Source organism: Drosophila albomicans, chromosome 2L (assembly GCF_009650485.2).
Source record: "Drosophila albomicans strain 15112-1751.03 chromosome 2L, ASM965048v2, whole genome shotgun sequence".
Taxonomy (NCBI): domain Eukaryota; kingdom Metazoa; phylum Arthropoda; class Insecta; order Diptera; family Drosophilidae; genus Drosophila; species Drosophila albomicans.
Window position 1 is genome coordinate 2,038,668 of NC_047628.2, and position 267,882 is coordinate 2,306,549.

Sequence of the window (267,882 nt, forward strand, 5' to 3'; positions counted from 1 at the left end):
ACGACATTTCTTAAAGCGTACAACAAAAATTGTGCCCTAATGGTCCAACTTATCTCGAATGGCAACCATGGGCACTTTTTGCATTGGACTCCATCCAGGCCTAAGGCAAATTACTGATGAGGCAGCAAAACGTGGCAAGAGACAATCGTCTAGTTTGGGCATCATTTTTCACATTAAGTTCTTTGAAGCTAAGGCCATGCTCAATTAGCCAACTCAGTCGGCTCATTAGCAACGTGAACCGTGACTAGGACCAGTAGAACATCGTAATTCGACCAGACTGAGACAAGCAGGTGATGCTCTAAAATAATTAGGCAACTTGTTGCGCTGTATAAACTTCTCCGCCACCCAACTTTATTACCTTGCATTTCCTCACCGAGATTCATCCCATCTAAATAGTCTCAAATATATGAAAATGTAATACAAAACAAATATGTCAACAATTTTACTTGGCGTATAAAATTGCATTGAAAATAAACCAGTTTATCCGCTAAAGCAGTTAAATTTCGAATATGTTCTTTATATGGACGCAACTAAATTGCTATTGTATGCACTATTCTTGCTTCAAAAAAAAACCTGATCTGCGTGACACAATAGCAAGTGATGGAAAATTATTAAATCATACTCAAGGATATATATGGTATATGGGTATGCATTCACAATATACCATAGAATACAAAATATGGCAGATTGTCAACCAAAGCAGCAAAGACAGGCAGAAGAAGGCAGCTCCGAACCTACAAAATATGAACATATATTCTTGATCAGGGTCAACGCATTTCCGACTGTTTGTATCCACACCTAATACTCAGAGACTATGAGAGCTATGGATATCATTTTCTTCGACAGTTCTTGTTATGTTTGCAGGCAGATCAAGTTTGTTTTAAATTTTTGTCACGCCCACTTCCACCCCCGCAAATCAACATAAATCAAATAACAAGTATAATTTTAAAGCTAGGGCTGCAAACTAGATTTAATAATATATATAGTCCTTATGATTCTCGATGGTTTGGTTGCGACCGGATAGAAAATGTCGAAGATGTTAAAGAAATACTTTTTTATTGCAAATTACGACTACTGCAATGGGGTCTTAGTTGAATCGGCTGACAATCAGGTATACTTTGCAATCTATGGTATATTTTGAATGTAATACTGTATATTTGGAATATTTTTAGTATTTTTTAGGTATATTCATTTGGTATTGCGTGCCGTTTTGCTTTTAGTAGCGAGTATCTCACCGTCGAGCACAATCGACTGAAATTTTCTTACTTGTAAGTATTTAAAATTAATTAATTAATTAATTAACTTCAACAATTTTCATCTGATCTCAATCAAATTTTCAGGAATGATTAGTATTGTATGTTGCACAAAACTTCAAATTTATTAATATTTTTTTCATTGCTATGGAAAATCAAAACTTTATTCCACTACACCTTCTTCAACAACAACATGCGGAGAAATGCTCGGTATATAAATACTTTTTGACAACCTTTGTGTATCGTTACTTTATAGTGGTGAGGCCTTTGTCTTTTATATAAATTTCACTATAAATGAATGCTATAATAAACTATGAGTAGCGGATACAGCGGTATGTTGGTTATATTCACTTTGGTCAGGATACAAATTTGTTGTTTAAGATGGGGAAGCTTTCAAAACTATGCTTTGCGACCGATTTCCTTTCAATAATTTTAAATTCATTTGAGCCATTTATTATTGGGCAGGTTAATTAAGCCGTAGCTCATAGAAAGTCAAAAGAGTTGTATGTTAGGTCTAGTGAAATATTCGAAATTACACTTATATCTATACATACAAAGACGAACACACCTGAATTACCGTATGTGGAGTGTGCACAAAACTTGCCAACTTTGCAGACACTCATTGTCGAGTGTTTTTGTTCTTTCTGCTGATGTTGCTGTTGCTGTTGCTGCTGGTTGTGCTTCTGCTGGTTTTGCTGCATTTAAGTAAAATGAATTGCCTGCAATTTATTTTTGTTGCTTATCATATAAATTGCACTCGCCTGCAAGTCATTATTTGGCACATTTGCGCTCAATGGCTGCACATTGTTCTCACCCACATCGAAAATGTGACGTTGTGAGTATGTGTGTGTGTGCGTGACGAACCGGAAGCTCTCAGATATGCCAGTAAAACAATAATAACAACACTAGCATCAGCAACAACAATTTGGAGAAGAAATGCTGCCAGGTGGCCTTTGCACTTGGCTGCCTTGTAACTGACTGAAATAAGAAGAAAACCCAGAAGAGATTGGCAAATGGTCAATAAGAGGAGTGGTGGACAAGGGGTCCGGAGAGAATTCAAGCCAAGAATTTTCGAAACTGCTACTTAAGCAATTGCAGTTCTTTTATTTACCACTTGCAATGCCTGCACAAATAAATTTCCGGTTGGACTTTATTCACACAGCACACTCGAAAGCAGACTCGTCACATGTGGAGTCAATACTAATAATAATAAAATGTTAAATCGATTTCATCAACTAGTTGCGTCTCAGTTCTACCTTTTGGGAAACTTTTGTTCTTACTTTATAATCTAAAGTTGCATGCATAATTATGAAATTCACTTATTGAATAACATAAATCTTAAAATTACATTTCACTTTATAGGTGTGTGCCAAATTTCTACGCCTCTCTTTTCCTAAAATATTCCAATACAGACACATATGTATATGTATCTAAATGCATGGGACTCGACTCCAGGCAACCCTTTCGAAAGAAACTTGATGTGTTTTCTGTTCCACGTCCAGAGCAGCAAGGCAAACAAATGGGGAAATATCCGACTGGCAAAGTCTGCAGAAATATTTCACAAATGCAATTACAATTAAGTTGTCCGATTATTGGGTCAGATTGCAGCGACATTTAAGAATTGCGCAGTAAACGAAAAATAAGGGCCTTCACAATGCCGTAGAAGTGAACTGGAAATGTACTACAAACTCGTAATAAACTCGTATGTACAAGTGAAACACACTTACGAAAGTACATAGTAGATGATAATATACGACGCACATGACCTATTAAAGTGACTCCTATCAGCTGAAAATTGACCTTGCCCAATGCACAATCTGAGCACACCGAAAATAAACATTTGAAATATATTGAAACTGGTCTAGACGACTTTAATGTACTCTATAGAAGAATGCATTTTTCGTAGCGCATTCCATTTGTAGTGTCAATGCCCTTATCATATATTAGGTACTTATACTCTTACAAAAAAATGTTTTTATACCCACTACCCACTACTAGAGAAGAAGACTATTATAACTTTGTGCCTGACCGAAACGTATGTAACAGGTAGAAAGAGACATCTCCGTCCCCGTAAAGTCTGTATATTATTGATTGCCTGTACTTCCGTCCGTATGAAACACTGGATGTAAGAGTCTATAAGGGATAGAACTGCATTTGTTTTGACAGCACTTGTAATGGTTGCACATAAATCAACTCTTTTTTAAATTCTTACTACTACTACTACTATATATATATATATATATATATACCAAAAATAATATTCGGTAAATTTCAGTACATTGATAATAACGCTTTGCTTGGTCACATTTACAATGAGTATTGGGTATCTCACTGTCAAGCACATTCGACTGTAGCTTTCTTAAGTGTTTTAAATTGATTTACTTTAAATTGATTTTGAAACGAAGTCGAGTCTGCCCTATTTTCCAATGTGAGATTGCCTTCGATTGCCAAACATAACACATACTTAAACATTATGTATGGCAGTATATACAGATTAGCCTCTGATCAGTGCATCTTCACAATCGTATAAAAAGACAGCAAGTTTTACTCAAATTGTTTAGAATCTCCCAGTAGCCATAATGAAGTTGAAGTACTGCGTAAGTGAAAGAGTGAATGTACATATATACTTGTTTGTGTATATTCTAATAAAATACTACGTTCTCCTGCAGCTGCTGTTGCTATCCCTGCTGCTCACTGGGGCATTGGGTCGTCCTACCCAGAATTCCCTGCCAACGTCTACGCTGCCGCCGTGCACCCCCTGGTGCGCTGGCCAACCGCCACCACCTCCCGGTGCCGTCAACTGAACAATTGAAGACTTTAGACTTGAACAATCAACACCAACAACATCTTCTTGAGCTCAGTTGCAACCTCATATCCGACTCCTTCATTGACCGCATCCTACGAGAATGCCACGAGTTTAGTCCAACTGCGTAGTCGTTTACTTTCCGTAATTATTTCATGTCATTTGCTAAAACAATTAAACTCCCATAAAGTATACAAACAAGTTTTACACTGGTGGGAACCTTCAGTAATTAGTATAGCATCTTATCTCTTTGCCTTCTATAAAGTACGGAGTGCAGAATTTGATTGCCTGAAATTTGGAATAAAGCTGCGAGTTTACAGATCTTCTTAGGAGTAACATTAGCTGCATACTTGAATACTTAAATTTGAACACAATTGTGTAAGATGTTCAGTTACCAAAAGAATGCGAAGCAGGAATTCCCTTATCCGTTTCAAAATTATACATATAAGTGCACAAAATATATACATGGAAAAAATCTTAATCAAAAAGTGATTTCCAGCTATACATGATATTCCCATGATTAATAAAGTTTATTTTATGTGAATGAAATGCATTTATTAATACTGTTTAATAAAACAGATTCATTTTTGAATGTGAAGTTGAAATCCTCTAGTGGTGATGATGATGTGGTTGATGATGATAATGAGGAGCATGATGGGGGTTGTGATGGTGATTACCACCGCGATTCCCGTTATTATAATTCCCACCTCCGCTAGGACGAGATCCGTGGGCACGGCCATAGCCCCACTGGGGAAGCGCTAAGGCGACGGCAAACAAAGCAAACAATATAATCTGTCAAATAATGTGAGATATTATTATTAAAAATTAATAAGTAACACCATATGTAACCCAGAGAGCTCACAAGTAATTTCATCTCGACTCCTCGTTAAACTGTGACTCGAGTTCGAAAAGTTGTCTGCTTTTATAGAAAAATGTTCATTTTTCCAGGTAGAATCCATTAGGCACTTACCTGAAATATACATTATACAAAAACCCACGCTCATAAAACCCACACTTAGAAAATTATTTTGATATTTCCCTGCAACTTTACTCATAAATACTTACATATGTAGTTACCTACGCTATATCATAGGTTTGAATATTTTGTTCATCACTTTCGAAGAAGGTAGTTCATGTGGATTTTCTTAGGAAATGTTATCGTCGGAGTCTCAGAGCACCTAAAATGAGGTTCGTAATCAGTTTCCCAGAAATATCTAACGCAAAAAGTAAAAGATTCTGAGACTTGTTTACAAACATAGGGGATGAAATCGTAGGTCCATTACTATACTCTAATCAGGAAGCTCAGAGAAGCTGGGTCCAGTGATTTGAGATATTCAAAAAAAAATTGGTGCCCATTGTTTTAAATCGTTTGCCCATGTTTGCCCAGGAAAAATTTTTTTTTGCCCACCCTTAGTTTCGAAATTATGAAAAATTTTTTTTTTTCGAAAATTCAAAAATTTTTTTTTTCAAAATTTTTTTGCGGAAATCGCTTTAAAATCGTTTGCCCATGTTTGCCCATCTTTTAGTTTTTCGAAAAAATTTTTCGTTTTCAAAATTTTGAATTTTGAAAAAATTTTGACATTTTTTCGGCATGAATGACTCAAACTCGATCGCCCACACCTCGAAATTATGAAAACTAAAGCCACAACGGTAGCCTCAAGTGTTTTCAAGTCTGCCCATATCTCAGAATTTCAAAATTTTGAAAATTTTGAAGGTTTTCAACTTTTTTGATTGCCCATACAAATTCATCGTTTGCCCAAGTTTCGAAGTCTCAAATTTTTTGCCAAATTTCAAAATTTTTCAAATTTTTTTGACTTTTTCAGACTGCCCATTTGCTATTTTCGTTTGCCCACCCTTTAGAATTTCAAAATTTTGCTTTATTTAAAAAATTTTCATACTTTTTTGATTTTAGCCTATGGCCCATACAAATTCATCGTTTGCCCAATTTTCAAAGTCTCAAATTTTTGCCAAATTTCAAAATTTTTCAAATTTTTTTGACTTTTTCAGACTGCCCATTCGCTATTTTCGTTTGCCCACCCTTTAGAATTTCAAAATTTTGCCGAATTCCAAAAATTTTCATACTTTTTTGATTTTAGCCTATGGCCCATTCAAATTCATCGTTTGCCCAATTTTCAAAGTCTCAAATTTTTGCCAAATTTCAAAATTTTTCAAATTTTTTTGACTTTTTCAGACTGCCCATTTGCTATTTTCGTTTGCCCACCCTTTAGAATTTCAAAATTTTGCTTTATTTAACAAATTTTCATACTTTTTTGATTTTAGCCTATGGCCCATACAAGTTCATCGTTTGCCCAATTTTCAAAGTCTCAAATTTTTGCCAAATTTCAAAATTTTTCAAATTTTTTTGACTTTTTCAGACTGCCCATTCGCTATTTTCGTTTGCCCACCCTTTAAAATTTTGAAATTTGGCAAAAATTTGAGACTTTGAAAATTGGGCAAACGATGAATTTGTATGGGCCATAGGCTAAAATCAAAAAAGTATGAAAATTTTTTAAATAAAGCAAAATTTTGAAATTCTAAAGGGTGGGCAAACGAAAATAGCAAATGGGCAGTCTGAAAAAGTCAAAAAAATTTTTAAAATTTTGAAATTTGGCAAAAATTTGAGACTTTGAAAATTGGGCAAACGATGAATTTGTATGGGCCATAGGCTAAAATCAAAAAAGTATGAAAATTTTTTAAATAAAGCAAAATTTTGAAATTCTAAAGGGTGGGCAAACGAAAATAGCAAATGGGCAGTCTGAAAAAGTCAAAAAAATTTGAAAAATTTTGAAATTTGGCAAAAATTTGAGACTTCGAAACTTGGGCAAACGATGAATTTGTATGGGCAATCAAAAAAGTTGAAAACCTTCAAAATTTTCAAAATTTTGAAATTCTGAGATATGGGCAGACTTGAAAACACTTGAGGCTACCGTTGTGGCTTTAGTTTTCATAATTTCGAGGTGTGGGCGATCGAGTTTGAGTCATTCATGCCGAAAAAATGTCAAAATTTTTCAAAATTCAAAATTTTGAAAACGAAAAATTTTTTCGAAAAACTAAAAGATGGGCAAACATGGGCAAACGATTTTAAAGCGATTTCCGCAAAAAAATTTTGAAAAAAAAAAATTTTTGAATTTTCGAAAAAAAAAAATTTTTCATAATTTCGAAACTAAGGGTGGGCAAAAAAAATTTTTCCTGGGCAAACATGGGCAAACGATTTAAAACAATGGGCACCAATTTTTTTTTGAATATCTCAAATCACTTGACCCAGCTTCTCTGAGCTTAATCAGGAGCTTGCGTACATATGGTGATTCAATGAGTTCTTAAAACAACAACAACTTATCAATATACATATATTGTCATACTGATGTATGAGACGGTGGTTTTAGGATCCGTCGGTGGTATCGTCAATGTTTTGTGGATAACGTAATTTTTTATTTAAGAACTTTTAATTATTAATTTTCGTTATTGTAGTTATACCCGCTACCCATAGGGTAAGAGGGTATTATAACTTTGTGCCTGTCAACAGCCGAGACGAAATAGTCATGTCCGTCTGTCCGTCAGTATAAAACACTGGATATCAGAGACTATGAGAAATATATCTTTAATTTTGTTTCAAGAGCATTTGCAATGCTTGCACACAAATTAAGTTTATTTTAAATTTTTGCCACGCCAACTTCCTCTCCTGCATATAGACAAAAATCGAATAACATGTGAAATTTTGAAGTTTTTTGATAAACACAATAATAACTAAGTTTTTTGTGATACCTAATAATTTGGTTGCGATCAGATAAAAATTGTAGAGGCTATTTAAGAAATTCCTTTGTATTGTAATAGTGTCTTTGGCTGCCATTCTGTATATCTGATATTCTATGGTATATTTTGAATCTAGTACTATATCGTTATACCATATATATCCTTTGTTGCATTTTTAGTATTTTTACGGTATATTAATTTGACAAATTTTAAAATTAACGCACCGATTTACTTTTATTCACATTGGCTAGCGGGTATTTAACAGACGTGTACACTCGACTGCAGCTTTCTCATGGTAGATGCTGAATGCAGAAAAGATTTTATACATTATTTGTTGGTGAAACAGAGTTTAGGTTTATATATTTATTTAATCAGTTGCTTCATTTACTAATTTACTTAGATTAAAAGCGCCCATGGCCACCCTGACCGAATCCTTGCTGGCCGTATCCACCCTGGCCGAATCCTTGCTGACCATGTCCACCCTGACCGAATCCTTGCTGACCGTATCCACCCTGGCCGAATCCTTGCTGACCATGTCCACCGTGACCGAATCCTTGCTGACCATGTCCACCCTGGCCGAATCCTTGCTGACCATGTCCACCTCGGCCGAATCCTTGGTCACCATGGTGGCCATGTTCACGATGGCCATGGTGTGCACGAGCCAAAACAACGGCGATCAGTGCGAAAAAAACGATCTAACGTGAAATTTGTAAATAATAGATTGGTTTTTAACAATATATAAATTATTTTAAAAATTCTTAGTACTCATTACTTACAAAGAATTTCATTTTTACTTGATGAATTTGAGATGATTTCTAACTGTTTAACATCAGCAGATGGGCCTTTTTATAGCAAGAAAAATTCACACAATTCTATGTACACAATCACCACTAAAATTTCAAAACAAAACAAAAAACAAACAACGGAAACATAATTCAATGTCTCAGCATTGACTAAGAATTAATTATCAGTAGCTGGACTTTACATGTGACCTAAAGTTGAAGAAGTATATAAGGTTTATATAATTGACTCTGTGCTGAGATAGAATAATTTATTTTTTCAAAATTAGTATTACGAGTATATATAAAATACCATTGTGAGGCAGCAGTTTTCGCAATAATATAAGTTTCAGTTTTCCTAATATTAACAGCTTACAAAAATCATGTAGCTGACAATACGAACAAGAAATAGAATATTCATACATATGATAGAGACTTTAATTTGTGCAAAATCATACTAGGATGCTTAATATCATATTGACGAACAAGGCAGTGTCGACCTTGTTGGCTTAGTCTACACTAAAATTGTGCAAACATCAATGTATTATTGAGTTGTTTAGAAATTGGTGTTAATAATCTACACCCATAGGCCAGAAGAGTATTGTAAATGTGTATCAACAGGAAATATGTATAAAAAATGTATGTAACATGCAGAAAGTGTCGTCTCCGACCCCATAAAGTATATATATTCTTGATCAGCGTCTGCCTGTCTGTCCATTCGTATGAACACATACATACATCTCAGAGACAGCACATTTTATTTTTGTACACTGATCAAGTTTGTTTGTTGCCACACCCACTTCCGCCCCCGCAAATAAAAAAAAATAGAATATGGAGCATAGTACATACAAATTACTTACGTACAATCATAAGTACAGTTTTTATGTTCTGAAAATTTAGTTACGATCAGATAAAAATGGTGAAGGCTATTTAGGAGATAATTTCTTTGGTTATTATTTTGAATGTATTTCGATATATCAAATATAGACCTCAGTACATTTTCGTATTTTTTCAAATATATTGATATTTTTTAGAATATGCTCGACTGTGAGATACCCGCTACCCATTTTAAATAAAAGCAATATATTTTGCGGTATTATTCTCAAAATATACCAAATATACCGCAAAAATACTAAAAATATACCAAATGGTATATATGGTATATCGATATAGTACCGCATTCAAAATATACCATAGACGGCACAATATACCAGATTGTCAGCCAAAGCAACTAAGACCCCTAGTAAGTAGGCGTTTTTTGCCCATACAAAAGTATTTCTTAAATAGCTTCCACAATTTTTTTCTGATCGCAACCAAATTTTCAGGGATCATAACTATTATAGTTATTACTGTATATACCAAAATTCGTAACTCTAGCTTTAAAATTACGCTTGTTATTCGATTTTTTTGATTTGCGGGGGCGGAAGTGGGCGTGGCAAAAATTTGAAACAAACTTGATCTGCGTGCAAACATAACAAATGCTGTCGAAAAAAAATTATAGCTCTATCTCTTATAGTCTCTGAGATCTAGGTGTTCATACGGACAGACGGACAGACGGACAGACGGACGGACGGACAGACGGACATGGCTATATCGTCTCGGCTGTTGACGCTGATCAAGAATATATATACTTTATAGGGTCGGAGATGCCTCCTTCTACCTGTTACATACATTTCCTGCCGGCACAAAGTTATAATACCCTTCTACCCTATGGGTAGCGGGTATAAACACTTGACTGTTCTTTCTTAGTTGATTCAGTCGAAATTTGTTTAAACTCTCTTTCTCTCTCTTATCATTGGCTCTTCTATGTATTTTTGCCGACACTCCATTCTGGGATTTTGTGAGATGATATCTATTGGTGTAAAATATGAGTTAAATTGAAAAAAAATTTTAATTTTTCTTATTTTGATGATAAATATGAAGACGACAATTGCGGTTAAGACTTTGTCACTTATTTGAGTCGTTTATTTTAAACATAGTTCAGATTTTAAATCGTTTTATTATTTAATTAGCTGCTTCATTTTCATAATTCATAGACTAATAGCGTCCACCATGACCACCGTGGCCACCCTGACCACCCTGGCCGAATCCTTGCTGTCCATGACCACCCTGGCCGAATCCTTGCTGACCATGTCCACCCTGGCCGAATCCTTGCTGACCATGTCCACCCTGGCCGAATCCTTGCTGACCATGTCCACCCTGGCCGAATCCTTGCTGTCCATGACCACCCTGTCCGAATCCTTGCTGACCATGTCCACCCTGACCGTGTCCTTGCTGACCATATCCAGCGGCCAAAGCAACGGCGATCAAAGCGAAGAATACAATCTAAGGGGACGTTTTTAAATAATTGGTTGTTTTATAAGAGAAATCGGACTTATTTGCTAAGCGTTTCAATATGTTTTTAATTCGATACTTACAAAGAATTTCATATTGACTTGTTGTATTTTAGATGATTTCTAACTGTTCAGAATCAAGAGACAGGCCCTTTTATAGTAAAAAAATGCACACATTTCTATGCACACAATTGCCACTAATATTTCAAAACAATGAGAAAAACAAAACATCAAAACAAACAACGGAAACCACAGATTTATTTCATAATTGAATGTCTCAGCATTTATTCAGAATATAATTATCAGCAGCTAGACTTTACATTTGAACTGAATTTGAAGAGTATTATAACTGTATGATGAAATTTAGTAAAAATATCATTTTTCCTACTGGACTAGCTGTTGAATTACTATGTTTCAACTTAAATATTAATATTAAAATATTACAGAAATATATCAAATTTCTAGTAATATATTTTTGCATATGTTCTATTCATATAATTATAATGAGTAAATGGTAAAACCCAATAATGTTTTCAACATTTAAGAGTATTCAGCATTCAGCATTCAAAAGTAAACGCGATGCTGTTATTGAGTTTGTTTTTCGTTCTTATCATGAACTATGGTACATATGACATACATATGTATGTACATACATAAGTGCTCGTCATAGAAGGCGCCTAATTTGTTTATATGAATCAACAATTTTGCTTTGATTAGCTTTTAGATGAGCCCAAAGACGATTTTATAGGTATTTAGCTCGCTAAGATCTCAAATTATTAATCGAGTCAATTATACATACATACATATATAAATATGTTATTCTTGCCAGCAAACAAGTGAAAAGAATTATATACTCAATCATCAGTACATGCACACATATACATATGTGAATGCTTATGTACTATTTCAAATTCAATTTCAAAATGTGTTGAATGCTTCACATTTTGTTCGACTTGCTAACAATAACAATGCTGACCGAAATACACAGGTCTTGACATTCAAATTCTTTGTTCAAGTTCACTTACTGGATTTGTTTGTTTCCTAATCGGCATGAGCTTGAAAATCATGAGCACAAAGTAATTGTTTTTTACATTTATGTAAATATATATCTATACCAAATTATTATTATTTGTATAGATGGAATGCTTGTGTTGTTTTAGAGCTGGTTCTTTTAAAATGCTATATAGATATTGATATTTTGTCGATACTTTAAATAGAAAATATACTATAAACTGAACTCTGAGACTCCATCTGTATTATTTCGTCTGAATATAAGTAGTGAACAGCATTAATATTTGCAACGGTAACTTGGCTTTAAAAACATGTTCAATTCCATTAACAACAATACGATTGCTTCATTTAAAACATTATAAATAATTTGTCTTTTGATAGTTGAAATGCTTTAGTACCTTGCACTATCAGCAACCAAAAAGTTTGATCATCCCAAACATTTTCTTAAAAATTTAAAATGAAGCAGCTCGTAAAGTTGTTGGATTAATGAACCAGCTTTACAGAATTTCATTATTTTGACGATGGAAATGCATAGCCATTTTGGCCATGATTAGTGGCAAACAAGAACTAAGACACAAGAAATCTTAAATAATTTCACAGACAGATGATGCGATTGCATAAATCCTTTTAAGGCATTTGGAGTAAGATGGAGTCAGAAACATGCCAAGCTGGGTGAGCCAATTAAAATCGTCGGCACTTAAATTGTAAGAAAATGTTTCAAAGCTTTGCTACACATTTGGCATTCGAGAAACAAAAATCCACATCCGCTCGCATTCGCATCCACGTTCGCCAGAGAAGCGTCTGCTGTATCGACAGCATTGTGTTTTTAATGTTAACAATTTGTTTTCTTGTCGTGCACTGATTTGCTCTGGGAATTCAAACGAATTCATTAAATATTGAAATTAATGTATATCGGCGAAAGTTCAATTTGTATTTAGGAGCGCTTTAAATATTTACATTTCAGCTTCAAAACATTAAATTCTTGCTTGGTTAATAATTCCACATTGCTGCTTATGACATAGACATTAAAGTGATTGCAAATATTTATTTTGCATTGATGCTATTATTTTTCTATATTGAGTGCTGACAATGGCAGGCGCCAGTTGCTGGATGTAATGATGCAACAATAAACTTTTTAATGCCAACGGCAATGAAGTAATTAAAATATTTTAATGCAGCAACAAAGTCAAACAAAGTTAAACGCCAGACTGAGATACACATACACATACTCCTAGCTAAATAAAGCCACTTGAAGACGGAGCGTAGGAGGTCTCATCCGATATGCAGAGAAGCTTTAACAACCTTATTTACGTCTCGAGTGTTCCTCAAAGATAAAGTATTTAAAAGTGATTTTAATAAAAATAAAAAGAAAACGTGCTCGACAAAAGAGTACTTCACGTACTTTAACCCATTTGCTCTCTTTTCTTTTAAATAAATGTAGTTCAAATATAGCTGCTTTTAAAAGATGATTAACTTATGATTAATATTTACTTGTTATAAAATTCTTAACAACTTAGAATGTTAAATAGACTGTGACATTAATGGAAATACAAATTTGACATTGTTACTATCAATTAATAATAACTTCAGTGGAGCATGCAAACCGAAATATTTTAAGTACGTTTAGTTTGGGGATAAATGATGACGATGATCGCTAGATAACGATCAATGGATTTTAGTATGAAAGGCCGGAGTCGCACGGTCGGGCAATTTCTGCCAAGAGTGTTCTCTCGAATTGGGCTCTTTAATAATTCGTAACATACCATTTATATTTTCTATTATTATATTTTTAAATATTTAGCAGTAAGTGCATCATAAAAAAAAGTTTACTTTCGAAATCCATGTGAATACTATCATAATATAAAAAAATACACGACTAATCAAAAATAGTACATGAATAAATAGTCCCCTTGCACAACCGAATCCAGCAATCAAGTTCCTCATAGATTTTCATTCATTTGATATACATATGTGGTATTAAATATTTATTTTTATTCCCGCTACCCATAGGGTATTATAACTTTGTACCGGCAGGAAATGTTACATACATACAGGTAGAAGCAGGCATTTCCGATCCTATAAAGTATATATATTCTTGATCAGCATCATCAGCCGAGACGATCTAGTCATGTTCGTCTGTGTGTCTGTCCGTCTGCCCGTATGAACACCTAGATCTCACAGACTATAATAGATAGAGCTATCATCTTTTTTCGACAGCATTTGTTGTGTGTGCACGCAGATCAAGTTTGTTTCAACTTTTTGCCACGCCCACATCCGCCCCCGCAAATGAATAAATTCGAATGATTGCGATCAGATAAAAATTGTGGAAGTTTTTAAAGAAATACTTTTGTATGGGCAAAAACGCCTACTTACTAGGGGTTTTAGGTGCTTTGGCCGACAATCTGGTATATTGTGTCGTCTATGGTATATTTTGAATGTGGTACTATATCGATATAACAAGTAGACCGTTTGGTATATTTTTAGTATATTTGTATTATTGGTATATTTTGAAAAAATACCGCAATATTTTTCTTTTATTCAAAATGGATTGCGGGTATCTCACAGTCGAGCACACTCGACTATAACTTTCTTACTTGTTAACGATAATATCGAAGCATTGAGCGCACTTGACTACAACTTTCTGATTTATTTAACAGGGCTACCAGAATTACAGATTTTTATGGCATAGCTAAATAATCTGTATTCAAATTACCAGCGATTTATCTTGAAAGTTATTATTATCCATAAATATTTGTTTGTTGAATTTGTTTATTTTGCAGCAGATGTTCGTATCTTTTAAATACGATACCGCATTACCTGGTTTCTCCATCAAGACAAGACAATATAACCCAAGGAAAGATTTCCAGAAATTTATGTGGCTTAAAACGTTGGTTGGTTAGTTTAAACGTCTACTTCACTTTTTGAGTTACCTTTTAAGTGAAGGAAATGTTTTTCATTCACTATATTCGCATAGTGCTCAAAACATAACTCACAAAACCAAACTAAATCTTCGTGCAGCAACAACAATTGTTGTCAAAATTATTATTACTTTGTTTTCTTTTTGATTTCAGATCTAGGGCAGACAATCATATCCGCCTTCAGTGTCTCCGAATTGACCTTGATTCAAAATATATTTAATATTGGTACCCTTTGTGTTGGCACCGGATCCGTGCCTTGGTGTAATGGGTAAGCTAAAATCTTTATTTTGTTTCGATTAATTTTACAAATTTCATGTTTTATATTTTTACTTCAATTCGTGCTTTTCCCATCCATAAGAGGAAATCTCCGATTATAAGCATACAGTAGAAAATGCGCTTGCAGAACCTCTCTAAGAAATTTAGTTCGCCTGTCAACTCTTCTGGTAGCGGGAATACAATGATAAAGCAGTATTTCCTGCTGCGTGTAACAATGAAAATCATATTGAAATATGTTTATTGTCAAATCTGTCACTAGGATTTATAAATCAGAAATTCAAAAAGTTTTATAGTTTTTTCGACCACATTTTCTAAGATTCGTGCCAAATAAAACTAAACACTGCCGAGCTATTGGGAATTGAGGCCAAGTCCTATGAGTAAGAAGTGTCGAACGTAGTTATACTTACCATACATAAAGTACATTGTACATAATCTATACGATTCGTATTTGTAAACTCCAAATGGACCATCGAAATTTTTGCTGCGATGGCTGTCAAACTCGCGACTTTAATGGCCGTCGCTTTCACTGTCTGCGGTGCGTAAACTACGATCTGTGCAAGGACTGCTATGACCAAAATGTGGAGAGTCAAGAGCATAGGGTAGAACATCCAATGCAAGTGATGCTACATCCAGAAAATCATCAACATCCTCCCGATCTTATGCTCAATGGCGAGATGCTCGATCTTATGCATTTCCCCAATTGCTATACTTGCCCCTACTGCGGAATTTTTGGGCACACAGCAAAGGAACTTATAGACCATGTTGTCACCCTACACCGCCAGAACGACAGCCATGTTGTGTGTCCTATGTGCGCCGATTTGCCAGGCATTGAACTAGTTGCTATACGCAATCTCGCCCGTCATCTACTTCTTAATCACATTGAACACGCCAATCTTCTCGATCCAAATACCCCTCCCTTACGCCAAGCTCTAGCCCGCGCCTCTCGACGTCGCCGGCGTCAGCAAGCACAGGGTCATGGCAGCCAGAATGGCACCAGTAGTCGCAATACTGTGCGCTCAAATACGAGTGCCAATCACTCGCCAATGAACTCGGAGTCCGGCGTTAATATACTGTACCAGTTGTCCGAACTACGTCGACTGCGTCCAGGCCTAAGGCTTAGCCAAACCGATGCCAATTACCTTGAAGGTGAGACTCGCTCGCGGACGGTCACACTGGCAATTGCTAATTCGGATACTCCCATATGCCATGAAGCAGGCAATTCTGCAACCACAACCGGGATGTCGGAGCATTTGGATACCGATCGTTATCTCTTACCGCATTGGATGTCAGAGCAGCAATTGGAAACAGCGTTGCGGGATGAGCACGGACAGCAACAGCGTGCGCTCTTTGCTGAACATATTCTGCTCTCTATGCTTTGCGAGGAACAGCTGAAGCTGCCAGAAGAGTGTGAACAGCACTTGTCGTCACAGGAACATTCAGAACATATTGAGATACCCCATGATGATCTTAATAATGACGACGCCATCTCCCTACAGTCTACGTGCAAATATGTGCCATCTCAAATTATGATGCTGATGTCACTGCCTTGGATCAGGCCTTGGTCATCCCAGAGTAACCTACGTTACATTGAACTGCAAGGAGTCACTATAGACGAAAGCTCTCTGATTGGAGCTGCTGAACATCAGGATATTGATTAATTGTTCAGTATCTAAAGGCAAGTCCTTGTGAATATTGTGTTGCACGAATTGTTATCCGTTGTACACATATTTTTATCGAAATGTATATACAAATTTAGTTGTGAAAATTTACCAAGGGGATTTATCGATCGTTTTACTAATAACATGTTTTCAATTAACTTCAGTATTAAACTATTAACTTTCATATTATTTTCTGAAAGATAAGCATCACAAAAAAATTGTATTTAGAAAAACTACAGACTTCTCCGCTCAACTCTGATATAATGCGAAACATTTTCTATACGTTTTAAAACTGAAGCCTTACAAAATAAATTCAATGATTGTTTTTTAATTATCATTACTATTTAAAAAAAAAAGGCCAAGATATGCAGCTATTAAAACATGTAAGAAATCTTCATTTGAACACAAGAATTGTAAATTCGCTACATATAGGAAGAAGGGCATTATAGGTTTAGGTTTAGGTAGGACCGGCTCCCCCTGTACGGGGCAAAGCATAGACCAGTGGAGGTCCGTAGCTGTACCGGTAGCTTATCTACGTCTCAGAAATCGCGCAGTATGGATGCATTTTTGGCAAAAGCCAGCAGCATCCTAGGAGGTAGCCGTGAAACGTCCCGAAGATCGTTGTGGCACGGCGAATTAAGGTATTTCAACCGGAGTCGGGATAACGCTGGGCATTATAACATTGCATCATTCTTGATCAGCATCAAGAACCGAGATGATTAAGCTATTCACTTGTTATTGTTGCACACAAATAAAGTTTAATAAAAAAAAAACAACTTATAACAAACCTACAACTTTTGACCCTTAATAGTAACAACTTGAAGGATTCCTAAAAATTTGGTATATTTTATCGATAATACCCCCTTCATATTATTTTCAAGCAGACACGACTGTTGATTTCTTTCTTGCTCTTTTATTATATCAAAGATTATTAATTATTATTATATCTTAAGAATATTTCAGCTTTTCTTTTTACATTTAATTTTTTGACAGATATTTCTACGTTTTTGATGAGTAAAACTCATCTAATTTTCATGTTGACCAGAAATCGAGCGAATGGCTTTAGAACTTCAGTTCTACCGTTTCTACTTTGATTCGCAACTCCTTCTATTACAACTACGAGACTAGTGCTGGTAATTATTTTATAGAGTGTTGCAGACGACATGACTCCTCCTCCTGCTCCATTTACTCTTCCTAAGCAGCGTTATGTGTCTGTGCGTGGGCAACTTATGTTTACCAAGTGCGAAAGTGGAAACGTGCTGCAAATACGAACTTCTCGAGTTACACCATTACCACTCCTGCTTCCCTCTCAATGCACCTGATCCCTGCCCAGTCCGTGTCTTGTTGCCGTTGCCGTTGCTGTTGCTGTTGCCGTTGCTACTGCCAGTCCCTCAATCCCACTGCAGTGCTCTGCGTTTTATAATAGGATTTGAATACAATGGCATTGTAATGAAATGTGCAGCAAACGATGGCGACTGTGAAGTTTAGTTCTGCGGTTCTGCCTCTTGGCGTCGCTACGGTCGTCTGGACTGCCATAGTCATCCCTATCCTTGTCTTCATCTCCAACCCATATCTCTATCCTCTTTCTCTCTCTCTCTCTCGGTCTATCTCTGTCTTTCCTTCTGTCGTTTTCGTCTGCAGCAGCCGTTACCAAGTACAAGCCAAACAGCTGTTCTTCCGTTTTTGTGTTCCCTTTTTCAAAATAGCGGGCAAATGAACTTGTGAGTGTATATGTGTGTGCATGAGTGTGCGGCAGTCTGGTCGTGTAATTTGAGTTGGTAATTAAAAGTAAAGCAAAAAGCAAGTAGAACTACAAGCTGTGCATTAAATGACCGGGCTTTACACACACGCATACACTTCCAACAATCATGTGCATATATATGTACATACATAAGTGTGTTTTATTCCAATCATATACCATCATCATCAAAAGGTGCGACTGCCCCAGAAACGTTCACATAAAGATCTGACATAGGCCTATTGAAGATATTCGTACGTATCCATCTGCATAGCTCTCTGCAAATTACTTAACTTCACTTTTGTTTTTTTTATGTCTACCATACTTCTTAAATTAGTTCTTAACGCATCTATTAAGCAATCGAAGCTAAGCTATAACCTACAATAGAAACTAGTTCCCAAGTTCTCAAAATACATCTTACTACATTCGACAAGCAAAAGGCAGTCCTGTGGCAACCATATCAGAGAAACAAAAATATATCTTGGTGTAAAATATTCAGTCTTTAATAAGCTAATACCAAGTTTTTATCGTACCTATCGTACTGTCGTACAAGTTTTGTAACCTATCCTACTGTGCTTTTGTCTTTATAATTATCCTTTTTTCATCATTTTCCTGAGATAACTTTATTTGGATGACAGCATTGAAACATTGAAACAGTGTGCGGTTGATTGTCTTTCATCGGTGATTTCGTAATTGGCAAAATGGCAATTGAGCTGCAAAAACATACCCTTCACTACTATATATTCTAATAAGCGAAGATTATTTTCGCGTATTAAAAATCCGATATTCTTAGGAGACATATGATATTGAGAGCGACCATAGAGTTTCAATACTAATGAATAATATTTTTGAAGAATTTGATTGGTTTACACTATATTGTCGATCACACTCGATTGTAGTTTCGATTGGAATATGGTCGAACGAACTGATTCATTGAGGGAACTGGCACTCACAGCTGTCAGGCAACCGCGATGTGTCAACGATAATTACAAGCATCTTGTCAACCCCGACACTTTGGTCGCGTCACGCCTCCACTACTGCCCCATCCCCAATGAGTCATTCCTTTTGCTACAATATCAATTATCGGGCGTCAAGTGTCGCTCACGTGTCACGTCAACACCACAGACGCCATTGGAGCACGGAATTCACATGACAATCATCGTTTTTGTCCCAAGCGAATCAACTATTTTCCGATGGGAAGGATTGAATAAGATATGCCGAAAGGTTGGATGGAAGATGGAGATGAGTTGGATGCATTTAGAAGCGCAGCTTAAATACACATATCTCTCTCATACTCATCCACACCCTTCACATCCTCCTCACTTTCAGCCTCACTCTCACTTTGCCACTCTCGTTTCTATCGCAATATGGTTGACTGCTCGCGCTGACTTTGATTGATTACAAAAGCAATTGAGCGCAACCTTATTTTTAAATTCGCCACAAAAGGAAGAAAATAAAATTGAATTAACATAAATAATAAATACCAAAAAAAAAAAAGGAAACTTTCAATTGACAGCAGCGTAAATGAGGAAAAATGGGGAAAAGCCATAAGCAATTAGCTGAAGCAAACCCATAAAGATTCCCGAGATTAGGCTGATTGTAAGCTGGTCTTAATTAGCCCAAAATAAAAGGGGCAAAAGTAAGTATCCAAAAATAAATGAAATACAATTGCACTAATTGCACTTGACTAACAGTAAAACTGTTGAAGTTATCCCATTTGGTGGTTCATCGTTGCCCAATATGTAGTAATAATGTATGATGTAAGTAATATATTATATATAATCGACAGCCTTCTGAACTTATAGTTATACAATTGCTCCTATGCAAATGTCAACTGAGTTGAAGTTTCCGCAATTGAACCAAAGTTGTTATCGGATAATTGTTAGTCATCAAGTTGCACCGCAAATCAAGTGCAGCAATTGCAACTGGTCTGCAATTCATTTGTGGCATGAATCGAGCTGCTAAATATGAGCAAGGAGAGTACCGGTTGTAGGTCAGAGAGGAGGGAGGAGATGTCGAGGTGGGGGTCGGCAGCATAAACCAAAGACAAACCGCACGCAAAGTTGCCAACGTAGCCAAAACAGTTGAAACCACGAAACAACCCTGAATGTTTCAAATGAAGCAGCATAAGAGAGTTTAAGTTTTTGCTGAGTTTAACGACAATAGTGAGTATACGAAAGGGAGAAGGATAAGGGGCAAGGAACTAAGGGCACTTTATTAGCTATTTGTGGCTTATCAAACCCCCGTCGCGTCGACCATATCCATCAGCATTAGAAAACGACTTTCAACTTTTGAGCCGATGGCGTAGTTACATCGCATTTGACGAGCATTTAACGTGGGGAGTTATAGATTTACAGTTTTCCATAAAACATTATCTGTCATTAGTGTCAAAAATGATGCCAAAATCCAATGTCAAATCCTTTTAACGTCATCTCCAAAGTCGATTTAGTTCAGAGTTCACAATGCCAGTCATAATGAAAGCGAGCATTTGGGTCGCGAGTTGACACTCTGCTAACTAACGCTTGACGTCTATTATTGAACAACGAAAGAGGCATTTTTCATAAGAATCTGCGAGACGACACCATTAATATCAATTTTTTGTTATCAATTACTTAGAAAATGTTTCGCTTTTATTAATTAATGCGCGTCGGTCTACGACTTTTTAATTAAACCTTTACCGTCCAGATTAAGTGAATTGCCATATAAAGGAACGCAAAAAACACGATTTAAGATGAGAGATGTGACGTTGAACTCAGACACAGCTTGGAGATATTTTTGTATATACCTAACAGATTACATATATGTATATGCACATATACATATGTATATACTTTATCAGTCAAGAAGACAAAATAATGAAAGCAAAAGTTTTGGCAGCAATCCCGTCGCACTTTTATGGCCTGACTGAGGAGTGAAAATGGAGATAACAATTTTATCGTGTGGCTCTTAGAGATGAGCAAACTGTTATTCTAAATTTGGATAAAACTTTTTTTATAAATTATAAGTATTATATTCACATTACCAGTAAGGTCGTCCAATTGTCTGTGATATTTACAATATGCTAAAATGAGTTATCACTAATATTAAAACTCTTACTTAGTCGATGGCCTTAGTTGCTAGTACTCCCTTCTTTAAGTTATTATATTATTTTGTATAATAATTCTTACAGTCCCATAACCTTAAACATATTCAAAGACAAAAAAGCCGACTAACTCAAATGGTTTATCTGAATATTGATATTCCATTTGGAGTTGATGTAAAATAAAATAAAAAATATCGTATTTTTTTCATCTCCTCTCTAATGGTGAAGTATTAGTGTGTGTGTCTCAGTCTGTCTATGTGTAAGTGTTCATCTGCTTAAAGTATGATTGCAAGTGTGAAAATATATATGCTAAACGTGCCCGCCCCGTTGCGCTTTCGTTCGTTTTTTTGTTTTATGACGCGGCGACGTGCTCTGAAAATGAAAAGCACTTGACTGCCCAAAGAACTGAGCTTGGCCCTTGGCCCCTTATCCCTCACATTCCAACCACCGTCAAATCGTAAAATGTTTACAAAGCGCATTTGTCTTTATTCTCGTTCTGCGTTCCTAGATAGTATGTGATGGGGCGACATCCGCCAGGGACACGAAGTGTTAAACAAATGATCTACACTTAGTACATTTTCATTAGTGCATACACATGTTAGTATTTTGTAGGCATATGATAAATAGCTAATATTGTTTTCAATTTAACAAATTTTAGTGTGTATTTTTGGAAGTTCAAATTTAGCTAATGCTTTGGATTTTATAATATTGGCAATATTGTTTATCACGGCTAATTCATATTCGTCAATAATTTGTTTCTATTTGATCAGCTTGTGATCGTTTTTAAAATGCACATTCTTTATTGTCTTTTTATACACTATATTCATAGGATAGAAAGATATCCATTGTTCATAAAGCAAATATTGTTGTCTAGAATGTTGACGCTGATCAACAATATACAAAAATATGTATTTATATAGACAAAGATGACTCCTTCTGTTTGTTACATAATTGCTGTCGGCACAAAGTTATAATATTCTTCTATCCTGTAAGTGAGTGTATAAAAAGGGCTGCTGTAGTTGGATTTTAATTGAGTTGATTGATTCCTTCTCAATTGATCAAACAATTTAACAAATTATTATTATTAAGCCCCGGTTTGATTTGAGGACTCAAGCATTAATCAGTAAATGAAGTCTGATTGTTTGTGTATATGTATGTGTGGATATATTTGATCATCCTTTCTACATAGTTTTAAAAAATGCAGTACTCTATTTGCTTGCTGTATGCTTTGAGTTAATTTCATTTGATTTATGCGATTTCAGAACTGAAGCCAAAGTTAAGCCTTGTTGTTTTATGACGATGAGAACGGGAGTTGTTGTTGTTGTTGTTGTTATTCTTGTTGTGTTGGCTTGTTGTTGGTGCGGTCAATAAATTACCCGCTGCGTGGAGGCGTTTTGCATTGTTCCTTTACATATTTGAAGTGCACTTTATGCTTTTTGCATGCACAATTCGCAATTAATTTAAAACAATTATGTTGGCACCGTGCAAAAAGAACAGATTCATACATCGAACAAAAAACAAAAAAAAACTCTTTGCGGTGAAATGACATGTCGCCTGTCAACCGCACATTTTCTGTTGGAGTGTTATGCAATTATGGAAACGCATTTTCACGGAAGGATTTAAACAGAGTTAATCATTGCTCCTTGCTTTACTCGGTTTACAAAAAAAAAATAAAAACAAACAAAAAATTCAACAGGAGTGCAAAATCTATAATTATGCCACAAATAAATTGCTTGGAAATATCTATATGCTAAGAAATGCTAAAATTCATAATATATTGCAAATAATTACTATTTGAATATTCAACATAACATAGGCTTAACAGCTAGCACTTACATTTGTATTTGAGCTTATTCGAGCCATTCGAGGACTTCCCTCCATCAGGTGCAGCAGGTACGCTACACTGCTAATGGATTTTTCCACGCCTAATTACCATCACTTAGCGAGACAACGGGTTCAGCAACAACACTAAAAATTACATTAAAAATATCCAAATTTTTTCCTATGCATTTTTTGTTAGTTTTATAATTTTTTTGCATGCCGGAGCTAAGGTGTGTGTAAAATGCAAATGGAATTTCATAGTCACCATTAACACCTTTTTGTGCTGTCACCTCGCCTCGCCTCGCCTCTCCTCGTCGTTGCTCGGCTCGCCGGTTGACTCTTATATTCTTGTTTCCATTCGTTTTTCATTCTTCTTGTTCTCTGCTCTTCGCCGCGCATATTTTAAGTGACGTCATGGGCCAAAAAAATGCATTTAATTAAATGCCACACAAATGCGACGCGAAATGCTTGCACCTTGTGTCGTATTTTATAGCCCCCAACGCTTTTGCCCCGAGTTCCCTAAAAACCGAGTCATATGACTGCTCTACGCTTTGAAAAGCATACTTAGGATAGCCTGACTACAAAAATGAAATTACTCGAGAAGCAAAAACAAAGAATCACTCTTGAGATATTTTCCGTTTAATTGGTAAAACTACTCTCGATATTCATATCATATTCTGGTCGTCGCCAGCAATAGAAGACTGGAAACAAGTTATTTGGTCAGACGAATCCAAGTTCAATAGAGCTTGGAGCTGCTTCACCTGGTGGAAGACTGAGCACACTTACTACACAGGATAAGTGGAATAATGGATAAGCACCAGTATTTGGATAGTTTGTAAGCCCATCTTCCTAATTTTTTGCTTACAACGAAGCTGAAATAGTATTTCACCAGGTTGGAGATCCAATGCACATCTCCAAAACCGTGCTAGAAGGGTTTCACTTAATGAACAGGCCAGCTCAAAGCCCGAACCTCAATCCAGTTGAAAAAGGTCAATTGTGAAGAGACGACTCAATCGAAAATGGAAGATTTAGCACAAAGGGTACAAATGAATTGAGCGTCATACCCAATCAAATTTAAAAAAATTTGGTTGAAATTATGCCAAAATGAATGAAAAATGGCATAAAAAATATGGACTACATCTTAATGTTGTAAATTTTAAATAATATAATTTGTTTTGGTTGATAAGAATATTTAAGAGCCAAAGATGCATAAGTGAGTACATGCGACTTATTTTTGTTTTTTTAATTTTTCTTTTTTTCTGCTATTCTAACTGTTAATTGTTTTATATTATTTTGTAGTATATTAAATGTAGAATAAGCGATACTACTTGCATCCAAATGCGCTGTATGCAACCATGTACTCACTTTTGCTCCCCACTGTATATATAACATATATCCCTACTTTAATGCTTCGTACCATTGATTGCATGGGCATATTTACAACCAAGATGTAACAAAATAGTTCTAGTTATAGTTACAATTGGTCTATAATCATGACTTGCACATTGCTCTGCCTCAGTTTATTGAAATCAGAATCGAGTCTGATTGTCAAACTGAGATGCTGCTTCCAGTTGTGTGTGTTGAATGTGGCATCTGCTTGGGATGGCAAAGGATGTGGGGACAATATAAGTAAACAGCTCAATCTGAAAAGGCTTTAGAATGCCGTGTTCTTCCTTCGGGCTGTTCCGATTTCAGCTTACTCTGCGTGTAGGCATGGCAATGCAATTTTTGAGCTGAAATGCAACGGAAATTGTTCGGGAGGTGCCACAGTAAACCAAAAATTCGAACCAGAAACGGGAAACGAGACAAAACGAGACGAGACGAGACGAAACGAGGCGAGACGAGACGAGTAACGAACAGCTGAATTTGTCATTTTCAGTTTGTCGGTTGGCATCGTTTTTATACCCGTTACCAAAAAGAGCAAAAAGGTATTATAACTTTGTGCGTACAGGAAATTGATTAAACAATCAAATAGAGTCATCTCCGACTCTATAAAGTATGTACATATATTCTTGGCAACCGAGATATAGTCATGTTCATCTGTCCATTTAAATCTCAGAGACCATAGTTTTTTAACAGAATTTGTTTTTGTTGCATACAGATAAAGTTTCTTTCAAGCAAGCGTAATGTTAAACTACAGAATTTTGGTACATTCAATCTACAGTCTTTATGATTTTTAAATTTATCTGTGATCAGATAAAAATTTTAGAAATTTATTATCCTGCATCCTTTTTACTTTATTTAAAGAATAAAAAAACAATGATTTGCTTTTATTGAATACGGGTAGTAAGTATCCCCCAGTCGAGGACAATGAGATGCAGCTTTCTTACTTGTTGTTTATGCCTCGCTTCTACTAGAAATCACCCATCTCACAATCCAACAAAATTGTCTCACAATCCTAATCCTGTTCCATTGCACCTCTCGTCTGTCATCTTCTGCCCCAAGCCAGACGACTCCTATGATTTCAACCCATCTGTTTGCATACGTGCCCAATGTGCAATTGCCTGGGCGCGTTCAATCATTGGCCGTTTTCGCCGCCTTCCCGTTAGCCTGCCTGGTTTGTTGAGTGTGCAACAGCAACATGTAAGTGACACAATCGAAATGGAAAACGACAAGTAACACGACACATATTTGTGCAGCAACAGTAGCTTGACTGGGACTGGGACTGCGACTGCGACTGCGAGAAGAAATAACTTGAGCTAGCAACAAACATTTTCTTACCTTTCAACCGCAAGTAAATTGAAGTGTGAAATCAGCGAAAATCCCCGACTGCTAGATTAGGCAAACTCTTCTATCCATAGATGTAGAGAAATGCGTCTGATTTTGACTCTTTGATCGTCACGCAAGCGTCAAATTATACAAGTCCCCGAAGTAAAAAAGAACGCTTCTACCTTTAAAGAATAGAAAATGACGCAGCTCCTTACAATAACTGCATGAACAGCGGAATACAGTTTGTCCACTCTTTCCATTGCAGCGCGATATATAACTCTAACTGTTCATTTTTAGACATATAAAGGATTCGCATCGAAATTTCTGTTGAATAATTGATGTGTTTATCATCGGCATATGGCTAAGATTATAGAATTATAAAACAATATCTACTTCGGATTGTATTCGCATATAATTCATTGCAGCTTTGCAACGTAATACTAATCTTATTCTATCACATTACAGTCTTGTCTTCGTCACATTCCTCGACCATGCGACGTATGTATATAGAAATTCGGTTTCGTATTTGTGTCTTGAAGATTAATACATATGTATTTATTTTCAGCTTTAAGTTGTGCGGACAAATTGGCATTAATCTTTTGGTGGTTCGCGTTTCGCAGAAACTTAAAGTGTACAAAAGAATGGAAAAGCCAAGTCATCAAGTTTGCAAGTCTACCAGTCTCACGGTATACGAGGCGTATGTGTAATTTGCTGGAAGCTGCAGTAAAAATCCAGCTGCAGATGTTTCGAAGCACGAAATTAATTACGAATACATAAACACACACAGCACATACAAACACACGCACACATAAAGACGAAAGAACAACAAGAAGAAGAAAAGCGCCAAAATAATAATAATAAGTAAGACAAATAAATTTTACACACATCCAGAAAGAGAACGAGAGTTTGAGAGACAGGGCGAGAAACAACATGCATAAGAAGCATATGCTAAGGAAAAAGCATAAAAATAAAGCAACGACGGAAGAACTTTTGCTATAAGAGTATGCAGATAATGCTCGTGTGTGTGTGTGTGTGTGTAATATGTGTTTATATTCCTTGTAAATGTGGCTGAGGCCGAGGCTGCTGTTGGCTCTACTGTTGTTGCTATTGCTGCTGTCGTTGATAAGTTGCAGAGAATTAGAAAAGCTATGTATTTCATATGTTGGAAGCCTGGACGAAGGCGACTGAATGCGCTACAGTTAGCCGCTTCATAATGACTGATTGTTTCAAGGAAATTTAAGAATTACAGAGCAATCTATGTAAATAAAACATTATATTTTTAAGAAATATTTCAATAGAACATTTATGATTTATCGTTACATACTATGCTTACAAATATATGTAGATTGATATGGATATTAAAATGCATTATTTTATTCCCAACAGTCTTTCTGTTTGTTTCTTTGATTTTGAATCGTTTTCAAATTTCTAGTTTGGGAAGTACTCCTAAAATGTAAAAGACAGCAATTAGAGTTAAATAAAGAAGTCATAAAGTGTAAATAAAATTACTCAAGCGCAAATGAAAGGCAAGCAATAATATGAGTGCTCGGTGAGTCTGTGAGTTTGTATTAAGCTGTAGGCCTCTGTCTGAAATTCTGGTCATTATTTATGGCCAACAATGTTTGGATGACAGCTGGCAATCATTTTAAGGCATTTGCCAAACAATTAATTCTTGTATAAATATTGTAAATAAATTGCAGCCATTTTAACATACGATAACGAGTAGATTTGTGCCTCCAACTCTCGTATTACATTTTGATTTATTCCCGTTTGTTGGCTCAATTTGTCAATTAATCAGCATAAATAAATGTTCTTTTGACATAGTTTCGAACAAAGTAATGCTTCAATTACAATATATCGATACAAATAATTTCATTGCTATAAGATATTGCAGTCTAATTTAATAAATATATACATATATATTTTTCTAAATATATCATTGAATTATGTCAATCACTTATGTCATCTTTAATTCTAAGTTTTTAATTGCTTATTGATCTCCATCTCCATTAGAATAATAATTTTAAAACTTATCATGCTTGAAGAAACATTTAAATCCAATTATTAAGTGTTTTAAAAGCTAAGTAACCTGTTACATCTGAATTTCAACACATTAAAAAGGTAGGCTAGAGTTGTCATAAGTTTGTAACAATTGCTATTGCTATCAAGTGATTATAATAAGTTGTTATTAGCCGTTTCTGCTGCAAACACTTTATTTGGTATGTCGATATACCAGTAAATCCAAAATATATACAAACTACGTCACGACAGCAGCATCTGTTTTTTGACTAATAAGATTATTTCTCAAATAATAACCTTTACACTTTTAATCAGATTAGCTTTTGGTATTTTGGGATTTTACTCAATTTTTAATGTATGTCGTTATATCGAATATACTTTCTCGGATATATTTGTCTTTTTTAGAAAATTTATTTCGTATAGCTTAACGATACCTCGCTATTGTTTCGCTTTAACTGAAAGTGAGATCAACTGTGAGATAGATTAAACCTGACAAGAGGTCTCTCACACTTGCGTTGTTGATTCTCTATGTTGTCTCCGCCTTACAGAACATTAACATAAAATCCAAATTGGAAATGAAGAAAATAAACTGTTGCACTTCGCGATGAATATTAATATATTATTTATTATTAAAAGAATAACTTGCAATGCTTCCCTAACTCTATCGTGCACTACAGTGAAACTAAATCGAATTGAACTTAACGATGACCTTAAGTTATGTGTAAATTAATACTGCGTACAGCACGCTTATAGGCATATTAAAATCCGAAATGATATAATAAATAGTAAATTAATTTGAAGAGAAATAACAGAGTTATGGAGGGATCACCATCTTTGTCAGCTTTGGTTTATTCTAAGCACTTGACTCGGTTATGGGATTCGCTGGAGAGTAACGAAATCAACTCGACTCTGGACCAGGACTGGGACGAGAGTGAAAATGACGACGGCGTTGGGGTAAAAGACATGGACTAGGACAAAAACGATGAGAACTATTTCTAGTGGGAATCACGTAACGAAGTGCATTGTTAAAATATAATAAAATCGCAATTTTGCGTTCATGCTGCAATGTGGCGTCATATCCTTTTTCCCTTAATTTTTCTCGAATTTACCGTTTCGTAGTTCCGAAAACCAAAACCAGAGGCAGAAAGACAGAGAGGGAGAGGGATAGGGAGAGGGAGTATCGAAGAGATGGAGAAAAAGAGTCATGGAAAAATAGGGGGATTCTCCGCCCACAGCTCACTGCATTTTCCTTCTTCTACTTCTTGTGCTCCCTTGTCTAGTTCATAATGGGTCTCCGCCTCCACTCCTGTTGTGTCCCTGCCTCCATCTAGTGCGATTGTGGGGTTGAATAGGGTTTTGCTGGTTTCTATGCACACTCCATAGATTTTAATGCAATTTTCTAGGGATTTTATATGTTTTTATTTCGCTGTTGTCGTTGTGGCAGCTGCCAATGTCTTTGTTCTTGTCTAGGTCCGATTCCGAACGACCGCTGGCCGCTTCGCTGATTTTGTTGAGTTTGGTACGGTTCGCTCTCGTTAGCGTGGACTGGGTTCGGTTTGGTTCGGTTCGGTTCAGTTAGATTGGGATCGGTTTGCTTACTTGTTTGGACGTCGTATCCGCTTGCAAGTTTCTCAAGCGCGCCATATTTCTGCACTCAATTGTCCTTCAGCACATTTTGTGGTTTGCCACGGCTTCTACTTCCTACCTTGCTCTTTCCCATTCTCTTGATATGTTTGTGTTTGCATTTTATATTTCTATCTCTCTCGCCCCTCTCTTTCTCCCTCTCTCTCTCTCTCTCTCTCTCTTTCTTACTTTTTGTCTCCACCTCTTTTTATTCGTTCAGCAATGTTGTAAAATATAATGCCTTTGTTTGTTCGCGCAATAAAAAATGATTACTTTAATTTCCGTGCCCATAAAAAACACTTCCAACATGAGAAATGGCTGTCATTGCAGCACTTTCCGTCAGCTTTATTGTTGGCTTTTAGTTTCTTTAACCATACAATTATTGTATTTACCCAGATTTGGTTAGTTGTTGCCTAGAAACAGTATTTATAATTCATGACACACTTATTATTATTTTAAACATAAGAGCCAGCTGAAATTTATTCTATTCAAAAAACTCAATAACAAGCAATTACTCAATAATTGTATTTATTTCCAGATGTCTCTTGAAACCACACAATAATTTTATTAACCCAGCACAAACATTTGCGTAAATCTTTTAGCTGGTTTCGTTTAACTGACTTTCCTCTTCTCAATCCAAAACACGAAAAAATAAAAGTTAAATGTGCTCGACTGTGAGATATCCAATTTTCACTAAAAGCAAAACAGTGCGAATGCGCTATTGTTAAAAGATGCCAAATTTATATTCCAAAAATATGAAAATTTCGGTATATTTTAAATATTGATGTATTACTTAAAAATATAATAGACAACAAAATATACCAGATTGTCAAATCAAGCAATTAACAGCGACAGCTGAACCTATTTTTGGCAATATAAAATGTTTATTTAAACGTCTTAGTTTTTATCTGATCCCAATCAAGTTTTCAAGAATCATAAAGAAAGCAGGTATTATTATATGTACTGAATATCAAGAGTTTAAGTTTGAAATTTTGCTAACTTTCCTATTATCCACAATAAAGATGGCTATATCGCCTAAGCGGTTAATGCTGATCAAGAATATATATATATATATATACTTATAGTTTCGATCACAAAGTAATAATACCTTTTTACTTTATTATAAACGGGTATAAGTTCTCCCGAGTATTATTCTCTCAATATTTTTTGCTTTGCTCAGAAGGCCCACGGTGAGCTTCTTAATATGTTTTGTGTCCAACCGCATTTGCCGAAAAGCGAGGCCAGAAAAACTTCCTTGGTGGATCGAGAGGGTGGGCACTGCTAAGCGAAAAGTTTATGGACGAAATTGTTTTCACCTGCTGTCCCAAATTTATAACACTTCTTGCCTAGTCGGCCCGCCCTAGCCCTGGTCTGGCCTTTATTTTTATTTGTATAATCCTTTCGCTTATAGCCCGCCCACCATCTTTTGCACATGACAGAAACCAGAATTGGAATGTGCGAGCCGCCAGTTGGATTAGACGAAAGACAAAAAGCATCCCAAGTTCTCAGTTCCCGGATAAAATGTAAAACTGGGCTTGGCACAGTGGTCGGATGGTCGACCTATGGAAATGCCGACTAGGCATCCCATTTAATAGCTATTTGTTTGACTTTGTGTGAGCATAATGTTTTGTTGTGCCAATTTTTATGAGTTGGCCAACAGCAACGAGAGTTTGAGCCCATTATGGTTGAAACACTTGTTGTGCCTGCAAGGTATCCACCCTCATCCACCCTTGAAGCCAAGTATTTCTGATGAGTTGACGGAAAACATTTTTGAATGGTCTCATTAAATGACCAAAAATTATATTAAATTTGCCAAAAATTCTGCAGCATAAAAAAGTTGTAAATATTTTTATGCCTGCATTAATATGCAACGACCACCACTGTGCTGGGCCGCTGGCCTTACTGCTTCTGCTTCTACTTCTGCTTCTGCTTCTACTTTCGCTGCTTTGTTAGTGGAGATGGTGGTCGCGCTGTCGCTGCTAATACCACCGCTAATAAAATCTTACTGCCGCAACGTCGCAGAGCCATGAAACACAGCTGTGTGCAGTCATTTTTACTGCTGCAGTAGAAAATAGCATTGCCAAAGGCAAAAGGCGATGGCAACGGCAACGGCAACGGCAACGGGACATGGGGTGACCAAAAGGCCAAGCCGGAATTCCGGATAGATGGGTGTGAACTAGTCCAAAGTTTGTTGTCTCACAAACATGGGAACTTGTTTGGCTCTGTTAAGCTTATTGTAAGATTTATTGATAATCGGACAAAGTTTTGACTTGCATTGCATCTCTATCCGTAATTTCATCAGTTTTTTAACTTAAGAACACTTAAAATATATTGAAGTTCAGTCCCCCCTCTATTTACATGTGCGCGCGAATGTAAACTAAATTAAATCTTCATAATAAAATAACAACAATTTTTTTTTTGAGAAAATCGAAATATATTTACTTATAGTTTCTAGCTGTGACAAAGTAATAATAACTTTTTACCTTATTAGTAGCGGGTTACAAACTTGATTTTTTAGTTGTTTCAACGTCTAATACCCAATCGAAAAGGCTTATTAATATTTTCATCAAGATATCGATGTATATTTAGTTAGAATTTTTGTTGTTGAAAGTATCTTTCCCCTGGTAAAAGAATAATAAAACGGTGAGCCGCGGTAGGTTCTCATTTTGACTTCGGTTGTCGTTCTCCTTGTCATTGCAATTGTCTCTTGATCTACCGTTTCATTTAAATACAAATTAAAAGATGGAAACATTGACTTTCTTGTTGCCTCCGGTGACGATGTAAGCGTTGTTGTAGCTATCGCCGCTTTACTTATACTCTAATGAAACTTTATGACGAGTACTTACCTCGGGGCTAAGGTCATTGGGGAGGGCATCGACTTGAACCGCACCTTTAAGTTGATGTGCTCTGTTCTTTCTTTTCTTACCTGACCGCGGTTTTTACTAATTTGCCTGGCTATTTGCATAAAGACCGCGTCGCAAAAGTTGTGAGTCAACGTAATTTTTGCATATATTTGGAGAAGGTACCAAAAAAAAGGCAGCGAACGAAAGCAATGTTAGGAAGCACTTCGGGCATTTCCTTCTCACATAACTTGATTAAATTACACATGAAGTCAGTGGTCGGTCGAAAAGTTGAGATAGAGGAAGTGGAGAGAGGGTAGTGGGGAGTGGAGAGTGGTCAGACATCTGCCCTAATGACAGCCATCTGCATTTTAGTGCCCATCCGAGAGATGACAGCTGTATGCCTTTGCATTTATAGTTTTGCGTAGTAATTTCAAAAATTATTTATGCATGAAATGCAGCCAAAATCTGAATAATTACCAACAATGGACAAACTGGCCTTAACTGACAGCAAAACAAAGCAAAAGAAAGAGGTAGCGATTGAAGAGGGATAGATATAGTCAAATGGAATAATATAAATGTAACATAAAACTGATGATGTCTCCGTTCCAATACTCCAGATCCAGAATAACGTTTCGTCTGAACCGTGAATCTGACAATTGTTCTCTTCCATTCACATAACATATGTCAAGAGAAGACAGACTGACATGTGCGGCAGCGGTGTTTAGATAAAAGCCGTTCAACTACTCAAAACTCTCTGAAAGTGATGCAAAGCTCAGTTATTGCAGTTGAATTTATAATCAAATTTCATTTTGCCTCTAGAAATAATACACAAGTTGCAGGCATAAATATCATATGAGTGGTTGGCAAATTGAACAACAACAGGTAAGAGATTCTCAGTATTCACTTTGAGTAAAAACAAGCCCGTCAGAAATTGGGTTATATGGGGAGAGGGGGTATTCTACAATAATCATCATATGAATAGACTTTATATACCCTATACCCATAGGGGTAGATGGGTATTATGTATAAGGAGGCATCTCATAAAGTATACATATTCCTGACCATCATCAACAGCCGCCCGTCTATCTGTCTGTCCGTTTGTATGTCTGTCTGTCTGTCCATATGGTACACCTATGAAGATGTCAGAGATTATAAGAGATAGAGCTATGTATACTAGTTTAAATATATAAATTTCATATCAATTTCCCACTTTGTGAAATTATTATTTATTGTATAATTTCGCAAGTGGTGCCTATGCAGCCGGCGAGAAAGAAAAAATGAGTGCGAGTCTATACTGGCTTGGATATGTATTATGCGAAATCTTTTTATACCCACTACCCATAGGGTAGAACGGCAGATCCCATAATGTACATATTTACATATATTCTTAATCAGCATCATTAGCCAAGACGATATAGCCATGCTCGTCTGTCCGTCCTAGCACCTATTTTTTAGAAACTATTAGAGATAGATCAAGTTTGTTTCAAATTTTGGCAACGCCCACTTCCGCCCCCGCAAATCGACACAAATTTAATAATAGTTTTTTTTCTACGCTAGAATCTTGTTACTTACAATAATAGATATAGTCTTTATGTTTCCCAAAAATTTGGATGCGAGCAGATAAAAACAAGTAAGAAAGTTACACTCGAGTGTGCTCGACTGTGAGATACCCGCTACCCATTTTTAATAAAGGCAAAATATTGCGGTATCATTTTCAAAATATACCGAAAATACTAAAAAAAATACTAAAAAATACTAAAAATATACCAAATGGTATGTTTGGTATATCGATATAGTACACCATTCAAAATATACCATAAACGGCACAATGTGCCAGATTGTCGGCCAAAACAACTAAAAGCCCTAGTAAGTAGGCGTTTTTGCCCATACAAAAGTATTTCTTTAATAACTTCCACAATTTTTATTTGATCACAACCAAATTTTCAGGAATCATAACTACTACAGTAATTATTGTATATACCAAAATTCGTAGCTCTAGCTTTAAAATTACACTTGTTATTCGATTTTTTTTGATTTGCGGGGGCGGAAGTGGGCGTGGCAAAAATTTGAAACACTTGATCTGCGTGCAAACATAACAAATGCTGTCGAAAAAAAATTATAGCTCTATCTCTTATAGTCTCTGAGATCTAGGTGTTCATACGGACGGACGGACGGACGGACAGACGGACAGACGGACATGGCTATATCGTCTCGGCTGTTGACGCTGATCAAGAATATATATACTTTATAGGGTCGGAGATGCCTCCTTCTACCTGTTACATACATTTCCTGCCGGCACAAAGTTATAATACCCTTCTACCCTATGGGTAGCGGGTATAAAAATATAAGTTTTTTAAGAAAAACTTTTGTATTAAAAAACAAGTAAGAAAGCTACAGTCGAATGTACTCGACTGTGAGATACCCGCTACCCATTTTGAATAAAAGAAATATATTTTGCAGTATTATTCTCAAAATATACCGAATATTCTGTAAAAATACTAAAAATATACCATTTGGTATATCGATATGATACCGCATTTAAAATATACCATAGCAGGCACACTATACCAGATTGTCAGCCAAAGCAACTAAGACCCCTAGTAAGTAGGCGTTTTTGCCCATACAAAAGTATTTCTTTAATATCTTCCACAATTTTTATCTGATCGCAACCAAATTTTCAGGAATCATAACTACTACTGTAATTATTGTATATAGCTGTCGAAAATTATAGCTCTATCTCTTACAGTCTCTGAAATCCAGTGTTTCATACGGGCAGACGGACAGACACACAGACGGACAGACGGACATGGCTAGATCGTCTCGTCTGTTGACGCTGATCAAGAATATGTATACTTTATAGGGTCGGAGATGCCTCGTTCTACCTGTTACATACATTTCCTGCCGGCACAAAGTTATAATACCCTTCTACCCTATGGGTAGCGGGTATAAAAACGCCTGCTTACTATTGATCTTGTTTACTTTGGCTGACAATCTGGTGTATTTTGCACTCTATGGTATATTTTGAATGTAGTACTATACTATAGCATTTAGCATATATTAAATTTTTTGTGGTACATTAATTTGGTATATTTTAAGAATAGTATCACACTGTTTTACTTTTATCTTAAATGAGTAGGAGGTATCTCACAGTCGAGCACACTCGATTTTAGCTTTGTTACTTTTTTCAAACTAGCAGTTTATCTTGACAATACTTGCATTGGATTGTGTAATTTTAAAATTCTTAAAAAATACTTTTATGAAATCTGAGAAATCCATTTTCATGGAGTTTAAACAATCGTTTACTTAATTATGAGCTGCACCCAAAATATTATTGTTTTATCATCAAATAATAATATCCACTATATATAATATATATATATAAATATTCCCTTTAATAATGGATGTTTTTAAAGATTGAATGTATGCCTCAAATAAAATGGAACTCCTTAAATTAATGAGATAAGTCAGACACTAAATCGAAGAATTTAAAATGTTAAATTGCAAAAGCATGGCAAGTATGCGGCTTACCGGCTAAAAGGATTCAAATGTAAACCATTCCGTAACCCTTCTCATCCTCTTTAGCCATTAAGCACTCCAATATAATCTCATGCTCTTTGGGGAGAAGTTGTCATCAGCGTCAAACGTTACCCCAGCCAACAATTACCAATTAAAACCCCAAAGCGCGCAACTCAATTTCGTGCAACACACACACACACACAAACATATGTACATGCACATATTCGTATAGTACGGTACTCTTATACATATATTGCGCATAGACAAAGGCAATTTCATATAGTATTTCCAGATAACTGACTTCGATAGCAAACCGCAACAGCAAGAATGACAAAAGAACAAGACAAGAATAACAAGAAAAACAACAGACACAACAACGAGAATGGCAACAATGGCCACTGTGAAAACTGTGAAGAGACAAAAAGGACCCGAGCCAAGTTTTGTGGATTCGCTCAGCGCAGCTCAACGCTCTTTCAACTAAAAACTTGTTACGTATTTAATTGCAATTAAAAAGTTGTTTAGTTGCGAATGTTGCGTTTGTATTGTTCTTGTTCTTGTTCGTATTCTTGTTGTTGTTGTTATTATTATTACTGTTGTTGTTATTGCAATTGTTGTTGTTGTTGCCTAAACACCACACCAGGGCAATAGCTCTGTGCGAATACAACCATAAGAACACTCTCTGCCAACGAGCCCAAAGTGTCAAAGTGCCCGAAAGCGCCACAAAGAGAAAGTCATTTTAAGCAGATCCTGCAAGCTGGGAACAGAGGATAGCGCCAAAGGTTTAACGTTTAACGGTTTCGATGGGAAAACAGCTAAGAGCCAATTCTTTGCTAATTCCCGACCAAACACCATGCCAAACTCTTCAACAACCGACTCATTAAAGTTTTGGGTCATTTTTACTCTTAACTGAGTCATATTCCCAGCGAAACTTTTGACAATAACAGTTAACCATGAACGCAATTGGCCAATAATTGGTCCAACATTACCACTATGATACGAAACTATGTGGCATACTCAATTCAATGCCTATACAGATCCAATGATTTAAGGAGTCAAGCTGCTAGCTTATTATAATTTCATTCATTGAACTCCAAAACTGGTCTCTCGGTCACTGAACCTTAGTCAGGTGCAACTCTGCAACTCTGATAAAAATGTTTCAGAGAATGTAAATGAATAAATTCTTCTAGTGTTTTCGATATTTTCGATCATAAAATGAATTTTTTGAAAACAAAACTTTCTTTTAAATGGGTTTCTTGAAAATCATATCTTGAAACTCTACACTTTTTATTGATCATTCTAAGTTTTGTATCATCCCTGCGGCTTAAACGTCTTAAGAAAAACCAGTATGCTGAAAAATATAAATGGACAGGTAGAGAGTAGCCTAATTTCTAACCAGTTTCTATGACTCTAAATATCATTTCCTTCTTTCTTTTGTGCATATAAATAGAACTAAAATTGTGACTAACCACAGTCGTGAAATCTACGTTAAGCTACAAACTTCGAGCAAACATGAAAAATTGTGTAAGACATCTCAAGTATTCAATTATAATCTGATATTTTTATAAATTTGAATAATCAACAATTGTTTATCATTCTATTTTGCTTTTGACAACAATGTTCACATTAACTCACGCACAATGGGCTTGGCCTGGTTTTGGAGGAGAGCAGCAAGGATATTTTGGCAACGACTTCGGCAATATTATTGATCAACCGCTTCCTCCTGAATTCGGATATGACTTGGAAGAGCATGAGCAAGCATTCGGTGATGGAATAGAACCCCAACCACCATCAATTTCCGAAATCAATTTAATAAACCAACCACAGCTGGAAGCAGATTTTTATAATGGTTATCCATACCAACCAGACACTTTCGATGGATCTGTCGATATGTAATATTTACTCTTTCCACGAACTTTACTTTATAATTTTGAAGAAAATAAACAGTTTTAAAAACCTATGTCCTAATAGCATACAAAGAAAAGTTTTAAGAACCTGTGTTTTAAAACCATACAAAGAAAGAAAACCATATACACGTTTTATTAATTTTTCGTTCAAACCACCAACTACTTATGCACTATCCTTAGTTGCTCACATATGAGTGCTAAAGTTGAAATTTACGTTTACTTGCTTGCAATATAAATACAATATATATTTTTGATAGTAGCAAGACATGAGCCAAGTAAACCGAAGCCAGTCAGCTATAGTGTGAACGCTGATATTGTCAAGAGCAGACACCACCTGCAATTGTAAGCAGGGGATAAAGTGCGAGTCAGACAAACCCTCGACCGTCGACTTTTAGTCGTTCAGCTTATTTAGTTTGTTTGGTTTATTCTTGCCCTCTTGGTAACTTGGCTGCGCAAGTAACAAGTACGAGTTCAGTCTGCATTTAGCTTTTCCCTCTGGCCACCCCGCCGACAATTGAGTTTACTGGATACGTGTCAGAATAGAAGGTGAAGTTGAGACACCCAGGACTCGCTGGGGATTGCAGCACCAAAGACGCGAGTAAGCGGTAAATGAATTTATTTGGCTCATTTACTTGCAGTTAATTTTTTATTATATATATTGAGTTTGTTTAGCGACCCACGCAACAGTTGAGCATCAAGAGCAGCAGACACGCGCTTGTGTCGTTTTTCATGCTCTTGTTCATTTTAAAATAGTTACATTTTATCCTTTATTTAATATATTTAAACTGCCTTTTTTATCCAGAAAAAACATGTTTATCAATTTAAAAGAGTAAATTCCAACAATATCTAAATTAGCTCTATGTACGATTTAGCATTTGGGTTAAAACACATAAACTAAACGCGGTTGGCACTTGTTTAAAAAACTAATTTATTTGCAAATCGTTTTTCGCGATAATAATTAATATTTCGCACCTCTATACAAATAAATAGTTATCCACATCATAGAATAATTTAAATATTTTAAATCAATTGATCGACGTGTCTTTAGTAACGTTTGCGTGTAATGTTCATCCAAGTAAATCCTTAAATCTTGCAACACCAAAAATCCACATCCCTGTCTATAATCATAGAGAACGTGCCGGTAATTTCCACAGCTTGAGTAAAATGCCTAATAGACGCTTTTTGACTTACAATTCAAATTGCAAAGTCCTTTTAGCTAGCTACCATTGAAGAGCACGTTTCTCTGTCGCGTGTTGCTAAACCCAAAGTCTGGCCTCAACACTTTTCGATGTTTTGATGGTTGCCCATCACGACACATGGCTATACATTCAAATTTGTTCAAATTCATTTCAATTACCGTCAATTTTCAATAATTTTGCACAAATTATATTCTATTAGAGTTTCTAGCCCAAAACACAATTATCTTAAGCACGCAGTACTTTTTACTTTTCGAGCTCTGCAGTTTTTTTTTTTTTTTCAACAAAAAAGAGTTTCTTAATCATAGGAGCATTTATATAGCAAATTTTCCCATGTTCAAGGTTGGCAATGAGAAATGAACTTCTCATCCTTAATTATAGCCAAAAAAAAAAGATTTAAAACCTTTCGGTGTCATTTCCTTCCGCAGTTCCCAGCACAAATAAATTAAGCATGTCAATACTAAATCTGCAGTTCCACATTCCAAAAAATAGACAACCTTTTATTCCGCACTCATATCGGAAAAGTTAAGCAATATAGGCAAATAGGCAATGAATGTCTCTTTTATTTTTATAGTTTAATTTATCTAATACTCAAATATTTGAGTGGGATAGCCATTAATTTGTTTTTTTTTTATTTCCGTGACAAATTTGTTGTCATAAAGGTTACCAAAAATCGTGACTCTAAAATATGCGGAACTTGTGAAATATCTTGCTCATATGGGAATAGTAGATCTACAAGAATAATACAAAATTAAATATCAACCAAACCGATTCAAAGTTTTAAGCCAATCAGCATGATTTGCGTTGCATCACAAAATAATAGTAATATAAAAATAAATTTTGTGCATTTTATTTCTTAGAAAGCCCAGGAAAGTACAAAATCAAGTAAAAAGTTACTCTGAATTAAATGCATATATGCATACATAAGAACAAAATTGTTAGATACGCAAATGGATCTTTCAAGAATATTTAATAAAGTACCAAGTTTTATTTAATAAATTAAAAATCGTATAATTTTAAGACCTTTAAAAACTTTATTATAAGATTACAAAATATAACATTATGTTGCTTGCACTAATTTATTAGAATTCAGCAGTTACTTACAGTACAACAGGTAAGATGTATTTGTATGTATTTATATGAAAAACTGATCATAGAATCGCAGCATTTGCGACCCAAAACCTCCTCATCAGTCCACAATAGTGAACGCATTGCCATAGCTCGACTAATTGGGCTATGAGCGAAATAACTGACGTCTAGATAGATTTTTTGGATATTTTAATTGTTATTTTTAATGTTTTTAGTTTTAATAATTTGATTTTATTTAATGTATACAATTTTCAATGATCACAACAAAATGAAACCTTACGAAAGAGGTACAAACTTTACGATTCTTAATTTTTTAAAATGTTAGTAGTTTTATCAAGTTCTCAGTGTGCAAAAGAGGTCAATTCCAAGCTGGATAGTTTGAAGTAAAATAAAATTAACATAGTTGCAAATATCAATTATAAAATTATATATATATTTGTTCAAAAGGCATCTTCGTAACATTGTATATCCATCTGCTTTAAATCCTGAACATTTGTGATGCTCGAGTCTGGGGTTGAGGATGACGAGGTTGTACAATATTTACATTTTACACATTTGCATCAAAAATAAAATATATATCTTGTTTAAATATACTCATATCGTACGTGGATTCACAGAAAAAAAAAATTGAAGTAGCTAAATCCAAGTTCGTTTAATTTAAAACTTTTCATACGGCAACTTTTTGAGTTGCTGTGCATGCGTTTTTGGCTCGTTGTGGTTCGTTTGGGGTTATTTAGGAGGTTGACTATGCATTAGAGTGCCGCGACGGTGGTGGCTTATGAGAGTACAGGTGAAAACGTGGATATGTATGGGAGTAGGAGTAGGTGGCAAGGGTTAGAACTTACAACAGTTGTGTTAGGGTCTGCAATCCAGCTGCTGCTCTTATGAATTTCACATGCTTAAGCCGTAAACTTATGTGCGCGCACAGCTTGAAATCCTCGCACACGTAAACTAAACTCCCAACTAACCCAAAAGTCCCCACTTCCCCCAAACTCAAATCTCATTCCACGCCTAGAACTTTGTTTCTAACGTTCTCATCTTTCGGCGTCCATCTTCGCCATCTTCATCGTCGTCGTCGTCGTCGTCGTCGTCACAGCTGCATTTGGTCTTTGGCATGTTAGCAGGGCTTAAGACTGAGCACTCTGCACCCGGAACTGGGATAACTCAGAAAGTCGGGTAGCTAAAAAGTCGAGGCATCTTGTGCCAAGTCAATGAGCAATTGACTGCAATCTCATAGATGTTTGCGTTTCTCCCACCCACTCTAATATCCAGCTCCAGCTCACATTCATATTTCATGAAATATTTGCTTCAATGTAAAGCAAAACTTTTTGGAGACTATGCCCATTCCAGGACAGAATAGAAAGTTCTCTTCAAGTGTACTTCCGGCAGATACAAAAAAATATATATTAAATTTTGATCGTTTCAGTGTTTGACGAAATAACGATTGCAGTTTTCGGCATTTACATTTATGTAACTATATTTACATATATTTAGACGAGCTCAGCTAAAAAGCAATACAATGATGTGTCATACAAAATAAATAAAATATGAATACCTTCTATTACATCTCGATGTTCTCTGCGCCCTGATCCTCATCCCCATCATCAAAGTATTGCTGTGAATTGAAGCTGGTGACCATATGCTGAGTATGCTTTACGGCACTCTCCAGTTCACGTAATGTCGTCTCTGCATCCATCAAAAACTTTGAGACAAGCATACCTTTCTTTAATGATGAAGTCTCAGAAGAGACCTTGTCATACTTCTGTTTGAAACTAAGGAAGAACTCAAAGAGCACATCGTGTTGCCTCAACACATCTTCCATTTCAATGTAATGTTGATCAGTTTTTCTTTCACTATCGATCTCACTAATGTCCGGGTGACTGTCACTTTCATTGAATGAAATGTTAAACTCTGCAATTTGGCTAGAAGAAAAGTCCATAAATCCGTTGGACTTATTCATGATGTCGGACTCAGAATCATCCGATTCCGTATCTGTATTGTATTTGAATTCAGAAGAGCTTTGCTCCATATGTGGCTGCAGGTCATCATCCATTTCAGAACTCTTTCCACCACCATCTGAACATGGTTGACTGCAACTAACCTCTCCTGGATCATCCTCCTTAGCTATCAATTCCTTAACACGATCCGCATACCGCAGCGTATTTAAAGAGTTCTCCACGGAACTCAAACTAGGTGATATCATAGCTATCATGCAGGTCCTATTCTGTTGGCCCCCAATGAATGAATCACGCAGCACTTGGGTCAACTTTGAGCCACGAAAAGGCAAATGACTTGAATGTCGACTCAATGCTCGAATACACTCCTTGAGAGCTAACAGGGACTTATTAATCTCGGCTCCCTCGCGGCGTGTCTGAAGACTGGCAGACTGTGTGTCCGCACCACGTTCATTGCCGGCCAAATCGACAAAGGAGCACTTGCCGCAGGCTTCAGCCTGACCAGGCACAAAAAGCGACATTTGGAAGACTGCATGTGATCGCGATGACTTAATATTCACAGAAGTTTGGCCGGATGTGCGCTCCCGATTTCCCTGTTCAATGATGCTAAGCACTTCCTCGACTTTGGTAACTGGCCTTTGGGTCAAGTCACAAATCACTACTTGCTGACGGCCATCTTCCAGTACACGAAGCATTGGCTTATCTGGCAATAGCAAATCGAAGACCTGTTCGAATTGAATTGAAATAATGTATTCAATATAAATGATGTTGTAATAAACTTACTTTGCTGCCATAGATTTCGAAGTAACTGCAAGTGATAGTAGCGCCTTGATCGCGGTACTTGGGCTTGGCCAGCTCCGAGAAGACATCTTTAGCGGCAAGGGCGTAAATGCCTGTAGTACAGTCTTGGGTCTTGCCACGAAACTCGCCACCCATAGTGTGGGTTTTGCCACTTCCCGTCTGGCCATAGGCAAAGCAAGTGGCATTACCGCCCTCAAACATAGTGAGAATCAACGGACGAGCAGTGTGCTCGTAGACCAGCATATTGCTGCATTCCTCATCGAAAGTGTAGTCGAAGCGAAACTTGTGATGCTCCAGAAACTTGGTCAAGTCCACTTTGTGGCGTAGTTCGTGAACGATCAGTGAATCACGATTTGGCACTGAGATAATATCCACAGCCTTTCCCTGCAGTTCGCGTCGACTCATTGGCCGCTTTCGAACGCACACGGTAATCTGTTGAACCCGAGCTAAGTGCGGATTAAAATAGCGCAACGGATTCAATTGTAACTGGTCACGATAAGTGCGCACCATTAGGGCCACTTCCCAGTTGGGATTATTTGGATCTTTGCTCTTCAATGCACTGCGTTCTCGCCGCTGTTCATCCTGAAGAGCACGGCGAAGTTCCCGTTGCTCCTTCAACCGCTCGATCTCACGGACAACACTTGAACGGGGCACGAGGCTCGAGGAACTCGACTGATTCAAAATCGAGTTGTCCCCAGGTGGGTTTGATTGCTTTACAATGGATGTTGGAGTCATGACCATATCGGATTTACTAACACCACGAAGACGTTTCTTATAAGGGCTGTTTGCGATTTTCTTACGATACATATAATAGTTTGGAGAGCTCTGCGCTTTTGTCTCGACTTTTGAGGGTATCTTCTCCACAATCTTAACCTTCCTTTTTCCCACAGACGGATTCAATTCTAGTACAGCACTCCAGGCTACCTCCTTGCCTTTAATCTTGGAACCTTCAGTCCATTCAACGGTAACCACTTGACGATCGATACTCTTTAAGCCAACTATTACGGATTGTATGCATCCGTCAGACCGCCTTATGTTAATCTTTTCGCCAATCTTTAACAATTCCATAAAGCAGCAAATCGCTTGCCTCTGCGTAGATATCTTATATTTATCTCGCTGGGTTAAATAATGATGCCAAACGTAAGACAACGTGCCTCGGATGTGTCTATACCAAATTTTGGTATGCTTTGAGAGATTTGCTGGTTAAGTCTGTTATCCGAGTGTAATGAAATGCTCTTGTGTTTTCAATAAATATTCGATTGTCAGTTAATTCAATGATAGAATGATATATTCAAAGAGAGATACTACTGAAAAATCTAGAGGCGAAAATTTCCAGCCTAAACATTTTTCAACTTTTTCAACTAAATGTAAAATTGTTTGTCCTAACTAGTGACTAACTATCAATCTACAGTCTCATTCGCAATGCGTTGTGGCTTGGTAATTTTAGATACTTGAAAATGAACTCGAGGATATTATATGTTGCATAACATTAATATTAGACAAGTAAGTAACCTACAGTACTAAAGTAAAAACAAGTAAGAAAGCTACAGTCGAGTACACTCACTCGACTGTGAGATACCCGCTACCCATTTTGAAAAAAAGCATTATATTTTGCGGTATATTTCTCAAAAAATACCAAATATACTACAAAAATACTAAAAATATACCAAATGGTATATGTGGTATATCGATATAGTACCGAATTCAAAATATACCATAGACGGCACAATATACCAGATTGTCAGACAAAGTAACTAAGACCCCTAGTAAGTAGGCGTTTTTGCCCATACAAAAGTATTTCTTTAATAACTTCGACAATTTTCATCTGATCGCAACCAAATTTTTAGGAATCATAACTACTATAGTAGTTATTGTACATACCAAAATAACTCTAGCTTTAAAATTGCACTTGTTATTCGATTTTTTTGGGCGTGGCAAAAATTTGAAACAAACTTGATCTGCGTGCAAACATAACAAATGTTGTCGAAAAAAAATTATAGCTCTATCTCTTATAGTCTCTGAGATCTAGGTGTTCATACGGACGGACAGACACACAGACGGACATGGCTAGATCGTCTCGGCTGTTGACGCTGATCAAGAATATATATACTTTATAGGGTCAGAGATGCCTCCTTCTACCTGTTACATATATTTCCTGCCGGCACAAAGTTATAATACCCTTCAACCCTATGGGTAGCGGGTATAACAAAATATTGCGGAATAATTCTAAAAATACGCCTAAAAATACATGACAACATTTCAAATATACTATAGAGTACAAAATATTCCAGATTATTACATAAAGTAAAGATTCGTCTCCAGAAGTCGTAAATAAATTTATTTGTTAGATAACTTTTACAATTTTTATTTGATGGCAAGCAAAGTTTCAAGAATCATACAAACTATAAGTATGTATAATTGCATGTACCAACAAGTAAGAAAGTTACAGTCGAGTTTGCTCGACTGTGAGATACCCGCTACCCATTTACCAGATTGTCAGCCAAAGCAACTAAGACCACTAGTAAGTGGGCGTTTTTGCCCATACAAAACTATTTCTTTAATTACTTCCACAATTTTTACACAGAAATCATAACTACTATGGATGTTATTGATTTTCGGGGGCGGAAGTGGGCGGGGCAAAAATTTGAAACAAACTTGATCTGCGTGCAAACATAACAAATGCTGTCGAGAATTATAGGTATATCGGACAGACAGACATGGCTAGATCGTCTCGGCTGTTGATGCTGATCAAGAATATATATACTTTATATGGTCGGAGATGCCTCCTTCTACCAGTTACATACATTTCCTGCCGGCACAAAGTTATAATACCCTTCTACCCTATGGGTAGCGGGTATAAAAATTAATATATGTATTCTTAATCAGCGTGAACAACCAAGACGATATAGCCATGTCTGTCTGTCCGTCAGTCCGTGTGTATGTCTATCTGTCCATATAAAACACTGGAGCTCAGAAGCTATAAGAAATAATAATATAATATTTTTTTCGAAGGCATTTGTTATTGTACGCAAATCAAATTTATTATAGATTTTTGACACGTCCCCGCAAACAAAAACAAGTAAGAAAGCTGCAGTCGAGTGAGATTGCAAATTTTTGTTTCAAATTTATATAATAATATTTACCATAATATTCCTGAAAATTTGGTTGCGATAACTCATATCTGAATTGTAGAAGTTATTTATGAAATACTTTTGTATGAGCAAAAACGCCCACTTATCATACTACGGGTCACAGTAGCTTTGTCTGGCAATCTGGTATATTTTTACACTATATGATATATTTCCAATGTAATACTATATCCATATACCAATTATATATAACCTTTGGTATATTTTAGTATGTTTGAGGTACATTTTAAGAATAATACCGCACCGTTTCGCTTCTATTCAAAGACTTATCGTTTTCGAATTATAAATGAAAAACACTGCATCGCACACGTAATTTAATTCTGTAAAATTCTTAAGTCCGGGACATGTGGCTAGTACTTTCTAAGACAATACTTTTGAATCATAATAATATGGGGTCGTTTTCTAGTATTTCTAAAGTTTTATTTATTTTACAAATAACAAACAATAAATACATTCAAACAAATAAAAATGAATTAAATTTTTTATTTAGATCGTAGTGGACCTTTTCCTGGAAATGCCCATATGGCAAAAAACAGATGCTGCAGTCGGGTCTTAGTTGCTTTGGTAGACAATCTGGAATATTTTGTACTCTATAACAATATAAAATAGATAATTTTCGGTATACTAATTTTGTATATTTCAAAAACAGTTTCGGTTTTATTGAAAATAGGTAGCTGGTATCTCAGCCAAGCACACACATGACTGTAGCCTTATTACTTGTTCACAAGCAACCACAATAAAATTAATTAGCCACTATATATGGTACATAACATATAATATACTACATATATAAGCTAGCTAGTATAAATGATAAAATAATATTAGGTTGGCCAAAAAGTCTTGCGGTATTTCCGATAGGTGTCTTTGCAAGCGCGTAGTTCTAGTTCTATTCGTCGCATCGGTTCATGCGATACCTCTTTTCACGCGCTAACACGTGTTTGATTTAATTTTTTTTTGCTTTGATTCGTTCGTGAATTATAGCGTCACAAACATGGAGAAAAATAAAGAGAAAATATGGCATATTTTACAGTTCTACTACGATAAAGGCAAAAATGCAACTCATGCTGCCAATAAAATTTGTGCAGTTTATGGACCCAATACAGTTTTCCATTTCCACCGCACAACGATGGTTTCAACGTTTTCGTTCTGGTGCGGAGGTGGTCGAAGATGCGCCACGGTCCGGAAGGCCTGTCGTCGAAAATTGCGATAAAATCGCTGAATTGATCGAAAGAGATCGGCATAGTAGCGCCGGAGCATCGGCCAAGAGCTGGGCATGAGTCATCAAACCGTTTTTAAACCATTTGAAGAAGCTTGGATTAAAAAAAAAGTTCGATGTGTGGGTGCCACACGACTTGACGCAAAAAAAACATTTTTGACCGTATGGATGCATGCGAATCGCTTCTGAATCGCAACAAAATCGACCCGTTTTTGAAGCGGATGGTGACTGGTGATGAAAAGTGGATCACTTACGACAACGTGAAGCGCAAATGGTTGTGGTCGAAAAGCGGTGAAGCTGTCCAGACGGTGGCCAAGCCTGGATTACCAGCCAGGAGGGTTCTTCTGTGTGTTTGGTGGGATTAGCAGGGAATCATCCACTATGAGCTGCTCCCCTATGGCCAAACGCTCAATTTGGACCTGTACTGGACCGCTTGAATGCAGCACTCATGCAGAAGAGTCCATCTTTGATCAACAGAGGCCGAATTGTCTTCCATCAGGACAACGTCAGGCCACACACATCTTTGGGGACTCGCCAGAAGCTCCGGGAGCTCGGATGGGCGGTTTTTTTGCATCCACCGTATAGTCTGGATCTCGCACCAAGTGATTACCACCTATTTCTGTCCATGGCGAACGACCTTGGTAGTCGGAAATTGGCCACAAGAGAGTCCTGTGAAAATTGGCTCTCCGAGTTTTTTGCCAATAGAAAAGCGAGCTTCTATAAGAGGGGCATTATGAAGTTGGCATCTCGTTGGGAACTCGTCATCGAACAAAACGGCGCATATTTGACTTAAATCGCATTATTCTAACCAATTTTATGAACAATTGAAAATTCAATAAAAATACCGCAAGACTTTTTGGCCAACCTAATATTATTTAAATATAATAATAAGTTATGTATGGTTATGTATGAAACGTGGAGTATGAGATATGGTTAGAAAGTCTACAAAAATGGAGCAAAGGATCTAAATAATGTTTGAAGAAACAAAAGGATGCGCTCTGCGTTGCCGCTAATGACTGAGATCGAGACGAGAGCAGAACAAATGATGTCTATTGTGTTGCCTTAAAATAGTTTATTGTCTTCGAGATGACAACTATTAAATTAATATTATAGAAATATGTGTATGTATGCTATGAATTTAAAGCATCAGTTTTCCGTATTTGATTTTAAACGGACAATGATGATCGAACATACAATATATGTATGTATATGATACTTCATTCCGTCGATTGTTTTTTGTGCTATATACATTTTGATTTAGCATCACTTGTCAGTCCTATGAAATTCATCAAGATCAAGACAAACAAAACCCCACTACTTAATAATCTTAGAATCTCAAAAGAGACAAAATGCGAGTTTTCTCAGTAAAAACTCTACTTCAGCTACGAGCTCAACCATGATTATTTTAGGGGATTTACACACTAATTTCTCGTATTTTAGGTACACTTGTTGGCAAGTTATGTACTTAACCAACATTAGGTTGCCTGCAACGAACAACTGTAAGATGCCAACTTCATACCACCCTGAGTGTCTTATGCAAGTTTGTGGTACTTGGCAGTAGGAGCGCAAAAGCTGATGCAGACTCAGATACAGATACAAATGAAGCTGGCATGTTTGGAGTAAATGAGTGTGTGTTTATGTGGGATCAGCGTGAGTGTATTTGACTGTCTGCAGCTGCAGGTGCAATGCAGTTGCCGAAGGCAAACTCTTAAAAGTTTAGTTTTAATTAAAGGAAATTTGCGTGCGTGGCACTTGATTTGTAGTGTTTCCGAGTGACATCTGAGGTGGTGGTGGAGGGAGACGGGAAGTCGGGGAGTCGGAGAGTTGGCTCCAAGGGGAGGCCAGGCAATCCGCATAAAAATATATAAATATAATTGAATTTCTAAATTGCACTTGCCACAAGAGGTAGATGTGGTTGCGTCACCAGATGCGGGTGATAAAAGTTATGCGCCACCTCCATCTGGTCCTAGGCCTAACCATTACCCATTCTCTGCATCAACATCATCCGCAGTGTTGTTCCCGTAATTACAAGCAAATGTAAATTGACACGTCGAGTGTGTCGGCGATGACGGAAGTCATTGAAGGTACCGATGCGTTGAAAGGCCTTATAAGGCGCTGCAGGAAGTACATGAGTTGTAGGAGGATGAAACTGGCAGGAAGTTAGCACCTGGCAACCTGTGCGTTGACATATATATAATGAGAAAAGTTTAAGGTGTCTGTGAGCTAATATTGTGCTGAATAGTTTGCAAGGTGCTACCATTTCCGTAAATCATAAATCAGTCAATATCGAGATTATAGAAAGGCAAACTTGAAATAGCTTCAACTAGAGACTTCTCATTTTAAATGATGTTATAAAATGATAATTAAAGGGATAAATTAGTAAAGACATAACATAAATATATTTATGGATTATATTATTAAATATCAGGAACCACAAATTGATGTCGTACAAATTATCTAGTTCTAATAACAATGGGGTATCGCTTATGTAATTAAGAGTTCAAAAGCCAACGTTATTTGTTGGAATTTCCACAAGATCACGATGTTAAAAATTAAAAATAAACATGTTAGAAAGCTATCCACCTTCAATAAAAGCAAAACAATGCAGTTTACTTAAATCTTTTTAAATATTCGTATTTTAACGTCGTTTATTAGAGTGAAACTTTAGGTCGGTTTTCCAATATACTTAAGTATTGATCATAATTTTGTTTAAATTAACACATTTAAAGGTAGGCATCGCATATTCAGATCTTCTCAAACTAGAAACTGTATAATTGGGCGCACAAAACTATTATATATGTGTGTAAATATGTCTCTCCATAATTGAGAGTAAATTTTATTTATTTTGGAAAACTTTAATAAAACATCTTCTCTCTTAAACTATCCACAATATGTCAAATCAGTAATAATACATGAATAATTTATTAATATAAATATTGATTTGAGCTTTCAAAGTAAGTTGTTTTCTACGAGAATTAGTTCTTGTTCAACTTAATTTATTTAAAATTAATTAGCACAATGCTACTTATCAAGATAAAGAGACAATAGAGTGTTTTCGTGATGTCTGTTGAAAGGGTAACAAATCGTCATTGAGGTTTTCTTTGGGAGTCGTCCGGCTGTCGAAATTGTTCAAAAGTTAATTTAGTGTATTAAAAGTAGCCGTCCATTGATAGACATCAGTGAGAGCCTTTCAAGTGTAAAATACGCGAAATGGAAAATGAAAAGAGAATTATATTTGCCAGTTTCAAGCTTATTTCTAACTGATGGCCAACAAGTAAAATACAAATGTCCTAAATAATTAAAATTACCACTACACCGCTTGACGTCGGATAACGGATGCTGCATCTCATATACTCCATCACCTGACTTCTTTGTCATACAATGGGCGAAATAGATTTCTGAGTCAGTATTTTTCCCATTATATTATTAACCAAATTGAAAGATTAGAGAAATAAGATGTGGCTTCTAAATATTGTTAGAAAATCTATTTAAAGTGACAAAAAAAATTTACACTCATCTCACGCTCTATTAAACTATGCTCATAAAATACTTCTAGCTAAAATGGATCATTGCAAATATATTTTTTTATAATAATACTTCAAACACGAATTTAATTTCTGCGTTACAAATATTCATATTATCCCATTGCACATCGGTTCTACAGTTGAACTGTTCAAAGTGATTAGAAAATCAAACGCAAATGTGTATCTCGCAAGTATCTCCTTCGCATCTCTTTCTTTCTCTCACTCTCACTCTTTCTCTCTTTCAGACACCCACCAGTCCACTGATGTAGCTGCCATTTAGATGATTTTCTTTTCGCAACGAGGCGCTAAAACAACCGCAAGTAAATGAGTTCTGATATTGACATGAATTATGCGCATCAGTGACGCCAAAAATACGGGGCGTTAGTTTCTCCGGCAGCATTAGCACACACATACACATTCACATACATAGACACTCGACATAGGCACACGCATACATGCTTGTGCATGTATTTGTGCGCTTGTTAAATGAAGTTCTCAATTTTAATGGGCACTTTTGTGTCGCTGTCGACACTTGTTTGATGCATCAACAAATAATCAGATCAAATTCAATAATTTCACAATATTTAACGCTCTTTATCCAGATACTACAGTTTTGTTAGCATTTGGCAATAATCATAAAATAATTATTACTTTATAATTATGGACGTGATAATTACAGACCAAAATAATGTGAAACACTGAATTTATATAAATTTTGATATCGTATCGTTTATACAAATTTTTACGCATCCCCATGAAAAACCCACAGCAAGCATTATATACATACATATATTATTATACATATATATATAGAGTCAATCCATTCTTGATTTCATACATACTAAACGCTAATGATTTGGGCAAAATTTTTCCGTTCTGTATTCTCTTAAATCATATACCTACATTTTAAAAATTATATATATATCTATAAAGCTATGTGTTTCCAGATTTTATTAGGGGGTGGTCAAAAGAATTTGGTTACCCTTGTATTACTAAAACACTTTATTCTTCTCTTATTTGTGCACCAGGAACGTATTGAATCCGATCAACTAAATTTTTTACTATTTGCTTTGCGCGTTTTAAATTGGAATGTTGATGTAATACTGCCATCGTAACATAGATTGGTTTTAGTTAACCTGCCTTTCCTTTCTAACCGTAGAAGACGGCTTATTCTTGCTAACCTATTATTTGTGTTGAACTGCCCCACACTTTATACAAATAATTAAAATATAATTTGGGTATTCATTTCGGGTGCCACGATACACGTCTTATACTTTTGATAGCCATCTATCGGATAATCGTAAAACTTAATTTTGGTCTATGTACTGCTTGTATAAAGCAGTTTCCACTGTCAAAGCCAAGCAGTTATAAAATACCGGTTTCCGTTTTTGTAATGACTATTCAAGCAGTGCAGCGGTAATTCAAAATAAATAAAATTGATGTTTAATTAGTATGTACGAATATTCGAAGTACCCGATACATAATTATGGTTTACTACAGCGGTTAAAAAAAACTTCGTGTACATATATTTAAAAAATTTCCAATACCCATGTATTATATATTATAACTTTGTGACTCCGGAATATGTATGAAATAGACAGAAGGATGTTTGGTAAAAACAATAATTGTAGTCTTTATGATTCCTGAATATTGAGTTACGTTCAAATAAAAATTGTAAAGGGTATTTAAGAATAGTAGAGGGTAATGTGAAAGCAATTTTTTAATGAAATCCAATCGAGATTTTATCAATATGTGGCTCTAATTTAAGATATTCTAACATTGTGTGGTGTTAAATCGTTAAAGCCCATCATGATGAGTTCTTAATTCTCAAATCAAAATTTAAGAATTTAATTTTAGATTCTTGAAATACAATAATAAAATCTTTATTTAAAACTGCAAAATTGAACCCAGAAGGCAAAATCTTAAATCAACAACAAACGTTTCACAAAAACGTTCAACACCATTCGCTCTGCTAATATTTAGAATACTTTTTTTTTAAAAAAAAAAAAACCTAAAACTAATTGAAAGTCTGAGATTGAGATTTTTAATCTCAAAACAATGATTGGAGAACGATATCTTGATTTAAAAATGTATTAGTCTGGAATTCGTGTTTCAAGATTTTTTTGAGATCTTAAAGTTCCTAACTCGACATTTGCAATCTTCTTTTTATGCTGGCTATTTTACGAATTTAATACATTGTGAATTCTTTTTGAAATGAACTTGTTATTTTAGATAGCCAGCCACTTTTTAAAAAATGTTCAAAGATTAATAAAATGCAGTGCAACGCGTTGCTGATTAGTTTCAGACAAAGCACAAAAATGAAAAACTCAATGTCGGATGTTTCCAAAAGGATGGATAAACCATTTTTTTAACCTCGATGATATAAACAAAGGAGACGCTCCAGATTTTTTTTGGCCCCCAGTAGTAGATGACCTATACTGTGCACTAATGACCAACTAAACAATTCGCTATTTTGTATTTTCCAACTGATTTCAAGAAGTTAAAATTCAAATATCATTTACAATTATTTTGAAGTTTCTTAACTTCATGAGTAATGTATTAGAAACGACATATTTGACAACTGCTAACCAACAACACACATTATTTTCGATATATCAATTGATTACTAGTTGATACCAGAGAACGGCACGGGTATACACACTCAACGGGTGCACCCGTTACTCATGTGCCTTTTCGGTAGCCTTACACTCGCGAGTGCGAGTGGCCAAAAATACACACACTCGCGAGCCTTATACTCATGAGCAATAAGTGTATCGCGAGCCTTACACTCGCGAGTGCGAGTGCCGAGGCACACTCGCCACTCGCGAGCCTTACACTCGCGAGTGCGAGTGCCGAGGCATACTCGCCACTCGCGAGCCTTACACTCGCGAGCCTTACACTCGCGAGTGCGAGTGCCGAGGCATACTCGGCAATTTGCGATCGGTGATTCTATGCACTCGGGTAAAGCCGGTGCCGGTGGTTATGGGTGGACCGGCATGATTGTATGTATGTACATACATATGTACGTTTGTGTGTATGTATATTGAGATGCAAGAAATGCCGTCGGCTTTTCGTATTGTTCTTGTTATTTTTATGATTTTATTGTTTTAGGTAAAGAATTTCAAAAAAATTCCAAAAGGTTTAACAACTAAATTTACCAACCTGACCTGACCCGACAAAATGTAACGCCCATTCATACCTAATGAATATTATAATTCAATAGGAAATGTGGAAAATCCGGGGTTTGTAAAGTGAAATTTTACCTGTTTTATGAGTTTTTGGGTTTTTTATATTCATCAATAACCGGAAAATCAGAAATTTTATTAACTGTTTATAACACTATTGTAAATGCCTATATAATTACAAAAGGGTATTTTGCAAATTTGTGCAATTTCCATAAATTTCAGGAAAAACCACCTGATATTTTATTTGACCATTTGTCAAAGTAAAAAAACACCCAAAAATCATTCAAAGAAGTCAAAAGTCATAAAATCTACCCGCGAGCCGCGACACACAAGCATCAATAGGGGTGGGGGGAAAAACACCCGAGTATTTGCTCAGACACTCGCGAGTGTCTGATCAAACACTCGCGAGTGTCTGAGCAAAACACTCGCGAGTGTCAGAGCATTTCGTCAAGAGTGTCTAAAATGATCGGTTGCACGAAGAACAACCACCCGCGAGACACAAGTGTGTACAAGCCGAGTGCCTAAAATGATCGGGTGCCGAATAGGCGAGTGCAAGAAAGGCTCGAGTATGACAATGACTCATACTCGCAGCACTCGCATGATTTTGAATAAGTGTGTATCTCTCACTCGTTTTGCGAGTGCACGAGTAGCACTCGCACTCTTAAAAGTACGGGTGTGAGTCGAGTGTCGAAATTTGCCACCCGTGACGATGTCTGGTTGATACCCAGAATCTTTAATTTTGTTACGAAGTAACAAGTGAGTGCTATGTTGAGTGCTAAAATGTTTGAGCTTGTGATAAGCTCGAAAATATGTTTCTATTTGGTAAATTTGATAATTACAGACTCCGAAATTATTTGCTGCATTCTTTCTATCTAACAATATTTTCCCTTACGGGCAATTCTATCTACATCTTTATCATATCCAGACACCGTCTATTTTCACTGCAAAGAAAATATTGAGTTGCCAATTGATAATGGAAAAATTAATTCATTACTCTTTTGGCGCTTTGATAAGCAATTTTATAAAAACGTAGCATTATAACAGCATTCATTAAAATCGAATGTACAATTATGTCAGTCTCAGCATTCGTCCAGTTTACTTAGGCTTGGGATTCAACATGAAATTACCATCCTCCAAAGCCTCCCTGTTGTTGCTGTTGTTGCTGATCTCCAAAGCCACCTCCAAAGCCTTCTTGTTGTTGCTGTTGCTGTTCAAAGCCACCTCCAAAGCCACCTCCAAAGCCTTCTTGTTGTTGCTGTTGCTGTTCAAAGCCACCTCCAAATCCTCCGCCACCCTGCTGTTGTTGTTGTTGTTCACCACCAAATCCACCAAATCCACCTCCCCACTGAGCCGATGCCACAGCGAACATGGCAATTGCGATTAAGATAACCGACTACAAATTAAAGAAAGTACAAATGTTAATAACATAATAACAGATCCTTCAATTTTAACATACCAGGAATTTCATTTTTAGTTTTTAATATTTAAGTTGTGTCAAACACAGAATCGTCTTTCCAACTGTGCTGCTTCTCACAGAGAGCCGTCTATTTATACGATTTTTGGGATCGTTATCAATTTCTCGGTGCAAACTGGTTCGATTCTGGCCTAGACACTTGACAGACATCTGGGCATCCCCGAACCCAAAAACTGAATAATTATGAGGCCAGATAAGTCTGACCGGTTTTCTATGGTTCTTTCCGATTTTCGATCAGTCGCCTACTGCGTGATTGAAAATATGTATTGACAAAAAAAGGGTCAAATTTAAATACGCAGATAGTTCAGAAAAGTTTCCATTTAGTTTCGAGTCCGAGGTTTATGCTCTTTATGCTGTGCACCCGTGAAGCACATAAAATAATATTTGAGAAAGAGATAACATTGGGTGCTGTTCTACTTAGGTATGTAATCTTACAGAAGAGTTTTATTCGATTCAAAACAATCTTGAAAATGAAGTACAGTAGTAAATAACAATGCCAAGATGTTTGTTATCTCAGCTTATAGCTCAGTGGTTGCCACACCCCAATACTTTCTCATACGACTTTCGTGTTCTGTGTAGACATCCTCATCGACATCTTCCTCATCCAACACGTCATGATTCCTCTCCTGGGGGACGGGAAAATCGTACTCAAAATTATAGGGCATGCGGCGCTGAAGGGAACCAAAGTAGGCCGCATGGGGTCCTCCGCCCAACTTGGCAAAGGCATCACGAGCCTTGCCATCAATGAGATTGTATCCATAATTATGGGATTGTTGAAATGATCGCATACTGCCAAAGTGTTCAGTGGTCAACGGTTGCTTTACCGGCTGCTGGTATGCGGCTATTGTCGCCGCCGACTGAGGCAGATGGGGCGTGCTGCTCGATATGAATTTGTTGGTCACATTCCGAATGAGATTTGACTTCAGATCATTGCAATCGGCAGCTGTGAGCTTAGCTGTTGTGGGCATTCGTTGTTTGGAGAATGATTTCGATATAGTATTCAACTCCTTGTCAAAGAGCAGTTGAGTGTTCTGCTCAAGCATATACTCCCAGCACTTAAACTGCTCCTCCGACAACACAGATTCTGTTTCGTCTAGCATTTCCAATTGTTGCTCCTCCTGCATCACACGGGCATGCGCCAATATAAACTCATCTTTGGCCACGACGTGACCCGAACTGCCGCCAATGTCTTTGGCCAAAATATCGGGATTGCTTTGACCACTGGGCGAGTAGCGACCTGCCAGCAATTCCTGATCCAATGTGCGATGGCGACACGCATTACTTCGATCACAACAGGTGCGCTTACTCACAGACAAGTTCTGAGACTGCGAAGCAATAATCGCTGGTTTTTTCCGCACACTCTGTTTGAGCTCGCGTATGAGATGATCCACATCGGTACTCAGGTGACAGAAGCGAACAACAATCAAGCTGAGATTCTTTGTCGCTCCAAAGCTCTGCGCTATCTCCAGCAACCGTTTAGCCGCAAGCAAGGCATTCTCTTCCTTGCGTATCTCCCTTGCGGCCCTGCCAATATCCATAACCGACCATAACTGGTCATTAGCCAGCACCAGGTACTGGTCATCGTTGCTCAGAGTTACCTGCAAGAAGCAATCAATAAAGAACAAAACAAATATAAATATATATAAATATGAATATGTATATATGTATATATAACGTAAGATCTTCAAAAATACAACTGTTTTGCTTTATTTGTACATACATATGTATGTATGTACATACAACTCATTCGCGTAGGCTTTATTAATTTCGTGACTGCTAAAAATTATTGTGTTGGACGGAAAAAATTATCGTTAGAGACTATATAATAGGGTATTTAATCTTCAACATACGAAAGAGTCATTTGGTTCCATAAATTTCCGGGTATGATGTTTACAGACATTCGAACACACATACACACATACATACATACATACATAGCTCGCACCCTGTTACTCGTATGTTTGTTAGTTCACAAGTTCTTAGAATTCTATAGTTTCTAGTTTTTCGATACTACATACATACATACATGCATACATACATACATTTGTATGTGCCCCTCGATGACTTGACTTTAAATCTCTTAGAACTGAGCTGAAAATGAACCGCTACTCAGCCGCATAAAAGTTAATTAACGAATCATGTTTTGCATATTCAATAAACGAAAAGTCTCCATAGATTGTTTATCTAAAGAATCTATATCCATACTATTGACTGTTGTTTCAAATGCAAATGAAATAAACCCAAAAACACAATCACAAAAAATATACAATAAACACACCTCTAATATTTCTGGATCGGGCAGAGAATGGCCGACGGCTTGTTTACGAGTGTTAACGCCAAGTTGGATTTCGGGTTGGGTTAGTCGCAGGTGCGTTGTACGACGAACGAGATATGCATCAAGGTATCCCATATTGGCCATTCGAAGGACAAAGCGCTTCGTCTTCAGAGCGTGCACCTTGGTCGGCAGCCGTACCAAGTGGAAGAGCGTGGCGCTGCGTAGATTGCCACTGCATTGGCGTTGCGCTGCCAACAAAGTGTATTTCATATAGTCGTTGTGGGATGTCTCATTTAGGGTCTGTTCCTGCTTCAACAGCTCTGGCACCAGCTGCGCCATTTGTTGGGCTATTCGGGCGTCTGCCTCAGTCTCTGACTCGAACATACCGAACAGCGCCTGATCGAATCCATTCATGGGACTAGCGCGAAGCTGCGAAACCAGTAGACGCCGCAGATCACCTGGCGTTTCGGCAAATCCCAAGGACCAGGACTGCGTGCTGACTTTAGACGTGCGCTTCTCGTTTGACTCCGAGGGCAATACCTGGGTGTTGATGCTGGTGGGTAAGGCGGCACGATTATTACCAGACACATCAATCAGACTCCAGATGCGTTGGCTCTGCGTCTGACAGGCCTTCAACTGCTGCTCATCTACCTGCAGCTGCAAATTGCCTGATAAATCGAGGTACTTGAGAATTCGCACCGGTACCAAGGACAACAAATTGATGCGATCCAAATGGTTGTGTGCCAAATCCAAAATCTTTAGCTTCTTCAGCTTGGCCAGCTTCGGAGTGCTCAGCAATAGATTGTTGCAGCATCGCAGCACCCGCAATTGGCTTAGAGCTGACAATTGCTCTGGCAGTTGCTGCAGCATGTTACCTGACAATACCAACACCTCCAAGTCAGGCCAGTTGTGCACACAATCCGCTGGCAAAACTGCAATTCGATTATGGGCTAAGCGAAGAGTCTTGAGCCTGCCAGCATGCAAGAGGACATCAAATATATTGTCGTTCAGATGATTTGACGTCAGACAGAGTTCTTCAAGTGCTGCATTGTTGTTCTGCTCGTAACGCGGAAGCGACGTCAGTCGATTGCATGAGGCATTCAGCGAACTTAAGTGCGAGTGAGTTACGGCAAAGAAGTTCGCTGGCAAGCACTGCAGTTCATTGCTTTGTAGCTGTAGCTGCCTTACGCTGCAAAATGAATCCGGTAGATAGTTAAGTTCCTGTAATCTATTGTAAGCCAAATCCAATGTCTGTAGGCATTTGATTCGACAATTGCTTAGCAGTTCCGTGACGTTGTTCAAAAGATTGTGCGACGCGGAGAGTGTCACCAATGATACGCACTCTCCAATCCATTTTGGCAACTCACTTAAGTAATTGTGCGATAAGTCTATGTGCAGAAGCTTCAGGGGCACACTCTTCGATATGGGAACGCTCTGCAGACCTAAAAAGAACCCGAAAATAAGATTGAAATCGATCAGTTATGCACAAAAAAAAAAAACTCAGATTCAATTCAATTATAAGTTGCACAAATATCCCAATATGAGATCTTAATATACTAAGCATAGAAATCTATACTTAATTTAATCGAGTTACACAAAAGCGACAAGGGAACGCATATTTATTTTATATGTTTTTATTGAAAATGACAAATAAACGAGTTCCAAATGAGCAATAAGTAGATCAACGTTAAATTTCTTTGGGAATTGATTGTGGGATTACTTATAATAATTATACCCTGCCTGCAGGAAATATATGTAACAGACAGATGAAGTCATCTCCGATCCTATAAAGTATATACATATATTCTTGATCAAAAGCGTCAAAGAGTCGTGGTACATACAATTATAACTACATTATTTCATTATTTATGATTTGTAGGAGTTATTTAAGAAATACTTTTATATACTATGATCGGGTCTTAGATGCTTTGGGTGGCAATTTGCTAATGCTTAGTACTGTATAGTATATTTAGTATGTGGTACTATATCAATATATCAAAAATACCCTTCGTTATTTTTTAGTATTTTGTGGTATTTTAGTTTGGTATATTTTGAGAATAGTATTGCTCTTATTCAAAATTGGTAGCTTATTTCTCTCAGTTGAGCACACTCTACTGTAGCTTTCTAACTTGTTTTCACATGATTTATTCCTAGTTTTAGCACATTTTAAAAATAAATAGCGAAACCAAGTCACTAGCATTTAAATATAGATTGTAATTCTAGAAAACTAGTTAATACAATTTTGGCAAACACACAGAATGAAAGAAAGTCAATACAATTTTTGATTGATTTCTGATTTTATATCTATATAATATAATTGTATACACTAAGTAGTGTCACATAGAGGACATAAGCACCATATTATATAAGCGATCCAACTCATTGTATATAAAATAAGAAATGTATACTTTTAGGATGGTTTCAAAAATAGACTTAGTGCACTAAAGGGATACATTCACCACATTATCTCGAGTAGATTGAGCTTGATAACTTTCGATTACGTACAGTTATGATCCGCAATGAGGGTCTGTAAGTTGCTTCCATTGAAAATGAGTTCAATTAACTTGTTGTAACTGCATTTTAGTGTCTCCAGCTGGGCAAGAGAACTCAAATCCAAGACTTCCATTTCGTTCTCGCATACCTCCAACTGGGTCAAATACTAAAATATCAAATATAGAATGCATTATTTTCAGTTTATAATGCCACATAATAATCCTCGTTAACTCACATTGTAATTGCCAATCAAAATACTGCCACAGAGTTGATTGCCCTTCAGGCTGAGCTTCTTCAGTGGTAGACAGTCATTTGAAGAACCCTCCGATATTTGACCAACGATGGTCTCCCTTTTGAGATCCAGTGCACTAGACACTTCGGAGTTGTTGTCGCTGTCTTTGTTACTATTAATGCCGCTGCTGCTGCTGTTTTTGTTTTTGTTATTGTTGTTGTTGGTGGTGATGTTGTTCTCGTTACCATTGCTGGCACTGAGTTTTAACTTGGCTTTATTTACCTCGGTCGATTTCTTTACGGCCTTAAGCATTGTTTACACACGTTTTCCTTTTTCTCTAACTCACGACGAACGGCGTAGGTGGAGAGGTTGATGTCCAAACGGCAACAACTTACCACACTGCATGCATGAACAAGCACGTTTAACTTACTGCATACAGAAAGAAAAATTATGAAAAAATGAATGTTGAAGAAGCAAACAATATACTTTTGAAACGTTGAAACTATCTTTAAGAATCCACGACACTACACTATTATCCGATTTGATATATACGATGCTTATAAACATCGGATTTTAACCTTATAGAGTTTTGTGATAATTAAAAAAATGTGTGTTGTACTCTGTCTTAGAGCTTCTTCTTTAACGACAACAATACCGGATCCAGGTCTACGCTCAACTGAAGAGCGTTTGCCGTTACGACAAGCAGCAGTTGCCACGCTTGAGAGAACGCCACGGTTGCTCCCTCTATACAGTTGTGGCTGTGCTCGTTGCAATAGGTCTGAAGTAGTCTCCGATTTGTACACCTATATATGTACATAAGTAAACTATATGCCACACATACAACATATCGAGATCTCTGGCGCAACCATTATTTCTTTGCCTCTTGGATAAAAGCTACAGTGCTACAGTAAAGAAAGATATGATACAATAAGTATATGTATGTATCTACTATACATATGTACTGCTTACTTAAGATCACAATTGAAATTTACATACGTTGTACACAATAGATCCTTGTGCATTATTGAGATTATAAAACGATTATAAAACAAGTTAAACTACTGACAGGCTTTACTGTATCTGAAAAGTAATTGAAGTTGATGGTTTCGTTCAGCTCACCATCCGTTCCACAACCAACTTAAATAGTCTCTCATGAGCTCGTGACCAATACTGTACACATATCATATACCAACATTGTGGTACTTTTTTTTCTTGCAATAATAAGAAAAACATGTTAAATTGTAGCTTTGTGTTTTTTTGTACACGAATTTAAGAAACAATTTGTTTTTATTTTCACTGAAATATAATAATCGTTTTGTTATGCACTAACGAAGTAGTAGCAACTCTTGAATTATGTTTTTATTTCATTTTCACAATCAATATTATTTATCAGATTACTTGCTTTTATATTTTTTTATTTCCGTTTTTTTTTTTTTTTTTTTTTTTTTTTTTTTGTTTATCTGTTCTTGTTTCACTTTCATAAAAAAGGTAACAACGTTTTTACACAAGTAACCGAAACAAGCAATTAGATTATAATTGTGGGCGTGATATTTGCCATAAATCTCAACCTGGACAATATCGATTATCGTTATGTATACGTATGATTTATGCATTAAATTTATGGTCAAATAGTTGAGATAATATAAAAAAAATAGGGGAAAAGAATGCCTGCCATATTCAAATAGTTGTCTAAGATACTATAATACAATGTAAAAACCGATGCTAAATTCTTTTTCGATCAAACAAGGCGCAGAAAATAAATAATTACTAGCAAGAAAAAATTAATGTATAATTATATTAATAGATAACGTTAACTAATCACACACAACCTAACACTTTATGTGTGTGTGTGTTTATGTATTTGTGTTGGTGTGCTGTGCGCACATTTGTTTATACAGTTTTTGAAAGGTATTTGCTAACATTTTAATGTAATCTACTTTATATATTTTTTTTCTTTTTTCCTTTTTTGTTAAATTTAGTTTTTTCCTTTTTCTTAAAATTATAGTTTTAGTACATTATGCACGCAATTTGAATAGATTTGATAGCTATTTGAATTGCGTGGAGTCCTCTGCATTAGTTGCTATACAAATGTCATTATTAATCTTTTTGATAGTTGCTACACTTCGTATATTTTCCTCCTCTAGCCTACTAAGTATTCTTCGTGAATTCTAAATCAATCGCTTCAATACTAAGCATTCTATTGCTCATTTTTTGCATGTCCACTTAATGGTAAGTATTCATATTTAGGGAAGGGGAGATGCATTTTGTATATATATTTATATATACATATATAATTTCCCTGTGGTATGCAAGGTTGTAAGTTTCTATTTTACGGGCGACATACTGTGGCGATCGCAATTTAAAAATGGCTTAAACAATAAAGAGAAGTGGCTAAGGCGTGAAATTTGATTTCCGCGTTTTTACATTCATAATAAATGTTGAAATTGTGTTAATAGTTAAGAATTACAATAAGTATTAATTATAAATCGAAATGTGTATATGTATTTATATATACATCCACATGTATGTATATATATTCTGTTGTTATATGCATATGCACCGTCTATTTGCCAATACCTGATACCACCGTTGCCGACGACGGCGTTGGCGTTGTCCCTGTGACGCTTTTCAGAATGTTGCCGGGCGCTTCCTTGTGTTCTATGGAAGTGTCAGGGATGCCGCCACCGCTGGGATTCGTTGACGTGCTGTAGTCCAGTTTGTAAGTGGCACTGCGGGTCACATCTTCCATGGAGGCCTCCTGGCAATCACGTCCACTATGTGTCTGCGAGCCACAATTATAGCAAGAAATGACCTTCTGGGTGATGCCGCTGCTAACACCAGTTATAGGACAAACATTCATTGTTGTATACGGTGTCGTTGGCACAGTTGCGGCCAACAATTGTTGCTGCTGTTGTTGATGTTGGGACGTGGGTGTTTGTGTTTGCACTGTAACGGCATTCGTACTCACAACTGCAACTGTGGCAGCTGAGTTGCGCATTTGTCCACCCGCCAAGGCGGTAGGCGCACCAGCGGTCGCAGCTGTTACGGGTACTGGCGAAAAGGCCAATCCGGTATGGTACGCCGGATAGAGCAGTTCACCATTATGCGGTGGCGCCAGGGGAAAACGAAATGGATGGTGTAACGCTTGCGGGGGAGGCGCATTATGTGCCTGAATTAAAGTCTGTGGTGGACCACGCGGGCTTGCCGTATGATATGGATATGTGGCTGTATTGTACGCTGTGGCTGTTGGCTGTGGTTGTTGTTGGGGCTGTAGTATCACCGTTGTTGTTGGTGTACTCACTGCTGATGGACTTATGAGCAGCGCTTGTTGCTGCTGCTGCTGCTGTTGTTGTTGTTGTAAACTCTGAGCATCGCTGGGATTGCTCGTCGTGTAGATTTGCTGGTAGCTCTTTTCCACTCCATTGCGTCCATTTAAACGCTGCTGTAGATTCATCTGCTGTTGCTGCTTATAGCTCAGATGGTGTTGTTTCTGTTGTTGTTGGTGTTGTTGCTGCTGCTGCGGCTGAGGCTGCTGATAACCAGGCACAAGGGGCATGCCTGAACCTACCGTACAATGCATCGAGAGCGGCGTTGGCGTTTCCGGTGGCGATATCTCACCACACGATCCATTCGAGCTGCCCGATTCACTACCAGTTGTTGCAGCGCTTTTACTAGAATTTATGCTCCTCATTGAGCCGCTGCCATCATCATTAATATGCATGTTATGCATGGTGTAGACAATCGTGCTGGGTTTAATGTAGTTATTCATCTGATAGTGCTGCTGCTGTTGCTGCTGCGACTGTTGACTGACCGGCGACTGTTGCTGCTGCTGTTGCTGGTGAGGTGACATATAAGCATTAGCATTAATACGCTGATGCACCGCTCTCGGAAAACTGTTGCGTATAATACTGGGCAGGCTTGCTCCTGTAGAGGTGCCGCCACTTTCGCTGATACTCTGCAAGTTTACAAAGAGAACAAAAACAATATAAAATACAGAGGGACACGAAATCAATCCAATTTTACCTCATCCATGTGCTTGCCATGCTGTGCAGACATGTTTGGGTCTCCACTGCCAATGGATGAGGATGATGATGGAGGTGGTGGCGTTGTTTCCACAGACGGTCGACGTACATTTTTAACACCGCCTGTTATGCGCTGCGACAAACTTCGCAGTTGCTGCTGCTGCTGTTGTTGTTGCTGTAATGGCGCACTGCCGACACGCTCACGCTGTGGACTTGTGGTGCGACTGCTCGATGGAGATGACTGCTGACTACTCAACATGGGCGAGCTGGCTTGTGGAGGCGGCGGCACCTGATGGTCCATGCTGCTCTGTTGTCCATGCTGCGGTGGCGGCGGCGCCGCATACATGCTGCGCATAGACCAAGCGCCCGCTGCCGCAGCTATGGCATTTGAGTCCGCTGGAATGGTGATGTTGGATGGCATCAAATGTGACATGCCATCGACTTCATTGCTAGGCATAAGCTGAAGAAAAATAATACAATATGCGTAAGGGAATTGAATTGTTGGTGACCTTGATAGTAGTTGGGGGAATACCCAAGTAGCGCTTACCTTGGGCCAATGTTGTGAAAATATCATTGGAGTTGTTCCTTGCGGCGTCTGCAACATTTGCACCATCTGTGGATGATACGACGGCTGTGGTTGCGATTGTCCCGGTTGCTGTTGCTGCTGATGCAGCACAAGTTGCGGATGCTGCTGCTGTTGGAGTTGCGGTGGCTGCTGCTGTTGCTGCTGAGGCGGACTCTCAGTTTGCGTTGTTTCGTCCGTGACACGTTTCACCTCCTTGATCTTAGCCAAAATCTCACCACATTTGGTATGCTGATGGTACGAGAATACCGGATGTCTGGCGGCCATTGTGTAGACGAGCAATAGCTCCAGCAACGTATCCTGATCGCTCATGCTCGCAAAATCTCTTTCGCCCCAGCACTCGAGGGTGCGAAATATTTCGGTAACACAGCTGCGATTACAGGCGCGTATCATGGCTAAATACAAAGCCATCTTTCGTCGAATCTTGATGTCAGTTGGCTCACCCTTCTGACAGTTGTGCATATCGGTGGCCAGATCCTGTGGGTTGTTCGCACGTAACTCCATGCTGCGAAACTCGGGCGAATCTCGGCGCCCGAGCTCCTCCAGGCAGGTGCCCAGAAAGCGTAGCTCAAAGGGCAGGCACGCTTCGAGCAGTGAACACATGGTATCGATGCGTTTGTAGCTCTCCAGAGTCTTAAACCACTGCAGCACGTCTTTTGGACAAATCATTTCCAATCTTGTTGCGGCTTGCACGCATCTACTGCTAAGTCGACCCAAAGGATTTCTATGTATGTGTGTTTGTTTATTTGTGTTTGTGTATGCGTATGTGTTTGTAGAGTGGCTGCTGCTCTAGTTACGTCTGGTGGGTGCAAAAACCGCAACAACAACAATAATAAAGAAAAATATAGCTAATATGTCGAATTCTTTAGAGCAGCAGCTGCTGATATTCAACTTGCCCTCTCAATCACTCACTCCTTTAAGCTCGTCGCTAAGCAAGCGGCAGCTAATTAACTTTTACGCACGTTTTATTTTGTTCTAACTTTTTGTGTGTGTTGTTTCTCTTCTTTTCGCTTCTGCTTCTTCTTCTTCGTATGCTTCACAAAGACTGCTGCTGCCCACAACTAGTTGTTGTTGTTTTTATTGTTCTTGTTGTTGCTTGTCGCATACATTTGCGGGCGCTGCTGCTGCACCAATGTGGCCAGAGAGACTCCAAATACAATCTACTCGCTACTCGTCGCTGCCACAGAATGCTGCGACTGCTGCTATTTCTTTTGCATGTATTTTTTCCGACTATAAATAACGCACGAACACTTTTTAATTATTTGGCTCTGAGCACATAATTGAACTCATTCTTTTGTAATTACATTTGCGCACTTTACATCATTTCAATTCCGCCTGAGTATTCACAAAATTTTCTTCGCTGCTCCAAGCAAAAATAATGCAACCAACTGATAGGGTTGATGACAGACAAAGTAGAGATGGTGGCGAAACATCGATGGAAAAATCGATAAGCCGATGTTTTTTTTTAATTTTATCAAAATATCGATTTTCATTGCGAATATCAATGCTTATACCTCCAAATAATATTTCAAATTAATTTCGTTATTTTCTATACTGCAAATTTTCATGTTTAGAACACAGTTTTAACACTGCTTAAAGCAGCTCCACTTTTTAAACAGCAAATACCGGAGAATATTCGATAATCGTCCTTCAGCTTTTCAGATCCCCGGTAATAAACAGATCTCAATGGAAAATTAGAGATCAAAGAAAAAGTAGCAGCTTTTTTCCATTCAAATAGACTTAAAGCAAAGATGAGAAAATCTCAGCATATTCAAGTTCCCAAAAAATACCACAAAACACTTTTAGTACTTTATAAAAATAATTATATACCAACGAGCAATTCTACTCTCAAAAAAAAGCGATTCCGCGATAGATCCCAAACAAAACATTTTACCCTGTTAATACTACATTATCACTTAAAATTTTTGAAAAATTAAACCTTCTGGTGCACTTTTCCCTAAAACGGCTGATGAAGCCGCATCTTCAATGATGTGATTGATTCTAAAAGTGCGGCCGTATTGTGCATAATATTTTAGTACATTTATCGAAAAAGTTTAATATCGAAGGAAATCTGATGATTATTCTACTTACCAATTCTGGCGGTTTAATATTATTTGGAATTGCTCACCAACTCCTTAAAAATTATATATTTTGAAAAAAGGAAATAGACAGAGACAAAAAATCGAGTTTATTATTTATTTAATATTATACAAAACGGCAATAAGTAAATTCAATAAATGAATAATAAATTTAATTTGTTTCTACTTCCTTTGAAAATTTTCTTTTTCCAGACTGAATTTGTTTACTTTTACAGACTAAACAGCTGTACGAACGATGCGACGTTGGTGTAAATAATTGCATCATATACTCTATTCAGACCTTGTGCATCTGCTTCAATGATGCAGTTCTATGATGCAAGTGTTTACACCAAAACTGCATCACGCGAACTGCTATTTAAGGGTGAAAAAGTAAAAACCCGAGGCAGGAAGAAAAATAATATAAAAGGCAATAAAAAATCATCCGAAAATAAGCTATTTTATAAATTATGCGATGCTGAGGACATTCAAAAATTATATATTTATATAAACGATATTTTTTATTCATCAATTGATTTTACATCATAAGAAGCAACTCGCCCTACAACGATCAAATTTAAATACAAAGTTGTTCAATTCATCATATTGGCGATTATCTTTAAACATTTTCTTATGGCTCTGTCTATTTTCTTTAATTTTTTCGACTTCCGCACTTTTTTCGATAAGAATACGTTATGTCGACAACACTTATTATTTTTGCACACAGATCAAGTCTGCTTCAAATTCTTGCTACGCCCACTTCCGCCCCCACAAATCGATAATAACTATAGCGTTTATGATTTCTCAACATTTGTTACGATCGGAAAAATTTTGTCCAAGTTATTTAAGAAATAAAACGCCTTCTGCAAAGAGCGAAGTTATCAACAGTTATAAACAAATAAAGTGACAAAAAACGGAGGTGACTAAAGGGTCTTAGCCACTTTAGTCATTTATTTAATCGATTAACCACTTTTGTATTAAATACATTTTTTTTTGTAAATACTAAAGTGTTAATGTTAAAGAATTAATGTATGTATTTTTCCCACTCGCCCTGACGGTTTTAGGAGATTCCATTATGAGATATTCCATTATGAATTGCCCAACGCAAATGGGTTATGGATTCGAATGAAGCTCAGTTAATTTATTAAATTATTTTATTCCCCCAATGTGTTTAGGATACATCAACTGTAAAATACTAAATATAGAACTCTTTAGTATTGAAAATTAATTTTATTATTAAATCAGCGACACATTTATGAATTAGTAATGTATAATTTGCAATTCCAGAATACACAATACTTTTAGAAACCATCCTCGTCATCCTCGGCCATTTCCTTGGCTAGCTCCAAGTCCTGTTGCTCTCGCTCGCGTCGTTCCTCGGCACTTTCTAAATCTTTTCCGTACGACTTGGGAGGATAGCGCATAGCCTTAACGCTTTGATTATGTAGGTTCAGGCAAAATGAGATGCGTTCATGAAAAGCCAACTGAGGTTCGCGAGTACTATAAATATCGGTGCTCTCTTTGCTGCGCATATAGTTCTGAGCTGGATCCAGAGTCGCCTCAATCACACCATCACGAATGGCCTTTGATACAATAAACTCGGCATCCTCTGCCGAGTCGAGCATTAAACGCTTCGCAATGTCCTTTGGCGAAATACGCGAATACGACAGTCCAATCGAGCGTATGGCGGTCTTAATAACATTGTGACGCAAACGTATGATCAAGGTGAAGGTGTGATCCATTTGGAACTTGGGTCCAAACTGCGACACAACATCACCGAATCGCTTCAAGTTACCCAAGCGCACAGCCTGTGTTAGTTGGAAGTATGGTGCCAAGGATTGACGAAGTCCAGACTGCCGGAATACAACACGTTCCGGAATGTTGCCCAGCAACAGTTCCACAACAATGATTAACTTCTGCACTGTCTGGCGAAAACCAATAGCTGCATGTTGCGGCGACTTGCGCAGGGCCTGCACCAGATGCTTATGTGCATCACTGTACTCCAGCTTGGCCGCCTTTATGCGACCTAAATAGTATAGGAAACGCGCCCATTCATTGTTACTGGCTGACTCCGGGTACACTGACTTTTTTACCAACTTATCCGCTTGATCGTAGAGGGCATAGTGCAAGTAATTGCGAAGCAGGCAGTTCAATAGCACAGCCTGACCTTCGAAGTCATTGCGTAGAGTTGCGGTGCGTAAACGAGCGTGGAGGAAGGCGCGGATGCCTTCCAGAGCGTTGTTGAGCTCTGCTACACGTGAATAGTAGAAATACGACTTGGCCCCTATCAGATCCAGAGTGCGACGATTCTGTACGGATATTTTGGACATCAATGCGTCGGCGCAAGTTCCAGCACGCTTTAAATCACTGGCATCGATTAGTTTGACCAGCAATAACAAATAAAAGTAGGCATCCACCTCGGCAATTGGTGCCTTAGTTGCTACTTGCTTCTTGACCACATCGGGCAATTCGGTGGCGTCCTTTTCAAGCTCGGGTGTCAGCGCCAAAACTGCCTCACGATCGGCACCAACTGGATAAATACTTTGTGCCAGGTTGCGGAACACGACGCTGTTTAGTTTGCGTCGTGTGTTGGGCAAATTACGCAGCACACGCAAAATAAAACTGCGAAGATATACTTTGCATATAGATTTTTGCTGAATAATCAACAACGTGAAAAACTTACCGCGACTCCTTCGAAGCGACTGACTTTTCTATCTGACGAATTTGCTCGCGGATTTCCTGGACCGTGGCAAGATCTTGATTTTTTTTTTCATCTGCTAAAGTCTCGGCTGTGGGATCCACCTCCATGTCGAGGTCATGTGTCTCTTGCGTTTTTGTCATTTCAAGTACTTTTAATTTCTGATTTTATTTATATTTTATGTACGATTCTCTCCTTTGCATTAAATTTGCCGAGTAATGCAAAGCCAACCAGTGTGGCCAAAGAATTATGTTATGACAACATACTAAAGTTGGCTCGATACTCATTTTGACAGACCATTCACGTGATACCGCAAGTATTTTTACACTTATCGATTCAGTTGCGATGTAAATAGCGGTCAGCTGGCATTAAATTTGTGACGTCAGTCACGCTCTTTGTCGGAGCGCTACCTATTGCAGTTCGAATGCATGTTCGTTATGGCATAAGGCCTAAATATATTTTTGACGTGTTTTAAACTAATTTGTGAGTGAATATTGAATGATCGACATATGTAAATATGCTGCGCTGTCGACATCTAATGAGTCGGCTACAGGTGCCATTTCATCGTGCCTATGCAACTAGCGACAAGTCCAATGGAGGCGTCAACGAATCGGAGGGAAAGGAGGATTCTCACCCCATAAGGCGAACTTTTCGATTGCTGGGCAATGATATGCGAAAGATTAAAGAGTTCTTTGTGCCACAGGAACAAGAGATTGACAGCCAATTAGAGTACAAAAAAGGCCCAGTGAAAAAACTGGGTAAATTTGGCGGCGACAAAGGAAATCTCGATGAATTTCAAACGCATTGTGATGTCCTGATCATCGGAGGTGGCGCCATCGGAAGCTCCATTGCCTTTTGGCTCAAGCAAAAGGCGCGCGATGGTCTCAATGTGGTTGTTGTTGAAAAAGACGAGACGGTATGTTGAACAATGTTACCAGGATTTCATAGCCAACACTAGACCATAAAAACCATTTTGGAAACGGCCCAAATGGACTAAAAAGCTTCAAAAATGCTACTTATTTTGTTGAAATTTCCACTATATCTGATATTAATAATTAGTAATTGTTGGATTTTTAATTAATTTACACCTTATGTTTATTTCCAGTATGCCAAGTCTGGCGTTCACGTGTCCACGGGAGCATTGTGTCAACAATTCTCTCTGCCGGAGAACATACAGATGTCGCTCTTCGGTGCCGAATTCATGCGCAAGGCCAACGAACACTTTGGCTCAGATATTCCACTACACTACACTCCACATGGTCAGCTGGTGCTCGCCCAGGAGTCCGATGCGGTTGCACTACAGCAATCCTCGCAGCTACAGAATGAGTTGGGTGCTCGCAATCAACTGCTGACTCCTGATCGTCTACAAACAAGATTTCCCTGGCTCAACACCCAAAACGTTGCACTCGGCTGCCTCAGCTTGGAGGGCGAAGGTTGGTTCGATTCGTGGGCGCTGCTCACCAATCTGCGACGCGCAGCATGCGGTTATGGTGCCCACATTGTTCATGGCCAGGTGACAGGATTCCAGTACCAGAGTCAGTCTGACATTATTGTGACCGGCGACACCAGCGGCACTGCCGAGAGCAACTACCAAAGTTTGGACAAAGTTCTTGTTCAAATGCCAGATGGTACTGAACGCACAATTAAGTTTGCTCTCTGCGTCATTGCGGCTGGCAGCGACTCCGGCCAAGTTGCGCGGCTAGCGCACATTGGTCAAGGAGCTGGAATACTGCAGGTTCCACTACCAATTGACGCACGACAGCGTCACACTTATGTCATCAGCACGCAGGAGGAGAAAACACATTCAATGGCAATGTCAATGCCAATGATTGTCGACACCTCGGGTTCGTTCATTCGTCGTCAAGGATTGGGAGGTCACTATGTCTATTGCATCAATTCCGCGTCAGCAGCAGATTCCTCCTACTTTGATTTGATGATCAGACCGTCGCTCACAAAGCGAATTCCAGCATTTGAGGGTGCCACAATTGAACATTGCTCAAGCGGCAGTTACGCTTACAATGTATACGACGAGAACGGCATTTTAGGCGCACATCCATATTACCACAATCTGTATATTGCGACGGGATTCAGTGGCCAAGGTATGCAGCAGTCGCCAGCTGTGGGACGCGCCGTCTCCGAGCTTATCATGGATGGACAATTTCGCACTCTGGACTTGTCGCGACTCAGTTTCGATAGATTAATTGTTGACAAGCCGATGTATGAGTTCAATTCTTTAAATTCAATTTAATTTATTGTACTTTTTAAGAAAAAAAAAAAACAAAATCCAAATTTTCACTAAAATTTCTATTTAAATTGACCGGGTGTGGGACCAAAGAGTCCACCGCCTTGTTTACTTGCTGCACGCGATGGAGCGAAGCCCAAGAGTTTTTGGATATTCTGACGAATCGACATAGTGCACAGGATATAAAGGAAGATGAAAGAACAGTCGGTGTAATCATCACCAGACAAATTACGATGGCTTAGACCTTGGATCCAGGAGATGGGTGTAAACGGCAATTGGGCCACGACGCGCCCATCGAAAATGCTGTTGAACATGCTAAGCAAGGCGGTGAACGCGAATCCAGTGGCAAACATTGATTTCATCTTGACCAGCGACAAGTCGCGATTGTTGTTCTTCAGTTTCTCCTCATAACGTTCAATTTTCTTCTTCACCGACTTGTCCAAGGAATCGCCATGCGTCTCCTTTCGCCGTTCCACTGCAACAAATAGAATTGCGCGGCATGTTCATTTAGCATTTTTAATTTTTCATTCATCACTTACGCTTCTTGCTCTGCTTGTCCACCTCAGTCTTTAGTCTTTGGTATTTTTCTGTGCGATATACGAGCACCCAGGTAAGGCCTAAATAAATCCAATTGAAAATGAATTAACTTTTGCTTAATGTCTGTATTTTTTCCATACCTTCACCCAAAAATGCTGTGCATATTGATATAAAAACGATTAAAAAGGTGTCTGACCACATTTCTCTTCTTTAAAGTTTAATTGTTAATGATACTGATTAAAGTTCTACTACTTTGACCCACATAATGTAATCGAAAAGCAACTCAGAGAACAGGTGACTGTCATTTATAAAATACTTTATTTAAGGTCGAAAAATATACCAAATTCCATTTAGCTTCTACTCTATGAAATCGATCTACTTTATTGAAAATCTATTAATTTAATTTTAAAATATTAATAAATATTTAACTTTTTTATTAATTATTCTCATTTTTGTAACTTTCTTAATTTTCGCTTTGAAATAAAAATAATCTTATCAAACCATTTTTTGCCGATTTTTTCGCTTGTACAACGTAAAACTTATTATCATATTATAATATAATTATTAATATAATTAATTGTCAGCTATAATAAATTAGGCTAATACAGCGAAAGTCGAATCTTTCGCCGCATATGTATTTCCAGAAGCATCTGTGTGTAATACCCTGTACTGGCTGCATTGTAGAAAATAAGGAGTGATTGCGAAAACAGGCTAGAAGTCGCATCTACAATGATTTGGAAAGTGTGGCCCTTTTTTTCCTTCTAATATTTCGGTATACATGTATCGGTATGTATGTATCGGAAAAAGCCCCATAAATGGCAACCAGCTGATTATTGCATATGCGAATTTTTGCAGCCCACATTATTAATTAAATTGCTTATTTTCAATTTTTATATACTTTTGCAAATCTAAACAATCTTTGAATAAATTCAGTTTGGTTCAATTTTCATCACAAAGTCGAATTAATCAGGTTGTAAATATTTGATACCAATGCCAAGTGTCAGCAATTATCGAATTTAGCAACTCGATTTTTAACGATATTAGCAAATTTGTTATAAAACTTAAAATTTAATCCTCAGGCTCATTAAAAATTAATGGAATCAGAATTTGTATAATATAATGCAAAATATAAGATATATTTTTAAAGTTGCTTTGACATAATACATTTTATACTATTATAGAAATGCAAATATTGAATAATGCTTGAATCTATGTAGATCATAGTCTCTCATCTTAATATTGTAATAATAATTAGTTCATTTAAATATTTGGAAGTAATGCTAATATTCCGTTTCCATTAAAATAGAAAACTCAACAACAGCTGATAAGCTTCGATGCATGTGTTCGTGTGCACTGATCACTTGCAGTGCAAATGCAATGCACAGAAGTGCTTCACACTGACAGTGGCTGCAAGTGTAGATTAAAAGGCAGGTGCTGGTTTCAGAATTGGACGGGTGTTCATTGTTTAAATAAAAAACATGAAAGAAAAAATCAATTGCTAACATATTTTATTTGCAGCAAGTGTGAAACTTGCGCTTTGCTTGTTATCGGTATCGGCGTGCGAGTCTGTGTATTTGTATTTGCGAGTACACATATCTGTGTCAATGGGCGCCAAATAGGCATATAAGCAGTTCTGCTTCTCAACTTCTGCTCAGAAGCGGACTAGCATTAGAATAGATTGAAACTATCTGAGCAGATTGCCTGGAAGCTAAGGAGTATCGACTACAAGGACTATATTTTTTTGCCTGAAATTCGAGACCAATCAAGTAATAGCAGGCATTGACAGACTAAATTTAAGGTATTAAAAGGCGGCCGATGTAAGAATTTCCTAGTCTAAAATATCTTAGACTAAGATCACAAAATGGACGGACACCTGGTGTCATTAATACTCGTATTTGCCATTTTATTGTGGGTAAGTGTAACGCTTTTATTAATTTTGAAAGCTGTCTGATCCCTTTGTATTTAGCTGCCCTTTGGCCAGAGCGATGGTAGCAACAGCTGCTCAGCATTTGAACTCCAGGCGCGCCGCTTCTTCGATCAGGAGAACTCTAAGCTACGGGAACGATACCATGCGGAGTACTCAGCTGCGTACGCCTACAACACGAATGTGACCGAGGAGAACAGACAGGCCATGATTCAAGTGTATGCAGACAGTGCCAGGGACAACAAGCTGCTGGCCCAGGCTGTGAAGTCGGGCGATTATGTAAAGTCAAGTGATGCGAGCATACGCAGGCAGGCAAGGATGCTGCAGAATCTGGGTGCGGATGTGCTCGAGGCCAGCGATTATCTAGAGCTGAAGAATGCCATTAGCGCAATGCAGTCGAACTATGCCACTACCAGCGTCTGCTCCTTTGCCAATCGCAGTGATTGCTCTCTAACCCTGGAGCCACACATACAAGAACGCCTATCCAAAAGTCGGGATCCTGCTGAGCTGGCCTGGTATTGGCGTGAATGGTACGACAAGGCGGGTACGCCCATGCGCCAGAACTTTGGCAAGTATGTGCGTCTAACACGCAAGGCAGCGCAACTTAATGGTGAGTGATCGATCGACTGTCTGATAACCCCATCAACCTTTACTATAATGAGCTCTCTAGTTGTACTATAAATATAAATATACTCGATCTTTATAGGCTTCCGTTCGTATGCCGATTACTGGGTGCACTTTTACGAAGATGCCGATTTTGAGCGTCAGCTGGATGACACCTACAAAGCATTGCTGCCATTCTACAGACAAATCCATGGTTATGTTCGCTATCGTTTGCGTCAGCATTATGGTTCCGATGTAGTGCCTGCCGAGGGTAATATTCCGATGCATCTGCTTGGCAACATGTGGGCACAGTCGTGGAACGATGTCATCGACTTATTTACACCATTCCCCGAGAAATCATTTGTCGATGTCACCGCGGAAATGAACAGGCAGCAGTACAGTGTGCAGAAATTATTCCAGTTGGGCGATCAGTTCTTTCAATCGCTCGGCATGCGAGCATTGCCCCCAAGTTTTTGGAACCTAAGTGTGCTCACTCGTCCCAATGATCGCGAGGTCGTTTGTCACGCCTCAGCCTGGGACTTTTATCAGGATAGTGATGTGCGTATCAAGATGTGTACCGAGATCAACACTCACTATTTGTATGTTGTCCACCATGAGCTTGGTCATATTCAATACTACTTGCAGTATGAGCAGCAGCCCGCTGTGTTTCGTGGAGCCCCAAATCCTGGCTTCCACGAAGCTGTCGGGGATGTCATAGCATTGTCTGTGATGTCTGCCAAACATCTGAAAAGCATTGGTCTCATCACCAATGGGCATTGGGATGAAAAGAGTCGCATCAATGAGCTGTTCAAGCAGGCGCTTTCAAAGATTGTTTTCCTGCCCTTTGGCTATACCATGGATAAGTATCGTTATTCTGTTTTCCGCAATGAACTCGATGAATCACAATGGAACTGTGGCTTTTGGCAAATGCGCTCGGAGTTCGGTGGCGTCGATCCGCCATTTGCACGCAACGAGACCGACTTTGATCCACCGGCCAAATACCATATTGATGCCGATGTCGAATACTTGCGCTACTTTGCAGCCCACATATTCCAATTCCAATTTCACAAGGCTTTGTGCCGTCTAGCCGATCAGTATGTGCCCGGCGACAGTCGCCTCACTTTGGATAACTGCGACATATTTGGCAGCAAGAAGGCTGGAGAAGCATTCAAGAAGTTCTTGTCAGCCGGCAATTCAAGGCATTGGAAGCAAATATTGGAGGAGTTCACGGGCGAAACCGAGATGAATTCTGCTGCGTTGCTGGAATATTTTGATCCGCTCTACCAATGGCTGAAGCAGGAAAACAGACGCCTTGGTGTTCCTCTGGGCTGGGGTGATACCAACAGTAAGTGGCAAGGAACTTATGTTTTCACATCTAATATATATATTTTTTTGATTTCTTGCAGAGATCTCTTCGAATTGCTGTGGGCCGTTCAGTACTTAATAAAAGGACACCCATTTATTTTCAATTTGACTAGCTATAGACTTATTTTCCTATACATAGCTTAAGTAATATTAAAAAATAAATAATATATATTTTTCTAAAAATATTAGCAATCTAGTAACATATAAGTAAATCAAGGCCATTACCATATAAATACATCATAATTAAAATTATATTTGAACTATCCCCGCGTATCCAAAAATGGTAAGGCTATGATACTGCAATTATACAAATAATAAATATAAAGAATGGAACCTGCGTGTATTTTTCTTGATCCACTATTGCAATGCCTGTAAATTATGTACAAAGAGGTTACATTTATTTATGATTATTTTGCTAGACTTGATTGTGTTGTATTGCAGTTACTTTTCGGTAAAATTTGCCGATATTTGTCAGAATGACATGTAAAAGTCTCAGTGAATTTTGTAGATATTGACTGAAGGATAAAGATTGTTATTTTTAATAAACCGAAATAGTTATTAATTGAACATTAAATACATATTACCAAAAATTCTGTATATCCATCGAAACTAAAGTTAAATTGATTATAGCAAATCCCACATAAACCAGAAAAAGTATAATATTTAAGGTGATATTTATTGTTCAGATCTTTCATTTCATTCTTTTAAATTATTTGCAGTACACGTTACATATCGACGATATTGTTTGATTTTTTTTATGACTACATTACAAAAACCAACCGTCCAGTTATAAATATCAACAAATTGCTTACCAAATAGTTCGTACATCGCACACTAAAAAGTGATTCAGATTTTGCTCTCGAATGTTTTCCTCGAACTAGAAAACTATCCTGCACATTGCTAAGTGTCTAGTACAATAAATGCAATTACTTTCACTTCATATAAAAATCCATTTATTTGACTCATGGTTTTCACATTTTGATTGAATTCTCTATGAAGAAGGAAAAAGGTTAGGCCAAAAATCGTTGTTGGTTTCTTTCATAAATAATGCTAATATAGAAGAAAACTTGAACTTCCTTACGATTAGTTAGTTACACATACGTTACGAACATACATTTTGATATGCGCGAACTAAGCTAGCATATTGTTTGTTTTTTCTTTTCGAATAAACACGAATCATGTAATGTTGATATAGGAGTTTTCTTGAGATTAATCCTTGACAGTTGCCGAAGATACAATACTAATTTAATGTAAATCTCCTTTGAGTACCCATTAAATGGAGTGGGTGTAATAAATTTGTGTAAATGTAAATGTATTGTAACGATCGGAGGGAGGCATCTCCGATAATATAAAGAATATGTTTATATAGGGTACAGAATATCATCAGCATCAGCAAACGTGTCAATTTATCCAATTTCAAATTACATATATTATTATTATGTGTATTATCGATTTGATGGTGTAGATAATTTCTATTCTCTGCACCGATGTTACTTTTCATATATGTATATGAATATTCTAAGATTCCATCTATATCCTCAAGCACCTATAAAGCGGGTATTTACTTTCCGAGTCTACAGAGGATAATTAAATTACCGATAATAGTGGTTATTTCTTGAGTTCACTATTGAATTGATCAAATCTGACACGAAAGAGAGAAAAACAATCGGACTTCGTGATTCCTAAGTGCTTCTCCATATTGGTAATTACGCATAGTAACTTTTCTTTTTAGTAGAAACGCGATCGAACCTAGATTTTAAGGTTTCTTTTTAAAGTGCAACGAAAAATGTATGGATATTTATCGATATAATGGCTAGCTTTAATGTGTTTAGGCCAAGAGTTTAGTTTTGGTTAATGGTAGGTAATGTGTGTTAGTTTTTAATTATTTAGAATAGCTTCAAGTAGTACAATAAGTAATTTAACTAATTATATATGTGTTTGCTCTATCATTTCAACATCATCATCAAATATTTCTTATCCATTCAAGAACTTTCTGCAACAAAAGATTCCCTACTATTATTTATTTCGATGCAAGATTTGTATTTCCAAGTAGCAAGTAATATACACATATATATGCGACATATATGGTATAAGCGATAAATGTATTTATGTATTTAGCTTATTGAAGGATCTTATCCTTTACTATTTAAAGAATATTATTGAATACAATTTCCTTGCCATTTTCGCAATAATACACTAGACTTTTTTGTGGTTGTCGAATGCACACCAAAAGATTCGTTACAAAAGCTTGCAAGGAAACGTTCAAAAATGGCAAGCATGGATGAGTTGGATGATTCAACTGTAATCAACAGATTTAAATTGACTCCTTGATGAATGTGCAATTGACATTTGTGAAATGTTTTGTTTGTTTTTCTTATTTGTTGTTTGGGTGTGGTAGTATCTGATGCTGTTGATGTTGCTGTGCTTGTTGTCTCTAGTTGCACTACGTTCTTGGACCATGGTAGACTTAGTCCAAGAACGGGTTTTGTCATACAGGCCTTTGATGATGTCCCACTGCATGCTGATGTTGATGCAATTGTTGTTGCTGCTGTTGTTGTTGTTGTGTGACGCTGCTTATGCTGTGGTTGCTGCTGCTGCTGCTCGCTCCACCACCACTACCCTTGGGCCGTGTGGGAGGCGGTGGAGGCGGCGCATGCCGCATGCGTTGCTGTAAGATTCGCGGCAGCTGAGGATGTGCCTTGTGTTGAGCTGGCGGTGCTGGTGGTGCTGCTGATCGCTGATGATGATGATGATGATAATGGGGCAGCTGCTGCTGCTGTAACTGTTGCTGATGGTGTTTGCCCATGGAGGAGGCTGCTGATGAAGAGCCGGATGCTCCCGATGTTGAACTTGTCGAGGCGTGCGATGTCGTTGAGCCCGTCGCGAGTTTGGTCGGCAAACCGCCGCTAGCCGCTGGCGATCCCAGAGCAGCCGCAATCACGGCTGGCGCCGTATTAAGCTTGGGCACCGCAACTGGCGCATAGGACCCATCGTCCTCGTCTGACGACAGCGAATTGGCATCGGAGGGCGTGCGGGATCGCGACGGGGGCGAGATGGCGTCCTGCTCTTGTAGAAATACGCGAAATCCCTGAATCGACTCGTTGAGCGCCCAGAGCTGCGACAACAGTGACAAATCCAATTGACGCAATCCATACATTTCACGTCGCAATATAGCCAGCTGGTTGTCAATGGTGCTGGACGCGTTGTTCGTTGGTGTGTGCTGCTGAGCTGCACCGTTGCCTCCGCTAGCGCTGTAGGTGGACGAGGCGCGACTGTGAACGCTCTCGCGATCACTCAACGACTCTTGCGTGGAGCTTAGGCTGCCGTGGCGCCCGTGGCCATTGTAGTTGCGATTCCGCGATGCTGCCGCCGTCGAGGTGGATGGTCCCAGATAGAGATCTCCAGCGGCCACGGTTAGGGCTACCACTGGCGCCACTGCCTGCAGCTGCAACGACGGCGACGAAGTGTGGGAACGTACTTGAGTCTGACTCTGTCCAAGCCCATGTCCATGTCCATGTCCTGGAACAGCAGGACCGATTGTGGTTGCAGCAGCGCTGAGACTTTTTGGCAGTGGTGGCAGACCAGCTAAAGAGTTTTGTTGTTGCAGCTGCAGCTGCTGTTGACGTTGTTGTTGCTCAGGGTTATCCATCATTTTAAATAAAATTTTGAGTTTCAAGCTCAACCGATTCGCTTATTGTTCTTCTTTGTTGAGTTCCTTGTGGTTGCTTTTCGATTTACTTATTTTTCTTGCTTCTCGTTTATGTGTGTGTATACTTCTCAAATTAATTTTTGCTTTTAATGTATATTGAATTTCCAACTTTGGCGGCACATTGGACACTGTTTGTTCAACGGTTGCAAGTTTAGCCACTTGACAATGCAATGCATGTGAAAGCAATGGGAGCAGACACCCCACACCAGGGGGCAATCGTCACCGGGCAGCGCACACTCGGGGCAAGTGCTCTCGAAGGACATGCGACAAATGCCACAGTTCTCATCATTTGCTATCCAACGCCAAGATGCAACTCCCGTCCATGACTTGATTGTTACTTTCATTTTGCGCACATTTGCTATCGAATATGTTGATAATGCTCATTCAAATGTACTATAAGCGATATACTCAGTCAGGCAGCTATTTTTTTCGTTCGTTTTCGCAAAAATATTGCTTTTTCGCCTACTACCTGAGAAAATAGGTCGAGCGCAGCGATGTGTTTTCCTCTTTTCTCTCGTTTTTGCCGTGGTTTTCTTGTTGTACTCGTTGGGAAATGTTAATATTAACATCTGTTATGCTCCAAATGAGACTGTTAGTAGATTTAGGGATGTTGTGTGTTTCGATTTGATTCATACATAAATGTAATCGATTGCGCAGATCGAATCGAAGTATGACCATTTATTGCTTGCCGTTAACAAAATACTAAAAATTGTAATTAAACAAGGCATCAATCTGAACTTTTTTGAGTTCATTGATGTTCGTCAGATTACTGCTTTTTCTAATCTTCATTTCATATCCATTGTATAGACATCTTAACAGAATAAGCAAGCACTTTTAATTTATTTAAAATGTGCCACTTGAATGTTGGTATACAGTAAATCTTTAAAATAAGCAACAGGGAACAGTATAATTTATTTAATTGAAAATATTTAATAATAATTATGTTACTTGAGTGCAAAATACAGCGATGCGATCATAAAAAATATTTAAAAATGTTGAATGCATCGATAATATCACCGATTTTTTACTTCCACCTCCAGCTATTGTAGAAATAATTTATTTAATTGTAAATTTCAGTTTCAAATTTTATCTATAATGTTTTCTCCTTTGAAGTATTTAAAAATGTTTTCCGTACGTTTAATTTATTTTCCAAGAAATATTTTCAAAGAAATAAATAAATTAAACGTACGAAAAACATTTTTAAATACTTCAAAGGAAAAAACATTATAGATAATTATTAAAAAAAAAGTAAACAAATTTAAAAAGTGCGGTTTTTGCAAAGTATAATTTGTAAGTATGCACTTGTTTTTAACATTACTTTGTGACTCATTGTACTTATTTGAATATTCTGTATTATGCATATAAAACCGAGTTCCATAACATTTCCTGGAGACAAATATATCCCAACGCTCAATTTACCATCATGCCTTGCAAACTCTTTTAAACTGTGTTGTATTCAGATCGTTGACGAGAAGTTCGTGTCGTCGTGCTGTGTCGTTGTTGACGCATTCAGTAAACCGACGAATGTTGAACTTGATAAACGTGCGCGTCGAGCTTTTGTCGTTCAAACCACGGTTTGTTTTGGTTTATTCCATCTGTGAAAAAGTACGTGCTAAAAGTCATTTCATTCTTTGATTAAAGACGTCGAATGTGGTAAATAATTAAGTGTTAAAAGTGCTGGAAACTCAATTTGAATATTTTAGTTCTTGAGAGTGAAATAAGGAGTTGATGAAAGCCTTTTTAAGCTTCAAGGAAATTGTGAAATAAATACAAAACAAACATTTATGATATGAGAGAAAGTATAAAATAGATTTGGGGTTCCTCGTACCTTGGGTTTATGTTTGCTAACATATTAAATGTGATGTGAATAGCTTCAAATGAAAATAATATAGAAAATTTTGATCAGAAACCTGTAATTGAAAACGCAACAAAACTGTTTTTGCGAATGTGTGTATACATGTACGTGAGTATGTGTACGAGTGTTGTACATATTTATGCTGACCCTGAGGCACAAAGTGTTGTGCACGAAAATTCGCGACTACTAACGAACCGTCTGTCTCTTTTGAGCTGTTAATGTTGCGGTTGTAATCACTTGTCTCAACTCTTGGGCGCATGCGTATGCGCACAAAAAGAGAAAAGAATACCGTTGTAATGTCGGATTCGCCAGATGCAGATCTGGAGACGAGATTCTCTGTTTCTCGTTAAGGTCATTTCTGAGCTTTTCCCGAGTTCTTCGAATTAACTGAAACCTGAAATGAACTAAAGATACATATAAGTATGTATGTACTGGTATATTTATATCAACATACATACATATAAACGTGAGTGAGTGTGTGATTATGTGCCTGCAATTACAAATCAAATGCGAATTCAATTTCTTCGATTTGTGCAAAATGTGGTGTGCTGTCTGTGAAAATGTGCGCGTGAGCAGTCATGTGCCTTTGCAATAAAAAGTCGCTAATAACAACAATATTCACTAATTTGTATTCTCGAGTGTATTTTAATGCGTGAAGTGCAATCACATCTTTGAAACAAATTGTTATTGCTTGAAAATTGCTTATTTTCAAACTTTTGTTTGTTGAAGTACATATGCATGTAAGTAAATGTCCATTGTTTATAGAGGAAGGGAAACTTATTTATATTTTTGTCGAGAGTCCAATTAATGAAGCTTGTAAGACACGACTTATGGCAAATATCAATATGATTGTCAACATCACAAATAATCGAAATTAGCCACAAAGGCATTCAATAATGATAAGGTTTGTGTCAATCGCTCAATGTCTGACGAGTTAGCCTCAAAAGGCACTTGCTATCTTAACTATGAACACTGTATAAAGCTTACAAACACATGTACACACATTTACTGTATACGTTTGTCATTTATAAGCAAAAGGGCAATTAGCCAACTGATAAAATGTTCACTCTAATCATGAATATGATATTTGGCTTGAAATCTTAAACACAATGTTTTCAACACACAAAACGACTTTATTGTATTTAGAGAGGTTAACCTAAAAATGCATTTTCAAAGCTATTTCATAGATTCAATTTTTAGTTGATGTATGATTCATTATCTTCCGTCTTCCAACATCTCTCGTGACTGATTGACTTTGTATTCAAGCAAGCGGAACTCAGATTAAGAAAAGCAATTATTAAAATTACTGAGAATTATCGACTTAAGTGCGTAGAATACACTTTGAGACACAATAGATACATTATATAATACTCACTCGCGGGAACGAGGATATACGTTGATGTGTATCAGAATGCGGAGTGAATGTTAAAAGCATTTTAACTTATCTATTAGGGTTGAATGATTCAAAACCTGTCCGCGCTTATATTTGGTAAATACGCATGCCGTTTCGTTGTAAATTGCTTATAAACAACTATCTCGTGGAGAGTGGCTGTGTCTTTGCATTTGTATGTACAAATACATATGAACACAATTTGTATTATGTACGTAAGAAGAATTAATAACTAACAATACATTTAAATACAAATTACAATAGCAATCTGGCTACCCATTTTTACAGAAAACAGAAAGGTTATTTGCTGCTGGAATCGTTTTTGTAAAAAAAATTATAAAATGTTTTATTCAATATTTGGTTACATTTTATTTGTTCCTAATATTTGGAATTGATTTCTTCAATTAGCCATTAAACAAAATACTAGACAAAAAGCTTTTAAAGACCTTGAGACATGTAAAATTAAAAAACTGTATAACAATGCATGGTGTGTGTATTTATTGAAACGTTGTTAACTTTTAGTTTTTTTTTAAATCATATATACACCAAAACTTTACTCGAGTTGCATTCCAACTTTAATTTAAGGTTCGGATTCAATATTAATTTCAGTATTTGACTCCATGTTGCATACACATGTATGTGCGTGAATATCAAGAGACAATACAGATAAATATATACATACATATGTGTGTATAAATCGTATACGATTACTACGCCGTAAATGTTCATTGAAACATTCAGGCCACTTCGAAAGTGTCAATAACCGTTTGCACGTTCGATGTTCATGGCCTATCGTATCTACAATTTAAACCAGACCAGCAAGCACTGTCTGTCCCCTTTTTTTGGCTTTGACAGTTAAAATTCAAGTGGTTGTATTTTGCGCATGCAATCGATCGATCGATGCAACGATCAACCGGTCGTGTTCCAATTCCAGTCGAGTTTCGCTGGTCTGACTTCATTTTTGTTTATTTATTTTTGATGCAGCTCTAACGCATACATAAACATTATTCATACATACATGTATGTATATAAAGTGTATATTCATTCGAACACATGAGATTAATTAGAGGGGATTCAATTTGAAAGAACTCGAATTAAACTAACATATTTTCGAATATGCAAGTGCATTATTCGAGTTAGTTAGTTTAAATTGAATACTTTAAATAAATACATGTATGAGAACATGTATGTGAGAGATATGTGAGAGAGTGCTAATTATTATAGTCAGTATTTGCAATCCAAAAAGTTAATGCAGAATTATACGCAGATTTATTGTAATCAAAGACGAATATGATCGAAAAAATAAGATAACAATCTAAAAAGATATTCTTAAATAAATTAATAGGTATTTTTTTAGTTTATCACTGCCAACTTCACAAAACACGCGCAACAATCTATATTGAAATTATCAATTAGTAAGTTGGCTGTAATGGAGCACTCAAATATTTTTCAGTCATGACTTGATGCTTGCGTTTAGCCATTGTTCAACTTGTTAGCGTTTATCCAATTGGTTGAGTATATATGTAGATACGCATAGGTATATATAGCTATAGCTTATTTTAATTTATGCATCTTTGCGTTTATTAGAGCGATTGCTTATATGATGACTCATACTTTGTTATTGTTTGCTTGTCATTTACAAAGTTATATTTTAAGAATGTTCGTGCAGACATTTAAGTTTCTTTTCGTTTTTTATATAATATAACATATAATCGATTCACTGGAATAGTCTTACAGTTGACTGTAACTGTTTTGAATTGTTTTGTTTATACCTTGTCTTTATACAAATATCCTTAGTTACATATATTCTTCAATACCCAGATTATAAATATAATTAAAGTACAAACAATCATACATAAATCACAAAATGTTTTGCGTCGAAATTGAGAAAAGCTTTTGCCAGAACTCTGATAACATATCTCTTCGCTCATGTTTATTACGATTATTAAGGAATACTCATAGGGCATCTCGTACTCAAGCATACTCTCTAAATTGTTTTGAAGTGATTACATGTTCAAGCTGAATTTATTCATATTGTGTTCCCGAATGCCTATTTAAAAACCAGTATATAGTTAGTAGTCGATTAATCTTGACTGTTACATACCCACAATACATTATTTAATGGAATGTTGATACGTAAGCCTTTTGGATTCTATAAATTCCAATTTGGATCAAAAGTATTGTGTTTAAATTTAATAACATTTTAGTTCTCACATTCTATCATATCTTCAGGTTGCAAGCATTAAGCCTAGAATAAAATAATTTTTTTTTGTTTGTTGTTGAAATATAATATAATATCATTATTGACGACTCTTTGTTACTATTAAAAAATTGTTACAAAATAGTCTTTTGAACTAAGGTTAATATTAAATATGCAAATGTTTTGTCAGAAATTTTATATTAGTTTTATGCACATTCATTTGCATTTTATTATTAGAAAACTCGATGGCATTAACTGAGTAACTAATAAGCTAATCGTATAATATACATATGTTATATATGAAAGCAAAATTTGTTTTTACCAGTGACAAAGAATGAAATTTTTATTTTATAGCTGTTGGGTAATAAAACTTTGTGGAAATTGGAAATGAAGGTTTGGCTATTAACTATAAGGGTCATCATCTGACCTCATTAAGTATACTATATAGTATATATTTTTATGCATCGTTAGCAGCCGAGATAATATGGCCATGTACATACATACATCTGTTCTTCTTAAATTATACCAAATTAAATACCGCAAATACACAATAATCTACCGGTCATATTCGGTATATTTATGAAGTTTTATATCCGAAATATACCATAGCGGTCGAAATATACCAGATTACTTCAGATTTTATCCGACCACAACAAAATTCTGAGGAGTCATAATACAGTTATTACTGTCTGTACCAAAATTCCTATCTGTAGCTTTAAAATTGGGCTTGTTATTTGAGTTTTGTTAATTTTCGCGGTGGAAGGGGGCTGGGAAAATTTAAAACAAACAAAATTTGAATATAGTAGTATATCGATATACCAAATCTAACCTTTCTTTTTTTTTAGTAATATTTTAAGTCTAATACCCCACTGATTTGCTTTAATTCAAAATGGGTAGTGGACATCTCACAGTCGAGCACACTCGACAGTACTTGCTTTAAATTTGTATTATTATAATTATGTAAGTAAATTTTCAATTGCATGCAAATGTACGTACATATGTACAGGATCGAGTAAACATTCGTGTAATCGACATCATCGCGTGATTCGGTTGAGTGGTTGTATGTTTAAAGCTATTGTGGTATTTTATATTTCTGTGACTTTTGCTAATGTTTCATTTTTTTCGTATTGTTTTAAGCGAGCGGAAGTTATTTTCAAAAATTCGCTTTCGTTTGTGTAGTTGTTATCTCAATGAAACTGGAAAGATGAACATTTTGATTGTTAAATCCAGTTTAAAGCATTTATAATTTCATATATTATATATAATGCCTTTTATTAATTATCCTTGTTGTAGATTTGGATTCATATTGGGGTAGGTATTTTGTTGCTCTATAATTTGATTATAATATATAGTTATTATTTTATTTGTATGGTGATAGAAAGGGCAAAATAATATCGATTTAATTATCATTGTCATTTATAATGTCACTTACCATTCAACTTTATAATCAAGATTTTCCCTTAACACTTTATAATATTGACATTTAGTTGAGTCTCAAATATGAAAAAAATGAATATAAATGACGAGAACAGACTTACGTAACAATATTGCGAATTTTGTAACCCATTCCAAATGAGTATTGAATGCATGTCTATTCTCCAGGGTCAGAAACAGTTGCTCGAACAGTTAAAGAGTATACGGGATACGGTTACATATCGAGCAGATTTCATCTGTAAATGCTTTTCGTTATTCATGAACTTGTTAATGAACTGCTGGGGATTTTTCATGCACTGGAACTGCATTCTCAAATGACGACTGAGCTTTGAACTACACCTTGTTTGTAAGATAAAAATAAAATAAAACAAAAAACTCGTTTTATTGATCATTAAGTATGAAGTGTAGTAAATGAAAATATATTGTGATTCAATACTTGTGTTTCAATCTTTGTGATTGCCCTTTGGATATTGTATGCAGTGTGAACATATGATCTTCCCTTATCTAATTTCAGATATACTCGTAATAATTCAATATAGTTTACATCACACATTATTGATAAATAATGTAGTGTGTATTGTTCGTACAAACCGAATTTTGTTTTTTTTCCTTTCATTTATCTTGTCAATAAGATACTGACTTTTTTAAAGAAACATTTAATGTGAAGATCATAATCAGTTATCACATGGTTATCCAGACTATAAAGAAATAATAACTTACGAAATAACATATACGCAGCTTAATGTACTTTTCGCATTAAACCCTAAAAGTATATTCTATGTTTTTCAAAATTTCCGTCCTCCCTTCGTCCAAGATAGACACTGGATTCCGTGATCGTGCAACCTGTGTTCGAAATCTGGCCCAAATCGCAGACGCTGTTCGGCTTGCTTATCGCTAAAAGTGCTAAGTAAACCAAACGCTATCGCAGTATAGGCGCAAGTATGTGCAAGAGTGATTGAAATATTCAAATACACTGTCTACCTACGATTGATACGCACTTCAAAATTGAGATGCTATGAATTTGCACTTTTGGTTATAAGCTCGTTATTCGACTGTAATAACAATGTATGAAATGTAATTGTATTTTTAGCATTAGTTCAATTAAGCAATTAAACTACATGCCGATATAATGTTTTAATATTATTTTTAAATATTGTCACCTTAGTTGCACTGTGCAAAGCGAAATAATAATGTGAGAGAGTAAATTTATTCATGCTTTTGCGAGTGACTAAGCGAGATTGAGGGAGAGCGCATTACCAAGAGAGTGAATACGTTCGGCGCAAGCGTAGGCTCGCTCTGGCTTTTGTCGTCGATCAATCGTACGATGCTCTCTATGAGCTTACGTTAACGAGTCAAAATTGGTTTCTTATAAAGACTGTGCATGTCGAATGAATTGGAGCTGGAGCGGCATACGTAGTTGACAAAAGCTTCGTTTGCTCGCAAAACTGTATTAAGCAAGACACTCACACATGCAATCGTAAATAAAATGTATGTTTACATATTTAAACTTATAGGTGTATGGGTTGATATTATTACAAATACATAGGCACAGGTGTGAGATTTGGAAACTCCGCGCTCTTTGTTGCCTGTCAACTAACGAAAGAGCGAGATAGACCGAGCGAGAGAGGGAGGTATGAATGAGCAAGAGATACAGGGAGAGGGAGAGAGATTTCAAGAGCGAGGTAGCATTGCGCTATCTGAGAGATACTCTTGGGCCTTACTACTTCAGTTGCCGATAAAACGTCAAACTGATTCCACGCTCCACGCTCTGCGTCACGAAAATAATTATTTTCGAACGAGTCACACGACAATACATTCCACAATACTCGTAATACATAAATGTAATTTGTTTCGCTTCTTCCATGTCGCACATAATCAGCAACAGAGAAGTAAATAAATTTCAACAAGGCGAAAACACTTCAAGCCAAACACGACAGCACGGGCCACACGGGTACATCGAGTACGGTAAAATTTTAGATACCCGCTTCTCTCCACTGTTCGGGGGCCATCAACATGTGCCGCTGTTGTCAGAAGTAAGCAAAACTTTAAATGTTATCCAACTTGACTTACTGCTAATATTTGAATGCCCTCCCAACTTACTTTTCTCCTCCATACACATATACTTATACACCTTTCAGCTGCTTAGAAGATTTATACTGGAACTGCTTTGAGGAACGCTTTTGCTATGATGAATCGATCGGTAAGTCTCAATTTACATATATATGTACATGTACATACTCATATATATATATATATTTATTTAGCTTTTTGCTCACAATCATTGTACTCTCTTTCTTTATTTTGCGCTGTCCGCCTGTCTTGTTGTTGATGTTGCTGTTGTTAGGCAGTTGATGGTTAGCCGGTGCATGTTTACCTTACGCGGTGCTTTGTTCATACATACATATATAGAATGTGTGTGTGTGTCTGTGTGTTTTTGAAGCCGTTAAATTATGCGACAGTCGTTTTCAATGTAGATCTTCAACATACATACACACACGCACACACTTAAGCACGTGCGCCTTGAGGTGAACGTGATTAACATGAAAGAGCGAGCGAAAAATAAACTTAATTTTATACATACATAGAAACTAAAACTAAGTAATAGCTGAATTGATGACAACAGATTTGAAGCTATCAATATTTGGGGGAAAAATAAGGTGAAGATTAAGAGATAGTTCCATATGTAAAAAGAGTGGATCAATTGCAAATCAAGACAGATCGTTGAAGTTTTAAGATTGTCTACAATGTTATTTATATCTTGCCCTTTACAGCTAACTACAATGCAGACGATGATGAGGAATATCTGGCTTCCCAGAAGAACGGCGTCATCATTAACCGAATCCAACCTACGACTACCGACAACAACAATCTGTTAACTGTGCCGCAGCCGATTTGCGACCAGCCCGTGGGGAGGGGTGGAAACTCTGGCCTGATGAGGTACTAATTAACGGGGAAAATATATCGTCGAATGGTAGTAAATTGTTCAAGCTCTCAGTTAGTCAATGGCGAATGCTTTCACACATCTTTTATTAAATTACTTGTGTATCTGATTTGAATTGCTGGCCATTGATCAATTGAGTTGACGACAACAAGCGACGTGCAAATGCGAACGCGAATTATTTGCCTTTGGCATTTGCATCTCGCGGTAATTTCATTCAATATCAATTTGCAGTTTTAAAATTAGTATGCAAATTTAATGTTGTTTTGTTGTATTGGATTTCGATCTCAACCCGAATAGCGCCAAGATACATGAGGAGGATTATCGAAGGGTGACGCAAACGAATGTACCGATGCTCGGGCCAGAGATACTGGCGGTGTTCGCCAACTCGCAAATCTTCCAGGATCACCAACCGACAAAGCTAAACCGTATCAGCACAAAGACTTACTTAGCTGGCGTCCACTCGCCCAACAAGGAGATGCCCACAACACCACGCCTCAGCGAGCAGGATCGCTTGCTGCGCCGTTTGGAAGGTAATGATGGCCATTGTCATGCTCACATCGTTCCAATTGGGGGCAGTGGCAAGACTAGTGGCAAGAGCACGCGCAGTAGCAGTATTGTCTCTGCCGGCGTTCCCAAGGTTAAGTTCTATCTAAGCTAAATGGCGTTCAATCGGCGAATTCTGAAAATCTAGCTCAAAGTCGATTTCGTTGACAAATCTTGGTAACTTCCTGCAGCAGTATTTGTGCCAAAGATACTTATTTTGCCCAGCGTAAATATGGGAGATACTAATTTCATTAAGACATTAGTGAGAAATGACTTAATATTATAAATATTAATAATTAGTTAGCCAACTTAGATGGCAAAGAGTGAGAAAAAACAAAAAAAAAACACTTAGATTTTATTATTACTATTATTATGTTATTGTAAGTACTTAGCTACATTTAAGTTTTATGTATGGACATTGTTAGACCTTGTAATGTAGATCTAATGAAATGAAAATGAAAATGGTAAAACAAAATAACAATTAACCGAAAACATACCGCATGTATTTTATAAACAATTTTGTACTTATATTTTTATAATTTGTTTATACTTATTGAAGTTGACTCGAAAGTTGAGAGGAAGAGTACGAAAATCGAAAAGCCCTGATAAAACAGTCTTGATGTGTAATGTTTGTATAAGGAAATGAAATTGCTGGAGGTATTCATTTGTCGAAATATTGCCCCTAAAGCAGCTACAACCAGTAAAGATACCGGTTACCACGCGATTCGCTCTTTAGTCTGGGACCCTTTCACGCCCGCTCTTTGCATAAATCGACTTCAATCGTGTGTCTGTATAATACACACTGCTATTTGTTTATTACAATGTAAAAGGTAACACTATTAAGGTGTTATCAAGATTGCTCATTTGCTGGGTTAGCCACAACACCATTACGCATAAAACAAACACCAGGTGACACTGTGCTGTTAGGGAAGGTTTTCGCGGATGGGAAGCTTTTGACCATAAGAGACTACAAATGAAGAGTTGCAAAGTATTTGGTTATTTTTAAAACTTTTGTAGGTATCATAATAAATATCAGGATACCATGATTATTTATTTCATTCATTATTGGCAATAATGTGGTTGGACGTGATTAAATAATTATTAAATATTTAAATATTTATCGACCACTAGAAGTAAGGAGCCAAAAAAAGTGATAATAAGTTTTAGGATGGCTAATTGGTGATAATGAATAATAGACAAATTTTATTATGACTAAAACATACATATGTATATAGTCTTTTCCCTCAAGACTATGCACATCGATTCTTCCATGGGTTCAGAAAAGTTGCACCACATTCAATAGATAATGCCAACCGTAGCGTAATCGTGTATGCTCCAATCGTTGGACAAGTATAGAACGTAAATCATTTATTTTTATTTTTGTTTACTTCGATGATAAGTAAAGCCAATATAATGTGTATACAGATAAAGTGAATTCGTGCTGTTTCTCCTCTTCTTCGAATGTTGTTTTGCACTCCATTAAGTAAAGGAAATAAATATTTGTACCCTGTACCCAAGATGTAGAGAGTTATAATAACTTATAAGTAGTCGAATGTAACAAAGCAAAGTAGTAGAGTCATGAACATGAAATACAATTAAAATTAATTGAACATATTAAATTGAAGAAATATCTGAGAGATGTTTGTCTGTGTCAGAGATCAATAGCGCTATAGCTATCAATTTTATTTATATTCAATACGCAAGTAATAATAAATAACAAACTCTTCTTAATAACTCAAAATACAAATGATGTTGGTCGAACTCATTTAGGATATCTTACGTCTTGCCCATTCTGACGATGTGTTGCTACCTTAGTCATTTGTGTTGATAGATTGAACTAATTAGATGGAAAACAATGTGATAAGAGCTAAAAATAAGTAAATTAAATTCATTAACTCAACTTTTTCGTATTTACAGCTGGTCTTCAGAGGGATGCCACCGACTCTACGAAGCCTGAACTTGAGGCTATTGTGCCTTCTGCTACAACGGAAAAACGAATCACATTCACATTAGCCCCCTCGGACTCGTCACCAGAGGGAAGTCAGACGTTGACCCCGAAAAAGTTCGAACCGATTGCAGAGGTAGATAAGGAAGAGGATAAGGATGATGAGGTGATATTGCGACCTCGCCTTATTGATCGCCATCCACACTTGATGCCAAGCGTTGGCGGAATGTCAGCAACATCGAAGCGCATTCTTCGATCTGCGAAGAGCGTGCCCCACATGAACGTTAGGGATGCGGTCAGCGAAACTGATATATTCGCGATCACTGGAACTGGCAGCCAGATCAGTATGACGCCCGAGGTACCATCAATATCGTTTAGCAATCTGCCGAAGAACTACGAAGACACGCCGACAATTGAAAAGTATCGCGTCTCGCAGAGTCTCTTCTCCATTCAGAATGCGAATGCAGCTCGGGCTTCGCAGGATGATTATTCCATGCCGCGCTACTTCCGCAGATCCAACATTCTCTTGACGACACAAAGCACTGAAATTCTGCCCGGCTCCACTTCGCTCGCATCCTTATCCACATCAGCTTCAGTTGCCTCTACCTCTTCATCCAAGGACGAATTGCGTCGTCCCGAGCAGGTAAAGAGCAAGCGTCTGCAGATGTTGCGTGGCAACTTGCCACCACTTCTTATCCATTCAGTCTCCTTCAAGCGCAATCGGGACGAAAGCAAACAAGTCGATTAGGCATTGTACCACATTAACTGTTTCACACAACGACAAAAGTATATTTACTAAATCTATTTTTTTAACAAATGTTAAAGGGAATGTATAATATTGAATGAAAAAAGTACACTCGTATACTCGTATGTTTGTTTAACCTTAAATGTTGTATGTATTGTAAACATTATTGGTATTATCATTGTATTACTGTTTATAGTTAAATGATAATGTTATGCCTTCATTGCACTATTGGTTGCAACTCTGATACCACTGTTATATCATTCTAATAAAGTGATTTTTGCCACTACACTATTCAATTTTGTATTTTATGAATTTGAACCAAGTTTATTATAGAATTCTGCTTAAATTTTCAAATATATTTTAAAATATGATTTATATACATGCATAAAGTGGTAAAAATTCTGCAATTCCTATATAATATATATTATTATTAAAATAAAATACCACAAGAGTCTTGCAAAAATAATAACAATACAATGCGTAATTCTAAAGCATTATAGTTGACATTATTTTTAATAGCCATAATACAATTTGGATTATTTTCGTCACCTAAAAAATATGTTTTCTGCTTTTACGGTAATAGTTAGTCGAGTAGAGTTTATAAGTTGTGATATTATTTTGGATAGCATTCTTTCTTGTGTTCTAATAAAATTCTGACTACCGTGCGTATGGCGTCATAAAATTCATGACGGAGTTTCTAAATATTAATCAAGCTGAGAGTAAAATTTAAATATTTGCTTCTATCGGATATATACATATGTAATTATACATATCCGATAAAACCGCAGTAGAAGCAAATGTTTCAATTTTACTATATTTATCAATTGCTATTATTCACTCTTACTCATTGTGACTGCATAGGCACGCGGGTATAAAAGAAACCCAAGTTTATTGTGAGCGACGGCTTCAACGGAGGTGGTACGCGGAGGTTTGTAATACGGAGAGTCATGGCTACTTATCTATTAATAATTCTTATTACTTTGGGATTATCAACGTCATGGACCGAATCAAAGGGTGCGTTTATCATGTTACCAATATTTTTAATAGTGTACTTATTGTCTATGTCGTATCCTATCCCTTTAGAGTGCGATCCTAAATGTGAAAAGGTCGAGCTTAGTGTTGGAATACCAAAAGGACACAGACAGAAACAGATATTTAAAAAAATTGGATCAAAGTATTATTCCATAATTGATGACCCAAAGACTTGGTACACCGCTGTTCATAAGTGCCACGCAAAAGGTGGTCAATTGATAAGTCTGACTGATAGTGTGACTCTGGCCGAAATAAGAAAAGCAAGCAAAAATATCAATTTCTGGATAGATCTCAATGATTTTGGCGAGCACGGCAAGTTCGTTTCCATATCGAGTGGCGAGAAAGCCAGTTTCTTAGATTGGTGTCAACATGAAACAAGTGCAAACGTAACATCTGGAAACTGCGTGAATATTGACAATATAAATTTCCCAAACCCCTGTTTAAAACTAGCTTCCTGCCTTGATTTTAATAGTTACATTTGTGAATCTCAAATTCCGAGAAGTATATCTATATATATCGAGTGATATAATTGTTTTTTTTCTTAACTTAAAAATTAATTTGTAATCGTTAATGATTAACAGTAACCGCCCAAAAGTATGTAATAATTTTTTATAGAATCGAATGCCTAAGCTAATACAACTAAACATATAATACACATATTATACATTAAGCACAGTTCCCAGATGAGTAAAATTTTGAACGTGCGGAAAAGTAATATATTTCACAAGTTCCACAAATTTTAGAGTGATCAATTTGGTAACCCTATGACACTAAATTTGGCACGGATATACAAAAAAATGAAAATTTATGGGCACTTCACTTATTTTTCTATTAAACAAATGCAATTATTAAAAAAAAAAAACAGATGAAATGTATTTTGTATGCCGACAATATCCCAAGCACATATTATTGTAACTTCATTTCAATATTTTTTATATTTTAAATTTCATATATTGTCTTTTGACTCTGCAATATAAATTAATGCTATTTCTCTGCCTCAAAGGCTTTCTTTTTAATTTTTTTTTTATTATTTATTTTTATGCTACTCTTCACTTTGCCGATATGAGTGCGGAATAATAGGTTGACTATTTCCATCCATATACATTCCCGTATCGGAGTATCAATGCGCTTTAAAATTTGATTGTGATGGAATCTGCGGAACGAAATGTCGCCACAAAAATTTTGCTAGGCCGATCTTTTTTTATGCAGAAAAATGTACTATATGTAACGGAATAACTCAATTTTGCTTTAGCGTATAACACCTATACTATTTGGTTAGTGCTAGTACTATAAAATACATAAAATAGACACATGCATACGATTATATTTATATATTTTAAATTAAAAAGCTTTTAGCAAATTATAGAAGCAAATAATAAACCATTAGAATCTTTAGATTATGAGTATGATTAATTCAAATGTTTCCTTAGCATGGAGCTAGATTTGATTTGAAATCAATCATAAACTCACAACATGCGATTCCAGTAAATTTAATTCTAAGTACAATTGTGTACATGAATATTCAATTAAACATAGTTTATAAGGTCGATGGCTTTTCAAATAACATTGCATTTTTGTAATGGTGTCTTACGCACTATTCATAGGGTCTCTTTATAGTTTAAATATCCAACAATCTTATACCCTTAGTCACATCAGACATTATGTAGAATTTGGCCTATTTGCAATATAAAAACACGAAGAATGTTTCCTGAAAATTGAATCATAATCGCACATGTCAAGTATCTTTTGCAGCACATTTATCATAGGCGATCTACAATCGACTTCTTTTTCGTGAACGTTACATCTATTGTTGATTAAATGACATTAACAAAATATTGTAAGTACTAGGACTGCTGGTAAGTACTAAAACTGCTGGTTTTGTAAAATGGAATCTAGCCTTGTATATTTTTTGGCGTAAATCGTATCAATTGTTCACAAATGCAATACGAGGAAATATATAAACATAAACAAGTAAGGGGTCAGAGCAAATTCATTGGTGAAAAGAAAATTTTTAAATTAGTTAAAAATTTTAAAAAAAGTTTAATAATCATATCCCGCAGGAAATTTATGTCACAGGCATCTCTGATCCCATAAAGTATATACATATATTCTTGATCAGGCTCTGTCTGTCCGCCTGTCCTAGATCTCAGAGACTATAAGAGGGAGCGATATAGTTTTTTTTGGTAGAATTGCTATTCAAAATGGGTAACTCACAACCGAACACACTAGACGGTAGTTTTCGTACTTGTTTTAAAAAATAACATGGTGATTAGAAATGAGACATTGGTTACAAAAGCCAAACTCATCCGTATTTTGCGGACAAATAAGGAGAGCATTTGGTTTACGTCTCAAAAAATTGTAGGGGCTGAGTGACGCAAGTGTTTTTGTGTTTCGAATATATGAGTGCTAGAATGTAATGCCGTACACAGCACAGCAACAAGCCTGAGGTTCATCGACTAAGTTTTAAAGCTTCTGACGTATGCGGTTTAGTGTGCTGCAATTGTGTAGTGGTCAGGTAATCACAAATCCTACTTTGGCTCACCTTTAAGTAACCGTGAAAAGCGTTAAAGCTATATTGTGTTGGGCACCGTTATCAGCGACTTTTCTGTCCATCTGACTGTCTGTTCGTCAGTCCAGCTATCAACTGCATCAAATGCCCAAGGGCAATTGGACGTATTCGGGATACAAAATCACAAAATTATTCAGATCATAAAAGCATAAAAATACATTAATAAATATGAGCACTTCCGAGCACCAGCGATGAGAGCAAACAACAATGCTCATTATCATCAAGAATGAAACTAAAGTAATGCTAGTTCGAATAACAATCAAAACAAATTCGAGCCGGCACACGCTTTTTGTGGCCTTTTTTGTATGTGGTGTAAATTTCCGCGGGTCTAATTTCGTGTCAGCGTCTGGCTGACTGGCCATTCACTGAGTTATCACTTATCAGTAATAGCCGCTGACTGTCGGGCCACTTGGCACGCGGCACGCGGCGCTCTACCGCTAATCACATCTCTCTCGCATGTGTTAGCAACGTTCCGTAGCTATGTTTAATGAGACATTTCCCCAATGTACGGTCTATCGCCTTATCAAGGTCAAGGCTTACCAAAATTAGTTTTCTGCCGTCTGCTGTTGCCAACTTTATCAGCAACGCCCGCTGATCAGGTGAACTCACTTCAAGCACGCGTTTTATATTCTTTATTTTTTGTTTTGTTTTCTTTTTGTTATGCTTTATTCCCGGGATTCTACAAACTTGTTCCCAACTAGCCGTTGTTGCTGTGGCCTTGCAGACGTCTAGTCGAAGTCGATAGGAAAATTTTGTGGCTTGTCTACCTTCAAGCCAAATAGAATCTATGTCATCGATCTTTGCTGTTTTTTAGAGGCACCACAGCGCACATTGGAAAACTTTACTTCTAATTAGGGAAAATTATTTTCACTACTATCAAACCTATGTTTTTTAATGGTCTTCATTCCCCATTAAATCTGAGTTTTTTTGTCTGTACAAAAAAATAAAAGAGAAAAGAAAAGGTTACATATTTTTAAATAAATACACTTTAAATCAAAAGATCACCGTGTGTAGTAGACGGTGTCTAGTTCAATATATTGTTGGTTTAGAATCCAGTTATAGTAGATTTTACAAAGTATTTAAGTTCAACCTCGACTAGAGTAAAAACTATTTTTAATTTCTGCTTTTCGTATTTTACCATAGTAAAACGGTTTTGTTAAATCTTCCACAATCTCCTAAATTTTAAATTTAACTTTAGGGAGCTCGGAATGTGTTTTTTTCTCTTTTCATTTATACTGTCAATTGTATTAGTAAATATTTAAATATATAGTTTTAATATATGATTATAATATATGGTATTATACCGCACAAGCAAATACAATTTGGTACTTTAGTTTTAAGCCTTTTCTTTATTGCTGTCACTCACTTTATGATCTCAATACTAATTAACTTCCTTGGGATGCGCGTGGAATCGACTCTCTTAACTTCAAAGTCGTTATCAGTTCCGATATTTCTAACACTTAATGTTTATTTCCAACAGTAAATATATTTGTCAGCATAAAACTTGAAATTTACAATATGCAATGTTAGATTCCACCGTCTATTTGATTCCGATTTTCGTTTAATGCATGCTTTTCTACATTTTTTGCGCTTAAAAGTTCGAGATTGTGCAATAACAATTAAAAAATGATAAGTATTTTGAGTCATAGTGCTCATGAAAAAGAAGTCATTTTCTGTAAATGATGACGGAGCTTCTCAATAAATATTCACAAACAAATCGTACGTAAATCAAGAAACACGAACTGAAATTTCAAACAATTTCAAATAGTCATAACAAATTTATATATTACTAAAAACTGTGACTTTGGTAAAGATTAACGTTTTATTATAAAATGGAAATTAACACAACATCGTTGCTGCCATATGTTTTAGATCTGCTTGGTCGCAATCCTGACTTGCGTGAGTTCGACTAAATAAGTACTCTTTCTCTAGAATCTAGAATTATCTTTAATTTTAAAATTATTTTATTTGTTTTAATCAGGCTCTACTACAGAGGATCTATGTGACCGTGTCAAGGATGCGGTCATGGAAGACGTGATAAGACCTTTTGGATCAGTACAGCGTGCAGTGGAATTCTCTATCGAACTGGGAATGAATATAGGACTTCTCTCGTTAGAAGATAATAGAGTGCGGCTACCATTCCGACCGACAGCGAGTGCTTCGGTCCAAGGGGGATCAACATTGTCGCCAGAAAACTCTCGCAAAGTTATGAAGGGTTTACCAAGAACGGTAGGGACGAAAATATCTAAGATCTCAGCACTTGTTATGAACATTCATTTATAGATTAAGGCAGCTCGGGTTAGAAGGATTGCCAGTGTCCCAGGGAAAGCCAAAAAAGTGCGCAATGCGACAAGCCTCCTTGTCCACCCAGAACTGCGCGGTCCCTCAGGTGGACGGGTCAAAAAACTTGGCGTGACTTCGGTAAAACAACAAAGTGTTCGTGCCCGTAGACAATAAAGTTATGTATGTTTTGTTAATTTTGAACAATTTAAATTTTGAAGTTATTGAACTGGCAAATAGCAATTGGGTCAATATGGCGTCGCTCGCTCAAAATAATTACTTAACTTGGGGCATTTGTGTAATGTAACCTGTCCTGGTTCCTGCAGCGCGTCGCAGTTTGCGTTTGTCTTCGATTTGATTTGATTCGATTCGAATTGTGATGCATATTTTAGCATGAAAATGAATTATTCAATGTTTTGTGGCGCAGTTGTTATGAGTTCGTGAGCGTGGCGAGCTTAGTGTTTAGTATGGATATAGGCAATTATTTATGCAGTTAAGCCGACCAAGAGCATAAAATGAATGTGAAAAGTACGCGTCCCGTTCAGTGTGCCGTCGGATCAAGTCGGATCAATAATATCGTAGATAATAGAATCAATTCAATAATCCGCGTACGGTAATATCCTTTTCGCTTACACTATAAACGGCTCTTCAAATTAAAAGGATATATTCAAAGCGTGCCTGCTTCGTGAGTGAAATTAATATATGCAATCAACCATCGTATATACAATTGACTGTCGTGTACTTTTCATAAAAACTGTTTGTTTCAAGTTGTGTTTTAGCAAAGTTCAAGACATTTGCTTTACAATTCGATTAGAATGTGGGGTGTTTTCAATTCTGTGATTCTTGACCATTGCATATCCAAAGTTCCAAAAGACATTTTCGATACAAATCATGTTTACAGCATATGGAACATACGTACTTATGGAAATTCTAAACAAGAGATATAGTGTCTAAATTGTAAAACAGAATACGAATATTAATACTACTTCAAAAAATATTGAGCTTTTAAAATTTAGATATAATCAAAATAAAAAAATTCTTAGTAATTTAACATATTGTTTTCTCAAACATAACGAATATTAATTTTAATCAATCATTAAGTTGGAATGAGTGAATTAAAAAATATAAATACGATATATACGAATTGCAATAAATACGAGTTAACTCTAAAGTGAAAAATAAAAAACTAATATAGTTTCACACAAACATTTTTCTAGCATGTTTAATGTTAAAACTACTCAATTTAGTGATGGTATGTTCATTTTGTTTTTTTTTTTTGTTAATTTGCCATTTGCCCTATCAAATCATATACAAATCGACGTATAAATAAATATTTTTTTTTAAAATATATATATTTTTTGGGTGCAAATAATTGTATATGTAAACTTCATTCGTGCACAAATCCTTAAAATTAGTCGCATTGAAATTTTGTCTTAGGCTTCTTCTTACGATTAGGTTCGAGAATTTTATATAATTCTGTAGAGTTATGTATTTTATATATTCACATCTTATGACGTGAATATCCTACGAAAGCAAACTGCAGTCAATGAAACTTTTGTGATTGTAATGAACACAGTATTTATACAGCTGTTTTCTTTAAAATAAAACGGTCTTATAGCATTAACAAGGAATAGGACTCTGAACCATATTTGAATTAAAGCTTACAATGCCAAACAAGAAGAAAATCCAAAATCAAAAAGCAACAAATGAGGACGCAACTGTAATGGACGGTGACATTGTTATTTCGGGACTTTCCGGTAAATTTCCGGAAAGCAGTAATATAGAAGAATTCAAGCAGAATCTGATAAATGGCATCGACATGGTCACAGGCGATCCGCGGCGTTGGGAAGCAGGTAAATTGACGTAAAAGTTAAAATATAATGACACATTTACTTCAAAGTAAATTTTTTTAATGTGATTGTGTGTGCAATAGGCATTTATGGTCTACCAGAGCGTATGGCTAAGATGCGGGACGAGGATCTTGAGAAATTCGATGACACATTTTTTAGTGTCCACCAAAAGCAGGCGGAACTTATGGATCCTTGCATGCGCATGCTGTTGGAATTGACTCATGAAGCTATTATAGATGCAGGCATCAATCCCTCTGAGTTACGAGGCAGTCGGACCGGTGTCTACATCGGACTGTCATTTGTAGAGACTGAACATGAAATTCCCAACATGGAGCCGAGCAGCATAAATGGCTATTGCTTAACAGGCTGTGCCCGTGCCATGTTCGCCAATCGCATTTCCTACACCTTTGATTTCAAGGGCCCCAGCTTCATAGTTGACACCGCTTGTTCCAGCTCACTTGTGGCTCTCTCACATGCTTATACAGATATGCGAGCTGGCCGATGCGATTACGCTTTGGTCGCCGGTGTTAATCTTATTTTAAAGCCCATATTCGCTCTACAATTTCTGCGCTTGGGTATTGTCAGCCAAGACGGTGCATGCAAGACATTTGATTCCGCGGCGAATGGATACGCCCGTGCCGACACCTGTGCCGTAGTCTTCTTGCAACGCGCTACACACGCAAAACGTATATACGCCTCAATTCTTAACGTACGCACAAACACGGATGGGTTCAAGGAACAAGGCGTCACTTTTCCCGATGGTCGCATGCAGCAGGAGTTACTGCGCGAAACATACGGTGAAATTGGCCTTAGCCCTGATCAGGTAGTCTATGTTGAGGCTCATGGTAGTGGCACACCCGTAGGTGATGATCAAGAAGCGAATATGTTGAGCAACTTCTTCTGCCGTCCCTCGCGTACGGCTCCACTACTGATTGGATCCGTAAAATCAAATATGGGTCATGCAGAACCAGCGTCTGGCGTGAGTGCACTGGCTAAGATGATCATAGCCATGGAAGAGGGTGTTATTCCGAAGAATTTGCACTACCGCATACCAAATCCTGCCGTACCAGCTCTTGTTGAGGGTCGACTCAAGGTAGTAGATCGTAATCTACCATGGCAGGGTGGCATTATTGGACTAAATTCCTTTGGATTTGGTGGTGCCAATGCACACGTTATTCTCAAGTCGCATGCCAAAAACAAAATCCCTATCACAAGAACCAAGACATTAAAACTGGTCATCTGCTCCGGCCGTACGGAGCCAGCAGTCCAGCAGCTATTGGAATCGGCTGTCAAATATCGGAGCGATGACGAGTTCTTGACTCTAATCAATGACATTCATTCCCAGCCCATTCCATTACATCCTTATCGTGGTTTTGCCATCGTTAGTAGCTCAGTCGCTTCCAAAATGGAGATTATTCCGTATGAGGAGGAACAGCGCCCGATTTGGTTTGTATATGCTGGCATGGGGAGCCAGTGGGCTAGTATGGCCAAGGATCTCATGCAGTTGGATTTGTTTCAAAAGTCCATTCAACATTGTGCTGAAGTACTCGCTCCAATGGACTTTGACTTGATTGCAGTACTCACTGGGTCAACAGAATCCACTTTTGATAATATGCTTTACTCTTTCGTATCGATTGCTGCCGTCCAGGTTGCATTGACGGATCTATTAAAGGCATTGCACATTGAGCCGGCTGGAATAATTGGACATTCCGCCGGTGAGCTGGGAGCAGCATACATGGACGGATGTCTAACAGCCGAACAAACTGTACTTGCAGCTTATTGGCGAGGAAAAAGCGTCCTTGACACACCAGGACTACCGCAGGGAAAGATGGCAGCCGTTGGGCTAAGTTGGGATGAAATTAAACAACAATTACCACCGGAATGCTATGCTGTCTGCCACAATAGTGATGATAACTGTACTGTGTCTGGGCCAGTTACAGCTATGGATGCAACCATCAAGAGGTTACAGGAATCAGGTGTTTTTGTTCGAACTGTCGGTTCTGGGGGCTACGCTTTTCACAGCAGATATATCGCTGATGCGGCGCCAATGCTACGAAAAAATCTAGAACGCCTAATTACAGAACCTAAACAGCGATCTCAACGTTGGCTAAGTACCAGTGTTCCAGAGCAAGACTGGCAAACTCCTGCATGTCGCACGGCATCTGCAGCATATTTTATCAACAATCTAATATCACCGGTGCTCTTTAATGAAGCCATACGGCATATTCCGAAAAATGCCATTATTATTGAGATTGCTCCCCATGGACTATTTCGGGCTATTCTGCGGTCACTTGGATCGAGGATAAGTTATGTCAGTCTCATGCAGCGCGGTCACGCCAACAATATGGAGTTCTTACTAAGTCAAATTGGTCAGTTATATGCGGTTGGTGGGCAGCCACAACTATTGCATATGTCGCTATCATCAGCAACGAATTATCCCGTCTCACGAGGCACGCCCATGCTGAGTTCATTAATTGGATGGGATCACCGGCAGAAGTGGAGCTATCCAAAGTTCAAGGGTGGCCGACAGGGCACCCAACAGAGTATCGAACTTGATCTAAGTAAGGAAGAAAATACATTTCTGGCAGGTCATACGATCGATGGACGCATTTTATTTCCGGCAACTGGTTACATAACGCTCGCCTGGATGATGCTGGCTCAGCAGCAGGATAGAGATTATCAACGCACCCCGGTTGTTTTTAGTGATGTAGTCTTCCATCGTGCTACCATTCTGGGACTGAGTGCCACTTCAGCAGTAAAGTTAACCATCAACATCTTCCACGGGAAAGGTGACTTTGAGGTCAGTGAGGGTACAACTCTGGTTGCATCAGGAAAAATTCAGCTGATAGTTAGCCCACTGCAACAACAGCTCAATCTGCCAGACTTACCTGGTAGTGCCAGTGTGATTAAGCTCTACACAAAGGATATTTATAAGGAGCTACGCCTTCGTGGATACGATTACAGTGGACTCTTCCAAGGCATCATAGACACTGACGTTCAGGCGGTGTCCGGTCACCTTTTGTGGATGGATAACTGGATTAGCTTCATGGACACCATGCTGCAATTCCGTATACTCAGCAACGATTTAAGAGAACTACACGTACCCACGTCAATTGAGCGCATTCTCATCGATCCGCTCAAACATTTTGAGATAATGAAACACCATCAGCAAAAGCCGCCCGTCTCGTGGTATCGCTACATATCCGTGATCAAGAGTGGCGGCGTTGAGATACACAACGTAAAGACGGCACAAACACAACGTCGCTCCGGCAATCAAAGTCTAGCGAGCTTAGAGAGATACACCTTTACACCATACAATCAGGCAACAGCTCCTCGAGGGGATCAACAACGTGCCAAGCTTATAGCGTTGACTATAGCGATGCAGATGATAATTGAGAACAGCGGAGGTGCCTCCAAAATAAAGGGCGTCGAAATTGTCAACGCACGGAGTAATCCAGAGACACTCATTGGTCCCAAGCTTTTGGATATTATAGAGCGTGAACCAATAATGGTTGCCGAAATAATTGTGGCAACACCAGACAGTAATAATGAATCAGAACTGCGTACAGTATTGCAGGAATCTGGAGTTCGCGTCATTACGGCGGATCTCGCTGTGTCGACAGTGGAGCGACAATGTGATTTTCTCTATGTTCTCAATTTGTTGTCTACAACTTCAATGGGGGATATCCATTTACAACATTTAATGGAAAGCATTAAGCTGGAAAATGGCTTCATTCTGCTAGAGGAAAATGAAAGTATTTATAAAATCTCTGGACGGGAACGGTTACAACGCTTGCAGATGTTGCCAGTCCTAGAGCACGCATATGACAACGATCGTGTCGTGGTCCTTGCTAAAAGATTTATCGCTAAAGATCACTCTCAATGCACAGTTGTCCATTTTACAAATGATAATTTTAAGTGGATTGCCGATCTCAAGAGCTTGTTGACGAAAACCCAAGCAGATCAACGTATCTACTTAGTTGCTCTTGGAGAACCTAGTACAGGAGCTCTAGGATTTGTAAACTGTCTGAAACGTGAGCATCCTGGAAAAAAGATACGATTGTACATGCTCCTAGATTCGGGATTACCGCCGTTTTCACTTACAGATCCTTTTTATCAGGATCAGTTAGATAAGGATTTATCGATAAACATTCACCAAAACGGAAATTGGGGTAGCTACCGTCACCTTCCTATGGAGGCTCATCAACCACTGCTAACTGTAGAGCAAGCCTATGTCAACACATTAATTAAAGGTGACCTTTCCTCACTTAATTGGATCGAAAGTCCCCGTACTATAAATCAAATCCAAAATCAAAGTAAATGGGAACCTTGCACAGTATATTACGCTCCTCTTAACTTTCGGGACATAATGTTGGCATCTGGAAAGTTAGGAGTCGATGCACTGCCAGGAGACTTGGCTCATCAGGATTGTGTGTTGGGCCTGGAATTTGCAGGTCGTGACTCGCATGGCCAACGGATCATGGCCATGGTTACTGCCAAGTCCTTAGCTACGAATTGCATGGCCAACAAAAATCTTCTTTGGAACATACCGGACAATTGGACAATGGAAGAAGCTTCTACAGTGCCCTGTGTCTATGCTACCGTCTATTATGCTTTGGTAGTGCGTGGACAAATGAAGAAGGGCGAACGCATCCTTATTCATGCTGGATCTGGTGGTGTGGGTCAGGCTGCCATCTCCGTGGCCTTACATCATGGACTGACGGTCTTTACCACAGTCAGCAGCAAAGAGAAGCGAGAATTTCTGCTGAAACGATTCCCCAAGCTGCAGGCACGGAATATTGGAAACTCGCGAGACACATCCTTTGAACAGTTGATAATGAACGAAACTTCAGGTGAAGGTGTAGAGTTGGTCCTAAACTCACTGTCTGACGATAAACTACAAGCATCGGTTCGCTGCTTAGGTTTAAATGGTCGTTTCTTGGAGATTGGAAAATTTGATCTGAGTAATAATAGTCCATTGGGTATGTCTGTGTTCTTAAAGAATACGTCGTTCCATGGCATTTTGCTAGACAGTGTCATGGACGGTGATGAAGAAATTCAGAAGCATATTGTCTCGCTTGTGGAAAATGGAATTCAGAACGGAGCTGTTTTACCTTTACCCATTACGCTATTCACCGATCAGGAGATTGAGAAGGCATTCCGCTTCATGGCATCGGGCAAACATATTGGCAAAGTTGTCGTTAAGGTTCGCAACGAGGAGCAGCAACTTTCACTCCCTAAGCCGCGACTAATCAACGCTATTCCTCGTACCTATATGCATCCCGAAAAAAGCTACATACTAGTCGGAGGATTAGGCGGCTTCGGCTTGGAGTTATCCAACTGGTTGGTAAATCGAGGGGCGCGTTTTATTATTTTGAACTCTCATTCTGGTTTGAAAACCGGATATCAAGCCCTCATGATTAAACGCTGGCATGAACGTGGTGTTAAAGTGGTTATAGATACAAATGATGTCTGCACAGATGCAGGATGTAGGAAACTGCTCGAGAGCAGCAACAAAATCGCGATGGTGGGGGGTATTTTCAATTTGGCTGCAATTCTTAGAGACTCAATGTTTGATGATCAAACCATGAAAAACTTTGAGGTAGTTGCAGCACCCAAAATATCCATAACCAAACACCTTGATCATTACTCACGCAGCATGTGTCCGGCTCTCGAGCACTTTATTTGTTTCTCAAGTTTGGCAGCTGGGCGTGGAAATCCGGGTCAAACAAACTACGGCATGGCGAATTCAGCTATGGAGCGTATTTGTGAGAAGCGTCAGGTGGAGGGTTATCCAGGTACAGCCATACAATGGGGAGCGATTGGTGATACAGGGCTTATTATTGAGCACATGGGCAATAACGATACTGTCATTGGGGGAACCTTACCCCAACGAATGAGCAGCTGCCTCCACACCTTAGATATCTTTATGCAACAACCACATCCTGTGCTGGCATCCATGGTGCTAGCCGAAAAACGTAAAGCGGAAGGATCAAGCCGTCAAAGTCTCATCGCAACAATCGCCAAAATAATGGGTTTGCGCGATGTGAATAGTATTCAGGACAAGACGACACTCTTTGACTTGGGCATGGATTCGTTAATGAGCACAGAGATAAAGCAAACACTTGAGCGAAACTTCGATTTGGTTCTGTCAGCTCAGGAAATCCGTCAGTTGACATTCAGTGCCTTGAGACACATCGATTCATCTGCGGCACAAGAACAACTTACAGCCACATCGACAATTGCAGATGTGATTGCTACTAATCATTCAAATGCGACGACCATTGACGACCAAAGTGATGAAACCCGCAACGTATTCGCCAAGGAAGTATTACCCCAGAACGTACTTGTGCGACTGCATTCCATGGCGACGAAAGAGTCTAGTAAACCAGCCGTATTTTTCCTTGCACCAATCGAGGGCTTCACAATAGCGGTTGAGGCACTTGCTGTTTCGCTTAGCTGTCCAGCCTATGGACTCCAGTGCACAGAACAGGTGCCTTTGGACTCGATAGAAGCTTGTGCCGCGTATTACTTGCAACAAATCCAGAAAATACAACCAAGAGGCCCTTATAACATTGTGGGCTACTCTTATGGTTGTCTCCTGGCCCATGCAATTGGTGTGGCTTTGGAACAGCTAAGATTTAACGTGAAAGTCATTATGCTAGACGGTGCCCCCACTATGGCGAGTGGATATGTTCAGGAGGCCAAGAAGCAGACTGATGATTTAAATAGGCAGCAATCCATGACACTAGCTTACTTTGGAGCACTACTTGCCGATGTCAACTACAATCAGGTAAGTTGATTTCATTTTTAGCAGATACCAATTATATGTGTTATAAGTCCATATAATGCCCATCCAAATAATGCCGTCTCACTTTTATTATAATTCTAATTCTGATTGGAATATTAGTTTACTCATGGGATTTTTCAAAATAGAGTAATATTACGTTTATACGTTAAATTATTAAAAAAAATAATAATAATAAATAAATTAAAATGCTTCTAATTATTTTGTAATATATATTCCCGGAATGTAATGCACATTTACAGATCAGTTTAAATGTTACAATCAAACAATAAGGTCTGTGTGATTGGCGAAAAATTTAAGTTGGGTTTGAGCTTTTTATAAAACCGTTTTTAGTAATTATTACATAGAGCTAAATCTTTCGTAAAATTAAATTACAAACATTTTTTCTTTTTTTTTAATGACTTGTTTTCTAATAAACATTAAGTTTTTAACTACATTGAAATATTTCGAAAATATAAATCTATTACAGCTTCTTCAGATCCTTGACGGACACAAGACGTGGACCTTGAAGTTAGATAAACTAGCGGATACCTTAGCAACATACACTCAACAATCAAAAGATGTGGTAAGTGCATTGCATTTGGTCCATAAACAATTACAATTGTATGGAAGAAACCTAAACATAGTTTGTATTTAAAGAACACTTGAATACTTAGTATTTTTCTATTAATTAATGTTAACCTAATTTCTTATGTCAACTATTTTCATAGATCAAAAAAGCTGCTTGTATGTTCAAGCAGAAACTTCTGTTATCTGAGAGCTACCAGGGAGTGCAGCAATTTAACAGCGATGTGGTACTTATTAAATCGGCGGAAAATAATGCTATAATGTCGCAGGATGATTATGGTCTTAAAGAGGTAAGCGACGCAACTACATACAATTGAAAATATAAAAACTAATTTATTTCCATAGATTTGCAGTGCCCAAATTGATATGCATGTGGTAGAAGGTACACACCGAACCTTCCTAAAGGCGGTCAAAACATTCCAGATCGTCGAGAGGGTTTTACACAAATAGTGCCATTAATTGCGTTTACTTTTATTGACATAATAGTTTTAGCTTAGCACGTATGCCCCAAAAAAAAGCCACAATACATTAGATTGTTAAGTTTCTTATTAAATTTAATTAAAGTAAAAATTGTTTTTTTTTTTTCTGTTATGACCTTGCATGTTATTGTTCTACCGATGATTCATTAGGAAAATTCATAAGAATATTTCTGATAAGCAAAACTTTAAAAATACACACACTTTTTAAACACATTCATAGTACTTGAAGTACTTTTTATGGGACGACTATTAATCAGCCCACTAATGTTTATGGTTTTGTCTATCACTTCATATAAAATTTTTCAGTACATACATATATATGTACACACTTACTGTGTTTGCACATGTTTGTATTTAAATGTGTGTATGTGATTGTATTTATAAATTTAAAAAATGTGGTCTGATTCTGATGTCTGCGATTTCCAAAGTATCACGCATCAAACGCAAGTAACGGCTGTTAACTATTATTGCTGTTAAATTCTGATAATACTACTCAACATAATATGTTACGAAGGGCATAAATAACAGCGGCTGTAAATGAGCAGCCCTATAATGGAAAATGTTAACAGCAAAATATGAGCTTTTTATGCTTATCTCGCTTGCCTCCGTTGGCGTTTCTGCAAATGTCGACTCTCTTGCTCTCACTGCGCACAGCAAAAGAGAAGCTTTCACAAGCGTCGCTGAAGTCACTGCTGTCGTATATAAGCCCAGCGCTCACCTGATGCCTCGACTATTCGTAATTCATATTTTGTCGTTAGATCGCGCAAAATAACCCGGTAGGTTTGCCATTAGCCGTTACCCCTTTTACAAGTGTTTCGCATCAATTACATTCAAGTCTATCGCAAAAGTTTGTTCTGGCTAGAGCTATAAAAACAAAACATAAATATTTCGAAACCGCAAAGTTCTTTAAAGTGTTCGACGAAAAACGAAGTAATAGTTTTGGTTAAAACTGCATAATTTGTATTGCAACTTATAGCTTTCTGTCGTACGTTTTTGGAAAACAGTAAGGACCGACTGCCCAAAAACTGCTCATCGACTTTTAGCGCTCCCATCACCAGTCAAAAGAACCCGTGCAAGTTGCTTTTGACTCAGAAAAACAGCTGTCGAGGAATCGCCTGATTTTTAGGTATGTATTCGGTTGGCACACACACAAATGGAAATTTACGTCTGCATGTATATGGATTTCTGTTTCTGAAAACAGTGGAGTGAATGAATCTAAAAAAAGAGAAGAAATAGTGAAAAAAAATTATAAGTGAAAATACTATTGAAACGATGCGAGTTTATTAAACACATTGACATCCTAAATTTAACAACAAAATGGACATTTAATAACAATTAAGGTGTACTGTATTTGAAACAAGTCTGAAATCGAATATTTTGTTACTAAAAGTGATCAGCAAATTAGCAGACTGAATAGAGGTTCAAATTTAAACTTTATCTCATTTTACAACAGCTGCGCAATCTTTGACATACCGAAGCCTGTGCTTATATTTAATATTATTACAAATAGCAAAGCGTGAAAAGACTCCCATATCTTAATAATTTGCATAACAAATATATTTGTTAATACCTAGGGTCCAAATTCCCCAAAGTTAGAGAACCTAAACTAGAATGTACATTTATGGGCTTCACTGTCAGTGTTATCTTGACTTAATAGGGTTTCATCTGCTAATTGAAAGTATCTCCATTTATACGATTTCTATTAGACCCAAGGAACGAGCCAAGCAACAGCCACCAAATCAATCATTAATTATTTCAACTTTAATTGCCTAAGAGCACCAGAGAAAACCGTCTATGTATATATGTATATACATATAGAACATATCTTGAGATCGCAGTATCACTTTACTTAGTATATACGTACGTATATGTATATTTATTTAAGTAATCGCCCCATTTAATTTTCCGTTTGTCATTGACAATGAACTTGAGGCGCACGCCTCATACCACGGTGGTCTGGATGCGTAGCTGGGACTCGGAATTCTAGCACCAGGTGCAAATGCCCCTATAATCGATAATTGTGGAAAAAGAACTAAGTGCATAAATATATAATGAGTAAATGGGTTGTGATGGGTGTTTGGGGTTGTAAGGCTAAGAGCCAATACTAATGTAGACTCTTTTGTTTACACATTTGGGTATCGGATGACGCAATTTTGGAATTCTCCCACAGTCCGTATAGATATTTATCTTGTACAGTACGTAAGCAATTAATCTAAAAGGATATTGGACTGTCTGATTGTATTCAAATGCACTACAAGCCATGCAAATCAAGAAGAAAAATCGAACGCAAAGCAAATGAGATGATGATGCGACTCAAAACTAACAAAAATGTATAAATACTACTTCAATGAACTTGGGGAAATCACGCCACCTTATCTCATTCTACAAATTGCTCATGAACAGGCGTCATGCTCATGTCAATGCGTGCGTATGCCTGTGTGCGTTGAAATGTACATATGTATGTGTTGCCGGCTGGCTTGCAAAGTGATGCCGAGTCCAGTCTCTCTTTTGTTGCTATCGCAATGTTTTCGCGTTGATACCCTCTCTCTCTGTCTCGGTCGTCTCATTCTCACTATATTGTAAACATAAACACTCTTGTATGTACGTAAATATGTTTAGCCGGCATACACAAACACGCTTGATAAATGTGTATGTGATTTGTTTGGTTAGAGATAAAAAGATTAAAAGCAACTAACTAAATTTATGCTTAAAATAATCATGCTTATAAAAACCAATATGTACATAACCTACGCAACACAATTATTGTTTTGTTTTCTTTATAAGTTTAGCGTACATATAGAGAAAGCTTTCTGTTATCGTTTAACTGTTGCCAAACACTTATCCAGCTACAACTTATGTATGTACATATGTATGTGTGCAAACTAATGTACATATGTACATATTCACACAAGTAAGATAGAACTGTTCAATGTTTGCCTCATTCGCTATACTACTTGCCAACCACCGGTTCAACTTTAACTGCCTAATTCTCTTTTACTCTTTTTGTTGTGCCGTTCTCATTCTGCACATCGTACGAGTTTTGTCGGCGAATAAGAAAGCAGCGCACTCGATGTATAAGTGTGAGTGAGCTACCAGCTGCTGCTGGTAGCAGCCTGATGCAAAACCCTGGGTACTCCCCAATGCTAACATGTTTTACGTTACACTGTTATGCTTTCTAAGGGCAGTATGTTTTCTATATATGTATATACATACGTATACCGGTAGTGTTGCGCATTCACTAATCACGCCACAAGCAGCCGTCGTTGCACGCCCGTCCAGCTTCTCCAGAAATCACCTGATTTTCAATCACTACTAACTTTCCACAATGACCGGCCGGGCTGGTGCTAAGCTTTAGAGAGCAATACGTTAAAAAGCTTTTTGTGAGAGGCAATCAAATTAACAGCAGAACTGTATATTAACAGAAAAGTGACGCGCCTATTAATATTGCCACCAGTGTAGATATTAGTTACCCAGATCAATTTTGTTTAAAATAAAAAATTAATGCATAAACGTAAAAAGTAATAAAATTTAGGTTTTGGTTAATTTTAAATAAAATTAACAAACTATAAAATAGTATTAATACCACAGCAACCCTTGTCTTTTGAGCGTTTTTTTCGAAGTTTTTTTGACTAGAAAGAAAATTTGGGTATGTTGTGAAACATATGTATATTTAAAAGTACAAAAAAATTATTTTCATATAACAAAAGAGACAAAATGGCGGCGATATGGCCCACGCAGTGAGACGTGTTTCGCTGGAAGACCTCCACGACACGCAGCACAAGTGGTGTAAATTTGAACCTACCGGTCGGGGAAAAAATAACTTAATTTAAATCGATTTATCTAGAGAATACCGTAAGGATTTTTGATAATATTGATTTTGTGATTTTGGTAAACGTTATTACAAAAAAGTCTAAACTCCATTTATAATTTCGGTAAAAATTGCTCAGTCAATTTTAAAAAATCGGTACGATATTTCCTGTGTATTCGCGGCCTAAACACATGGTCAATAAGTTACGCAAAAATGTTGAAAATTATTCGAGTTATACCGCGGGTCAATTTCAAAAACCATGTTTTGAGTAAAATGCGTTCAAAGTTTGATATGCCATTACATTACATGTGACGGTTCCTTTCAAAAAAACTCAAATTTAGGATCAAAAAAAGTTTTTCCCCCAAATTTATTGTTTAACTGTATTCTAGATTAGTTAAACTATCTTTTAAACAAAAACAGAAGAAAATGGATTTTTTGAAAATTTTACAGTGCTGTTACCCATTAAAATAGAACTGCTTAGCAATTTTATGTAACTATATTTATTCATATACACATATTTTATATATTCTTGTAGCACTTGTTGTTTCTCAACAACAAGAACACTTTTAACAAAAAATTTCCGATTGGCATTTCCGGAAAAATACACCGATCTAAATAATTGACTTACCATAAATCAATTTTGAGAATTTAATTTTCTTTTTTTAATTTTGTCAGCTTAAAGTGCCCAATATAGCAAGACATAGAACCAACTGATGATTTTAATATTTGCATCCAGACTAGAAACAAAAGAAATTTAATAACATTTAAAGTTACAAAAGATACTTTATCAAAAACTTTCGTCTATAGCTGATTTTTGTTTTGTTCTTGCAGTCGCTAAAAACTGTTGAAAGTCGTGGACCAGCAAGCTGATTCTGTCAAGCGCAGTGGTAACAATAGCACGCAGACTGCAGAAAGTAAAGTTAAAAGTGCAAGGGCACTGCGTCGGCGACGACGTCGAAATAAAAACCAACAAAATTCGCATCAACCTGACTCCGTTGCGGAGCCACAAAGCCAGATAACAGCAAGTACCTCCAATTTTCACGAACCGATAGACAATATCAAAATGCCGGCCCGTTTTGTCGATGACGTCATCACAGCTGAGCCAGCGACGCGTACTGCCGCTCAATTGGACCTGGGCGGCGGTCACTATGCGGCTCCTCGTCAGCAGCAGCAGCTGTTAAATGATGAAATTGCTATTACTGGCTTCTCTGGCCGATTGCCCGAGAGCTCCACCATTGATGAATTTAAAAAGAATCTATTCGAGGGCGTTGATATGGTTAACGATGATCCCAGACGCTGGGAGCGTGGTAAGTGTAGCACTTACTATCTATTGCCATTGCCATTAGCACAATCTAAAGGTCTGACTTCATTGCAACAGGTCTATATGGACTGCCGGACAGAATGGGAAAGATCAAGCAGACTGATCTGGAGAACTTTGATCAACAATTCTTTGGCGTGCACCAGAAGCAGGCCGAGTGCATGGATCCCTTGCTTCGCATGATGCTTGAATTGACGCATGAAGCAATCATTGATGCCGGCCTAAATCCAACGGACTTGCGCGGATCTCGCACTGGTGTGTACATTGGCGTATCGACTTCCGAAACGGAGCAGCATTGGTGCTGTGATCCAGATCGTGTGAATGGCTATGGGTTAACCGGCTGTGCTCGTGCCATGTTCGCCAATCGCATCTCATTCACATTCGATTTTAAAGGACCCAGTTACAGCATTGATACCGCATGCTCCAGCTCGCTATATGCCCTGGAGCAGGCTTTTTCTGACATGAAGGAGGGCAAGATCGATAATGCATTGGTCGCCGGTGCTGGTCTTATTCTCAAGCCGACCATGTCGTTACAGTTCAAGAGACTGAACATGTTGAGTCCGGATGGTAGCTGCAAAGCTTTCGATGAGTCTGGCAACGGTTATGTTCGCTCCGATGGCTGTGTGGTCTTGCTGCTTCAAAGAACTTCGGCTGCCAAGCGTGTATATGCGTCTATTCTCAACGTTCGCACTAATACAGATGGCTACAAGGAACAGGGCATCACGTATCCCATTGGAAGTATGCAGAACCGTTTGATACGCGAAACCTATGAGGAAATTGGTCTTAATCCCAATGAAGTAGTTTATGTGGAAGCTCACGGCACAGGCACCAAGGTTGGCGATCCTCAAGAAGTTAATTCCATTACTGATTTCTTCTGCAAGAATCGTACTACACCACTGTTGATTGGCTCCGTTAAATCGAACATGGGTCACTCGGAACCCGCTTCTGGTGTTTGCTCGGTGGCGAAAATTTTAATAGCTATGGAAGAGGGCATCATTCCCGCCAATCTGCACTACAACAAACCTAATCCTGATTTATATGGTCTTCTGGATGGTCGTCTGAAGGTGGTTGACAAAAATTTGCCCTGGAACGGAGGCATCATCGGCCTCAATTCCTTTGGTTTTGGAGGTGCCAATGCTCACGTGATCCTTAAATCGAATCCCAAACCAAAGACCGTTACACCTCTCAACAGTTCGCCTAAGTTAGTTGTCGCCTCTGGCCGCACTTTTGAGGCGGTACAAACCCTACTGGAATCAACAGCCAATCACTCTAATGACGATGAGTACTTGCAGCTGATCAATGACATCCACTCCAAACCTATTCCATTACACTATTTCCGCGGCTACAGCGTGGTGAGCAACAAAGGATCACTGCAACGTGAAGTGCTGGACTTTAGCGATGAGAAGCGTCCAGTGTGGTACATCTACTCCGGTATGGGCAGTCAGTGGGCTAGCATGGCCAAAGATCTGATGCAGATTGATGTATTTTCCAAGACGATACAGCGTTGCGCCGACGTTCTAAAACCGGAAGGTATCGATTTGATTGATGTACTCACCCGTTCTACAGATAAGAGCTTTGAGAACATTCTCAACTCATTCATCTCCATTGCTGCCATGCAAGTGGCTTTGACCGATCTGTTGAGTTCCCTGAACATTCATCCCGATGGCATTGTTGGCCATTCGGTTGGCGAACTGGGTTGTGCCTATGCCGATGGGTGCTTCACTCCCGAGCAGACGGTGCTGGCTGCGTATTGGCGTGGCAAGAGCATTCTGGATACTCAGTTGCCGAAGGGCAAGATGGCAGCTGTTGGTCTAAGCTGGGATGAAGCTCACAAGCGCGTGCCCAGTGACTGCTTCCCCGTATGTCATAATAGTGAGGACAACTGCACGATCTCTGGTCCAGATGCCTCCATCGAAGCACTCGTAGCTAAATTGAATGGTCAAGAAATATTCGCCAAGGCAGTAAACAGTAGCGGCTACGCGTTCCACAGCAAATATATTGCAGATGCTGGACCCAAACTGCGCAAGAGTCTCGAAAAGATTATTCCCAATGCCAAAAATCGCACTGCACGTTGGGTGAGCACAAGCATTCCGGAATCCGCTTGGGGCACTCCCATTGCCATGCAATCATCAGCTGCCTATCACGTGAACAATCTGCTTTCTCCGGTTCTCTTCCATGAGGCACTCCAGCATGTGCCCAAAAACGCAATTTCCATTGAGATAGCACCTCATGGTCTGTTACAGGCCATTCTGAAGCGTGCCTTAGGACCAGATGCTACCAACTTGAGCTTAGTAAAGCGCGGCCATGAAAATAACGTGGAGTTCTTCCTCAGCAACGTAGGAAAACTCTTTGCCGCCGGAGCGCAACCGCAGGTGCTTAGCTTGGTGCGCCCCATTACCTATCCAGTTGGAAGGGGCACACCAATGTTGAATTCTATGGTTGGTTGGGATCACACGCAGAAGTGGTTGGTGGCCAAATTTGGCAAGGAAACGACGTCGGGGGAAACCATTGTCGAAGTGGATCTATCGAAGGAGGAGGATGCCTTCTTGGCTGGCCATACCATTGATGGTCGAATTCTGTTCCCTGCCACCGGCTATATGACTCTCGCTTGGATGACTTTTGCTAAAATGCGTGGTGGTGAATTTCACAAGACGCCGGTCGTGATGGAGAATCTTGTGTTCCATCGAGCCACCATTCTGAATAAGAACGCTGTCGTCAAGTTCGGAATTAATTTCTTCGATGGTACTGGTAACTTTGAGATATGCGAAAGTGGTAGTTTGGCAGTCTCCGGCAAGATTAGCATTCCAGAAAGCATTAGCAACGAGGAACTGCCTTTGGAGCCCCAAACGCCTAGTACCGTCGCCAAGCAGCTGGTTACCAATGATGTCTACAAGGAGCTGCGTCTTCGTGGATACGATTATTCTGGCATTTTCCGTGGCATCATCAACTCGGACACATTTGCTTCAGCCGGACATCTGCAATGGGTGGATAACTGGGTTAGTTTCATGGATACGATGTTACAGTTCAGTATTCTCAGCAAGAACTTGCGTGAGCTGTATTTGCCCACACGCATTGAAAAGGCTGTCATCAATCCTCTGAAGCATTTGGAACTGATAAACGGACTAAGCAAAGAGTCCCAATCGGATGTTGGCCTCCCTGTCTCTTGGTACGACAGAATCAATGTAATCAAAAGTGGTGGAGTAGAGTTGCGTGGACTGAAAGCCTCGCTGGCTCAGCGTCGCCCCGGCACACAGAATCCTCCAACTTTGGAGCGGTACACTTTCGTTGCGAATAACAATACAACGGAGTTGAATGAGAACACAGAAAAAGCTCGTTTGCATGCATTAGATGTGGCCATTCAGCTGATAATTGAGAACTCGAGCGGTGCCGTCAAACTAAAGGGTGTTGAGCTGGCCAATGGTCGCAATCCTGACGTGCTTGTGGCCAATCACCTACTGCAGATCATTGAGGGTGAACCTGTGCTTACTGGCGATGTAGCAGTGGTCACATCGAATAACAATGAAGAAACGATTGCCGCCTCTTTGGGTGACTCTGGTGTACGCGTTGTGTCCAAGGATGTATTGAAAGAACCCGTAGAACAGAACTGTCACTTTGTCTTCGGCATTGATGTCCTCTCCCGGCCGGATACAAAAACCCTTGAGAATAGCATAGCCAGTATACGCGACACCGGCTTTCTCATTCTGGAAGAGAGTGTCGCCACTTATACCAAAACAGGACGTGCCCTTTTGGAAAAGTTTGATTTTGTTCCTGTGCAAGAGCAAACCCTAGGAGGAACCCGTGTTCTGGTCCTGTCTCGTCGCAAGGTTGACTTGAAGACTCGCAAGTTTGCCATTGTTCAGTTGACAGAACAAAACTTCAACTGGGTAGATGAACTAAAGAAATCACTCAGCGTGGCGGCCACAGAGGAGCAGTATGTTTATATTGTTTGCCAGAATGAAGAGCTTTTCGGTGCTGTTGGCTTGATGACTTGCGTCAAGAATGAGAACGGTGGCAAGCTGGTGCGCCTCGTCTTTGTTCAAGATAAAATTTCTGAGAAATTCTCACTGACAGCGCCTATTTATCAGAAGCAGCTGGAAAAAGATCTGATTTCGAATGTACTTAAGAACGGCAATTGGGGCACTTTCCGTCATCTGAAACTGGAGACGCAGCAGGCGACCCTACAAGTAGAACATGCCTACGTGAACGCCCTCGTCAAGGGTGACTTGGCTTCGCTCAAATGGATTGAGGGTGCCAAGGTCGACGATTCTACAACCAAGAAGGATCTGGAAACCTGTACGGTTTACTATGCGCCTGTTAATTTCCGTGATGTGATGTTATCTTCAGGCAAACTGGCTGCTGATGCGCTGCCCGGCGATTTGGCAGAGCAAGATTGCGTTCTTGGTCTGGAGTTTGCTGGACGTGACAGTACCGGTCGCCGTGTGATGGCCATGGTGCCAGCTAAGTCGCTCGCCACCACCTGCCTGGCCAGCAAGCGCATGATGTGGCAAATCCCTGATAAGTGGACTATGGAAGAAGCCTCCACGGTTCCTTGTGTCTATGCTACCGTCTACTATGCCTTGGTTGTGCGCGGACAAATGAAGAAAGGCGAACGCATTCTTATTCATGCCGGCTCTGGTGGTGTGGGTCAGGCTGCAATCTCTGTGGCATTACATCATGGCCTGACGGTCTTCACCACAGTCGGTAGTAAAGAAAAACGGGAATTCCTGCTGAAGCGCTTCCCCAAGTTGCAGGCCCGAAACATTGGCAATTCGCGAGACACATCCTTCGAGCAGCTGATAATGGTCGAAACCAATGGTAAAGGCGTTGACCTTGTGCTTAACTCATTGTCGGAGGAAAAACTGCAGGCATCCATCCGTTGCTTGGGACTCAACGGTCGCTTCCTGGAGATCGGAAAATTCGATTTAAGCAATAATAGTCCATTGGGTATGTCCGTTTTCTTGAAGAATACCTCCTTCCATGGCATTCTTCTTGACAGTGTTATGGAAGGTGAGGAAGAAATGCAAAATCAAGTAGTGTCGCTCGTGGCCGAAGGAATCAAGAGTGGTGCTGTTGTCCCATTACCAACATCGGTGTTCAATGATAGGCAAGTGGAGCAGGCCTTCCGTTTCATGGCATCAGGCAAACACATTGGTAAGGTGGTCATCAAAGTGCGTGACGAAGAGGATGGAAAGAAGACCTTGTTACCTAAATCTCGTCTAATCAATGCAATCCCTCGCACCTATATGCACCCTGAAAAAAGTTACATACTTGTTGGAGGCCTTGGTGGTTTTGGATTGGAGCTAACCAACTGGATGGTGTCGCGTGGTGCTCGATACATTGTGCTTACCTCAAGGTCGGGTGTGAAGACTGGATACCAGGGACTCATGATACGCCGTTGGCAAGAACGTGGTGTGAAAGTTGTGATTGATACCAATGATGTGACAACAGCAGCTGGAGCGAAGAGGTTGCTGGAAAGCAGCAACAAACTGGCCTTAGTTGGTGGCATCTTTAACCTAGCTGCAGTGCTACGCGATGCTTTGATCGAAGATCAAACGGCCAAGGATTTTAAGACGGTTGCTGACCCCAAGGTGACAGCTACCAAATTTTTGGACCAGTACTCGCGCACTATTTGCACTGAGTTGGATTACTTCATCTGCTTCTCGAGTGTCTCCTGCGGCCGTGGTAATATTGGACAATCCAATTATGGTCTAGCCAACTCAGCCATGGAACGTATTTGTGAGCAGCGCCAGAGCAGCGGCTTTCCTGGAACAGCAATTCAATGGGGTGCCATTGGTGACACTGGCTTGGTGCTGGAAAATCTCGGTGACAATGATACGGTCATTGGAGGCACATTGCCCCAACGTATGCCCTCATGCCTGCAGACAATCGATTTGTTCTTGCAACAGCCTCATCCCGTGCTCGCCTCAATGGTTGTTGCTGAGAAGCGCAAATCTGATTCTTCGGCTGGTGTCAGTCTGATTGCCACTATATCGAATATTTTGGGACTGCGTGACACCAAGAATATTCAGGACGCCTCTTCACTTGCCGATCTGGGCATGGATTCGCTGATGGGCGCCGAGATCAAACAAACCTTAGAACGTAACTTTGACATTGTGTTGTCTACACAGGAAATTCGACAGCTAACTTTCGGAGCTCTCAAGCAAATGGATGGTGGCGCCGAAGTTAAGCCTGCAACCAATGCAACAAGTGTTGCTGCTCCAGCTATTGCGGCTGAGCCTGCAGTCGCCAAAACATCAGTACATTCATCAAGAACTGCCAGTCCATTGGGTGATGGCACCCAAGTTGTGTTTACCACAGCTCTTATACCGACCGAAGAAATAGTGCGTCTTGAGACTCTCGCTGCAAAGAGCAGCAAGCAGATTCCCATCTTCTTCATATCACCCATTGAGGGCTTTACAACAGCGCTTCAACCACTTGCTAAGAGACTAGAAGTACCTGCATATGGCCTGCAATTTACACAAAATGTTCCTCTTGAATCCATCGAAGCTGCTGCGAAATTTTACATTAAACAATTGCGCACCGTGCAACCAAAGGGTCCCTACAAATTGGCCGGCTACTCCTTTGGATGCCTACTTACCTATGTGATGGCGGGCCTGCTCGAGGAAACAAATGAAATCGCCAGCATCATCATGTTGGATGGAGCCCCCACCTATGTCAATTGGTTTACGAGCAGCTTTAAGCAACGATACACCGTCGATGATGATAACAGTAAGCAGAGCTATGGCCTGGCTTACTTTGGAATTGTGCTTGCCAACATTGATTACAAGGCGGTAAGTTACTAAATAAATATATTTCTCGATTTTTTTGAAACTCATAATTAACATATACTGTTCTTTTTCAGCTGGTTCGCTTGCTACTGGTGATACCTACATGGGAGGAGAAATTAGAAAAGTTTGCCGAGATAATTAGTGTAGAAATTACACAACCCGTAGAAACTGTAAGAGACACTCGACGGCTTATACAAAAATTAGAAACTAATTTATCAACTCATTTCGTCTTCTGTTTAGATTCGCATGGCTGCCAAAGTCTTTTACAGGAAGTTGGAGTTGGCTGATAACTACAAGCCAAAGTTGAAGCTGAAGTCAAAGGTTACATTGGTCAAACCAACAGATAACTCAGCCAAACTGGACGAGGACTATCGCTTAAAAGAGGTACTTTTTTAAAAATATAAAATTTTCTTAGTGTTAATCATTTGTTTCTTTTTTTTTAAGGTTTGCACAAGACCCGTTGAAGTGCACACAGTCGAGGGCAACCATCGCACATTCCTTTTAGAGGATCAATCGCTAGTAACAATTCAGAGTATACTGGAGCGATTATTCAACTAGTTACCTTAGCTGCATAGTTTCATAAAGCACACGCACATTAACATAAAGAATACTCATGTTCTATCTAACCTATGTTCCAATGGAAGTTACACCGCGAATTTTCGCTCTCTACCCTTTATTATAGGGAAAATGCACAGCTTGATCTTAAAAACAACTCTAGCTAGCACATTTAGTAAATGAATTTATATTAACGAGCTACAATGAATGTAATGCTAAATCCACATATATACATCATCATCATAAATCACCAATTAGAACTGCCGTCTTGCAGGGCTAGTGGGCCAAGGTCCAAAATGTATGCCTACTTGCTCTGTGATTCCTGGCAGTTCTATTAGTATACCAAACTTCATTATACATTCCTTAAGAGCTATAGCTACGCGCTAGACGTCCCAACTTACCAAATATATCTATATATATAAATATGTATATTTACGTATATGCTTTAAATATGTGCACATCGATCGCATTCTTTAATTTTAATTAAAATAAGTTAACAGAATTTTGCAGTGTGGCAAAGAATGAATTTCTTTTCTTAATCCATACAATTAACAAAAGCCAAAACCTCTTTATTATTTTGATGTATAAAATATCACTCATAATTATTGGATATAAATAAAATGCATATACACTAATAAATAAATTGTTTTTTCTTTTTATACTCTAACCATTATACATACAATAAAAGGTAAACCAAAAAACTGAGAACTTGATTTTTTACCTACATATAATGGTTTCTTGAAAACCTTCCAAGTTTTTTATTCAGCCATAAGCACATTTGTGGACGTTAACGTGACTTTTAGATTTTCCCTTCACACCGTCACGGAATTATTGTCCGGCTAAGGGCATGTCTAAGCTATAGAGCACGGATAATAGTTACGTAATCTAAGTTATCTCCATAAATTTTATTACAATTAAATTTAAAAAGTTTCAGCATTATATAGGGTAAAAATCAGATGCATATGAAAGTATATATTATACACACTATACACTACAATATACTTTTTTGATAGCCGTTAGTGATCTACAAATTTGGTATTTTCGAGAAAGTTAAACGATATTCCATAGTCGAGCACATTTGACTGTACCTTTCTCACTTTGTAGAGTTGAAAGACTTATACGGTTTCATACCGGATAGAAAATAAACATTCAGCATACGTATCGGTTTGGTTCTTAGATAGTAAAATCATGCAATAGAAATAGCCATATCTGACTGTGCATATTATTTATTTTACAATTCGCAAAAATAAACAAATTTCATACAACATTTTAAAGTTCTTAGAATGTTTGGTTTATTTCCAGTGCTACCCGAAAATTTTGATAACAGGGACTCATAAATCAATAAAATTAATTTGTATCTCGAAGTGGAGTCGACTTTTAGCTTTCCCTTTTTTTTGTGAACTAGCATTAGCAACATATGCTATCATTTATAGCTAGTCGACTTGATTTACGTAAGCAAACCTGAATTAAAGAAAACCTTTAAAAAATCATATATAACTATATTACGGAGTATAAAAATAATAGAAAACATTAAAATCAGCTGAACAGACGCTTATTCTGGTTTGTGGACTGGCTGTTGATAAGCAATTGATAAGCAGACGTTGCCCAGGCTTTATTGCTTGGTTTTTTTAATTGCAGACCATTCATATACTCTATACACATATCAATATTGTGTATAGTTCAGTGTGAATTAAAATAACCAGAATATAATCGAAAGTATATCAAGTTTCATTGATTTTTAGAACTACGAATCCCTAAAAGTATGCTTTAATTCTTTAATACGGCTTCCATCAATTCAGGGTTCATTTAAGTCGGGTTGAATAGTTATCATGACAGGGTACCAACAAGCGTTAATTGTCGATTAGCAGGAACTTAAATTTTTGTTTTTAACAATTCTTTGGTGATGACCCCAAAATATGTAGAATACAATATATATATGATTCGGATTGTAATCAGAGTAGAAAAGGAGCACAATGACACCCATACTCGTATTCACGTAAACACATTCTTATAGGTGTGAGTGCGCAATCCTCTCAATTATTCTTATCAGCGCTGATAAGCACAGCCAGCGTCTGGCTTGGGTTGAATTGAATTTGGAAATACATTTTTGCCCAAAAATTTGTCAACTTTTCAGTTTACGAAAAACACGCGTCCGACTTAAATGACTTGCTTGTAGTATGTAAATAGAAGTTGTGGTGGCCAAGATTAATTAATACAAATAAGCTAATAATTAGCAGCTTAATACAAAATCGATTTTATCACCGAAAACAATTTATTTGCATAAGTAATTGCTAAAAAAAAAATAAATAACTTTGACATAACAAACAGTAATGCGATCGAAGTGAAAATGTGTGTCAGATGGTCATATGAAATTTGAATATGACTAGTCACTAGTACGTTAGGTCAGTTATACCGGTATTATGTTGTCTCGAATATTTTTACAAATGCAAATTATTTGTTTTTTATTATAAACAAAAACCCATCTGCATTTATTCACTTTGGAAATAATAGTAAAAGAAAATATAAATATCGGTAGCAATAAGCATCAATAGTTTCGTTTATGTCTCTTCGTACCTCCGCATTGTGTTTGCTTTTCAAATTATTAGTATTAGTAGACGTGAATGTAATTAATTGTAAGAATAATAAGAATCAGTCGTCATAGCAGTGTTGCTAAAATCAGCGATTCTCCCTCCTAAAGTCATAGCGGGCGAAATTTGTAAAGTGCGTACAATAGGGAGTCTGGCTTTTTAAAATGGATTTCCAAATACGATCTCCGGTTATTGAACATGTTTAAATGAATAAATACGTTCTTATACGAGCACTAAACAACATATGAAATATACTAAAAGTACAAGGAAATCTAACAAATGTAATATGGTTAATTAATCACTTCATATTGTTGTCGTCACATGCAATTCGCCAAAGTTAGATCGTCAGAATAAAGCACGTTCTAATTGGTTCAATGAAATTATTATGAAAAATTTCTTTTAACACTTTTTTAAAGTGACTAGATCGAAATTTCCCATCTTTACTGATTACTTTCAAATTGAAAAATGTTATTTGCTCAATACATTGAATTTAAGTAAGTGAGTAAGTAAATTAGAATATTAATATCAATATAGAACGGGTACATTTATATATTATACATATCCATATTCTTGCTACAATGCTTTTTCTGTGCTCGTAGGTTTCGAGTCCATCCATAACAGTGCATCGATCTCACATGTGTCATAGAACTATTATAATTGATAAAAGTGTGTATTCTACACGGGTTTAGATCGCCATTAAATTATACTACATTTATTGTACTGAATTCACTAAAATTTTAGAACAATTACACTCGAAATATATACATATATATGAATATCTACTTTACATTTAAGCAAATGAATGCATCCCCCGGTGGGAAATAAATGATTCAAGGTTCCAACATGCAACAGGCTTCGAAATCGCTTTGAACATTAAATATACAAACACATTCGGCGATTGATCCGAGAAATATGACTGTATCGCAGTTAGCAAAGATTTGGTAGAATAATAAATCTTCGATGTATCAATGGCGGTTTTATAACTTAATTAGAAATTTAGAATATTTTTTTTGTTATCTTAATTGCATTCTATTCTCGCATACATTTACGCTATGAGGTAAATGCGAAAGTTGGTCACCAGAAGGTAGTTATATCACTTGCACGTTCCCATGAGAATGCAATTGAATATTTATTAACTAATAGTAGATAATGTATTCTAATAAGTTTATTAAGTGCAAATGATTTCAAAGTTGTATTGGCCCTTTAGGTCTCAGTGCGCAATCGATCTGTTTATAATTCTACCCTCTTCTATTAAACACATTGTAGCTTTTTACCAAATAATCAAATATTAACTCAATCGCTTTTATTCATTTGTGCCTACATTTTATCACCTCTAACTATGCTTTTTATTATAAGAAATAAATGTAATATAACAAATATATATGCTAAAAGCGATACAATCTTACATACGATACAATAAAAAAAACACTTCACCAGACACACTTTTTTATCAAAGATTTAAATGTCGACAAATCTGAAGTTATCGCATAGTCCAAACGAAAGTTTAAGCAACGCGTTATAAGCTTCATCTAGAACAAGGGTACAAAATTAATCATTTACACTTCGAATCCGAATTCGTCAAACATGAACAAGCTTTTGCGAAGCTTAAACCGCAGCTATAGTTCAGAGATGGGACAATGGGGTGTGTGTCGTATCCAAAACAACCGATTCGACCGAAACGATGTGAACTATTTTGATAAGCTCACTCACCGGGTTTATGACAGTATGACAGTATTTGTACGAGTGCGAAATCTGGGGACCGATTCATGGCTGACGACCCTAACTCAGTTCAAATCCAAAACTCACATCAAACGCAGTTCAGTTTTCGCTGCCATTGACGACAGACTGCGAGTAAAGTGATCAGCTCGTTGGATGTTGCAGCCTCCAATCCAACATCGTAAGCTCGCCGCGCAAAAATCTCCGAGTTCAAATAACCGTACAAATAAACTAGATTGCATTTACTACTGTGTGCGTGTATGTGTGTTCGTATCTGTGTGCGTTTGTGAACGTGTCTGTTCCTCTGCCGTGCGCCCATTAATGTTTATGTGGGAGTGTGTGACTCTTGGTGTAAATCTGTGTGTGTGTTTTTGTATGTCCATTTCTATGAGTACGACTATAAGTATATATAGCAGCGCCAAAAGTTGCAAATGTTCATTCGAACATCAAACTTCTTCGATAAACGTCAAATTCTAACGGAAGATCATAAATCGAAAATCAATCTAGACCGCCATTTGCTCCAAACAGTGTAATTACACTTCCGGTACATAGTTTTATTCGAAGTGCAGGATGATGGCACCAACGTATGATTCGTAGTGAAACCGGACTCATTTGCGTGCTTCCAAATTTACACGCGTCTTACAAACAGTGCAAATAACAATAGATAAAATACGAACATACATACTCATGAACTTACTTGTAGTATCAACATAACATATGTATGGCATACAAAAGTACGTTAATATATATTTACGTATACATATGTACATAAATACGACACACACGCGATAGGGGATTACTTTTTCGTAGTCGTGCTCTCTCGCACTCGCACTTGCCGCACACGCACTCACCAATTGCAATCGCCGGAGACGCCGCCACACCAGATTCGTAACCGCTGCTTAATTTCAACGGTAAACAATTACCACCGATGTAGAAGAATTTTTGATTTTTATTAAATAGAGAATTCTTTATTCGGCACATATGTTTTATCTAAATTATTATTCAATTGATTCATAGTTTACCAAAAGATTGGATATATGATTATAAAACTTAGTTTTCGATTTTTATTCCTTAATGGAAGATGCTGCAGCACCATCCAAATCAAATTTATTTAGTCCAGTTCAATATTTGATTTAGATCCAAAAGATACTTAATCGTACAACGTGGAACCTTGGTATTGTATATGGTTTGATGGTCCAATAGGATCAAATATTATTTGAAAACTTATTCAGATGATGTCCCTCATAATATATATATAATATTATATTATGTCCCATTAAATGGATGATTTGAAATTTTCGTTAGGCTTTTAATTTTAAGAAAGACACTTACAATTGCATTTGATATTTTGAAATAAGCATTACAAGAGAATCGTTCTCTTAATCTCTTTTGTCATTCAGGGTATCGAACTCAAAAATATTCCCCTACTTTAAAAAAAAATAATATAATATGTATTTGCATATATAAAAAGCCTTTGGAAGAACCAATTATGTAAAGCTGTCAATGCTAATGGGTAAAGCAAATCATGAAAGTAAAGTAGAGCGAGAGGAATGGTAACAATTGTATATCTAAGGTAGTGTGTGATTGTGCTTGCCTTATGGAAATCTCCACCTGTTTGCACAAAAGCCTCCAGTTCGCGGGAAAGCTGTAAAAAGTAATAAAATTCACAAGTGCTCAGCAATAGAGGCAGTTATACTAGTATTATACAGGTACTAAGGTAAACATTCGATTAGAGACTTACGCGAGATATGTACATACGAGGTATTCGCATAAATTTAAACTGGAATATCATTTAAGAGTGCAGCAGCAGCAGATCGCTGTTGACAAATGTAATTAGCTTAGAGCTAAGCAGATCTGGGGGTTGTTCTGATAAGCCTCGCAACATTTTCAAGCACTATGCACGACGCCATCGACGTTGCCATTGTCCAATTGGAATTTGTATTGTCACCCGTTCCTTGTCAATTAGCTGGGGTAATTGGAGTACAATATGATTGGGATGAGTCGTGTTGTCTGTTCTACTTTTAGATTTGAACTTGAATAATGTTTGCTGTGTGCCTCCCACTCGGTGTCCCGCTAGGTCGCTTCGTTTTCCGTCTCTCTTCCTCTTCGGATCCGCTCAATAAATATCTCTGGTGATCTTGAAATGCGTGAGGTTCGCTGGATTTATCAGATGATCATCATCATCACGAGCATCATTATAAGCATCAATGGCAAACGACCCCTAATATTTCGAGGAAGTCTTGCTGAGCAGCCGCTACCTTAATGATATTCTCCGCGGGACTTCCATTCCATTTATGAAGCAAATTCACCACTTTGATTTAAATGCGAATGCGAATGCGCTTGACCCAAACTCAGCAGCAACGTTGTTATTGCTGTTATTTTTGTTGCTTTCGCAACAACGGCCAATCTATCCAGCTGGACCTTCAACTAGTCATTGCTAACGCCAGAGACAAGAGCTCGAGTCGGTCCCATGCGAGGCAGAGGTGGAGACTGCGGCAGCATGTTTAATTATTGCGCATACGCTGTCGCAGTAGCAAATCACAAACATCCTGTGCCGCTTAAATCACTTAAATTTTTCCATGTGTTTTGGGTTTGTCTAATTAGCACACAACACATAATTTCCTATCCTAATGTATACTCACATACGTATTGAAAATACTCTTGGTTCGTTTGGAATAATTGGCCGCTCAAAAGAATATGTACTTCAACTTCTTTTTATAATTTTCACCAGTTTTAAATGTTGTTAATAAAAAGAAATGTCAGGATTTTATTATCCACTAATTAAAATTAAGCTTTTCTTCTTTGGCGTCGTCATGGACATGTATGATCCATATGAGTAAATTTATGTACATATAAAGGTTATCTTTTCGCCTTCACCTGCTCGTGCATATGTATTTCAAGTACTCGTATTATTCAGCCCTAATAGGCACCTCCCCATCCAAAAGCCCCAAATGATGGTACTAATATGAAAACATGAACTTAAGTAGATAAAAAGATACGTACATATATATATGTAAATGTATATATGTACAAATATACTCCTATGTACAATCACAAGTTCAAATCTGAGTCTCTGTCAATGCCTTGTCGAGCTGGGAATACTTTCGTTTTTTTTCACGGAACAGTTTTACTTATATTTTTGCTAGATGGCATCTTAAATTGAATCTATTAAGTACTTGACTGAAGCTATATTTAAGTGAACACATCACACTACACTTTTATGCCCACTGACAAGTGTGATCGCATTGATTATATCCTATCAAGGCATAGGCTGTAAGCTCACAAGTTTATTTTAATTGTATCTAAGCAATAGCTGTTCGACATGCTTAACATTAGTCATCAAATTGTGTTGAACACTAAAAATTAAAATTCGAAAATAATATAATAATAAATAATAATAATTTATTCATGCACCAGAAAAATATAAAATCCAAAAAAAAAACAGATGCTTGTCGAGCTTCTGACATCAATAATTAACATATACCAGCTACCTCCTATAGGTAGCCCTAGCTGAAGAGAATTATAACTTATTATTATATTAATGAGGCATCTCCGACCATATAAAGTATATGCTATATATCCTTGATAATCGTTAACAGCGAGTCCGTCTGTCTTTTTGTCCGTATGAACTCCCAAATATTACGAAGATCAAGTTTGCTTTCGATTTTGCTACCCTCAATTCAGCCTCTGATAATCGGAAAAAGTCGATTTAACTTTGAAGCCACAGTTCATTTACATAAATACATAAAATAATAGCTATAGTCTGTATTATTCCTAAAAAAAATAATTTTGTATAACATCATTTTTAATTATGTTCACATATTAATGTATATTATAGTATTATTATAATTTTTAATGTGGTTGGATTAGCTTATAAGTTTTTATAAAACGGCTACTGCTGTTCGGTTGCTTTGGTTTTAAGAATAATACGGCACTTCTGTATATTGAAAATTGAGGGCTCTACCACACTACATTTTTAATTTAGTGAGTAATATGCAAAATGTCAACATTAGATTGAAAATTTAAATGAAAGCTGCATACGTGTGGCATGTGTATATAATCTCTAAGATATATCAATAAAATACCAATTATAGACTGAAAATATTCGAAAGCGCTGTATGTTTCCAAATAGTATGCAATTTCCCAAAATATAATTATTTTAGCGATTATAAAATCAATTCATACGAATCACTCAAATCGCATTTTTAGATTTACACTAATAAATTTCTGAGATCAAAAGTGTATAAAAATCTCTAAATTTAAATTTATTTAATTATATAAATTTATATTTAGTGGAAAATGAAAACTCCAGTCCGCAGAGTAATCATTATACTACTGATTTAGATTAAATGAGGTTGCCCCACTGTTATAAGATAGTATAGCTAAATGGGGTGTGATATTTAGTGTACGCTTCTATATTTCTACTTTTAAGTTAAGCCTTAAGTAAACTGATTACCAGAAAATCAGTAAAATAATAAAATGCTGCACTAAACAGCCAAATGTAAGAGGCAATTCTGGCTGTTGCTATGTTTTTTTTACAAGTGAACACAAGGCAATCCTTTAACTTTGGCATTGTATGTTAGCTCATTCTATTCGACAGTTTGTCATACTATGTAAACGCCTAGTACTATAATGTCATTTAATGATTGTTCTTTGGATTTTCAGGCGCAACAGCAGTCGGGGCCTGGGCAGCATTTGTGAATGTTGGTGGACGTTAATGTGGATGTGAGTTATACAACCGAGATAGACGACTGACAGCTGTCTGGCTGGGAACTGAGAGAGAGCACATAATCTGACTATTAGTTAACTACTATAATAATTATCAGGCCAAAGTATTATCAGTGCAACGGTGCAGCGATCATTGACGACGCCGACTTAAAGGGCGGACGCAGGGGGAGAAGTGACGAAGGGGAAGGCAAAGAGGAGCAGCAGAAGGCAGAGGGAGAGTACACCACAATGTCATCATTTGAGATTCGCCAAATCCAACGCCATTACTGCAAAAACAGTATTACAACGCAGACGAACAGTTGAATGCTGTTCTCTTTGAGGTGCGCACAATTTCAGGAGCAAGTTGTGACTAGAGAATATTACGACACACACAGCGGCAAGCGACAACAATTAGTAGTAATTTGCAAAAACAGCAACATAGAAAATAATTAATTTTGTCATTCACGGAAGACACAAAATGTTGACCACGGACAAGTGCTCATCAGGTTCCCCAATGCCGATCATAGTGAGCAGCTGCACAAGGGCAACGAAATCTCAATGTCATGCTATAACAACGGCATCCGAGCATAATATACACCTATCGCAACAGCACACAGGACCACAACATTCTCATTGTCATTCCCAACCCCTTCAGCATCCTCATTCACATGCTCACTCGCATCCACATTCTCATTCAGTACATCAGACCCATAAGCATCCAATTCCAATTATCAGGAAATATTCAGCGGATGCGCCACGCCGAGATCTACATGAGCTACTTCTGGAGATATTGGATGTACTGCTCTCCTGCCTTGTCGTTGCACCCTGTGTGATCGCCTACTGGCGGGGTACCTGGGAACTCATGGGAGTCCTTCTCATCCCCAGTAGCTTGCCATTATCGGCACTAGCCTCTTTTCTAATTGGAGGCCTGGGACACTTTATATTTATCGTCACTCAGGACTTTTTCAAGGATCACATACATCCGGATAAGCGACGACTTACATACTATGCCATCTCGCGGATTTACACCGCCGTCTTTGGTATTATTTGTGTCAACATGTGGCGCGGGTCATGGATGCTCTGCGACTGGCTGACAAGCATAGATTCCTTGGTCATCATCTCAGTGGTAACGTTAATCGCACTGCTCTTTTTGGTCGGCACTCGAACGCTCCGAAATCTAGGCGCAGCTCCCTACACAGTAACCATGGATCACAAAAGCGACTATTTCGAGGTGGACACAATGTTCAAAATATCGGTGAGATAAACAATCTCTCAGTAAATTAAATTATTTAGTCACCAATTAATCTTTTATCTTGGAAACAATGAATAATGCGAGTCATTTGCAAATATAAATGAATAACCAAATTATTATTTATATGTTAAGGGTTTCAATCAACCTGGACTTTATCTGTTAGACACCTTATTCTCTGTCTTTGTAATTGGTACCTTAGTAGTAATTGCGTGGCGAGGTCTCTGGGGAATCTTTGACCTAACCTTGTTTCCGCAGGACAAAGCGAAGTCTGCCTGGGGTTCACTGGTAAGTACATCTGCATCTTCGTCTTCTGACTAATTTTGATTTCACTCTTTTCACTATATGTAGCTGATAGGTTACCTAACTGTTTTTGTCACCTTTATTATTCAACCATTAATGCGCTACGTTTGCCGTCGTATTAATGGCATCCTCAAGTTAATTATTTGCGATATTTACTATTTAATGATCTTTTTTGGAGCGGTTAATGCCTGGCGCGGAATTTGGAATCTGCTCGATGTTTACCTGTATCCCGGTATTTTATTAGTGACTATTGCCATCACCTTTCACATTTCTATACTAATCTTATTCCGTTTCTTCATACAGACGATCGTATTTTGAGCTTCTGGATTACGCACGTCATTCCATTTTTACTGCTCGCCGCTCTGAAGTGTTCCAACTCCATTCTGGTGCGAGGAGTGTTCATTGATGCTGAGGGATCCGGCGCTGACTGTGTCCTTATACCGATTAACTACGTTCGCTTGCATTTTCTACGGGAACGTCGCAAGAAGGTAGAGTCTGCGCAGTATCGCCATAGTAGTCACGCTGGCCATTTCGAGCCACCAGATTATTACCTGAAGTCAGAACACGCAACGCTGGCAAAACATTTGGAAAAGGACAAGGAGGCACAACACAATCTTATAGAGAAACCGCAAAATGCGACACAGATCATTTAAAGGCTGAATTTCAGTCAATGACTAATGATATTGCTTCATATTTAACTAATTACGCTCGTTTAAACTTTATACTAAATAGAGACTAGCTGTTAAACTAATTTTATAAGGATCAACTTAATTGTTACACAAGAATCGATAACAATGTTTGCTGGAGCAAGCATACTTAAAGGTCTGGTCTGGCCTGGCTTGGCCTTTGCCTGGGTTATGAGCATTTAGACAAGGGTCATAACCAGCTCCAACTTGTATATATAGTAGTACTGTACAAAATAATTACTACGTGTATACTCGGAATAGACCGTAGTGCGTACTATATAATGTTAAATATGTGAATGTATGTTCAAAGAAATGTGCATTTGTTCTAATTTGTTTTATGTTTCGATTTCATTTTATATATATGTAAGTACTATATCGTAAATTGAAATTAAGATTTCGCTTTCAACACACATGTAGTGCATTCATCGAAATAATTGTAAATACAAAACAAATATGCAATATGTGGTCTATTTTCTTGTCTGACACCTTATAAAAGGTCAGCTGTAGACCTTAAAATGTTTAATACTTAAGAAATTCACTATTAAAAACAATAAAATGTGGAGGTCAAGGTCGTCTACCCGACTCTCGACCAACTCGGTCATATAAAAATTACACTCACGATGCTAGTGAATGAATGACTGAGCAACGTATTCGCATTAGAGTGCTACGTATATAGACTGGTCGTAGGGTACCCAGTGATAAACATTCTCGAACCGTAAGGCCAATTTGCTTAAAATAAAAAGTAAAAGGAAACTGGGCGAAAAAATGCGCAGCTAAAATAAATACGTAAATACAAATCGAAAGCGCAAAATAGAAAGCAATTGATATTGCTAGCAAAGCGTGAAACAAAGAAAATTGGCATTTTAGTTTGAATTCAACGTCGCATTGCTAAAAATCATACCCACCAAATTGCAAACTCTCGATTAAAAAATAATTTTCAGAATATACAGTTAACAAATTTCAATAACTACTCGTCTAAAGATTCGTGCTTTTATCGAATTAAAAAGAAGTCCAATCGTAACATAGAGGATTACAAAGTTCCCTGTGATTTCATTCACACTGTGTTTTATATAATCACAATCTCTTGCACGCCAGATACAATGGGCATTCCGGATATTCGCCAATTGATCACTCTGGAGTTCGAGGTGTATGGCCATGTTCAAGGTAAAAGTAGCAAATTGCTAGTTGTAGTTTGCAAAATGTACAATTCTCATCAGATGTATCCATTGCTAGCTACGTGACCAGAGCAGACATTGATCGCTCCCAGTGCTAAAAATAAGCTACATTGATGTCCTTGGTTTTGCTTTGTTGTACTATCTAGTAAGCAACATCTATAAAATCAATAATTAATTCTTAAATTTATGTGTAATTGACAGGCTTGAATCTTACAAAAGACACGCGAGACCGTTGCACCAAGGCAGGAATCACTGGATGGGTGAAAAACAGTAAGCGTGGCACAATAGTAGGAAAAATGCAGGGGCCCAAGGTGGAGGTGGATAAAATGTATGTAACAAACCGAACTTACTCTTATTGGCACAGCTTTTGAAGTACTGATAACAACCGATATTAATGTAGGATCGAATGGCTATCCAGTGAAGGTTCGCCGGGCTGTCAAATCGAACGATGCGAGCTGCGAAATCAAAGCAATTTGAATCGACTAGATTACAAGGATTTCGCCATTAGATTTTAAGTCCGCGGGCAAATATACATATTTCTATTTCTAGTTTTTGTGTTTGTTATGTGCACTATTTTGATAAGATTGTAAAGACCAGTAAATAAATGGTTTTAAAACCGACACAGCAACGTCCTTGACTGAGTAAAAACATCTTGTCCTCTTCCTCCTTTACAATTCTAACAAAGACGCACAAGAGAAAATTTGAGAATTGAACTCTTATTTAGTTTTCAATACAACAAAGTTACACACTTTATGTCTTATACTAATCCATAGCTCGTTTAGCACGATTGGAAACGGCCTGCGGCCTTCATGCGCTCAAAGGATTTGTTTGCATCATATTTTCTGTAAGCCATATAAAATATTTTAGACAACACTGTAGGTTGAAAGCTATGTACTTTTGTATATTCAATACTCACTGGTAGAATTCTGCATAGGCGGCTTTCTTTGGATCATTGACCAGAATTTTAAAAGCAACCGTAATGACGGCGGTCAGACCGAGTGCCACAGCCAAGTTACGCTTGATGGTGGCATTGTGTAGACCACGCAGGACAGGTCCGGCGCTGCTCGATGCTGCTGGAGTGTTGGCCATGTTCAACTTACTAAGGAGGCTGAAAATAAAATTTTCAGTAGTCAGCTGTTATGTAACATTTTGTGTAAGAGTCGCCATAGGACGCTGTTTAATTATGGAAACAACAATCGGTGTACAACAACTTGGCCGTATATAATGAATTTTGCTTTTTTTGAATGAATTATTTTATTACTTGGACCCAATTTTTTTCAAATAAAATTAATTTCAATCACACATTACTTACATTCGCAAAGAATATATAATTTTTGACGTTACCAGACTTTATAAATGCTAAATTAATGTTGCCAGACTGTTGCCACACGCTGAGAATATTAAATTATATTTTAATACATCGTTCAGTGGGATATTCAAAACAATTTAACAATTTAGACCACTGTATTTTTAAAAATAATAAGAATAAGAATTTAATATTTCTATTAATTAATTGTTGCCCCTAACTTGGAAATATTATGTTTTCTATATTTATATATGATTTATCGATACTTTTTTACGGAAAATGTGAGAAAAAAATAGTTTATCAATTTTCGTATTCTTTAAGGATTAACATTTTTTTCGTTAAGGAAATTCAATAATAAACATTATGTCGCACCCATCTTATTTTTATTTGTTTGATATGGTAGCCCTGAAAATCAACACTTAAGTAATATTTAGTATATTTTGTACAAATTTAGTAGGTTAACATTGGCTGGAAAATAAAAATGGCTACCACAGAAGGCGAATGCAAATGGCGGTTGTTATTGTTCGTGGAATTTCAATAATTAACAAGATTTTTGTACAAAATAAACAACAAAAACAATACGCTATACCAATAGCAATAAGCTTAAAATCAGATTTAAATGATCAGTTACATGCTTATGTGGTTATAAACTTTAAAAGAGCTCGTATAACGTTTTAATTTACGATACAAATTTTTATACGAATCGCAAATCGTGACAAAAAAAGATTCTGTGCCAGTGAAAAGCAATATTATTATTCTCTATGCATAAAGTAGATAATTGTATGACCACAAAAATGTACTAAAAAGCTGTGAAAAGTGCATTCTATTATTTGTAAATAGCAACGTTCGCGTTTGTATGCAGTTAGCAGCATTTAATAACGTTGAAAAACTGACGAAAATCGCAATCGGCCGCAGCAGAAAAAGCAGCAGAGGAGCGCCCAGTGCTTCTGCCCGCCCGCGCCCTCTCCCTTGCCACACGTTGTGTTAATCCGAAATACGCGTCGGGAACAACAAAGATGTTGTAGAGGTTAAAGTTAAGTCGAGTAAAATAACAATTGGATATAAATATATATATTTGTATTTATGCATGTGTGCGTGCACAAGACAACAACAACAGCAGCAACAACAAAAATTTTAGGCAATTTATGAAGAAACAGTTTGGATTTGCTTTGTGTACCATTATTATTATTGAAGAGTTGAAGATTTAGTAGAAAATGCGCGTAGTGCAAACATGCTATTGCTTAAGTGCAACAAAGGACGAGAAAAACACAGTGAACGAGTTCTAATTTGGAAATCATTTGATGGCCACGATGATTTCCTTAGGCATTCGTTATTCAAATCTAAATAGCAAGCAGAATTGTGAGTGATTTGTGTTAAATGCAACATTTGTGCATCATATTGCCAATTAAATTTGCTACGACGGGTGCGATTGCCGTGTGATGATATGCCACTTAAACAGGTGAGTTATAAGTCCAATCCAAGTCGCCTATATGTGCCTTTCACCCTGTTAAGTGCTGAGCTTTCTGTCTTTTTGCCGCCATCAAGTTTGCAATAACAGCTGATCTGCTATTGCATTTGCTGCAATGAAGTTACGGGTGGTGAGAATGGTCGCTGTAGCTTATTAATCACTTGCGTCACCCATGTAGTGTTCGTTTACAGAACAAAACGAAAAAAATCTTTTTGGACGTGTCATGCGTTCAACGTATTTATACATGTGTGTGTGTCTATTTTTTGGGATTTTATTGAGGCACGATCCGCTGCTTGCCGTTTACGAACGAAGACGGTGGCCAACAGCCACAGAGCAGTATTTTGGTTACCTTTTCCCTCTTGCACACACACCACACACCCTTCCAAGTCGGAAGAAAAATGGCGACGACGAGGTATCGATAACAACAAGAGGTCAAAATGAGAACGTGAGCAACCTGTGGCCTCGAATAAACAGCGTGATGTTTTTTAATTAGGCCAGCTTAGAAATAAGTTTTAAATCCTAAGCTTCTACTTTTTAAATGCATTGACTAGATGAATTGTGCATTGAAATGCATATTATATTTCTGTTGTTAAAATTAATTGTTGTTGGAATTTCCAAGAAGTTCATATAACCATCTCGCTCGCACGGTGAGCGAAGCTGCAGCACAAAACAGAAATGTCAAAATGTTTAATTGGTTTTTATTTTCGCTGTCTTGTTTAGGCCAACATGCCAGAAAAAAGTTTGTGAATCGTTGTAAAATGAAAAAGAATACATGTGAATAATATTATTTTGTTTTTATGATTATACATTTTAGTTGTAAACAGTTGGAAAATACGATTATTACACTTGGTTTCGTTTCCCAGGGCTGCATAAAAAGAAATGCAATCATCTATAGACAAGACGATATGTAATCGATAAGTCGATAGATTGCTAGTAATTTTACTCTCCTAATGTTGCTTCTTCCCTCCTTATTATGCTTGAAGAAAGCCGAGTTTTCGATGAAAATATATTTTTGTTTTTATTTAGTTGACTCACTTAATTAAATGTATATTTTAACCCCTCGATTCGATGACGACTTGCAGCAGATTGAACCGTCAGTGCGGATATCGGTGTCTCTCCCATGGGATGCAGTACTACGACTGCGTCAACTGGCTGCCGAGGGCAATCCCACTCTGCGAGCCCTGGGTATTCTGTCCGTGCAGCCTGAAGGCGATTCTGTGATAACTTTAAAAGTTGGAGGACAAGATATTAAAGTAAAGGGTAAGAATATCGATATTTCTTTTGTCAAATAGTTATATTGTAAAATGAATTTGTCTCAATTCTTGACAGATAATTTAAGCGATGTCGCAGGCGGTGCAATTGAGGCGGCTGGCACGTCTTCCAACAAAGCCGCTCTCACCGTTGGCGTTACTAGTGCCAGTGGGTCGGCGCAACTATCGGCAGTGCCCACATTTGATGGCCCCAGTACCAGCAAGGCAGCTTATGTTCAGCAACAGCGACTCACGCAACTGTCGATGCAAAACGATGCAATCTTAGGCCAACAACAACAGCAGCAGCGGCGAGATGCATTGTCGCAGCAACAGCAGCAGAAAATAATGGCACAGCCAACACTGCCGTTGCCGCCGCCGCAGACGCTCCCATCGCAGTACAATAATAACAGTGCCGCCACGACGCCCCCCATCTTTAAGTCGCCGAACACAGTGTGTCCCATGGAGGGCAAGGTACCGCTGTTGCCTTCGCCTGTAGGTACGCTTAATGTGCCAACGGATTTTCCATTCGAAAGTATGCGGCAAGCACGTGTCTTGCAGGGCAGAGAAACGACGGGTACGGCGGCCACAGGCACATCTGTCATTGGCGGCCTTGGTCCACCACCGATTCCTCCTCCGAATGTTACTCTCAAGCTGTTAGGTAATGAAACTTCGCCGAACAGCGAGGCGACTGCGGCGGCGACGGGAATCGGTGCTGCAGTAGTCTCGAATAAATCTCAGTTCATACATCCGCCACCGCCATATCCTGGTCTGGGACCGAATTCAAATTCGAGCCTAAATCAAGCATCAAGCAATAGTAGTGCTACAGCTGTCGCAGCAAGTGCGGGTACAAAGGCAACTCTAAGCTATCATCATATGCCAACATCATCATCAGCCACTGCTTCGCCAACAACCACGTCAACAGGCAGTAATAACATTGCAATATCATCACCATTGTTAGTTAATCTGTTGCAAAACGACGGGAATGTGATGACTAGTAATCAATTGAAATCGCCCCAAATGTCAGCGCCAACAACACCACAATCACCCATTGTCAGTATGAGTCCTAGCGCTCAAATGATAAATTCAAACTCGCCAATGCGGTGCTCCTCGGCGACTCCAAACGATTTCGCTATGACACCAGCAGCAACGATTGACAACGGGAATGCACCGAGTAATGCCGTTGTGCCATCATCCCCTACAGGAGGAGGCCCCTTGGTTATGCGTAACATTCAGCATCAGCAGCAACCGCTCCTCCTCAGTCCCAATAACACTGCGAATATGTATCCAGGTGGGCCAACACATCGCTTTCAACAAGTGGCTACCTTGCGTCACCAACAACAGCAGCAGGTTCATCAACAACGGCAACATCAGCTGCAGGGTATGCAGCCGCGATTTATGCCTCCTCAACAACAACATCAACAGCAGCAGTTTCTTACACAACAGCCAAATGGTAAGATATTGAGCAGACATGAAACAGAAAGTTGAATTTAATAGTATTCTATATTTTCATAGATTGCTTCAGTAATCTAAGCCTACAGCAGCCACAGCAACAGTTGAGACAACAGCAAATTCGAGGAGGTCTGCCCCCTCCGACGCATCAGCAACAGCAGCAACAGCGCCTTATGAGCATGCCATTATCCTCCCCACAGACGCCGCAACAGTTTATGCCTCATGGTCGAGCGTCGCCGATTGCCCACTCACCTGCCTCTAGCCACCACTCGATGCACAGTCCGTTAATGGCTAATCATCAGCCTACGCAGCCAGCAAATCTGCTGTCGCCTTCGACAGCACCCAATAGCCCACACCCGCAGCAACTTGCGCAGCTTCATCATCAACAACAGCAACAGCAGCAAAAAGAGCTGTCTTCAATCTCTAATTTGCAAAATCCACACCTTGTACCTGTAACGGGCGCGGGCAATGCTCAGATCCCTCTACCTCCGCCTCCAGATTACAACCAGGCTGCGGCGGCGGGTAGTTCAAGATGGCCTGCACTTAGTAAACCGATGGACTCGGTTACTAAGAGCAGTTTCCAGGAGTTTACACGTTATCAGTTGCAATACAACTTGCAGCAACAGCAAATTCATTCAGCCAACGGCTCAACAACGCAATCGGCAACGAATGCAGCTGAGATTATATCTGTGCCGGGAGGGCAACGGCAGCAACAACAACAACAACAACAGCACCAACAGCAACAAATACTGTCAATGGCAGCCCAACAACAATTGGGGACACAGCAAGCACAACCTCAAACAAATGTTTCGAACACTTCAAACGTTGGCCATAGTTTGAATGATCCTTTGATTTCATTGTCCGACCTTGACGCCTTAACTACCAATGATTTGGATGCTTTACTACCGACTCTAAACTGTGATCTCGACTCAACGCTTAGCCTCGAGGATAAAAATGAGCTTGAATCGTTACTGCAGGATGCTAAGGACTTAGACTTGGATTTGATTGAAGACAATTTGTCGGCAGTTGGAATGGATGTGGGTGATGCACTTAGTACGTTGCAAGAAACGCCTGGCTGCATGGTGGAACAACAACAATCCCTCCAACAACAACAGCATCAGCAGACGCATCAACAATCACACATACTCGAAATGCAGCCCTATAATCAACAACAGCAAATCTTGCATCAACAGCAACAACAGAGAACTCAACTAACACAATTGCAACAACTCCAACTGCAACAACAACAACAGCAAAGACATCAGTTACAGCGCCAGATTCAGCTGCAGCAGCAGCAGCACCTCTCTCATCGAGTACAACAGCAACCAATTCAAGTGCAACAGCAACAAGTACATCATACTAATGCACAAGTGGTAGTTCAAAAGAAATTGGGGCAACAACAACCACAACGTGTTGGCGGAAATGTGCAACAAAAGCAATTCATTATTAATCCGCACACGGGCGATATGGAGCCAATGGTCAGCGATGATAGCGATACGGAGGCCGAACAAGAGACAACGCAGTTACATTTTCGGAGTATGTCGAGCAGCAGCAGCTACGCTGGGTTTAACCCTGCTAATGACATGCTCCTGCCGAGCAATCTCTTCTCCGAAGAAGATTCAAACTCAGCAATGTCTGGTGGTCAGCAGTTGCCGGCAGCTGTTACCAGCGATCAGGAGCGCTCTCGTGACTCCCTTGCATCTAATAAATCTGCGTCTAGCCGTTCAAGGAAAGCACCGCAGCAACTAAAACTGAATCATACCAATGCACAAAGTCAGCAGAATCAAAACCAGAAGCATCAAATCGCCAACTCATGTCATCCCATGCAAGTGCAAACACAACAAATTCCACATCAACAGGTTCACTTGACCGGCATCACCTCAGACTCGCAGCGTTCTGGAAACAGTTCTCCGATAGTTGGAAGTGGTGCAACAAATTCTCTCGTACCTGGTGGTAATAACAACAAGAAGACGACGAAACAAAATCTATTGCGTGAGAAACTACAACAGGGTGTTAAGGAGCGCAAAACAAAGGACGCAACAGCAACGACAACTCCAAAACCAAAGCGTGAACGTGCGAAGGGCAATGGAAAATCTAAAACAGTGGCAACCGCTGCAGCTACAGCGATTGCCGATGAGAAGATAAAGTTGCGTCTCAAGCTCGATAAAGTCGAAATGACGCAAGCAGCTTTTGAGCAGCAACAACAACAACAGCAGCAGCATATTCAACTGAATGCCATAGTGGATGGTAATCATGTGCAACAACAACAGCAGCCAATGCCATTGCAAACACATTTGCTAACGTTGCCTACTTCTCAGACGCATCACCAAAATGTACAACAGCAACAACATCAGCCTCAACAACATCATCCAGTCTACATCAATGTTCAACAACAACAACATCAGCAAACTGGACAACAACAGGCGGTTACTGTCGGAATGAATGAGCCTCGTGTGCCGCCGCTTCAAATTCGTCTGCGTGGCAAAAATTCAGTTGTAGTGAAAAATACACGAAAAGACAGAAAGAAAGCCACAACCACAGTTGTCGATGAAGATCAGAAAATGCGACAGCTGAAACGTACATTTAGTGATCAAGGCGGGGCACAGCAGCAACATCAAATACTGCTAATGGATGGATCTTCAGACAACAAGCAGACTAAGCTAACACCTGCAACGCATGTCAATGGTTTGCCTAGCACTGCAGGAGTTCTAATTCAGAAGACTACTCAGGCGCCTCCACCTCCGCCACCGCCTCTGCAATCAACAACAAATGCGAAGACTACAACAATTGTGGCTGGCAAGAACGGTCTAACTATCAGCGCTATTGTTGAGGCGCACAAAACACAGGCGCAGGTCGGACAGGATGGACAATTGTTGACCGTGGGATCTACAAATTCTGGTACTACGACGACGACGACATTACAATTGCAGCAACAACAGCAGCTCAGCAAGATCGCCACCTCTTTGCCAAGCAGCATTACACTTAGCGCAATAAGCAGCAACCCAGCCACCACCAATAACAGCAACAGCAACAACAGCACGAGTAACAACAATGCCATTGCCAGTAACAACAGTCGCTTGCTTAACAACTTAAGTCTAAAGAACCCCATCAAGACAGCAGCGACGATTACACCCATTTTGGGTGGCAAGCCGATGACAAAAAACCATAAGCCGCCGCCATACATAACCGCCGTGCAACAGCTGCAGCTACAGAAACAGCAGCAACAGCAGCAACAACAACTGGCGGCGGCCGTAACAATGTTGCCCAGTGCGACGACGCTGAAGCGTGTCGAAATAACTAAACAACAGACGTCAAACAGCAGCGTCGATGCAGCAACTATGATAACTGTTAGCACATCCTCTACATCAGCGACCACGACAGCTACAACAACAACATTACCGCCCATGCTTGGCGACAGAAAGCTACCAGGAGCAGTTGCTCTTTCCATGAACTCCACCAACCTGATTAACAATGGCCATGAGCTGGGCAATGTAGCAGCAATAGTGTCAGCAACACAATCCAAGCAACATAACCACGTGAGTCAACAGCAAGCGGTGACTATTAGTGGACCAAGCAGCACTGCGTCTCCGACACCCTCGTCTGTTTTAGTCAACACATTACGAAATTCGCCGGCCAGCAATGGCACTCCTGGTCATGGCAACAATGGCGGCGGTGGTGAAGATAGTGGAATAGAGTCAATGGATGCGCTCTCGGAGAAAAGCCCGCACCAACAAACCTCAAGCAGCCCTATACAGCTTCAACAGCAACAAATTTCCAGTAAAGTGACGACGGGAGGGGCAGCGGCTGCAACGATAATACAATCGACAACTGTTTGTGCTGCTATGGATACAACAACAACAAGCAGCTGCCATAGTAGTAAACTTCAACAGCAACAGCAACATGCTGATGATGAGATTGAAAAAGCACTGGCCAAAATGGAGGGAGACTTTCCCGATGATTTGGAGAATATTGTGGCCAGCGTACTCAAAGAAACGGCGGCGGCAATCATGGGTAGTGGTGGTTATAACTTGTCGACAACAATAACATCTCAGAATGAAAAATTAAATGGCGAGAATATTGATATGCTCGAAGACGATGATCTCATCAAGAAATTGACGGACAATATTGATGTTTTGGACAGGAAAATTCCTGTTACTTCTGACACGGAACCGAAAAGTGAAGCTGCAATGAAATCGAAAGTAGAGAAGATCAAGCAGGAGGAACTATCGACAACACTGCTTTCCATTAAGAAAGAGACAACTGCAGTGGAAGAAGAAAATAAACCAAAAGTTTGTGTTTCAACTCAATCAGAATCTAAAACCGAAGAGAAGTCTACAATTGCACATAAAAAAAAGGAGAACGAGTTCGAAAAGGAGGAGAAAGAGAAACCCCAGACTGAGTCACTACAGCCTATATCAATTGAAATACCTGCGCAGTCAGATTCGGAGACATCGCGTATAAGAACACGCGCGAGCAGTCGCTTAGAAAGTCCATTAGATGCACTTAAAACCAGCCCAGAAACTCAGCAGCCAACGACAATAGCAGCAACAACGGCAACATCAACTTCGGCCACAACAACGTCGTCCACCATTTTGGTGAGAAGCACATCGCGGCTATCATCGATTCCAAGTCCCCGCTTGAGTGGCACACCAACGCCTATTCACAACAATAACAAGCGGCGGCGTCAGGAGTCCGAGTGCGGCAGTAGCAATGATGGTACCGTCAACGATGCTACACTCTTCGTTGATTCGATTAGCAGCAATAGTAAACGTACACGAATCAGCAATAATAATAACAATACCGAGACAACTGAGACCGCTGTTAATCATATGATAACGAAGAAGATTGAGATTGAGTCTTCCGACTCAGACGAACCGCTCATTGAAGTGGCGGGCAAAGTGCGTAATTCAAAGACACAAGTAGAGGATAAGACCGCAACCGTAACACGAAGAAATGTAGTGCATCCACCACAACAACAGCAAAGTAAGCTTAAACAGAGTTTAGACTATAAATAAGATTTCGTATTCTTAAGTACATAAGTCGCATTTATTTTTCAGAAGCAATCCACTTGAATGCTACCCCCACTCAGATGCAGAAGACAGTAAAAGCACAGGTTACAACTCACACAATCAATAGTGGATTGCAAACGGTCAACAATTCTACGTCGACAGCAGTAACATCTACCACCAATAACCATAGCAGCACCAATAATAATACAAGTATAGTGCATGCAACACGTGGGGCAACAGCAGCAGCTGCGACCAGTAACAACAGCAGCCACAATTTAGCAAACAATAATAATGTTGTGAATGCCAGTTCGCCAACAGATGAGAAGATTGGAACGAGAAGGAGTGTGCGAGCAAGTGCGGCTGCCAACAAGATCATCTTTAGTCGCAGCAATGCAGCTGCTGCTGCTGCGGCTGCAGCTGCCGCTGCCGAACCCAAAGGCACACCGGCTAAAACTGCAGGCAGCGGTTCTGGAGTGGTTGGTGTGAATAATTCGACAAATGCAGCAAATGCAATCATCGAAAGTGTAGCTGAAGCGCGCCGTAAAACACGTAGTGCAGGTGAGTTAATTTTTTTATTTTTATTTTTAATTATTTATTTAAAGTCGACAATGAGCTGTAGATATAAAAAAAACAAGCCCGAAAGCTACAGTGGAGTGTGCTCGACTGTGAGATACCCGCTACCCAATTTGAATAAAAGCAAAATATTGCGGTATTATTTTCAAAGTATGCCGAAAATACTAATAATAAGTGCTATATTCGGTATATCGATATAGTGCCACATTCAAAATATACCATAATTGTCGGCCCTAGTAAGTTGGCGTTTTTGCCCATAAAAAAGTAGTAATAACTTCAATTTATCTGATCGCACACCACATTTTCGGGAATCATAAATACTATTGTTATTATTATATACACCGAAATTGACAGCTCTATCTTTAAAATTACGCTTGTTATTTGGTTTTTTGATTTGCGCGGGCGGAAGTGGGTGTGGCAAAATTTTGAAACAAACTTGACAAATGCTGTCGAAAAAAATTATGGCCCTATCTCCTATAGTCTCAGATCCAGTGTTTCATACGGACAGACACACAGACGGTCATACGGACATGGCTAGATCATCTCGGCTATTAATGCTGATCAAGAATATAAATAGTTTATAGGGTCGGAGATGCCTTCTCCTGTTACATACATTTCCTGCCGGCACAAAGTTATAATACCTTTCTATCCTATGGGTAGCGGGTATAAAAAAAACTTTTAAGAATCTTATAGTTAAAATAAATTATCATCAATTGCAACGTATAAATTCAGTAATTTATGAATTAAGAATTCTTGGAGTATTTAAACAAAAGGAATCTAATCCCACTGCATGAGTTAAGTGATACTCAGAAAAAAGCAATAATATTACATGAAAGGATAGTTACTTGTTCCAGTTTCCACACCATGTTAATTATAGATTCTTTGTGAAATATGATACAACAGAGCTTTGTATATTAACATATGATACCTCTACGTCAAAAGTACAGTAGTAGTTGTAATCAGCACAGAAGACTAGAAAATGCAAATGCTTAGAGTAGTTGGTTATACAGAGGTTAGGAGATAAGCGCGAGAAAAGGTTCATGTAAACAGTATTTGAATGAATAGAGGGTAAGCGATAATCGAGGGTGTACAACTATAAGTGTGACTCACCGGGAAAGACAATTTAATGTGACTAAGTTGGTACGAATCAGTATTGCCTTTTAATAATTTTAATATAAACATAACCTAACCATAATACCATAATTATTAGCAAAGAAAGATTTTACGAGAGTAACTCAATTCATGGAACCCAGTTGAAGCCTCTCAGCACAAACGTAAGAAATATTATTTGTACGATATATTTTTATGATTCAAGTATTGAGGTAACCAAAAGAAAGGATTATACTCCAAAATTGAACAGGGAAGCAGCAGTAAAACAGCTTTTTCGTTATGAATTATCTTGTTCATCGTTTGATAAATTCAAGGCCTTGAGTAACCCTAATGAAAATAAGTGAAATATGTTAATCAAATGTTAGCCTAAGAGCAAAGAGAATTCATAAATAAATCTTATCGTCTACTCTAATGAGAGGAAACAAATTAAAAGCATGATTAGAAATTATGGAAGAGATCAAGATCAGGTTGATCTTGACACATCAGCATTAAAATGTTAGAATATAGACTAACATTAAAAGGACCGAGATGGTAACCCTGAGGAACACCAGACGGGCTTAGATAAAATAACTTTTTGAGTTATTTTATTGATAGTCAGAAGATACCCATAAAAGGAAGTTAAGCGGAAACACTTTAATTTTTTTTTATGGCTTTGCATGTTGCTTTGCGACAAATGAAGCATGTCAAGTTAGAGGTGGAGAACTATCAATTGTCTGCGCCATCGATTGTGCTATAGCACATGTGTGCGATAGCAAGGAAAATCTATCGTCGATAATTGTCGATATTGCAGTAAAAGAAAATAATTTTTATTAGTTTTTGAAGTAATCCATATTTATTTAAAATATGAGAGTAAAATTGGTTTTCCAATCTTTATCTGAAAATATTGAATAATAATTATTTGAATAGAATGATTTTTTATTTTGTAGGTGTACCTTAACTGCTATTTATATATTTATTTCAACCACTAATTTTGTTCGCCTTTTTTCAATGATTTGTCCCGCTTTGCTGAAGACCCTCTCCGACTCTACGGAGGTTGCTGGTATACAAAGATATTTGCAAAAATATCGACCACTATCGCCGATAGCAATTAATCACTATCGAAAGTGCGCGCCGCTATCGAGAGCGTGTCGATAGTTGCCAACCATCGATAGTCCCGATAGTGCCATCGATAGTTCTCCACCTCTAATATGTATGTATATGAGGTCAGCCTAAAATTTGTTTTGAAAACCTTTGATCACTAGAGAAGAGAATTCTAAAAGGTCGGTGGTGGAAGCTCTCAGTTTTCTCAAATACAGATTAAGAGTACGAGATAATATATTTAATAATGATGTTCAGTTGAGATATAATAATCTACAGAGTAACGGACAATTTGGAAACACCCAATCGAGAAGATTGCAAATTGTTTTTCCACATAACAGGGAAAGATTAAAATTTAACAGGTACATACAATTTTTGTAAAATTAAATAAAAGCTTTTCAATACAATTTTAAACTAATAAAAAGTTTATTGTAATTGTAGGCTTCGCAATAAAATTAGACAAGTTAGTTATAGGGATAAGATGTCATGTGACCGTCTACCAGTTGAGTATGTCGATTGGAAAAAATCTGTAAATATATCGGCAGTGGACTGTTCACTTCAAGCAATATTATATATATATATATAATTATAATATATTTTTTGCATGCAAAAAAGAGTTACGTAACAAATTGACTAAAAAAATAGCTTAAGAGAAATTTAATTATCGACTTATATACTAATACTCAAGAAACGCGTTTGTCTAAATTGTATGCCTTTTGTTGTAGTAATTGGAGAATCCATGCTGACCGAGGGACGACGGAGAAGAACATCGCGTGACTACAAGTGACCAGAGCTTTGCGCCTTGGCTAAGAGTTTGAACCATTCGAATGATGCTAACGAGGATGACTTGATTGAGCTGATTGACCTGGACGTTGTTGCAGAACGGTTTGATATCAGTACTGGTTTTCCTTTGGTCCAGGCGCAAAACTTTAACGGCGAATTGGAGGTGAACAGCAACGGTGATGACGACTCTGGTGATTTAGAGGAAGATCTCATTGATCTGTCTTCAGCCCTGAGTCTTATTGAAACTACAGATAAAAGTGGTCTTGGTTACGAGGGAATGGATGATCCCGATCCCGATCAGATGCGTTTGCTGACTTATCACAACATTAAAAGTAGTAGCTACACGGAAGCTGATGTGAATATCGATGCGGTTAGCTTGCTAATGCCAGAACTGGGCAATGTTGCCTCATCTTCAGAATGCGGAGGCAACTATGTGGACTATGATGAGTTTAATATGTGCCTGAACAACATACTGAGCGATAATAACAACGATGAGCTCGATGTCAATGGCGGCATTACGGACCCAATTGCAAATTCTGGTAAGCATCAGCCGCACCAGAACCAGCACCAGCAATGGCGAGATGTAAGCGATGTTATTACCAGCATAGTGCCATTAAACAACAGTCTTGGGCTAAGCTTCCAGGAGTTTACTACTGAGTCAAGTGTGACCACTGATGACCGTGCCGTCAACAGCAGCTCGTCGCAATTGGCCTAGTGGCGTTTAAATCTACAATTGTTTATAATGTTGCTTTCTAAGGCTTTGTAAATAGTAATTACACACATCTATATATATACATGCAAAAGCTTGAATTTTCGCTTTCGTTTGTAATTAAAAAGAGAGATAAACATTTTGAATATTTTGTATAGTTAGTTATACCCAAAGGTTGCAATAATGTTGCATCTTAAAGCGAGCAACATCACACTCATACGCCCATCTAGTTAATCGCGCATGATGATTATGGATTCTTTACCTTTACCTTTACCTTTAATTTTAGATTTGACACTACTCACTGCTTATTTAGCTCTACTTTTCATCAATTCTCCCTTGGTAAATAAATTTGCTAGTCAAGTGGAACAGACAATTTGTGTATAGCTCAAAAAAAAAAAAAAGAAAAAACATTGAACAAATTAGTTGAAAATCAGATATATGCAGAAATATAATATAAATCCAGACGAATCATCCTGTTCTGTTCTGGCACGCATGCGTAGTTTATTTTCACATCTCAACTCTTGTATATATTTTAGACCTATTTCTGATAAATGCAACATATATAAAATATTATCTTAAGCATGGTAATTCAAGTCCAACATAGATAAAAGCAGACCATATATTTACAATATTTTTGTATTCAATAATTTCATACATAAATAATATATATGCACACGATATACAGATAGTCTATAGTTTTATATATTTATATATGTGTGTATATATATAATTATATATATTTATTTATATATAATTCCATATATATACATATATATATCTCATATAAGTTTGAGTTGTTTGGAAAAAATTTGTTTTTTAGTTCTAAAAGCTAAATTGTAAGTCATACATATTATAAACTATCAATATATGCACATAAAAACCTCTGTAATAAGTTAGTCAAGAAAAAAGATGGGATATAAAACTTGGTATCCAGAGAGAAAATTAAGAAAAGTGTTTGTCATTTCGTGAAGTGATTGAACACAATCTGTATATACTTATATACAATTAGATGAAACACAAATCGTATATAAAGTTATATATTTTGCTTAAACAAAACAAAAAGAAGAAAATAAATTACAAAAGCAAAAATTGTATTGTAAATAAGGCAGGCTCTATTTTTGCTAAATGTTATTTGAACAAATAAGGGGAAAACAAAGATGCACAGCAAAAGAAAAGCGCTAAACAAACACATTTAAATATACATACATATTTATATATGTATGTCTATGAATAAATAAATATTTATACTTGTATTATATTTATTTACATACATGTACATATATCGTGTGTACGTGTATACAAATTTCTTCACACACATATATATATATATATTGTTCAACATTATTATCTTATGTGTATTGTATGATTGCTATATTCAATAAGTCTTTTGATACTTTGTACATGTTTATTTTAAAAAAGAAAAAGAAAACACAAAAAAACGTACATACCCCTTAGAATAACGTGCATATATAGTACCGATATATGTATATATTAATTTTATGTATACACGATTACATATAAAAAGCGAATTCGTTTATGCATACTAAGGCCCCCCAAAAAACAATAAAACTAATGGATGCAACATACTTGAAGCATATTTTGCCGTTTTCACATATTTTCCACACAAGCGCAATAACAATAATTAACAGCAACAAAAAACTTAAATTTATCACAACAAATAATTGCAAGAACGTTAAAGGCAGTTGTATAAAGGATATTTAATTTTTATATAACAATACAAAAATAAAAAAGATACACACACACAAATCCATGCAACAAAGACATACACCCACACATAAATAAAAACAACAAAAAAATAATATATTTTAAAACAAATTGCATTAAACAACAACACAAGATGATGAACAACAAAAAAAAACGAAAGTGTCTTAAAACGTAGTATTAGAAGTTTATTATTAATTATTTGTTTGTACTTTAAAGTAAACAATTATTTATAGAAAGAAAAAAGAAAATACAAAGATTTAATATACACAAAAATGCAAAAAATTATACTTTGATTTTTACTAAACTTTCGGAATTGATAACTATTGTGGTGCATGTATACATTCTGGGGAACAATTTAATTTCATATTGCAATGTCTGAGATCTTCCAGTTGAATCGTCTCGACCGCGAATTGAAATATTCACCAAAGGTAGGAATAAACCACTTTACAAATGTTTGGTATTTTCAAACAATGACTTAGAAAATATTTTTTTTCTAGTCTTTATTTATTTACAATCTTTCTATCTAAAGATAATAAGTAAATTATATGAGAGAGAAAATATTCAAGGATTAATTTGTAGATCAACCAACGTAAAATGTTGGGCGATAAGACATGGTGTGATGCGACGAGACAATAGCGAGAATATATTCTTTACCCTTACTCAGACGCAGTAATTACTCTCTATGCGCCTGCGCACAGAAACTAGAGGCGACTTGGACTTTGGATTAAAGTATCACAAGCGGCCCACAAAGAGGCACGCGGCAGTTGAGTGCGAGTAGTCGATGGGAGCAGCACGGCTGAGCTGCCAGTCTCTTGCAGTATGTACATACGTGAATAAGGATACCAATACTCCCAGGTGGTAATTTTAAGTATAGACTTACAGATACAACGCTTCGCAGTAACCGGACACTGCGCATTACTATAGGTATTTTTTAATGTGAAAATTAAAGATACTTAAACCTTAAGTGTATCTGCTAAACACTCAACAAAATTTGCGATATTACTTTTATAAATAAAGCAATAGTGGAAATGTGGACAGAAGGAGACGTGGTTAGTCAAACTGAGAGTGACAACAAGAAATCTCATAGAAACAAAAGCAAATGTTGACACTTAAGGATGGTGTCCTATTTTTCGAGTGCTGAGTAAATAAATGTGTATGTATGTATGCGCATATATATTTTCATATATCTGTGCGTACTTCAAGAGTGACGTACGTTGCCAACCACCCAGCTGTGTATGTGTTTGTGCTCTAATGTATAGAGGTATCCGTGCATATGTATGTTTTCGTGTATGTGCGTATGTATGTACACACACCAACAAGTGTCGGTTCGCAACGGGAGTGTGTTATACTCGTTGGAGTGTGTTACAGGTCACGTTATTGTGGGTCTTTGCTAGCTAGGAATGTGATTGCAAAGGGTTTGCCATTAAACGCCCGATGATATATTTTTATTATTTTTTTCAACTGCAGATCTGGAACATGTAGTGGATGTTGAAAAAGAAGGATCTGAGTCCTCAAAATGCAGATCCGCTTGCGATCAGGACGGCGCCTACATGCGTACCTGAAAATAGGCACCTGTGTTTTGGTCGGCGTCTGCTACTTTGCATTTCTTTTTCGCGAATCGCTCAATGCTTTCGAGCATCGTGAGCGAGCAACAGCCGCCGTGGCATTGGAGGCGGCGGAGTACTCGGAGCCTTCAAAGCAACAGCTCAAGCTGAAGCGACAACAATCGCAACGCCAACGTCTACTTGATCAGAAACGCTTGGATTTAAGTCGTGCTAACGGCACCTCATCAATGGCCAGAAAAACAACCGCAGCTCCAGCGAGCACGCTTAATCCAGTCTACGAGTACTCTGAGGAGCTTCACAGTCGCACTGAACGAGATTTAAAGTTACGTCGCGACCACTTGGCGACCGTGTGCGAGCGATATAAGTTGCAGGAAAAGTATCCACCGAATCCATGGGAATTTTTCATCTCGCCCGGCCACAATAATCTTGTGTGGTGCAATGTTTTTAAGGCTGCAAGCAGCACATGGATGTATTACTTTAACATACTGGGTAAGTATAATTCGTAGCTCACATACATATATTATGTATATGTGCTTGAACAGAAGGAGGAGACATCTTCGGCCCCATAACGCAGTGAAGGACTTATTGCATTTAGAACGCTGTTAAAAGAACATATTCATAACCCATCAGGATGATGACAGCGCACAATTATTAATTTAAACTAATAAGACATCATTTCAGAAACGCGTACCTAACAATAAATTCTAGTTTTAATTTGATCGTAAGCAAATTTTTAGTAATCGGATAGACAACAGTGGTTTTTGTTTGTACCCTAGCTTTAAAATAATGCTTGCTATAAGTTTTTCCATTTTTGTAAGCAAAGCAAACTTCATCTGTGTGCAACAGAAAAAAATCGAAATATATCTCGCAGTCTCTGAGGTCAACTATAGTTGTTCATATGGTAGCCAGACAGAGGAACATTACTATATAGGCTCAGCAAATACGTTGATCCATAATGGGGTTGGAGATGCTTTCTTCAGCTTGTTACGCACATTTTTCCTATTGTTATGCGGATATATAGTACACACGTTAAAGTCAATACACTCCATATTATCCAAGGAAGTGTATAGTATAGTCGCATTCATTCTATGAATGAGTATTTTATATTCTCTAAAAAAAAAGGGTAGCGCAAATCTGAGTGTTCACGTATGGCTGTAGATAACTATTTTTTTTTATCATATCGCTAAGTGAATTTAAGTTCTAATAAAAACTTTCTATTACCAACAGCTGGTTACGATCTGAAATATTTACAACGAACTGAGGTGCAGCCTCTGGAATTGGCAAGACAACGTTTCCCTCGTCCGGAGTTAGCCGAACTGCTGGAACTTTTGCCCAGTGCTCTATCCTTTTTGTTTGTACGCGATCCCTTTGAGCGTATCCTTAGCGCTTATCGCAATAAGCTGGAGGGCAATCGAAACAGCTTCTATAAGGCACTAGGCACCAAAATTGTCCATCGCTTTAGACGCCGGAGCATGGGAGGTCCCTGGCCACGCTGTGGCCCCACATTTGAAGAATTTGTGCGCTTTTTAATCAAGGAGCACAAGGCCGGACGTCGCTTTGATGAGCACTGGGCGCCAGTTTACAGCTTCTGTACGCCGTGTAGTGTGAATTTCAGCATCATTGGCAAAACCGAAACATTTCAACGGGACTCCGAGTTTATCATACGGCAGGCGGGTCTTGAATCGCTGCTACTGGGAAAGCTGCCCAGGCGCAAGTTGCGCAAAATTGGAAATTTAGCTCGCAGTGGCATCAAGTCTGAAGCACTGGTGGAACGCTACTTTGCCGATCTCGATCGCACAACATTGGACCAATTACTCAAGATATATCGCATCGATTTCGAGCTGTTCGATTACGACTTCCTCAAGTATTACGACATGGTGCATCCCTGGTCCCTCGAACAAAGTACACAAACAGCTCGAACCGGAACTGGAACTGGTAGTGGTAGTGCGACTGGAACTGGAACTGGAATCGGAACAGGGACTGCAACATTCGTTACAACGCCTGTTTCCACATCTCTGGCAACTGCTACTGAAGCAGACTAAATGTTTTTGCTCAAGATCGCGTCAAGATGCGATTAACAATCTAATTCATGTACCTTTTAAACGAACACAAATAATCGTAACCGTAACCGAAACTGTAACAGAAACCCAACCGAAGCAACCAAATTTACCGTTTACTAAAAAAATGCCAAAATTAGCGTTTTCCAAAAACGTACAATTTTCGACCTCCCTTAGATAACGCCAAAATGGAACAAGAACAAGATGTATATGTAGTTAGAATGATGCATTTTGATGAATTTTTTTCATTAAAATGGAAAAAAAAAACCGAAGTATATTTACAGCCCAAATGCCAAGCATCTTTTTAGGTGCCATTGCGACTTGCAACTTGCGGAATGCGGCATTAGTTAGTGCTAAGAACTTACAATTTACAGTCACACCTTACAACTTTTACTTAAATAATTTATTTACAAGCTATTAACATAAGAGCATTGATGTATACATATATATGTGTATATATTTACATTGTGCGTACATACAAACGCACTCACCAACCTCTAGACAAATATCGCAAGGATCGCAAAGGACCCAACAAACCTACACATATGTACATATAACTACATTTGTGAATCTTTATGTACCCACAGATATGTATGAAGATCTCATTAGTTACATTGCCTATTTCCCCCCCCCCCCCTCCCTCCTTCCGACAAGATCTACGTGATCCTTTTATAAATATATACATTCAGAAACAAAATACCTATTACATAGATATTTGCACTTACGTTAATAAACAGGTCTTCATCTACGTCTTTAACTTTTGAGGACTGGATGTTTTTTCCAAGGCCTCTAATACCGATAAAAATAAAAAAAAAAAAAAACAAAGGATTTTTGTGAATTATATTACATGGATAACGATCACAAATTCGCAAGTTAAAAAACTAGAAACTTTTCATGTGATGTTTGAGATATAAATATAAATATTATACTAAACTAATATACTCATTTTGGATTGTATTTCAAAATTTAAAATAGGGATACATGGTATTAAGTATTCTAATTATATAAGTATTTTTAACTTTTTCGTTGTGAACCTAATAAATAAAATAATAAATACATCTCTAATACAACTCTTAAATGACTGTCAATAGAGGAGCCAAGACAACACTCGACTTCGGCTCTCTATTTTTAAAAACTGATTAGGGCTTTTAAAAGTTTAGTATTATTAGCATTTGGGGTCTGTTTTTAGTCACTAAAATCCTAATCTAAAACTAAATCAATTGAAATCACTTAACATAACTTCATCATCCATGGCCGGCTTTCTATAACTGAATGTGATGTACCAATTACTCAGATTTTTATATATATATAGCCATGTCTGCCTATCCGTCCGACCATATAAACACCACAATCTAAGAGACTAAACGAACTAGAGATATTATTTATTTTCGACAGCACATGACATACATACCATAAACATAGGCTCTCGTATATTTCAGTATTTTTCCGGTATTATTCGGTATATTTTATGAATAATATCGCACTGCTTTGCTTTCATCCAAAATGCGTACCGAGTCGAGCACATTCGACTGTAGCTTTTTACTTGTTATAATCTAGTTAAAACTGATTACTATATATGGACAATTTAAAATATATTCCGAAATTTCTATCACATCAGTACAGAAAATATTAAAATATGTGGTATACTTTATTTTTTCGCTTGCATTATTTACATTACACTCTTATCCGCATGTCACGTTGTTGTTATTCGCTTTTTTCATAGTTCTTCAAACTATATTAAAATTGTGTATAAGGACTGATAATTGCAAAACCACATACGAGTAGAATAAGTTCACTATCCATATTCGCTGAGAAAGAACTTCCCGACTTATAAGTGCCATTATATGCGATCATTTCTTCAGCAAATTCTTTTAAAGATTCCACACTTGAGTCTCCCCTGTACTGTCGGACTTTCTTTCCTTCCTCGAACCACAAGAGTGTTGGCACAACTTTGATATTGAAATCCTTGCAAATCGACCTGTCCTCGTCACAATTGTATTTGGCGATGCACAACATGTTTTCATTCTTCAACTCATTTGCTAATTGATTCCACACGGGTTTCAGTGCAATGCAGTGTTGACAGTTAGTTAGGTAAAATTTAATAAAGAACATGCCCTTGAATATCGTTGAACTAAAACTTTCAGCTGATAACTGAAGAACTTGTCCCGATCTACACATTGTTGTGATAGCGCTGTAGGGCAATTTAACGAATCTCAGCAATGTGTAGAGATCAACAGAGCTGTTAAATTCTTTGTATATTATATCACTTTTACTGAAGAACCCTAAAGATGGATAACTTGAGATATTCCTTTCGACACAGAACCTTTTATGTTTGTTGCAATCAATCGATGCAAATCTAAGATCATTGTCGACGCTATGCTCTTCGATAATGGTCTTTAAATCGCTTAACATTCGATAAAGACGCCTATGACTGATGCTGCCAGAGACATAGAACTCACTGAGGACATTTCCCTTTTCAATACCCTCAGCAACACTTTTCGGCTCAAGTAATATATTTGATCCATTCACTAACAATTTAGAGTGCACAAGCAACGTCGTGGATAGAACAAAAATATATGGTAAACAGATTCTAATTATTTCGGCTGCCATAATTCTTGATTTTGACAACTGATTCAAACATAACAGTGTTTGTTTACTACTTTAGTAAAAATTAGCGCCTTTAGTAGCATGTTAGTCGCTTATCATCGATTCGCGCAGCATTTGAGAATCCAGGACCTCCTCTCTTAGATTGTGCAATGAAGAATAATATGCGACAAATCGGATCACTGAGCTATGAACGAAAACATTATTTACCTAATTACAAAGACACACTAGGATAATTCAAATTAAAGTTTTTATTTTAATATTCAGGACAAACGTTTTATATATTTGTGTATAGTTGTTATGCGTCTGTATGCATTTAGAGTGTCACATCATTAAATATATAGGCATGGATATCATAGTATGCATCTATAAGTGTATGTATATACATACTATGTGCAGACATGTACTATGTACATATATGCACTTCATCTTCGCAAAACTAATGCTAACTAAAATACAAGTCATAAATAAATCAGTAAGTATAAGCTTTATGGTGGCGCCTATAGATGCCTATCGAAAATTTCTAATTATAGTTAACAGTAAAACGTCTTATAGCTTACACAATTACTACGTTAAGTGCTGCCCTAGGCAGCGCTTCTTAAGCTTTCACACTGATCTCTACAAGTACAACACGATATACAAAATACGAGTGATCCATCGCAATGGAATCGAGGGGAAGAAGATAATGGGATTTCATTTCACATCTGCGCTTGTCTGTCGCCTGTGTCACAAAGATCATTAATTATAGTTGATCATGAGTTAACGAAAAGTAAATTGCCAACCCTTTGCAAAAAGTGTTCTACATGTAAATATGTATGCGATGTATATATTAAATATAATCTTTATAGTTTAATCTCGTACATTATGTAATTGTTATAGTTGCTTCATGTGTCTATATATTTTATATATGTATAGAGCTTAAACGTAACTAAGCTTACAACTTTATGTATATGTGTATGTACAGTGAAAATATAATATAAGATTTTGTCGCCTGACTCAGATGAGACGGAAATAGCAATAGTTACTAGCGCGAAAAAGTTGTCTTTAAAGCTTAAACATAAAGGTGATAACAATAGGAAATACTTAGCAACATCTAAAACTAGCAAAGTATCTGTATGTATGTGAATATATAATATGTATGCGAACATGTTAATGATTCTGCGAATAAGGAAAATCAGATAATAACAGTATAACAATAAATGATTACTTAATGTACATGTATTGCATGTGTGTATGTGTGCAAATTCTGTTAATTAATTGGAACGGACTCTAGAACGTAAATCCGATTAAGACGAGATCTATATAGTTTATCGCATATATAAATATTTGTTAGATATGATTATAGAACAAACTCTACACAGAAATACAGAAATAGTCAATTGCATCAACAATAAAATATATATATATAGTACGTATAGTGTATGTGTATCGACATCCATTCTCAATCCACTCCATATCCCATCCAATTCGCATATAGTTGCAATCACATTCTGCATTTGCATTCAAAAGTATCTCGAACCAATTTCAATCTGTCTATTCGCTCTCTCTCCTCGCTCTCGCTCTCGCTCTCTCATCTCCTACTCGGCGAGAATCATCATACTCTTAATGCTTGCCACCTCCGATTCCAGCCTCTCCAGCTGACTCTTTAGCATCTGGTCTCGCTCCACGTTGGACACTACGCCAACGGCCACAGAGACCGCGGCGGCAGCGGCGGCGGCGTTCGCGGCCTCTTTGGGAGCGAGGAGCTTGCGTTGGAATTGCGTTGTCCACTCGCTGCTGGCAATTGAAATGCCCGAGTCGCGCTCATCGCTGGAGTTATCGCCACCGTCGTTCCACGCTGGAGGCGATGCACGATTGCAGCTGGGCTCCTGTTTGATGTGCTGCAGCGAAAGCAGCGCCGTCGCCGCCGCATCCTTGTCGCCTAGATGCGATTTGTGCCGCAGCTTGAGAGGCAAACAGTTGTTGGCATCACTGCTGTTGTTGCCAGCATTGCTGTGCGCTCCCAGCGACAGTGTGTGCTGCGGCTGATGGGGATGCTGAAGTGCATGCTGATGCGTATGCGAAAGCGGATGCAAATGCTCCTCGGCAATGTCATGCTCCTGCTCATCGTCACCGGAGACGGCGCCCGACGACGACGCAGACGATGACGACGATAATGCTGAAGAGGGGGAGGAGATGATGATGGTGCGTCGACGAGGTGGTCGAGGAGAGCATGTGCTCGTAGCTGGGCGAGCAGGCGCGCCGCGACAGATTCAAAACGCTGGCTGCCGCTGAACTGACCACCGATGAGGAACCAGAGCACGAACTGCTCACAGCGTCCACAGCGCTGCTGCTGACAGCTCCCTCGACGCTCTGGCCGAGGCTCTGACTCTGACTCTGATTGTGGTTGTGGTTGTGGCTAAGGTTGTGACTGTGCAGGTAGTTGGCTGCCTCCAGCTGTTCCTTGCTGATCGAGGACATGTACATTGAGGCGGAGGCGGAGGCGGAAGCAGAAGTCGGCGTCGTCGCTGACACAGCTGGGGAGACGTAAGCCGCTGGCGTGGCGCCCACAGCAGCTGCGTTGTAGAGAGCTCCCACGGCCACAACCTTGCGCAGACTGTCCAAATCCTCGGGCCTGACGTTGCGATGGAGCGCCTGTTGCACCAGATTGGCGATGGCATTGCTGGGCGGCAGCGGGCGGTTGTGTGCATCATTTGGCGAGGGCGGAGCAACGGCCTCTTGTGTCTGCTGCTGTTGCTGTTGTTGATGCTGCTGCAACTGTTGATAGGCATGATGAGGATGCGGTTGTGGATGCGCATGCGCATGCGTTTGAGGATGGGGCGCAGTCAGTGACAACGGCAATGCCGTCGGCGCTGGCGGCCCAGCATGCTGCACCACAAGATGGCCATTCTTGTTGACTGTCGCATCGTTGACACGCTGGCTGCTGTTGCTGCTGCTGCTGTTGTTGTTGCTGTTGGGTCCATAGATGATGGGCGAGAGAGGCGGAGCAATGGAGCCACTACCATAGCCATGGCCATGTGGTGGGGGCGAGTTGTCGCCGGCGTTGGCTTCGGGCGAGGAGACCGAAGAGGCGAGAGAGGAGCCATTGGACGAGGAGGAGGAGGTGCCACTGCTTATCTTGGCGCGCTTTGTATTGCTGAGCACCTGCTCGCTGGTGGGCAGAGAGGCGAGGATCTTCTCCACGCTCACCAGATTCTCGCCAGATATGTTGAACTTGTCGCGAATGGCATCCAACTGCGCCTTCAACACATGATTCTCCTTGGTCAGCTCAATAACGCGCTGCTCCAGCACCATGTCGTTGTAGCGTCGCTTCTCGCGACTCCTTTTGGCTGCCTCATTGTTGCGTCGTCGCCGATCCCAGTAGCTCTCATCCTTCTTGTTGTCCGGCGTAAACTCGCGCTGCTTGCGCTGCGAGAACAGCTCCTTCTGTGCGGCCGTCATTGTGGATGGCGAGCTACCTCCACTCGCAGGCTTGCCCATCAGACTGTGACCATGTCCATGGCCGAGACTGTGTCCGTGATTGTGGCCGTGACCGTGACTGTGACTGTGACCATCCCCGTAGCCGCCGGTGGGCACAAACTTGCCCATGCTGTGGCTCTCCGACATTCCGCTGTCATTGGACTGTGGACTGATTGAACCGCCATACATGGACAATGGATGAACTGCAGCAAAGAGAACGATGTGGATATAGAGGAGAGTATAGTGACAACGACTATATTGATGTACTTACGATTGGTGGCTTCGTTGGAACTTCCGTTCATGGACAACGTGGGTGAGATAGTCGTCATGCGTACGCTGCTCATCATGGAGGCAGAGACGGGAGCTTTGTTATGACTCTGGGTGGGCGTGGCAGTGAGCACTTCGGGCATTGCCGTCGCCTGCAGCTCGTCGTCGTCTTCTTCTTCTTCTGTCTCTTCTCCCTGCCGCTCCCGTTTAAGCACCACTGAGTGGGACAGTGGAGGAGAAGCGAACTCGCTGTACTCCTGTTTCTGATCCTGATACTGGCGATTATACTGCAGCAGTTTCAGATTAATGTTCGCAAGCTCAACTGCAACGATTGGGAAAAATTGCTTAGATTAGTTGATAAGAAAAATACCATTGTTTTTATTATATATGAATAAATTATATATTCAAGATATTTGAAATTAATTATCAATATATAATTGTATATTCAAGAATTTTTATACTGTTTATAATTTTTACACCTGACGCTAAATTAAATAAAAATAAAATCCATTTATAAAATTTACACCTGACGTTAAATTAAATAAAAATAAAATCCATTAATAAAGTTTCGTTTTTTCTCGGTTAAAGTAGCTGCAGTAGTCTAAAGTTCCGATGTATGTATATCTAAAAAGTATCGGTATCAGCCGATTCCTCTAGTTTAAATTAGAGTGCAATCAGAAAATATGCAATGTGATTACAATTAACACAATAAACAATAAATACATCCAATGTCCACAACGCCATACTGTCTAATGCGATATTTTCGGGCTATTCACACACATACACTTAGAGATACATATGTACAAAGGCGTCCGGCCGGTGTTTCTTTGTCTGGTCCTTGACCTTGCCCTCCTCCCATGCGCCATACTAGCCGAAAAAAGTAGAAGTATAAATACATGCTGACACCTTTACAAACAAGCAAATACACCAACACAAATGCATGTATTCACCCAAACCCGAGTGCAGCACATTTGCTTTCATTTTTAGCGCGGCCATTTACACAATGATTACGGCAAATGATGCAAGAATCAGCGAATTAGACGACAGCACCAACACAAGTATACCTTCGTATATACATGCATGCATGGCAATGACAACGACGACAACGTAAACAAGAAATCACACGACGAGATTTGCTAGTGTACAAGTGTAAGTGTCTGTCTTTGTGTTCATTATTGTTGTCGTCTCTGTCGTTGCCGTTGTCGTCTCACCCTCACCGTGACCATCGAATTGGCATTTGCAGTTCAATGTGCTATAGCACACACACACAGTATGTATTATAAACGCATACAGACAACACGCACAAACACTTATTCTCGTTCCCATAAACTGGCTTACTCACGTCAGCGGCCAGACGCTGCCAGCGTTGCTGCCGCCGGCAACCCCTACGACTCCTACACATCCAAAAGCCGCAGCACAGCAGCCCCATTCTCAAGGAACAACAAGTAAAAGCAACAGACGACGACGTCGCGCTGTGCTGTTCTGCTGCAGTCGCTGCTGGCTGAGTCGAAATTCACAAAAACAAAATGACTAAGCGCGCTGCTACTGCGCTCTCTCTCTTTCTCTCTCTCTTTTGCTGTCGCTCTCTTCATATCTATTCTCCCTATTTCGCATGAGTTTATTTTGCGTTGTTAACTAATAAACAAATTTATACACTCCTCTTGTTGTTGTTGTTGTTGTTGTTTTATTTCATTGTTGCACTTACATTGTGCTTTGTTGTCATTGGCTGCGAATGATGATATTGCACATCGACTGTTGTTGTTATCCGCACAGTTGTTGCTATTGGTCTTATTGCTGTTTTTGAGTGTTAGAATATGTTTGCTTGTTGCAGCCTCTTTGATAAAATTCACCTTCTGTTCTAAGATGCACACAATCGACATAATGTTTTAAGCATTCAATCCCATTCGCGAGCACCGTTTGTTGTATTAACACAAATTTTCAAATGCAATTTGTTAATATGATTTTGTAATTTGCATTTCGATACGAATGATCAGAAAACACTCACACAAACACTCACGTTTATATATTTATTTTTTGTTTTTGAAGATCTTTGTCACGATCTATACTTAGTATGTGTACTAAGTAATTGTTCTTACTAGCTTTCTGTTTTTATGCCACAATTAAAGTTCAGCGTTTTCTATGTTTTGGCTGATACTTTGTCTGTTTATGTTGCTTTTACTATTTGTGTTCAATCTCCTCACTAGCAGCACTTGAGAGGAGGACTGTAATTCACTCACAATATAAAATATATTACGCGGCTCGCGAGCGCATTCACAACCGTTTCGACCGAATGCTGAATCGCAATTGAATTTTGTAAAAGCATTTCACTCGACAGCCACAGTCCAATCGGAGCCTGGTCACGTTGCCGCTGCACGCAGTAGCGACACGCGACTCACATCGAGCATCGAACACCGGTCAACATGTTTGAAGCAGCAGCTTGCTTGCCGTGGCATGGGTAAAAGTGAAATTTGTCTGGTTGGAGAAGGTTGCGGACTTGTTGCGCTGCGAGCTCCAACCGATCACATTTCTGTTCTGTTCAGCTGGCCTGTTGAGTAATCAGTGTCAATCTCAAATCGTTTTGAGCTGCATATTTGAAAAGTAGAACGTGATTGCGCCGTGTGCTTGCTCGCCAACCAGTGGATGAAGTGGGGTGGGAGGGCTAGGCAGTGCGACGACAGCACGAGGGCAATTGACAAATGCGGGAAGACGGGAAAATTGTATTTATTGAAATATTGCGTTGCATTGCGCTGCGCTGCTGGCCCCGTGAGTCTATTTGCATGTGAGTATGTACATAGATGTGAATGCAGCCAACATGTATGGTCAGACATGCATACATATATATATATATATATGTATGTATATGTATATTCGAGTTTCAGTTGTCTTCTTGATGACGCAAAAGTCTCATACAAATTGCTCAAACTATAAACCATATTATGCTTTCAATGCAGCGTTTTGCAAGAGATTTAATAAAAATACAACATATGTTAGTTCGGTTTATTTGCAAAAGCTCAAGGCGAATTAACTCCACCATACACTCAGCATGCTTGTGAACGGAAATACGTCCTGAGTGTTCCCATTGCAACATAAATGTGTTCTACCAATAATTTACGATAAATATTTAATATTTTTAATAATAGTTCAAGAAATAAAGTCTTTATAATTGTTTAATTAATTATTATTTTACTATTATTTGAATTTTGTTGATATTATGAGTACTTGGTACATTAGAACTTATCCGAGAATTCTTAATTATTCCGCCCCAAACAAGTATGATTTTTATACATTTTCAGACAACCACTTACTCTCCTAAAAAAGGAGACTATCTTATCAACTAAGCGATGCAGTTGTGACTGGCAATAACAACATCGTTGCAGATTAGATACAAAAACAATAATAAGTAATTTTCGCAGAGATCGGCCCGAAGATACCCTAGACCACTGGACCACTCAAGTATTGCATCTAAGGTCGAGTGATTTGTCATAATATGCAATATTCGATATAGATAAATTGATCCTTTGGATAAATAATAAAGGAGAAGCCAAAGGTTTGCTAAGAACACTTTATGAAGGGCTAGTAACAGAGGTTATACCCTAAAGCCATGGGAATTGGGTAGAAACCGAGACAAGGGCAGGTACATGTGCCGACGAGCTAAAGTTAGGTCGGGAGATATTACGTAAGTTCCACTATGTCTGATATGGCCGAGTGTGACTAACTCAACGACCCGAAGACGGACGGAACGAACGAACGACTGGCAACTGGATTTGCTGAGTTGCTTACTTGGAAATTCGTAAGAATCAGAATTAAAATATACTTGATAAGTACTTATATAAAATACCAGAGGAAGTATAAAACTAATAGAGAGGAAGATTTGTTATCTCGGGAAATTTCGGAATATTTAGAGCTATCTCGGTTGTCGTAGCAAAAAATGTACAGTACTTAAAACTTTATTGGAAAGAAAATCATATTAGACAATTAAATAATATCTTCATTGCTTCCTCAAACAAGTTGAATTATATAATACTTCGATTATTTTGTAAATTTACCTAAACACCAAATGAACCGTGTTATGTTAATAAAGTGTTACACATTAAAAAATATTGCTTCGCCTAAATGAATTTCCATAGGAATGGAATCTGAGTCTGATATTTATAAATGTTCAATTTAAATATTTGAAAAATGTGGGTAAATTTATTTGATTAAAATAAGATTACAAGTAAGATATAGAATGACTATTACTGAGGGGAGAAGTTATAATGTGCCATTCGAGATTTCTTAATGCTGCTGCTCCCCTCACTTGATACTTAATTGTAGTGGGATAACTAATTCGCATGATTGCAAAATCATTACGACGAGCCATCGAGCCGTCAACTCTGCTGGTCCAGCCAGCTACCGTTACACGTGAGCCGAGCACTCACGTGGTCCGGCCAATCGCTGTTTCGTTACTTCCGCTGCACCCTGTCGTTCCGATCTGATCATCGTCATAAGCATCATTCAAATGCCGAAGCTCAACTAATATTTTGCAATGAAGACGAACACGAATACGAACACAAACACGAATACCAATGTGAATGTGCGAGTATGGTGTATGGCTCAGGTAATCAGTTGCTGGTTCGCTCATTGGTTACACCGCAGGCGATGTTTGCGTGGCACCAGAGTAGCATTCACGTTGTGGTGGGGGAGTAGGGAATGGGGAATGGGGAATGGGGAGGAATGGAACGAAAAGGAACGAACAAACGGCTGTAACAGTCTTGCTGACTACGTACGTTCTACGCACACACTCTCAGTGCACACCTACACATACACACACGCACACTAAGCAAGACGTCAAACTGTTACGAAACAGCTTCAACGTATTCGTCGTCGGCATCAAAGTCAGCAGCGAAGCAGCGAAAAAGCAACAACAACGTAATTCAAGCTATGGCCGCAGCTAGCGCACTGCAATATCCCCTCTCGCTATGGCCCCCCCTTCCTCAAGCACACCGTCGAATGTCAAGTTATAGCAACGCCCAACGAGAGCTATTTATACTTGATACTCGCCGGGCGCTGGCGCTGGTCACGTGTCGCAAAATGTGCAGCCGGCTGGCAGTGCAACGCTCCCGCGTCGCGACGCGTCTCGACAAGTTCCAACGCTGCTGGGCTCACATGTTCGCGACTTGAGTCCGTTATGGAAATGAGCGATTTGCTCACATATTGCGCTTGCTTGTACCCTGTGACGAGTGTGGAAAGAAGGGTATGAGAGACCAGAGCGAAATCGACATATTTCTAATCTACTGAAGAGTTGAGCTCTACGGGAAAAGCCAAGGTTCAAAATATACAAATATACAATATATATACTTCGAAACAAAAGCACAGAGTATCTTGTCGACCACTCCTGACTACAATTCGTTATGGTTTAGTTATTGTTGTTCTTATCTGCCTTAAATAATACGACATTTCGTTTTACTATGAGGGAGATTTGGAAATAAGGTGTGTATTAGACTTACAGTAATTCAGCTATAGGTTTAGCTTGTTATTATTATTTTGTTGCGGCTTGCAACGTGATTGCTTCTGTAACTGATAACAACAGTGTTCGGATAAATCAAACTGAGTCGTATCGCAGATACTCTTTGAAAGAGTGCTAATCAAATATTCTCTTCATTTTTATTAGCTATATTTATCTTAAAAATATTACATGGAAATTGTAAAAGTGTTCTTCAATAATTACACTTTGTATTAAAAAAAACATAAACATTCAATACAACGAATATACCTAATTGCAAGTTTATTACGCGGCATATCTTGGTGATGCAATACACAAATAAATATTCATTTATTCTGGATATTGCATTATTTTATGACGGAAATAGCCTGCACTACGAATACTATAGTTGTTGAGCTTGTACAAGTAGAAGACTTTACTTTACGCAGAGTATTTGAATATTTTAGAATATTCCCCCTTGCAAACAATTTTATTTACAATGTATTTATTTTGTTGTACCTCTACAAGGTACTGCAAATTATGTAATCTTTACAAGTTCTTATATTTTTAAAGATGGAATATTAGTGAAAAATATAAGTCTTGATGTGACAACGAATCCGAATTTTAGAATTAGAAAGTCTGTGTCAATTGACTGATCTAAGTTACAATAAACTGGAAACTCAAAACTTTCCTAACCCAAAGTCAACAAACCAAACCAAGTCTCCGCCCCCAAATGTGACCTCGAAAGTGCTGCAAAACAAGTCAACGATGTTTCGGGAGAGTTAGTCATTGTTAGTCTTCCACAAAGCGCGCCTGTGCAACGTGAGAATAAATGGTTTGGGGAGCGACGACAATGTAGAGATATATAAACTCCCCTCACCCACCATTTACCTAACTTAACATTCTTGGACTTCAGCGTCGCGTCGCGTCGCGTTGCGTCGTTACGTTAGCACTCGCAACATGTTCGAAGTCCGACACGTTGCATTGTTGACTGCGCTGCTGCTGGAAAACGTGAGTAGGCCAAGACGGCAAACGTGACGGCAAGTTCGATGTGATATCGGACTGGCCTACTGAACAGGTGATGGCACTCGGGGGGTGCGCAAGGCAATGAATGCATAGATTGAGCAATTTACATTGTATGGCGCTGGCACGTTGTCAAACAAACGGTGAGAGGAATGGAAAGGAATGGGTGAGGAGACTGAAAAAGCGGATGAGGGGGAGTGAGCAATATACAGATAGTACATTATAACTGTTCGATTGGAGGGATTTGGTTCGAGATGATACATACATAAGTGTTACATGACAAAGGAAAAAATATGCAGCAATTGTTATTTGCCACCTATCCAGCACCTACCGGAGTACACGTGATGATAGATAATCATAATTTGTTAAAAAAGAATACCCAAATATTCTAGTAAAAAACTTTCTGTTTTATGACTGATGAATATTTTACTAAATGGTAATGCTACAGAACTGCAAAGAAATAGGAATTTGAAGGTTTTATATCTTGACAATCTGCGAATTTTGATTGGTCTTGTTTATCGTATAGGATGTAAAGTCTTCTTAAAAACAGTTAGCTATGCATACTTTGTGTTTTCAAGTTTCTGCATTTACGTATGTACATATGTATGTGTGTACATACATATGTATATTGCAGTTTAGTTTTTGGCAGCCCACTACAGAAGTTTGATTTTCAAGAGCAGCACTGGCTGCCGTTGTTGGCCGCGTAATGAGTGCAAATGTGAATGAACTTGCCGCAAACACGCACGAAAAGCCCAGCGATTCACACAAATACTCTCATGCTCGCTCATTCTCACTCTCTTCCAAACCGAGCCGAACCAAATATCTCGACTGGCACACACACACAAGCATATTTGTACATAAACTGTTCGCTTGTTACTTTCACGCAGAAGTCGAAAACTGGCGCTTCCAGCACATGTGAAAGGTGGAAGGTAGAAGGTGGAGCACGCCCCCCGCTAAGTGGACTGATGTTAGTTTGTATTCTAAGCAATTATTAAATACATAAATATGATCATTACATTAAAACATTTTTGCATTTTGTTTCATAAACAATAACATTGTCCGTTTTATTTACTGTTTATCGGTCGCAATTGGAGGGTACTTGAGAAACCATTTGACATAAGCAGCAATCGCAATCGCAGCGACGCGACGCGACGCGACGCAACAACAAAGAAAGAAAGCAGCCGCTTTTGCCTCAACTACATATTGAGAGTGAGTGAGAAACACCAGAAAGAGAGTGAGAGAGGAAGCGATAACACCAAAGCACAGCACCTATATATTTACATACAAACAAACTGACTGCATACACATACATATGTATATATATGTATCATATACGCAGCGAGCAGCCGCTGTCAAAGAGTCTAAGCAGTGAAGAAATTTGGGTCTTGCTCTACTTTTCACAACCAAAGTTCAATGATCGATTGCAAAGCCAAAAAAGCTCATGCGTGTAGGAGAGAAGAGCAGGCGAGAGGGAGCCAGAAGCAGTGACACTGACGGAGACGGAGACGGAGAGAGTGACAGTGTAATGCTAATGGGAGCTGCTTGCTCTGTTGCGTTGTGCAGAACTCACGCGTCACACGTAGAAACGTCTACACGCATACAAGCAAACATACGAACGATCGGACCGACAAAGGGACAGAATGAAATTGGGGGATGGACGGTCATCGCTTTCTGCTTTCTTTTCATCGTGCAACTTTTGCGTTTCGTTGTTATTGCGCTTGCATTGTTAGCAACAAGTATGTTTGTACATATAAAAGAAATTTGTCACATACATATGTATGTATGTACGTATGAATGTGAAATGTACAATAATTGTATATGTAATACATATTGCTTATTCAATTTGATTTCATTTATCACTTTGTATATTTCTTTAATACTGAGTCGTTGCATGTTGATAATACAAATGTATGTATGTGTGTGTGTACACATGTATGTATGTAGTATATCTATGTATGTATGTATTCGTTTAGCTGTTTTTTGTTATTTGATTTCGGAAAGGAAAAAATTAGAATAACGAAAGCAAACACACATACATAGAGAGAGAGAGAGAGAGAGAGATGGCGCAGTCAAGTTTCTGCATCGACATCTCCCCTCCCGCCCCCACACTCTCTCACACGCACACAAGAATGGAAAGTCAATGCACGCAGCGGCAGCGACGCGAACTTCAGCAAAGCAGCAGCAATTTAAGCAATAACAATAACAGCAGCAGCAGCAGCAGCAAGAGCCGCAACAACAAAAGCTACAAATCAACAACAGCTATGGCCACAGAAAGAGCGTGACATGTTTATTGTGTTGCTTTCTTTTTCGTAATGAAATTATTATTAGAATTTCACATAATGTGTGTTTGCTTGCTGCCATTGTGGCAAATCAAGTCTAAGCTGCTAATTATAATTGACAAAATAGCTTTGCTTACTCTTTATTCTCTTTCTTTTTACTTCAGATATTTTAGCACTCTAAAATCACAGTATTTCAAAACACAAATAAAAATAATTACCAATAAATCAGTGTTCCTTCCACATACTGAAGAATAGAAACCGAGCTTAACTTTATGTCTTGAATTACACATTTACAGTTCATAATTTTAAGTTTCATTTTTTTTGTTATAAAGAACTATGCTGTTATATAAGAACCCCTGTTAGAAAATGCTCAATTTCGACATACTTTGAGAACAGAATTTTAATTCATTCATATATATGTATATACTTTAGGTATTTACAGATACTTAGATATTTAATAGCCGGCTGTTATCTTGATATTATAATAGGATTAAATCTGACATGAATAGAAAATTAACTAAAAACTCACAATTAAATTCACATAGTTTATTTTATTATCTTTTCATGATGGCAAGCATTTATCTGGGTCCAGGGATCTTCATTACTTTTATATTATAATAATTACATGGTAATAATTATATTTTAATTTATTATGAATTTTGTAAACAATAATAATTTATTCTAATTAATTCAATAGAATTTGCGAAAATCAAAAAATAAAACAAAAATTCTGATCATCAATGGTTTTTTTCTGTGTAACTCACAAAAAAATAAAAAAAAAAAAAATACTATACAATATAATAAAAAAAAAGTGCTTAAGTGATTGCACAAATACAACAACAATTCTATAATAAAAAAACCCTACCAAAGTGTTTAGTGATTCTTTTGTAAGGGTATGAAGTAATGAAATTAAAACCAAAAAAAAAAGACGTGTTACTTATAGAACTCCGCCTGAGTAAACCAGAAAGTCTAGGTAATAATAAAGGTATACGATTGTGTTATTAAGGCATGCCCAATGGGTATTACTGACTCAATCGATAGTAAATAAAAAATACAATGTTAAGAGATAAAAATATATGTATATTCGAATCGAAAGCTTAGGATAGTACTTGTTAGTTAATAATATGTTTGTACATTTTAAGATAAACATAGTAAGTTAAATAAAACTGATAAAGAGAAACTCAATTTTGTGATGTCTAACGGAATTATGTAACGCCTTAAGAAAAAGTACCCAAATCTGTATCTTTGTCATACATACGTATATACATAAGTAATTGGGCCAAATGGTAAACGGTGAAAATGGTACACAAAGCAGACAGTAACACAAACACACACACAGCGATAACCGATAAGCGCAACGAAAGACAATGCCAAACAAGTTTTCAGAATTAGGTAAACGGCATTATTAGAGCCACATTTCGAGTCCATTATACCGTTAGAAAGAACAAGAATCGTCAGAGCGACGATCAATGGGTCGCTCAGTTAGTCTTTCAGCCTTCGGTTAGACAATTCAGACAAAACAGCACAACACGATGAAACGCAACTCAAGGCAACGCAACGTTAACAAAGCAACGCAACGAAAAGAAAGAGCCCGCAAGATTTTCGTCTTATGTAACCAATTACAATAAGAATGATAATAAAGAAAGCCCGGCTACAACTACAGCGACATCGAAACGAAGCCCAAGCAGCGCGAGAGCTTCGTTCTTACTTTCTCCTCAAAAGTAGGCCGCCAGAGCACGATTAACAAACACACTCAGACACACACACACACTCGTCGAGTAATTACGAAACTTTCACGCAAGACACAAGCACACACACAAATTCATAAAGACATCTCTTACACACACACAGTCAAATCTTTAGACTGGTGTAAGTGTTCTCTCTTAACGTTAACGTTCTGTCGCTGCAATCTTTTGGACTTGAAGCTTTTCGTCTTTCTCGTATCCAGTTCAGAACTGGGTCAAGTAACGGATTTGAGTATTTGCCGTGCCTCACACACACACAGGCATAGACATGCGCTTTGAAAGAAACTTCTGCTGTGGCAAGATCAATTCAAGAACTTATCAAAGCTCAAGCTGCGTCATCACTCACTTCTTTTCTGCTGTCCGTCTTCGCTCAGTGCTCAACACAGAAACCGAATTTCAAATTCAGAGCACACGAAACCGGTTGAGGTCTAACAGTCTCTCCCTCTCTTTCTCTCTCTTTTTTTTTCACTGTCCCAGTCATTCGTTGTCGATTGAGTTGCACTCGCTCACCTAGTGCCCGGCATTGGCTCGGTTTAGCTTTGGCTTTCATACAGGTTGAGGCTCAAACATGCTGCGTTGTTTTAAGCTCGAGCTTGTTTTGTATGTTCATGTGATGCACATGTAAACGTGTGAGTGTGTTCTACATTCAAGCTCTCCACCTGGTGAAAATACGTCGATCGTAGTAAGAGGCACGGGTTTAGAACGTTCACTCACGCCCAATGCTCATTATAGCAACGCTATAAAGATCTTCTGTTTCGGTTTTATTGCTTAAGAAGAGAAAGTGTTACGCCAATTGATTGTTTAATTAATTTTTCTTCTTGCCACACTCGCTTACGAGTAGAAGCTAGTCAACTGTTGTCTATACGTAAATATGTACCTGAATACATACAAACATATTTTATGTGAATTGATGTGTGTATGTATATTTGCCGTAGCGGTGTCAATAGCCACAGACAGACCCGGGGCCAGAGTAAAAGTTTTGCACAATGCGCTTCATTTGTTGTTCATTTGACAAGATCTCGTCGCTCGTCTGCTTCTCCTTCTTCGCTTCTATAGCTGATCGTTAGTTGCTTTCGCGCTTGACTTTAGCTTTTCACTTCCCTCAGCAGCGACTTCATTCTTTTGGCTGCCATTTGCAATTATGTATGTATGTATGTCTATCGCTAGTGTGTCAACTGTACACAGATGCATACATACATATGTACATGTATGAATTATGCATTTCGGCAACAAAACTTTCCAAATTGTTTTCGTTGTTGTTGATGCCTTGCTTTTTGGCTAATTGTTGTTGCTTGTGCAATTACTGTTGTCAATGTTGCCAAATAGAAAACTAACGTTTTGGACTTACACAGTGCCTTCATTTTTTAATGTATGTACATGAATGTATGTAGAAATACATAAGTACATACATACATACATACACACATATATACATATGTATGTACATACACTTTTATAAACAGAAAGGGTGATAATTATAATTATATAATGCTTCTCGCGATAAGCAGAAGAAAAAAACCGCAAGAACAAGATCGGCAATGCAATCATTTAGCCAACAAAGAATCGTCTTACGATGCCTCTTGCAACAAATACAGATACATACATATGCACAAAGAACAATAAATATAAGCCCCCATCAATTCTTCACCACCCCCTTCAACACGATGAACGGCAACGGATGTTGCGATTATTACGAAATAAACGAATAAGAATTAAATGCGCAGAACAACAACGAGCATGACGAACTGCAGCGAGAAAAGAACTCAACGACAGTTACACATGTACATACATACATATACATATGTATAAATGTATTTATATGCATATGTACATACATATGTATGTTTTTATTAAACATATACATACATTGTATGTACATACATGTTTGTATGTCGGCATTCAGCAATGAGTAGACGTAACAACGTATTATCCCTTTTATAGAAGAAAATGCCAACGGCGCAGGCACCGTGCACTCAACACAAATTCTTCAGAAATGCTAAATTTAGAATTGGAAACAACAACAAAAACAGTTGGTTGGCAGGGGGCAGAGAGGCAGTTCCTCCCGCCCGCGGTCAGCAATGCCCCGCTCTCGGTTCCATCTGTCTTGCATTGCAGACTGCCGAGCAGTCGCAACCCCCACCAAGCAGTAGGTTGATTGGTCATTCAATAAACCAGAAACAAAACTCTCTCGCTTCCACTATTGGCAGTTCTCTCAATAAGAAACGATCTTCTGTTCTCTGCTCTCTCAGTTTAACAATTTGCGCAGTTGCAGCGGGAGCATTGGGAATAAATACAAACAATCAAATAGAATAAGATAAATAAATGAGTGCATTTGTGTGGCGCCCAAAATATGAACTTTGTGTGCAAATTAAATGAACTGCCGCCATCGTGCAACGACCCATAATGCTATTGCTTCTCCCACCCACCAACTAACCGCTGATTGTTATTGCGTTGAGCAAGGCAAAGATAAGCATTAACTTTTGAGGTAAGCAAATGTATGAATATAAAATTTATGAAACCTAACTACATACATAGTATATACAATTATATATGTATGTATCCTATATATATACATACATACATACATGCATCATATTTATGTAAATTTATACATATATTAAATAATTATATGAATGTACATACATACATAAACGAATGGTAATAACTGCATATTTAAATTTACATGCATATGTATGTACATACATACATATATCCATATTTTTATACTTTTTTTACATTTAACAAGCATATGTACATACATACATACATAGATCCTACACAGAAATGTTCTCGCTCGGTCCTGCACAAGTACGTACGCAAACATACATATATAACATATGTACATATGTACATGCATACACCTATACATATGGCTTGACGCCGTGAACATGAGCAAACTGAACAAACGACTGATTTGTTCAGCCTTGAACTTCTCACTGGAGTGCATTAACTCTGCGGCCGAACAAATACACACAGTGCGAGACACATACAAATGCACACGCACACAGCAGAGCCAATGACGGCGGCTGCGCTGCTCTTGCTTGCAAAAAAAAGAAACAACATTTTTTCGCTAAAGCTGTGTGTATGTGTGTGTGTGTGTTGAAGAGAGGGCGACTAAGTACGAATATTTGTACGGGCTGCATTATTGTCTGTCTGTGGTGCTGTCTGATCTCGTTGTAGGCTGTTTTGCAGCTTTATGTAATCTAGATTCTAGAATGTTTCGCTCTTTTTACACCTATACAATTTATTTATACATATGTATGTACATACATATGTACAAACGATATACATACATACATTTGTATATGTGTGTATGTGTGTACATACATACAGATGTATGTAAATACATATATGCATGCCTCCTTTTTTAATTTTTAAAGTTCCAGAGTTGCATATGTATGTATGTACATATGTATGTGCGCCCCCATCAGGATTGTATTACATAAGCGGTAGAAACTTCTATGTATACATCCATGTTTGTTTGCATACATACATACATATGTATGTAAGAATCCTAAATGAATAAGCCTATACATACATACAAACACATGTATATATGTGGGCGTGGACTTGTATACATACATGCATACATAAATACACATACACTGACCATTGATCGCTCCTCGTCTTGATGACTGCTCTCTGCGCACGCTCACATAATCGCATGGTGAGCATTTTGAACCTTTCAGGCGTTGGCCTTGAACCTACTGCCGATCAGGCACTGCGACGCGAATGACTGAGACTGTAACTGTGTGTGTGCTTGTGTGACAAAGCTACACACACATGCATGCATTTATGTATGTATGTATATATAGGCGCACGTTGACTGGGGAGTTTAAAAACAATAACAGGGTCGGGTAATTTTGTTCTTTGTGACGGGAGCCTAAACTGTGCTGGGCTCGCTGCACTTTTTGCACACCCACAATACATTCATACATATGTAAACACATATACATAAGTAAGTGTGTATGCTTTTATGTGTATGAGTTTAAATATTTATACTTCATATTCACATTCCAATTTGACTGACCCCACACAACATTGCACATGTTCTGACGTAAGAGACCTTGGAAGTATCTTTATCTCTATCTCTTTCTCTCTATCGCCACCTTCCCTCCGCTTGTTTATAGATACATATGCATACATACATTACACGTACATTGTATATTGCATGTGTATGTTCTACATGCATAAGTGTATTTTACAATCGAAGAATTAAAATTTATCGATATTTTATCGAAATATGTGTATGTATGTACAATGTTTATATGTAAAACTATAATCGGATATAGATTTAGATAAATACGTTAACATACCACATTGTAAATATATTTGCTTGTACATACATATGTAAGTATGTAAGTGTGTTTCGAAACAAAGGAGCAACTTTTCCGTTACAATATGATGGCCACCAACGCGACATTGTATCGTTCATGATACGGTTGTTGTTGTTGTTGTCAAGTCCAATGACTTCCGCGTGTGAGAGTTGCGGGTAATCGCAATACAAATGATGATGTTGCGTCGACTGGCACATTTGTGTTTAATACAAATTTTGAGAACCATAAGAACTTTAAAGTTTATGAATGAACGAAAGCAGTTGCTGATTTAAATCAAAAGTCGAATTCGGAGAGGAACAAATAAGTAAATGAAGTGTGTATCACTGTGCCATACCCGTTATTTGTTCTTACCAAACAAAAAAATAACTGAGTATGACCAAGTAAATTAACCTAACAATGATTCAATAAGCTTTGACGGTCGCACTGAAAATATTTGATTTTTACGCTACATTTTAAGATGTGTTTTACAAACAGGACTTCGGATTCCCGAGTGATATACTATACCCGTTTATTCTGTGAATACCGGGTACACATAAAGCAACAGCAAATAACAGCGTCATCAATTGTGACCGCATCAGAAGTATGACTCAGTGTGAGAGAGAATGATGTGGCGAGAGAGCGCGAAATTGAAGTATTCAAGCATTCTATCACACTTTTTTAACAAAGGACGAAAAACAAATTAATAAATAGTTGACAGGACAACCAACTCACATACATATGTACATATAAAATAGTAATTTAATTTAACGTTAATATATGAATCATTTGTATTTGTATTTCTGAGTAAACGAGTAATATTCTTACCTGATTGTTTTATTTTTTTCAGTTGTTTGTTTTGATCGAGCCTTCGTCGCTTATTTAAGAGGCGTGGCAGACGTCGATTGTATTCGTGCACTTGATACACATATGTACATTCATATACTGATTAAAGTTGAATTTGTTTAGAATTTGGTGGAAATTTTATGTTTGTACATAAATGTAAGTATATACACACTTACATATTTTACAATTTTCGTTTTTCTTCATTTGGGGCTCACAAATTACACAACACAAATACGAAAGCCTCTGATCTAGAACTGTCGTTGACTTGGACGGAATGAAATGGAAACTGCTGCTTCCTGCGATCACAATGCGGTTGCGTTCTGAGAGAGTTGTGGCAACAAGGTTTAGAGCCTAGACTAGCCTGCTGCAGCTTGTCTTGAAACTTTGTTCGACGAACTACTCTTTTGAGATCAATTCTATACCCACATAAATACATGCATACACCATGCACAGTAAATGCATACATCCATATGAATGTATGCATGTGTGACATGGGCACGTTATCCAATTGGACGAAAAATGCACTGTCAGACTGACGCAACCTCAAACAAGTTCGAACAACAACAACGTTGTTCGTTTGCAACTGACGCAGCAGCGTGCCGACCCAGTTTTATTATTTGTTGCCGTTGCTTTTTGCTGGCGGTAATTTTATGTTGCCAGTTTATATTGTTGTTGTCTTGTTGTTGTTGCCGTTGTCAGTTGTTTCCATCTGAGTGTTTGTTTGGTGTTGGTGCTCAGTGTTCTTTAACGGAGACCCGCTTTCTCTTTTTATTTTGGCCAAGTCAATTGATATGCTGCGCTATGTTTTGAAGCCAATTCTATCGTTTGGTTATTCGGTCGCATATTAAGTTCAAATTTCTAGCTCCACTGCGATATTGAATAGTTTTAAATTCTTTCATTTCTATTGTAATTAACATGTATGTATGCACATACCATATGTGAGTATATATTTACATATGTACATTCATACATACATCCACCATCGATTATTCTCTATTGAACATCTCCCTATTTTCCTGCCTCATTCTCTCTTTGTCTACTGTTGCTCGTCCTTTTTTGCCTCTTTAGAAGCTAAACTTTCAAGGTTAACCTTTCTGGCGTCGAGCAATGACATTTGTCTGGCACAGAAGCTTTAACCATTGCACTGTGGTTAAAAATTGTCGATTAACGAATTATAAAATTCGTTATAAACAATGATATCTGAATATTCTGGAATGTGTGTACCAGGTGTTCGATAAGCCCACTTAAATGTCAGCAAATGTAATATAAATTATTGTTTTTTGTGTTTTAGCCCTATTAAACCACTGTTCAACTCCATCTCGCTGTCTCGCTCTTTGGTTGTGCCTGTCTACTTGTTATTACTCACGCTCACATTCTCAGGATGCACGCCATTACGGTGTGTTTGTGTGTGTAGGTATATAAGTATACATATGTACATACATAAATATGTAGTTGCACAAATACATATAAGCATATGTGCAGAATATAAATGTATATATGTACATACTTGTGTGCTTGTGTGTGTGTATTTTCACAAGCACATTGGCAAGGGCAGACTGACAATTTTTTATTAGTTTACTGGAAATCTTTTGAGTGCGTCTGAAAGTGTGTGCGCTCGTCTATAGATATGGACTGGAAGATGGCAGGAAGATGAACCGTAGACAGCGTCTGGCGCCCAATCTCTTCCTCTTACATTCTTGCCGAGGCTGTTGTCCTTATTATTGTTTGTGGATGCGCGCGTTGTCTGCTCCAACGAAAGAGAAAGGGACAAAGCAGGGAAAGGTTATTAGACTTAGCCCAGACATCGATGTCCACAACGTCTGCTTTATATTGTTATAATAACCTTTCACTTTTGGGATTGGCGGGTCGACGGAAGCGTCGCCCTGTCGCTGCGTGAAGCAGGCAAAAATGGGGGCGGGTTCATCAGACGAGGCGATTCGCCTGGTGTCCTCTTGTTGGTGTGGCGCAAGTGCTTTGTAATTTTGGCAGACGTCGAACTCTCTGCCACATTACGAAAGCAACAACACTACGGTCAAATCGCAAAATACGAGTATATTGCGTAGGATACTTTGCGGCTTTTCCTTTGGCCATTGACTTGGCTGAGCACGAAGGAGCAAGAATCGCACTCAAGTGCAAGGTCCTCGCACGGTCAACAGTCAATGCTCTCTAGTGACTCTGTCTAACGTGGCGTGCCGTGTTATGTTCTGAGCCTTAGACTGAGGAATTATAATGAATGTGTATGTATGTTGAATTATGTATTTACAAATGATGGCGAATTAGGACATCAAAAGAAACAATATGCACGCTTTAACTTAAAATAGACTCTAAGATGATAAATGCTATTTCAGTGCAATGTTAACAAGTTATTTAATAAACATCTTTTTGTATAAAATAAAATTGTCGGAATATCGTAAATACATTTGAATTTATTTTTATTCAAACTACCAGTCTGCCGTAGTTGGCGTTAAATCGAATTCGATGCTTTTGTATGTTATGTCGCGCAATAAAATAATATTGTTTTTCCCTGTAATAAAATCAATGTAGAACTGACATGTATATATTAATATATATATTCATATATACATTTCGGTTTCTATTAATTGTTAAAATTGCGAAATCTTGACAAATTCTAAACAGTTTCAATGTCAAAATTAAACAAAACGACATAAATGCATGTGTAAGTACATAAATATGTTAAATAGGTTAACAGCATGTTGAAATTGTTGTACCTCAATCCGGCTTTATGCGCGGGTGGGAAATAGAAAAGCTGTCACACTTTTGCTGAAACTTTCTAATGCATCAACGAACATCACAACGTGCAATACTGCAACTAAAATTGCAACTGCGCTGCGACTGCGCGGCAACTGCAACTGCAACTGCCGCTGTGGCTGCTAACGGATGTGGATCGCAGCAGCCACATTATGTGTGCCAAATGCAGCCAACAATGGCAACGAAAGCAAAAAAAGAACCGGTTGTGTTGCTTGACTAGCATTAGATACCCTTACCTTACCACTCTGTGCCATGTAGCGAAGCGCATTTTGCCAAAATGCACTGAGGCTGTGTAGTCTTAGACTTTAACAAACCTCACGTCTTTCCCACAATGCTCAGGCGAATGAGAGTACGTGTAATTCCAGTCAATACAAAAACAAATTTCACCAACCCGCAATCTGCATTTCACTGTAAATTACTTAACTAATTTCATTGTTTCGCAAAAGCTTTTGCCATTTGATCATCAAGATCATCAAGTGACCATAATTTCCAAGGAGCAGCAACTATTTCGTCCTTTCACAATGCCAATCGTATGAAGCAAACTATGATCGTGATAAAGAAATATAGAAGTTAATAAGAAAAGTGTAAGCAAAGTAAATATAAATTCGATCACATTCCGAATTTTGTGCGTGACTTTTTCCAATCTGAATGTGTTGCCAACGATGTTTTATCTAGTTCGGATGGAGAATTAACAATGGAAGTATCTTAATAAACCTTTTAGCGAACAACTGATTTACACGCTACTCACAGGGTAAAAGGTTATTAAAGGTTTGAGCCTACAGGAAATCTACAGGAATCTGTTTGTTCGTCTGTCCTTCCGTCCCTATGAACCATAGATCTCAGAGAGTATAGAGAAATAATTTTTGAAAGCAGTTGTTAATGTTTCACGCAGAACAAACTTAAGTTTGTTTTAGATCGAGGCCTCCTCTCTCTCCTCCTTCCCCGAAAATCCGAAAAAATCAAATAGGCAGCGTAATTTTAAATCTAGAGTTTTGGTATAATTACAATTCAATTTTAACTAATATAAGTTAAATATTTAAGAAAAAGTTGACTGTTTTTTCAGTGGTTGACAAATAAACATAGTAATTTTGTAATTTTACAAATCTAACAGTTAAATAGGCTGTTTGAGTGACATGTGTACATTTTGATAATTAGATTGTTATAAAAATAGAATTTGATAATTTGTTGACTACTCGAACCAATTTTAATATTTTGCTCTTGTTCTTTTGGTTCTAAAACTTAATGTATTCGTGAATATATAAAACCCTATACACAAAAACGACGCCAGTTACAAAATGACAAAAGCACAAAAAATCAAAATTTTTAAGTGTTGATTAGTAGCTAAAAAACAACGCAATTTAATAGAGTAATGAGTAATTACTAAATTGATGATAAGATGTTGTTTTTAAAATGTCATTGATTATTATAATTTTTATAATATAGAATTTAAATTTGAGAAAATATTTAAAAAATCATAATCATAATTTTTGATAAAAACATAAATAATTATTATGTCATTGATTATTATAATTTGTATAATATAGATTTTAAATTTGAGAACATTTTTAAAAAATCATAATCATTAATTTTAAAAACATAAATAATTATTATGATTACTGTACAATATTATACTATAATATATACAAAATTATGAATTATTGTAAAAGGTGTGTATATATGTATTATCCTAAGAGGATCAGTTTGATGCTATCCTTTTTCTTATATATACTGCAGATTGTTATGTTTCCAAAATGTTTAATAACACACATCCTACAAAATCTGTTGGTTATTTACGGGTACGTTTAAGGCCAATTGCATACACACCAAAATGGGCCACAATCATTAATTCATGCATGCAACAATCTGCAAACATCTAATGGCAGTGTGTGCGTGAATGCTGCAGTTGCATTCAGTGTTGACGTCAAAACCGACACACAAAAAATAGAAAGTTTCGCGTTGCATTATTTGCCTGTTGCAATTGCGGTGCCGCAGTTGTTGTCTGTTGCCTGTTGTCGATGTTGCTAGCATTTTCTCTTTGCAATTTGATTAAATAAAATATTGTGTAAAAGTTGACGTTGGCGTCGACGTCGTCATTTGTTGCCAACTTTCCAACTGCAGTCGAGGCTTCTAACTCGGTTACGGTTACTAGAAGCAACAATAATTACATTTGCCCCACTTTACTTTCACTTGGCGAGAGTCACAACCAAAGCGAAGTCGAAGGCGAATGCAATTGCAACTGCAAGCGCGCATAGCCGTTTCCACAGTGACGGCGCAGCAGCGACAGCGACAGCGATAGCAACACCGAAGTCGACGCTTGCAGCGCCGCAAACTTTGACTTTGACTTTGCGGCGCTATGCAGCGTGTGTGTCTATGTCTGTTGATGTGTTGCATGAAAAGTTGCAACTTTTTCCACTCGCTTGCTTGGTGGAAATTGTTTACCGTTGCCTGTTGGCAAAAAGAAAAAGTGGGTCAAGCGCAGCATTGTTGTCCATGATTGTTATACGCTGTTGTTATGTTGCTGCTCTTGTTACTTGTTGCATGCTGCCACGCTGTCATGCCGCCTGCTGCACACGGCGCTTTTAGCACTTACTTGACAATTACCTAGCGGCAATTTCGTTTTTCTAGCATTTACATTTCATCTTCGCGAAAATAGGTTACCACGATGATTTTCTCTTTTTTTTTGTTTTTGTACTTTTCATTCAACATTTCCTCAATTTTTATTCTCTATCATTTAAAGTTATATTACTCAATAGTACAGCAAATCTTAGATTACCTATAGTATTTTACATTACATTTAACGATCGCAACTTATTTTTTGTTTTTGCTTTTTCCAGTTTCTTCACAGGTTACTTTCTGTACATGAAAAATACCAATTTTGTTCTCTTATTTTTCCCCCACTTTTTCGCTGGGACGATCGTGGTCAATATGCCTACGTATTCTGTACCTATGCATACGTTAAGAAAATGTTTAATTCTTACTCCATATCAGCTCATTCAAATGAGTATAAATTTAATAAATTTGAATGAAGAACATAATTGCCACATATCTTAGAAGTTAGTGAAATTATGCCAAACTTACATATATCATGTTAATGCAGTGTACGTAGTAGATTAGCGATTCAGGGCGAAAGCTTAAGAAAAGCGTTCAATTCAAAAGTTTTTTTATACACATAATTGGTTCTTTAGAATGTCATTAAAAAAAAGCAAGGATTGAAAATGTACAGTTTAGAACTCATATGTGATACAGTTTATAGAAACGGCGATAATTGCACTTGCAATTCATTTTATACAATTGAATCGCAAAATTCATATAAATTTAGTATTTGCATATAAATTTAGTATTTTTAATTTAGTATTTTTGCACATTGCAAATAATTCCATATTTGTTTTTGTGTTAAATATGGCGGTGTAATTATCGACATTCTAACTCGTTCATATGTTTTGGCATATGAACATATTATTGTTCTTCTTTTGACTTTGAAAATATGATGTGAATTTCATATACTTAAGTAAAAGTAAAGTATTACATTTCATTTGACATGGTTTGTTTTCTTGACATTGCTGTTTCGCGTTATAATGCCGATGATGAAAGTTTTTGTACGTGTTAGTTAAATTATTTACATAAGATAGCACAATCGCGATCTGTAGTGTTCCAATGACTTCAGTTACATTTGATTAAAGGGGAGAAATTAGAACAAATATTTTTGGGTATTTGGGCTTGAAAGAGTAAATATGAATGTAGTGTTAAAAGTTATTCAATTCACGCAGACGGGCAGAGTTTAGTCTCAGACTATGTAGTAGTGAATTAAGTATGTCTATTAAGCAGATCATCAAGCGCATTGGTAGTTTAGTTAAATACCCAATTCGGGGCACATGGTGGACAAGAACAGTGACACTATGATTATGTCATTTTTGTTGTTGCTGTTGTTATCGTCGATGCAATATGTTGGATAAAGTACGTATGTGTTTCTGCAACTCCGATTCCATGCGATAGCATTCCTCTTCGAATATTTTCCGCATTGACTGCAGCTGAGGCAACTTGTCAGCACGCATGTTAAGCAGATCACTGAAGAACTTAGACCAGACATGCTTCTTGAGATAGCGCGGCAGTTTTTGACGTATATCCCATCCGGCGGGGCGCTTTTGTGGCTGCATGTATTCGCCAAAGAGCATGACGTGCACCGTGCTGGCAATACAGAATAGATCCGTTTCATATGACCAAGGACGACCCTCCTGCATTTCGATGCAAGTGAAACCATCGGTTTGAACCACCTTGCGGAACTTTGTATGCTCAGGGTTAGGGAAGAGTGACATGTCAATGGCGCAGCCAAAATCGATGAGACGCAGAGAAGGTTCAACACTGTCGACACTTGGCACGCGCATCAGCAGAAAGTTGTCCGGTTTAATGTCTGCATGGATGATGTGCTGTCGATGCAAATGATCCACAATATTGCAAATTTGCGCTGAGAAGTGCATCACTAGCGATTCGTGCATAACTTTTGTGGTGGCCTGCCGAATTTTGTTGTTAATATCTAGCAACGAACCAAACGGAGAGAATTCAGTAGCTATCAAGCTTGCATTTGGTGCTATAACCGCAGTCGATATATCCATCAATCCTGGCAGCACTTCTCGTTCCTGAACACGCTTCAAGACCTGTTGTTAAAGATCAATTGATTGATTATTGTACTAAATCAAACTGCAGATCATTTTTTAAATCATGTCGTTCTGAACAAAATGAAGTAATGTTTGAGAAAAAATATCTTTAAATGTTTTGTAAGAATGTCTCTGATCGACAAAACATGTAAGAAAGCTTCAGCCGAGTGTGCTCGACTGTGAGACACACTCTACCCTTTTTAAATAAAATTAATACAGCAAAACAATTCTTACCCCAAAAACAATCAAAATATACCGAATGGTATATTCCCCTTTTGATATAGTACTACATTCAAAATATACAGAATTGTCAGCGAAATCAACTAAGACCCGTAGTAATTGATCCAATTTTTCTATACAAAAGTATTTCTTTCATTACTTCAACAATTTTTGTCTGATCGGAACTAAATTTTCGGGAATCATAAATATTGTAGTTATTTTTGTATGTAACAAACAAGTAAGAAAGCTAAAGTCAAGTGTTCTTCTCGGCTGTAAGATACCCACTACCCATTTTCAATAAATGCAAAACAGTGCGGTATTATTCCTAAAACATACAAAATTAATACAGCGCAAAAATAGTTAATTATACCAAAGACTATTATTTTAATATTTTACAGTACCATAGTATAGTGTAACGTTGGCACCACTGACGTTTGTTGAGAAAAAAAACTGCTACAAAATTTTCGGAAATCATAAATACAAACTTTGTTTATATCGCATGTAATAAAAATCAAACTCTTGCATCAAAACTACATTTGCTATTCGATTTTCTTTTTATTTGCGGAGTCGGAAATAAGCGTGGAAAAATCTAAACCAACAAGTGTAGTCTCTGAGATCTAAGTGTTCATATAAACAGACGGACATGTCTATATCGTCTCGCTATATATAAATACAAATCATTCTCCCTTCTTGTTCTCACTTGTGAAAAGGCGGGTATTTCACAGTCGAGTAAACTTTACTGGATCTTTTTTACTTTCTTTATCACATGTTTTAAGATGCGATAAAAACAAATATTTTTCCAACAAAAAGTGCAAAAAAAAATATACAGTAAAATCATATTTTTAATAACTAACCAAAATAAGCTAATACTGCACATATACCACTTACCTGATCACAAATATAAATCTCCCATGTATTTGGCGGCTTCTGGTACTTAAGAGCCACAACATGGCCGGTGCGAATATCGGTCGCTTTGTATACGGATCCATAAGAGCCGCGACCCACTTCTTTGTCAATGTTGAACTGTATGCTATCGAGGACATTCAATGTGCGTGTGTTAGATATTTTTGGCAGTGGCGTTTGCACAACTTTGTAGCTAGCGTGTGCATCATCATCGCCTGGGAAATTGACTTTTGTGAGGAATGCGCGACAGAGTTCGCTATTAAAAGGATCAATTGCCTCCTTAGCCAAATGCCTTGCGATTGTCTCTAAGGCCTTTGCAAGACGACGTTCTTGCGCCTCCGCATCATGCTGTGTGGCAAAATATGAGTTCTCCTGGAACGTGGAAAAGTCATTTAATGCAGTTCCACTTGCGGATGTTGTCGTCAAGTTGTTATTATTATTGTGCGGATGTAAAGTTTTGTTGTTGTTGCTGCTGCTAATACTTGCCACATGTGTGGCATCGCGAAAATGAAGTCTATCGACGGCCATTGCCAATGAACTATTCGAATTGTCCAATCCGCCTGCACTAGAGAACGAAAAGTTGGCATTGTCATTGAAGGTAGCATTGTCTATTGGTGCAATCGCAGCAGTGGCATCAGTTCCATCCCCAGTAGCACTAAGCGCAACAGCATCGATGCCATTAATCGCTTGTTCCGCAACTGAACATGAGGAATTACTGTTACTACGCGGCTCCACTTGAAACTTTCCAATTCTAGCCTTGACCCGCGCTCTGCGATTGTCATTGCCAATGCTCTTTGGCGTCGACGTTTGGCACAACATGTATGGATGAAAATGATGTCCGAGATTTCGTTGGCGTTGAACAGTCCCAGTCCCAGCCCCTCCACTATAATCTTGTACATTTTTGGGTGACGCTGGCAGCGTTGTCATTATAGTTTGTGCTGTTTGGGGCGTTTGCGGCATTTGTGCAGGCGAAGGCAATTCCTGTTGCTGATGGTAAATGCTCTCAATGGTATAGGCACTGTAGGTGCTGCTCTCAAGAGTGCGTTCTTTTTTGAACTTCATCTTAATGGAGCGGTTTTGATGCTCAAACGTTGTCTGCGCTCGAAATAGCATGTCCGCCGGAGCACCATTACTATATGACTTGACTGGTTCGTTGTCGTCATCGACCTGCTGATCGGAGTCCGCTTCCTCCGAATCTTCCTCGACTGATTGATTTGACTGCTGATCCTGGTCGGCTTCATCTTCAACATCACCATCCTCCTCTTCTGAATGTTCGTCTTCAGCTTCGTCATCGTTTTGTGTAAAGATTTCACCATTCATTGCGGTCATGTAATATGAATTCTGTGACTCATAGGAATCGAACATAATTTGTTGCTGCTGCTGTTCCTGTTCGACTGAGTAAATAGTCTCTTTTTTTAATTGTGGCTCATGTTGTGTCTCGCTTGGCTCATTGCTTCGAACAGCTGACGGTGCCTGTGATTGCTGTTTACGTTGCTCCAACATGTGTGCGTACTTGCGTGCTAACAGCTCCTCAGGACTGTACTCAACTCCTGCACCTGGTGGATATACCAGCTGTTTGGCATAGTGACAAATCCTTGAGGGATCGTCTGGTTCCTCCAGTGTCAATGCTGGTTTCCAGGTTTCATGGTTGTTTCGTCCATATGCGTGAAAATTCCGCGGCAATCGAATGCCCTCAATTTGCGTTGATGATTCGGCAGTTAAAGGATCTTGTTGCGCTTGACTCACATTTGCGTCGTCGGCGGCCATGACCTGTTGCAAGTGTGGCTCATAGTGTGGATGGGAGGCGGGCTAAAATTAGACATTTGTAAGCACTGTGTGTAACGGTGCTGTAATGCAATATTTATTTACCCGATCTTCATGATTTTGGTGAACTATTGGAGCGTAGTGACGATGGTCAAGCGTCGCTTGATTGTGTGAAGCTGCAGCAGCTGCATGTTGGAACTGCTCCTGTAAATGAAGAATTTAGAATTAAAAAATTGTTGGATTTGAAATTTGTTGAATCTCATTTAAACTTGCATTTCGCATTCTCTTTCTAAATATTACCTGTTCTTGATGCTGAAAATGTGCTTGCGGCGGGATCTGTTGATGAGAATGAGCATGAGGATGATAAGCAAGCTCATCAGGATGCTGTTGATATGATTGAAAATTCTCTTGCGGCAGCTGGTGAGGCCTAGAAGGCGTTGATGTAGCGGGTTGCGAGTAAGTCTGGTGTGACTGCGGCTGTAACTGTGAATGTTGATGTTGATGATGATGGTGATGTTGGTGTGGGTGCTCTTGCTGGTGATGATGCGCGTGAGAATAAGGAGTCATCTGTGGTATTGTCTCATGTGGCTGTGGGGGTTGGTGTAGTTGTGACGGCTGATGCTGCACATGCTGCTGGTTCGGATGCTGTTGGTGCTGTTGCTGCTGTTGTTGATAGAACAAGGAACGAACGTATGTGAACTTGGTGTGCGCATTCTGCAGCTCGGCATTGCCCTGTGCCTTCTCTTGGAAGGCAAGATTAAATACTGCTTCGGCATCCTTGAACTGTTCACGCGCCTCGTAGTAGCTGGCCCAGCCTATATAAAAGGCGGCCACTTGACGGCCAGTGCCACGCTGAAACAGCACTTGGTAGAATCGCAGCTGATCTGTCTGCATGGCAATGTATTTGAGCCAGAGACGCACTAGACGCACATCTTGTCGATAGTAATCGTTATGCTCGTACAGAGTGAGACAGCGCTCCAGGGTCTCTCGAAACTTTTGCTCTGGATCGCTATGCGCATGATTCTCATACCAGCAGATATAGTTGTACCAATGATCAAGGGGATCTGGTCCTTGATACAGCGATATGGCATGTTCCCAAGCCTGTTTATCCTTTAGGAAACTATGCATCTCATCTGGACTTAAATTCACGCTCACTGTGTTTGTTTGATTTTGGTTTTGGTTTGCGTTAGCCCGCATATATGAATGCATGGCCATTTTTATATTGCTGCTTGGCAAGCAGTCGCCGGACCGTAGTTGGAATTTTAATGCATATGAATGCGTATTTCTAAGTTTCGTAATAAATGAAAATTATTTAATTTGCTCTTTGACCGAGGAGGCCGTGGCAGTCGTGGGAGCAATATGTATGTTAACAATAAATATTAGAAATACGATTTAAGACTTTACTTCTGATCAGATAATGCGCGTTTTTGAATTATATAGCCGTACACTTTTGCACTTAATAACTATTAACAATTTAAAAATGTTGACTTATTTTTATGTTTTTTATGTCGCTGTGGAGCTGCAAAACTATCGCTACGTTTTAGTGGTGGCTTAACGATTACACGTAGAGCAACGCTGTAATATGGGTTAATCGTGACTGACAATAATATTGGTATTCCTGTAGAACACATGTGCGGTAATCGGTGCCGACAATTTCACAATGATATAGTTCATAAATAAAAACAATATTTTTCTGCTAAGATAAATTAAATTGGATACAATCAATTAAGTGATATAATCACGTTAGTCATTTTCTTTTACCGTTTCACTTATAGGGTTGGGCAAGTTTTAAAACGATTTATATTGCAACGTTAATATTATCCCAAATGCTTTGTAACTTGGTCGCACAACTGAGGAGTACAATATATAAAATATTCATTTCAAAATTGAGCATCAAAACTGAGCTGCATTAAGCGTTATTTCTAAAAGCTTTAAAAAGATTTGAATCGGAATTGTTTACAAATGATTAATTTTATAATTTAATCTGATTAAAGTCTAATCTCGCACTAAATTAGCAAATCAAATTGGGGTATTAAATTGCGAATATTAATATTGCAAATGAGTAGATTTATGGTAAACAATATTGACAACTGATTATTGAAGAAAGTGGTTATTCCAATGCCTAAACTCACATCAAAGAGAAAAAGGCGAGTTTCAAGAAATTAACATACATGTTTCAAAATATTTATCGAAAAATTTGTAAATTATATGTTTCGATAAAATTAGTATTTTTAATAAATGCAGCTTATGGTCACTCTAGTGCTATACTATATTATGTTTTTTATCAAACCTTAAAAATTGACGTATATAGTGTTAAATCAAATAATTTGTGCAATTTTTTTTGTTTATTTTATAGTCTTATGTGGTTCTAATTGTTTTAAATTACCAACTGTTCTTGTTAACAATAATTTTGATTCTCTACCGAGGAGCTGAAGTCGAATATTTACAAAAACTACACAATCGTAGTCGCTTTATCGATTTCACCAAAACACAGTATAAACAATTAATTATTTATATAATTATTCAATTTAGCAAGACATCCATAATTGTAGAGTCGCAACAAAATGATTAATCTGTTCTTACGCTGTTCACATTGCAGTGAATTGCATTGACATGTACATACATACATATGAATGTTCGAATGCGCCTAAGCATGTACACATCTATCCATACAAACATATGTATGTACAATACATACACCCACACACATCAATTTTGTAATACATAGTATAAGGACTTTAAGTGAGTCTTGCTTGCGCATTTAGAAAATGTGAATTTCCATATTCGTTGAGAAATAGTTTTTTATTGCATGCTATTTATTAAATTATGTTAAGCAATATTCCCAAATTATTATGAATGCTTAAAATAAATGAAACATTCTTCTTTGATTCTAATGCATTCTTTTACCTTTATCATTAATATTAGACTAAGACGTGCAGCTTCAAGACAAATACTGCCAATAGAAACACATATGTGTTTACGGACCCATAATAGTAAATGCAAATGGGTAAGGGCACGCACTTGTACTATTAACTGAAAACGTATTTATTTCAAATAAGTATTTTAATTTCTATCCAGTTACCCAATTCTTTATTTTATATATAAAGTAGTTGTGTGTGGTAGATCGATCAATTCAAGATTCTTTTCAAATTTATATGAGTTAGAAAGGAGCACATAAACATTAATTTCCCAATGTTCTTGGTAATCAATCAATGTGCAGTTTGAAATCTGTAGGCAATGGATATGATTTGGTTGCAGCTACATGTATTAGTAAACATTATTTTTTATTAACTTCTCTATCTTGAATTTTGTTTTAGCAACGGCTATATACTGAATTGGCGACTGTTTAGATAATGGAAGTGTCAGCCGATCCATATGAGCAAAAACTATATCAAATGTTCCAAAGCTGTGAGACAGCTCAGCAACGAAACAATGGTTTGCTCGATGAAGCTTCACTGACTCGACTTTGTCAACTCTTGCAACTTCGGGATCAAGGATCTGCACTGATTTCTAGTCTTACCGCGAATAATAGCACCAAGATTGGCGTTTCGTTTGAGCAGTTTAAAGAGGCCCTGCTTCATTTTTTAGGTACAGAGTTCGATGGTTCAACATCGCGACCGGGATTAGGAACAAAGTCAGGATTAAAAGGTAAAGTTAAGGTAGCGACAGCTGTTGATCATAAAATTTGAATTATTAATTACGGTGGGATGAGTGGGAATGCCAGACTACCTGTAACTGATAATTGGCCTGATAGTCAGGTAGAGTGCGGTAATTTACATATAAATATTGGACACGAAGTGAGTATTACTTCAGTTTCAAGTTGACGCTAATAGTGGCAAGATGGGCACACGACTATACTATAAGAAGAAAAAGGGTTCCGACCCAATTATTGATAAATTGGCAGTTCGCTTTGGTAAACATTTCATCTCGAAAAAAACAAAATATACACCAATTTCCAACTTAGTTCTCTTTACATTTAAAAATATATTATTTTTCCAGAACGATCCCTGGTGATAAGTGACGAGCCAACTAACACAAATATTGAGAGTCCTCCCGAGGGAGAAGCTTCGGATCGTGAAGTTTCTCCTAAACTAGTTGTGGGCACTAAGAAATACGGGCGCCGTTCAAAACCGCATCAGGATATTGGTATAAATGCGCAATCTGCCACAGACTCGGACAACACAGATGAAGATCCGCATCAAAGTGTCAATGGCTGCACTGACCAGATAGCCCAAGTATGTTTGCATCTGTTGTTGAAGTTAAAGCTTTTAGTATAAATTGTATTCTATTCACTTTGCAGGTGCAACGCTCGTCGTCACAAAGCGATATACCAGGCAGCCGGCGTCTGCGTTCCATCCACATTAATGGCAGTAAGCTGAAGCGTTGCGCTTCATTACCAGCTCGCAAAAATCTTCAATTTAAAATGCTGACTTCCACGACAACATCCACGACGGTCGCCACTCAAGTCGGCAGTGGTAGCAATAGAAGTAATCTAAGAGAACCAAACCAGGAGTGTAGTAGCGTGGAGTCACTAGGTAAGTGAAAACGACGTAAACGAAATATCTTTAATATCCAACACATTTAGATATTAGTCATGTGGCAAAAAAATATAATAATCACTTGTTGGTTCTACACACTTCAGGCCATCATCAGACAACACAGTTAGTGCACTGCGGCGCCGGATACCGTTTAAGTTGCAAAGGTTTGTCCGTTATCGGGAACAAAGTACCAACACTAGCTTCAAATCCACTGATTTCACTGTCCAAAGCCACTCAATCATTTCCGCACTCTGTAATGCACTCTTAAGTCCAACTCATTTCTGTTGCCCAAATTTCACTTTGATGTATGGCTCTGGATCATTAAGAACATTTTATCCTATCGGCAGTTGCGCCTAAATCATTTAAAGTATTAAACTTAAACCTTTGCGCTATTTGCATTTTTGTGCCGTAAATAATTTATTCTGAAAACAAATTTAAAAGAAAAAAACTTCCAGTGCTAAAATACAAAGAATAAAAAAGCTTTAAAAGTAGTTTTAGCACTCTAGAATCAGAATCAGGATGATGATCAATATATAAAACTAAACTTAAACACATAATAATAGTATGTTTTGAGGACATTTCTAGTTAAATATTTGTTGTCTTTATCATTTTGTGAGATATTTTCTTGTAGTATCTCCAATCTTGAGTTGATATCAAATATTTGTGATCTAGGTTTAAAGTAAAGTTAAATTTGATCCAAAACTTAACTTAGATGTTTAACAATCAAATTGACGCTTTTTTAGAGCTCTACTATAAGCTTTCGTTTACATATCCCATCTGGTATTTTGGAGTATAATTCTTAGTGTACAGTGTAATATTTTAGTAATTTTATAGTTAACTGGTAGTTTTTTAATTTATATTTACAGATATTGTGACACCACAACAACTCGAGACCTTAAGTGCGCACAGTATTATTGAAACCTGGGAAATGTCGAGTATCGCAAATAGCAGTGGATTGCTGCATGCTTTGGGCTTTGATGAAGTGGACGTGAACCTTAGTCAACTGACTAAAGTTTTGGAAGAGGAATTGCGAAGTCTAGATCATGATCCGCAAACCAATATGTTACGCGCTTTGGTTTCGCTACAAGCGATGGAACTGGGTTCGCTGCGACAGGCATTCCGTCAGCAGCACGGTGAAAATCTAAAGCTTCGATCGGATAACAAGGCTGCCAATCAGCGTGTGTCATTGTTGGCTGCCGAAGTGGATGAGCGGCATGCAATAATGGAAGAAAATCGCAAGCAGCAAGTGCTTCAACTTGAACAGAGACATGCGAGTATGGTGCGTGAATTTACGCAGCGGATAAGCAACGATCGGGATCACTGGACAGGCATGATAACTAAACTTGAGGTACAGATCAAGAGTTTGGAACAGGAGGAAATTAGGTTGAAGACCGATCTGGAGTTGGTGCGTAATGAAAACTCTGAACTGCAGATCGAACAGCAGAACTCTCAACTCCAACTGACCGAGTTACTTGAAAAAAACATCAAACTGAACCAAGATCTGGCAAGCTCGGAAATTCTAGAACCAGTTGTAAAGCAAGATCTAGCTTCTGAAAAGAATAAGATTTCAGAAGACGATGAAATGTTGCATGTAATTGAAAAAATGACAGCGTTGCAAATGGAAAACGCGCAGTTGCGAGATAAAACCGATGAGCTAACAATAGAAATTGAGAACTTGTACGTCGACTTAGCTCGTACAAAATCAAGAAAAAAGAAACAGGTTGCTGCTTCCTGTGGAGTATCTGCTGTCGACTCGTCTGATTTCGACGAGCTTGAAGCTGTGAATGTTGGTTTGGCAACCAAGCGTAGAGGCGACTCACCGAGCAAAACGCATATAACTGAAGAAAGTCCAAGGCTAGGGAAACAACGTAAATGTTCAGAAGATGGCGAGGTAAGCGATAACAGCGGCGATTGGTTGGCGCTTAACTCCGAACTTAAATGCTGTAAAAAACATGGAGAGGAGCTCGCTACTTTACGACGAAAAGTGGCTCAGTTGCAGCAAGAATTACAAACATCGACGATGAAATCAATTGACATGGTTAATAATGATAGTGGTAGCCGTGCCACAACACCAGAAATTCGTTGTAAAGAATTGGAAAGCAGTCTAGAGCAAATGCAGCGCGCTTACGAGGATTGTGAGGATTATTGGCAATCGAAGCTCACGGAGGAAAGGCAATTATTCGACAAGGAACGGCAGATCTACGAGGACGAACAGATTGAAAGTGACAAAAAATTTACTGAGTTGATGGAAAAGGTTCGCGAGTATGAAGAACAGTTTAGCAAGGATGGTCGACTTTCGCCGATTGATGAGCGCGATACGCTTGAACAGCAGTATATTGAGCTCGAGGAGGAGGCTACAGCCATGCGTAATAACTCCATCCGAATGCTGGAGGAAAAGTCGCAGCAAATTAATTTGCTTCAGTGCGAAATTGAAGATCTGCGCACACGTCTCGGTGAGAGTGTCGAAATTCTAACTGGTGCTAGCGAGATAAATCCGGAATCGCTGCATCAGATAAATGCACAAGTCGGGCAAAGCCCTGCCAGTTCCCCCATTAGCTATTTATGGCACCAAAGTACCATTCAAGAGCCTCTAAAATCCTTTGATGATGCTACAGAGGAAAGTAATACTAAAACATTGGCATTGCTTCCTGCATCACCTTCACGGAAAGTAATTAGCCGGTGAGTACATTTATATGCGTGATTCGTGGATGTTCAATGTTAAATAAATAAATTTAGATTAAAAATTAAATTGAATAAAATCTATTTCTTAATTTTTTTTTGCGATTAATTTACATTTACTGCTAGATTTTTGACCTATTAAAAACTATAAATACTATATAAAAAGTGAAAAAACATATACTGAAACGATTTTGAAAATAAGAAAAGATAATTCTTATAGTTCTATATTAGTACTTAAATTAGAGCTAAGAATGGTTTTGGAATTTTTTATTGTTATGTTTTTCGTTCTGATAATTGCAAAAATTTACAAATTCGTACGCAAAACAAAAAATTAACATATTTATATATTTTATCGTAAGACAGAACAAGTTTCTGAAATGAACCTTAGCTCTACATATAGGGCTAATCCAAAGCCTTAAGAATAACCTTTACTTATTTTTAAAATTGTTTTAGATTATGTTTTTTTTTCACTGTAAAGACGGTCGCACGCGACAAATTCCATCAGAGAATTATATATATAGACGCATGTTATAGGTTATTAAAAAAGCATCACATTTAAATGAATAGTAATATGTTATTTTCATTTAGCGGTATGGCTACGGATCTCTATTGGTCTATGCTCCGCTCCTTCTAGGGACAGCCGGTTAAACCTACCTACCTAAACGCAATTGACAATTAGTCATATAATCCATATAAGAGAGAAGTTAAATATAGTCGAGTTTAGAATATGAAAACGATTTAAAATGTAAAATGTCAATTGTACTTGTATCGGCAAGTATATAAATAATGAAAGTAAAACCTAGACCAAATTAGCATTTAAACAACAGATTAGTTTTTGTGGCCGCCAACCATGTCGACATAGCCATAATCAATGAATACACCTCCATATACGGTTAATTAACTTCGATATAAATAAAAGAAAACATATTTTTATTACCAAACAATCTCAGGTGAATCTTTTTTTATTCCTGTAAATTGTAAAGTTCATATGCATATGCATTTTTGGATTTATCATATTGAGTATATTTACTACATATTATCTACGTTTAAATTTAATTAAGGCTTATAGTCGTAGTATTTTTGTGTGCTTTACTTATCAATTTTAATTTTATAGAAACAATCTTACCACATCCGAGACCTCCATCTTCAGTACTACACCTCTTGATAGTTCGTCGTCGGGGCCCTCGCCCACACACTTGGATAGTACCTATGCCTCGTCCGCAGTGTGCCCGCCTGCCCCTATATGTAAGCCCAAGCAAGTGCAATCGGAGGGGGAAATTGCTGACTGTGAGACTTCGTCAACGGCATCGAACAAGAGTTTCGATTCGCACAGTGTAGTATCAACTAGTAAAACATCTTGCCTTAGCAACGACAAATGTAACAGTCCAAGCCTATTAAAGGAAGAACTAAAACGCCTCAAGTTTTTTGAGTTGTCTCTAAAAGAGCAGATTAAAGACTTGAGCCTGCAACGTGACGGTTTAGTAATGGAACTGCAACAGTTGCAGGAGGCACGTCCAGTTCTCGAAAAGGCTTATGCGGTGAGATTATTTTATCTTTGTGGTGTAGATATGTGTGACTTATAAACTTTTTTATTTGTCATGCAGCGAACCACGCATCCGACGCTGCAACAAAGGCTAAACCAACTAGAGTTGCGTAATCGTCATTTGCAAAATGTGATCAAGCAGCAACAAAAGTATACCGAGTCCCTGATGCAGCGTAAGTGTTTTAAATATACATTAGCTATATTTTTAGATATCTAACATGTTTCTACGAATATTATAATTATAGAATCTTGGCGACAGCATCAAGTGGATCTCAATGATTTACATGGCCGGATAGAAGCGCAGACTGTTATGCTTACCGATCAGACACAACGCCTGCAAAACGCTGACATACTTGTAAAAGACTTATATGTGGAGAACTCGCACTTGACAGCTACCGTGCAGCGACTCGAGCAACAAAGAGTGCGCGTCAACTTAATTCACCAACAACAGCAGCACCTTACTGGTGGCGGCTTAACTGGCCTATCAGGAATGCCTTAAACCGTAAAATATACTAAAAAGCTAAACAAAAATTGAAAAAAAGAGCACAACGAAGTCAAATCTGTACCAATATACTCGGCATTACTGTTCCAAGATATTGTTATAAATATTACATACAAATTTACTTTACATACTATTTACTCGTTTTGTATGCGTCTCATGTGAATTTCCGTTGACTTAATGTTTTTCGCAGAGATTACTAACAAAAGCGCATCATCCATAGGAAAGAACAATACACTTGTACTGATTGGTAATACAATAATCGATTAACTTAAAACATGATATACATATTTTTACATATGTATGTATATAATTTACATATGCACTGCATATACATATTTGATACATATACAATGTCAAACTTACAAATTAGAAATTCATATATTTATGAAAATATAGAAAATAGTATTTTTAATTGCATCGGAGATAAGAGAATGCACATTTATCAATGTTTATCACGTGCATTGGAATTGTTGTTAATTTTATTGGTAGTGAAATTATAAAGAAATCGAAAAACAAAAACTGAAAATCTATGAAACTTAAAAGACCTGCAAAGCTGTTACCTACCTACAAAATGTATTTATTTTGCACATTAAGTTTAGCCAATAATCTTTGTTTTGTCGGATATTTTGTTTACCTACATACATACACATTTTATTTTGTAAACGCTCGATTTAATATTTTCAACTCATAACTGCTCGTATTATGTTATAGTAAAAGCTTGTTACCTTACGATCAAATTATGTAATTACTTTTTGAAAGTATACAACATAAAAAAAAAAACCAAATATACAGTTTATTACAAATATAATTATTTACTAACGAGAGATATTAATAAAGATACTAAGATGTACATTGGTTAAATACGCTCTGTCTACTGTATTTAGCCGCCATCATAATTGCCTACCAAGAAATGATCCATTTTTAAAGATCAGTATTACCTTGGGAATTGCCATTAATAGTGCTCACGTTCTTTTATACTTACAAATATGGTCATCCCGATTTTGTCTTAACACAAATTTGCTGCTACAAAACACATATGTATTTATTTCAAATGAAGGCTTGGTATACATGTACAAAAGGGAGGCTTTTATGAACTATTTATGACCTAACAATCAAAATTATTCCAAAATTTTATGTCACAATGCCAAATACTTCAGATTGCTCTCACAACAAGATTATATATGAAAGTCTTCGTTAAAACTGGTTCGACTATATAAAGCTCTTCTTGCTGATTCCTTTTTCTTCCCTATGCCGCAATAGCCCCGCCTATAGACTAGTAGCCCGGATAAGGTGACTAATATTGACAATAATACGATTATTAAGCCAATCCAGACCCAACTTGCTCCTGATGGTAAAACTCCAAGTAATTTATTATTTGAGACATTTAGAACTTCTAATCCTTTCAGTTCAGTCGGATTCTCACAAATAACATTTGATGCTAAAATTGGCGTTGATTTGTTCACATGTTGTATAAGATAGTTTACCATGTATTCGTTGGAGATATCGCATAACCAAGGGTTATACCGTAAGTCTAGTGCATGCAGTTTGTCCCAGCGAACAATTAAGTCTCTGGGTAACACTGTAAAGTTACAATTATTAAGATACAACTATAAAAAAAAACACTGTGATTAACAGAAAATGTTTAGCAATTTAATTTTAATTTACTTTACCTTTTCAAGAGGAGGATAGTCGAAATTGTCTCCTCCAGTTACATTCTTACACATAGCATGGCTGTCAATTTCAATTAACTGGGTGTTGTCACTCAAAATTAACTCGGTTAGATCTAAAAGAACAACATGATATATGGAATATAAAAAATAAAATATACACATCAAAAGTAATGTATTTACTTTGAAGTTCACTGAGTGCACCAGATCCAATTTTGAATAAGTTGGGCATAAATGCGCAACTAAGGTATTGTAAGCTTGTCATCGCAGGAAAAATACTTAAAATAAATGTTTATTTAAAAAATCTATGCTCATAAAAAATGAGTTTTAAAAACATACTTATCTCCTTCCAAGTTACCAATTGGATTTTCGTCGAGAACCAATCGTTTTAAGTTATCCGCATAATCAAAAGCTTTTGGTATTTTATCAAACAGATTTCCAGAAACAATAAGTGTATCGAGATCTTGTGGTCCATGAAAAATGGTTTCGGGTAACGTTTTTAATTCCATATATGATATATCCAATACCTAATATTAAAAATGTAGATTTTTTATTCATTTAATTGCTTTTGGTTATATACTATACCTTTAGGGATGAACATCCTGAAAGCGCAGTTTCCGTTTGTTTATCAATCACTTGGAAGCTATTTGAGCACAAAATAAGTTCCTCAAGGTATGGAACGTGCTCAAATAAATCATCATCTAATAAATGTAGACGGTTATATCCTAAATTTAGTGATTTTAAATTCTTCAATGGCTCAAAGTCTTGAACGGAATAAGGGCCCTTGAAAACGTCTGGTATTAAGGCTTTTGAAGTCAGTTGATTGTTAGATAAGTCAAGTTTCGTAAGTTCCGTCAAATTTTGGAATGCTCCAACCGTAATCGAGGATATTCTATTGTAATCCAAAAACAATTTCTTGACCCCATATGTTGGCAGTGCAGGAATATTGGTTAGATTATTATGAGACAATTTCATAGTTTCGAAAGTAATGTCTCCATTTTGAAGAATCTCCCATTCTTCTGGGGAAAACCAATTAGCCAATTTTCGTGAACAATCTATCAAACTGTTCTTGGCATCGCATGAACACTTTGTGCATATATCACTTTTCAAAACGTCTGTTTTTGGCTGCAAAGAATTTACAATTCGTTAGTTAATATAGTTAGTTCATAATTTGAAGAAAAAATATCATATGTACATATTTTCGTTCGTTCAATTATCGTATATTTATATATACATACATTTATATATACATATGGAAAGACTTGTCTTTTCGTAAATCAATATATTTCCTAATAATGTTTCTTGCAGAACAAATATTCATAACATAACAAATTTTTAATAAAATCATGTAGGAAGTCGAAACTGTAATTTTCGTATATTAAAATTCATTAAAATTTACAAGACGGAAGGGTATTGCGATATTCTAAATAACCGATTAATTTATTAAATTGTCATGATCTTATCATATCTTTAACTATGGTGTGTATGTACATATGTACATATGTATTTGTGTGAACAGTTATGAGTCAGTAACTGAACCATTATGTAGATAGGAATAAATGTATTTTTATAAGTTCATACGTATGTATATATTTATATACTTCACATAATTAGAATAACTAAATATTACAAATTTTTACTTTTAGAGTTGTCTCTGGTGGTACTGTTGTTCCATTTTCTGATTTTTCGGTTGCAGAATTCAAAGGTAATAGAAATACAATCATTGATATAACAAATGTCATATATATATATACTGTCTTCATGATAATATGCAATTAAATAATATATTCACTAGTAATTGAAAACAATGCTGTGCGCTGAATAATAACTGACTAACAACTAAAGTTGTTCCCTTTTTGCTTTTTTCGTCTTAACCAACTTATTTCTTCCAACTGTGCTATCTAATCTTATCGGATACTATTGGTCATAACAAATACAGCTCTTTCGATTCAATAATATGCGTAATGCAATGTTGTTAAGCGCTGTTATATTAATACTAAAATTATAAAAGTAGAAAAGAAAAACTGAGTGTCTTTGGATTTCAGATTTGTTTTTAATCATAATCTAAAACAGTCACATAATATAGTGATAATATAGTGATAATATCTTTGAACGCATTAGTATTATTCTCAGAGTAAAGAGAACTAGATATGTACATATATACATGCATTTACAGATACAAACATATTTGACTGTTATTGTTTTGCTTGTAACTAGAGAAAAATCGAGGGAGTAAAAATTGTGGGCTAAAACTAAATAAGAAAGTAGATCAATTTAAAAAGATGTAATATTCTTTTGTTTATTTGACTTATTTTCATGGTTTTAGTATTAATTAATACTAGTTTAATTTTGATAGTTGCCAAATGAATGGGTCTCTTTCCTTGCTACTGCACTATGGGCAATAAGTCGCAAAGTGCGGCATTTTTACATTTTTTTTTTTGTGTTCGGTATCATTAAATTGACTTTATTTTTTGAATTAGAATACTTCAAGAATACTGAAACATATTTTTAAAAAATTTTAGACTTCGTTGATAATTTGTTATTCGCCCATATTTAAAGACTATGATCTGGACCCTCTAAAAATAAAATTGGCGGGAAAATTTGTGATTATTCCTGTCAGTTTTATATTCAAATATTAAATCAAACAAAAATGCTTGAATATGGAATTAAATCGTCAAGGTATGTAATATTAATTATTGGCACTAAATTTTTAGTACATGTGATATATTGTCCAATCGTGCTAGGTGTTGTTGGTATGTTTTTAGGTTCCTGGTAACAAATGTATCTGTGTTTCTGTGGAATGTAACTTGTGCGTCTAAGCCGGTCGAGGCAATATTAAATATGTTATTAACCAAACTGTAAACAATCAAATAGTGGTTAACATTTTTGCCCGTTTTTGCCCGATTTACGGCAAAATAATGTTGTATTTACGTCTTGTTATTCAACGTTGCTTGATTTTTGGAGCAACAACAACCGCCAAAATATCGATGAAAATGAATTAAGTGATGTTCAGCAAATCTTAATAAAAGATAAGCTTATTCAGTTTTTCGGATTGAATAACACTAATTTACGAAAATGCAACAGAAAAGCCTGCGCAATGGCTTGCATCCTCGTTCATAACTGAGTTTCTTAAGATGATGTTCCACCCGAAAAGCCTGGTCGTAAACGCTTGACGTATACTGAGGCAGGACCAAGGTTAAAGTGAAAATTAGCATTTAAACTAGTCTATGAAACAGAAAAGTCAATGCTATTGTTGCATGCCTTTTGAAAAGTGTTTATATAATTTGAATTGCTACATAATGTGAGTTTGAGGTATGCCCATCAAAACTTAAAGTAGGTACTTGATGTACATACTTATACATTAATACTTATGAGTGGTATCCAATGTCTTCAATTCTGTGAAAATGCGTCAGAAGAGCGCAAAAAATTGTACAAACTCGATATGTTTTCTCATGCAAGGAAAAACAGCCGCCTGAATACTATATCAGATGTGTTTACTAGAGCATTGGATTCCTCTGACCCGCTGCTTTCAACTATAAATCTAAAGGAACGCCGAAGATTAAACTATAAAAAAGCCTACCAAGAGATGTTATTGTAGCTCTTTTGGAATCTCCTGATATTGAGCTTCCAATAACATGGGCATGTGTAGACGAGAAGAAGGCGGAGATAATGAACTCGGGCAGAGTTACCTGGAGTTGGATGAAGAGCTTTGTGAAAAATAAATTATTAACTGGGCACCAAGGTATGGAGTCACAAAACATAATATTGGGCTCTAATTAATTTTTTATTTAATTTTGCATGGATCCAAATCAAATTTAAAATGCGAATTTGCTAAAAATATATTAATTTAATAATTTTAGTTTAATTTTATTAAATATATTATATTAAAATATTTTAGTACAAATTTAAAAAAAAAACGAAAATTATAACCTCATGGTAAGGTGGGCGGGAAGGAAGGCGTGGTCCCATTGAAAAAAGAAATAATCCGAAATTCTATCTTTATTTTTTAGGTATATGTACAAAGTTTCAGGTTTCTATCTTAAAAAATGGTATAAATGCAAATTCGGAACTTTTTGCCCACAGTGCACTGCGTGTTAAATAATATTCGTTATTGGTTAATGATTAATGATGATTAATTGTTAAAAACCAAATTATAACTCAAACAATAATAATCAAGGGATATGAAACGGATGTCGCTTGTGAGGTCAAACAATTTAAACGCCAGTAAATTCATGTTGTAATCCATATGTTAATCCAACTAATTTTAAACTCTTATGCGTTGATACCATGATTGCGTTGTTTCAAACTTCAACACTATGTATTTGTATATGTATTGATATAAATGTATAAACAAATAAAAAATTAATTTTTTTTTTGGTAGTGTTTGATTTTTTCAGAGAGATGCCCATATATTTTATTTATTCTAAATTATCGTTTATGATGTTGATGGTGTTGTTATTCCAACTTAGCGGTAATATACTCCCTCCGCACTCCTGATATTATCATAAACAAATCCCAAGCGAGTAGCACTATTAGCTATTAATGTAATCTTCTGGCTTCACGTTCAGATTCCCGCAGCCTCAGAATGTCGCCCTCACGCACGGGTCCCTTAAAGTTGCGAATAATTTGGCAGTTCTGTTCGGTGGTGGAGAGATCCTCTCTGCGTGTAGCCAGCGGTCACACCTCTGATGCGGGTGCAGGTCAAATCAGTTGCAACAATACTGTCACAAACAACAAGGTTGATGCGGGCGGGTGCCGTTTTCCTAACCGACTCGGACGAAGAGAGCGCTGTGTCAATCTCTACGGTGGAGGAGGAACGTCTTCTTCAGTCACCTCGGCCTATCGTCAGCACCTCCAAGGTTGCGCAGCGGGGCACTGGGGGCTGAAGGAGAAGGCCAAAAATAAGGCGGTGACCCGCATTCACGTTAAGCTCAGTGGCGTAGCAAACTTGTCTGTCCAGGAGAAGGAAATGCTTGCCTGGGCTAATGTGTGGATGCGAGAAAACCAATTTAGTCCCCTCCCAAAAAGCAATAAGGTGCAGACCGGTTCAGACCGGAGTTCACGGCAAACAAGCGCCAACGGTCCGCTGAGAGTCCCAAGCAAGGGGCTCTAGTGAGGTTGCGAGCATGGATGGAGAATACCCCAGACTGTCCAATGCCTACTTTTGAAGGTACTGGCTGGATGAATGGTGACAAGATGCTGACATGCAAGGACGACCCAACATTGCTTTGGTTGAAAGCGACCGTACCCAAACTGGAAGGACTATGGGAGGGGGCCAAGGTGAACGTGGAGGACAGGAATAATATTCCGTCCATGCTGAGGGCGAAGATCCTGTTCCCTATAGCAGTGCAGGGCGAGCGGGCGCTTCAGCTGCTTAAAAAGCAGAACCCGGCCATTCCAACGAGTGATTGGTCGGTGCTGAAGGTTTATGAACCTTTACCCAGTAGTGGGCAGCACGTGATCATTCAATGGGAAGATGGCGTGGGGCTTAGGGAGCGTGTACCTTCGCCTCAAAAAACGCCATTCGAAGGACAAGGACACTCACATGTTGAGGTCAAGGGAGGTAGAGGCAGATCTCGGTCTAGAGAGCATGACCGACGACACTCCCAACTTGACGGACGAGGTGGGGGAGGAACTATCCATGCAGACGGGCCCCCGGGAGTCTGCAACCCTCTAATGGGTGTGCTGCAGCTCCATAAATCAAAAACGGCTTCGGCGGAGCTCCTCCTCGCACTAGAGGAAGGGTCCGCCTACGCGGCTTTGGTCCAGGAACCGTCGATAGCGTCGGGCGACTCGGTAGCTGAAGTCGCCTAATTACAACTTATACGTCCCGACATTGGTAAGAAAGGGGTTAAATGCTTATCTACTACCTAATTTTAGCACAGACGATCTAACCGTGGTGGTGCTGGAGAGCTGCGACGAATCTGCTCCACCAGAAGAGCTGTGGAGATTGGTGGACATGGACTGCTCCTCCAACAAACAACTTATAATCGACACGGACGCCAACGCCCACGGAAGTCTGATCAATGAAAGGGGTGAGTCATTACTTGATTTTATCCATAACTATAAGCTGAGTCTAGCCAACAGAGGTGAGGAATCTAGTTATATAGGTCCCATCTCTAGCGACAGGAGAGTGGAGAGTCCTGAACAGACGGGCTCCCAATGCCGATGACATAAGCATTCTGATAACTGGGAACCCTGAGTTCCATAAAGGAATTTACTTTGAGGGAAGTTAAGGCATAGGCTATAGCAACCGGGCTCAGCATTAACGCGGACAAAACGGTCCTTATCCTCTTCACGAAAAGGTATAAGATACCTGCGTGATCCCCACCCAAATAGGAAATAGGAGGAAATTTGCCATAGCCGCAAAATCAACCCTTAGGATTGCTGCTAGGGAGACTAGTACAAACTTGGACTATACTATCCCCCCTTACCTGCAATGACCACATAAACACTATATACGTGGAACCGGGCTGCCGGCGGGAAGGGTTATGCATTCCCGAAGCCCTCAAACTCTTTACCGACGGGTCGAAGATGGACGAAGGAGTCGGTGCGGCCGTATAATCCACGGTTTCCAAACACGCCTATAAACTCGCCTATAAACTCGCTGACTATTGCAGCATCTTCCAGGCGGAAGTCTTTGCCATTGGCAATGTCGGCAACATGTGCAATGTTCCGATATCCCTGAGAGCTCTAGGCAGAGAGATTGAAGTGCGCTCTAGACTTCAGTGGGACGCGAGCTGGCGCAATACTAACTCCTGCAAAACTGCAAGTCTGATGTGTACTTCAATAATCAATAATGATGTAAAACGGAAATAAGTAAAGTCAATTGATGAATAAAAAATAAAATTTATATATTTATACTTTTTGAATGCCCTCAGTGATGCATAATTTATAAAATTGGTAATTTTTGTTGATTAGTTTCTATTTCTTATGATATTTTTTTTTTTCCTGCCTGAGTTTGTTTACTTTTTCATCTCTAAATAGCTTTATGCGTGATGCAGTTTTTTTGTAAACACTTACATCATTAAACACATGCACTTGATTTCCCGTTTCCACTGCCATTCAGTTCTTTTCGGTTCGTCCAAGTCTTGTGCTGGTAAATTTCTTATTGCCAGCTGTTCAAATGTAAACAAGAGTTGGCGAACAATTTAAAAAACTGTAAAATGGAAAACTTTTTTAAATTTCAATATCTTGACAAATATTTGGACAAAATGAGGAAGATTTTATTTAAAAAATGTCATTTTTAAGTAGAATTGCTGGCAGCTATATAATATTTACATAAATACACATACTTTTTACTTCTCACATATTGATATATGCAGGTATGCTCCGGTATTCATTTCAAAATTGGTGCTCCCGTTTTCACTTTCACAAGATTCCTTCGAACTGCAAAACGAGAAATTTTTTCTTGCCGTAATGAAAAGTAAATGCCTTTTTCTACATTAAATCGGATCTTATTTGCAAAAGGAAAAAATAGTTGACTCATTGGTTTATTGTCGTTCTTTTAATTTAATTCTTGCAATTATTTTTAAAACTACTAATTTCTGACCCCACCTCAAATTTTTCTTTTTTAAAACGACTAATTTCTGACACCACCTCAAATTTAAAAATAAAATTTTGCCGTCGGCAACAACAAAAAGCAAGTTAAAAATACTTGTATAATGAAACGGATGGCATTAATTTTGTTGGAGTTGGATAAAATATGTTTTAAAAATTAATTTATTTAATTTAATTACTTAAGTGCTAAATTTTATAAAAAGAAAAAAATTGTTGAAATCACCGGAATGAAATCCATTAAAAAGTTGGCATCTCCTTTATTTGTGGGAAACAGCTGTTTGCCGTTCAACTGTTTTTTTAATGAAAGGTTTAAATCTTTATTTGCAAAAAAGACTAAAGGCAAATATATTTCATTCAGGGGAAGCATAAATAAACTATGCAGGATAAAATTATCCTTATGAGAGTTCTATCCCCGCAGGAAATTGGACATGCGAAAGGCATTCTTTCGCGTTGTTAACTTCTGACCAAAACACTAGTCAGCTGTATCAACAGTAAAAAAATGTAACGTTCCGATAGCAAAACGATGATCAAAAACTTGTGAAGATCGGAGCACCTAAAAACGAAAATCTCGGTTTTGGTCCCAAACCGAAAACGAAAAGTGAATTCCGGAGCATGCCTGATGTGAGTTTTTTAGGCAGACCTCAATGTCGTCAAGTTTTCCTCCCACAACTTAAACAACATTTCTTCGTGAATGTTAAATACATTTTTTTATTTCTATTTTCATACTTTGGCGCACTTAATTGTCAGCTATTTGTTGAATGCTGAGCTCTTTTTTGTTGTCACACCGATAAAATATCGCGGGATTTCATTATCGACACGTTAATGTTGCTCGCGAACATAGAAAAATTGGGGTATTTTCTTATGGGTTTTTACATGGGGTAAACGTAACGCTCGAACTAGACGAAAAATAACCCAAACTAACCGTGTTTTTTGGTGCGGTGGAAACGGGGCATAAGTCTTCGTAAACTAGTAACCCAAAATAGATAAAAATCAAATAATAGTTTATTTTGTACTCTGCTACAACACATAGCATCATGTAAATACATTTTGCCGTAAGTCGTAAGGTTAGTATTAAGGTTGCTTTGTAAAATTACAATTTTTTCAGTTATCAAATCGATTAAAAATATATCGGCGACATCGATATAACATCAACAATCATTGAAGTTTTTATTTTCTTATTTGAGAAGGAATAAAGAAATTTTGTTAAATATTATCAAAATATGAGCGAAGATAACAATGAAAAAGTTATTTGGACCATAAAAAATGGAGAGCTGGAGGCCGTACAAACAACATTTAGCAACGATGTGAGCTTGATATGAAACATACCTATATGTATTTATGGCTGAGTAATAAATATTTCTTAATAGACTCAGAAAGTAAACGACGAGATCAAAGGACGATTTCCAATACATTATGCCGCTGATTTCGGTCAATTAAGCGTTCTTAAGTTTCTGATTAAATTAGGAGCTGATGTTAATGTAAGTATGTGATTTATTCCTTATCGAAACATTAAATACATATGCACATATGTACATATGTGCGTAGAAAGGTATACACAGATATTTAATGTTACTCATATCTACACTTTAAAGGAAATTAACATACATACAATAATAATAATAAGTTATCCATGCATACATAATTACAATTGAATACATTAACTTGCACACTTGTAAGTAAATATAAAATATTCCAAATAATGTGCACATAAACTTACTAAAACGGAATATTTATCACAATACTTATTATCTATTTGTACTCCTGGTTAAGTGTTAAGATGTAATTTCGTTCTAACGTTCTACGTAATATTATTGTAAATGTTGGCTTATGTTCCGAATCTTATGTATCTTTTTCTCAATTTTTGTTTAAAGAAAAAAGACAAGCATGGAATTACTCCACTTTTGGCCGCCGTCTGGGAAGGACACACCAATTGCGTTGAGTATCTATTAGAAAAGGTATTGATGTGCAAAGAAAAATCTATAATTTCCTTTTTTTTTTTTAATAAATTAATGCATTTTATTTTTAAAGGGTGCGGATAAAGATGGAGCTACTCCAGACGGACAAAGCTATGTTGAAGTAGCAGAAAAAGACGAAATTAAGAAACTACTTTTAAAATAATTATTTTAATAAAATGTAATCTTGAAAATGAAAATGAACATTTAGAGTGATGTGGAAAGATAAAAATATCAAAAAGAGATCGGCAAAAAGCTATCCTATAGGTTGAGACGAAGTTAACTGCAATTAAATGAAACGAGGTAGTTTGTATTTTTTGAAACCGAAAAATATCAAACTTTGTATAGTTCATGTAAGAATCTACGCATTTTAGAGCTTTAGATTTTGTCGTAACATTGAAAACTAAGAGGGAGGAAAGTAATAATGTTAGATTTTAACTTTACTCCAACACAAAACGGTTTTTACTTATGTAAATACGCACTATATAAGCTAGATTGAAACTGTAAAACCGAAAAAAATTATCAAATTTTTATACCCGCTACCCATAGGGTAGAAGGGTATTATAACTTTGTGCCGGCAGGAAATGTATGTAACAGGTAGAAGGAGGCATCTCCGACCCTATAAAGTATATATATTCTTGATCAGCGTCAACAGCCGAGACGATCTAGCCATGTCCGTCTGTGTGTCTGTCCGTCCGTCCGTATGAACACCTAGATCTCAGAGACTATAAGAGATAGAGCTATATTTTTTTTTCGACAGCATTTATTATGTTTGCACGCAGATCAAGTTTGTTTCAGATTTTTGCCACGCCCACTTCCGCCCCCGTAAATCAAATAAATCGAATAACAAGCGTAATTGTAAAGCTAGAATTGCGAATTGGTATATACAATAATAACTATAGTATTTATGATTCCTGAAAATTTGGTTGCGATCAGATAATAATTGTCGAAGTTATTAAAGAAATACTTTTGTATGGGCAAAAACGCCTACTTACTAGGGGTCTTAGTTGCTTTGGCTGACAATCTGGTATATTGTGCCGTCTATGGTATATTTTGAATGCGGTCCTATATCAATATACCAAATATACCATTTGGTATATTCTTAGTATTTTTTAGTATATTTGTAGTATATTCGGTATATTTTGAGAATAATACCGCAAAATATATTGCTTTTAATCAAATTGGGTAGCGGGTATCTCACAGTCGAGTACACTCGACTGTAACTTTCTTACTTGTTTAAATTATGTATAAGAATGTACGCAATTCAGTTCATTACTTTTAGATTTGTCCTTCAACTTAAAAGCGAAGCGGAATATATGAAAAAGCCTTGTTGCAAAATCAATTTTTGTGTGCGATTTCATGTAAACCGCTGTTTCCATATGCACGAAATCGTATTTTATCCGCGCAACTCCATATAAAAAACGGAAGTGCAACATTTTTGCGACGTCACTTCGTTTCGCGGTTCCGCACATGTAAATGGATATTAAATCAGCAGTTTCCACACGCGAAAAATTGACAGCCTATTCTTCCTCGCCTATAACGGCAAAGTGAAAAGGAACATCTAGATGGATACTTAAAAAAATAAAATTAAAGAAAGCGCCTGAGACATTATATCGGGAAGAGAAATAATAATAAATAATATTGTGGAGTCGCAAGACTATCAGTGGGCCTCCGGTTTTTGCATTCACTTCTTTCACTTTTCAAAACGAAAACGATTTTATTTGTTTGTGCTCCCGTTTTGACTTCCATAAGATTCTTTTGATTTGCAAAACGAGAAAGTTGGACTTGCCGAAAAATAAATGCCCTTTTCTACATTAAATCGGATCTTATTTCCAAAAGGTGAAAAAATAGTTGACTCATTCGTTTATTAACGTTCTTTTAGGACCACCAGATGATCAATTAAGCATGTAAAACATTTAATTTCTGACCCCACCTCAAATTTGGAAATAAAATTTTGCATGAGTGATCTCCTAAGCTGTCATACTTTTAGTGGAAAAAGCAATTTAAAAATAATTGTATAATGAAACGGATAGCATTATATTTGATGAAGTTGGGTAATTAAAAAATTAATTTGTTTAATTTAATTAATTGAATGCTAAAATTGCATAAAAAAAATTGTGGAAATCACCGGCATGAAATCGGTTAAAAAGGTGGCACCCCCTTTTTGTGGAAAACAGCTGATTGCCGTTCCACTCTAAAATTTGTGGAACTTGCGAAATAAATTGCTTTTCTGCAAGTGCACAATTTAGCCCATCTGGGAAGAGCACCTAATATAAATAATAGAACGAGGACTTGTTAATTTGACCTGTGTCTACTTAAACGCATTAATTTAGCGATCGAGGATTAATAAAAAATACAAAAGGTACAAATATAACTATTTTATCTAATTCCATATTTTGTTTTTCTTAATAGCCTATTTCTACTGCACTCAATTTTTTTACGTTTGTATAAGTCCCGCTTTGGTGTTTCCATTGGCACGAACCGAAAAGTACGGACAACGGTAAATTTCTCAATATGGCCGCTCGGAAATGTCAGCTGTTCAAATGTAAACACGAGTTGGCGAAGAATTCAAAAAAGAGCACGCACATTTCTAAAATGGAAAATGTTGGGCCTATGTAAGTAGAATTGCTGGTAGCAATGTAATATTTACATAAATACATTTATTTTAAACAACGGCATGGGTGTTTTTGGGAGCGCAATATTCCTGGAAACAGCAAATCTATTTTTGAAAATAATTTTCAAATTAATAGGGAAAAGTTTGGCGTCCTTGTGGAGCGCCTTTGTGAATTGGCTAAAAAAGTCACTATATTTCTCCTCCCATAACTCGAACAACTTAAATGTCAGCTGCTTGTTAAGTGGTGAGCTCTTTTTCGTTGTCATATCGATAAAATATCGCGTGATTACCCAAAAAGTGCGTTCGCCATTTCTACGTAGCTCGCGAACGTAGAAAACCCGACTTTTTTTCTTATGGGTATTACATGGGGCGAAGGTAACATTCGACCTGAACGGGAAAATAACCGAGGTTTTTGGTGCAGTGGAAAAATGCTAAAAAATAACTCTTCTATAACATAAAAGAGATCACAAATCAAAGCTAATTTATAGCGTTCATGTAATCTCTAAACAAAACAATTTTTTTTTTCATTTTGAATTTTCTGATATGTATGTAGAAATACTAAAATTTTCAAAGGAACATAATTAAATAAAAGAGAACTGTATGAAGTAGATTTTCGCTTTCTATAATAGAGTGAATTTATTGTAAGAGTGTTGGAAAATGACTTTTATGTTTCATTCAGCTGTTCTCAATATTATGACTCGTTTCTTTCGTGACATTCATTTTACTTTCTCATTGATGAGTGCTTTTAAGCAACCCTGATTTTGAATAGTTCCATTTCCTGTTTGCTCCGCGTGTAATACACTCTTTCCTATCGTACTTTTGCCGGACTAAGGTGGGTTCATTTTTCTTTGTTAGATAATTGATGTATGATATTTTTAAAACTTTATAGTTACTTGATAAAATATCAATAAGTAAAGTAATTAAGCGTAATATAAAAAAAAATGCATATTTTTGTTGAGAATTTGTTCTCTATTTCTGCATTTTCGGGTTGTGCTCACATGACTACATGCATCTGATGTGCTTATTTTTAGGTGTACATACTTGCTATGTATGTAAGCAATAGCATGTATGTACACGTATTGGTTGTGTTACTCTTAGTTTTAAATATATACATATGTACATACATTCAATTTGTGCAGCTGTAGTACATATGCAATGTTTATTGTGATGTAAAGGTGAGTGATGGAGTTACGATCAATATGTCACTTGTGGATCGTCAAAAGTAAACAATTTAGTGTGCAGAATGCAATTGCTATGTACGTATATATGTATGTACTTTTGATAATTCACATAGTGCTCATATTCTTCCAATTTAAAATATCTTTCTCCTCACACATTGAATGTTGCAGATCTGCAGAAGACAAGACACATTCACCATGCCGCAGAATGAGTATATGGAGCGTCACCGTAAATTGTACGGTAGACGACTTGATTATGAGGAGCGTAAACGCAAGAAGGAAGCTCGTCTTCCCAAAGAACGTGCACGAAAAGCACGCAAGTTACGTGGTATTAAAGCCAAGTTGTTCAATAAGGAGCGACGAAATGAAAAGATTCAGATTAAGAAAAAGATCCAGGCACATGAAGAGAAGAAGGTGAAGAAACAAGAAGAGAAGGTTGAAGATGGTGCACTGCCACATTATCTTCTGGACAGAGGAATCCAGTCAAGTGCAAAGGTCCTTTCAAATATGATCAAGCAGAAACGAAAGGAGAAAGCCGGAAAGTGGGATGTGCCAATACCGAAGGTGCGCGCTCAATCGGACGCAGAAGTCTTCAAAGTGCTCAAAACAGGCAAAACCAAACGAAAGGCTTGGAAGCGTATGGTGACCAAAGTAACATTCGTTGGTGAAAATTTCACACGCAAGCCACCTAAATTTGAGCGTTTCATTCGGCCGATGGCGCTTCGCATGAAAAAGGCACACGTTACGCATCCAGAATTAAAAGCAACTTTCCATTTACCTATCATTGGGGTGAAGAAGAATCCGAGTTCTCCCATGTTCACGTCTTTGGGTGTTATCACCAAGGGTACAGTGATAGAAGTAAACATCTCCGAGCTTGGTTTGGTGACACAAACCGGTAAAGTTGTTTGGGGAAAATATGCACAAGTCACTAATAATCCTGAGAACGATGGGGTTATTAATGCTGTCCTACTTGTGTAATTATATAATAAGTAATTTCGTGACTAATAACAACAAACGGCTTGTATTCAACTCAAATCAGAAATAAAAAATACATATTCCATAAATGAAGATGAAGTGTTTTTTATAATTGTACAACACAAATTTTATGTCTTTATTGATTTCGTTAAAATTCATGTTTCCTTTTTCTATTTTTCAGTTGGCTGTAGTGTACGACGATGCAAATCTTCGTTAAAACCCTCACGGGTAAGACCATCACTCTTGAGGTCGAACCGTCGGATACCATCGAAAATGTCAAAGCCAAGATTCAGGACAAAGAAGGAATTCCTCCAGATCAACAGCGTTTGATCTTTGCCGGCAAGCAATTGGAAGATGGGCGCACTCTTTCCGATTACAATATCCAAAAAGAGTCTACATTGCACTTGGTGCTCCGCCTTCGCGGTGGTGCCAAGAAACGCAAGAAGAAGAATTACTCCACCCCCAAGAAAATCAAGCACAAGAGGAAGAAGGTCAAGCTAGCTGTCTTGAAATACTACAAGGTATATCATCGATCCATGCATCCACAAACCACCTAAACAGAGATTAGTTACTTGATCTGTTCTTGGAATTCTTGAGTCTTGGTCTTGTGCTTGTTGACTTAATTGCTGTTAGGTTTGGAAGTGTTTGGCCATTCGGATATAAGTAACAATTATTAATATATATTTTCTGTACGGTTTTTCCTTGATTTTCATAGGTTGATGAGAATGGCAAAATCCATCGTCTGCGACGTGAATGTCCCGGAGAGAACTGTGGTGCTGGAGTCTTTATGGCTGCTCATGAGGATCGTCATTACTGCGGCAAATGCAACTTGACTTTTGTGTTCAGCAAACCAGAAGAAAAGTAATAGGACGACGCATTTAGTGAGGCATCAATTAGAACAGTGTCATTCAATCAATAAAATGCATTGATAACTAACATTTTGTGTATATTTATTTTGTTGTAAATGTTGGTTGAATATTAAATTTTTAAACCTTATCTACGTCAAATTACTTGCCTCCCAAAAATGAAGAGAAAAGGGTTCACAAATTTAGAAATGATTTTATAGATATTAAAATTTCTACTTCTGTTGCTTATTGGATATAAACTTCAAATAATTATAACAATCCTGATTTCTTAATATTAATGGAGCGGACTCTGCAAAGTAATCATATTCCTGATCAGCATCAATAGCGAAGTCTATATTAATAAATAAGACTCAATGCAGAATCGGTAACATAAAACCAATTTCTGTTTTCATACACTCAAATATTTTGTAATCCAATTTTAGGAAAAGTATCTACCTTATGGAAATATCTACTTTTACTAAACTTTTCTTGTTGACCAGTAATTTAACTGGAGGATACATATAGTAACACCCACTACAATCCACGATGTTAATTTCGATTTTAGTAATTTGAAATTAAATCTATAATTAACATAAGGAGTAAGCAGATTTCTACCAAACAGCTAATTCTATTTTTATAGGGATTTCCTAGGGTCGCATTTTTTTTGCCCTTCGGTATATTTTACTAGCTCTGCGCTACTTGTTTTCATCTGTGAGTGTACGAAAATATTTTAATTTATGTATTTTTCGAGAGGGTTGATGTATCTTTGTATCGAGTATGTACACAAAAAAATTCATTTCTTTTGTTTAGATTAAGAATCGGTCGCTAACTTACAACTATTTTGATTTTTATGTACCTCATGTTTTTTCATGATTAACTTCATATTTCTTTAAAAATTTGATTAGATACAATACTATATTCTAGATGAAATATCCACAAAGAAATGAAGAAGCCAAAATCTTGTAAAAAGCATGCTCTCTGCCAACAAATAATTTTCTTTATATTTTGTACTACAAGGTGCGTTCCAAAGTAAACAGGACTTTTAACAGAAAGACAGAACAAATAGTTTTTTCGGCAAAATCAATTTATATTATTCAAAATAGTCTCCTTCTGCTTTAATACAGATTTTTGCACGGTCCAAAAGCATGTCGAACGAATGTTTTAGCTCGTTGCCCGGGATGGCCTCCAGTATGCCGGTGCAAGCCTTTTGTATGGCCTCGACGTCTGCATAACGCTTTCCTTTCATCGGCAAATGCTTTTTTCCGAAAAAGTAGAAGTCGCACGGTGCAATATCAGGTGAATACGGGGAGTGGTTGATGGTTAAAATGTGATTTTTGGTCAAATAGTCGGTCCTTCGAATGTTGAATTCTGAGCAATTTTTGGACGTCAGTCAATTTGTGCGGAACAAACCGTGCACCCACCTTTTGAAAGCCCAAATGTTCGGTCAAAATGCGATAAATCGATGTTTTGGAGATTTTCAATTCTATTTCCATGAATTTCAATGATGATTTCGGCTGATTTTTTATGAATTCACGCACAGTTTCGATGGAATTTTCGGTGATCACGGATTTTGGTTGGCCCACATGTTCATCGTCATTTATGTCCTCACGATCACTTTGAAAACGTTGAAACCACTCGTGCACTCTGCTACGGGATAGGCAACCATCGCCATAAACTTTTTTCATCAATTGAAACGTTTCGGTAAAAGTTTTAAAACAAAATTTAATGTTGGCTCTTTGTTCGAAGCTCATTTTCGCACTTAAAACGCAATAACTTCACTTCCAATAGATGAAATGTCATGAAATTTTTACTGGAAGTCGATAAAGGATAGCAGATGTAGTGCGTTAGGCACTACATATAGATGGTGCCTCTAGATGGCGCTAGATTCAAAAAGTCCTGTTTACTTTGGAACGCACCTTGTATAGCGCTTACTGCTGAACATTTAATTAAATGTATGTTTATATACATACAAGTATATTTAAATTTAATATAATTAACTTTTTTGGTTCGGTGGATCTTTTTCTAAAAATGCCCATATGTTAGTATTCCGGAAAAATTTGAACTTTCTTCAATGTAAATGCATTTTATTATTATTGGCCCATCAGTTGTACATAATTTAGATTTAAATGGACACAAATCAAGTTTTCGGATAAGTATATAAATATTTGAATTAAAAATTAAAGGTTAATCACGTCGACATTAAGACTCTTTATCATAAATGTAACAATGTCGGTGGCCTCCTCAATTCTCTTTGATGTTGGTTTTCCAGCGCCGTGACCTGCTTTTTTGTATACGCGCAGTAGTACAGGATTCTTTTGGATATCAGAATCGCGCACAGCTTCTTGCAATGCTGCGGCAAACTTCAACGAGTGCAGCGGACTAACCCGGTCGTCGTGATCAGCTGTTAAAATTAGTGTAGCTGGATACTCTTTACTTTTAATTTGTGGTGTATGAACATTGTGCAAGGGCGAAAACTTGTATAGATTATCGAAGTGTTCTTTTTCAGAGGGATTTCCATAGTCTGAACACCAAGCATGACCAATAGTAAACTTATGGAAACGTAACATGTCCATTACACTGTAACAAATTAAATAATTCTATATGACTCGGAAACATAACATTTTTCGTTATACTAACCCAACTTGAGCAACAGCTGCACCAAACAAATCTGGACGCTGATTGATACAAGCACCGACTAAAAGACCACCATTGGATCCTCCTTGAATTGCCAATCGGTCTTTCGACGTATAATTGTTTTTAACCAAATATTCAGCAGCCGACTGGAAGTCATCAAAAACATTTTGCTTATTAAGCAATCGTCCGCCATTGTGCCATTTTTCACCGTATTCGCCACCCCCACGGATATTGGGATACGCCAATACGCCATCGAATGTGTCCACAAACATAAGACTGATTTGCGAATGAAAACAATGTGAAATATTTCAAGATGAACAAATAAATATTTACCCAGTAAGTCCAAATGATGGCAGCATGCTAATATTAAATCCCCCATAACCATAAAGCAAACATGGTCGTGGTTCAATAGTATCTCGCTTTTTCCGGATTATAAACATTGGTACCTTGGTACCATCTGTGCTGGAGTAAAAAATTTGCTCAACTGTGTAATCATTGCGATTGAATCCTTCCAAGTTAAGTTTAATTTCTCGAAACACCTTTGGGGCCTCATCCGGCGACTTAAAATCGTAATGGTAAATTGTTCCAGGATTTAGGAAAGATGAAAAATTATAGAATATCTCCGAATACTTCTTCTTTCCAGTAGTTCCAACAATAGTACCAATATCCAAATCAAATTCGCGAATGAGTTTTCCAGTATGCAGCGAATTGGCTTGCAAAATTGTCTATTTGTATTATAATGTTAGTACTGTGCAAGATTTTTACTTCAGTATGAAAGGATTTACCTTAACATCTCTTATATAACTGAGAAGAATTTTATCTTCGTTGACACATTTAGCCCAGTCCAATACATCCTTTTCATGTTCCTTTAAAATACGATTTTATAAACATCTGGTTTGTAATATTCACTTTTCAGAAGACATTACTTACTGGTATTAAAGTTTCCCAATTTTCTTCAGATGGATTGTCAAAGTCAATGCATATGACGCGGTAGTTTGGAGCATTTTTGTTTGTACGGAAATATACCTTTGAACCCTCATTTGTTATGTACTGTTTATGGGAAAAAAACAATTTTTATTAGCACTACGGTTTGTTAGTATATTAATTCAAACGCAAATTTTTGTGATATTTGAAAAAATTAAAGCATATACTTACGTCGTAATCTGATTCAAATTTATCTATAATGGTTTTCACTTCCAGCTCCGAATTGATATCTTCTCCGGGTATTAAATCAGCGTAGTATACAATATTGTCCCGGCAATCTTTAACAATCGCTAATATCAAATATTTTCCACAATCAGATACAACAGATTGGCTAAGAAGAAAAAAGTGTATAGATCATGCTATAATAATTTATAGAAGTCCTAATCAAGTTTGATGAACTTTGTGTTACCCGGTACCAGTATTAGGGGACATTATGCAAATCAGTCGGCATTAACTGAAAATTCTTCAAAGATACAGCCAATACTTTATCGCATTGTCTATAATATAGGTACCGGAACAGAATTGTCAAGTTTTACAAATCAATCGTCATACAAACGCCAAGATGGTTCATTGGGAATTTGAACAACCAAGACATCTTTATCCTGACTTTCTCCAATGCGATGATAATAAAGTTTTTGGTTTTGGTTTTGTTTCGTTTCGGATCCATCCGTTTTGCCGTCTTGGTCTGGATACCTCTGTGAATCGTAGTTAATTGCATTTAATATATAATTAAGTTTTCGATATTAAATCGACTTACTCCGTAAAAGAAACCCTTGTTGTCCTTGGTCCACGAAATCTCAGAGAATTTAACCTTTTCAAGTATTTCGTCAAAGTCTTTTCCGGTTTCAGCATTACGAATACGTATTTTAATCCAGTCGGAGCCACTCTCACTAAGCCCATAAGCCATAAATTCACCATTATCAGAGAAAGATTTTTGAGACAATGCAATTGTGCCATCCTCAGACAAGTTGTTGGGATCGAGGAATACTTTGCTCTCTCCATCTATAGAGTCTTGTTGATACATAACACTTAAAAAAAAAAAATATTATTGAAGTGTATGATGTGGCTTAAAGCTATTTTCTTAATTAAATTACCTCTGGTTTTGCAAGCCAGTATTCATGAAATAATAATAATATTTTCCGTATTGCATTGGACATCCATATTTCGGATAGTTCCACAATTTGGTAAGTTTACTATTTACTTTTTTCCATTGCTCGCAATCTTCAAGAAACGGTTGACTGATCTTATTTTGACTATCAACATAATCCTGAGTCTCTACTGCGTCAGGATCCTCAAGCCAACGATAGACGTCTTTTACTTTCGTGCCGTGAAAGTTATCTTCAATTGTAATATCCTTACGAGCTTGAGGATATACAAAAGTTTCGGTAGCAACCTTTTCAGTCTTTTCCGACATGCCGGTATTTACGCTTAAAGTATCTAAAGGTATTGTGATATATATGAATAAAGATTAATTATGAAAACTAAATTAAATGTGCAAAAAAACTATAACTTACGTTTACTTGCAGTTCCAAGATGATACAATGCACTTACAATGAATTTGCGCTGACGTTGATATGACAAATATCGCATTGTAATTATATGAATTAGTGATGAGCGGTTTGAATTTTGCAATCTAAAATATAAGTGACAGAAATATCGTTACAGAGTTATCGATACATTAGATTTTATTAAAACTAAAATATATTTATGTATGATTATTAAAATGCTCTAAATTTTGTTTTAGTTAAATTTATGATGAATCAATGCAATTAATGGATTTGTGATTTACTTTCAGAAATTCGTTTCGGTCAATGGCAGTCGTTTTATAAACTTACCACTGTTTTCAACATATAGCTCGATCTTCATATTGGAAGTGTTTTGCCCTTATTACCATTTATAATTTATAATTATAGAGAAAATAATGACACATTTAGAAATACATTTTTGTTTGGATAGAACAGATGTTGAATGAGCACCTTGGCAAAATACTGATCTGAGGAGTCCCTTGAATAGTTTTCTTTGAACACTTCGACAACAGAAACAGGAAATAGAGGCATTTTTAACCCCACAGAGTTTGTACATTCTTATTTATACCGTCTGTCATGTTAACTCATAGATTTCAGAGACTTTAATTGATAGGAAGTACATTTTGTTTGTTTCAGATTTTTTTAATGTCGCTAGATTAAATCGCATAGCGAAGTTGTCAAGCTGCGAAGTAGATGGCGGCTTCCTCTCTGGAAAAAAACAATAAATTAAATTTATTTTGGTGTTATTATACATAGCTTTTTAGTTTGATATTGTGATTTTTGACTGTTTTGAAGTTAGATTTACGAAATTTAGTATTGAGAGATATATGTATATAGATTATATTATTTTTTATTGCCGCTACCTATGTACGTATGTATAAGGTATTACAACTTCGTGTATGCAGGAAATATATGTATATAACAGACAGGAGTCATCTCCGACCCCATAAATTATATAAATTCTTGATCAGCGTTAACAGCCGTAAGAGATAGAGCTTTATTCGGCGGCACTTGTTATTTTTGCACACAGATTAAGTTTGTTGTACATTTTTGCCGCGGCCACTTTCACCTCCGCAAATCGAAAAAAATCGAATAGAAAGAGTAACTTTTATCATTGTAAGAACGTCCGATGCATATGTACACTAAGCAGAAAAAGTCTGCGTCCACACGTATATGAGTTAACACAGAGTTGGTTATGAGTCGGACGACGACAATACACTATGGGCAAAAAGTCGCAAAGTGCGGCATTTTTACATTTTCTTTTGTGTTCGGTATTATTAAATTGACTTTATTTTTTGAATTAGAATACTTCAAGAATACTGAAACATATTTTTAAAAAATTTTTGACTTTGTTGGTAATTTGTTGTTCGCCCATATTTAAAGACTATGGTCTGGACCCTCTAAAAAAATAAATTGGCGAGAAAATTTGTAATTTTTTCTGTCAATTTTATATTCAAATATTAAATCAAACGAAAAAGCTTGAATATGGAATTTAATTGTCAAGGTATGTAATATTAATTATTGGCACTAAATTTTTAGTACATGTGATATATTGTCCAATCGTGCTAGGTGTTGTTGGTATGTTTTTAGGTTCCTGGTAACAAATGTATCTGTGTTTCTGTGGAGTGTAACTTGTGCGTCTAAGCCGGTCGAGGCAATATTAAATATGTTATTAACCAAACTGTAAACAATCAAATAGTGGTTAACATTTTTGACCGTTTTTGCCCGATTTACGGCAAAACTTAATGTTGTATTTACGTCTTGTTATTCAACGTTGCTTGATTTTTGGAGCAACAACAACCGCCAAAATATCGATGAAAATGAATTAAGTGATGTTCAGCAAATCTTAATAAAAGATAAGCTTATTCAGTTTTTCGGATTGAATAACACTAATTTACGAAAATGCAACAGAAAAGCCTGCGCAATGGCTTGCATCCTCGTTCATAACTGAGTTTCTTAAGATGATGTTCCACCCGAAAAGCCTGGTCGTAAACGCTTGACGTATACTGAGGCAGGACCAAGGTTAAAGTGAAAATTAGCATTTAAACTAGTCTATGAAACAGAAAAGTCAATGCTATTGTTGCATGCCCTTTTGAAAAGTGTTTATATAATTTTAATTGCTGCATAATGTGAGTTTGAGGTATGCCCATCAAAACTTAAAGTATTTACTTGATGTACTTATACGTTAATACTTATAAGTGGTATCCAATGTCTCAAATTTTGCATAAAGTACTGGTACATTGGCACCAAATTATGGAAACCTCCGTACTTCTTCTAGGGGCTCTCCGTGAAAATGCGTCAGAAGAGCGCAAAAAATTGTACAAACTCGATATGCTTTCTCATGCAAGGAAAAACAGCCGCCTGAATACTATATCAGATGTGTTTAATAGAGCATTGGATTCCTCTGACCCACTGCTTTCAACTATAAATCTAAAGGAACGCCGAAGATTAAACTATAAAAAAAGCCTACCAAGAGATGTGATTGTAGCTCTTTTGAAATCTCCTGATATTGAGCTTCCAATAACATGGGCATGTGTAGACAATAATGATAATCAGGTAGAAGAAGGCGGAGATAATGAACTCGAAATTTTCGGGCAGAGTTACCTGGAGTTGGATGAAGAGCTTTGTGAAAAATAAATTATTAACTGAGCACCAAGGTTTGGAGTCACAAAACATAATATTGGGCTCTATTAAATTTTTGATTTAATTTTTGCTATGATCCAAATTAAATTTAAAATGCGAATTTGCTAAAAATATATTAATTTAATAAATTTAGTTTAATTTTATGAAATATATTACTTTAAAATATTTTAAAACAAATTTTTAGAAAAAAATAAAAAATTATAACCTCATGGTAAGGTGGGCGGGAAGGAAAAAAGAAAAAATCCGAAATTCGATCTTTATTTTTTAGGTATTTGTACAAAGTTTCATGTTTCTATCTTCAAAAATGGTAAAAATGCCGCAATTCGGGACTTTTTGCCCATAGTGCAATAGAGAAAAGCTGCGCTTCGCTAACTGAGGTATAAACGAAAACACTCAAAGCTAGATGAAAACTTTATTGGAATTTCGATGGTTTACATAATTTTGTAAAATAAATCTGGAAAATTGTCATTTTCAGACTAATTTTCGTTTTAAAGGGGTCTTTTCTAAGAACAACATTTTTTAGATGAATGTTCTTGATTTTACAAAATTAGTATTTTTTCACTGTATACAATTTTAATTTCAAACTATTAATTGCCGATTACTAGACCCAAATTAGAACCTAACATATACTATCCACCATTTAATTATCTCAATCCCAACTTTAAACATGGTCGTGCTCGAGTCCATACCACGATCATATACTGTACCGATACAACAGAGATCCATGTATAAACTATGTACATATGTATATGAATAGACCTAATAATGACGTGAATGGGAAATGACGCTTATGCTCAAATCTACCATTTTAATATCAAGGCCGGTTAATTTAAAGGAGAGCCGAAAACCCTTTTCGGTAGAGTTTTCAAAGGACTAACAAGCGTTAGTGGTTACGATAATTATTACCCAAAAGAAAAAGAATATGAGTATAGTAAAAATTCAGTTCCTTACTACCACACATCTAAGGCGTAACAAGTAAGAAATCTAGAGTCAAGTGTGCTCGACAGTGATATATTTCAGTGAAATATAATATTTCAAAGGTGAATTTGGTACATTACGAATGATACGTTTCTGTTTCAAAAGTACATATGTATTGTATGGTTAGTGGTTTCACATTCAAAATATACCATTGACGGCACATTATACCAGATTGTCAGCCAAAGCAACTTAGACCCCCAGTAAGTAGGCGTTTTTACCCATACAAAAGTATTTCTTTAATAACTTGAACAATTTTTATCTGACCGCAACCAAATTTTCAGGAATCACAATAACTAAAGTTATTATTGTATATACCAAAATTCGACTACATCTTTATTCGATGTTTGTCAATTTGCGGTTGCGAAAGTGATCTGCATGCAAACATAACAAATGCTGTTGGAAAATAATTATAGCTCTATCTCTTATAGTCTCTGAGATCCAGTGTTTCATACGGACAGACCGACAGACGGACATGGCTAGATCGTCTTGGCTGTTGACACTGATCAAGAATAGAGCTTCGCCCAATTGAGCGATATTGGGTGATTTTAAAAATAAGAGGGTCATCTTATTAATCGTGAATTATTTTTTGGTAGCATACAAAAAATACGAAATTGTTGATCAAAGCAATTAAGTCCTGATAGCTGCAGTCGATTTTTGTCATATCAAATTGTTTCTTGAACTTTAAAAATTTTTATCTCATTGCGATTATTGCTAAACCAGCCAACGAATATAATAATAGAAAACAAACAACCACTCAGCAAAGCCTTGAATAATCCAATCAAACTTCAAATCGCTCTATTAAAAATTTTGGAGTATTATAATGAGAAACACTCACTCTTAAGACTCCAGATATAGGCTGTAAAGTTAACGCAACTCTGTGCTCTATGCTGTTGATGCTGTTACTAACATACATATGTATATGTTTTTCGGCAATTGTTGCTCTCTTCTGGGGTTATATTTATCTTAAAATCTATTTCTTTGGTGACTTCGTATTATAGCAACAAATGTTCTTTGTACTACATTGATTGCATAAACATTCATTGTTAGTATGGTAAAATCGAAGTGGTACTTATTACAGTGTTATATTACGATTTAGATTAGCAGTAGCTACCACGGTACGGGTACACTATATTTGGGATACACTATTTCTGATCGGTCCAATGGTTTTAGTACTCGGCTGCTAGTTGAGCCTTGATAATCAAATCTTAATCTCATGATCCAAGCTGGCGGTGGTGCATACAAAGTTCGAACTATGGATTGTTACTTATCCACTTCATCCGATGATCTAGACGACGTCGGGTCCGAGCTTTTCTTGATGCGGTCTTCTCTGCTTCTGACTTGTGCGTTGTCGTTCCCCTAGTCACTGCTCTTATCGTTTTTGGAATGGCCTTAGATTAGTCAGACTAGCTGTGTTTCAGCGTAATCTGGAAAGCCTTGGAGCCGTACGATATTTTGTGAGATATGCTTGGCCACTTTCTATGACCTATAATATTTGCCTGCGAGCTTGACCTTGGATATACATATGTCGATGTCATCACTTACGTCGCCGTAACAACTTCGAAAGTTTTATGTAGACGACTGGGGTTGTACTGCAGATAGCCTAAGACGTTGGTGTCCAGTAAGTCGTGGCTCACGTCTTTCTATCAAAAATGAAAGGCTGAGCTCCGAAAAGTCATACGTGTTCTAGCTCCCTTCGACATCCTCTGCGATCATAGTTTTAATTGTTTGGTCGGTAAATGTTTTTAATGGTGCGGTTGGTGAATAGTGTCCCATTGACTCATCCAAAATTGCGTCTCACTTCGGAACCGCACAGAATGCGTTCAAATTTGGTCAACTACTTTTCCGAAATCTTAGCTATTCATGCGAAACAGGCACGTAGATCAGATCCATAGCAGTATCGATGAGATATTCTGAAACGGTAAAATATGGTGAAACGAAAACTCAATTAATCTTGGCGATGGATCACCTAGAGCGGGTTGCGTTGACGTGGTACTAATACTCTTTGAAAGGACTATGGCCATTGAGTTGTATCTGTGCTTTAAATACCCGCTTCATCTCGTTTACCGCTCCGTCGAACAGAGTAATATTCGTAAGCATCTGTGTGGATTATCTGGCGTCTTAATCATTTGATCAACGCGCTTTCTGACGGATGTCCGGTTTGTACCAATGCCCACGGTAGCGACCTCAATCAGTTCTTGGGGTCTGTCTTTACTTACTTTTTCGGTGATTGCTTTTCTTGGTCGCGTTACGATGCGAACAACTTAATCGTTGGCCGTATATATACTTACATATGTGCTCAGTTTTCGGTCGGGCTAGCCACTTAGATTATGAATTTAAAGCAAATTTCAATTGGTGAAGACTTTGGTTCTATAACTAACTAGCTAATGGACTCAGTAGTACTGACCGAATTTGCAAAAAAACAGAAGAAAGGCACTTGACTGCTCCTACGGAAAATTAGCTGTCTCTATAAAGCTGTGCTCTTTCGTTGTTCTGCTTGCGCTCGTCGGCTGTCGTTGCTCTCTGAAGCTGTCAGTGACAGCAATAAAAAGCACATGTGGTGTAATAATAAAGTGTATTTAATGGACATTTTCAATTTGTCATAAATGGAAAAATACAATGAATTGATCAAATTTTTTTGATGAATCTGATTTACATCTGATTTTATCTGATGTCTACTACTACTACAAAGTGAATCCGACCTAATCCAACCCTGAAACCGATTGTGTTGTAGAGTAATTACTTCTTGTTCAATTGTATATAGACGGAATTGTCACATTTGCTCACTTTCTTGAAATTTGCATTTAAAAGTCACAACTTCAATTGCAAAAATGCAGATTTTTTGGTTAGATGAAAATCCATGACGAAAAAAAATAAACAGTTTATTTTTTTGTTAACTCTTATGGAGTAGTATGAGTAAGTTAAATGCAATTTTTAAGATATTAGTAAAATCACATGAAATTTGAGACATTTTAAGTCAATTGCAGTGACCAATATATGGCTCTGCTGATATTAGGGATTTTAAATGGGAACACTATATACCAAAATAAATGTAATTATACATGCCAAGCAGCGTTGCAAATTTAGCTATTTCCCCGCTAGATCTGTCGGTTTTCAAAAACAAAATGAGGGATAAATTGAAAACTAGCGGGAATTATAGCTATTTTAAAAACAAAACTGAATGGAACTTTAGTTTTTTAAAACACATCTGGTGCCTTCTTGTATTTTTATGTTTTACAAAGCTGCACTTTAATAACTTGCAGTATGTTGGCATAATTGACGAAATTTACTACTCAAAAATACTTAATAAATAAAAAATATTGTTTTACTAACGGTTCTTAGGGTTTTTCATATGTTACTTTAGCGTTTTTATGACCATAAGAGTTGGCAGCACTGATGCCAAGTGAAATTTAAAAGTTGGCGAGATTTTTGTAGACGACCGCAGAGAATGTGTTTAGTTTTGCTGAGCATGATAATGCTGAAAATTATAATAATTATGATTTCACAGATATGTAGTCTTATAATCAATGAATATATTTTAATTATATGTAAACGCATAAGAAAAACTGATTTTCCATTGAGTCTAAACCCTTGAATAATCTGGAGCCAATGTGAAGAAGCAATTACTTTAAACTAGCACAAAATTCAATTTGTTTTGATCAGAAGGGGAATTAATGAAGATTTAATAATATACCACTTCCGCATGTGACAAAAAATTCCAATAAAAAAATATATTTATTTTTCGTAGGAAAATATTTCCAAGGACCTTCCATAGTTGCAATAAAACAACTACATCAAAAAATCATATCCAGTTGAGAAGTTATTAATAAATGCTAACAAAAGTTACCTGGACCATAGTGCGGCTGTTGGCGCTTTTATGTGCGCATAGGCGCGTAAGAAAAAATACTAGAGAAACGGCTCTATTTAACTCAAATCGATTTATTTTCCGCATCTTAATAAATTCTAAAAACAAATAACTTCTTAGTCTACGTACTACTACGTAATTTGTGAGGGAAATCATTAACTATATATATATGGAATAAATTACAACGTGTAGCTATTGATAAGTTTATTTTGATTAGTATGCTATGTATATATGAGTTTGTAATTACAAAATTTTAGACATACTTCAGTGCAATGTGGTATGGGACCTTTGCAGTTCGCCTGAACTAGATTGGGAAGTTGAAGTTTCAACCCGCGCTTGGCCTGGTGCAATAATTGTTTCCATTCGTTGAGTAGTGTCCCGCATCACAACACTAAAGTCGGGTAAATCTGGAAGATCTAATGCTAGGTGGGCTGAAAATCTTTTATAAACCGAGTTTTTTACGCTGTCTCTTTTCGTCCTTTTTTTATTTTCCTCATACTTAAGTTGTTGTTTCAGAAAAATTGATGTTTTTATCATTTCCTGTATATTATGGAAATAGCTATCTGATTTTTCAATTGACTTTAAAGCTTGAACACCGTACTCCATGTCATAGCAATGTCCTTGCAAGCTGCTTTGTAAACTAAGTACTTCAGTTCGTTTCTCTAGAATTGGAGGTAGTACCTTACGAATGTGTTCCTAAAGCCATAGCATAATTTTAGATTTTTCTTTTTTTAATTAAGGATATTTACCTGAATCCGAAAAAAAGCCAGTGACGGGTCATTTGCAAAAATATGTATGTTTTCAGATATTTTTTCTGAAGCTAGGATGAAAATTACTAAGTTGGTTTCAAATAAAAATGTTGAATAGGAAAATACTTACTCTTAGTTCCTTTAAAGTTAAGTTCATTTGTTTGAGCCATAGTTCTGGCGATGAATCTCTTCTATATTATTTTTTACTAGAAACTTTCTTTTGCAGAATAGATTAAAAAAAATTTGAGCCAATTTCTTATTGTTGTGGATATGATAGAGGTGACATTTACGTTGATAACAAAACACGATAATTCTACCAATCGATATTTCAAATTTGTCGAAAACAGAGTTACTCAAAATTCATTTTTTATATTTAAAGACAACAATTTATTTATTATTGTATCCTTTCACAGTAGCATATAGCCGGTGTATTAAATGCAAGATAATTAGACAAATTAATGAATATTTTATAGAATTAAAAAAGACTACGAAGCTCGGTTTGTAAATATATATATTATGTTTTTTTAAAACAAATTTGCCCAATGTTTTCACTTACGTGAAAAGTCATGCGATTAAAGTAATGTAATTAAAGTTTGCTTACATTACGTTAGATCAGCCACACTCCAAATTTTACGTTACCTATATTTGTTCTGTGAAAAATGAAATCTATGGAAAAACCCTATAAACAATAAATATTAAAATTGTATGCTATCGATAATACAATTAATCAAATGATAGTCTGTTGACTAAAAATATCGGACATCTCTAATGTCATCATCTGTTGTCAGCTGTTAACTGTTTACATATGTAAAGACTTAAACGTACTTTTGTTTAACTGAAAATAAATATCAGGAAGCTTGTGGATATTCCAAGAGCGTGAACCTAATTAATTGTTGTGGGTATGTCATCTATAAATAATATAAACTGTAGTATATAGATATTAAGATTTGTATAAAGCTGTGTTTCTATTTTGAAGCAGCAGGTGTTTATTGGATGGTAGTCATGTTGATTGCAATATATATACATATGTTTAGGAGAATATGTCAGCAATATTTGCATGTATGATGCATATACATTTCAATTAATTATTATTTTTAATATGTGTATTCTTATTTTATATGATAAAATGACATTCAGATACCTTTTTTATATTAAGGAATTTAAGTTTAATTTCTTGGGTTTGGGTTGCATTGGAGGACGATCATTACCAACAATGCTATTTGCTAAAACAATTTGTGATTTATATTGTAAAAATATGCTCTTATTTGTTCACAGTATATCAAATCATTACTCACTTTCAATTTCGGGTATATGATTACTTGGTGTGCCAGACCATTATGTCTGCAGAAACAGATGCTATCGACAGGGATTGCTTAGTTCGCGTGGCAGTGAGGTAAGCTTAGAATTTTGCTTTTTTAATTTAAAATTTAATATTAGAATCTTGATTTAAAGGATTCGACCTCAAAACTCAAGAGAGTTGATTGACATGTGTCGGGTGTGCACTACAGTAACCCCTGGCGAACAACAAATTGTTTTGGGATCTGATAAGGCCTTTACATTTGATTATGTGTATGATGCGGACTCCAATCAGGTAAGTACATAACTAATTGCAACTATCGATGTATTAGTTTTACCATTGTCCTTCTTGCAGTGTGATATATACAGTGAATGTGTAAATCGTTTGGTTGAGGGAACCTTACATGGCTACAATGCCACGGTACTTGCTTATGGGCAAACTGGGTCAGGCAAAACATACACAATGGGAACAGGATTTGACCAGGCTTCTGGCGATCATCAACTAGGTATAATACCACGAGCAATTCGGCACATATTCGCTGGCATTGATGGAATAAAATGTGCTGATGATAATGACAGTTCGATTACAAAATCTGAATTTAGTGTGGCTGTTCAATTTATTGAGCTATACAACGAAGAGATTATCGATCTCTTAGATCCATTTAATAAAAATTCAACTTTTAAAATTCATGAAAGTGCAAGCGGGCAAATCACGATAGCAGGAGCAACTATAAAACCAATAAATGAACCACAAGATGCTCTCAAGTAAGTTTGCACTGAAATATAACAAGTAAGAAAGCTACTGTCGAGTGTTCTCGACTATAAGCTACCCTCTACCCACTTAGAATAAGCAAACAGTGCGGTAATATTCCTTAAATATACCACAAAAACAAAAGGTATCTCGAAGGCGATATTTGGTATATCGTTGAAGTAATATTTTGAAAACATACCATAGAGGTTAAAATATACCGAATTTTCAGCCAAAGCAGCTAGGATCCCGTTGCAGTGGATGTAATTTGTCATACAACAGTTTTTCCCTAATAACTACAATTTGTATCCTATCACAACCAAATTCTTAGGAATGACAAATAATATAATTACGAAAATTCGATTTTTGTCGCTTTTCGGGGGCGGAAATGGGCGTGGTAAAATTTTTAAATAAACTTGATCTGCGTGCAAACAATACAAGTGCTATCGATATTATCGAAAATTATATGTCGAAATTATATCTATCTCTTATAGCCTCTGAGGAACACCTAAATCTCAGAGATACAGACGGACGGACAGGCAAACAGACGGACATGGCTATATCGTTTAGGCAGTTGATGCTAATCAAAAACATATATATATTATGGGGTCCTTCTGCCTGTTACTTACATTTTCTGCCATTTCCTTCTACTCTATGGGTAGCGGGTATAAAAATGCATCTTCAGTTTACCAATTTTTTATTAGTGTAGTACATATATACATTGGTACAGGTATTAAGTCAATTATTAGATTTATTTTTCAGAAGGTTGCCGTGACCAACAAAAAAAATTTGTTTTCTAAGCGGTCAATGTAATCGGAATCTAATATGAGATCAGAATTCACCAGTTAATAAGACCCTCTCAGTATATTTAGCCTGTGCTATAGCGCACGACAATTATTTTACAAATTCAAAAAAAAAATTATATTTTATGAAAGAACACTTTAATACTTCCATAGTACCATAATAACATTGACTGTAACTATATATCTTAAAAAACCTTAAAATAGGGTTTCTAGTATATATTTTATGCTTTTCGTTTTTTTTTTACCCCTGTTTTGATTTTTTTTAAGAATGTAAACATGAAATATATAGTTGGTTATAAAATCATAAATCTTTAACATTTTTTAGACATTGGAAAGCAATGAAATTTTCTCATGAAAACTGCACTAATACTTCGACAATTGTTTTGTTTTTTAACTAACATTTGTTTTTTTCAGATTGCTTCAGCAAGGTGCTTTAGCACGTACAACCGCATCGACGAAAATGAATGATCTATCTTCTCGCTCTCATGCAGTGTTTACATTATTCGTACGGCGTCAGCACGTTTTGGAGTTGAAAAACAATTTTACTGATAATGAAATTGAGACTTTGACGTCCAAATTTCATTTTGTTGATTTAGCAGGCTCAGAACGGTTGAAACGAACATTAGCTACAGGAGAACGGGCACGAGAAGGGATATCAATTAACTGTGGATTGCTTGCTCTTGGGAATTGCATTTCAGCGCTGGGTGATAAGTCAAAGAGAGTTTCCCATGTGCCTTATCGCGATTCAAAATTAACAAGACTCCTACAAGATTCATTAGGAGGTAATAGTCAAACTCTTATGATTGCTTGCATATCGCCAAGTGATCGGGACTTTATGGAAACATTAAACACATTAAAGTATGCCAATCGAGCGCGCAATATTAAAAACAAAGTGCAAGTAAACCAGGATCAAAGTTCTCGAACCATTTCGTTATTGCGCAGAGATATAGCAGCCTTACAAATTGAACTTTTGGAATACAAACAGGTATGACCTTTTTAATGGAAATCCATTTAAAAAATATCTATTTATTTAAATATTAATTATTTTATTTAGGGAAAACGAGTACTCGACTCTGAAGGAAATTCTTTAATATCGGACACTTTCTATGAGAATTCTATGCTATTAGCAGATAACAAACGATTGCAGCAGCGACTTAAATCGATGCAAGAGACTATTAATATATTAACAGATAGAAATGCGCAGCTTAAATTGGAAAAACAAACTCATGAATGGTCAAAAGACAAAAACGCAGAATCGGTTGTCACCAGTTTGGTTGGAAGTTATTTAAGCGAAATAGAAAAACTGCAAGCAAAAGTAATAGAATCTGAAGATATGTGTCAGCAATTAAAAAAATTTAATTCTTCTGGAAACTCGCCGCGTGGAACTAAAAGTGCTTACGATGGTAGAATTGTACATTTTGATTACCAATAGGTTTTAATTTAAATTTTATTTATTTAGATGCTAATGCTGTTATACACTTAGCCAAGAGGGGCCTCGAAAAGGATCGTGAACTCTTAATGTCACGTTCATTACCTGGTATTCAGAATGAAAATGATCAGCACGACGATTTAGAGTCTTCCGATAGTGAAAGTGATTCGAATGGTAATTAGCTATCTTGCAAAATAATTGTATTACATTTATTATTCTTTTTTATTTATAGAAATGGAAGAAGACTTAAATGAAATAAATTCAGGCATAGAAATCAACACGAAGTTAATTGAACAACTTGAACTTTCACAGCAGAGAATACAACTTATGCGGCAACAATATGAAGAAAAATTTACAGCTTTGACTTCAAAAATTTTAAATACTCAAAAGGAAAGAGATGAAGTTTTGGCAAGCATGGGTAATTTTATGCTATTGCAATGATTGTTTTTGATTTGTTTTTTTTATTAGTTTTAGGTTAAAACGAAAAATCTATTTAATCTTTCTGCAGGTTCAGGTTCTGCAAACAATCCTAGAGACAATTTAAAATCTGTTAGATTGGAGTATGAACGTAAACTTAACGATATGAATCGGGAATTGAAAAGATTACAACAGACTCAACGGGAATATATTCGACAACAAAAGGAACTTAAAACACAAGAAGTAAAATTAAAGAACCTACGAGCGGAGCTCAATGAATTGAAATGCAGTAAAGTAAGTATTTCCCCTTTATGGACACTTAACTTTTGAACAAAGTCAAATTAGTTTTAATTATGACGAAAGCATAATAAACAGCAATAGGAATCAATAGACGAGTGGTTTTAGTATCTACTGTCAATTCCATTATAAGAATATAGATTATAACCGAGCAAATAGCCAAAATGTGGCATAAAATTTAGTATAAAAGCAAACGTCCAATAATCACTTCACTCATCAAAGTCTTTCAAATGACATATATAAATTATAACAACAAATTTATGTAGTTTGTTTGTAGATGCCATCAACAATGTTATAATATTATAAGCTGGTTATTCCTTGAATATTCCATGATGACTAGTGAACTGCCAACCGGATTCAAATATATATTTATTCCAATCATAAAGATTCCAACTCGATCAGTAATAAATATACAAATAATTCTTTGATTATATATATTAACTACTGCACGCGAAGACAATTGCATTATCAAATTTATGATTATTTCAGGTTAAATTAATAAAGAAAATATCAGAGCAAACAAGCCGTCATAAGGAGGAAAATTCGAGAAAAACCCGGGAAATTGCACAATTGCGCAAGGAACAGCGACGTCAAACGAATGCAGTGCTAACGCTGCAAGCCAAAATGAATGCAAAGGAACAAATTTTAAAAAGAAAATCCGAAGAAGTATCTGCGCTTCGAAAGAGCCAGCGGGGACTTTCATATCAAAGATCGGGAAAACAGTCCAAAACTAAAATGGATCAGATTCGCTCACCACGTCATTGTTGGGAAACTCTATCTCGTACTATACTGCACTCAGCCAGAAACAAACAACTAGTTACTCAGCTAGAAACAGAATTAGAACGCCTAGTTAAGGAAAGGGAAGAATTATCTCATGAACTAACACGTATGCAAAATACTGAAGTTCTGGAGAGAGGATCCGAATACTCTAATGAAGAGGACAATTTAAAAACAAACATTGGCTATTTACAAGAAAATATTGAACATGTTCAAAAGGCTATTATGGAATTCGAAGATGTTAAGGATCCTGCACATACTGACACAAATAAAATACAGGGTATTTTCGAAAAAATAAACACAATTGAAGAAGCTAAATATCTATTACAAAAATTAGCTGACAATGCTATTTACATGACATGCAATACATCAATGATCGAAAGCCGTATGCAGGAGCATGAAGCTTTACTTAAAGAAGCCCAACATGAAAGTGGCATACAACAACAATTATTACAATATTTTCTGTCAAATAACACCAATGTTCAGATTTCAGATCTGTTTGACTCGTTAAATCTTGATGATAAGCTTAATGTAAACAATTTCTATAGAAGCTATTCGCAAAAGTCGTTAGTCAGCAATGGGACATACGATATTCCACGGGCTGAAGCATTAGAATTTCGGTCCCTTACCGATGAACCCTACAACAAGAGTAGATGCTCGTCACCCAACACAACACTTGAAACGTAAGGCAAAATCAATATATTTTCCTCCTATCTTGATTTTTAATTTTTTCAAAAATTCATTGAATGATTGTTATTTTCCATTTATTTGCATTTTGACTTATTTATCTATTTTAAATTTTGTACACTATGTAATTTGCTGTAAAATTAAGAATTTTATATGTTTTTCTATCACGCAAGAAAATCTGGAATGATCACAATTCGATTAACAAAAAATGAAACTTATTCAACAATCAACCAATTATTTGAAACAGTGTGCAAGATTACGGATTTTTAAGATGCACTAAAAGTTGGTATTTCACATTTTTAATAATATCATTATTATATTTAAATATTAGCTCTTCCGACAAGAGTCCCAAAGTGCGCGGGCGCACAGCAAGACGACAGGATTTGCTTTTTGGAGATACTGGGTTTCCGAAGTAACAACAATAGCACATGAAGCTACATATATGAAATTAAGTAATGCGGATAATTGGAATTGACAATAAATGTGAAAGAGTTTGCTTTGTTAATATTTACAAATAAATAATATTATATTAATTTCTTATTAATGTTATATTAATGTTCTTATTGTGAAATCTAAGGGAATTCGTAAAACCTATACAAAGACTGGTAGCCCCTTGTATCTAAGATATATAAATTGCCAATTCATATTTTCTTATTATTTAATAGCAAATAAGAGAAAATTATAATGGCTTCACTACATAACCTTCAATGCTCATTACACTTTATCAATTTTTCAAATTATTTATTGTATTAGTTTATTTCTCTGTTAACAGTCCTCCAAAACATGGTTATGGTAACGTATCGTTGACCACGCAGATTACCTTAAGAAATCAATTAAGTGCAAAGTCAGAACTCTACAGTTATTGAGCCATCAATTATCACCATTTTTTCTCTGCGGTGCTTCATCCACTTACCATATTTGTTTGTATTACAAAAAAATTAAAAAGAGACATTAAATCGACTGCTTCCTAAAAATATTTTATTAAATCTTTGTAGTGATTCAGCAGTACTATGATAATAAACAAGTGAGAAATCTGCAGTCGAGTGTACTCGACTGTAAGATACCCGCAGAAATACTACAAATATGTCAAACTGTATATTTGGTATTATATGGGTCTACAATCAAGACATACTATACAATGCAAGATATACCAGATTGCCAGTCGAAAAACTAAGACCCATACAAAAGTATTTCTCTAATAACTTTAATCTGATCGCAGAAAAAAAATCAGGACAAAGACAATCATGCAAATGCTGTGATAAAAAATTTAGAAGTTAAGTTAAGAAATTCTTGTGTATCTGAAAAATCGCCTACTTACTATTGCTCTTAGTATCTTTGGCTGCGAATCTGGTATATTTTGTACTCTATGGTATATTTTTATGTAGTATATATTGTTTTAGCATATCTTAAGAATACCGCACTGTTTTATTCACTTTTATTCAAAATGGATAGTGGGAATCTCACAGTCGAACAAACTCCACTGTAGCTTTCTTGTTTTTTATTCATTTACTTAATAATGTGTATTGATTTCAATGTTCATTAAGTATATACATATGTACATATATGTATATATAAAATTAATTTACATTGTACATACATATATATATATAATTAATGTACATTATATATACATACATATGTATATATATTCTAAAAATTTCCATATTCATGCTGTAACATTCGTCTTTTGAGGCACCATATCTTTATAATTTCTGTACAACAGTCAAGGAATTTTTAATCAGCAATTGCTAAATTATGGGATATCCAATGAGTGTACATTTTGTGTACAGTGAAAATTAAATACATTGAGATATACATAGAACAAGAGTAAATTTTGTTTACAGTTCAACTCTATATTTCAGAAGATCTAATGTAGAAGACTATCTCTGCCGATCTTTCACTATCAGTTTGTGCACCGTGGCATCGATATTTTTTTGCACAACAATCGATTTCACGGAACTCGTCGGCGACCGAACTAAAAGTATGTTTAAATTCACTATACCAGCGATGTATGAAGGATTTTGGTACCTTACTGCTACACAAGGAACTCGGCACCATCCGATAATTTACATACATATGTATGTCGAAAATTGTGCAAAGTAATCCGATATAAATCTAGAAACTTTATTTAAAAACTATGCCAAACTTTTTATACCCGTTACCCATAGGGTAGAAGGGTATTAAAACTTTGTACCGGCATTATGTATATGTACATACATAATTATGTATGTATATTCCATATATATTCCTTATCAAAATCAACAGCCAAGACGCTATAGCCGTGTCCGTCTCTCCGTACGAATTATTTGATCTCAGGGAATCTGGTATATATGTACTCATTAAATAATTTCAGCAATTTTTTCATGTTGGTCTTATTTAATACAAATTTCTCCAAATTACTTATTTTGTCAATGCCCCTTACTATGAATGTGTTAAATTTTTTGTCTTAAAATATAAATATAAATAAAATGTATTTTTTTGTAATTCTTTATTAGCGTGTAATACCTATGTACATATGTAAATATCGGTTAAAAATTATCACACCCTCAGCCAGTTTACATGTACATTTTAAGAAGAAAACAAAAACTAAACAACTCAATGGTGTTACAAAAGATTCTTTTAAATGTCTATCAACAAAAATATTTTAATAATACAATTTCTGACAAAATGTCATGACCTAATTTGATTTTTAACAATTTTGAATTGATACAGAATTTGTATAACTTTTAAAAAATGTCTTTAACTAAAATTATCTAACCCCCGATAAAGATGTTTCCTGTTCACCATTGTCTTGGTGGTGAGATTCAAGCCGTGCATTATTTTGAGGTGCACCTGAAATATGAGTTAGAAATCGTCAATATAAATATTTTCATAATTGGAAATATGTAATTAAATATTCATTTACCAATGTAACTTAAAAGCACAGGCAGAAAGATAAGCCCGTGAGTTGCTCCGATTACAACAATTCCAAAATACATACGGAAATAAAATACTTGAAAAATTTGACTTTTCGCAAAAGCTAACACTAATATTCCTGCAAATTTAGTAAGCGTTATGCCTGAAAATATCGAGCTACCCATTTTAGACAAGCTATCAGCTGCTCTAGTTACTTGAGTGAGCTCCTTTGAAAGAGCAAAACTGTGCACAAGATGCGAACAAAACTCAACAGAAATTCCTACAGCCATAACAAGGTTGACCAAGGAAACAGCATTTAAGGAGATATTCCAGTAATACATAAGGCCTCCAAGGTTAACGACTATCATTGTTATAGTGATTATTACAACAAGAGCGGAATGTATATCGAAGCCCATTAAAATAAATGTTACTATAAAAATGGAAAGTATTGAGATGCCCATGCTTTGTAATGTATCTGACCACATGGTTAAATATTGTTCGTAGAACACATAGAATACTGAATAAGGAAATACTTCGACTTGCAATGCCAAGTCCATTGGTAGTCCGTCAGAAATTAAGTTGTGTTGTAACATTTGCGTAATGTTAGCAGATATCTTTCTGGCCGATTCTAAAGCTAAGAAATAGTCAGACGATGTTTTCAATATTGAATGGTATGCCATAAAATATGAAGACTCCACATTAAGAGAGTTGTTATTATAATTATAACGCACTGCTGTACTATACGCAGCATGACCTGCCTTAACACAGATGTCATCAGGATTGTCCTTCAAGAAAAATGGTAGATATTTTCCAAAATCATGCTCACTCGGTCGTTGGAAATGATTTTTGGTTATATTGCATTTCGTACAGGAAGTATCTAAAAAGATGTAAAATTTATGTTTAAGTCAAACTTAAATAATAAGTACTTAAAAAAAATAATTTACCTGTGTGCGGACAGAAGCTGCCATTGTCCGAATTATACTTGCAACAAGATGAAGAGAAAGACCAATCAAAATAATCGTCCATCCAACTTGATGCAGGACGAGCAATATAAGTTAAGTTTGACCTTCGGCTGGCCAAATATATCTGTGTTAAAACACTGTCATCATTGCAATATCGTCCAGAGCATACCAAGTTCTGATTGGAACTATTTGCAAAATCAATATCCCCCTTAAGTACAAAATATACGGGGGGACCAATATTAAGGTGTTCATTTAAAGATTGAAAATAATGCAAAACAAAACTATCTTCGGGCATTGCCAATTCCTGATCAAGACCTATATCAATTTTTGGAACAATAGCTATGCTAACACAGAGCCAGGCAAAAAATATAATCATTATAAACGCCCTCACAGTCTTTTTCATCAGAAATGGAACATAGGCACCTCTAAAAAATTTATATAAAAGACCTTCATTAGTGTACATATTGTCTGATTTTTTACATTTCACAAAACAACATATATCTAGACGATTTTCTTCTTTTCGTTTTATATCTAAAGTGAACAATCCAACAAAACACGTGATTTGCAAAATAAAGTCAATTAGTAGAGCTACTCCCGCATACAATGCAAATGCCTTTACCGCTGGCATATCAGATAGACCACCAAGAAAGAAGCAACAGCTTTCACTTATAGATGTCAAAAGCATGCTTGGACCTACGCGACCTAGGACACGTCCTACCTGTTGTTCCGTTGTCTCATTAGTTCTGCGCTGATCTCTTTGATAAGTCTGCACAAGAATAAATATATTATCAACTCCGACGGCCAACACCAAAAATGGTATTACCTCAACAATAATTAGAGTTGCTGGTAAGCCTATGTATCCAAATACTCCAACAGATGAAGATACGGACGCCAAGACAATAATAACCCCGCCTATACCCAGAGTTATCTTACTATCAATTAGAGATCTTTTAAGCTCTTGGACATGTCCTAGAGATATTGCTATGTAAATGAACATGATAATATATGATACTAAAATGGTTAATACGTCTGACTGCGATTCTCTATTCAATTCATCCTCAATAGATCGCTCGCTTGTGAATGCAATGTCCATTGATTCACTCTTGTTATTCTTAATATAGTTAACCATAAACTCAACAAAGTACTTTTCCCATTCCAATGCTTGAACTAACTGGCTTTTATCATGATGGTTTTTAACCAAAAATGTTAAAATTATCGCATCAGCAAGCTCATATTTAGTGCTCCCTGTTAGCTGATCACCAGGTTTTAAGAAGCCGCCTAAAGCAATAGCAGGATCCACGGGTCCACCGTAAGCAGCTAAACACAAGTATGGATTGCTCATGCACTGGTACATTTCATCTAAGTAGGTAACCTGAAAATGTACAAACATGTTTAAGGAATACACAAATTTTGTCAATTCTTACATTATATCCATTATCCTCATCATTATCGTTTAATCTATCTCTATCATCATTAAAATAACCCCATATAGATTGCACAACACAATCAGAAGGCATAACAGTACTGTCTTCATCCTTCAGGGGTGCAAAGCATATATTATTTAAGGATGTACCATTTGCGTTGAGATTCTGTATTTGTTCTTGCAAGTCCAAGACGCTAAGAAGAAAATTCTTATCAAAAATTGGACCAAACTTGATTGGTCCATTTGAAGTGTTGTGAATAATGTATGGCAAATCCACGGCTTTGATTATAACCTAAAATTACATAGGTTAAGTGATATACACTATGAAATTACATATATTTTTTTACTCACTTGTTCTATTCTATAAAAAGGTTCAAACTTTGAATCGAAGAATTCTCTTTCCATTCTCGACTTGGAAGAAGGTGATGCCCAAAGTTTGACAGGATCCGTTGTTATTTGTACAAACGTTATACCATATCCAAGAACTGCTACTACTACCACGCCTCCAAGCAAAGTTATCCACGGATAACTTGCAAAAAAAGTACCCCATCTTGTAAAAAAGTTTTCCAAGAAGAATTCTGTACGTGCACCAAGTTTTTCAAAATATCTTGGTTCCTGTTTATACATTGAATCATCTGTTACTCCATCATTACCAATATGAAAATCTTCATCTAAAAGAATATTTATTTGAATAACAATAATCATAGGAATACTAATTTGCAAACAATTATACATATAATTAATATACTTTACCATTTATTGAGTCCTTTGTAAATAGAAATGATCCCATTAGGAATACAAGAGATCCAACAGAAAATACCACCGTCATTATAACAGCAAAAGCATCAAATCCGGCAATTTTAAACTGAGGTGGTGTAATCGGCTCATCGGGAGCTAGAGGACATGACAAATCGCAATCTGAACAAGAACATGCAGGAAGTTCGCTCTGAAGGAAAATTGTAACTCATTTTAAGCTCTTAACAAGATTACCTTAATTTAATTACTCACATTAATAGCTTTATTGCAAGGAGTTGTTTTAGGATTAAGAGGGGTGAATCCATCCATTGAGGAGTTTGTCGGACTTTGCTTATATGTGATTTGAAAAGGAGCATATATATTAATATGTTTGTCGCCCATAAAAGTAAACCATTTAGTAGGACTGCAACGTGAGGCCGGATATGAACCACACATTAGGTCCAACGCTAATTGACCTGTTTGGGGCACCGATACCTAAAGTATATATATATATATATATATATGTACATATATTCCATACATATATAAATATGATATTATTTGACGTATTACTTCATTTGACATACAAAGAACTAACCTGAGAGCACGACTTATAAGTTTTGTTAACATATTCTTCTGTTATGTGTAAATCTAAAGATGTGATGTATGGTACACCTAAAATTACAAATAAGTAAACCGGGAAAATAATTAAACATAAATTACAAGCCTCGAAAGGATTAAGAAAGCATACCATTATTAATTTCCGTTGAAACAATTTTAGCAAATTCGGATTGAACTGGAGAGCATGTAAATTCGCAAATATGGCGAACTAAATTTACCATACACGATGGACATCTATCAAGAATAGCAGCTGCTAATTTGACATTATCATTTAATATTTTCATCTAGAATATAAAATGTTTTTGAAATATATACATATAGGAATACAAAATATATTTATTTATGATAAAAAACTAGGTATCAAATACCTGATCAGTGTCACAGCAAAAATTCTTTTCGTTATTTTCAAGTAAAAAACCACATCTTTCTTTTATCAGTTTTAGCCCTTCATCAGACATAGGTTTGGCGGTGCCATTGTAGGGACAATATTGATGATGATTAAGACTATCAGTATTACATACACCGTACCATACACAGTCCTGAAAGTTGGGTAATTATTAGACTAAGTACATGCACAATTTTATACTTAAAGTAACTCACCTGCTTAGATAATTCAAATAGCGAAAGTAGGACAACTATGAAAATTTTCACTCCAGGTGAAGTACTTTGTATCACAATCATCTTGTAGTAGATTATAATAACTTATTTACCATATCTGTAAGAATGAATATAAAAACCAAACTTTATTATATTAACATACATTTCCAGTTTCCTTCGGAATTTAAAATTTAAACCGATGTTTAATTTAAAAGGCTAGCTGAACATTCACCAAAATCTCGAAAACCAAACTACAAACATGAAAATAAAAAAAAATGTTGAAAAGTACTTTGTTTATTGTTCTCAGATATATTTTTATATACCCATAAGGGTATTTAAATAATACAAATTTAAATTTAATTAATTTTCCATTAAATATTTAAACAATTTATTTATTAAATAATCCATTACATTATGTACTAAAAAAGCAACATTATAATATCAAAATAATAATATGATTTGACGAAAGAACAATTTCTATTTTTATCGGTTTACATTTCGTAGTTAACCTGCAATCTCGCTCAGGTACAGCTTCATAAGTTTGTATCATACTGTACAAAAGTGAGTTTCAAATCACATACTATTTCTGTGCCATGAAATTTTGAATACTCTACTGAAACCCACTATAGAAACTATAGTGTTTGTGATTCCTGAAAATGTTGGTTACGATCAAATAATTTAGAAGTCATTCAAGAAATATAACCACCTACACAGTCAACAACCTTGAGCTTTCTTAAACAATTTCAAACCATTGGTGCTAATGATATTAAAAATTTTAAGAAGATTGAACAAATGGCTTTGTCCGCCATTTAAAAAGCAAGTAAGAAAGCTAAAATCGAGAGCGCTTGACTGTAAGATACCCACTGCCCATTTTGAATAAAACCAAATTAATAAACCGCAAAAATACTAAAACAAGTAAGAAGGCCACTCGAGTGTGCTCGACTGTGAGATACCCGCTATATTGCGGTATTATTCTCAAAATATACAAAAATACAAAAAATACACAAAAATGAGTATATCAATCAAATACATAGATGACAATGAATATACTGGTTACAGCTAAAGCAACCAAGACCCTAGAAAAGTAGTGGCGAAAGTATTCCTTAATGATTTCCACAAATAATTTAGAAGTGATCGCAACCAAATATCAGGAATCACAAATACTATTACTATTGTATACACTAGAATTGCGCTTGTTATTCGTTTTATTTGATATTTTGCGGGGGCGGAAGTGTGCGTGGCAAGAAGATTGAACAAACTTGATCTGCGTGCAAACATAATAAAGCAAGTAAAAAAAGCTATAAATCGAGACTAAGCGCAGTGACTCAAAACATACACACTGACGGACATGGCTTGATCGTCTCGGCAAATTGATGCCGCAAGAAAATACTATTTTATAGTCGGAGGCCACTCGAGTGTGCTCGACTGTGAGATCCTGCCGCTATAGTTACGGTATTATTAGCAAAATATACCCCTATGGGTAACAGAATATAAAAATAAGTAAGAAAGCTACAGTCGCGTGTGCTCGACTGTGAGATACCCGCTACCCATTTTGAATAAAATAAAAAATTTGCGGTATTATTCTCAAAATATATCGAATATACTGCAAAAATACTATACTATAGTACCGCATACCAAGCGTACCATAGATTTACAATATACGATATTGTACCAGCATTAAAAATATACTAAGACGGCTAGTAAGTAGGCAGACTGTTGCCCATACAAAAGTATTTCTTTAATACTTCGGCGTTATCTGATCGCATACAAATTTTCAGGAATCATGACTTATACAATTATTGTATATATCTTTAAAATTACGCTTGTTATTCGATTTTATTGATTTGCGGGAGCGGAAGTGGGCGTGGCAAAAGTTTGAAACAAACGTGATCTGCGTGCAAACATAACAAAGGCTGTCAAATTAGAGCTCTATCTCTTAGTCTCTGAGATCCAGTGTTTCACACGGATCGTCTCGGCTGTTGACGCTGATCAAGAATATATATACTTTATAGGGTAGATGCCTCCTTCTACCTGTTACATACATTTCCTGCCGGCACAACGTTATAATATCCTTCTACCCTATGGGTAGCGGGTATATTTAAGTATGGGTTATTTTCATAGCTCTGGATTGACTCTATATTTATATCTAAGGTTTTACGAACTTTTTCTGTGTTACGATAAATGCATAAATAATAAACATAAATAATAAAATACAAATAATAAAAAATACAATATAGCCTGCTTAAATATGAATTGGTTTCAATAGATTGTAAGAATGTAAAGTTTTGTGCAGAAAAGCCAATACTCAAATAAATTAAGTCCAATTAATACATACACACAAGTATAGACATACATATGTACATTTATACACACGATCAATCATCTTGCTAATAATTTGATTTAAAATTGGACCAAAACCCTTCTATCCACTCAAGTTGAAAAAACGAATACCTTATATAATTTGAAATCTATACAGATAATTGGTTGACAATATCCAAACATAATAGATTATTGTATTATTATTGTATAATTTTGGGTATATCTAAGCGATAAAGGCGTGTTCTCATTTGTTAATAACATACAAAAGTAAAACAAAATTATCAACATAATTAGCGAATATATGACTGTCTAGCACACTTAACTGTAACTTTCACACATGGTTTAATAAATGTTTTACAGTCTCAACTGTCCAAAATCAATGAAAAAGAATTTTGTTTGGTATAAAACACATTTTGATTTTGAAAACTAATTTTTTATTGATTCGTAGATACATTGCAGTTAGTAAGGTATGGATTGATATAGCACTTAAAATGTTTATTTAAGGCTTGAATGATAATGAGCTTGTTAGCGTATATATTAAGCTTGACGTAAAGAGAAAAATTAATCATATATGGGTTGTAAAATCAAAGACATGATAAGAAATTTTAAGCCCTTGCCTAATTTATCATATTTATTTGTTGTAAGATACTTTTTAAATATCTTACAGCAATAGAAAATTTAAAATTATTATAAGGTTGCGTCTATTTTTAAAACAGTATCAAAAGAATTCCACAAATAACAAGTTTTTAGAGTTGCAACAATTTTAATTTACCTATAGAAAATATATTTCAAGTTAAAGTTAATTTCTAAAAAAAAAACATAGTATAGATTTTATTTGGAGATGGGTATACATACGATTTGATAAAAATTTGTAAAATAAGAATTGTACATTTTTAGCCTTGGTTAAACTAATTACAAAGTTTCACATTTTTAGAAATGTATTTCCACCAATTTTTTGGCAATTATAAACAAAGTTAATGATGCTTATAGTGGAAAAACAAAGTGAGTCTGTAATTTAATTTTTTTTAAGTGCCGATCATTAAAAAAAGAATATTAAAGCACTGACTATTCTACCTTTCAAGACTTTACTAACGGGAATATCACTTACATACCATTCATTTGACTATTGTCTTCTATTATTCACTTTCTTTTGAACGAGCAAACGGATTAACCGGTTGTGATGTGACGGCAAGATCAAATGGGACATTGGCGATGGGGAAACCAATCCAAGAATGATTTATAGATTCAGTGATCAGCCATTGAGTGTTATATAGATTCATACATATGTGCATCTCTATAACCTTTTTATCCCCTTATCAATTTCCATTGGAATAACAATGTGATCATTTATATTTACATATGTACATATGTAAATATATTGCAAGCACATACGTTCAGAAAAACATTTGTAGTTACAGACTGCTAAATGAGTCATATACATATATAAATATGTTTGCATGTCGATATTTTTGTATATAGCACTACAATGTTATCATTTTAAGCCAAACGACAATCGGATGTTGGTATGAATGTATGTACACATTATATGTATGTACATACATATACATACGGTTGAATATCCAAACAAAGGAAAGAAAGATTTGCACTGTGTATTTGTGTTGTGTAGTGTGTAACTATGCACATAATAAGTGTATGAATGTATGCATACATGTACATGTACAAAGAAAATTTAGTAGGCAGGAATAACTACAATACCTACGAGATGATTTTAAGATTTTTACTATTAGAGTTCACAAATTTAATATTTTATATAGGCACCTAATGGCGTTGAAATAATGCGACTTAAACCTTTTGACTTATTCAACTTGTTGGTTAATTATATTGTTAGAGATGAAACTTGTATCATGACAGATACTTTTCAGCGTGGCCATAAGTTAATTTCGAAAATATACTATATTTTGTAAATAAATATACCAGGCCGACAATTTGTTGTTGTAATTACTAATGATAAAGAATATTAATAATGCCCTGTTTCCACAGTCAGTCTATATTTTCACATTTAATCGAGTCCCGTTTTGCTGCTTCCACAAAAAAAAAAAATTGGAAACGGAAAAAACTTGAGTGTGTCCGTTCTGACTTAGAACAGTTGACCAGAACGTAAACGAACGTTAACCACTACTTTATAAATAAGTGAGCGATCAAAATCATCGAAATATTGAAGCAGAATGACTTATAAAAATCAATAGAATCAGAAATATAAAGTAATGGCGAGGTAACAGGCAAAATGAGGTATAGATTGTTAGTTGTTTGATAAATGGAATCAAAAATTATGGAATTTATTTTATTGTCCAATACAATAACTATCGATATCAATTTAGCTATCGACTGTATTCTAAAATTTGTCATATCAATCTTTTCGTTTGAACTATCGCAGTTGTCGTCATTCTCAACAAACAAATTTCAAGGAATTGAAGATGGACGGGGCCTCGAAGTTTGTAAAAGGAGTATTAGGCGATATAAGCAGCCGTTCGGCTTATTCTCAAATGCTGATTGGCGTTACATCAGGATGGTACGAATAATTTATTTGCTAAATCTGCTATAAACATATAAATAGTCAAACATACCTGCATACATATGTATAAATGTATGTATGGGATGCGTAATGCATCTATGTTTGAACTCATGCGAATGTACAAAAGTATACACCGAATATTCGATACATATAAAAGTAATCCTTTTTATATTACCTCCATTTAAATATTTTATTTATATTCACAATTTAATGCACAAGATAAACGTTTTTACACAATTATTTCAAAATTTAATTATTTTATATGTTTTGTATTTCTTAAAATCTTAAAGAAGTAGTATGTGTATAGTTTATGTATGAACAGTACATACTACATTTGTATTTCACTGGATTAGTACATTCAACTTTATATCAATGAAGTAAAGAATGTAAGAATAAGCAAGATTTGTTTCAACTGTAAAGTCTTTTTCGACAATTTCGTTTTCCTATAAAGCATATTTAATAAATTGTTACGTAATAATTGTCTTACTATCACAAACCGACTACAATTGAGTGAAGGCGTTTTAGGTAAACCATATATATATGTACAAATGTAGATCGGTTACCGTTCAGATAAGATCTTAACTGCAACTCTTTAGTAATGCGTCTATTTAAGGCTTGTAATTGATGACAACTTCGCGTGTTTTTCTTATTCCTCAATTAATGTCAGGCAACATAGCCAATCTATATGGATAAATTGGTTCTTAGAATTAATGCCGACAGTTCATCGCCATTGAAACTTTGATTATAACAACTGTCATATATAGTACACTTGTATCAAATCCAATGTACGGATTTGTGTTTTTTGGTACATTAAAGGAATACATTTTTATCAATATGGAAATTTTCGAAGGCTATTCTTTCGTTTTTAATATACATTATTTATGGAAAAAATAATTGTACATTTAAAAGCAAATATTGGCACACATGATTTTTGTGTTGATAGTAGTTAATTTTAAAACTAATAACATACTATTGATTATATAGGGCGACCGGCTACACGACGATGAAGTTTGGAAAGTTTGCTGCTTTTGCAATTGGTGGTAGTATTATCTTAATAGAAATTGCACACCAGGAGGGATTCATCAAAATTGACTGGCCAAAGTTAACTAGAGGTGTCGATAAAATAGCTGAGAAAATGGAATCTTCAATATCTGGCAAAGATCCTAATTGGATGGATAAGGTTAGCAAATTCTCTCAATACACATACATATGTATATTAGATAACACTAATAAGTATTTATTTTCAGACGGAGAGATTTGTTGATCGTAAACTCGATAAAGCAGAAAGTCAATTAAGAGGAAAGGCTATGAAAGTAAAGAAGTGGTACGCTAAATATATTGGAGATGAAGATGGGCCAAAAATAAATGATCTTCACATTTTCTTAACCGCATTCGTTGGAGGAATAGCATTAGGTGTTGCCTCAGGCTAAATAAATAATTTATTATGTATTGTATGTAAGCAAAGACAAAAACTTCTAATCGAATTGAAAATAAAAATTATATCTCAAGTATTATTCAGTTATTTATGTTGTCATCGTAGCAAGTGCGTAAATGCTAGATTTTATACAAGGTTGGTTTTCTAGTGAATATCTAGTGAAATCATAATGTGACTTATGCGTAAAATTTAAAAGCCATAATAAATAAATATATACGTTCAAACTAAATTTCTAAAATCAAATTTAAATATTTGACAAAAAAAAGCTTGTAATTCTATTAGGTGGACTTCCTTTTCCTTTGAATATGTATGTATATACCATACACATATTGTATTTGAGCTAAAACAAGCAAAACCAGAATAAGGGTTACTTAAACATACATAGAAGGATATCTTCCAAAGGATGATTGATTGATAACTGCTCTGCCAAGAAAAAGACGCCATTATCATCTTCGACATCATGATCTTATTTTTTTTTCATTAAATATAAAACAAAGTAATATTGCGAACAAACCAAAAAAAAAACCATAAAATGAAAAAAATGCAAACAAGAAATAATCAAAAAATTATGTTTCCTTGTGTTTACGCGATAGTATTATCATAAATATTAATTAAAGTCAATCACTGATTTCTTGCAATATTAGATTTCGTTTATTGTTTCCATGTTTAGATATTTCAAAACCTTATTTTTTTAAAACCAATTTTTATTATTCTATTTACTAACATTGCCTTCCTCATTTGTAGAATTATTCAAATCACTATTGTTGCAGACTTCACCCGACGATCCACCTACATTGGCCACATAAAGTGCAGGATCAATTACTTTCGGTATGGGTTTAATTTCCGTTCCTAGTTCCTTTTCAATGCGATGAAGGTCAAACCGGTCTTCATACGTTATTAAATTTATAGCAATACCTAAAACATGACATGAAGGAACAAATGTTAGTGAATTATTAAAAATATTACAGTACAACTGATTAATTGTTAAATTTGCATTTTACTTACCCAGGTGACCAAATCGACCAGATCGTCCAATTCGATGTAAGTATGTCTCTGCCATGCGCGGAAAATCAAAATTAATAACGACATTTACGGCTTGCACATCGATACCACGGGTGAATAAATCAGAGCAAACCAAGTTTCGGCAGAGACCTTGTCGGAAATCGTGGAATACTCTGTTGCGGTGCGCTTGAGCCATTTTAGCATGAATATAGTAACAGCAGTAGCCAAGCTCCGTAATTTTCTTTGCCAAGAGTTCGACACGTTGTGTTGAATTGCAAAATATGATGGATTGATTGATTTGCAACTTAGAAAATAGCGTGTTCAGACAGTGCACCTTCTGACGTTCCTGCACAAATGCGTAGTACTGAGTAACACCCTTCAGTGTCAGCTCTTCCATAAGATTAATTTCATACGGCTCACGCAAATGCTTCTCCATGAAATTCTTGACAGTTAATGGAAATGTTGCAGAAAATAGCAATATCTGTGGATCTTTAGGTAATTTTAAAATAACATGATCCAGCATGCCTTGGAAATCTAATGACAGCAATTTATCAGCTTCATCCAAAACTAGTATATTGCAATGCGACATATCCGCAACTTTTTTGTCCATTAGATCCAAAATTCGTCCCGGAGTTGCAATAATTAATTGTACTGAAAAAATTAGTTTGAAAATATATAATTTTTTTCTTTTGGTCTTCTCATGTGTAAAATTATAAATACCTTTTTGATATATACGAAGAATATCATCCTTTAGAATAGTACCGCCAGTTGTGACCATAACACGGATATCCAGATGCTTAGCAAGCTCAATGCATATCTGTGAAGTCTGCAAGGCAAGTTCTCGTGTGGGAACCATAACTAATGCCTGAATATAGTCTTTAGTGGGATCGATTTGCTCTAAAACGGGAATGCAGTATGCACCAGTCTTTCCTGTTCCGTTCTTTGCGCGAGCTAATACATCCTTTCCACTTAGAGCAATTGGTATGGCAGCTTCTTGAATTGGAGATGGCCGCTCCCAGCCCTTTTCGAAAATTCCCATCAGAAGTTCTCGTTTAAGGCAAAATTCCTCAAATTCATTACCACGTGTATCAGTCACATCCTGAAAAGCAATTTAATATTTAAAAGATTTGTTTATTATAATTAATAATATCTCCATTATTGAAATTAAACTTACTGTCGTTTTGAATCGATTATCCTTAGGGGGAAGTTTTAGTTTAGATTTCCAGCCCATATCATCACTTAGATTGCTTGCAATTTGGTGGTCACTCAAAATTCTATAAAAATAATATGAATTTATTAAGTACACTTGTTTGAATTTTAAATAAAATAAAGAGACAACATGTAGAAATTATTACAATGAAAACGCTCTCAGCTAACACCTCAACTGGACACATTTTCTATGACATTTAGTATAGTTTTTAGACCAATATCGTATTTTTTGAATGATCGAACGTCGCTTAACTATTTTAGAATCTTTTCTAAAATTGCGAAGCAAACAGTATAGCTTTTGTTACTCGCTGATCAAATTAACTGATCTATAATTGATTAATACATTCATTGAGTGTTTACTTCTTATTGATACCCAATGCCAATATACACATTTTTTTTTTTAGCAAATAAACCACTATAATACTTCTGGCAAAAACAACAAAGTGGTGAATGTATCCAAAGGCTACACATATATAACACATTGATAAATATATTACACGTGTAGTTTGGAAGAGTGAAACTAGAAGCATAAGTCTTCAAAATATAACTTGGCCGAGGTATGTTTTGTGTGGACCGATAACCGATAAATTATATTAGGTATTTATGCGTGTAAGTGCAAAAATATGATTATAACATGCTAAAATTTACACACGTATGTAAGCCTTGATAAATAAAAAGTACTCTTATTACACTTGATGTTTTGTATGCATATCAATTAAATATGTATATATGAGTGAACATACATATAAAATCCATTTTACATTCATGGAAATATTTATTCAAGAACACAGGTAATACTAACCCTTTATTAATCAAACTTGAGTGACCGGGTACAATTTTTTCTGTCATCATCCTTGCGGTTTACTATAATTTATTTTGTCAGCGTGGGTTGCGATCTGATGATACAAAATTTTATTCTACATTTTAAATGTATACAGAGTTTGTAATACACACATCTGGCGCTATTTATTATTTATATTTACCTGCGTATTAAAAAATGTATATTTAACTTCAAAGGTAGTACTCTTTCGATTTACGTTTGCGCCGAGTAGTTCAACAAGGATAATATGAAAGTGACTTTATTTTAACGGCTCATGAATATCACAAATACAACCTAGTGAGCGATAAAAACCTTTACAGCCTTACAACTTGATATCAATAGTACCAATAACGCGAAACAATCATTCTAATAAAAACTCAAGTTTCTGAGTGATGTGCATTTGTGAAATATCGATTAATTTACATCAACACAACTAATGTTCTTTTGTAATTATTTAATGCTATAAAATGGAACTTTTCGTTTTAAATATTTTACAGAAAACATTTTGCGAAATTAAATAATATGAGTTACTGACCATTTTACGATTACTTCAAAATTTATTTACACATTTAAAATGCGCTGTAGGATTCAGTTTTTGCTTATTCCATTTAGTCATCGATAAGTTATAAGTGTTTAAAAATTGACATAAAACGTCAAATGCGGATAGAATTATTTGGCTTTTTTTTTTTAATATTTATCTTTACAATACAAATTAGGAAGACTGCAATTGAGTATGGGAATATAGTAATGTTAAGCGCTCAAGATTTTCGTATATAATTCGTTTTGTTTTTTTTTTTTTTTTTTTTATTCAAAAACTACCACCGTGCATGAAATAAATTTTAGCATCTCTAAATGCTATTTTTCTTTTATTTATTTCAGTTTTCTGATTATTTTATAAATTTTTGCTAATTTTCATAGTTGCTTCAATGATTTTTTTGAGATTTTTTGAAAAGACTTCAAAAGAACGACTATTGCAGGAGCGCATTTAAAACGAACGGGGTGTTTAGACTGACCGCATCATTGAAAATTTCTAATGAAGACCGCATCATCAAAGATGCGAGAATGATTCAGTCTAATATTCTGGTGCCTTTTTCGAAAAAATGGCGAAGGCAATCAACTGATCATGAAACTCAAAAATTTTAAAGCCTTAATGTTATTTCAAATTATAACGTTGGCTGTTTTACAATTATTTAAAAAAAAAAAAAACAATTGTAGTTCAGAAAAAGAACAGGAAATTGACAAGGACGCAGGATAATTTTTGAGGAAATAGTTAAGGATAAGATTCACCACCTTGTAAAGAGACTAAAACAAATTGCTTAATTTGATGCAAGATAAGATATATGTAAGTAGACTCAATGAATTACAAATTAAATATTTATAAACATTTCAAATGCACTCATTTTACATTGAATTTGTATCGATTGTTTCTATTGCCCTTTAGTCTTCCTCCTGGTTTCTTTAGCACTTCTAAACATCAGTTTAAATGATGCAAATTTGGTGTAAGGACTTGGATAATAGAATCGCATCGTTTTAGCATATGCGCCTGGCTTAAATACGGTATTAATTTATATGTAGATATTCGTAACTGAATATAAATTAAGCAATTTTAATGATTGAGGGTACAAATTGTTCTGCATTATTCTGAAACTTGTAGTTGCTCGCGAATGTCTTTTAGTTATAAAAACAGTTTTTTAAGTAACTTCAAATATTTGGTCACTAAAAATAACCAAATTCAAGGAACCAATTCGTTCCCTGAAATCATATAGAAATATATATAGAAATTATATGATTCGATGGAGACAAGAGCCAAAGATGGTACTACAAAAATATTAAATTAGATAAATTAATAGAATTTCACATTTGTTGACAAAAAATGAATATTAGCGGATAGTAAATTAAGTATATATATGTATAAAAACAAAATAGTATCTAGCTTCTATTAATAATATAAAGGCAATATATTTTTCAAAGATTTACACACAAATTAAAGAGCATTTTAAGAATTCCCAATCCAGCAAACTCCCAAGTTTGTGAATATTAAGAGTGCTGCTTTTAAAATTTTTAATTCGTATTTATGTTTATGAAGACAATTTATGTTATATTTGAAATGAAACTAAAATTGATTGCAGCTTTCCATTAGCAATATTTTTATTGTAAGTATTTTAAGCCTGAAGGTGTATTTTTGCTTTTAGCTTAGTTTATTCGCTTTTACACAAAACCCTTTTCTAAATAAACATAACATAATAACAATTTGAATAAATGTTACAAGATTAGGAGAGAGAAACATTTTGTAAGAGCTTTCATCTGAGAGAAAATCAACATTTTTTGCTGAGGTTAACTTCGGAGAGCAAATATCTATTCTAATTATAAAATCATTTAAAGTTAACGAACTGTTCATCTGACGATTCTACACAAATGATATGAATGCATTTAACCTAGTTAATTTAAAGTCATAGTAATTACATATTAAACTTAAAAAAATAGTAGTTGAACAACAGCGAAGACAATAATTAAGTAAGTTATTATAAAGGTCCAAACAGATTGACCGCTGGATGATTATCAGCCGTATTACCCAGAAATTGGGCATACAGCTCTTTGTATCGGTCAAGTGAGAGTCCACCACGTTTCTTGTCATCATCCTAAAAGTTAATGTAATGCAATGATTAAACATTAAAAAAATCAATCAATATATTCACTTCATAGTTAGTTAAATTACTTACATTCAATAGGGTCTCAAAAGCTTTATCAATAGGGGCAATGTCATCAATAGCCACCCTGCTAATGCAGTTGTAGCGATATTCATTAACTCCAACGGTTCCGTCATTGTCAATATCAAGTAGTTTGAAGTTCGATTCAATGAAAGCGCGCATGGCCTACGAAGTCAGCGTTAATTATTTTTTCGGATCCCAAAAATTTAAATTGTTTTATTTTACCTTAGGAAATTCTTCATATTTCTTTCCTACACATGTCTTTTTAACAGCATCCTTGAACTCCTGGTTGGAAATCTTACCATCCTACAATAAAATATTGAAGAAAATAATGTTATTGTGAAATCCTTTAATGTTATTTATGTTTTCATTTAATTGAAATTACCTTGTCGTCATCGGCAATGTCTGAAATTTCATCCCATAGATTCTTCATTAATTTTCTGTACTCCTCCAATCGAGCAGGGCTGCAATCTCCTTTACCTTCCACAACGCAAGCTCTCACAGCCATGCATTGGAAATCATTTTGATCCAAAAAGCCATTGTTGTCGATATCTGAAAATTGAACACAAATAAGTATTGCTAAATATTTGTAATCCTTACAAAATATTTTAGTCACTTCTACATATTATTGTACAATAATCTTTTTATTTATAATTTATATAAATTATTTATTTGTCCAATGGCCGGAAATATATACATAGGTATATATCAAAAAAATAAAATTATAATTATGACTCTTATTTTTATTTGTCACATATTATTTATTTAATTCCGTTTTTTTTTTTACTTTTATTAATCAAAAGGATATTAAGGTAAGCTAAAATATATTTATTGATTTACAGATACTTTGATACCAAGTTAATTTTTCTATTCAGTTATTTAATTACATTAAAATCAGATTTCCTCGACCTGTTTTGTCGCGAAACCCTAAAATATTCTATTTTTATCAATTTAGCTCGAAGCTATTTATTTTAGCTTATGCCTATTTTTAGTTGCACGAATGCAGGAAATTAAAATGCACACTTCACGATAGAAAAGTATTTAAAAGTTAAAGGAATATAATAATTAATGAGGACACTTTATTGATTAAGGTTGTCTAAAATTGACAGATAGCAAACCACTTTTACATGGATCAATATATGGTAAGTGCTCACACTCAATTGTTATTAAATGAAGATTTCGAATTTTATTGTATGTATTGTAATCAAACAATATTTCCTTTTTTATCTTCCGATCCCTATTATAAAATATTTGTAACATTGAAACAACCAACAAGTTTGTTTCGAAAACTTACCATACATATATCGCACAACGAAGTCAACTCGATTATCCCAAGAGTAAGCCATTATGAACACTGTTCGTTAAATATTCATAAAATCACTTAAACGAAAATAATGACAAGTTGGTTTTTTATTGACACTTCTTATGATCTAATATATGTTCATATATCTGTGTAGTGAATTTCTAAACTACCTTAAGATTCGCTTAATTCAAACTAACTAAAGTTTTTATTGACGAGAGCATTTCTTTTGCAACATTCGATTTATTTTATAAGTGCATCTAAACATTATCTATAAATAAATTAACATATATAGATATACATACATATATTATATATATATATGTATATATATATTTATATATATATATATAATATATATACATTTAAAATATATACATATATACACTTACTTTTGTAAAAATAAATGATAAATAAAATGCAATAAGGAAAGCATACGTCTGTGTAAATATATTTTTAGTGTACGCATAACCTATTGTAAAGAGCATTTGGCAAAATGTTCTTCGAAATTCTTTTTATTTGTATTGCAGGCTGCCGAAATTTCATCTTTCACCTTCTAAGTACGAGCCCAGAAGAATGTACTTATGTGTTCCTTACTTCAAAACACCCTGGATGTATCTTTTCTTAGTTTTTGGTTATAATATAGTAACTATATTGAAAGACTTGATTTTTGGAAATAATACAGAATCTGTTTTAAGACCTAACAATGGCATTTTACTTTTGGAACAAATTTCTAAAAAGAAAACCATCGACGTGTCCAAGCTAAAAAGCATTTTCAGCTCCTACGCCATCCCTGCGTCAAGGCTTGGATTAAGAGATAGAGCTATAGAGCGACAGCACTTGTTAATGGTGCGCGTAAATCAAGTTTCAAATTGTTCCACTCCCATTTCCGCCCCCTTTTTAAAGCTTATTTTTGGAATATACAATAATATATAAAGTGTTTATGATTCGTAAAATTTGATTACGATCCAATAACAATTGTATAAGTTATTTCAGAAGTAGTTTTGTATAGCAAAAAAAAAAAAAAACAAATTGCAATCTAGTCTTAACTTCTTTAGCTGATAGTATGGTATACCTATAGGTCGGAGATTCTCCGACCCCTACTGATCAGCGTCAACATCCGATAACTAAGAGATAAAGATTTTTTTACAACACTTGTTATGTCTATATACAAAATACCTATCGGTATATTTTCATATTTGGCTTTTATGACTCGCGCGAATCTCCCAGTCGAGCACACTCGATTGTAACTTTCTTTCTTAAGAGTCTTCCAGAGCTAAAAGATTTACCTTTACTTATTCTTAAAATTGTTTCAGTTTATGTTTGTTTTTGCCCTGTAAAGAATTCGCACGCGACATTTTCGCAAGAGAATTACCCATATAACATTTAAAATTACTTGTCATTAATTAAATAAAAATAAAAAAGTAAAGTAAAAGTAAAAATTAAGTAAAGTAAATTTAAGAGAAATTGCTCCACAGAATTTTGAAAATTATGCGTACGATGTTGCTTTGCCTTAAATGATTAATGATTGCTCAAATATTAATATTTATATTATTATATAGTAGCCATCCGCCTGTGCATACTTGGAATAATAAACTGAGAGTGAAAAAAGTAACCGTGAGTATCTTTAAACTAGAGTCTAGACGAATGAGTATCTAATTTTTAACATAAGGTTATCATGGATTGCAATCTCTGTTTATTATATTTGCAAATTCATATTATATTATTAAATATAATAGTATTTACCAAGTATGCATAATATCCGTATATACATACATATGTAAAATTCTTTGTTAAAACTAGTTACTGACTTTGCTTTAAAAATTTTGTTGTAATCACTATTTTATTTTGCATTAATATAACAATTTTTTAGTGCTCTTATTTGATTAATATAAGGCTGCAAAAATAGGAGGAGACTGCAATTTCCACACAATAATCAATAAAAGCTTATCAAATATATACAAACTTAAGTATACTTCTAGACGCAGTTAGATCTCGAGTCGGTCGTGTACAGTCGACTTTTTTTGCAAGCTCCGCTTAGTAAACCGACACTCGTATATATGTACATTCGAACTCTCCGTAATTTTCGTTTTCGCGTAAACAAACAAGTAATCAAAAGAAACTAAGCAAAACATAACGGCAACTTTTCGCCACGATGGTTGAGCGGGGCCCTACCGATCGACAAAAGTCGATGTGGATAAAAACGAATGACTTTGCTAAGCGACACTAAATACATAATTATATCCAGAAATGATGAGTCCGAGAAACAATTCAAACTATCTCCCTTCGCAATAAAAAAAATCATTGACTTCCCCCATGCGGAGGCGAAGTACTCTTCTGCACGCTGAAAAGCTAATGAAGATGATAAACTTTACTACCGAAATTACAGTAACTGTGACTGAATATCGCACACTTAACTATAAAAAAAAAAAAATTTTGCGTAACTCTGACGGTACACTCATTGAAACTGGATTACATGTAATAACTTTTTCATCCACAACTTTACCGGACTACATCATGATTGGATATTAGAAAACTCTCATTCGCCCTTATATCCCGCCCCCTTCGATACAACATATGTGTCCGGTTCGGACATACATCAAAGCTATGCAAAATCTGTGCCAAATGTGACAAGCACCATATCATCGAAGAACTCAAAAATCTGATAATCCAGAATTGCAAAATTCTGATTACAGATCGTTATACTGCTTTGGCAACATGGAGTATCAACAATCACTCACTCAATACTTAGTTCTCGCTTGGCCAACCAAGGCACCTTTCCTAATTCAATGGAATATTCGTGGATATTTAAGTCATTACAATGAACTGCAATCGCTAATAAAACAAGTAAGAAATCTACAATCGAGTGTGCTCGACTGTGAGATACCCGCTATCCATTTTGAATAAAAGCAAAATATTGCTGTATTACTCTTAAAATATACAAAAATACTACAAATTACGAAAAATATACCAAATGATATATTTGGTATATCGATATAGTACCGCATTCAAAATATTCCATGGGCGGCACAATATACCGGATTGTCAGCCAAAGCCACTAAGACCCCTTGTAAAAAGGCGTTTTGCCCATACAAAAGTATTTCTTTATTAACTTTGACAATTTTTATCTGATCGCAAGTTATTATGTATTATATATACCAAAATTCGAGACTCTAGCCTTAGAATTACGCTTGTTAATCGATTTCCGCGAGGGCGGATATGGGAGTGGCAAAAATTTAAAACAAACTCGATCTGCGTGCAATCATAACTAAAGCTATCGATTATAGCTCTATCTCTTATAGTCTCTGAGATCCAGTGTTTCATACGGACAGACAGACAGATGGACAAACGGACATGGATAGATCAACTCGGCTGTTGACGCTGTATAACTTTAACAATAGGCTTAACATAATAAAATGTTTATCAAACCATAAAATTTAATTTTCATACACACACTCTAATTAAAATTATAAAATCGTTGATCATTACTAAAAATGACTACGGTCTTTTCATTTTATGGAAATACATAAACCATTCTTAACAATTCAATTAGTTAAGCCCTTGGCTCTTTGCGCTCCACTCCAATTAACAAACTCTTGATGGAATCCATGTTAAACAAAATAACAAAACGCCGTAATTTTCTGCAAGCTAATCTTACTAATAATATATACTCTAATAAGGACTCACTTCTGCTCATAATAGCAAAAAATTAAAGACTAAACTAATTAAATTAAAAAAGTCAATACACTTCAGCCTCCCACAATGACTCCAAAATATCCTCCTTGGCATTGAAACACTAGCACACTATATATCTCCTCCAACCCAAACCCTTAATCTGTAATTCTCAATTTTAAAGCAAGTCTACCCAACCATATATTCATACACATACACAGGCGGATCCAAAAACACAGGCGGATCCAAAACTCTTTACTCAACTTGTTTTGCAATTACTACAATAGACATAATATTAAAAATGGGATTCATCCAAAACTACTTCTCTATTTTCTCTGCCGAAATCATTGCGATCTATGAAGCTATCCAAATTTAAAAACTTAAAACCGGCATATATGTTGTTTGCTCCGACTCCCTATCGTCTCTCCATGCCATCTTCAACACCGATATCACTTCCTTCGATTAGGACACTACTTATGTCTTACTACCAAAAATTTTGACTCCTTTGGATTCCAGGTCACAAAAACATGAAAGGACATTATAAAATCGTCAAATACGCACCCAAGTTTCCTCTTATCCTCACTCAACTATAATATTACGGACATAAATAAGCTCTTAAAAGAAAATTACCTTATAGCAAAACTTAATCGATTGCTTGATACATCCGTATGGTATCGACTTAGAAATAATAACGTTTCAACTTCAACTATTTTATTAGAAATATGAACCATATCGAAATTCCAAGAAGTCTCTAAGTTAAATATCTAAGACTTGGACATTCTCTGACAACGCACGAACATTTACTAAAGAGTATAACACCTTCTTTTGCGAACTCTGTCAGAACAATGTAAGTCTTATAATAAATAAGTCTTATAATACGATAAATAAAAAAAATATATAGTCTAGTGTACACGACTGTGAGATAACCGGTACCTATTTTTTATTTTATTATTTTAAATCTGATATTTAGTAATACATTTAATAGAAAAGAGAGTACTGGTTGCTGGGGCCTTCTACTCGAAAAAAGTATCTATATTTATTATTAATTATGTTTAGTATTGACTAGGAACCCACGGAAAGGAGATTTTCTTGTGATTGGGCGTTGAGATTATCCTAATTTCCAGTATTGTAGGGTCGCTAGAGTGTCATAAAGCCAAGCCCTTGTTAGCTAAAGCAAACTGGCAAGGCGAAAGATTCGGCGGTGAAAGTTGAGCAGTATCTAGGAAGGAGACCTCCAGCTATGATAAAGCCATAATTTTGCAACAAGCTTATTCTTTTCGCAATAGAAACGGGCTAGAAATTCGAAACTGGTGATTTTATTTTTTGGCGTGATGCAAGGTTAGTATTTGTCTTTTGTCCAAATCACAAAGGCAGCGGAACGATGGCAAGACTTAGTGGGTAGGACGAGATGTGTACTGTTATAACAGTACTTCAATATATTGACGTATCGCCGGAGAGTGAAGGGGCATTTATACTTCCGTTTGTGTTTAGATATTCCAATGAACTCTTTTCTTAGCAGACCTTTCGGTGTGTTGTATAGAATGAGCTGAATGGTTGTCTGTAGGATGCGATCTGTTATACTGGGATATGTTATAATATGCAGCGGGTGGGGGAGGTAGGGGAAGCGTTGAAAGACTGAATGGAGAATGGAGATTGTATTTATTGATGTGGGCCTTAGCACAACATCGGAAGATAGGGGAACCCGCAATCGATTTTAGCATTAGGACACGAGACTATTGATGTGGATTCTAGTATATTTAAAGCTTAGAAATATTAAAACGAGACTCTAATTGCTTTCTAAGGTTGTCACAGTGATATTTAAATACAAGCTTCGAGTCGGTTGAGTGAGGTTGTGCCCAGTATATGTATCTAGTTTAACTACAATTATTTAAAACAATTGTTCTATATGGCGTCATCAGAATATATGGAAACATTTATGTTCTTATATGGTGTCAGAATAGTTTATTTGCTCAAACGCAGTAATGAAGAGTACAACAGAGTAGAGAGCCATTAAATAAAATAAAAGTGTCGGAAGTGGTGTTGATAACTTGGATCCTAAAGGAACAATTGGTCATAAAGGCCTTTATAGATTAGAAAGCCTAGGACCGATACCCCAGCGCTCGAGTCTCGAGAGCACTGCATGTAGCCCCACGCTGTGCTTTTGTTTAAAGGCAACCTGGTTGTGTGAAACCGTGGATTTTGTTGGTTTGATTCGGGAAACTCTAGAAATTTCTCTGAGATCTTTTGATAAGAACGTATTTTTTTTCTTTGGAGCTAACGCTAAGGCCGGCAAAGCGATTATGCCATGGTTGCACCAAGAAATGATAATTCCCTAAAGATTGTTTAACGCAAACGAGAGCGAATAAGAAAAGGAGTGAAAAGAAAATATAAAACAAACTAACTGACGTCCGCACTCGAAGAGAGATAGTCGGTGACTAAGTACGATATTATTCAACAATATATACCAAATATACGAAAAAATGTCTAAATATACCATATCGAAGGCTACATTTGGTGTATTAATATACTATTGCATTCAAAATACACAATAAAGTATAAGTATATGCCAGATTGTCCCAATGCAACTAAGCCCGTTTTTTGCTATATACAATTTTTTCTAATCGCTACCAAATTTTCAGGAATATTGATTGATTCTACCGCATTTCTTGTAAATAGAAAGTTATAATACGTTTCTACCCCACAGGTATAATTAATTTGTATATGTACATACATAGGAGGAACCAGCGCGCTTAGCTAGCTAGCCACTTTCCGATCTGATTTAATGATTTCTGGCCTCTTGTAAAAAACTTATGAATAATTTTGCCGACAAGAGGTTAATGGAAGTGCGAAACAAATTCAAACACCCTTTTCTTAGTTTCTTGTCTATTTTCAATTATTTGTAAGTAGAATCTTATACATAAGAGGATATGTGACCTATTTTAGCTAATATTTAAACAAAACATTAAACAAAAAAAAAAAGAAAACGTCATCGATGAAAATCAGCTGATTATTCCATTTGCAAATTTTGGCGCTATAGACTTATTTCAAATTGCTTTGCAAAAAAAGACGAATGAAAGGAAATCGACAGAGGCATAAGATAATGTTTTAAGAAAGAAACCAAGGTGATCAATTTTACCCCTTTATATAGAAATGTGATCGATTCAGAGTGAGTTGCTTATTATGATGTAAACGGAAATAAGTAGTGAATTAATAAAGAAAAAAAATTTATATGGGTAATTCCATGGCGAAATTTGACCCGTGCGAGACTTACAGTGCACTGCAGTGAAAATAACATAAAATCTTAAAGATTTAGATAAGCACTATATTTAGCTAAGATTGATTTTAGGAACTTGATCTGTTTTCCAATAAAATATATAATTTCGTTCATTTATTGGTTTTGCGTACGAATTGGTTAATTTTTGCAATTATCACAACAGAAAACAAAACAGAAAGAAAATTCCAAAACCGTTCTTACCTCTAATTAAAGTACTTACCTAGAGCTATAAAAATAAACTTTTCTTATTTTCAAAATTGTTTCAGTTTATGTTATTTTCAATGTAAAGAGTCTCGCACGGGACAAATTCCACCATGGAATTACTTATATATTCCTATACATTTTAAATACTCTGTGTTCTACAATATATCAAATTGATGATTTTCGATTAATTTGATTCTATTGCCTTTTAAATTCTTCTTCTTCCTGTTGCATCGCGTGATGCAGTTTGGAGTTAATACTTGCATCATAGAACTGCATCATTGAAGCAGATGCACTTGGTCTACATAGGCTATTAGACTGGCTTGCAATATTACTTAAGCGATTGTGTATAAAAGGTTGACGGCTTTTTAAGCCGCTTTAACAATGATGCAAATATGATTCTGAAAAGGTATTTACCATATTTTTTTGTAAAATTTAGTTAATTAATGAATAATTCTTAAATATATTTATTTTAGAGTGAAAAAATGAGAAAAATGTTAAAAAAAAAAACACACAAATTTTTGGCCACACCACTCAAACATTTGCCTCTTAATTAAATGCAATTTAAAAAAAAAGGAAAAACATGAGAAATTATGCCTATTTCTATGGCGGCAATATCTCAAGCACATATTGCAATATTTTTTTGATTTTAGATGTCATATATTTGTATTCACGAGAAAATGCTCAGACGATTTTTCTTAATTTTTTTATTAGTGCGGAATAATAGGTTGCTGCTGATTTGACATCCATATACATAAGTACATTCTAGAATCGGAGTATCGATACTCTTAACAATTTTTTGTGCTGGGAACTGCGGAACGAAATGACACCGAAAAATTTTTGTACGGCCGTTTTTTTTTATATGAAGTTGCACGGGTAAAAAACAATTTCGCGCATTTTGCAGCAGCGCTTTAGCAAACAACTTTTCGATATGAATTAACTTTATGACTACTTCCACAAGACAACTTACCAAATACAGAACGGCTTAAACTTAACAAAATCATTATATTATCGATAGTGATTCATTGGTTTGCGCATCGGGAGCTAAGTAATTTGCTTCTATTTTTTCTCATTCAATATACATAAAATGATTATAGCAGATGAGACTTAACGTAATTATTTATTTAGTATAATATAATTTTGAAATAAATTTCATATCCTCGATACATATTTTTATTAACTTTTGTGTTTTTAATATAAAACTGGATTTCATCGCATAATTGTAAAACTCGGTCGTTGAAACAATTTAGTATAAATCAGTCTTATAATACCGACATCATATAAATAATGGAAAGCGTCAATTTGTTGTACGAGCAACTCAGAAAATGCGATTAAATCGAAATATTTGATGGAGCTAGTTAAATTCGTAATCTTAAGAGTTATCGATTATAAGCACTTTCATCTCTATGAATTTTGTATTTAACACTAGGAACGCTATTTATTATCAAAACACCTTTATTATTCCATATGAGACAAAATTGTAATTGAGGGAGAACAATTTAATTAAATATATTTGACATGTAAGTTATAATTACCAAAAACATTCCGGCACATGATATCTCGGTTGTGAACACAAACTTTGGTGGGATTTGGATTTCATTTGTAAATACAGGAGTATACGTGCATTTTCTTATAGTTGAATGTAAATAAGTGAATAATTTCGAGTCACATTTGTAAAAATTTAAATACATATGGACATTGTTTACATAATTTTGTGAGACAGATGCATGTGAAATAAATATCAAGATGGACATCAATTTGTATGAGTATGTGTTAGTAAGTGATTGAATGTAATACGTACATGCATTTGCATGCTAATATGTACATTTGTATGTGCATAAGTTTTTCATCAACAAGTACTTAAAATTAACATCTAATAAAGGACGGACAACTTGAGATATGCTGCAAAATGTCTTTATTCGCTTTATGGAATACTTACTCTTTCAAATATGTATATTAATGTGTACACACAACCGTACTTGCTATCCAACCTACAACAGTACATATTTATTATTAAACATAATCATGAAAACTAATTATTAATTTAAATAGTGCCATTGGTAGATATAGTATAGTATACATACCTTTGTATGTATAGTAAGTAGATAAGAATATGGATATTTTCCGGTGAAAAGTGCCTCCGGCAAAATAACTTTTTTATGTACATACATACATATATATTATATATGAGCAATCTAACTGGAACCCAATTGGTTAAATTTTGACATGCATGCCCGTGGATACATTTTTAACACGATAAAAGAATATTTGTTCAAAAATTTAATTATATGCACGTATAGTAATTGTTTCCACAATTGTTATACCAGTTTTTGTATCAACAATTGCAATAATGAAACATCTTTATTTCAGAAATCGTCGTGCAATAGACAGCACCTATATGCCTTTATTAATATAATTATCAAAAATTTGTTGCAATGAATGCATCGTTCCATTCATATACTGATATACTAGCGGCACATCAGCAAGATTCCTCTAGTCCGGAAAATTTTCCTTCAGTAGTCATTGGCTATAGAAACAGCCACAACAAGGATATTGCAGAAAGTAACTCAAATATTTCATCGTCTCAATTATCGTTTATGGATGAAACTTCGAATGATTTTAATAACCAACAGTTAATACACCCAAGCACATTAATAAAGGTGTGTGGCGGTTGTGGAGGTAGGTTTAAACGATAATTACTAATTAATTGTTTTGTCCTAAAGAAATGTAAACTTAAATAATAATATTAAATATTTTTAGCATAAGTTTTAGTTCTAATTCGAATTTATTGTAAAGAGGGGAGACTTTGTTACTGGGCAAAAACTATTTAAATTGGGCAATTTCAATGACTCTTCTCTAATGGTAAGATATATTAAGTCTACCATTAAACAAGTAAGAAAGCTACAGTCGAATGTGCAAGACTGTGAGATACCCGTTACCCATTTTAAATAAAAGCTAAATATTGCGGTATTATTCTCAAAAATATGCCAAAAACAATTCCACAAAATACTAAAAAAATGTACCATAATGTATAATGATATGAAACTACATTCAAGATATACTATATGGTGTAAGATATACCAGCCAGCCAAAGCAACTTATACCACTAGTAAGTAGGCGTTTTTGCCCACACAAAAGTATTTCTTACTTCGACAATTCATGATTCACAAAGACTATAGTTATTATTGTATAACAAATTGCGTAGCTTTTTCTAGCTTTAAAATTACACTTGATATTAGATTTCTGTCGAAATTAGTTCTATTTATTATAGTCTCTGAGATACCGTGTTTCATACGGACAGACGGACATGGCTAGATCGTCTCGGCTGTTGACGCTGATCAAAAATATATATATTTTATGGGGTCGGAGATGCCTCCTACCTGTTATATATAATTCCTGCTGGCACAAAGTTATAATACCCTTCTACCCTATGGGTAGCGGGTATACAAAAATCCTATAATCTCCCAAGGATTCGATATAATCAATAATTATACTTATAAAGACATATTTAGATATAATTAATATAATTCTGTGAAGTTCTTCCTAGAAACTGCTTTTAAGCTTCATAGTAGTCTTCGAAAAGTGGAGTCTAATTGACTTCTTTCGTAATTTTATTTTGCATATTTAAGTTGATTTTCATATGTATACATACATTTATTTTACCCAGGGAAAGCAGTAAAAATTCCAAATCTTTATATATTGTATTTTTAGTGTCGCACTATAAAAGACAGAACTACATACATACATATTTTATTGCACAGCTGTATAAAGTAATTATGTGTATGATAAACTTTCTTAATAATAGCATACTTACAACAATTTAAATTATTTCCGTAATATAACTCTTATAAAAAATATATTTGGTATATTTATGCACTAACAAATTTCTTTCTTTTCTATATTTTCATAGATAAAATAAGTGATAGATATCTTTTATATGCTTTAGACAGATATTGGCACAACGGTTGCCTAAAATGTCATTGCTGTGGAGCTATGCTAGCCGACGTTGGCTCAAGTTGTTTTACAAGGCGCGGTCTTATACTATGTAAAAAGGACTATTCCAGGTGTGATTAAAATTTCGCCATTTCTCCAACATGTTATTTTGGCAAACTATACTATATAATTTAAATACATACATAGTGTACACACTACAAATTAACCAAGCGATCGATAAAGCGTTTATTATTTAGAGGAGCTCTTTCAAAAACAAATCTGTTTTTATTTTGTCCCAATTGTAACCAATTTTGAACTATGTGTGTATTTTCATTGTATTTGCGCACGTATTGGCATTTCCAGAAAAGGTGAAAAAAAGTAATAAAAAAAAAAATAAAATATACCTATCGTATATTATTTTAGTTTTTTTTTTATGAATATATGATACGGAACCTATATATATATAGTTATTATTTGTTCATAATGAATGTTTACTTAACAACGACCAAAGACAATCCCAGAAAAACCGATGATTTTTTTTAAATTTTAATATGCAGTTTTCTAACAAAGTATTGGTCAATTTAATTTGCACAATTTGTAATAAAAAAAAGCAGCTTAAAACCATTTTCCGTTTTTTTTTTGTTGTGTGCCTTGTAGCATCGTAGCATAGTCTTAAAATGGTTTAGGCGATTGTCTTTGCGCATTTTATCTTGTGATATTCAACTATAACATTGATGTATTTTGGAAATGACCATATTTATGTCACGGAATATATTTTATACGAATATTGGTATACATATGTATATAATGCATCTTCTTATGATTTCAGTATGTTCGGAAGCTCCGGGGTTTGTTCTGGATGTGGGGAAACCATACCCCCAAGTGAAATGGTAGCAAAAGCTCTTACTGGAATAAATAATATCGATTTACAAAATCAACAAAAACAAATTATAAATTGCGTATTTCATCTTAGATGTTTTAGTTGCGCAAAATGCGGTTCTAATTTGCGACCTGGTGACAGGTATGTGCAGTTTCAAATAATAAATAATATTCATTTTAGTTTAAAAATTTCTAACCAAATGTTTTTAATCTTTTCAGGTACGCAATGTTAGGAGCGAGTCTGGTTTGTGAACAAGATTGGCATAAGTTGCTTAAAAATCCTTCAAATTCTAATGGAACATTAGCACAACGGAAAGGAAAAGTCGGAAGACCAAGAAGATCAAAGGACTAATCTAATTATATATTTTAACTTAAATAACATATATTTTAGAGCATAGTTCATTATTTGTATTTCTATATTTTAAAATTCGATCTAATTAAAAGAAAATATCAAAACATAGTTTTTGCATCAGCTTCAGTAATGATATTAGAAATACACACCACATTAAGTATAAGAAAATCAGTTATCTTTGGGGTGATAAACATTACACTGTGCTAATGTAAAATGCGGTTTTTAAGCGCTTTAATACATTAATTTTTTTCGTGAATATTAATTATCGCGAGTTTAGTTCTTAAGATATACGTAAAGGACCTTTATAAATTTAGGTTATTTTTCCATGGGAAAATAAAGAATAGTTTGAAACAACTAATACAAAATAAAAGAAAAATACACCCAAGTTAAACAAACAATGCGTTCGTCGGCGAAAACGTTTAAGAATTCGAAGCATGCGTTTTAGTTCCATAAGTCGAATTTTGTTATGAAAATGCTTGCTATTAGGAAAATCTTTGATATTTCTTGAGATTATAAATTTTCTTTTTGTGACATTTTATTTCTTTTTTTTATCACTTGTGTCAATGAGTCGAAAACTAACGGTATAATCTTGTAATTTTTTTTTTTTTGCATTTCTACATTTTATTCTAAAAAAATGAAAAGTGTTATATTAGGTTTTTCGAAATATAAATGCGCCTAACAAGAAGAAGGAAACATCTTCAACGCCATAAAAAATTTACATTTGTTCGGAATTAGTATGAATAGCTGGGTCTATGCCAAGACTGTGTCTCCGACCATCCTTGTGAAAACCTAGTTTTGTTTAAGAAACATAATTTCAAGTCAGGTCATTTGTACGCTCGCTTGTTTTTTAAATATTATATTATATATAATATTAATTCCATAACTTTTATTTTATTGGTGTGCAATTTACGATTTTAGTCATGGCTTTAATAATCCTCAGTTAATTTGAAAGTGACTAGCTTTCTTACTTGTACATATTTGTATTTGCTTTAGGTTTGTTGAATGAATGAATCTTGTCTTTTACTTTTATTTGAAGCTTTAATGCAAGTTTTACTATAGTTTGAAGTATTTAATTTAGTTTCAATCAATCCTTAGGGAGAAGTAGCTGTACTCAAGGAAATTATAGTACATAAACGAAAAATTCGAAATAACTATATATATTTTTTTTTATTTCTATAATTTCTAATATGATCACAATTAATAATTAACAAGTAAGAAAGCTAGAGTCGTGTGTGCTCGACTGTGATATACACGCTACCCATTTGAATAAAAGCAAAATATTGCGGTATTATTCTCAAATTACACCAAAACTACTACAAAATTCTAAAAAAAAAATACCAAGTGATATATTTGGCGTATCGATATAGTACCGTATTCAAAATATACCATTGATTGCTCAATGTCAACCAAAGAAACTAAGACCCCTAGTAAATAGGCGTTTTTCCCCATACAAAAGTATTTGTTTAATAACTTCGACAATTTTTATCTGAATCACAGGAATCAGGAATCACAATTACTATTATTATTATTGTATATACCAAAATTTGTGACTCTAGGGCGGAAGTGGGTGTGGCAAAAGAGCTCTATCTCTTATAGTGTCTGAGATCTAAGTTTCATACGGACAGACAAACATATGGACATGGCTAGATCGTCTCGGCTGTTGACGATGATCAATACTTTACTCTACTTTATAGAGTCTGGGATGGCTCATTCTACCTGTTACATACATACATTTCTTGCCGGCACAAAGTTATAATACCTTTCTACCCTATGGATAGCGGCTATCAAATTTGTAGTCAGATTGTAGAGGGTAAAGAAACATATTATCTTATCACTCGCTGCAACACCATTTTTGTTTTAACATGTAATTTTGCATGGGCTTATTAAAAGTCAGTTATTTATACAATTCACATTTCATTTTTTTATTGAGTTTGATTTAAGAGGAAGTTATTAGCGCATTATCTTAGTATGCGTATTAAATTTATAAATCCAAATAGCTTTAGAAATTCATGTGCAAACTATGAAATTGATTGAATGTTTTAGTGGTAAAGTAATATATAGTGGGCATGGGGACAATCGCACTAGAACAATCTATTATGGTCTGTCTTAGACCCACTCATTTATTGTGTTGTGTTCGGTGGTCTTGTCAGGTAAACCAAGAAGGGTAAAAAATAAATCTAAAATATAGAAAGTTAAAGTGTTTTACTTACTTTCATTTTCGCTTTCTCTTTATTTACTTATGTTCTTGAAAAGTGTGGTCGATTCTAAGTTAAATTATCATTCAATTATATTAAAATTATTCAAATTCAATTATATTAAAATTATCATATAATATAATTTGTGGATTTTCCAACTGTGAAAAGATTTGACGATGATTCCATTTGTGCTTTTGTGTAAGGCCTCAGAGTCGATCACTCTTTTTAAAATTGTATTTATTTAAATGTTATATATAGACATTTCAAGGATAAGGATAGTGACATAGGAAAGCCTTAAATGGAAAATTACTTTTATATATGTAATAAAATGATTTTATCAGCACTTATTATTTAGCAATATTCAAGATTGACCCCCTTTCTTTTTTTACAGAATGTTTAGAAAGAAATGAGCCAAATTATATAAAAATTAAAATACTTTTAGGACACAAGACAAAATTGTCAATTTCCATTTATAAAAATTATGGAAATTTGACTTTTAGGTTTATTATAATTTGTTGATCCTTTACTTAAAAATAAATTATATGTATATACATTTTCTTTGTTTTATGTAAGAATTAAAAGATGATTAAATTATTATAAAGTAATAACCGTTAATTTTTTTTTAAATTTAATTT

The 267,882-nt window shown here is 36.5% G+C and overlaps 38 protein-coding genes and 2 long non-coding RNA genes across 60 annotated transcripts; 20 read left to right on the forward strand and 20 right to left on the reverse strand.

Moving 5' to 3' along the window:
* Window positions 1–4,599: 4,599 nt before the first annotated feature.
* Window positions 4,600–4,991, reverse strand: LOC117563510 (transcription factor MafA-like). Its single transcript, XM_034241886.2, has 2 exons — window positions 4,919–4,991; window positions 4,600–4,848 (listed from the first exon to the last, which is right to left on the reverse strand). The coding sequence occupies exons 1-2, from the start codon at window positions 4,928–4,930 to the stop codon at window positions 4,666–4,668; spliced, it is 195 nt and encodes a 64-aa protein (XP_034097777.1). The 5' UTR covers window positions 4,931–4,991; the 3' UTR covers window positions 4,600–4,665.
* A 3,163-nt stretch (window positions 4,992–8,154) lies between these two features.
* Window positions 8,155–11,117, reverse strand: LOC117565099 (uncharacterized). Of its 2 annotated transcripts, none has more exons than XM_052003239.1 (3): window positions 11,003–11,117; window positions 10,694–10,910; window positions 8,155–8,407 (listed from the first exon to the last, which is right to left on the reverse strand). In XM_052003239.1, the coding sequence occupies exons 2-3, from the start codon at window positions 10,865–10,867 to the stop codon at window positions 8,174–8,176; spliced, it is 408 nt and encodes a 135-aa protein (XP_051859199.1). In that variant the 5' UTR covers window positions 10,868–10,910; window positions 11,003–11,117; the 3' UTR covers window positions 8,155–8,173. The 2 variants fall into 2 exon arrangements, with proteins under 2 accessions (XP_051859199.1, XP_034099949.1); XM_034244058.2 differs by having other exon boundaries at window positions 10,664–10,910.
* Window positions 11,118–15,365: 4,248 nt separating this feature from the next.
* On the forward strand, window positions 15,366–17,112 carry LOC117565468 (E3 ubiquitin-protein ligase KCMF1-like). The gene has a single exon (XM_034244574.2). The coding sequence runs from the start codon at window positions 15,585–15,587 to the stop codon at window positions 16,779–16,781; it is 1,197 nt and encodes a 398-aa protein (XP_034100465.1). The 5' UTR covers window positions 15,366–15,584; the 3' UTR covers window positions 16,782–17,112.
* Window positions 17,113–33,038: 15,926 nt separating this feature from the next.
* On the forward strand, window positions 33,039–36,594 carry LOC117565471 (uncharacterized). Of its 3 annotated transcripts, none has more exons than XR_004571877.2 (5): window positions 33,039–33,146; window positions 33,234–33,498; window positions 36,030–36,131; window positions 36,199–36,368; window positions 36,425–36,594. It is a non-coding gene; the product is annotated as an uncharacterized LOC117565471 (long non-coding RNA). The 3 variants fall into 3 exon arrangements; XR_007954665.1 differs by having other exon boundaries at window positions 33,234–33,376; window positions 33,436–33,498; window positions 36,199–36,594; XR_007954664.1 differs by having other exon boundaries at window positions 36,199–36,594.
* A 5,186-nt stretch (window positions 36,595–41,780) lies between these two features.
* On the reverse strand, window positions 41,781–44,333 carry LOC117565465 (kinesin-like protein Klp59C). The gene is made up of 2 exons (XM_034244571.2): window positions 43,060–44,333; window positions 41,781–43,001 (listed from the first exon to the last, which is right to left on the reverse strand). Exons 1-2 carry the CDS (start codon window positions 44,143–44,145, stop codon window positions 41,883–41,885), a joined length of 2,205 nt encoding a protein of 734 aa, XP_034100462.1. The 5' UTR covers window positions 44,146–44,333; the 3' UTR covers window positions 41,781–41,882.
* Window positions 44,334–55,141: 10,808 nt separating this feature from the next.
* Window positions 55,142–55,762, reverse strand: LOC117565470 (heterogeneous nuclear ribonucleoprotein A1-like). The gene is made up of 2 exons (XM_034244576.2): window positions 55,608–55,762; window positions 55,142–55,544 (listed from the first exon to the last, which is right to left on the reverse strand). Exons 1-2 carry the CDS (start codon window positions 55,617–55,619, stop codon window positions 55,275–55,277), a joined length of 282 nt encoding a protein of 93 aa, XP_034100467.1. The 5' UTR covers window positions 55,620–55,762; the 3' UTR covers window positions 55,142–55,274.
* Window positions 55,763–55,860: 98 nt separating this feature from the next.
* Window positions 55,861–61,081, reverse strand: LOC117565463 (protein phosphatase PHLPP-like protein). The gene is made up of 4 exons (XM_034244567.2): window positions 60,629–61,081; window positions 60,406–60,559; window positions 57,904–59,342; window positions 55,861–57,223 (listed from the first exon to the last, which is right to left on the reverse strand). Exons 1-4 carry the CDS (start codon window positions 60,935–60,937, stop codon window positions 56,144–56,146), a joined length of 2,982 nt encoding a protein of 993 aa, XP_034100458.1. The 5' UTR covers window positions 60,938–61,081; the 3' UTR covers window positions 55,861–56,143.
* A 778-nt stretch (window positions 61,082–61,859) lies between these two features.
* Window positions 61,860–66,637, reverse strand: LOC117565464 (myb-like protein AA). The gene is made up of 3 exons (XM_034244569.2): window positions 65,195–66,637; window positions 64,649–65,107; window positions 61,860–64,580 (listed from the first exon to the last, which is right to left on the reverse strand). Exons 1-3 carry the CDS (start codon window positions 65,897–65,899, stop codon window positions 63,189–63,191), a joined length of 2,556 nt encoding a protein of 851 aa, XP_034100460.1. The 5' UTR covers window positions 65,900–66,637; the 3' UTR covers window positions 61,860–63,188.
* Window positions 66,638–68,515: 1,878 nt separating this feature from the next.
* LOC117565467 (probable 26S proteasome non-ATPase regulatory subunit 3) lies at window positions 68,516–70,257 on the reverse strand. Its single transcript, XM_034244573.2, has 2 exons — window positions 69,989–70,257; window positions 68,516–69,927 (listed from the first exon to the last, which is right to left on the reverse strand). Exons 1-2 carry the CDS (start codon window positions 70,144–70,146, stop codon window positions 68,607–68,609), a joined length of 1,479 nt encoding a protein of 492 aa, XP_034100464.1. The 5' UTR covers window positions 70,147–70,257; the 3' UTR covers window positions 68,516–68,606.
* A 105-nt stretch (window positions 70,258–70,362) lies between these two features.
* Window positions 70,363–72,316, forward strand: LOC117565466 (FAD-dependent oxidoreductase domain-containing protein 1). Its single transcript, XM_034244572.2, has 2 exons — window positions 70,363–70,919; window positions 71,109–72,316. The coding sequence occupies exons 1-2, from the start codon at window positions 70,521–70,523 to the stop codon at window positions 72,249–72,251; spliced, it is 1,542 nt and encodes a 513-aa protein (XP_034100463.1). The 5' UTR covers window positions 70,363–70,520; the 3' UTR covers window positions 72,252–72,316.
* On the reverse strand, window positions 72,270–73,071 carry LOC117565469 (calcium load-activated calcium channel). Its single transcript, XM_034244575.2, has 3 exons — window positions 72,923–73,071; window positions 72,785–72,862; window positions 72,270–72,720 (listed from the first exon to the last, which is right to left on the reverse strand). Exons 1-3 carry the CDS (start codon window positions 72,981–72,983, stop codon window positions 72,308–72,310), a joined length of 552 nt encoding a protein of 183 aa, XP_034100466.1. The 5' UTR covers window positions 72,984–73,071; the 3' UTR covers window positions 72,270–72,307.
* Window positions 73,072–74,287: 1,216 nt separating this feature from the next.
* LOC117565945 (angiotensin-converting enzyme-related protein) lies at window positions 74,288–76,857 on the forward strand. Its single transcript, XM_034245330.2, has 4 exons — window positions 74,288–74,694; window positions 74,749–75,316; window positions 75,413–76,654; window positions 76,716–76,857. Exons 1-4 carry the CDS (start codon window positions 74,644–74,646, stop codon window positions 76,751–76,753), a joined length of 1,899 nt encoding a protein of 632 aa, XP_034101221.1. The 5' UTR covers window positions 74,288–74,643; the 3' UTR covers window positions 76,754–76,857.
* A 475-nt stretch (window positions 76,858–77,332) lies between these two features.
* LOC117565947 (MPN domain-containing protein CG4751) lies at window positions 77,333–80,339 on the reverse strand. Its single transcript, XM_034245334.2, has one exon. The coding sequence runs from the start codon at window positions 80,324–80,326 to the stop codon at window positions 79,163–79,165; it is 1,164 nt and encodes a 387-aa protein (XP_034101225.1). The 5' UTR covers window positions 80,327–80,339; the 3' UTR covers window positions 77,333–79,162.
* A 128-nt stretch (window positions 80,340–80,467) lies between these two features.
* LOC117565949 (anaphase-promoting complex subunit 11) lies at window positions 80,468–80,932 on the reverse strand. The gene has a single exon (XM_034245336.2). The coding sequence runs from the start codon at window positions 80,725–80,727 to the stop codon at window positions 80,470–80,472; it is 258 nt and encodes an 85-aa protein (XP_034101227.1). The 5' UTR covers window positions 80,728–80,932; the 3' UTR covers window positions 80,468–80,469.
* A 945-nt stretch (window positions 80,933–81,877) lies between these two features.
* LOC117565946 (uncharacterized) lies at window positions 81,878–93,727 on the forward strand. 2 transcript variants are annotated; one of them, XM_034245331.2, is made up of 6 exons: window positions 81,878–81,988; window positions 89,142–89,295; window positions 89,401–89,462; window positions 90,034–90,199; window positions 90,501–90,733; window positions 92,664–93,727. In XM_034245331.2, exons 2-6 carry the CDS (start codon window positions 89,276–89,278, stop codon window positions 93,437–93,439), a joined length of 1,257 nt encoding a protein of 418 aa, XP_034101222.1. In that variant the 5' UTR covers window positions 81,878–81,988; window positions 89,142–89,275; the 3' UTR covers window positions 93,440–93,727. The 2 variants fall into 2 exon arrangements, with proteins under 2 accessions (XP_034101222.1, XP_034101223.1); XM_034245332.2 differs by having other exon boundaries at window positions 81,930–82,036.
* A 515-nt stretch (window positions 93,728–94,242) lies between these two features.
* On the forward strand, window positions 94,243–95,716 carry LOC117565948 (C-type lectin 37Db-like). The gene is made up of 2 exons (XM_034245335.2): window positions 94,243–94,450; window positions 94,520–95,716. Exons 1-2 carry the CDS (start codon window positions 94,384–94,386, stop codon window positions 94,990–94,992), a joined length of 540 nt encoding a protein of 179 aa, XP_034101226.1. The 5' UTR covers window positions 94,243–94,383; the 3' UTR covers window positions 94,993–95,716.
* A 3,026-nt stretch (window positions 95,717–98,742) lies between these two features.
* LOC117564440 (uncharacterized) lies at window positions 98,743–99,524 on the forward strand. The gene is made up of 3 exons (XM_034243178.2): window positions 98,743–98,936; window positions 99,019–99,266; window positions 99,321–99,524. The coding sequence occupies exons 1-3, from the start codon at window positions 98,870–98,872 to the stop codon at window positions 99,492–99,494; spliced, it is 489 nt and encodes a 162-aa protein (XP_034099069.1). The 5' UTR covers window positions 98,743–98,869; the 3' UTR covers window positions 99,495–99,524.
* Window positions 99,525–99,851: 327 nt separating this feature from the next.
* LOC117564655 (fatty acid synthase) lies at window positions 99,852–109,112 on the forward strand. Its single transcript, XM_034243514.2, has 6 exons — window positions 99,852–100,002; window positions 100,936–101,170; window positions 101,251–107,960; window positions 108,445–108,540; window positions 108,686–108,832; window positions 108,888–109,112. The coding sequence occupies exons 2-6, from the start codon at window positions 100,984–100,986 to the stop codon at window positions 108,990–108,992; spliced, it is 7,245 nt and encodes a 2,414-aa protein (XP_034099405.1). The 5' UTR covers window positions 99,852–100,002; window positions 100,936–100,983; the 3' UTR covers window positions 108,993–109,112.
* Window positions 109,113–109,699: 587 nt separating this feature from the next.
* On the forward strand, window positions 109,700–122,133 carry LOC117564656 (fatty acid synthase). Of its 2 annotated transcripts, XM_052002240.1 has the most exons (7): window positions 109,700–109,797; window positions 109,998–110,147; window positions 113,661–114,136; window positions 114,208–120,938; window positions 121,010–121,105; window positions 121,176–121,319; window positions 121,380–122,133. In XM_052002240.1, exons 3-7 carry the CDS (start codon window positions 113,893–113,895, stop codon window positions 121,491–121,493), a joined length of 7,329 nt encoding a protein of 2,442 aa, XP_051858200.1. In that variant the 5' UTR covers window positions 109,700–109,797; window positions 109,998–110,147; window positions 113,661–113,892; the 3' UTR covers window positions 121,494–122,133. The 2 variants fall into 2 exon arrangements, with proteins under 2 accessions (XP_051858200.1, XP_034099406.1); XM_034243515.2 differs by having other exon boundaries at window positions 109,759–110,147.
* On the reverse strand, window positions 110,026–112,332 carry LOC117564657 (uncharacterized). 2 transcript variants are annotated; one of them, XR_007954507.1, is made up of 2 exons: window positions 112,241–112,332; window positions 110,026–110,236 (listed from the first exon to the last, which is right to left on the reverse strand). It is a non-coding gene; the product is annotated as an uncharacterized LOC117564657 (long non-coding RNA). The 2 variants fall into 2 exon arrangements; XR_004571782.2 differs by having other exon boundaries at window positions 112,235–112,324.
* An 8,326-nt stretch (window positions 122,134–130,459) lies between the features above and the next one.
* On the forward strand, window positions 130,460–133,333 carry LOC117564365 (uncharacterized). 2 transcript variants are annotated; one of them, XM_034243082.2, is made up of 5 exons: window positions 130,460–130,519; window positions 130,621–131,756; window positions 131,886–132,038; window positions 132,102–132,285; window positions 132,357–133,333. In XM_034243082.2, exons 2-5 carry the CDS (start codon window positions 130,980–130,982, stop codon window positions 132,704–132,706), a joined length of 1,464 nt encoding a protein of 487 aa, XP_034098973.1. In that variant the 5' UTR covers window positions 130,460–130,519; window positions 130,621–130,979; the 3' UTR covers window positions 132,707–133,333. The 2 variants fall into 2 exon arrangements, with proteins under 2 accessions (XP_034098973.1, XP_034098972.1); XM_034243081.2 differs by having other exon boundaries at window positions 130,460–131,756.
* A 263-nt stretch (window positions 133,334–133,596) lies between these two features.
* Window positions 133,597–134,534, forward strand: LOC117564366 (acylphosphatase-2). The gene is made up of 3 exons (XM_034243083.1): window positions 133,597–133,903; window positions 134,116–134,242; window positions 134,315–134,534. The coding sequence occupies exons 1-3, from the start codon at window positions 133,840–133,842 to the stop codon at window positions 134,427–134,429; spliced, it is 306 nt and encodes a 101-aa protein (XP_034098974.1). The 5' UTR covers window positions 133,597–133,839; the 3' UTR covers window positions 134,430–134,534.
* Window positions 134,535–134,614: 80 nt separating this feature from the next.
* On the reverse strand, window positions 134,615–135,362 carry LOC117564367 (cytochrome c oxidase subunit 6C-1). The gene is made up of 3 exons (XM_034243084.2): window positions 135,227–135,362; window positions 134,831–135,022; window positions 134,615–134,756 (listed from the first exon to the last, which is right to left on the reverse strand). The coding sequence occupies exons 2-3, from the start codon at window positions 135,001–135,003 to the stop codon at window positions 134,693–134,695; spliced, it is 237 nt and encodes a 78-aa protein (XP_034098975.1). The 5' UTR covers window positions 135,004–135,022; window positions 135,227–135,362; the 3' UTR covers window positions 134,615–134,692.
* A 2,353-nt stretch (window positions 135,363–137,715) lies between these two features.
* On the forward strand, window positions 137,716–149,070 carry LOC117566233 (serine-rich adhesin for platelets). Its single transcript, XM_034245781.2, has 5 exons — window positions 137,716–137,948; window positions 138,018–139,388; window positions 139,451–144,370; window positions 144,445–144,954; window positions 147,882–149,070. The coding sequence occupies exons 1-5, from the start codon at window positions 137,732–137,734 to the stop codon at window positions 147,941–147,943; spliced, it is 7,080 nt and encodes a 2,359-aa protein (XP_034101672.2). The 5' UTR covers window positions 137,716–137,731; the 3' UTR covers window positions 147,944–149,070.
* A 2,071-nt stretch (window positions 149,071–151,141) lies between these two features.
* LOC117565435 (carbohydrate sulfotransferase 11) lies at window positions 151,142–154,632 on the forward strand. 4 transcript variants are annotated; one of them, XM_034244525.2, is made up of 3 exons: window positions 151,142–151,228; window positions 151,841–152,427; window positions 153,166–154,632. In XM_034244525.2, exons 2-3 carry the CDS (start codon window positions 151,890–151,892, stop codon window positions 153,978–153,980), a joined length of 1,353 nt encoding a protein of 450 aa, XP_034100416.1. In that variant the 5' UTR covers window positions 151,142–151,228; window positions 151,841–151,889; the 3' UTR covers window positions 153,981–154,632. The 4 variants fall into 4 exon arrangements, with proteins under 4 accessions (XP_034100416.1, XP_034100417.1, XP_034100415.1 ...); XM_034244526.2 differs by having other exon boundaries at window positions 151,144–151,190; XM_034244524.2 differs by having other exon boundaries at window positions 151,165–151,231.
* A 3,385-nt stretch (window positions 154,633–158,017) lies between these two features.
* LOC117563741 (myb-like protein AA) lies at window positions 158,018–162,639 on the reverse strand. Its single transcript, XM_034242221.2, has 4 exons — window positions 162,031–162,639; window positions 160,330–160,647; window positions 158,789–160,261; window positions 158,018–158,748 (listed from the first exon to the last, which is right to left on the reverse strand). The coding sequence occupies exons 1-4, from the start codon at window positions 162,203–162,205 to the stop codon at window positions 158,177–158,179; spliced, it is 2,538 nt and encodes an 845-aa protein (XP_034098112.1). The 5' UTR covers window positions 162,206–162,639; the 3' UTR covers window positions 158,018–158,176.
* Window positions 162,640–180,500: 17,861 nt separating this feature from the next.
* LOC117564361 (uncharacterized) lies at window positions 180,501–187,846 on the reverse strand. Its single transcript, XM_034243076.2, has 4 exons — window positions 186,600–187,846; window positions 186,405–186,503; window positions 184,521–186,344; window positions 180,501–183,413 (listed from the first exon to the last, which is right to left on the reverse strand). The coding sequence occupies exons 1-4, from the start codon at window positions 187,512–187,514 to the stop codon at window positions 182,688–182,690; spliced, it is 3,564 nt and encodes a 1,187-aa protein (XP_034098967.1). The 5' UTR covers window positions 187,515–187,846; the 3' UTR covers window positions 180,501–182,687.
* Window positions 187,847–188,576: 730 nt separating this feature from the next.
* LOC117563920 (blastoderm-specific protein 25D) lies at window positions 188,577–196,398 on the forward strand. Of its 2 annotated transcripts, XM_034242487.2 has the most exons (9): window positions 188,577–188,792; window positions 189,225–189,306; window positions 189,617–189,947; window positions 190,299–190,534; window positions 190,600–190,834; window positions 191,704–193,516; window positions 194,631–195,054; window positions 195,121–195,232; window positions 195,305–196,398. In XM_034242487.2, exons 3-9 carry the CDS (start codon window positions 189,653–189,655, stop codon window positions 195,556–195,558), a joined length of 3,369 nt encoding a protein of 1,122 aa, XP_034098378.1. In that variant the 5' UTR covers window positions 188,577–188,792; window positions 189,225–189,306; window positions 189,617–189,652; the 3' UTR covers window positions 195,559–196,398. The 2 variants fall into 2 exon arrangements, with proteins under 2 accessions (XP_034098378.1, XP_051858099.1); XM_052002139.1 differs by lacking the exon at window positions 189,225–189,306.
* A 179-nt stretch (window positions 196,399–196,577) lies between these two features.
* Window positions 196,578–199,071, reverse strand: LOC117563921 (leucine-rich repeat transmembrane neuronal protein 3). The gene is made up of 6 exons (XM_034242490.2): window positions 198,869–199,071; window positions 197,814–198,353; window positions 197,568–197,755; window positions 197,412–197,506; window positions 197,232–197,344; window positions 196,578–197,168 (listed from the first exon to the last, which is right to left on the reverse strand). The coding sequence occupies exons 1-6, from the start codon at window positions 198,989–198,991 to the stop codon at window positions 196,737–196,739; spliced, it is 1,491 nt and encodes a 496-aa protein (XP_034098381.1). The 5' UTR covers window positions 198,992–199,071; the 3' UTR covers window positions 196,578–196,736.
* Window positions 199,072–205,916: 6,845 nt separating this feature from the next.
* On the forward strand, window positions 205,917–206,940 carry LOC117565479 (myotrophin). The gene is made up of 4 exons (XM_034244584.2): window positions 205,917–206,092; window positions 206,156–206,266; window positions 206,660–206,743; window positions 206,817–206,940. The coding sequence occupies exons 1-4, from the start codon at window positions 206,009–206,011 to the stop codon at window positions 206,904–206,906; spliced, it is 369 nt and encodes a 122-aa protein (XP_034100475.1). The 5' UTR covers window positions 205,917–206,008; the 3' UTR covers window positions 206,907–206,940.
* A 3,147-nt stretch (window positions 206,941–210,087) lies between these two features.
* LOC117563666 (ubiquitin-40S ribosomal protein S27a) lies at window positions 210,088–212,443 on the forward strand. Its single transcript, XM_034242084.2, has 3 exons — window positions 210,088–210,186; window positions 211,689–212,028; window positions 212,223–212,443. Exons 2-3 carry the CDS (start codon window positions 211,708–211,710, stop codon window positions 212,370–212,372), a joined length of 471 nt encoding a protein of 156 aa, XP_034097975.1. The 5' UTR covers window positions 210,088–210,186; window positions 211,689–211,707; the 3' UTR covers window positions 212,373–212,443.
* On the forward strand, window positions 210,109–211,600 carry LOC117563665 (ribosome biogenesis protein NSA2 homolog). Of its 2 annotated transcripts, none has more exons than XM_034242081.2 (2): window positions 210,109–210,186; window positions 210,704–211,600. In XM_034242081.2, the coding sequence occupies exon 2, from the start codon at window positions 210,731–210,733 to the stop codon at window positions 211,508–211,510; it is 780 nt and encodes a 259-aa protein (XP_034097972.1). In that variant the 5' UTR covers window positions 210,109–210,186; window positions 210,704–210,730; the 3' UTR covers window positions 211,511–211,600. The 2 variants fall into 2 exon arrangements, with proteins under 2 accessions (XP_034097972.1, XP_034097974.1); XM_034242083.2 differs by lacking the exon at window positions 210,109–210,186 and adding an exon at window positions 210,430–210,529.
* A 1,972-nt stretch (window positions 212,444–214,415) lies between the features above and the next one.
* Window positions 214,416–217,610, reverse strand: LOC117563664 (prolyl endopeptidase). Its single transcript, XM_034242080.2, has 10 exons — window positions 217,485–217,610; window positions 217,065–217,407; window positions 216,728–216,998; window positions 216,523–216,665; window positions 216,142–216,301; window positions 215,917–216,036; window positions 215,772–215,852; window positions 215,320–215,711; window positions 214,990–215,262; window positions 214,416–214,929 (listed from the first exon to the last, which is right to left on the reverse strand). Exons 1-10 carry the CDS (start codon window positions 217,558–217,560, stop codon window positions 214,530–214,532), a joined length of 2,259 nt encoding a protein of 752 aa, XP_034097971.1. The 5' UTR covers window positions 217,561–217,610; the 3' UTR covers window positions 214,416–214,529.
* Window positions 217,611–225,033: 7,423 nt separating this feature from the next.
* On the reverse strand, window positions 225,034–226,026 carry LOC117564066 (BLOC-1-related complex subunit 8 homolog). Of its 2 annotated transcripts, XM_034242692.2 has the most exons (4): window positions 225,859–226,026; window positions 225,729–225,799; window positions 225,442–225,675; window positions 225,169–225,386 (listed from the first exon to the last, which is right to left on the reverse strand). In XM_034242692.2, exons 1-4 carry the CDS (start codon window positions 225,896–225,898, stop codon window positions 225,363–225,365), a joined length of 369 nt encoding a protein of 122 aa, XP_034098583.1. In that variant the 5' UTR covers window positions 225,899–226,026; the 3' UTR covers window positions 225,169–225,362. The 2 variants fall into 2 exon arrangements, with proteins under 2 accessions (XP_034098582.1, XP_034098583.1); XM_034242691.2 differs by having other exon boundaries at window positions 225,034–225,675.
* A 482-nt stretch (window positions 226,027–226,508) lies between these two features.
* Window positions 226,509–232,731, forward strand: LOC117563347 (kinesin-like protein KIF21B). 3 transcript variants are annotated; one of them, XM_034241630.2, is made up of 12 exons: window positions 226,509–226,627; window positions 227,004–227,121; window positions 227,181–227,319; window positions 227,380–227,789; window positions 228,990–229,560; window positions 229,630–229,978; window positions 230,035–230,178; window positions 230,237–230,422; window positions 230,513–230,715; window positions 231,208–232,178; window positions 232,356–232,464; window positions 232,527–232,731. In XM_034241630.2, exons 2-11 carry the CDS (start codon window positions 227,066–227,068, stop codon window positions 232,450–232,452), a joined length of 3,126 nt encoding a protein of 1,041 aa, XP_034097521.1. In that variant the 5' UTR covers window positions 226,509–226,627; window positions 227,004–227,065; the 3' UTR covers window positions 232,453–232,464; window positions 232,527–232,731. The 3 variants fall into 3 exon arrangements, with proteins under 3 accessions (XP_034097521.1, XP_034097520.1, XP_034097522.1); XM_034241629.2 differs by having other exon boundaries at window positions 232,514–232,610; XM_034241631.2 differs by lacking the exon at window positions 232,356–232,464 and having other exon boundaries at window positions 226,510–226,627; window positions 232,514–232,731.
* A 1,920-nt stretch (window positions 232,732–234,651) lies between these two features.
* On the reverse strand, window positions 234,652–243,591 carry LOC117563346 (NPC intracellular cholesterol transporter 1). The gene is made up of 12 exons (XM_034241624.2): window positions 243,455–243,591; window positions 239,419–239,533; window positions 239,187–239,357; window positions 238,949–239,102; window positions 238,796–238,872; window positions 238,471–238,692; window positions 238,216–238,408; window positions 237,814–238,133; window positions 237,464–237,754; window positions 236,022–237,411; window positions 235,088–235,954; window positions 234,652–235,014 (listed from the first exon to the last, which is right to left on the reverse strand). The coding sequence occupies exons 2-12, from the start codon at window positions 239,497–239,499 to the stop codon at window positions 234,932–234,934; spliced, it is 3,849 nt and encodes a 1,282-aa protein (XP_034097515.1). The 5' UTR covers window positions 239,500–239,533; window positions 243,455–243,591; the 3' UTR covers window positions 234,652–234,931.
* A 353-nt stretch (window positions 243,592–243,944) lies between these two features.
* LOC117565541 (FUN14 domain-containing protein 2) lies at window positions 243,945–245,778 on the forward strand. 2 transcript variants are annotated; one of them, XM_034244685.1, is made up of 4 exons: window positions 243,945–243,967; window positions 244,130–244,264; window positions 245,252–245,447; window positions 245,515–245,778. In XM_034244685.1, exons 1-4 carry the CDS (start codon window positions 243,960–243,962, stop codon window positions 245,695–245,697), a joined length of 522 nt encoding a protein of 173 aa, XP_034100576.1. In that variant the 5' UTR covers window positions 243,945–243,959; the 3' UTR covers window positions 245,698–245,778. The 2 variants fall into 2 exon arrangements, with proteins under 2 accessions (XP_034100576.1, XP_034100577.1); XM_034244686.1 differs by having other exon boundaries at window positions 243,965–243,984.
* A 552-nt stretch (window positions 245,779–246,330) lies between these two features.
* Window positions 246,331–251,553, reverse strand: LOC117564880 (ATP-dependent RNA helicase me31b). Of its 3 annotated transcripts, none has more exons than XM_052002011.1 (6): window positions 251,454–251,553; window positions 248,716–248,766; window positions 247,879–247,978; window positions 247,425–247,803; window positions 246,708–247,355; window positions 246,331–246,617 (listed from the first exon to the last, which is right to left on the reverse strand). In XM_052002011.1, coding segments are annotated over exons 1-6 (1,383 nt in total). In that variant the 5' UTR covers window positions 251,456–251,553; the 3' UTR covers window positions 246,331–246,414. The 3 variants fall into 3 exon arrangements, with proteins under 3 accessions (XP_051857971.1, XP_034099719.1, XP_034099718.1); XM_034243828.2 differs by lacking the exon at window positions 251,454–251,553 and adding an exon at window positions 248,897–249,064 and having other exon boundaries at window positions 248,716–248,809; XM_034243827.2 differs by lacking the exon at window positions 251,454–251,553 and adding an exon at window positions 248,897–249,052 and having other exon boundaries at window positions 248,716–248,830.
* LOC117565517 (sarcoplasmic calcium-binding protein, alpha chain) lies at window positions 250,857–253,011 on the reverse strand. Of its 2 annotated transcripts, XM_034244652.2 has the most exons (6): window positions 252,915–253,011; window positions 252,736–252,821; window positions 251,827–251,993; window positions 251,667–251,747; window positions 251,454–251,606; window positions 250,857–251,372 (listed from the first exon to the last, which is right to left on the reverse strand). In XM_034244652.2, exons 2-6 carry the CDS (start codon window positions 252,785–252,787, stop codon window positions 251,256–251,258), a joined length of 570 nt encoding a protein of 189 aa, XP_034100543.1. In that variant the 5' UTR covers window positions 252,788–252,821; window positions 252,915–253,011; the 3' UTR covers window positions 250,857–251,255. The 2 variants fall into 2 exon arrangements, with proteins under 2 accessions (XP_034100543.1, XP_034100544.1); XM_034244653.2 differs by lacking the exon at window positions 252,915–253,011 and having other exon boundaries at window positions 252,736–252,898.
* Window positions 253,012–261,274: 8,263 nt separating this feature from the next.
* On the forward strand, window positions 261,275–265,160 carry LOC117565377 (LIM domain transcription factor LMO4). Of its 2 annotated transcripts, none has more exons than XM_052002012.1 (5): window positions 261,275–261,408; window positions 262,259–262,567; window positions 263,835–263,952; window positions 264,651–264,842; window positions 264,920–265,160. In XM_052002012.1, the coding sequence occupies exons 2-5, from the start codon at window positions 262,324–262,326 to the stop codon at window positions 265,050–265,052; spliced, it is 687 nt and encodes a 228-aa protein (XP_051857972.1). In that variant the 5' UTR covers window positions 261,275–261,408; window positions 262,259–262,323; the 3' UTR covers window positions 265,053–265,160. The 2 variants fall into 2 exon arrangements, with proteins under 2 accessions (XP_051857972.1, XP_034100342.1); XM_034244451.2 differs by having other exon boundaries at window positions 261,278–261,408; window positions 263,799–263,952.
* The last annotated feature ends 2,722 nt before the right edge of the window (window positions 265,161–267,882 follow it).

Bases quoted from the DNA above. Each gene is read 5' to 3' on its own strand.
- LOC117565099 (XM_034244058.2), bottom strand. From the start codon at position 10,867: ATGGTCAGCAAGGACACGGTCAGGGTGGACATGGTCAGCAAGGATTCG. The intron at 8,408-10,663 runs GTGGTCAGGGTG...GATTCGGCCGAG, and splicing joins ACAGCAAGGATTCGGCCAGG to GTGGACATGGTCAGCAAGGA.
- LOC117565468 (XM_034244574.2), top strand. From the start codon at position 15,585: ATGGACCATCGAAATTTTTGCTGCGATGGCTGTCAAACTCGCGACTTT.
- LOC117565465 (XM_034244571.2), bottom strand. From the start codon at position 44,145: ATGGAATTGTTAAAGATTGGCGAAAAGATTAACATAAGGCGGTCTGAC. The intron at 43,002-43,059 runs GTAAGTTTATTA...CAATTCGAACAG, and splicing joins TCGAAATCTATGGCAGCAAA to GTCTTCGATTTGCTATTGCC.
- LOC117565463 (XM_034244567.2), bottom strand. From the start codon at position 60,937: ATGCTTAAGGCCGTAAAGAAATCGACCGAGGTAAATAAAGCCAAGTTA. The intron at 59,343-60,405 runs GTACGTAATCGA...GGTTCTTTTTAG, and splicing joins CCTCATTGCGGATCATAACT to GTCTGCAGAGCGTTCCCATA. The intron at 57,224-57,903 runs GTGTGTTTATTG...TGCTTCTTGCAG, and splicing joins CCGATCCAGAAATATTAGAG to GTAACTCTGAGCAACGATGA.
- LOC117565464 (XM_034244569.2), bottom strand. From the start codon at position 65,899: ATGATTTGTCCAAAAGACGTGCTGCAGTGGTTTAAGACTCTGGAGAGC. The intron at 65,108-65,194 runs GTAAGCGCTACT...ATTTTTCTTCAG, and splicing joins TTTCACAACATTGGCCCAAG to CTTATGCCTAGCAATGAAGT. The intron at 64,581-64,648 runs GTAAAATTGGAT...GTAAACTTGCAG, and splicing joins ATGGCAAGCACATGGATGAG to AGTATCAGCGAAAGTGGCGG.
- LOC117565467 (XM_034244573.2), bottom strand. From the start codon at position 70,146: ATGACAAAAACGCAAGAGACACATGACCTCGACATGGAGGTGGATCCC. The intron at 69,928-69,988 runs GTAAGTTTTTCA...ATATCTTCGCAG, and splicing joins GTCGCTTCGAAGGAGTCGCG to TTTTATTTTGCGTGTGCTGC.
- LOC117565466 (XM_034244572.2), top strand. From the start codon at position 70,521: ATGCTGCGCTGTCGACATCTAATGAGTCGGCTACAGGTGCCATTTCAT. The intron at 70,920-71,108 runs GTATGTTGAACA...GTTTATTTCCAG, and splicing joins TTGTTGAAAAAGACGAGACG to TATGCCAAGTCTGGCGTTCA.
- LOC117565469 (XM_034244575.2), bottom strand. From the start codon at position 72,983: ATGTGGTCAGACACCTTTTTAATCGTTTTTATATCAATATGCACAGCA. The intron at 72,863-72,922 runs GTATGGAAAAAA...GGATTTATTTAG, and splicing joins CACAGCATTTTTGGGTGAAG to GCCTTACCTGGGTGCTCGTA. The intron at 72,721-72,784 runs GTAAGTGATGAA...TATTTGTTGCAG, and splicing joins GGACAAGCAGAGCAAGAAGC to TGGAACGGCGAAAGGAGACG.
- LOC117565945 (XM_034245330.2), top strand. From the start codon at position 74,644: ATGGACGGACACCTGGTGTCATTAATACTCGTATTTGCCATTTTATTG. The intron at 74,695-74,748 runs GTAAGTGTAACG...CTTTGTATTTAG, and splicing joins TATTTGCCATTTTATTGTGG to CTGCCCTTTGGCCAGAGCGA. The intron at 75,317-75,412 runs GTGAGTGATCGA...CGATCTTTATAG, and splicing joins CAAGGCAGCGCAACTTAATG to GCTTCCGTTCGTATGCCGAT.
- LOC117565947 (XM_034245334.2), bottom strand. From the start codon at position 80,326: ATGATGGATAACCCTGAGCAACAACAACGTCAACAGCAGCTGCAGCTG.
- LOC117565949 (XM_034245336.2), bottom strand. From the start codon at position 80,727: ATGAAAGTAACAATCAAGTCATGGACGGGAGTTGCATCTTGGCGTTGG.
- LOC117565946 (XM_034245331.2), top strand. From the start codon at position 89,276: ATGTGCCGCTGTTGTCAGAA. The intron at 89,296-89,400 runs GTAAGCAAAACT...TACACCTTTCAG, and splicing joins ATGTGCCGCTGTTGTCAGAA to CTGCTTAGAAGATTTATACT. The intron at 90,200-90,500 runs GTACTAATTAAC...CAACCCGAATAG, and splicing joins GGAAACTCTGGCCTGATGAG to CGCCAAGATACATGAGGAGG.
- LOC117565948 (XM_034245335.2), top strand. From the start codon at position 94,384: ATGGCTACTTATCTATTAATAATTCTTATTACTTTGGGATTATCAACG. The intron at 94,451-94,519 runs GTGCGTTTATCA...CTATCCCTTTAG, and splicing joins GTCATGGACCGAATCAAAGG to AGTGCGATCCTAAATGTGAA.
- LOC117564440 (XM_034243178.2), top strand. From the start codon at position 98,870: ATGGAAATTAACACAACATCGTTGCTGCCATATGTTTTAGATCTGCTT. The intron at 98,937-99,018 runs GTGAGTTCGACT...TGTTTTAATCAG, and splicing joins TGGTCGCAATCCTGACTTGC to GCTCTACTACAGAGGATCTA. The intron at 99,267-99,320 runs GTAGGGACGAAA...ATTCATTTATAG, and splicing joins TGAAGGGTTTACCAAGAACG to ATTAAGGCAGCTCGGGTTAG.
- LOC117564655 (XM_034243514.2), top strand. From the start codon at position 100,984: ATGCCAAACAAGAAGAAAATCCAAAATCAAAAAGCAACAAATGAGGAC. The intron at 107,961-108,444 runs GTAAGTTGATTT...AATCTATTACAG, and splicing joins CCGATGTCAACTACAATCAG to CTTCTTCAGATCCTTGACGG. The intron at 108,833-108,887 runs GTAAGCGACGCA...TTATTTCCATAG, and splicing joins ATGATTATGGTCTTAAAGAG to ATTTGCAGTGCCCAAATTGA.
- LOC117564656 (XM_052002240.1), top strand. From the start codon at position 113,893: ATGCCGGCCCGTTTTGTCGATGACGTCATCACAGCTGAGCCAGCGACG. The intron at 114,137-114,207 runs GTAAGTGTAGCA...TCATTGCAACAG, and splicing joins TCCCAGACGCTGGGAGCGTG to GTCTATATGGACTGCCGGAC. The intron at 120,939-121,009 runs GTAAGTTACTAA...GTTCTTTTTCAG, and splicing joins CCAACATTGATTACAAGGCG to CTGGTTCGCTTGCTACTGGT.
- LOC117564365 (XM_034243081.2), top strand. From the start codon at position 130,980: ATGTTGACCACGGACAAGTGCTCATCAGGTTCCCCAATGCCGATCATA. The intron at 131,757-131,885 runs GTGAGATAAACA...TTATATGTTAAG, and splicing joins ACACAATGTTCAAAATATCG to GGTTTCAATCAACCTGGACT. The intron at 132,039-132,101 runs GTAAGTACATCT...CACTATATGTAG, and splicing joins AGTCTGCCTGGGGTTCACTG to CTGATAGGTTACCTAACTGT.
- LOC117564366 (XM_034243083.1), top strand. From the start codon at position 133,840: ATGGGCATTCCGGATATTCGCCAATTGATCACTCTGGAGTTCGAGGTG. The intron at 133,904-134,115 runs GTAAAAGTAGCA...TGTAATTGACAG, and splicing joins GGTGTATGGCCATGTTCAAG to GCTTGAATCTTACAAAAGAC. The intron at 134,243-134,314 runs GTATGTAACAAA...ATATTAATGTAG, and splicing joins AAGGTGGAGGTGGATAAAAT to GATCGAATGGCTATCCAGTG.
- LOC117564367 (XM_034243084.2), bottom strand. From the start codon at position 135,003: ATGGCCAACACTCCAGCAGCATCGAGCAGCGCCGGACCTGTCCTGCGT. The intron at 134,757-134,830 runs GTGAGTATTGAA...TATGGCTTACAG, and splicing joins GCCTATGCAGAATTCTACCA to AAAATATGATGCAAACAAAT.
- LOC117566233 (XM_034245781.2), top strand. From the start codon at position 137,732: ATGTATATTTTAACCCCTCGATTCGATGACGACTTGCAGCAGATTGAA. The intron at 139,389-139,450 runs GTAAGATATTGA...ATATTTTCATAG, and splicing joins TCTTACACAACAGCCAAATG to ATTGCTTCAGTAATCTAAGC. The intron at 144,371-144,444 runs GTAAGCTTAAAC...TTTATTTTTCAG, and splicing joins TCCACCACAACAACAGCAAA to AAGCAATCCACTTGAATGCT.
- LOC117565435 (XM_034244525.2), top strand. From the start codon at position 151,890: ATGCAGATCCGCTTGCGATCAGGACGGCGCCTACATGCGTACCTGAAA. The intron at 152,428-153,165 runs GTAAGTATAATT...TATTACCAACAG, and splicing joins GTATTACTTTAACATACTGG to CTGGTTACGATCTGAAATAT.
- LOC117563741 (XM_034242221.2), bottom strand. From the start codon at position 162,205: ATGTCGATTGTGTGCATCTTAGAACAGAAGGTGAATTTTATCAAAGAG. The intron at 160,648-162,030 runs GTAAGTGCAACA...CAATCGTTGCAG, and splicing joins CAATGACAACAAAGCACAAT to TTGAGCTTGCGAACATTAAT. The intron at 158,749-158,788 runs CGCACCATCATC...CAGCATTATCGT, and splicing joins CTCCTCGACCACCTCGTCGA to CGTCATCGTCTGCGTCGTCG.
- LOC117564361 (XM_034243076.2), bottom strand. From the start codon at position 187,514: ATGGCCATGCATTCATATATGCGGGCTAACGCAAACCAAAACCAAAAT. The intron at 186,504-186,599 runs GTAATATTTAGA...CTTCATTTACAG, and splicing joins ATTTTCAGCATCAAGAACAG to GAGCAGTTCCAACATGCAGC. The intron at 183,414-184,520 runs GTAAGTGGTATA...CTTTAACAACAG, and splicing joins AGATTTATATTTGTGATCAG to GTCTTGAAGCGTGTTCAGGA.
- LOC117563920 (XM_034242487.2), top strand. From the start codon at position 189,653: ATGGAAGTGTCAGCCGATCCATATGAGCAAAAACTATATCAAATGTTC. The intron at 190,535-190,599 runs GTATGTTTGCAT...TTCACTTTGCAG, and splicing joins GCACTGACCAGATAGCCCAA to GTGCAACGCTCGTCGTCACA. The intron at 193,517-194,630 runs GTGAGTACATTT...TTAATTTTATAG, and splicing joins TCACGGAAAGTAATTAGCCG to AAACAATCTTACCACATCCG.
- LOC117563921 (XM_034242490.2), bottom strand. From the start codon at position 198,991: ATGAAGACAGTATATATATATATGACATTTGTTATATCAATGATTGTA. The intron at 197,756-197,813 runs GTATAGTATATA...TTTTAATATTAG, and splicing joins CAGGATGTTCATCCCTAAAG to GTATTGGATATATCATATAT. The intron at 197,345-197,411 runs GTAAATACATTA...TTGTTCTTTTAG, and splicing joins TGCACTCAGTGAACTTCAAA to ATCTAACCGAGTTAATTTTG.
- LOC117565479 (XM_034244584.2), top strand. From the start codon at position 206,009: ATGAGCGAAGATAACAATGAAAAAGTTATTTGGACCATAAAAAATGGA. The intron at 206,093-206,155 runs GTGAGCTTGATA...ATTTCTTAATAG, and splicing joins AAACAACATTTAGCAACGAT to ACTCAGAAAGTAAACGACGA. The intron at 206,267-206,659 runs GTAAGTATGTGA...TTTTGTTTAAAG, and splicing joins AATTAGGAGCTGATGTTAAT to AAAAAAGACAAGCATGGAAT.
- LOC117563665 (XM_034242081.2), top strand. From the start codon at position 210,731: ATGCCGCAGAATGAGTATATGGAGCGTCACCGTAAATTGTACGGTAGA.
- LOC117563666 (XM_034242084.2), top strand. From the start codon at position 211,708: ATGCAAATCTTCGTTAAAACCCTCACGGGTAAGACCATCACTCTTGAG. The intron at 212,029-212,222 runs GTATATCATCGA...TGATTTTCATAG, and splicing joins CTGTCTTGAAATACTACAAG to GTTGATGAGAATGGCAAAAT.
- LOC117563664 (XM_034242080.2), bottom strand. From the start codon at position 217,560: ATGCGATATTTGTCATATCAACGTCAGCGCAAATTCATTGTAAGTGCA. The intron at 216,666-216,727 runs GTAAGTCGATTT...TACGATTCACAG, and splicing joins ACAAGGGTTTCTTTTACGGA to AGGTATCCAGACCAAGACGG. The intron at 216,037-216,141 runs GTAAGTATATGC...TCCCATAAACAG, and splicing joins AATTTGAATCAGATTACGAC to TACATAACAAATGAGGGTTC.
- LOC117564066 (XM_034242691.2), bottom strand. From the start codon at position 225,898: ATGGCTCAAACAAATGAACTTAACTTTAAAGGAACTAAGA. The intron at 225,800-225,858 runs GTAAGTATTTTC...TTTTCATCCTAG, and splicing joins TAACTTTAAAGGAACTAAGA to CTTCAGAAAAAATATCTGAA. The intron at 225,676-225,728 runs GTAAATATCCTT...CTATGGCTTTAG, and splicing joins TGGCTTTTTTTCGGATTCAG to GAACACATTCGTAAGGTACT.
- LOC117563347 (XM_034241630.2), top strand. From the start codon at position 227,066: ATGTCTGCAGAAACAGATGCTATCGACAGGGATTGCTTAGTTCGCGTG. The intron at 227,122-227,180 runs GTAAGCTTAGAA...CTTGATTTAAAG, and splicing joins TTAGTTCGCGTGGCAGTGAG to GATTCGACCTCAAAACTCAA. The intron at 232,179-232,355 runs GTAAGGCAAAAT...CTATCACGCAAG, and splicing joins CCCAACACAACACTTGAAAC to AAAATCTGGAATGATCACAA.
- LOC117563346 (XM_034241624.2), bottom strand. From the start codon at position 239,499: ATGATTGTGATACAAAGTACTTCACCTGGAGTGAAAATTTTCATAGTT. The intron at 238,409-238,470 runs GTGAGTAATTAA...ATTTTCCTTCAG, and splicing joins CTTGCAATAAAGCTATTAAT to AGCGAACTTCCTGCATGTTC. The intron at 235,015-235,087 runs GTAAATGAATAT...CTCATATTTCAG, and splicing joins TGTGCTTTTAAGTTACATTG to GTGCACCTCAAAATAATGCA.
- LOC117565541 (XM_034244685.1), top strand. The intron at 244,265-245,251 runs GTACGAATAATT...TTGATTATATAG, and splicing joins ATTGGCGTTACATCAGGATG to GGCGACCGGCTACACGACGA. The intron at 245,448-245,514 runs GTTAGCAAATTC...ATTTATTTTCAG, and splicing joins ATCCTAATTGGATGGATAAG to ACGGAGAGATTTGTTGATCG.
- LOC117564880 (XM_052002011.1), bottom strand. The intron at 247,804-247,878 runs GTAAGTTTAATT...ATTGCTTTTCAG, and splicing joins ATAATCGATTCAAAACGACA to GATGTGACTGATACACGTGG. The intron at 247,356-247,424 runs GTATTTATAATT...TAATTTTTTCAG, and splicing joins TCTTCGTATATATCAAAAAG to TACAATTAATTATTGCAACT.
- LOC117565517 (XM_034244652.2), bottom strand. From the start codon at position 252,787: ATGGCTTACTCTTGGGATAATCGAGTTGACTTCGTTGTGCGATATATG. The intron at 251,994-252,735 runs GTAAGTTTTCGA...TTCAATTTTCAG, and splicing joins CGTTGTGCGATATATGTATG to ATATCGACAACAATGGCTTT. The intron at 251,748-251,826 runs GTAATTTCAATT...ATTTTATTGTAG, and splicing joins ACATTGCCGATGACGACAAG to GATGGTAAGATTTCCAACCA.
- LOC117565377 (XM_034244451.2), top strand. From the start codon at position 262,324: ATGAATGCATCGTTCCATTCATATACTGATATACTAGCGGCACATCAG. The intron at 262,568-263,798 runs GTAGGTTTAAAC...ATATTTTCATAG, and splicing joins GGTGTGTGGCGGTTGTGGAG to ATAAAATAAGTGATAGATAT. The intron at 264,843-264,919 runs GTATGTGCAGTT...TAATCTTTTCAG, and splicing joins AATTTGCGACCTGGTGACAG to GTACGCAATGTTAGGAGCGA.